Source organism: Amblyomma maculatum, chromosome 11 (genome assembly GCF_055883805.1).
Source record: "Amblyomma maculatum isolate TAMU_Amacu chromosome 11, ASM5588380v1, whole genome shotgun sequence".
In the NCBI taxonomy this organism is placed as follows: Eukaryota; Metazoa; Arthropoda; class Arachnida; order Ixodida; family Ixodidae; genus Amblyomma; species Amblyomma maculatum.
Window position 1 is genome coordinate 156116450 of NC_139354.1, and position 288358 is coordinate 156404807.

At 46.0% G+C, this 288358-nt stretch overlaps 2 protein-coding genes and 2 pseudogenes across 2 annotated transcripts; 2 read left to right on the forward strand and 2 right to left on the reverse strand.

Moving 5' to 3' along the window:
• Window positions 1-576: 576 nt before the first annotated feature.
• LOC146175231 (uncharacterized) lies at window positions 577-154989 on the reverse strand (annotated as a pseudogene).
• Window positions 154990-158700: 3711 nt separating this feature from the next.
• Window positions 158701-160553, reverse strand: LOC146175232 (uncharacterized). Its single transcript, XM_084583743.1, has one exon. It carries the CDS (start codon window positions 160043-160045, stop codon window positions 159374-159376), a length of 672 nt encoding a protein of 223 aa, XP_084439869.1. The 5' UTR covers window positions 160046-160553; the 3' UTR covers window positions 158701-159373.
• A 3233-nt stretch (window positions 160554-163786) lies between these two features.
• LOC146175233 (uncharacterized) lies at window positions 163787-196675 on the forward strand. The gene is made up of 4 exons (XM_084584678.1): window positions 163787-163838; window positions 170120-170525; window positions 190934-191043; window positions 193105-196675. The coding sequence occupies exons 2-3, from the start codon at window positions 170309-170311 to the stop codon at window positions 191026-191028; spliced, it is 312 nt and encodes a 103-aa protein (XP_084440804.1). The 5' UTR covers window positions 163787-163838; window positions 170120-170308; the 3' UTR covers window positions 191029-191043; window positions 193105-196675.
• Window positions 196676-248959: 52284 nt separating this feature from the next.
• Window positions 248960-249617, forward strand: LOC146175234 (uncharacterized; annotated as a pseudogene).
• Window positions 249618-288358: the final 38741 nt, after the last annotated feature.

Consider the following 288358-nt stretch of genomic DNA (forward strand, 5'->3'; position numbering starts at 1 on the left):
GGTACCTTTTCGTAGTCTCGTGGTCTCTTCATGGAGGCGGTTGTCATATTCATCGGGGACTCAGCAACGCTTCCTTCCGAAGTACCTTTCGCTGTTGGCTGATTTGACGACATAGCAGCCTCCTCCCCCTTTCCAGTCGTTTCTGCAGCGGGTTCTCTAACTTGCGTCCTCCCTCCGCCGATGGTGTGCTCCGGCTGTTGGACATCAGGTCCTTCTCCGGATGCTGTAGGGGGCAGGGCTCCAGCGTTCCCCAGTTCCTCCTAGTCCATGATCAACTCGTTCCCGTCGTCTTGAGGGGGCACAATACCCGTGGCCACAGGGGCATACGTGCGGACGCATCCCTCCTAGTCGTGCCCGAAGATATGACACGAACTACATCTCGGAGTGCGGCACTCACGTCGAATGTGGCCTGTCTTCTTACACCTTAAGCATTGGTGGCCGTCCAGGCACCACCACTAGCACATGCCCTCCATAAAACATGTACATGTGGGGCAAATCATCGATCGAAAGCCCCTCTTTGAGCACTATTTTTACTAGCCGAATTGTCGATTCGGCCTCTTCAAACCCCGGGCTGTTTCACTGCTCATAAGTGACTTCTTTCACATCTCCAAAGTCATCGAACGCCCTCTGCACCGCTTCACTCGAAACGTAGAAAGGCACCCAGTGCACCTTGAAAACCAACTCACGCTTGTTCGGGTCGATGACCGCACAGTAGCGTCTCTTCACTTCCAGCGCTCCTTCTTTCAGCAGGCGTTCCTTCGCTTCCTCAGTCTTCATCTTCAGCATCGAAGGGTCCAATGCCAGCCACGTAGGGTAGTGCACCGGCCTTTTCCAACGGCTCACGAAAATCCTGTATGCGGTAAGGCCGGCCGGCAATATCACAGTGAAGAAAAACCGTTGTCTTCATTGCTTCTCCCGAAGGAAACGTAGGTAGAACCATGCGATAGCCAAGTGGTGGGCGTCGTTTGCCGCATCCTCGGTCAGACATGACCGATACCGAGGCACGCTCAGAGCCTGCCATCACACGTCCGTCTCCCACGGAAGGCCACCGCAACCGTACTCAGGAGCGGCCAATTTTTGGCCGCTCCTGAGTGCGATGGAGCGTTCTTGCAATTCCAATATGACCGGAACTAAGGTAGTCGCGCATGCCCTGTAATATAGGATGGTATAGGCTCCTCGGAATAACCAGAAGGAAGCGGGGATCAGTTGAGGAATAGTTTTGCTTCCAGAGCAGACAATCACGCACGCAAAATCGGTGACCACCTGTACCGATCTTGAGCCGTTGCGAAGGGAGGTTCCAAGGTATAATTTCTTTGTTGTTATTCTATAAACGTGGTGATGTCAGTAAAAGCCGTTGATACCGTTGCGACGCAGTTCTCGAAATCATCGGCGTCAGACTCCGTCGTAGGAAGAGGCAGGCGTGAAAGACAGTCTGCGTCCGTATGCTTACGGCCAGTTTTGTATGTGACTGTAAAGTCGTACTCTTGTAACCGTAGGGCGCATCGTGCAGGGCGGCCTCATGGGTCCTTGAGATTAACTAACCAGCAGAGGGCATGGTGATTTGGGATGAAGGTAAACGGGCGCCCATAAAGATACGAGCGAAAGTATGACGAAAACGACAGTAAGGCATTCCTGTTTGTGACAGTGTAATTGCGCTCCGGCATACTAAGGGAGCGACTCGCGTACGCCGACGTGCTGCTTGATATCGCAGCGCTGGACAAGAACTGCGCAAATTCCAAAACCAATTGTGTCAGTATGCACTTCTGTGGGCGCAGAAGGATCGAAGCGGAGGAGAACAGGTTGCGACGTGAGAAAAAATTTCAAGTGGCTGAAGGCAGAATCGCACTCAGGTGTCAACTCTAAAGCTACATCTGAATGAAGGAGGCTTGTCAAGGGGTGTGCGATATCAGCAAAATGGTGAATAACACCGCAAAAATACGAACACAAACCCAGGAAACTCCATATTTATTCGGAGGACTTGGATGGCTTGAAAGCGGCAAACCGCTGCTGTGTTTGCGGAATCATGTCTGACGCCGTCTTTATCGACGAGTTGTCCGAGAACTAGCGCTTCGCGTGCTCTAAAACGACACTTCTTTTAATTCAGCACGCGACCAGCTTTGCGCATACAGTCCAGCACAAGAGCTAAACGTTCATTGTCCCCACTGAACTTCCCGAAAATCACGACATCGTCGAAGTAAAACATACACACCTTCCATTTTAAAACGCGGAGTATAGTGTGCAGAAATTGTTCGAAGGTGGCGGGTTTATTACACCCGAATGGCACCACATTGAATTTGTAAAAGCCGTCAGTTGTATTAATGCAATTTTCTCTCTATCCGCCGGGTGGACAGGTATTTGCCAATAGCTCGATCTGAGGTCAACGGTGCAAAAGTAGGAGGCAGAAAAAAATACAGTTAATGGCGTCAACTATACGAGGAAGAGGGCACACCTAGTGACTGCCCTTAGACGACGGTAGTCAACGCAAAAACGCCATGTATCATCCCTCTTCCTGAAAAAAATTACTGGGGCTCAAGGGCTCGACGACTTTTGGAGAACATCCTACGTTAACATCTCGTTCACTTGTTCATTTATCACCTTTGGTTCAGACAGTGACACTCGATAGGGCTTGTGTCCAATCGGATGCCGATCCTGTCTAGGATACGTGAAGCAGGAATTAAAGATGGGCCACCTGGTCGAGAAAAGTCAAACAAGGAGGAGTGTCGCTATAGAACGGCCAGCAGTGCACGGCGCTGCTTTGTTCATAAGAAGCAATCGCGATTCATCTTGGATATCAGTCACTTTTGTCTATGGCATCAGTAATCAAGTCAACAGATATTAGCGGGTCATTACTGCAGGATGCAAGTTTAAAACCTTCGGGAAGAACGACAGGTTCTTTAGAGCAAAAACCTGCCCAGAGTGCAGTGCGGCCTTTGGCAACAGACACCATGGCAAGAGGAATAAAGACATTTTTCTTCATGCCGGTGAGGTGCACCGCTTATAAACTCGCTTCAGACATGTCGAGGGTTATCGGGGTTAACCTTTCCTCCAAACTTGGTAAGCAATGAAACTTTGTCGGCGACCACCGATTGGTGTCCAAAGTAGGCTCTTCACTTGAAATCAGAATTCTCCAGAACCATCCTCGGAAAACGTCTCGTTAATTCCACTTCATCCACCACCAAGTAGACTGCTCCTGTGTAAACTTTTTATGCGTATCGACTGGCCATTGACGCCTTCATCATCAACAGCCTGACTGTACCCACTGCAGGGCGATGGCCTCTCCCATATTTCCCCAATTTACCCGGTTCTGTGATAACTGCATCCACTTGACCCCTGCGAACTTGTTAACCTCATCCGCCCACCTAACTTTCTGCCGCCCCTGCTACGCTTTCCTTCCCTTGGAATCCAGTTTGTTACCCTAAGCGACCATCGGTTACCCTCCCTTCGCACTACAAGTCCTGCCCATGCCCATTTCTTCTTCGTGCCATTGACGCCAACCATAGCGCAAATAAGCGGGGCTCTCGGCTCCTAGACGTTCACGATGTCTGGCTGTGGGCTGATGGCGGTGTTCGCTGGTGTGCTCCTCCGCAACCACAGATTACCGACGTGCGTCAGTCCGTTCTTTTCTTCGGGTGGCGCATCTAACCGGTCTACGGCCATCACACCTAGGCGAGGTCGATATCTGGCCGGTCCTGTTCCTTGCTGCCTGTTCTGTTCCGCACCTCGCAGACTTGACCCAGATGCCTGTCCGCCCGTCCATTTTCTTACTTCCTGACCTTTCTTTTGGAGAGCAAAACGCCGTACAAATTTGCTGAACCTGCACGAGCGCTCGTGCTGCCTTCCGCAGCAGCGCTGACAATCATTGTCCGCCTCGCCGCCTTTGGACCCGCGGTGGACGTTCATCTCATCCGCCGGCCCGGCCATCAGTTTGGTGCCCAAAACGGCAGCTTCCATGCTAGTGATAATTTTGACCGTGCGGTCCAGCGTCAGCTCTGACTCTTCAAGCACTGCTCGTCGCAATAAATCCTTCCAAATACCATGCACAATCCGGTCCGCCAAGTTGTTCTCCAGCTCCCCTTCAAAATCATATGGATCCGCCAGCTTACGCAGTTCAGCAGCGAACTCCTTGACTGGTTCTCCGTCCCGTTCAGTTCGGCAGTGAAAATGATAGCGTTGTACGATTAGTGGCGGTTTAGGTGTAGTGGTGCGTCAGCAGCTGGATGCTCTCGGTGAGGGAACGTCACATGGGCATCGGAGTGTCAGTAAGCGACAAATCAGTGAACACGTCGGCTTTCCGCACGAGCTAAGAAACACAGCATGCTTCTTATCCTCTGGGACGCTGTAGGCAATGAAGTGCTGTTCATGAATCTCCATGTACTCCCGCCATTCATGCCCTTCGCTGCAAAAGGCCCCAACTTCGACATCACGGTCGAAATTAATCCCATTAACCCTCGTCGCCAGTTGTTGCAAATGTTACAGCAGGTTTATTATACCCAAATACATACGGTCAGCATGGCGGTTGTCCTACTAGCTCTTAGCCCTAATGCCAAACACACGCAGCCAGCGTCCAGTCCAGGTTCTGCACGCCACATATATGTCCACCCAGTCACCTCAGTGCCGCTAGTTACCGACACAACACTTCGGCTGCGTTAGTTACCACCACAAAAGAGGGTCGATTTAAATGACGCTGTTGCTGCCTTCTCGCCGCCGTGTGTCAGATGCACACTCGTCGGCCCGTTTTTCATTCTATTATTAACTCCTCTTGCCGGACTACTTCAAATGATAACCTCATTCTCGCGACGCCATCTTATACAAGAAATCATCACAGCCTATAAACTTAAAGCCTTATTTTGCCCGCACAGATACTTTTAAATAAAGTTCCTTCCCGCGTGTAATCGAATGCTGGAATTCCTTTGCTGGTCATACTTGTTCTCTTCCTTTAAAGTCGTTTTAGAGGCTAGAGAATCGTTTTTCCAATTGTAACTGCGTTTTCTTCGTTTTGCTCATATTCTCTCTGCTACCTGGCTTTGTTTTAGTCATTGTTGCTGTTGTTTGTTTTACCCACCCCTGCAATAGCCCAATATTGCTGCAGTATGAACAAATAAAATGTCGAACCATGCCGGATGCAAGACACGGAAACCGTTTGTGAATGATTCGCTTCTTTTTCCACTCCAGATATTGTCTTTCGCTTGCAGAAGTTCAGCTGGAGAAAGAGAGAGCAGAGAACAATCAGTTCCAACACGTCGAGGTTGTCACAGAGGAAGCAGCAGTGATCACGTACAAAACAGTGGCTGTGGCAGATAATTACATCAAATCTAACCATAAATTTAACAGAGCTAAACTGGCAGTTATAGAGAGCTCCTTGTCCATAGATTCGTTTCATCGCCTAAGTTCAAAAGAGAATCACCAACTCTAACCCCTTAAATAAATACGGCCCTATAAAGAAGGCGTTTACTTCTCAATCACCGAACCGTTCTTAGTTTCAGTAAAAACGTGCGCAGACAGGAACGTAAGAGGTAGAAATACGCCCCTGTGTGCCTACGTTCTACCTGTCTGCTAAAAGTACTTCAAATTACAATGAAGAGCGGGTGAGAACTATCGCTTAGGGCAAACCATGCAATTAGTTCGCATGCACTCTGTGCTAGGTAATTTACATCTCCAAAACGCGTTGAGTATGTGGGCGCTAAAATACAGCATATAAAATACACGTTAAGGGTATCTAGTGCAAATAATTCGATGTTAAACGTTACACTGGACTGAACGCGTTCTTAGTGGTAATAAACTTACTTTTATTCCCAAGTTATAAAATCCAAAGGAAGCAGCATTTCATCGGCAACGACCGAAGAGAGCTGAGCAGAACAAAACCAGCGCCCTCCGAAGGCGGACTGTGATTTTCTCCACATGCGCACAACCGAACAAACACTGCATTGTAATGACCGTGCGCAGTCATTCGGCATACAATCGCCATAAAGAAAAGTGTTGCGATGGCGCGTGCGGAAAAAAAAAAAGGAGGGCTCATTGGAGGTGCACGTGAAGCCCTCGAGCAGTTTTCCAAACAACCTGTTACGAACGGTCTCCGCCACTGAGTCATCGCCAGACTTCCGGCTACAGTTCGGCGAAGAAGGGACATTCTTCGAGGGAGAAGGTTGCCGGGTGCGTCGTACGGTGGGAATGCCGCATTGTACGGTTTGTGCATGGCTTTTGCTGACCCGCCCGTATTGCGCCGCAATACTCTTTCACCGCGGCACCTCCCTATGACAGGACGGAACTCAGTACGCGTCGTTTAGTGCGTGTAAAAAATTCAGCAAACCCAGTGACGTTTTGGAGAATCCAGCTCATGGAGCTTTGTAGTCAGCTAAAGAGTCCAATTGCATACAAACTCTATTTATTAGCCGAACACAATGGCTACTGATAGGATACTTCACTACCTCCTAACAAGAAAAGGAAGACGGCGTCGTTACGGCAAAACGCTTCACATCCAGACCGCGTAATAAATTATTAAAAAAAGCTACACACAAAGCTACAATAAATTTATCGTAAAACCAAACACTGTTTCTCTTGAAGAAACCCGCTGCTACAATAGCCATATAAAATGTTTCTCGCGCGCGTTGCACTCATTACGGACAATCGTTTCATTCTGTGTTTACAAAAGGACATATAAACATACCAGAACAAGCACCGCACTTTGAGGACATTTGTCTACGCCGCATGTATAGCCAATTTGGTTTAATTTCAACTTTTCTCCACATTCGCAGCACGCGACGCATAGTTCGCAAGTGTGGTGGAGTACACGTTATGCATGCCATTTATCTGCGTGCCTTTACCTTGTTGAATGTTTTATCAGGAACACAATTGTGGAAAATTTACACTTACACTTATCATTTCCCGATCGCAAGATACTCCATATCCTTATTTTCTTGCACACATTCAACACCTGTTTTCCTGCGCCAGGTTGGCTCCCTTATGCTAACACTTAACGCACACCATGAAAATGCGCCAGATTAGTTTTTTTCATGGTAGGCGGCAGGCTCTCAAATGCGTCTTTTCTGAATGGAGATTAGGGCTTATGTCATTGAGCAACTTTGTTACAAAGAGAACCCAGCTTAAGTAGGGCCCCAAAGGCCCGAATGATCACGTAGCGGCATGGCGCATTACACAGCGAGCTGGGTGTCACGCTTAGTCTGCGCTAGTTACAAAGGAATAAATGACCGAATAGCCACCCTCCCTAGCGCCTTTAATGGAAATTTTAAAATTTGAAAATAGCAGAGCTTTGACCCGACATCTTTACTATACATGAACTGCCGGTGTAGCGTCATCGGCAAATGGCGCTGGAAATATTTATAAGGTTGTTCAGGCCAACGGATACGGCTTGTTGGTGTTTTAAACTTAAATAACAACGTGAATGATACTAAGGAAGAGCGAGAAAAACACAACAAACGCAAGAGATTTTCTGAATTTAATCACTCCATACAGATATATTTTGTAGACAAACAACACGTGCCGTGTTCTTTTTTTTAAGCCAAATCACATCAGCGTACAGTTTCTTGTTAGAAGGTTCTGCTTAATAACACGCGATAGCTTTTTATTATGCCTGAGTATAGCTTCAAGGATCTCTCGGCAATGCGGGCACTTGTACAGTAAGTGTTTGTAAATGAACGGAAAAATGTCTTCGTCCTCGTGTGTACATCGGTTATAATATGTCGCCAAGTGTCCTGATCATATGATATTCATACGATGGTTTCGTGCTCGACAGAAGTGGCCAATATCATGAGGCTTCGACCTAACCTTACGAGGTTTCCCTCATTTCATGTCGTTCACTCCACCCAGTAGAAAAAACTTCAGAACCATGTCAGAAACCGGAATAAATATTCTTTACTTCTGTCGTAAATGTCGAATTTTTCTGCTGTTCTATAGTACTTTTCTCTAGTTCTGTTATTATTTTATGTTGTCCGTAGTTCTATTACAGGTTTTCGTTGTAGCTACAAACAATTGTGATGTTACTACAGGAAATTTTGTAGTCACAACAGGTTTCCTGTCAAAACCCGCACAGACATTTTGTCATAACAACATAAATATGTCTGCAATTCTTCCCGACGGGGCAGCAAAACAACAACCGAGTTCACGTTCGTCAACTTGGTGCACAAAGCGCAGCCTTCATCATCATCATCATTATTATCATCCCCATACAATACCCACTGCAGGGAGAAGGCCTCTCCCATATTTCTCCAATTGCCCCGGTCCTGAGCTAGCTGATAACAGTTGACCCCTGCGAACATCTTGACCTCATCAGCGAACCTGACTTTATGCCGCCCCCTGCTACGCTTTCCTTCCCTCGGAATTCAGTTTTTTAACCTAGCCTTCAATCGCTTATAAAAAGATATTCTTAAAGCTGCTTTAAAGATGCACAATATTAGGTGACGTTATAGAGCAATGAGCAGAAGTGAGCGATACGATGAGGTTACCCACCTCTGGTGCGCGATTAGCCGAAACTTTATACAGGCGACATTTACTTTTTATTTTTGCATAATCCACAGAACCTTTAGTCATTACACTAGAGAGAGGGGGGGGGGGGGGTGGATATATCGGATATATCCAAGCAAAATAAAATCATTCATGCAGGAAATTTCACATTTCCTCCGGATAATAGATGACAATAGTGCAACATTTTTCACCTCAATATTGCGGTACACAGGAGAGCTAAGCTTTACGACACTGTATTAAAATATATAACAAAATAGGGGACTACAAAGCAAAAAAAAAAAACCTTAAATCGTCATTACATAAAATAGAAGCCACTGAAACTGGCAAATTTCTCCCACCGTTCTGGGAAAGAAAGAATGTTTAAAATAATTACTTTTGCACTGAAATTGTCGGATCTTTTTCGGGTGATCACTTATTGGGGGCTGAATGTAATTTAATTTTCTGATACCAGTATAATCGTGATATATACTATGGAATAACATTAGGCGGAAACATTTTCTTCTGTGCCTCAACTCTTGCCACCCCAAGATTTGCTTAGCACTTGTAATGCTTAGATTCCTACTATTATTACCTAAAACAAAGCGGGCAGCTCGGTTCAGGACAAGTTGAAGTTTCGTTTTTTAACGTTGCGATGTCAGGATTCCACACCGTGCACGTGTACTCGAAAATGGAGCGAGAATTCGAGAAATGAAGTCCTTCATTCAGAGAACGGGGAACGGTTTTGAAGTGGCGATACAGAAACACAAGCATTTTTGCACTTTTTCGATACTGTGTAGTCAACGTGTTTGTTCCAAGATAAATCCGATGTAAAGTTTGCACCCAGATATTTAAATTCATACATAGTTTTCATTAACGCGCCATCAATGGAGTAAAGAAGGTCAGGCATTTGAACGCGTCTTGAAATAGGCGTGTCTACGGTTTTCTTCAAGTTAATATCCATTTTTCACATCCTTCGCTAACCGACAATTGAATCAGCATCGTTTTGTAGAATCCTGGAGCCATCACAGTTTCGCACTGTTCTCGACAAGACACAATCATCCGCAAAAAGACGCACAGTGCCGACCATTTTGTCAATTATATTATTCACGTAAAGTAAATACAACAACGGACCAAGCAGGGAGCCTTTAGGGACTCCGGAGGGGACATCAGCACATGCGGATTGGTAGCCGTTGAGGAAACGTACTGTTTTTTTCGAAAGGACAGGTATTCCCATATCCAGCATATAACCTTGTTATCCAGTTTGTAACCATGCAGTTTTTCTATTAACAAATCGTGCGAGACATCGTTAAACGCCTTACTAAAAACAAGAAAACAATGAATGCTGTTTCGGTCATCACGAGCTGCCGCGATCTCATTAACAAACCCGGTTGATTGAGTGACACATTAAAGACCATGACGGAATCCATGTTGAGAGTTATCCAAATAGATTAGCTATGATGTTAGTACATAATATGTTTTCAAATGTTTTACATGCAACACTTGTCAATAAGATTGGCCTATAGTAGAAACAACATTCCTGTGACCGCTTTTATGCATTGGAACGACCAGGCCAGTTTTCGAGTCCACAGGCAAAGAAGAGGTACTTAATGAATTTTCAAACAGTGCATAAGAATACAGGCAAATTATACTGGCACATGACTTCAGTATAAAGGCAGATATATCATTGGGACCACCTGACGTATTAACATTAAGTTCACATAATAATTTTAAGGTACCTTGAACTTCAAAACTTATGTGAGGCACTACCTCGTTAACAGATGTGTCGAAAGAGATATGACAGTGGGATGATGGATGGAAAAGAGTTCAGTAATTCGGCTTATTCTGAATCGTCGTGTACGACTGTATTACAATATATTAAAGGGATTACTGTTAGCATATACTTCGCACGTACTTCCAAAATTAGTTTGGATTACGCTTTACCCTTTTCATAAGATCTTCAATAAATTAATCTTTAGCCTGTATAATTTTAGCTTTTACACACGCTACTAAGTCCCGAAGTTTGGCATTATGTGCTGTAGAGCGATATTTTTGGTAAGCTTGTCGCTTCTTTTGGATAAGAGCGCGCAACATGCGGTTTATCCATTGCTTATCCCGAACTAGGTTAGGGGAAAGAACACGCAAGAGAACAAATCTATTGATCGATTCGGCGATTTCCTGCTTCAAAATGCGCCAAAGGTCTTCAACGCTTGAATCGTCAGCTACGGTTTTAAAGGTTGGAAAATATAATTCAAAGGGGTGGTCATAATGGAGTAATCTGCTTTGCTGTAGAAGAAACCTCCCGTGGTTTATGCCGACTTGAATTTTCAGTTGATAAGTTGACATCGGCAACGACTACGCCATGACCGCTGATACAGGGGATGCCATGCGTATCCGCAGTCATATCGGGTGAATTCGACAGAAGTAAAGAGTGTGTGTTTACAACGCGTAACTTTAATACATGCTGGTCAAATGCGGTCAAGTCGGTAAGGTTATAAAATTCGGTATATACCTGACCACCCATTCCAGACCTGAAATTCTTGCCGCTTGATCTGTTGTAGCATTTCACATGACCATGTAGTACGGTACGCCACATTGACCTTGCAGGCCCTAAATGGCTTGCCATGTTTTGCTGCCAGTTTTCTGTTGGCTCAATAGTGAGGCCTATTAAAGACCTTTCTCAATTTTTAGAGGCAGTACGGATAATAGTGATGTTGGCTTTTTCGGCCGCCTTTTTAGGCGTTACACGCACCTGGCCCGCTGTTGAGCCATCCTCATTAGGAAAAAAGTAAGAACAGCCCTAGGTTTACCGGCGTGCACATCAAGCGAGGATAAGAAGTTCGCAGGGGTCACGTGGATGGAGCTAGCACAGACTGGAGTTAATTGGAGAGATATGTCAGAGGCCTTCGCCCTGCAGTGGGTATAGTAAGGCTGGTGATGATGGTGATGACATCAACCGAGACGGTCCTCGACGTAGGAGTGTCAAACATCCTGGAGGAAATGCGCGAGGCTAACTAGCAGCAAAACGAGCAGATCTATCCTTGAAAAGCTGGGCTACCAAAACCCAAAATCGCGGCAGCTGACAACCGCTACCCCCAAAGAAATTGTCATCAAGCTAAGAATCCCAAAAAACATGTACCCCATACACAATGAGGTACGCAGGAGAAGCCAAGTTCAGACTCCACAGCTCCCTCCCCTAGAAACAAGGGGTAGTGTACACTGATGCGGCAGAGTACACAGAAGGACACTACGCTGCAGTAGTAGTCAACGACAAAGGCGAGCTATTCTCGAGCTACTCTTCACCAGAGGAAGAAACGAAGCCAACAGCCGGTGAGGCCAAGGAAAGGATTGGGGATTGTAATTTATGTTTTTTTTTTTTATTTTACTTCGATAATCCCATAAATTAGTAATGTAATCTGTTCAAGGGAAAGCTAATTAAACTCAAAGTAGAAGGTATTATTGTTGTGTGTGTATACGAACCTTGAGAGTGTTCACCAGCGCCACCCTCAACGATAGCGGCGGACGTGGAACGTCTTGTGTTACCGCCAGTGTCACGTAGAACGTGATCAAGAGCGAGAGCGAAAGCTTTGCTAGAACCCTCTTACGCTACCTATGGCCACAGGACTGCCATAACCGATACCCCCGTAAGCTACAAGCAGATAAATGAAGGGGAAATGAGGGTGCTCGTTATAATACATGAAGGAAAAAAGCCAACAGTCGGCGAGGCCATGTAAAGCATTGGGGATTGTAATTTGTTGGTTTATTTTTTCATTTTACTTGGATAATACCATAAATTAGTATTGTAATCTGTTCAGGGGAAAGATAAATAAACGCATCGTTGAAGAAAAAACAAGATGGTGCGATCGGAACCCACGACCTCCGAATATCGCGTCCGGTGCTCTTCCAACTGAGCTACATCGACCGCTGTCCCACCTGCTACTTTCTTGGGTATTAATGTTGTGTGTATACAAACCTTGAGAGTGTTCACCAGTGCCACCTTGAACCATAGCAGCGGGCGTGGAACGTCCTGTGTTACCGCCAGCGTCACGTAAAACGTGATCAAGAGCGAGGGCGAAAGCTGTGCTAAAATCCTAATACTCTACCTATGGCTTCAAGACTGCCCGAACCGAGCACCGGACGCGATATTCAGAAGTCGTGGGTTCTGTTCCCACCATCATCATGTTGTTTTTTCTTCTACTTTGCTTTTAATTGTCTTCCCCTGAACAGATTACATTACTAATTTATCGAATAATCGAAGTAAAATAAAAAACAGATTATAATTCCTAACGCTTTCCTTGGCCTCGCCGACTATTGGCTTCTTTCCTTTATGTATTATAAAGAGTACCCTCATTTCCCCTTCATTTATCTACTTGTAGCTTACGGGGGTCTCGGTTCTGGCAGTCTTGAGGCCACAGGTAGCGTAAGAGGGTTCTTGCACAGCTTTCGCCCTCACTCTTGATCACGTTCTACGTGACGCTGGCGGTAACATAGGACGTTCCACGTCCGCCGCTATGGTTGAGGATGGCGCTGGTGAACACTCTCAAGGTTCGTATACACACAACATTAATACCCCAGCAAGTGGCAGGGGGGGACAGCGAACGATGTAGCTCAGTTAGAAAAGCACCGGACGCGATGTGCGGAGGTCGTGGGTTCGGTTCCCACCATCTGCACATTTTTTCTCTACTTTGCGTTTTATTATCTTTTCCCTGAACAGATTACATTACTTCTTTATTGGATTATAGAAGCAAAATTAAAAAAAAAAAACACAACAAATTACAGTCCCCAATGCTTTCCTTGGCTTCGCCGACTGTCGGCTTCTTTCCTTCATGAATTATAACGGGCTCACTCATTTCCGCTTCGTTTGTCTCTTTACCAGATGAGACAGTGATTGCCGTGGTAATCACAAATACATCAAGCAGAATAATCATCACAGATTCTTAAACAGCAAGCGAAGCCTATGACAGCGGTAAGGTGTCCAAAGAGGCCTGCAAAATTCTGCAAATATGCAAGGAGAACGTAGCCAACGACCTAATTATAATAATATGGGCACCCGCCCATAGTGGACTGACAGGGAACGAGATCGCCAACGAGGTCGACCGAGGACTCAGCCACCGGGCAGACTGCTTTCTGTTCAAAAAAGATACTTAACCCTCCTCCCCCCCCCCCCCCCCCCAAAGATCTGTCACAAAGAAGGAAGAAGTAATCTGGCAAAAACTGCAGACTGGCACCTTCCCATGCCCGTATATCCTACACAAATTGCATCCTGAGGTGTACTCTTCCAAATGCAAAAACTGTGAAGGCACAGCTACCCAAAATCACATGCTCTCGGCTTGCCCAGCGCTAAGCGGGATGCATGGACATCAAGAATCATGGAAATCCTCTCTTCACAGCCAGAAAGAACAATTCCATAAACAATTCATCCGTCAAGCCCTGACCGCCGCAGGAAGCCAACTAATTCCGGCCGATGTCTAGGGGGCAGATATACGGTGAAAGTAGGAGCTACGTCTCACCTGATCCTCCATACTGTCTGGCGGGTGCAAAAAAAAAGTGCTTTCTTTCTCTCTCTTGTCGTCAGCTGCCATGTTCCATTCTCCAGTTTGGCTCGTTCTCGTCAAACTCTCGGACTCTTAGCCATGGATGCCACCGATTCTTCCGTGATGCCTACCGTGGTGATTCGCCAAATCTACATGTGCACACTTTCATAGACCTTATACGAACGGTTGTTTGTTTATTGTTTATAAAGGCGAAATACTATTGGCTCATCGTGGTTTTCAGCAAAAGTGGCGCGCTTTTGCGGCGGCTTTGATACTTAAAAAAAAAATAATAAACCTTGACCCCCAGCGGGGAATGGAACCTCCATCCCTTGGATGCCCAGACCAGCACTTCACCACTGTGCCGAGCCGAGCTTCGCGTGAGCAGGTGCCCAGATTTGCCAGTTTGGCCCATGTCTGAAACCGAGTGATGTATGCCGCGACCGAGTGACGTTACAGCCAATTTGAAGTTTAAGGCTAGCACTTAAGACAAAGACACAGAAAAAAGGGACACACAGGTAGAACGCTCGTCCTGTGTCCCTTTTTGTGTGTCTTTGTCTTAAGCGCTAGTCTTAAACTTCAAATGGATTCCAACCAACTAGCCCAGCTTTCTACTTTGACGTCACAGTAAAAGCCAGCTGCGCAGCCCCCTCATCACTCTGCAGGCGTTGCCTAGCAACGCTTAAGAGGCGTGCGACTCGTCCTCATTAAAAAGAAAAAAAATAGTCTCTATCCGGTAACCGGGCCTCCACCCCTTGAATCCCCAGCCGAGCGCTTTACTGCTGCGCCACGCTCCGGGTGGTGAAACGCTCCTCATAATTACGCTTGTCTACCGTGAAGATGATAGCGGGATTCCGCGAGTGATAGACACTGAGATTGGCGCGAAACTGAAAAGTACCAAAGACTATAATAGTTAAGTCACTCAGTGGGCTGTATACAAATAGATTCTCTTTCTTATATATTGCTTACTGAAACAAACCAATGCGAACTTATCGCTCTTATTCAAAAAGCACTAAAGGTTGCTGGCTGCGAACCACTTCTAATCTGCGGAGACTTTAATTCTAAACACGAAGAATGGAGATATGAACACAATGCCGGAAGGGGAAGGGCCTGCTTCAATCCATATTATCCAATGGGCTGTCTCTAATATGGAAACGGCGACACCCATGCGCATGGGAACAGTGTTTGCAAAGGCACTACGCTGAATCTTACACTAACTCACATGTGCGCCCAGTTGAATGGTACAACACAGGAAAAAAATACGGCAGCGACCACATGGTCATAGAAATTCGGCTCAGATTTAATCTTCGGGATACTGTGTTACGAGTAAAAATGATACATTTCGATACATTTAGGTCCATTAGAGGGGCTGTAGGTAATAAGTCCTGGTCTTCTCTGACTGAGGGGCAACAAGAATTTAATCGGCATATAAAGGAGTCCACGGAAGAACAGGCTACGAATCAAGTTCCAAAATTAGACAAACACCTCCTACATCTCCTTAAATCCAAGAGAGAATTGGAAGGCAGGTGGAAACTAAAAAATGGAGCAGAAATCTCAGATGAGGGGTTGATAACATCAATAAGGAAACTGAGCGGTACATGGCCAATAGGTCCGAAAAGAGCTGGGCCGAGGTGTGTAATCAGATGAGCTTCAACATGAGCATTTACAAGACCTGGGATATCCTCCGCTACCTCATTGATCCCAATACCACTAAGAGAGGGACCAGACTAGACCAGATTAAGATCGAGCATAAGTTCCAAGGGGGAAACGAGGAGCTGCTAGATGCAATCAGGACAACATATACATGTCAGAATCCCGGCCACCAACTGCATTGCTATACCGGGCCCGAGAATAAGACCGTATATGCTGCTATTGAATTGGCAGACATTAGGGCGGTCCTCAAGGATCTCAAAAAGAGATCTGCTCCAGGGTGAAACAATATGCTTAAAAATCTGGATGAAGACTCTGTATACACTTCATTTGCGAAGTAACGAATAAAATTTGGGAAGGGTCCAACATCCCAGAGGAGTGAAAAATATGCAGATTGGTCCTTATTCCTAAACGGGGCAAGAAACTTGGACCATCCAACATGAGGCCTATATCTCTCACATCTTGTCTGCGAAAGCTCATGGAAAAGAATATCTAGGAACATGGAATGTTAGTGTACAGGCCGGGATTTAGCGCACAGGAAGTTTGCTCAGATTAAAGCACAACATCAAGGACGCTACCGAGGCCGATACATCATATAGACCCATTCTGGGACTTGATCTCGCTAAGGCGTTTGATAATGTTCAACACAGAGCGGTTCTCGAAGGCCTCAACTCAGCTGAAGTGGGAAGCAAGTGCTTCAACATGTCAAAGGTTCCCTCACCTGCAGGAAAACTGAAGTTAGCTTCGTGGGACTTAGGTCCAAGTCGATCAGTACCGGGTGCTGAGGAAAGCGCCGGTACACTTCAATTTTGAAATGGAAGATGTCTCGTCCCATCTTAATGAGATACAAGACATCAGACATAGCATCCACGCAGACGATATCACGATCTGGACCGATGGAGGCTCCAGCGCCGATATATCACATAAGGGGCAGGAAGCGGCGTATATAGTTGAGAACTACGCCCTAGATAGAGGACTATCTTGCTCTTCTCACAAATCTGAACTGTTCTCAATCTGCAGCAAAGCACAACTAACCCGAGAACTCCACCTACCGCACCTTCACAAACCAGTGGAGGTATACGTGGGAGGGAGCAAGGTACCGAGAGCCAGCACCATTAGGATCCTGGGGCATTTCCTACAGCAGAATAGGAAAAACACCACCGTGTTAAAAAGCGTCTGGCGTATATGTCGACCACATAACGTATATAATCCAGCGAATCTCTCTCAGGAGCAAAAGCCTCAGAGAGCACTGCCTATTAAGAGTGCTTCGTGCCTTCATAATCGGCAGGATAGCTTTGCCACCCCCTTTCTCAATCTCAATCCTGGTGAAACAGAGAAGTTAGAGAAAATGATCAGAATGTCATTCAAACGGGCTTTAGGCATCCTCCCAACTCGTCGACAGAGAAGCTTCTAGCTACGGGAATGTGTAATACATGAGAAGAGATTGCTAAAGCGGTCAATAAAGCCCAGATCTGGCGGCTCAACACCACTGTAGTGGGCCGAAAAGTAATGAACTACATCTTCAGTCAGGTGAGCCCCCCTATGTCGCTGGAATCCCGGAGCTTGAGACGCGGAAAGCATTCAAAATTGCACCGATCCCTAAAAATATGCAACCGATTCATGACAAGTAACGAAGACAGCATAGAGAAAAATTTATTGAAAGCCTACTAATAAACCACGTTTCCGAGGAGTCAACCTATTGCGATACTGCCTGCGGGCTGGAAGGGGTCGCGGTCATAGCAGTACTCCTAGAAAGTATGTGTACGCGTAATGCTTTAATAGCTGAAGAGGCCGTGATAGCGCTAGCGTGTACAGGCACTAAAGCCAAAACTATCCTTTCAGATAATAAGGCGGCTGTTAGGAACTTCGGCAAAGGCCTAAGTTCGAAGCAAGCGGCCAGTCTACTGGGAACGCACCCGCTAATCCGGGAGGTTTCAGTCATCTGGGTTCTAGCTCACGAGGGTCTACCAGGCAATGAGGCTGCCCATCACCTCGCTCGAGATGTATACACCCGAGCGGCCATAGAGACCCCGCTACCCGGAGACAGACCCCCTCATCACCTACTAGGATCTCTCTGAGACTCCCAGACTAAGCAGAAGGATCTATCCACCACCAGATAGGTCCCTATCAACATCAGAATGCAGGGCCTGGTGAAAAATTCAGGCTGATCGTTTCTTTTCTCATATTACTCTGCACAATTAGTTGACAGGAGACCCAGAGCCTTGCAATCTCTGCAGCGTACCTCTGAGTCACAATCATCTAATCTGGCAATGCCCCGGTTATCCGGGAGCTAAAAACACTGATCGCCTTGATCAAATCATCTGGGAGTCCTATATCCGCAGCCAAAATTCGGATGAACAAAAGATCGTCCTACGCCTGGCCGAGGAGGCTTGCTCCAGGACCCTTTTCTGCGGCCACGACGCAAGAGAGCTGTCAAGGAGACCCTCCCCCTTGCTGAGCCCCCGCCCTGAGGTTCATGTCGGTGTAAATAAAGTCTTCTCTCTCTCTCTATGTCAGTCAATTAGGGTGACGTCAAGGATGTGACGTAACCCATCTGCCGTCAGCTATGAGGACCAAGCCGGAACGAGTGCACTCCAACGCCACTGGGTGGCGCTTCTTGCCTTCCGAGAGTCAACTGATCAGGGTCCTAAAATACAAGGCCATGAATTACCTAGAGTAGCAGAATATGAATATCTGGGGGTATGAGTAAACGAAGGATTGGCATACATTGGAAAGCGTGAGCAAGCACTTAAGGCCAAAGGGCGAAGAAATACCGGGATAATGAAGCATAAGGCATTGTGGGGATACAATAGGTATGAGGTTTTGAGGGGTATTTGGAGAGGAATTATGGTGCCCGGACTTACTTTCGGAAATGCGGTTTTGTGCCTAAAAACAGAGGTACAGTGAACATTAGAAATGAATCAGAGAGCCATTGGACGATTAGCACTAGGTGCCCACGGCAAAACTATAAATGAGGCGGTACAGGTAGATATGGGCTGGGCATCTTTCGAAGTGCGGGAAGCTCAGAGTAAAATATAGTATGAGAAACGCCTGAGGAAATTGGACAGTAACAGATGAGCAGCTAAAGTATTTAAATACCTGTACTTAAAAAGCGGTGACTCACAATGGAGGAAAAGAACTAGGAAACTAACTAGTAAGTATGCTAGTCACAAGGACGGAGAAATAAAGAGCATTAAGCAACAGGTGAAAAACACAGAAGGTAAAAATTGGATAAATTCGATGGAAAAGAAACAGAGTGTGGAATTATTCCGAAAGGGGAAAATGCAGATCAGGAAGGAAGATTTCTTTGATAACTCAAGAGGCAGTATCTTGGTAAGTCAAGAGGCAGTGCCCTACTTTTTGCAGCTAGATCAGGGTGCCTTAGAACACGCAGCTACAAAAAGAAATTTAACAATGGAGATGACGCATGTGCTGTATGTGGAAACCGAGTGAAACAATTGACCATATTGTACTCGAATGTAATGGTATCCATCCGGAAGTTGGTGCAGGCGCAATCACTGTTCCTGAAACTCTGGGGTTTAGAGATACCAGTGGCCCGGTGAATAAACCGGCGGTGGAAACTAGCAAAAAACGATTGAAAGATTGGTGGCTTAAAAGCAGAGAGAGTGAAGGCAGAGAGGTTAACCAGGAAAGCTTCCTGTTTGCTACCCTGCACTGGGGAAGGGGAATGAGGAGTCTAAAAAGGAGAGAAGTGACAGAAGTGGCAGTCGGCGGTGGCACGTTGTGCAGACAACTAACTGCTTCCCATGCTATTTATTTGTGCTTCATAGGGCTTCTACAACCGTACCAGGAAATTGCGCAAGAAGACACGTGCGGAAGAGCAACGTATCTACAACGCCTACGAGAGCCGCCAGCCACGAGGGCCGTAGTGACGTCACGTGCTGCCCAGGCTACATAAGCATCCCCTCTTCGGATCTGCCGTCCAGTCGGCGGTGGCACGTTGTGCAGACAACTAACTGCTTCCCATGCTATTTATTTGTGCTTCATAGGTGAGTGCACCAGCATTGTATTTACCTATACTCGACCAAATTTTCCACTGCCTGCCACTGCCCACTGGTTGCCGTGTGATTTTTGTTGACGATGTCGACTGCCACTGCTGAAGTCATGAAAGCCATTGAAGATTTTAAACGCGAAATACGTGTCGAAATACGCCCAATGAATCAGAGCATAACATTTTGTTCTGACGCTGCTGATGATTTCAAAAATGCTCTATCTGAACTGAAAACTCTGACTGCAGAGGTCAAGAGGACAAAGAAGGAATGTGCTGCCTTAAGGCAGGAAAATAAGGACCTAACTGAGAGGCTAACTAAAGCTGAAGGGATAATTGTTGAGCTGGAGCAATACAGCCGGTTGAATAATGTGGAGATAAAGGGCTTGCCACTCACCGCTAAAGACAGAGCGGCTGAAATAGCCTTGCAAATCGCACAAACCACCAGCATTCCTCTCGACCTTGCAGACATTGACATCGCGCACAGCGTTAAAACCAGAAACAACAAAGGCATAAATCTCGTTGTAAGATTCACGACCCGTACGAAAAGGAACCAGTTTCTTGAGGCAGCAAAGAAAGCAACCCTGTCAACCACTGATATTGGTTTCACTGGACCTGCTCAACGAATTTACGTCAATGAACATTTGACACCAGACCACAAACGCCTTCTTGGTGCCACTATTGCAAGGAAAGGGGAAGTGTCTTGGAAGTTCGTGTGGACAAAAAACGGTAGCATACTCGCGCGAAAAACAGAGACTTCTGGTATCGTTCGGATTAACAGTCATGACGATTTGCTAAAAATGACGTAAGGCGACGTCATTACTCATCACACTGATGTTCTTGCTTTCTTGCCTCTGGAAAATGTATCGAGCACTGCACCTCTTTTCACACCTTCACAATTTCATAAACATGTTAGCCTAGATGAAAATAACCAACTCATGTTAATACATTTCAATATGCAATCTGCCATGAACAAAGGTGACCAATTGACACAATTTTTGGCAGGCTTAAGGATATCGTTTGATATTGCCGCATAGAAGACGACGCAAAAGATGACGACAAGCGCGAGCCTGGAAGTGAAAGAAGCTTGAACACAAGACTTGTTCTGGTCGACCATTCAAACCATCTATCGCTAGGTTCTCCTTGGTCTTCTACCGAGACGTGACACTGGTGGAGCGCGCTGGGGTATGCATAGGACTCCTTCCGGCAGTCCACAGCGGATCCCAAACATCGACACGCCTGTCCATCGTGCTAGCCGCCGCCTTCTAGGCCTAGCGCCGGAGTACAGTCATCTGCCGAACGACTCCTCAAACGCCCAAGTTCCTAAGACCTCTCAAGCCATGGCACATACCAATCCTACACCGGTGACTCTACAGAACACCAAGGTGCCAGAGTGCTTTCGCGGGGAAGCGTTTGAAGATGTGGAAGACTGGCTCGACCAGTTTGAGCGAGTGTCAAAGATCAACCAGTGGAGCGCAGACCAGAAGCTTTGTAATGTTTATTTTGCCCTTCAGGATAATGCTAGAACGTGGTTTGAAAACCATGAGGCCAGCTTATCCACATGGGATGACTTCCGCTGCCAGCTGGTCGACACTTTCGCGAGAACTGACCGACGGGACAATGCGCTGCGCCTGCTTGAAGTGCGCATCCAGAAGCCAAATGAGAGCGTGGCTATGTTTGCGGAAGACATGGCTCGCCTTTTTCGCCGTGCCGACCCTGATATGAGTGAACCAAAGAAGCTACGGCATCTCATGCATGGCGTCAAAGAACAGGTGTTTGCCGGCTTGGTCCGCAACCCCCCTAAAACCGTGAGTGAGTTCGTTAAGGACGCTACGGCTATCGAACGAGCCCTCCAAGACCGGTGCCGCCAGTACAACCGACCGGTCAACTGTGCCCCGACGACTGCGGCGGCGCTGACTGCAACAGATACGACCACTCTTCGAGACATCATTAGAGGCATTGTCCTTGAGGAGCTGCAGCGAATTACGACTACGAAGGCTCAGTCGTCAGAGGCCCTCATGGAAACAGTGAGGAATGAAATTCGATACGCCCTATCAGCGTCTACACCATGCAACGAGTCTCATCCAGTCGACAACGCGGCACCCCTTTCCGAACCATACCACGCTCCAAAACCGATCAGCTGCACGGCCAACATTCCTGCAGCTTACCTCGAGCCGCAGCCCGAGAGCTATGCTGCGGTCCTTCGTCGCCCACCTCCAGATCACGCCCCACCGAGCTCACCGAACCGTCAGGAGATTCGGTTCCTCCAGGGGCCTCAGTGGGCGCCTCCCAGGCGCTCTCAACTGCGCCGAACTGACAGGTGGCGCAGTTATGACAGCCGACCACTTTGTTTCTACTGCGGACAACCTGGCCATGTGTATCGGTACTGCCGCCACCGCGAAGAGGGGCAGTCCTTTCCGCTTGCTTCTGCTCGCCGCCGCTTCGACACTGATTCTGCCCAAATCGACGACGACCCTCCGGTCAGCAGGGAAACCGAATCCCCGGGCTTCCGCCGCCGCTCCTCCCCATCGCCACAGCGTTATTCGCCGACGCGTCGCAACACTACTGGCGTTAGCGGACGGCGGTCTCCTAGCCCTCACCGGGGAAACTAAGAGCTGCAACCTCGCGAGGGGAGGTTGCAACCAGTCTAAAAGTGTCGAAACCCTCACCACCGCCGCAATTGCCGACAACCCGGGCTTCTGACGCCGCCGCTAACATTGACATTTCCGCACTACCGCCGAAAATGCCGTACCAGATGATCAGCCATGACGACGAAGCTGACAGCGCCGACCTTGCCGCGCTTCCGCCGCAAATGCCGAAAGGGACGATCAACCCAGATAATTTTGTTAGCGCTGACCTCGCCGTTTCCATTGATGGGCTGGCGGTACATGCTCTGGTGGATACCGGGGCAGATTTTTCAATTATTAGCCAGAAACTGGCCGACACCCTGCGCAAAGTAAAAACTGAATGGACTGGGCCAGTAATAAGAAGTGCTGGGGGTCAGCTACTGGCACCGACAGGGAAATGCACTGCCCGGATAGGAATAGGAAACGCGGTGTTTGTTGGCAGCTTCGTTATTCTCCCTGACTGCTGCAAAGACCTCATCTTGGGCATGGACTTTCTGCGTCTTCATGGGGCTGTAATCAGCATCCGTGACAGCATCGTTGCCTTCACCAATAACCATGAAGACCTTGGTTATGCGCAAGTACCACTATTGCCCTTACGCGTCGCCAATGAGACGGTGACATTACCTCCGAGATCATGTTCTCTTGTTGAAGTGAAATGCGACGTGGCGCATACAGGCGATGGCGTCGCCGAACGGGCAGTTACCCTGGTACTCAGCCGAGGTGTTTCTATAGCTCGAGGGCTGGTCAACTTGACCAATGGGCATACCGAACTGCTGCTGACAAACTTCAGCGACGAGCGTCAGCAAATTCCGAAAGGCACAACTGTGGCCTTTTTCGACAGCCTCCCAAATGCGCAGCACTGTTGCTTACTGCAACAGAGAGGATCAGTGTGCAAGACACCCGTAACCATCGTTGATGTGAGCCCAAATCTGTCTTCTTCAGAGCGGGACCGCCTTTTGGATCTCATAGATCAATTTCGAGACTGTTTTGTTTCAGAATCGCGGATCGGCCAAACGCCTTTGACAAAACATCGAATTATCACGGATGACTCGATTCGCCCGATTCGACAAAATCCTTACCGTGTGGCTCCGAAAGAACGTGAAGCCATTCAGCGCCAGGTGGCCGAAATGCTTAGAGACGACGTTATCCAGCCGTCACAGAGTCCCTGGGCTTCCCCCGTGGTACTTGTTAAAAAGAAAGACGGCAGCTTACGATTTTGCATAGACTATCGCAAGCTCAACCAAGTGACCAAAAAAGACGTGTACCCTCTCCCTCGCATCGACGACTCCTTGGATCGCCTACGAAATGCACGTTACTTCTCGTCGATGGACTTGAAAAGTGGATATTGGCAAATCGAAGTGGATGAGAGGGATCGGGAGAAGACAGCATTCATCACTCCCGACGGATTGTATGAGTTTAAAGTCCTTCCGTTCGGTTTATGCTCGGCGCCAGCAACATTTCAGAGACTGATGGACACTGTGCTTTCGGGACTTAAGTGGCAAACATGCTTGGTGTATCTTGACGACGTGATAGTGTTTTCGGCTACATTTGAAGAGCATCTACTCCGTTTGCTAGCTGTGTTTCAGGCCATACAATCTGCGGGCCTCACATTAAAACCCGAGAAGTGCCACTTCGGTTACGAGGAGCTGCAGTTCTTAGGCCACGTCGTCAGCCAAGAAGGTGTTCGGCCGGATCCTGAAAAGCTCTCCGCAGTCGCCAAGTTCCCAACACCTACGGACAAAAAGACATTGCGGCGCTTCTTGGGTCTTTGCGCCTATTACCGTCGGTTTATTGCTGGCTTCTCACGAATAGCCTGGCCATTAACTTCACTGACTCGTGACAACGCTGTCTTTCGCTGGGGTGAAGAACAGCAACAAGCTTTCAATGAGCTGAGGAGGCGTCTACAGACACCACCTGTCCTGGCGCACTTTGATGACGACGCCCCTACACTGCTTCATACGGATGCCAGCAACGTGGGCTTAGGTGCTGTGTTAGTGCAGCGCCAGGATGGTGTGGAAAAGGTAATTGCTTACGCCAGCAGGACCCTATCTAAAGCGGAAGCGAACTACTCGGCAACCGAAAAAGAGTGTCTTGCAGTAGTATGGGCGGTTATGAAATTCCGCCCTTATTTGTACGCTCGCCCCTTTCAAGTCGTCAGCGACCATCACTCTCTCTGTTGGCTGACGAACTTAAAGGACCCTTCAGGGAGACTCGCGCGTTGGAGCCTTCGATTGCAAGAATTTGACATGGCAGTTATTTACAAATCTGGAAAGAAGCACACAGATGCAGATTGCCTTTCGCGAGCGCCGGTTGAACCTTCCACTATGACCGATGAAGACACTGCGTTTTTAGGTGTCATAGATGACGCAACGCTTTCCCAACAGCAGCGAGAGGATCAGGAATTGCTCCCTCTTATTGATTTCTTGGAGAAGCGAACTACGGTTGTGCCGAAGATTTTCGCCCGAGTAATCCCTTCATTTTTTATTCGCAACAACGTCCTTTACAAGAAGAACTTCCGTCCTGGGGGAAACAGTCTTCTGCTCGTCGTCCCATCGGTTCTCCGCACTGAAGTTTTGCAAGCGTGCCACGACGAGCCAACCGCCGGTCACCTAGGCTACACCCGCACGTTGGCTAGAGTACAGCACGGATACTACTGGCCAAAACTGCCGGCGACAGTGAAACGCTATGTACGTACGTGCATTGACTGCCAGCGCCGTAAATCACCCCCTGTAAAACCAGCTGGCCTACTCCACCCTCTTCAAGTGCCAGCGACACCTTTTAAGCAAATTGGCATGGACCTCCTGGGACCATTTCCGACGTCTACAGCCGGGAATAAATGGATAATTGTCGCCACTGATTATCTGACCCGCTACGCGGAGACCAAGGCTCTGCCGAGGGGTACCGCCGCCGAAGCAGCTAGGTTCTTCGTTGAGAACATTGTCCTGAGGCATGGCGCTCCGGCACTTATTATAACTGACCGAGGAACTACATTTACGGCCGAACTTTTGGAAACCGTTCTTCGCCTCAGTGGTACCAGTCACCGTAAAACTACTGCCTATCACCCTCAAACCAATGGGTTGACGGAACGCCTCAATAAGACCCTCGCAGACATGCTTTGCATGTACGTCGACGTAAACCACAAGAATTGGGACGAAATACTTCCCTACGTTACGTTCGCCTACAATACGGCCCGCCAAGACACCACTCGCATGACACCATTCAGCCTCCTTCACGGGCGACCAGTAACAACTATGCTGGATGCAATGTTGCTCCCGAATGCCGACACCGATGATCTCGACCAGGACGCCGAGGAATTCGCTCAGCGTGCAGAGGAAGCTCGCCAACTAGCTCGTGTGCGGATTCAAAATCAGCAGGAGCACGATGCACAACGCTACAATCAGAGACACCGGCATGTAATGTACGAACCTGGCGACAAAGTGTGGGTCTGGACACCTATTCGCCGCCGTGGACTCTCCGAAAAACTATTGCGACGATACTTTGGACCCTATGTTGTTCAGCGACGTTTAACCGACGTCACTTATGAGGTGATGCCAGACGGGGTGTCGACATCAAAGCGACGCCAGCACCAAGCTGACGTCGTCCACGTCGTGCGTATGAAGCCATACCACTCAGTTTGACCTTAACCTCCTACTTCCTTTCGTTCTCATCGGGACGATGCTTCCTAAGGAGGGGGGCAAATGCCGCATAGAAGACGACGCAAAAGATGACGACAAGCGCGAGCCTGGAAGTGAAAGAAGCTTGAACACAAGACTTGTTCTGGTCGACCATTCAAACCATCTATCGCTAGGTTCTCCTTGGTCTTCTACCGAGACGTGACAATATCATCTGTTTAACCGAAACATGGTATCGTCATGACACCGATGTTCTGCGAATACCGGGGTATAACTCTTTTTATGTTAACCGTGCTACAAAACGTGGGGGAGGCGTTGCGCTGCTAGCGAAAAACACGTACGCCTGTGAACTGCTATCTGATCACTGCTTCTGTAATGGTGATATCGAAATGCTCACTGTGAAGTCCGCCCGCCAAACGTTTTCTGTTCTTTACCGGCCCCCCCAGGGAAACTTAGCCACGTTTTTTGACCGCTTTGAGCGCGAATTATTCTTTTTTAACACAGAAACCTTAATTTCCTGTATAGCGGGAGACTTCAACATAGATATAAACAGAGTAAGTCCTGCACAGCAAAAGCTTTCTGCGCTTCTCGGAGCGACTGGATTCCACAACGCTATCAGTAGTCCCACACGCATCACTGCTACCTGTTCTTCGGCGCTAGACCTTATAGTAACAAACAGTCCCAGTACACTCTTTTCGGGCCGGATCGCACTAGATATCAGTGATCATTTACCTGTTTTCTTGCGCCTAGACAAACAAATCCGTACGAAGGCAAACGCACAGGCTCGACGGCAACTTATTTCTCAAGAAAGGCTTGAGTAATTTAGGAGACGCATTGCTTTAGTGAACTGGGATCCCGTATACCGAGAAAATACAGCCGAGGGCGCTTACCGCAAATTTCTGCAAATTTTTCTCTTATTGTACAATGACTGCTTCCCTGTGGTTGACATAACGCCATGCAAAAATGCTCGTAAGCCGTGGATGAACCGTCGCCTCACACGACTCGTGAAAAAGAAACACAAGATGTTTGCACAGTTCATTAAAACGAGAGATGCGGACGTACTAGCGAGATTTAAATCATTGCGCAATCAGCTGAATAAAGAAATTAGGATAGCTAGAGCCGCTTACTATAACAACTTATTTGATATCCAGCTTTCTAGAAATCCCAAAGAAAAATGGAGGCGCTAAAACTTAGTTTTAAATAGAAGCACACACAGCAGGAACATAACGAGCTTAATAATCGATGGTAAAGAGACCTCAGGTTCATGCCTTGCAAATGCATTTAATAAATTCTTTTCCGAAGTAGGTTATAGCCAATTCAATGCCGGAATCGCGAATTCCTTGAGTGACAAGATAGAGGCATCTCTCTTCTTAAGACCAACGGACGAAAGTGAAGTTTTTGCAATATGCCGAAAATTAAAAGACACCTGCAGTCTTGATGCACATAATATACAGAGCCGACCAGTTAAGTACATTATTGACATAATTACACCATGCCTAACCTATATATACAACACCGCACTTATTACAGCTCATTTCCCTACTGACATGCAGCTAGCCAGGGTAGACGTGATATATAAAAAAGGCGATGCGAACAAGTTGGGAAACTATAGGCCAGTGTCTGTACTTCCGTACTTTTCTAAGGGTTTAGAAAAACTGATTCGCATCCGTTTGCAACATTTTCTGCAGAAACATTCCGTAATAACCGACTGTCAGTATGGCTTTACACAAAATAGGTTCACGGAGCATGCGCTACTCGTCCAAAAAGAATACATTTTAAATAATTTTGAGTCACAGCTTCTAACTCTCAGTGTTTTCGTTGATTTCAATAAAGCCTTCCATTGCCTAAATCACGATATTCTTTGGCATACGGGGACATGCTCTCAGCCTAATCAAATCTTATCTGAATTCACGGTCTCAGTATGTGGTGATTAATCATTCCTCTTCACAGATTCTAGGAAATTCGAATGGCGTCCCTCAAGGCAGCATTTTAGGGCCACTCCTGTTTAATATATATATATAAATGACATCCCTAATATCAGTAACCACGCAAAATACATTATATATGCAGATGACGTCAGCCTATTTTTTTCTTCCAAAGACGTACAAAGCTTAGCAGACACCGCGAATCGCGCGCTCTTATCGCTTGCCGCATGGTCATCAGCCAACTCATTAAAGATAAACAAAGAAAAAACTAAAGCAGTACTCTTCCTTCCTAAAGGAAAACAAGTACTTTACCGCCCCTCGTTATACCTCAATGGCAGTGAAATCGAGTACGTGGACACATTCAAATCATTAGGTGTAACGTTTAGCGGTACGATGACATGGGATGCCCATGTTAATAATATTGTGTTAACGCTCTCTAGAATTATCGGAATTACTTCACGTAACAGGCATATTCTACCTATCAAAACTAAAATTACTTTATATTATGCATTTTTTTATTCGCACCTTAGCTATTGCCTTCTTGTCTGGGGCCATACAACGGTATCCAATGTCATTAAACTGCAAACATTACAAAAGAAAATGCTTCGCGCAATTGTCAACGGGACGTATGATTCGCCTACTAAACACATTTACCTACATTATAATATTGTACCTTTCAACAAATTATTTGACTACAGATTTACATGTCTCTATAAATCACCGATAAAAAAGGGTGATTCATTTTTTTCTGAATTGTTCCTATTACATGTCGCCACTCATCATACGACATCAGACTGCAGAGTAGGTTTGCATTACCAAAGTGCAGAACTAACTATGGGTTTTGTATGTTGAGATTTATTGTGCCAAAGTTCCTAAATACCCCTTTGAATGACCAAGTGAATATTATGTCTTTTTCTTCCATTCGTAAAAGCTTTATTCAGCAATCTATGCTACAGTAATGTCAATTGTGTTTGAACGTACTGTGCCACTCTGTGTTATAGCCTCACGGTCTTCTGCGTCTATTATTGCTGCCAGTTATGAGATATGTTCTGTCAACCTTGTTCTGTAGATGCACTTGTATTCATTTTTTTTTTTTTACCAGTGGTTGTCCTTGCCTTGTGCCTACTGCTGACATGTAGGGGTGGTGAGGCCCGTCAAGCGGTGCATAATTCACTGCTTTTTTCTCACCATCCCCAGTTTGTATGTACAAACTGAAATAAAGATTGATTGATTGATTGATTGATTGATTGATTGATTGATTGATTGATTGATTGATTGATTGATTGATTGATTGATAATGTTAGTAATGTAGAAACAAAAATTTCATAAATAGAATGATGGTTTAGTTAACCAATCTAAATCAATACTTAAGATATAGAGAGAAAAATGAGCATGATAGCTACTGCTACCACCCCGTTTCAAAGGGGACGCTCCTATATTCCATCCATCCATCAATCCATCGAGTGACAGATGCTGCGCCTTTCCTTTCTTGCAAACGAATTATAAAACGATGAAAGATGCGCTCGACGGAAGCCAAGGAGAGTTTAGCTGCTGGCGAACGATGCAGCAGACTGAAAAAATTAACTACTTCTGATTCCGAGGTAGACCTGCTTTTCGCTATGTATATCCTGGCATAGCAGAACTGAGCCATCTTTAATTTTTTTTTTATTTCCTGGCTTTGCCAAATCACATAACACAAAAAGAGACTCCGATTAAAAATAAAAAAGACACACAAATCAATGTATATACATGAATGAATGTTATTATCAGCCAGTATTAGTCTGGCCTCGTCGCTTTAAAACTCCCGCTTCGACAACATTCGGGAGGTACTGCAGCGACGCCCCGTATCGTGAAACGCTTTTCATAATTACTCTTGTCTACAGTGAAAATGATAGCGAGATTCCGCAAGTGACAGATACTGCACCTTTCCTTTCCTGCGAATTAATTATAGTACGCCACTGAACTTTATTGCGCTCAATGCGTTGTGTTCGACCAGGGGTGCATAATGTATCGTCACCGCGGGTCATGACGTCACAAGGCGATTGCCGTTGTTGTTGTGGCTGTAGGAAGAAGGAAAAGGAAATGCGCGGCCCAGCTACTGGCTCTGTAGCTGAGCCAGCTTCGCTGCCTCGTGCGGGCAGAGGAAAGAAAGTAAAGAAGAAAATTACCGACGATTACGTCACTTCCTAATGCGAAATTTGAGCGCAGCAAATAAGCTGTTTCACCTTTCCGATAGATTGAGGCAAAGAAATCGAGCAACACATGTATGCGCTATCACAGAATCTTTTTTTTTTATTTTTCACACATATTCCTTTAACAAAGACTCCACTAACAGTTCTTGACAGTCATGAAGGAAGCTTTGTGGTCGGAGAAATAGACTGATATATGTTCGACTTGGTACACCAATGCTTGATTCTCAAAGTCGAGATCTATACAAGTGCCTCGCGAGGTTGTCACAGCCGTGGGACGCGTTACGAGCGAGAGGAACGGGATGTTCTCCTGCATAAGTGTGAAGAGATTCCTGTTTATCTTTATGTCAACATTCGTCTCGCTCATGGCTCAGAAAGAACTGGCAGATAATTTCGCAGTGGCGAACGGCAGCGGCAATTTCGGCTCGGGGGGTGCACATATACAGATCCGCCGCCACCGATCTGGCTCTCTCATTGCCACCGCACAGGGGTTGCATTGGAAGAGGAGCGAAGAAAGGAATTAAGTCCGAGCCGGCGCTTTGACAACCGGAGACTCGCAGGAAGAGGGGGGAGGGGGGCGGCGTATACACCCAGCGGCAAACGATGGGGGCAGAAGCGCGCGCAGCAAGCGGACAACGTGATAAAGGGAGGAGGGAAGAGATAGCAGCGACTGACTGATGCTGACGCCGATAGTGAGTCAACCCCAGCTGCGGAGTTGGTTTCAGGGACAACGCCGCCGATGCCGACGCAAACAATATGATACCCTCGCTTCCGCAGCGCCAAGAACCAGGTCTAGCCGTGGGAAGGTGGTCACGTATTCGTCGACGTGCCGGGGCCTACGGGAAATAACTGGCGCGTCGGCAACTGACGAGCACCCTATCCGCCACACAGGAACGGGGGGGGGGGGGGGGAGAGACCCTCCCCTCCTCTTTCTGCATGGCGGCGACGGTGTTCTATGCAGTCACGTTATCTTGACTCTCTAGCGGCGTCAGCGGCATCCAGCGGTATCAGTCGGTCGCTGCTAGCGCTGGGGGGATGAAAGGGGGGCGGAGCTGGTTACGAGGCCGACGCCGACGCGAAACCCAGGAACGGACGCCAAAGAGCTGCGCTCTAAAAAAGAAGAGGAAGAGAAAGACGCGCGCCGCTACAGCCGTCGTCCACCACCTAAGCGGTGGCAGGTGCAATGACTACCTAAAAAAGATAAAAATTCGATGGCAGGCTAGCCCCCGCCGCAACGGCATTGCTCTAAAAGTCCCAGCCCCAGGAACAGCCACCCTTCACCACCTCGCCCCATGCACAAGGCGATTCATGCATATACAAAGCTGACGAAAACTTCAATCTAACAGTTCTTCTACAATCCTTTAGCCCTTGTCACTTAAGTTCATGTTTACTTTCTTCTTAATTTCCACAATTTCCAGAACAAATCTCACTACCCTGTTCTGGTTCGGTTTGGTTTTGGTTTTTTGGGGTTTAACGTCCCAAAGCGACTAAGACTATGAGAGACGCAGTAGCGGAGGACTCCGGAAATTTCGACCACCTGGGGTTCTTTAAAGTACACTGACATCGCACCGCACACGGACGCCACTCTGTTTCGCCTGCATCGAAACGCAACTACCGAGGTCGGGTTCGAACCCAGGTACTCCGGCACAGTACTCGGGCGTCTTACCACTGCACCACCCCTGTTCCGGATTTGTTTCTAATTTGCCTACAATGTCAGCAGTGTGAGGGTTCCAACAAACACGCATACTCAAGTATTGGTCGAACATAACTGAAGTAGCACTGGGTTTTTAAATCACTGAAAAGATGATTGAAATTCCTCCTCCAGAAACCCAAAACTGATGCTGCCCTGTTTCATATATGGTTAACGTGCCTGTTAACGTGCCAGTAAATCAGATATAAAAAAGACTGCCAGTTATTTAAATTCCTTAATGTCACTAAATTCTATGCCTATACGTATGGCACGCGTGTTTTCTTGTGAGTTACGTGATAGGTTTTATATATATATAGTGAGCCTTCCATGGATATTTCATTTGTACATGCCATTGTTATCATCCCGCGGCGCCGGCTCCGGCACGCGCCTGGGTTCGTGATCTGGTTAAAACGTTAGACAAGCCATCGCTGGCCTTGCCGTCACGACCTTGCCGTCTCGATCTAGCTTTCTTTCACAAGTGGCGGAGGTGAAATTCGATCCCTTTGCTACCTCGGGCCCTGCCTCTTGCTGGAGCTACGTTCCGGTCGCCGTTTGGCAACTGCCAGCATCGTTATGTCTACCGAGAGCACCCACGAACCGACCGGACCCTCTACCTCTGCTGCACCACCCCCTTTGACTATGCCCACACGACAATGCGGCCCACCGCTGCTCGCTGGTCGTCGCGATGAAGACGTCGATGGCTGGCTCGACAGCTATGAACGCTGTTACAACCGGTGGCACGGTGCTCTAAAGTTTCTCAATGTTTCTTTCTACCTCATTGACTTCGCCAGAAACTGGTTTATTAATCGTGAACCACACACCACTAACTGGACGCCATTGAAACAGCAGTTCCGCCAATACTTCGCCTACCCGGCAGTTCGGACTGCGATCGCGAAGAACAAGCTCGCTTCCCGCCTGCAAGGTCCCGATGAGTCATATGCGTCTTACATAGAGGCCATACTTGCACTTTGCCGGCTTATTGGTCCCACCATGCCGGGATCTGAACGATTACACCACGTCTTGAAAGGAATCAATTCTATGGCTTATAACACCCTAGTTGCTCAGAATCCTTCAACTATTGAAGTTGAAGTTGAATTTGAAAGTTTATTTTTGCTTCAAAAAACAGGGTACAATAATATACAGCGAGAGGTCCCATGGTACAAGACCGCAGGTGGGACCTCCCATGGGAATAGATTTTGATAGGCAACCTAAAGAATAAAAATATTGTAAGAAATTTTATGAAGCTACACTGAAAATAAATAACGAAATACATAGTAAAGAGTGCATTGGCAACAGATTTAAATACAAGAACAGAATATACAAAAAAGTACAAAAACACTTATGAGTTCCGCGACACAAAAGGTAAATAAAGAAATCACAAATTAGGAAGAAATTTTTTTAATTTCAACTTGAACAAAGAAAGTGTATTAGTTTGCTTAATGTCGAAATTCAAATTCCAGAATGATATGAACGAAAATTGAAGGCCTTGTTTCCCGTAGTTAGTACTGACCTCAGGTAGTAGAAAATTATGGAGAGCGAACCGTGCAACGCTGTTGCTTTTGATCATGCCGGGAGAAAAAATGCTAAATGGGAACTGATGGTGAAGAATCTTAAAGAATAGAATACCGATATTATAAAGATAAAGAGCCGAAAAGGCTAGAACATTTAAATTCACAAATAAAATGTGCGACGGTGACATTCGAGTGGAGGAGGTTATGATGCGTATGGCTTGATTTTGCAGTTTTATTAATGGCCAAAGATGAACATGATAGGCGTTACCCCAGGATAAAATGCCGTAGTCTATGGATGAAAGAGTAGTAAAGTGATACTAACGTGTGGATTGGGAAGAAGGATAGGGCTTTGATTAGTGCGCGTAACCCAAATGAAATTTTCTTGCACGTTTCCGCGATATGATAATGGAATTTTAGGTGAGGGTCAATAACACCACCTAGAAACAAAATTCGGTCTTGCGGCGTGATGGCAGTGGAATTGAAGTATAGCAGTGGTGAGACGGGCAATGGCTTCTGAGGGGGATGGAAAAGTCTGAAAGCAAGTCTTAGTAACATTCACAGTAAGGCGGTTAATATGGCACCAATGCACAAGAGAATTAATGCCATTTTGAAGGTTAGATATGAGCTGGTAAATGTCATGGTGCGATGTTAACATAGTAGAGTCATCTGCGTATAATATACTATTACAATGCGTAAAACAGGATGGTAAATCGTTAATGTAGAATAAAAACAATACAGGGCCAAGAATAGAACCCTGTGGAACCCCAATGTTAGTGAGAGCTTGAATAGATGCATGGTTGTTAATACAGACTATGTGCTCTCGGTCACAAAGGAAGCTCTTCAAAAGCATTAGTGCAGGTCCTGATATGTCGTACAACTCAAGTTTCTGAAACAAGACGGAGTGATCGATGGAATCGAATGCTTTGCTAAAATCAGTGAAAACTGCGCATGAAAGCTTTCCTTTATCGATAGCAAGCCTGATAAAATCTATGAGAGAAGCTATAACAGTATCTGTAGATAGTCCGCGTCGAAAACCGTGTTGAGTATCAGTCAATATTGTTGTATTTTTCAATATATCCTGACAGCCTTATTTCAAATCATTATTCTAACATTTTGTAAAAAAAATTAAGAATGGCAATTTGTGGATAATAATTTGGCTAAGCGGGATTGCCTTTTTTGAACACTGGTATTATTTTCGCTATCTTGAGCTGCCGCGGATAACAGGCACCTAAAAAAACAGATTGAAGATGTGAGTCAGAACAGGTGCGAGCATAGATCGGATAATTTTCACGTGTTTTTCATGGATGTTGTCAATGCCGGGACCGGTCATCTCTAAGTTATTAATTATGAATATAATTTCTTCGGGGCAAGTGAAGGTAAAAAAGAAGGAATGGGGGCAGCGCTCAAGAGAAGGTGTGCATGACGAAGAGGAAGGATAATAAGGTGAGTTAAAAAAATAATTACAAAATGTTTTCTATATTACTTCAGGATTAGTTAAAGGAACCCCATCGTGGAAAATAGATTTAACTACATTGGGTGACTTTCCAATGTTCAAAAATTCATCAAGAAGCTGCCATTTTCGTTTAGCATTATTAGATTGCTTGGATAATTGGTTTTCATAATAGCTTCGTTTAGCTTTTTTTTTTTTTAGAAGAGATAATAGTATACTAGAATACCTGATGTATCGCGATTTAAGACGAAGATAAATGGCTGGCGTTTAGTTTTCTTATATATGTTTTCTTTTTTTCGCAGTGAGTTTAAGGGAGCAGTAGTTATCCATGAGAAAAGAGGGGTGTCATACCTTCGCGAGGATAAACGAAAAGACGTGCATTTATTAATTGTTGATACGATTATAGTCAACAGCTCGTGAAGAGCCACTTCTGGATTCGAGATACTCAAAATGAATGAAAGATCGGTGTTAGATTTAGTTTCAATGTATTTATCACTACTGAAAACTAATTTCTGTGTAGACTTGTGGTTAATACCATGAGATGATAGTGCACAAAGAAATACCGGAAAATGATCAGTGATATCACACTCTATCGTGCCAGCCTGAGGAGCGGTGGGAAAATTGGAGAGAATGTGATCAAGTAAGGAATGCGAGCCGTGGTCAGTACAACGTGTAGGGGTGTTAATACAATTTGTGTAACCATAACTGTAGAAACAGGTCGTGTAGTCGATACTGATAGGATTGATCATGTCAAGCAAATTAATGTTAAAGTCACCCATGATGAATAAATTATTATTTTCCAAGAATAGTTTATGAAGTACTTGGTCAAAAGCTCGGCAGAATTCAGACGCGATATTAGAAGGGGATCTGTAAACAGCGCCGCATATAATATTCTTTGTGTGACCAGTAGATCTACAATCAAGTTCGATCCAAACAGATTTGCATTTGGGAACATTCAAGCACAAATCAAGGCGTCTTTTGTAGGCAATGTGCTTTGAAACGCAGATAGCGGAACCGCCATATTCACTATCAACACGGTTTGCATATTCGCATGAATAACCAGGAAAAGCATACAAGTCTTTATCATTGGAAGATAGCCATGATTCAGAAAATGATATGATGAAAAATGGATGTTGAATGGAAGTAAGCAAAGCAGTTATGCTATCGTAATTCTTCCGTAAACTACGGGCATTGAAGTAGATGGCAGATAGACCGCTTGATTCGGACAAAATTGAGGAAATGTCCTTCGGTGAAAATGAAGCCATGAGGGTTTGAAAAAGTGTAGAAAGTCAGCAGCGGTAGGAGTGTTCATTCATGATTCTATTATTCACTGATTCCATTATTACAGCTTGCCAACGCCTCGATCAGCTGCAGTCCTCCCAATCGCATTCCGGCATCACTACTGGCCCGACCTCTGCTGACCTCCATCTGCGGGAACTGATTCGAGCTATCATCCGCGAGGAGCTCGAAGCCCTCAAGCCTATCTACCGACACGGGTGCGATCATTCTTCCGCACCTTCTAATGATGCCGTTCTCGGCAACATCATTGAAGAAGAATTACTCCACATCAGTACCTACACAGTTATCTCGTATGGCCAGATGCTGTCATCTTGCCCGCCTCAATACAGCAGCGTGCAAGGAAGCCCGTAAGAGTCGCTACGATTTAACACATCGCGTGGTCTCTTTTCGTCCTGGTGACGAAGTACTGCTTTATACAACACTGCGCACCCCTGGCCTTAGTGACAAATTCCACCACCGCTACCTTGGTCCCTACGAGATCATCAGCAAAACTTCAACAGTGAACTACAAAGTAGCGCCTGTTGATCTCCCAGCCGGTCGACTCCGCCGTGCAACTAAAATTGTTCATGTTTCTCTCTTGAAACCGTTTAGGTTAGTTAGGAGAGCTTCCGACCCCCCGGACTGATTATGTGAGCCTTCGTCATCGTCATACCATCGTCATCGTCCCGCGGCGCCGGCTCTGGCACACGCCTGGGTTCGTGATCGGATTAAAACGCTAGACAAGGCATCGCTGGCATTGCCGTCTCGACCTAGCTTTTTTTCACAAGATTTGATGACATGTCCCAATGCGCACACCAACCTGCTATTGTTTCTAAATCATCTTGTAAGACGTTTTAATCAGAATTGGCACTAATTGCCATGTAAACAACACAATCATCAGCAAACATTCTGAATCAAGGCCGTATACCAATTGAAATATCAATAACATAGTTACATATATGCCTTTGCAGAAGGCGGAAGACGACGATCGACAATAGAGACTGAAGATGAAGTGGTAGCAGTGGTTGGTGCTGAGAGGTGCAGGTACATTCAAGCAAGTCATCAGCTGTTGTGTCTCTTGGGCTAACCTTGCTAGGTATCATCTTGGTGGAAGAGACGAAATCTCCCTGTGCACACAGATAAGCGCATTTACTCAGCTAAAGCTGGATTTGCGTATTGGTCGCCACCTACCTGGAATGAAAAAAAAAATGCCCACGATTATGTTACTTCCTAATGCGAAATTTGAGCGCAGCTCATCAGCTGTTTCATCTTTTCGATAAATTGAGGCAAAACGAAGAGGCGTCCGTGTGCTGTGCGATGTCAGGGCACGTTAAAGATCCCCAGGGGTTCGAAATTACTCCGTAGCCCTCCACTACGGCTCCCCTTTCGGTCTTTCCACTTTCACTCCCACCTCCCTCCCTTCCCTTACGGCGCGGTTCAGGTGTCCACAAAGCAAATGTGACAAACACTGCGCCTTTCCTTTCCCGTGAACCAATAGAGAAAAAAGGAGGCAAGGATTTCGAGCAAGGCACATAAGCACAATTACATACTTCTTTTTTTTTAATTTTTCACACGTATTCCTTCAAGAAACACTCCACTAACAGTTCTTGGCTGTCATGAAAGAAGCTTTGTGGTACGAGAAATGAAGAGAGCAATTGAGTTATCGGGAGGTTGCGGGAGGCAGCGCGTGGGTCCATTAGGAACGTTGCGCAACGAAGACATAGCAGCGACTCGCTGACGCCGCTAGCGAGTGAAGCGAGCCTGGAAGCGAGTGAGAACGGAATGCACGCACCGTGATCCGCCGCTGTACGGTTGCTTTCTGCGGATGAAGGATGGGAGCGCTATTGTATCCCCCTCCGGACCGGTCGTCTCGGTGCGCCCGCATACTTGCGGAGCGGGTCGGCGTTTCCGCACCGGAGAGCACCCTCGCCTCCACTCAGGAAGAGGGGGGGGGGGGTCTCCTCTTTCTGCATGGCGGCGACGGTGTTCTACGCAGCACGTTGTGTTGACTAGCTAGCGACGTCACTCAGTCGCTGCTAGCGCTGCCTCCGGCGACCCCCTTTTTTTTTAGAGCGCAGCTCTTTGGCGCCCGTTCCTGGGTTTTCGTCGGCGTCGGCCTCGTAACCAGCTCCGCCCCCCTTTCAGCCCCCCTCTTCCTGCGTGGCGCCAGCCGCGCGCGTTACCTGATTGCTGCGCGCGTTCCCCCGTTCGCCGCTTCTTATACCCCCTTCTCCCCCCCCCCCCCTCTCTTCTCACGTGGCGGAGGGGGTGCTCTCCGATTGCCGGAACGACGGCTCCCTATCAGCGGATCACGGTGCGTGCATCCCAAGCCGAAACGCAGTCACATTCTCTTCACTCGCTAGCAGCGTCAGCGGCATCAGTCAGACGCTGCTATCTGATCGTCGCGCAACATTCCTATGGGCTCACGCGCTGCCTCCCGCGACCTCCCGATAACTTAATTGCTCTCTTCATTTCTCCGACCACAAAGCTTATTTTATGACAGCCAAGAACTGTTAGTGGAGTGTTTCTTGAACGAATACCTGTGAAAAATAATAAAAAATAAAGTTGTCTGTAATTGTACATACGTGTCCTGCTCGAAATATTCGCCTCAATCTATCGAAAAGGTGAAACAGCTGATGAGCTGCGCTCAAATTTCGCATTAGGCAGTAACGTAATCGTCGGCAATTTTTTCTCGTGTGCTCCGGTAGCTGCGCGCGCTCCTGCCCCCATCATTCGCAGCTGAGTGTACCCCCCCCCCCTACTCCTGCGAGGCTCCGGTGGCCAAAGCGCCGGCTCGAACGGGGGGGCTGAAAGGGGGGCGGAACTGGTTACGAGGACGACGCCGACGCCGCCGCGAAACCAAGGAACGGCCGCCAAAGAGCTGCGCTCTAAAAACGGCCACTATGACCTCTGAGGCAGCCCCTACCACCGCGGCAACATCACTCAGCCAGTCGTACTCACGAAAATCCACCACCCTCCCGTCTTTAATGGCGAAGACCAGCCAGATGTTGATTATTGGCTGTATGAGTATGAGCGCTGCAGCAGGAACGATCACGGCTGGCTAATCTCATGTTCTATTTGGCAGAAACAGCTCGCACGTGGTTCCAAAATCACGAACAAAAGCTGGTAACCTGGGAAATTTGCAAGCAAAAGCTTCGGGACTTGTTCGGAACGCCCACTGGACAGGCTGTCGCCGCCAAAACCGAACTTTCGTCGCGCGCAGAATTCCCCACGGAATCGTACCTTGCCTACATTCAAAATGTGCTCGCATTGTGTCTCAAGGCGAACAGCTCGATGCTGCACAGTGAAACGTTAGGGTACATCCTCAAGGGTATCACGTATAACGCGTTCAACATTCTCTTCTGCATGAATTGCTGTACCGTCGACTTGGTGCTTCAAATCTGCCAAAAAATCGAGAACCTGAACAACGACGTTTTGTAAATCGCTTTGAGCGCCTTTCGAACACGGCGGCTACATCATCCTGCGATGACCTGGCACCTTTGTAACAGCCTTCTCATCCGACAAATGTGACAAGTATCGTCAGGCGAGAACTCGAGGCCTTAGCTCCCTCACCACTCACGTCTCCACTGCCCAACACCGTGGCCATGATACATGCTGTTGTCTGCCAGGATCTTGCTAACGTCGGCCTCTCCTCCAGCCCCGTACCGCCTCCGTCGCCATCGCATCCTGTTCCTCTAGTGGCAGCTGTAACCATCCCCCTTAGAGCGTATTCTTCTTCTTTATCATTCTCATATGACTGGGTGCCAGTCAGGGCTTTCTAATCTTTTTCGAGAGCTTGATCTGCTTGAACGGAAAGTGTAAAGCGTATATTGCTATAATTTCTAAAATAAATTTCGAGTATGCAATATCTGCATCTTTTATGCTGTCTCAGTTCAGTTCAGTCGTTCAGTCGTGTCCGACTCTTCGTGACCCTATGGACCATGTCACGCCACGCTATCCGGTCTCTCACTATCTTCCTAACATCACATAACTTCATCTGCGGTGCCTCGAGGATGCCATCTAACCATCGCCTTCGCTGACTACCCCTTCTCCGGCGACCCTCAACCTTTCCCATCATCAAATCTTTCTCTAGCGACTCCTCTATTCTCATCAGATGACCAAAGTAGCTGAGCTTTAACTTTAGAATTTGACCCTCCGATGAGCAGTCAGGGTTTATGGTCGACAATATCGACTGATTTGATCTTCTGCCATTCCAAGCAACTCTCAAGAGTCTTCGCCAGCACCACAATACAAACGCGTCAATTCTTCGGCGGTCAGCCTTTTTCACAGTCCAACTCTCGCATCCATACATCACAACTGGAAAGACCATAGCACGAGTTATACAGATCTAGGTCTGCTCTTTACTAGGTGGTCAAGGCTAACCATTGCTCTCTTTCCCAGAAGCAGGCGTCTTCTAATTTCATGGCTGCAGTCGCCTTCCGAGGTAATCTTGGAGCCCAAGAAGAGAAAATTTGTCACAGCTTCCACTTCTTGTCCATTGATGCTCCAGGACTTGATAGGGCAAGACGCCATGATCTTTGTCTTTTTAATGTTCAATTTAAGCCCAAACTTCTCACTCTCTTCTTGTACGCGCATCAGAAGTCTCTTGAGTTCCACTTCACTTTCTGCCATTAAAGTAGTATAATCCGCATATCTTAGGTTGGTAATACGTTTTCCAGCAATCTTCACTCCAGCTGATGACTCATCCAGACCGGCCTTCCTCATGATTGACTCTGCATATAGGTTAAATAGGCAGGGCGACAGTATGCAGCCTTGCCTCACTCCTTTCTCAATCGGAAACCAATCAGTAAGACCATGCCCAGTTCTGACTGTGGCCTCTTGTCCTTCATATAGGTTCCTGAGGAGACAGATGAGGTGAATTGTAACTCCCATCTCTTGGAGAGCTTGCCACAATCTGCTGTGATCTATGCAGTCAAACGCTTTTGCATAATCAATAAAGCAGAGGTAGATGGGTTTCTGGAACTCTTGTTTTTTCCATGATCCAGCGAAGGTTGGCAATTTAGTCTCTAGCTCATCTTCCCTTGCGAAACCCAGCTTGCACGTCCGGAAGCTCCCGATCCACATACGGCTGCAGCCTACCTTGGAGGATTTTCAACATCACCTTGCTAGCATGAGAAATAAGCGCGATCATGCGGTAGTTGGAACAATCTTTGGCACTGCCTTTCTTTGGAATGGGGATGTAAACTGACCTCCTCCAATCCTGTGGTCACTGCAGGGTTGTCCAAATCTTCTGACATAATGTATGCGGAATGGTAACAGCGTCATGGTTGAGGTTTTGAAGCAACTCAGCTGGAATGCCATCAATTCAGCTAGCTTTGTTCTTAGCAAGGCTGGCTAAGGCCCATTCAACTTCACTCTTCAGGATGCCCGGCTCGAGATCAGTAATCACAACCGTCTTATGTTGGGTTTGCATTTACGCTGTATAAGTATGACCAATTGTGAATGCTGATCTCATACTTCAATGATTCAAAAGCATTGTCGGACATATATTGGGCTCAAATTGGCTTCTCCCGACAGCTGCGGTTCTTCCGGTTAGTGTAGAATATAAACACAGGACAGTAAACACTGACATCTGAGGTAATGGTACCAGTATGTTTTACTTTTGTAATGAGTAGATCAATACAGGATGCAGTAGGTTCCATAACACGTGTTGAAGTGCTGATCACGTTCATAAAACCTGTGGACTGAAGGGCAGTCAGAAACTTTTGACTTAGGGTATAGTCTTCTAAAATATCTATAATTAAAGTCACCTCCTCAGCGAATGAGGTCAACATTGTTTGCGCTAACATAGTCTAATAATTATTCAAAGACGTCCACGCGTTATAAACACTACCACTAGGAGGCCGATATACTACTGATATCACTTTCAAGGTAAACATGTCAGGTAAACATTTCAAGGTAAACATGTCATAGTCGATGGTTGAAAGGCGGAACTCCGGAAGATAATCGCAATGATGTTTCGTTTCAATGTTTGCGGCAACACTGCCACCTCGTCTGTTTGGCCGGTTAATAAAATAATTGTAGTACCCACTGATCTGTAGTGCGCTGCTGTCGCTGTTAGACCATTTTTCGGTGAGCATGATAATGCTAAAATGAAAACTGAACTGGCGAGCAGGTCACTTATTTGATCTTTTTTAATATTAGTGGAACGAGCATTAAGGTGTAAAATCGAACTGCAATGCTGATGCGAGGGTTGGACGCGAGAATGTAGGATGAAATCGTGATTTCCCATCTTGACCGTTTATGAAGCCGTGTTTATATTGGAGCTTTGTTCGGGGCCTGCTTTGGCCATATCCGCTTTGGGAGACAAAGCAGCGCATGCAGCTTCGGACACTACAGGGCCTACCTTAGCAAGCTCAGCTTTGCAAGATATACTTACGATTTCCGAGTTATCAGTCTGCCATGTCGTTGGTCGTTGGTCCAGACTGACTTAAAATTTAAAGTCGTGCTTCCTTTCCACCGCCATTCCTAGCAACGTTTTCTGTGCAGGATAAAGTGCTTGTTCACGTAGACCGTTATTTAATCTTCAAGCCCGATGTTTTTGTGAACCGTGCTTTTTTTCGCTTTCCTGAGATCACCATCACGCTTTGTTCTTGTCTTAAATTGCACCACTATGTTTGTAAAGTCTGGTTTGCGGGTGGGAACGCGATGATATGTTTAAATGTCAGATTCATTTATTGTTCTTTGATGACTTTACCGATCTCGAACAGAATGGCCACGACATTTTCGTTTTTCTTCACGGTGACACCATAAATTTCAAGGTTTGCTTTTCACGAGTATTGCTCTAAATGCACCACTCTTTCTTTAGTCCTTAGGCATTATTTTCAATAATGCTATATTTAGCCTTAAGCATGTCGTTTTCATTAGCTTGCTTCATACTTTTTGGATTTTCGGCCTGCAGTTCTGTTTTTATGTCAAGGATTTGGACATGAGCATACTCAAGACCTTGAGTAATGTTAGGTTGTTCAAGGCTCAAGTCCTTAATCTCATTTCGAAGTTAACCTTTAATCTATTCTTTAATTATATCAAGCTCTTGTTTGAGTTCGTCTTTTAGCCTAGAAAAATCATCTCATCTTTGCCAAATCCTTCGACATGCTTCGCGAATTCCCAATCAAAGCAAAAGCACAACTTGGCTACTTGGCAGTAGCTGGGACAAACGGAGAAAAATACAAAATAAGGTATGTACCCGAAGAACCTGCAGCGAAAAAGGCAACAGGCGCTAAGAAGGTGCTCAGTTGTCACCCCCACTGCCAAGTGAGCCAGCCAGCGAATGATGTCTTCTTTTATGCTGCTCACCGAGGTGATGCAGATTGCTTCAGACATCTCATAGTTGCCCGAAAGAAGACGCACACAAGACCGGATACAAGTAGATGCCGCAGATTTTAAGTAGAGCTGACGCATACGCCTCCTGGTGATAACGGTTCTCGGCTACGGTGTGGGGGACAACCAGTACAAGGGCGTCAGGTGCAGCTGGACTGAAAGGCGATCGTACTAACGTGAAGCCAAAAAGGCCGCAGGCGCTTAGAAGAGCTCAAGTATCGCCACCACTGCCAAGTGAGTCAGCCAGCGAATGATATCTTTATTTATGCTTGTAAGGCCGCAGTGGTCCTTTCTTTAATGTTTCGGCGCGCGCGCCGCAGAAAACAGCGATGGAATGTTCTACAAGCTACGAGAACGCGACGCGACCGATTGCGTAATCTCGGCCACCGCGCTGCGCCTCCTCGCCCTCGTCGTCATGGGCGGAGTCACGCGTGCATTACCCCGCACGGTCCCGGCCCTCCTCCTCGCTTCGCGCGGGAGGGCCGCGTGTGCTGACCATGTTCGAGTAAATTCCAGACCTCTCCAGAGGGCCGAGGGGGGGGGGAGGCATAGCTTTGACAGCGCTAAGCTGTTTTCCGTTCCTCCTGCGCGCCTAGAAGCTTGTGCGCTGGCTATTTAAGAGCGCGCCGCGCAGCCAACGACGGTTCTGGTTCTTGTGCTGAGGCTAGTCCTCGACGAAGACAGCGAAGGCCGGCCCCGACTGAGAAGTCGTAAAAAGAGCGATGCTCTCAGTTAGTTTTTCGTTCAGTCTCTTTTGTGAAGTGTATCGCCTCTCTGTCTCGTGTGAATAAGTTTTCTGTACCCTGTGCTTCGTGTTCTTGTTATATAAAGTAAATTTTCGTTTTGTTACTGCAACTGCAGTAACTGCACGTCGCCTGCCGAAGCGAGGAGCACCTTGGAGAGGTGTGGAAGATTCGAAGAACAAGAAGAACCTGACGTTTACTATGCTGTTCACCGAGATGCTGCAGATTGCAAGTGGATGCAGCAGATTGCAAGTAGAGGTTACGGATACACCTCCTGGTGATGATGGGTCTCGGCTACGGTGCTGGGGGCAGCCGCTACAAGGGCGTCAGGTGCAGCTGCACTATACGGCGATCGTACTAACCTGCAGCGAAAAAGGCAGCAGGCGCCTATATGGTGCTCAGTTGTCGCCACCATTGCCAAGTGAGCCAGCCATAGAATGCTGTCTTCTTTTGCGCTGTCCACCGCGATGCTGCATATTGCTAGTAGATGCCACAGATTTTAAGTAGAGCTGACGGATGCGCCTCCTGGTGATGACGGTTCTCGGCTACAGTGCGGGGGGCAACTGATACAAGGGTGTCAGGTGCACCTGCACTGAACGGAGATCATACTAATCTGCACCGAAAAAAGCAGCATTCGCTTAAAAGGTGCTCAGTTGTCGCCACCACTGCAGTGTATTCACTTACTCGGACTCATTCACTTATTCACTCAGCTTATTCATCCGCGATGGGTGCAGGACAAGGACTTGATCGCCTTTTTGATTCGACTGTAACTCTGCATTTCGGTCGTAGTAACTTTCCGCCCTAGCCTGTGCTTCCTGCATGTAGGCTATGTCCCACACATCTTAGAGACTTTCACCTTCTGCCTCCTGATGAGTGAGCGTTTATCTGGTCACCTTTCGGAGAATTCGATCAAGCGGCACTGACGACGGAAGCAAAATAAACCCTCACAATCGCTTTCGTTACTTTTAGATTGGAACTAGCTCCCGTTTCCCTTTCATGAGAGTACAATGGGGCCTGCTGGTTTTAAATTTCCTTGAACTGCCTGTCTCACACCCCTTCACTGCTCTCTTGTTCACCACTTCGCTGCGAGGTTGGAGACTGTGCATGCGCGTCGTGTTTCTCCTCCTGCCCATAGTTAGCCTCTATATCTTGGCAGCAAATAAACACGCCTGAGCTGTTATGAAAACGTTAACGACTTCCCCTGCCAAGTCTCCCTTGAGCTTGTTTTAATCTGCAGCCGCGGTACGAAATTCCCCGAAAGAGTGATCACAATTTCTGATACTGGAAAGCAAACACCAGATTCCTCCAGAATCGGCTTTATCAGTCAATAAATGGATTTTATTTGCCAGAAATATCTGGATGGTCACCCTGGGATAAACATTGTGCACGCAGCTTGACAAAGGCCCAGGGGACCAATACATGGCAGTAGCGAATATAAGAAAAACAAGTCATTTTAGCACAACATGATAGGTACAAAAAGTAGCATAACATGCACATTACAATCGCTTGCAATGAAGAAATAGAAAGAAACTACAAACTGGCAGCACATTTACAGTGTCAATGTCACACTGTATTACATACTAAAAATTGAATCAGCACTTAAATATCATTTTAAACATTATGATACGGAATATAACCACACATAATAAGGTGAGAAAAGAAAAAAACGCAAATTACACTGGTACAAGCAGATTAAGCGGTTACAATTGACATTTCGACAAAATGGGCTCTCAGCTCCTTGGAACTAAAATCAGTAATGTGCTTATATTTGTTTAGTATATATGGTAGATTATGAGCCAGCGACTGCCGTTTATAATTTGCTCTGAAATATGGTATTTCCCATACATCAGTGCTACGGGTGTTAACATTTGTGTTTCTGTAGCCCAAGGATCTGAGATTTTCTAGGATGTTTTTAGCACTACATTTATAGAAATGCATAGAAAGAAATGCGTAAGCGAAATTCATACATATGATCGGCACTTACCATGTTACAAGCACGAATAGCATGCCTGTGTGCGTTGCATGTATATTCGCAAAGTGGCGGATAGCTTTCTTTTGTAAAAGTAAAAGTTCATTTATGTTTGTCTTAGTTGTCGTAGCCCAAACTAACGTGCAATAATTTAGGTGTGAAAGAAACAATGCATGACATATTTGGAATTTGGCCGATTTAGGAAGCCTCATTCGGCAACGCGACATTATTCCAGTAATAGCTGAAAGCTTTTTGCGGATGTAGTCTATATGGTTGTCCCACTGTAGATGGTAGGAAAAGTATACGCCAAGGGTTTTATGTGTGTTCACTATTTCTACATCTTGATTTTCTTATCTCAAAAAGACGCCTGGCGGAACGATTTTATTTTTTGCGCGAAAAATAATAGCTTTAGTTTTTTTGGGTTAATCCTTATCCTGTTTGCTTTAGACCAAGATGGAAGTTTTGAGAGGACGCCTTCGCTCCTTAGTATGAACTGATCCATACTACTACCAGAAAGCAGCAGGGTGCTGTCATCAGCATATATCACAAATTGAACAGATGGCACTACATTTACAATATCATTTATGTACGTATTGAATAAGACGGGACCTAAAATACTTCCCTGTGGTACACCACATTCTATCGGTAAAAGCGCCGAGCTTTGGTCTCTAATAGAAACACACTGATTTCTGTTCTTGAGATAAGTTTGAATTAAAGATAAAGGTGTCCCGCGAATACCAAAGCAGTTGTTTATTTACAAGGATGTCATGAGCTATGCAATCGAACGCTTTGCTGAAGTAGATAAAGATGCCCTTTGTTAACAGGTTGTGTTCAATGTTTTGTAAAATAGTTTCCTTAAGCACAAGCAGAGCTACATCGATCAGTCGATCGACCTTTCCTAAACCCAAACTGAGAGTCGGGTAAAATAGCTTTCTTGTCAAAGAACTTTGTGATACGAACAAAGATCAGCTTTTCCAAGCTCTTCAAAAACACAGGAAGCACAGATATCGGCCGATAATTCGATGGCAGGTTATGATCGCCGCTTTTATAAATCACTGACACCCGCGCGTTTTTCATGCCATCCGGGAAGTCACCAGATACAAGTGATAAATTAGATATGTGAACCAGAGGCGAAGCTATGAATGGTAAGACGTACTTTACTGGCTTCATTTGTATGCTATCAATATCAAGTGATCTATTACATAGGCCCATAAACGTGCTGACTACTTCATATTCGTCAGTTGGCGTGAAAAACACCGTGTAAACGCAGGTAGAGTTGAGAATGGCTGGGTGCAGAGCAGAGCACTCTGGGGGATTACCGTTAACAAAGCGATTATTAAAGTGATCAGCCAATGCACAGTCCCTCAGTTCACAACCATTGACCGAAATTGTGTTCAGAATACAAGAATTACGTTCGCGACAGAGCACAGCATTTAAAACTTTCCATGCTGTTCCACGTCTGTCTTTGTTAATACGGGCAAAACGGTTTTGATAGTAGCTAAATTTCGCCCCCCTAAGCTCAGCGTTTAATTGATTTCTCAGCGTTTTAAAGGCTTTGAAGGTGTCTTTCGAGCGCGTCTGGAGGAAAGAATGATACAAGTGGTTTTTGTTTCTTATTTTCTTGAGGTGTTCCTTGTTCATCCACGGCTTCCTTATTTTCTTTGACGGTCTGGGAATCTTGAATGGAAAATGTTTTGAGTATATACACACAAATATTTGAATAAATTCATTGTACGCATCACTCACATTTGTATTATTGAAAACCGTGGCCCAATTACACGAGATGGTATCCTTTTAAACGATTTCAGTCTAGCATCTGTCACACATTGTACAATAACCGCCTCCTGTCGCTCGCAATGATGGGTACAGTACATTATCAATACAGGACAGGGGTCACTTATATCATGTGAGAGCGTGCCGATTCTAATGACTGAAGTCTCATCATTTGTCAGAATAAGGTCAAGAGCACTCGAAGTATTAGCTATAATTCAGGTAGGTGTAGTAATTAAGTTCACAAAACTATTAGATTAAATCAGGTTGCCAAATTCGCGAACTGCGTGCGTTGCATCTAGAATATCCAAGTTGATATCGCCCCCACAGATGAGTTGAAATTGTTTAGCACAAGCGTAATCTAGCAATGATTCAAAAAAAAATTTCGACTACCTGGGGTTCGACCACCTGGGGGGGGGGGGGGGGGGGAATCCTCCACTACGGCGTCTCTCATAGCCTGAGTTGCTTTGGGACGTTAAACCCCACAAACCAAACCAAACCAATAAAAAAACTGCATAAAGCTAGCAATGTTTCCGGAAGGCGGACGATATATCACGGCAATAGTTTCATTCTGGCTTTGTAATGGTAATACTTCAAAGTCACTAGTTATTCTGCTGAATTCCTTCACAATCTCACATGACTTACGCGTGGCAACGTGAATTGCCCGTGTGGTTTAAGAAAAAGTGTTCATATCCTTTCAGTTTTAGCATATTACAACCATCGACATACCATGTTTCAGAAAGCATTAGTATAGTAAACTCGAAGCCCAATTCGTTCAAAAAGGAAGTAATGGTATCTTCCTTACAACTTACGGAACGCGCGTTAACATGATCAGACTCGCACGAATGCTGAGCAGTACAGAGATCCTGAGGCAAGATAAGTTCATCATAATGTATGTTGCGGCATGCCATCACTATGAAAATTTGTTTTCAGAGAAGTGAATTATGTTTCCTTGGCTTTCTACGAGCAGATCTTATCAAGGCAGCGTTCCTTTGTTATTGCCACGATAGGGCAGCCGTCGGCCTTCCTGGCAAATATTTTTCCGTTGAACGACCAGACCGATTTCCACTGGTGTTCGTACTTCCGCTTAACAGCCATCGCCAGCAGTTTTTTTCACGCGTTGGACAGAGGTGTTCATTAGGGAGTTTTAGAATAGGGTAACCCAAGGATTGGGGCCCCCAAGAAAATGTCGTGCCATGGCGTAACGTTCGAGCCGACCGGAGAGTTTTAGAATAGGGGTTTTCCCGACGCAGCGGAGCGGGGCTTGCGTTCGTCGATTGCAGCGCCCTGACGGTAAACCGTGAAAGCATTTAAATATATAAAAGCCAAAACAACGCTATCTTATTAAACAGAAACTGCTGTCATTGTAAAAAAATATCCTAAAAATACCAGTTATATAATCTGTTTTCTTCAGACAATACGAAATCGACCAATCTTAATCAATCCAGGCTGAGCCGGGAAACCTCATTTGAACCTTCCGCACTTTCCGACGCCTGGTCCCCATGGCAACCACACGATGCGAACTCGCTAAGTCTAGCAGCTCGGTAAATCCGGAAGCAATCAGACGATATGGGGCGTTTTATAGCTTAAATTTGGTGGTTCGGGCATCATGAGACATAGCACAAGCTTCGTTGGCCTTTCGTTTGCCGTGAACGCGTGACACCATGCAGCGGTAACGACGAATGTGTGCCGAGGCGAGCGGCCGCTGCTTGGCCGGACGCCGTCATGTTCCCAGGGTCCACGCTATTTCGCCGAGATAGGGTCGCCGTCGTCCGCTGACCCAAAAACCCAAGGCCCGCTTGGGTTCTGCGCATGCACACTCGCGCCCTAGCTATTACCCTATCCCCCTAACCGATAAGGTCCCCCTGTTGTAAAACTCCCTATTGACGTAGCATGGGGTTGTATTGTTCGGACTGGTTCCATCGTTCAGGCCGGTTTCATCGTTCGGGTCGAGATCTTTTTTGTCATGTGCGTCTTTTCTGCCTTTCTTAGAACACTGTCCCGTTTTGCGCGTGTCTTGAACTGTACAACGATGTTTGCCTTGTCGTCTTTCCATGTGGGAGCACAATGACATGATTCAATGTCAGACTATTGAATGAGTTCATCTATGAGACTGGCAATCCTAGATAGTATTTTGGACACATTTTCATTTGCTTGGATTTCAAGGTTTGTTTTTCTAGAATACTGCTCGGAAATAACCATGCGGTTTTGAGGGTCTTCTGTCTTACATTCGAAGCTCAAACATTTAGCACGAAGGAGTTCGTTTTCTTTTCTAGTTCACTGTTTCTTGCAATTTGTGCCTCTAATTAGTTTTCAGCTCTGTATTGGTTCCATCAGAACAGTCAAGGCTTTGGGCCTGATTCCTCTGTTCGGTCCGTAGGTCGCGAATTTCGTTTCGCAGATCCCTTCTACCGATTCGCGAAACACATTTAGTTCTTGTGTCATTTCTTCTTTGAACTTAAGAAAGTCAGAATCCTTTGCCATAGCGCACGAAAACTTAGATACAAATCTAAAAACAAAATCGCAGGCCCCCACGAATTAAAACATGGCAGCAGCGACGTAAACGAAAGGTACCAGACAAAGCGGTAAGAAAGAAAATATTCTTGGCACTAACCTGCGATGAAAAGCAAGCGTGCGTGAGGCGTAGTACACTGTCGCCCGTCGCTACTGCAAAGTGTGCCAGACGATGATGCAAGGGTGCTTTTGTAAGGTTGTGACGTCCGTCCAAAGCAGATCCAATGAGTGGGGGCGTCGGCGATAATTTCACAACCTGGTGTTGGACAGGTTTCGTACCTGTTAACGGTGCTTGTTCGGTGTTCAGACGGATACGGCTGCGCAGGAAAAGACCTGCGATGAAAAGCAAGTGTGCGTGAGGCGTTGTACACTGTGCCCGTCGCTACTGCCAAGTGTCAAGCGAATTTCCCACTGTACTGCGTTTCTTCAACCTAATCGGGATGTACAGTCGCAATCAATATGAAGGTGATCGCGGGAGCTTCGACCGGTCGGCCTTTCAAGCTGCATAGCGGCCGGTTTTGGTCCTGTGAAGATAATGATTGCGCTGCCTTCTTGCCCTCCTACGCCCTTCCTGGCTACAACACCACCTCCCTGACAAACTAGCCAGATTTGTTTTCTACTCACAACTGCTAAGGAAGCGATCTTGCTGACGCGGTCTGCGTGGACGTGGTCTGCGGACAGTGATCTGTGAACATAGCGAGGTAATGCTTTAGTGTGACACCGCGCCCTACTTGATGACGCGTGACAAAAAACAAATGTTGCTAGCTAGCGGGGAGTGTCAGCTGGTACAGGAACAACGAAACGAAATAGAAGGGCTACCCAGATTTTTCCCTCACCAAGGAAGGTGACGACGTAACGTGGCGCTGCTCACTGTCTCGGATTTGACAGTTGACAGCCGTGTGGTGCGGACGCGTGTTCCATCGCTCCTCCGATTGCACGTGGCTACCGGAAACGGACGGACTGGCGACAATGGGAGCTTCCGAAGCGTCAAATAGATGAGTTCTTTCTTTTATTAACACAAGGTTTCGTTTTCAGCTAGTTAGGTTAGGTGCAGCCCAAAGAATCGATTTTAGCTCTTGGTCCTAGCAGCCTGGTTTTTCGTGCCGGCGTCACGAAATCGGCGCCCATTTTCATCAAGCCGGTACAGCGCTAGGCGCGCGCGGCGTCGCATGGAGAGCATGGAGAGAAAAGCCCCTTCCCCGCGCGGGAGAGCGCGTAGCTTTGTACGCGTTGCCGTGACCCTCTTTCCCATTGCCCGGGGAGGACGGTGGTTCATCGGTCTGGAATGTGCCAGGCCTTACGAGAAAGTTCTATGGGACCTGGCCAATGACGACGCGCGGCTCGACTGGAGGAGAAGAGGGAGCTATAACCAGCGAAGTTATGTGTGTGTGCGCGCTAGCTTTGACGCGTGCTAACAAACAGACGCGGCGCGCCCTATTAAAAGAGACCGCGCCGCTTGATGAGTCAGTCAGCCAGTCAGTCAGTTCGTCCGTGTTTTGCGACATATTCGCCTGTGCTTCGGCTGGACTCCCGGGGATCACCCGCTGCTGGCAAGCCCACGGACTTTCAAGGCAGCGGCGCTCGTCTCGTATGGCGGCCACATCGTGACTCTTGAGGCGTCGGACTGCAACAGTGCCCGGTGAACAATTTGGTGTTTGTTTATGTACTCTCTCGTGTTTCATCTGTTGTAAAGCCTCTACGTTATTGGATACCTGTGTAATTGCATGCTTAGCGTTTGTATTCTGTGAACCTCTCGTCTATGTATTTCAAGTGATCTTGTGTATTCCTTTGTATCGTCTCTTGCTGTGCATAAATTGTGTTTTGTTTGTTACTTCTGACTCCGATCCTTTCTCTGGTTTGAACCGGCGACCGCTGGGCACCAAACGACCACCCCCTTCTGTCACCACAAGGTAGTTGAATTCCGGCTGAGCTTGCCACGCAGGTCGAGGGCATCTCCTTTGCGACCGGAACAGCTACCCCCCCCCCCCCCCCCTCACTCAAAGGGTGTCTGGGAGTGTGCGCACCGTTAAAGGCGCATCGTTAATAATACCTCCTTAATTATTAACGGGTGACAGCCGGCAGCAAGGTATTTTGCGTACATTCTTTAATTATCTTGTTTAGACAAATACTTTTTTTCTAGGCTATTCGCATTCGCAGAATTGGTTTGTAACGCGTGTTTGCTAGTCGTTTCTTGCGTCTTCTTTTGGCAATTTTTATATTCTGAGAATTCGTAATAGATATAGTTCAGTCGATGAGCGCTTAAGATGTGCAATAAAAAGAAAGTAAAGTGTACTCAGTGTGAGGCGCAGGTTAATCTTAAGGAAACGCGTTTTGACTCTGTAGGTGAAGCGGAAGGCAGCGACTTTTTTTGTCGGTGGTGCGTACTGAGTGCGCGTCTAGATAGATTTGATCAAGAAAGGGGCAGCTTAGTGTCTCGTGTGGATTATTTAGAAAATTAAGTACGTTTGTTAAGGGCGGAAAATAAGAAACTGCTTGGACAGCTTACTCAAATCGAAGAAAAAAAAGGGCAGACTTTATACTTGGAACCAACGAGGACGAACATTCCAATGCGGGCCACGTGGCTGGGGCCAGCACTGGCATGGAAGGCATAAGCAAAGTAGGTCAGGCGGATCCGAACCGTCAGTTATTTAGAAGCAGCTAAGACACCGGAACGAAACGAACGATGGAACGAAAAATGATAGGGGTAACATTAAGAGATAGAAAGCGTGCAGAGTGGGTCAGATAAATAACTCAAGTTACCGACATTCTAGCAGAAATTAAGAAGTGGACATGGGCAGGACATGTAGTGCGAAGAGAGGATAACCGATGGTCGCTGAGGGTAACAAACTGGATTCCAAGGGAAGGAAAGCGTAGCAGGGGGCGGCAGAAAGTTAGGTGGGCGGATGAGATTAAGAAGCTCGCAGGGGTCAAGTGGATGCAGCTAGCACAGAACCGGGTTAAGTGGAGAAATATGGGAGAGGCCTTCGCCCTGCAGTGGGTATAATCAGGCTGATGATGATGAAGACGCCGGAAAAAATGGAATAAGTAAGGAAGAATGAAAATCCCAGAGATAAGGACACAGATAACCGAAAACAGGAGCCAACAGTTGGGAGAGGGAGAGAGGAGGCCCAGGTGCTTATCGCCGGAGATTCTAACATGAACAGGGGCTAGCGAGATATCTTGGGACGTGTAAAGGGTGATAAGAGAGTATTGGTTGGAGCCTTAACAGGGGGAACAATGAGGGCTGTGCTAAAAGAGAGTAAAAATAGGCTGCTGAAGAATTCCGCAGAACGCTGTATGGTAATAGTAGCCGCGGGGCTAAACGATCTCCTAAATGGTGACGCTACAGGAGTGGTGGAAAGTTTAGCTAACGGAGTTGACGAGGTCAGGGAGATAGCACAGCAAACGCAGATAGTTGTATGCACAGTACCAGAGGTGCTAGGATTGAACGGAAAGCTGGAAAAGGACGTGGAGACAGTTAATCAGGACATAAGAAAGTTAAGCCTGTAGAAGCGTTTGGAAGTGGTTGAGGTAAACAGGGAGGTACATAAAGCAGGTTTTGGTAGGGCTTTTAAGCGAGATGGCATGCAGAGATCGGCTGGCGCCTGGCAGGCAGGGCTGTAGCTTTTTTAGGGCGTCCGCGAGGACTCCGTGCAAAGAGGTAGTTAGAAGTGAAGCAGAAGAAAGTGTAAAAATGGAGGCTGAGCCCCCAAAAATGGCAAAGTATAGGTCGAGAAAGAAAAGTACAAAAAAGAAATTTAACACTAGGATCAGCTACATAAACATGCAAGGATGTTGAAAACGAGCGAAATTGCTAGAGATAGAACAGACGTTGAAGGATGACAAAATATGTGTGTACGCTCTTTGCGAGACTCATCTCAGGGATCTAGAAGATCCGCCGTTTATAGAAGGCTACGTCTGGGAAGGGTGCAACAGAACGAGAACGGAAAAAAAGGGTTGAGGGGTAGGTATGTTGATACACAGGGAACAAATTGGCAAATAATTAAATCATCTTGTAAAGAATATATCTGGGTTTCAGGAACAATTGCCGGCATAAGGACATGGCTAGGGGTAGTTTATTTAGGAACAGGACATCAATGCAGGCAGAAAAACAAGGATCTTGTTGAATGTCTCAGTGACGATATAAGCCAGTTTGGAAACGGGGCCAATATTATTCTACTAGGGGACATGAACGGCCACATCGACGATCTGGATGGATACACGGATTGTAACGGGAAGCTAATGCTAGATTTCTGTGAGCGACACGATCTAGTTATAGTAAACAGAGAAACAAAATTTGAAGGCCAAATCACGCGGGAATTCCGCAACAGGCAGACGGCCATTGACTATTGTCTAATTTCACAGGAAATTTATAGCAAGGTCACAAAAATGAAAATAGACGAAGAAGGGGAGTGTAGTCTGGGAAGTCATCATAAACGTATTAGTCTGCAGATGGGGCCCTTGATGCAAAGAGAAATGGAACTTAGACAAAACGTAAACGCAAAATTAAACGACGATCAAATAGCGCAGATAGCAGCAGACATAGAGGAAACAATGGAGAAAAGCCTCATGGAAGACTGGGATTATGAACAGCCAGAACTACTCATAAGGAGTAAAATTCAGGAGGTTAAAGTAGCAAACCGCTGGAATGGAAAGAGGAAGCCACGGAGCTGGTGGAATACGGAAATCAGGGAAGCCATTGAACAACGACGGGCTGCTTCAAGGGAACACCGAATGGCAAAGAAAGCACAGGTATATCATGAGGAAATCGACCAAAAATGGGAATCATATCGACGAAAGAAACTTGAGGTGCAGGCCCTCGTCCGAAGTAAAATAAAGCAGTCCACCGATCGCTGTATGGCTGACATACACGATGCCTCTAGAGGCGGAGCAAGAAAATTCTGGAACCGTATAAGCTGGCAAGGGAAGAAGAATCAAAGAAAGCAGTATCGGATTCAAGATAACGAGGGAAATTGTTTAAAGGGAGACAACGCAGTGAACTACATTACATCAGTTATAGCCAAGTCATTTAAGAGCGACGATAGGGTAATCTCCGCAAATCAGGAAGCAACACATGGTAGCAGAATACAAAGCAGCTTAGCACTGACCAATCTAAACTGGAAAAAGGCAGAAAAAAAATATTCCTAAAAACACATCTACCGGAATAGATGGAACTCCGATCAAGCTGATTAATGAACTTGGTCCAAAAATAAGGAAACGTTGTTAAAAGCTCTGGAAACAGTCATGACGAATAAGCAAATTCCGGACAGCTGGAGGCAGAGTAAAATGAATTTGATTTATAAAGGGAAAGGAGACAGGATGCACATAAAATCCTACAGGCCGAATACCATAAAATCTGTGATGTACAGGTTAGCCATGCAGGTGGTGAAATTAAAGGTGCAAGCATGGGCAGAAAGTAACAAGATACTCGGAGAACTTCAGAACGGCTTTAGAAATGGTAGGAGCTTAGATGATAGCCTGTTCGTGCTTCCACAATGCATTGAAATATCTAGATTGGAAAGTAGACCTTTGTATTTGGCCTTCCTGGACATAAACGGGGCGTACGACAACGTAAGCAGGGATCTCCTGTGGAACATATTAAAAGAAGAAGGTTTCGGTTATGAGATAATAGAGTTCCTACAAGAAATATACCGAGATAACAAAGTAGAATTTACGTGGGAAGGGATAAGAAGTACCAAGGACGTCAGAGTATGCAAAGGATTAAGACAAGGCTGTCCTCTATCACCGGTGCTTTTCATACTTTATATGATGAACATGGAACGGAGGATACCAGACAGTAACCTAGGTTTTAGCCTGTCATATAGATTAGGTGGAAAGGCGGTAGAGCAGCGCCTCCCCGGTTTGATGTATGCAGACGATATTGTGCTACTAGCTGAGAGTCTGGAAGAATTGCAAACTCTAGTCAAGTACTGCGGAGACGAAGCTTCGTCTCCGCTTCTCCGCTCTAGGCTTCAGTTTCAGCGCAGTTAGGTCGGGTCTGATAATTTTCAACGCCTCAACCGATCAGGGTCTTAAAATACAAGGCCATGAAATACCTAGAGTAGCAGAATATAAATATCTGGGGGTATGGGTAAACGAAGGATTGTCATACATTGGAAAGCATGAGCAATCACTTAAGGCCAAAGGGCGAAGGAATGCCGGGATAATGAACCATAAGGCATTGTGGGGATACAATAGGTATGAGGCTTTGATGGCTATTTGGAAAGGAATTATGATGCCCGGACATACTTTCGGAAATGCGGTTTTGTGCCTAAAATCAGAGGTACAGTGGACATTAGAAATAAATCAGATCCGTTGGACGATTAGCACTACGTGCCCACGGCAAAACTGCAAATGAGGCGGTACTGGGAGGTATGGCCTGGGCATCTTTCGAAGTACGGGGAGCTCAGAGTAAAATATCTGAGAAACGCCTGAGGAATTTGGACAGTAACAGATGGGCAGCTAAAGTATTTAAATACCTGTACTCAAAAAGCGTAGACTCACAATGGAGGAAAAGAACTAGGAAAGTAACTAGTAAGTATGCTAGTCACAACGACGGAGAAATAAAGAGCATTAAGCAACAGGTGAAAAACACAGAAGCTAAAAATTGGATAAATTCGATATAAAAGAAACAGAGTGTGAAATTATATCGTAAGTGGAGAATGCAGATCAGAAAGGAAGATTTATTTGATAACTCAAGAGGCAGTCTATACTTTTTGGAGCTAGATCAGGGTGCCTTAGAACACGCAGCTACAAAAAGAAATTTAACAATGGAGATGACGCATGTGCTGTATGTGGAAACTCCAGTGAAACAATTGACCATATTATACTCGAATGTAATGGTATCCATCCGGAAGTTGATGCAGGCGCAATCACTGTTCCTGAAGCTCTGGGGTTTAGAGATACCAGTGGCCGAGTGAACAAACCGGCGGTGGAAACTAGCAAAAAACGACAGGAAGATTGGTGGCTTAAAAGCAGAGAAGTGACATAATGTTAGTAATGTAGGAACAAAAATTTAATAAATAGAATGATGGTTTAGCTAACCATTCTAAATCAATAATTAAAATATTTGGAGAAAAATTAGCATGATAGCTACTGCTACCACCCCGTTTCAAAGGGGACGCTGCTATATTCCATTCATCCATCCATCCGTTGCGGCTCGAGCGATCACCTTCATATTGATCGCGACTGTACAAGGTCGATTGTTGCGCCACTGTACCTGAGTACTCGACATGTTTTCCCGTTGACCGTCAAATCAAACAAATAAGGACTGAGTAGTTCCTCATTCGTTACCGAATCGCAAGCATATGCGAACGTAACCGATCGCTTTTCGACATCCCACGGCAATTTGCCCAGAATCTCGGCTGTTATAGCAGATTGGCGGTTTGCGCACTTCATAAATGTTGTGTGACCGGGCATGCGCCGTCGTTTCTTTAAAGGTCCACTGAAAAGGGTCACCAAGAATGGTAAACAACGCCATAACACTAATAGTTATTGATCCACCCATCATTCTCCCGCAGAATTTTCGATCTAGTTTCTGCAACACCAGAGATATCGGCGATTAAAAATGACCCTTCCAATTTTTCCTGTCAACTCGTACGCCAAAGGGTAAACAGCGCCATAACACTAATAGTTATTGAACCACCCATCATTCTCCCGCAGAATTTTCGATCTAGTTTCTGCAACACCAGAGATATCGGCGATTAAAAATGACCCTTCCAATTTTCCCTCTCAACTCGTACGCCAAAGGGAGCCATAAAAAATAAAGAATACAAGCAAGTTCAAAGCTCCGCCCAGACATACGTCACTTCGACGAACTTCCGGTTGCCGCACGCTCACTCGCTGGCGTACTCCGCCAACCCGTCCTCGCTCGCACACGCCTGAGGAGTTCGCCAGTTCGCGCAGCGACGGTTAGTGTAACCGCGAACCCGTGTTTACCCTATGTTACACGGCGGACCAAACCATGGTTACACCACTAACCGCGGTTATCGCAAGCCGAGCTTGACGACCTCGGTTTGCGGCGTTAACCGAGGTTATGACGGGGTCTGTTTACGGAGCTACTCGTCGGTGCCCGAGTGCGCGAAACGTACGAGCGGGTCTGCTTCACAAAGTTATTCATTTGCCCACTGTATCACGTTTAAAGATCGATGTATAGAGTATGGTGCCGCCCGACGTCTTCGATTACGGCAGACAGCGCAGCGACTGCGTACTGAAGCCTTGTCTTGCCTGCAGTATCGTTTGAACGGCTTGTTGCTGAGCAGAACGTCAAAATATGCGCGGCCTTAGCTATGAAAGTACACGAGTTTGCAACGCTTGCAGCACGGGATGCCGCGAGCAGGCTGAGGTACATTACACAATTACCGCGGGGGTGGGGCGCGCGAGCGCGGCGAACGACGGCGCCGTGTGTGACCGTCCCTAGTCGTCGCTGGGCCTAAATTGTTTCGCTTCGAAGACGCGGCGGTCGACGCTTTGGAACATGATCAACGCTGTCGTAAATCATCTACCTATGAAACTGCCTTATAGTGAATCCTATCCTGCCATAGTAAAATAATTATAGGATTAACTCTGCCGACGCATTAATCACAGAGCTAGTACGAGCAGATCGGATCAGCCGAAATTCACCAGCGGCAGCTGGCTTGAGCAGAAACTAGCTTGTATCGCGGCTATCGCTCTTACCAGCAATTTGCTGCGGGTCAGCGATCCTCACGAGTGCTTCATACTTGATATTCGGCTCAGTATTCCAGACGCCAACAAATTTTAGAACGCTTTATTTCGAACATCGTTGCTAACGATCCGCCGTGTCGTTCGCGAACGGTATGCGGGAGGAGGGGCCACAGCGGCGGTGTTTACGGCGGTCGAGGATGTGCTGCCATCGTGCGGTGCTTGACCGTGCTGTTGACGCCTCGTCGGACGACACTCCGGTACTCCTGAAACCGCGTTATATAAATAAGATATTTGTAAATGCAGCTTAGTTCTGCCGATCCCTGCGTCGCTTCGGTTGTTGTACCTAATGGGCAATGGCCACCTAACCGATAAGAGCGGCGAGCTGTGTAACAGCCCGCACAGAGTTCGAGGTTCGAGCAGCGCACGAGCAGACGACTTTCGCAGCTACCGGAAGTGTGTCCGTGACGTCATGGCTGCAGTAGCCGCAGTAGCCGCAGCGAATGGCAGCTGCTAGCAAGCCTTGCCAGTCAACTCACTCGTGACGTCACGGGTTAAAGAAATAGTTCCATGCGAAACCGCCAAGCGACATTCTCTGTGCCCGCAAATTTCAAAAAACGCTGTTTTTAAAAATTAATAATAAATCGCTGGCTTTGTTCCAAAGAGTTATACTTTGCGGTAATGCTCAAAAGGATGTGTTCTACACACTGAACACGTTTATCAGTGGCTTCTTGGGGGCTGTTTCCATGGACCTTTAAGGCTCACCTGGTGACTTCTCAACACTACTAAGCGTTTTCGTAGTGTCTGTTGTCACATTTCTCAGATACTTTGATTCCGAACTCCATTGGCGCTTTCCCAGTCTTGACCTTGGCGGGAGAACGCGCCTCTCGCAACTCTCGGCGGGAGACGTATTCGTCTGGAATTTCTGGCGCTGCCTCACCAAGCTTAAAATCGCCTTGTCCTGAATCCAAATTTTCATCGCCTCTGGAACTTTAGAAAGAAATTGCTCGATAGCAATGATTTCTAAGGTTTTGATGTACTCATTATTAGCTTTGACGCCTACCATCCATTCTGTCAGGTTGGCCTCAACACATAGAAACTCTGTATGGCAAGCACCTTGCCTTATTGTAATGCTCAGAAATCTTTGTCTCAAAGCCTCTGATGGCAGACGAAAACTCTTGAGAAAGCTCTCGTTAATTTTATCGTAGTCGCCAGAATCCTCCACAGAGAGTCGAGCACTTACATCCGCTGCTTCGCAAGGCAGCAAGTTAAATAAACGTCGCGGCCAAGCGCTGCCACCAAACTGTGCCTTTTCGCACGTTCTCTCATCCCCATCATCTGCCTGACTATAACCACTGCAGGGCGAAGGCTTCTCCCATATTTCTCCAATTAACCCGGTTCTGTGCTAGCTGCATGCACTTGACCCCTGCGAACCTCTTAATCTCATCCGCCCACCTAACTTTCTGCCGCCCCCTGCTACGCTGTCCTTCCCTTGGAATCCAGTTTGTTACCCTCAGCGACCATCGGTTATCCTCTCTTCGCACTACATGTCCTGCCCATGTCCATTTCTTCTTCTTAATTTCTGCTAGAATGTCGGTAACTTGAGTTATTTCTCTGACCCACTCTACACGCTTTCTCTCTCTTAATGTTACCCCTACCATTTTTCCTTCCATAGCCCTCTGGGTTGTCCTCAACTTAAGTAGAACTCTCTTGGTTAGCCTCAACGTTTCAGCGCCATAGGTGAGTACAGGGAAGATGCAACTGTTCTATACTTTCCTCTTTAGCGATACCGGTAAGCTGTTAGACATAATCTGCAAGTGCTTGCCAAATGCGCTCCAGCCCAATCTCATTCTTCTTGTTATTTCCTTTTCATGGTCCAGATCTGCTGTTACTACCTGTCCTAAGTAGACATATTCGCCCACTACTTCCCGTACTTCGCTACCTAATGTAAACTGCTGTTCCTTCCCGAGGCTGTTGAACATTGCCTTAGTCTTCTGCATATTAATTTTTAAGCCTACCTTTCTACTTTTCCTGTCTAGGCTATCAATCCTTATTTGCAGTTCATCCGCCGAGTTACTTAGCAATGCAATGTCATCAGTCAATCGCAGATTATTGAGGTATTCTCCATCTACCCTTATCCCTAACTGCTTCCATTCCAAGTCTCTGAATACTTCCTCTAAACAAGCTGTGAATAGTGCTGGGGAGATTGTGTCTCCTTGCCTAACACCTTTCTTTGTGAAAATTTTCTTACTTTCTTTATGCAGAACTATGGTTGCTGTGCAGCCACTATATATATCTTCCAGCACTTTCACGTACAGCTTGTCTACCCCCTGATTTCGCATTGCCTGTATCACCGCCGCTGTTTCTACTGAGTCAAATGCTTTTTCGTAATCAATGAATGCTATGTATAAGGGCTGGTTATATTCCGGGCATTTTTCTATCATCTGGTTGATGGTATGGATATGATCGATAGTAGAGTACCGTTTCCGAAAAGTTGCTTGATCCTTTGCTCCATGGCAGTCTTAGGTTTTCCCAATTTTATTAGCGATTGCCTTAGTAAATACCTTATACATAACAGATAGTAAGCTAATTGGTTTGTAATTTTTAGGGTCCTTAGCCTGCATTTTGTTATGAATAAGGATAATATTTGCGTTCTTCCATTGTTCCGGTACCGTCGATGAGACCAGGCATGGTATATAGAGGATGAACAGATTTCTAGCACGATATCTCTGCGTCTTTCAAGAAATCTATAGCTATCTGATCCTATTAAGCTGCCTTCTCCCTTTTCATAGTTTCTATTGCTTTCTTAACACCGTCCTTCATCACTGACGGAACGTCTGACTATTTTCCCCACCACCAATCTCATTAAGGTCCTTACTACTTTGGCTACCGTAGAGTGTCTGTATGATACTCCTCGGCTACTTTGACTATAAGGAAAATAAAACCGTAGCAGGCACAGGATGGAGGGTGGAGACAACACCCTCCGTCCTGTGCCTGCTGCAGTTTTATTTTCCTTATGTCTCACAAACTGGCCTACACTTCTACCTTGATAAGATATTTTAACTATCTTGTGTATTGTCGTGACGCTGGGGCTAAGTCGACCCGGCCTTCACTTGGTAGCGTGCAGACACTCCGGGTTCATGAAGGATTGAATCTTCGAAGTTGGTAAAATATATACAAGCAGGTTTAATGGCACTTTGAGAAAGAAACCTAAGACTGCCGTGGAGCAAAGGATCAAGCAACTTTTCGGAAACGGTACTCTACTATCGATCATATCCATACCATCAACCAGATGATAGAAAAATGGCACTTTGAGAAAACTTATTTACATGATTATTTACATGAAAAATAAGGGTACATCAGCAAAATGGCAAACGTTAAGAGTTCATAGCAAGAAGCGACTGGATGAGCCGTTTACCCAGGGCTCAGAGCGTCATTTCGTGCTCTGCAATGTCCTTAGAACCCCCTATGTCCAGCCCCTCTCTGAAGATGCTGACCAACCAGTTCCAGGGCACGCCCCTCAGATATTGGCATCCAATCGAACACATCAATGCACTGATGGTCTGATGCACTGACTGGTCCGGCATTGGTTCGTTGGGCATGGTCACTTGTTGGCGGGAAGAGCTTGGGAACGGCGAGGAGGTACATTTCTATTCTTCAGCAAAGATCCGGTAGGCTGGTTCCGGTAAGTGGATTTCCTTCTCAGAAACCCAAGTGCACGTGCGCGCCACATACTGCTCCCAGCATTGTCCCTTTCTAGCAATTGCAAATCTTTCCTGCATTCCCGGGAAATCCTCTAATGGCCGTAATCACCTTGCTCCTTTCTTGTCCTGTACGTTAGCGGACGTGTCACTCTTTCGTCTCCTTTGGACAGTAGGCATTCCTCACTGGACAATAGCGCTTCTCGACGAGAAGGGTGAACAATTGAACGAAAGCACTTCCAGCTATTTCCCGCAGGGGGACATTTCTTGGTATTTTTCTAGACGTTCCCTTGACAGGGCCAATTTGGCATTTGCAGGGTCTCAACATAGCAAAACAGGCTTACAAAAAAGGATTCATGGAAACCGGCTCACTTAGAGCCATTGTACCAACAGCACATATCCACAGCACTTATCCATGCCCACAGGCGAACAATAGAGCGCGCAAGTGCGGATGATGCACGGTCATAACAGCCTCCTCCCCCGCCAGAAGAGTCACGGAGGGCAGCAGTCGCAGCTGCTGCATGAAGAGACGACTTAATGGCCTGCACATGAACGCTTGAAGCTCGATGCCGCTTGTCGCGTTGTCTTGATTGTCGTAGGCCAAATTGCTTGAGCTGTCTGAAACTCAACCACATGTCCAAGCAAGCACTCGGCTCCCGTCTGAAGAGACCAGGTTAAAAGAAAACTGCCATCGTTGTTCGAGAAAAGCCCACACTCAAGACGTTCAGGACCCACGTATGCCTAGAAAACCAAACGTGCTGCTTTACATAGTCACACATATACAAGCGCACGAAAAAAAAAAAAACCTGATTATCAATTTGGTTACATGATGAGGAACACCTCGGACCGCTTAGAAACAGCGGCTAAGCGCGTCCGCATTCCCATTTAACTTCCCCTTTTTGTATCTTATTTCAAAATTGTACTGCTGTAAAATCAAGCTCCACCTAAGAAGGCGACTGTTCTTCGATGTCGCAGTTTGCAGCCAAGCCAGGGGACAATGGTCCGTCTCTACGGTGAATTTGGCCCCTCCAAGATAGCACTGCAATTTCTGAATGGCCCATACAATGCAAGCGCACTCTTTCTCTGACGCGCAATAAGCCCTCTCTCTAGAACTCAGTTTTCTGCTCAGGTAGAGCACGGGGTGCTCATTACCGTCGTCATCTCTCTGGCAGAGAACAGCACCTAGCCCTCGATCACTGGCATCACACTGGACAGTGAATTCTCGGTCATAGTCTGGAGCTCGCAATATCGGACGGCTAATCAGCACAGCCTTCAGGTTTACGAAGGAGGCTTCCTTTTGTTCGTCCCAGACTACATTTGTCGGTTCTGTCTTGCGGAGAGCGTCGGTCAGAGGGCTGGCCAAAGCTGAATAGTTAGGGATGTAGTGATTGTAGTATCCAGTCAGACCCAGGAATGCTCGAATTTCCGTCTTCGTGCTCGGCCGCGGGTAGTCTGCTAGCGCAGAAATCTTAATCTCGCTGGGTTTCCTGAAACCTTGACCTACATTGTGACCCAAGTAGTCCACGGTCGCCCTTGCCAGGCAACATTTCTCGGCCTTTACGGTTAGTCCAGCTTGACGCAAAAGGCTCAGTACAGCTCTTAGATGTACCATATGGTCCGCCCATGAGTCGGAAAAAACCGCAATGTCATCTAAATAAGGCACCGCGAATGTTTCACACCCCTTTAAAACCCTATCCATGAGTCGGGAAAAACAAAATGGAGCATTTTTGAGCCCGAAACTCATCATTGTTGGCTGGTAGCTGCCCGTCGGAGTGACGAAAGCAGAGTATCTGCTGGCGCGTTCAGTGAGCGGTATTTGCCAGTATCCTCGAGTAAGGTCCAGCGTAGTCACATATGCCGCTCTACTGACCTGTTCTATACTCTCTCCTCAATATTCGGAATGGGATACACTTGATCCCTGGTGAGAGAATTTAGCTTTCGGTAGTCTACCACAGGCCTAGGGTCTTTACCTGGAGCTTCTACTAAGATCATAGGCGAAGCATAATCGCTTTTCGAGGGTTTTATTACTCCCAATTCCAGCCTGCGAGTTACTTCCCTATCCAGAATTTCTCTTTGCCTTGGAGAAAATCGGTAGCACCTTGATCGTACTGGCACGTCTGAAGTCAGCTCAATATCGTGCTCAGTCAAATCAGTTCTGCCTGGCCTGTCCACGAAGCAGGCCTCAAACTCTGTTATTACCTCGCCCAGATCGGACAGCTGGGATTTCTTTAGTTCTCCTATCTGCTCCGTCTTTTTGAGAAGCTCCTGTATCTTGGGATGATTGGCTTGCTCCATAGCTAACTCCTCTCGGGTTCCACTTAAAAGTCTCGTGAGATTACTAGACACTGGCGGCAAGAGGTTACTCTCAAGAACGTCCTCATTCCGTGTCTTATCGAGCTCACTTTTATGTTGACTTATCTGAGATGCCTCGTTCTCAAAGTTTTCTGACCCGCTATCTTCCACATCGACCACTGTTTTAACTGCCGTTTCCTCCGCTGTGGAATTTTCTGGTATGAGCAGTGTAGCTAGTTCTCGCGCCTTTGAACGTGTTAAGGCTTGCACAACTCTGTCTCCGAACAGGATGCCCCTCTTTCGCAGTAGCATGTCCGATTTGTTGGAAAACAAATACGGATAGCTTTTAGGAAGCTTTCCTGAAACGGCAGCCTCGGTTGTTAACTCGCCGAAAGGGCCCTCGATGACCACGTTCGCGATTGGCAAGCACACACTCTGTTCCTATACTACCTGGCGGATCCATGCACACTGTCCTGTATAGTCGGAAGGCGACACATACGCCGGATGGACAACATCCATCGTTGCGGCCGAATCGCGCAGTACCTTGCAAGGCTTCCCGTTGACTACTAGGTCATGCAGGTAGGGTTCTAAAAGCTGCATATTTTCATCGCAGTCACTGACATACGAGAAAGCAATCTTTTCTTTCCGGCAGTTGACGGCAATGTTACCCTGCTCATCACACCTGAAGCATGTGAGCGGCTTCCTAGCCCCAAGCTTGTTCTTTGTGTTCTGCGCGTTGGTCACTTCCCCACTTTTCTCACTGCCGTCCTTTCTAGGGCGTTTGCCTGAAGAAGCCTCCCTTTCTTCGTTTGCAAATCTAGCAAAGTGCCTTTTCTGACGGTTATTCACACTCAACTTGGGATTGCGGGGCCTATCCACTGCTGGGTTGCTGAATTGTCGGCGCGAAGTGTACTCCTCAATGAGTTCGGCAGCTTCAGTTGCCGACTTAATGTCGCCTCGGTCAAGTAACCAATTTCTTTCTTTTTCTGGGAGGCAGTTATAAAACTGCTCCAAAAGAATTCGCTCGACTACAGCGTCCCTATCACTGTAGGAATCAGTGCTCTTTAGCCACTCGCCCAAATTGACTCTTAAATTGTACAAGAATTCAGGGTAACTCTCGTCCCTGGTCTTACTGGCTTTCCGAAAACGTTGTCTGAACGCCTCGGCGCTAAGCCTATACTTTTTCAGAAGGCAAGCCTTGACCTTCTCGTAGTTGTCCGCGTCCTCCTTGCTAAGCCGCGCGACAACCTCCGCTGCCTCGCAGGGCAGAACCGTCAATAATCTCTGAGACCACGTGTCTCGCTGGAAGGACAGTTTTTCGCAGGTTCGCTCAAAGTTAGCCAGATACAGACCGATATCCCCTGATATCACATATGGCTGCATGTACTTTGACATCTTGAAATCTGCCTCCTTGTTGAGAAGAGGTACCGCTAGCTGGGGACAATTGCCCGACCTCTTGCTCAACTCTAGTTCTAATTTCCGGAGCTCAATTTCTTGCTCCAGCCTTTTTGCTTCTCTCTCAATTTCACGTTCACGCCTCTTTTCCTCTTTTTCCCGCTCTTTCTGCTGTCTGAGTTGCTCCTCCTTTTTTTGTCCGATGAGGTTCCATGCTTCACTGAGCTCCTCATCATCGGTTCCCAAATCAGTGATTGCCTTTAAAATCAAGGGTTTTCGTGCGAAACCACTTGTATCAATTCGCAATTCCTCACACAATAGCAACAGTTCCGGTTTCTGCAGCTTTTGTAGGTCCATGATCGCTCCGAGTGTCGGCTACTTCCAAAACAACTGTGCAAACTACCAAACCTAAAGGCGTTTATACGCTCTTTACCAGTTCTAAAAACTAACCCTGTTCTAGAACCTGGTCCACATCAGAAGAAAAGCCAAGCACTCACCCACACATGCGATCGATGTTCCAAGCTGCTCTCTTGTTGGCCGATTGTTGCTCCTGCTTGTTGCTTGAGATGCCACGTCCGATCACCAGATGTTGTGGCTTGTAGCTTCGGATCCACCTCCAATCACCAGATGTTGTGGCTTGTAGATTCAGATCCCAACGCTGGTCACCAGTTGTCGTGACGCTGGGGCTAAGTCGACCCGGCCTTCACTTGGTAGCGTGCAGAGACTCCGGGTTCATGAAGGATTGAATCTTCGAAGTTGGTAAAATATATACAAGCAGGTTTAATGGCACTTTGAGAAAACTTATTTACATGATTATTTACATAAAAAATAAGGGTACATCAGCAAAATGGCAAGCGTTAAGAGTTCATAGCGAGAAGTGACTGGATGAGCCGTTTACCCAGGGCTCAGAGCGTCATTTCGTGCTCTGCAATGTCCTTAGAACCCCCTACGTCCAGCCCCTCTCTGAAAATGCTGACCAACCAGTTCCAGGGCACACCCCTCAGATATTGGCATTCAATCGAACACATCACTGCACTGATGGTCTGATGCACTGACTGGTCCGGCATTGTTTCGTTTGGCGTGGTCACTTGTTGGCGGGAAGAGCTTGGGAACGGCGAGGAGGTACATTTCTATTCTTCAGCAAAGATCCGGTAGGCTGGTTCCGGTAAGTGGATTTCCTTCTCAGAAACCCAAGTGCACGTGCGCGCCACATACTGCTCCCAGCATTGTCCCTTTCTAGCAATTGCAAATCTTTCCTGCATTCCCGGGAAATCCTCTAATGGCCGTAATCACCTTGCTCCTTTCTTGTCCTGTACGTCAGCGGTCGTGTCACTCTGTCGTCTCCTTTGGACAGTAGGCATTCCTCACTGGACAATAGCGCTTCTCGACGAGAAGGGTGAACAATTGAACGAAAGTACTTCCGGCTATTTCCCGCAGGGGGACATTTCTTTGTATTTTTCTAGACGTTCCCTTGACAGGGCCAATTTGGCATTTGCAGGGTCTCAACATAGCAAAACAGGCTTACAAAAAAGGATTCATGGAAACAGGCTCACTTAGAGCCATTGTACCAACAGCACATATCCACAGCACTTATCCATGCCCACGGGCGAACAATAGAGCGCGCAAGTGCGGATGATGCACGGTCATAACAGCGTATACGTGATGACATTGCCGCCTTGTCCCTTATCGCATACATCTGGTTTTTGCCTATGCCCAACTTCTTCTTTACCGCTTTAAGGCTTCCCCCGTTCTTTACAGCATGCTCAATTTTTCTCCATGTTATCCTTGCTTATATCGGCCATTTGCGCTTATTGATTAGCTTTGATATCTCTGCCAATTCTATCCGGTCTGTTGGACTGACCGTTTTCATACTCTGGCGTTTCTTAATAAAATCTTTCGTCTCCTTAGACAGCTTACCAGTACCCTGTTTAACTATCCTTCCGCCTACTGCCACAGCGCACTCTGTACTATCTCTGAAATTATTTTTTATTGCTCCAAAGGTAAGGTCGCCATCCTCGGTTAGAGATAAATATCTATTCTCTAGCGAGTTCATGAACTCGTTTGCCTTCCCTCTTGATGGACTGCTTTCTTGCTAATATTTTGCCTTCCTTCTTCAGATTTAGGCTAACTCGGGACCTCACCATCTTGTGGTCACAGCATCGCACCTTCGCGATTACCTTTCATCATGCACACTTTTCTACGGAACTGATCAGAGCAAACAGAAAACAATCCACAGAGAAGAAGAGAGAAAATAGCGCCTGTCCTTGCGTTCTCTAGGCCCAACCAGATTTTTATTGCAGATCCTGCACAATGGCGAGTGTTGAACACAGTATGAAATCCATTTGATTTTTAGTCTCTCCGTTAGGACTTTTCTATGTCCATTTCCGGTTCTTCCCCTGATTCCTCCCCTGGTTCTTCCCCGGTATTCATGATTCTTAACTTACTGCGCTCTGCAAACTCAACTAGTAACTCCCCCCTGCTATTCCTAGAAGCCATGCCATAGTCACCTACTGCCTAGTCTCCTGCCTGCGTTTTCCCTACCTTGGTATTGAAGCGGCCGATTAGTAATTATACTACGTCTTTACTTTTCGCATTGCCGATTCTGAGCCTTCGTAGAAGCTTTCAACTGCCTGGTCATTATAACTACATGTAGATGCATAGGCCTGTACAACTTTCAGTTTATAATGCCTGTTAAGCCTAATTACGATGCTTGCAACCCTCTCATTATTATTATGTAATTCATCTATATTACCAGCTATACACTTATTGACACTGAAACCTACTCCTAGTTCTTGCCTCCCCGATAAACCTCGGTAACACAGTACGTGCCAACCCTTCAGTGCAGTGTATTCCTCATTCGGCATCCTAACCTCACTAAGCCCTATGACATCCCATTTCATACCATCTAGTCTCTCTAACACCACTGCTAAACTAGATTCACTAGCTAGGGTCCTGGCGTTAAACGTTACTAGGGTAAGTGTCCAATGGCGGCCTGTCCAGCGGAGCCAGGAATTCATGGTACCCCCTGCTGCGTCACAGGTCTGACCGCCGCCGTGGTCAGTTGTTCCGCAGCCTCTGGTGACTGAGAGCCGTGGTTTTATAGGACTAATCATGAGAGGGTGTGGCCAATTACTGCACCAGGGTGGCCAAATCCTGTTCTGGCGAGGGAGTGCGTTGCCGGAGGTGTTCACCGGCATGAGGTCGTACCCCAAATCTGTTTATGAAATTCCATCGACACGCGCTTTTTTTTTCTTAAAGGGTGGAAACGCGCGGTACCGGGATTCGAGCCCCGGTACTCTTGCATGCGAGGCAGATGTTCTACCTCTGCGCCACCGCTGCAAGCTTGCAATAGTTTTGGTCGCTCACAAACATTTTGTCGGACAGCTATCTCTATTCCTTGAACAAAGCTCGTCGTTCTGAGCTCAACTTGTAGGCGGAGTTTCTCTACTGTAAGCTGTAATTGCTCTTTTTCTTTCGCTTGGGTTCTCTGAATCTCCATCTATGCCTCTTATACTTGTCCACTCTTGGCATCGAAACTTTCTGTTGTTACAGTGACCTGCCTTGTCATTTCGGTGCTAACGCCGATGCCTAGCTCCTCCCCAAGACCACGAATTGAGAAAAGCATTTTTTTTTTCAAATACTTGACAGCAGTGATACAATGCCCTGGCTTCCGCCCAGAAGTACTTTAATTTGCGGTTCTGCGGCTGGCTTCCCCAGAAATAAGATTCCACCCCTATTTTATCAGCCTGGGAACTGAATAACAATGCCAGCACTCACCAGTCCGCTACTGCCCGTCTCCGTGATCTCGGTGTGCTGTTCTCCATCAGTCAGCTAGTTCGATCCTATCAGGCTGCCATTCAATTGTCGTGACAGCGGACGCACCGAACGGAGCCGAGAGTATCGTTGAACGGCGAGTAGTCGACGAACCGCGACCATTGATCTCTCAATAAAGCAGAGTACAAGTAGTTAATTTACATCTTTACATTTTAGAGCATTCCAAAGAAAGCCCTCTCCCGATTGACAGTTCGCTCACTGCATCACCGAGCCCCATCCCGCACATTCAGAATCACGAACATAGAGGAATCGACAAAAACCCTCAAGCGACATATTGATGAAGCAACGAAAACGCTCGAACTGGAAGACGCTTCAAAAACAGCCTACAGCAAACTACTGCACATTTGGGAGACCAAACATAGCATGAAACGCAGGTTAAAAAAGCAAAGGCGGAATCACAACCTCAAAAGGAGGTTTTCCAGACACAATAGTGAGATAGAGGAAAATGCGATCAAACTTAGTGAGTAAATTTGGTGCAGCCGATGCGACGATATGGAAAAAGGCATGAGCCTCTCTAAGACGTGGAGTCTATTGAGGCACCTGCTAGACTTAACAAAATCAAAAACCCAATCAGGAATCAAACCAGCGAAAACCAGACATGCTTTCGAAAGGACCGACGAGGAGTGCCTGGACAAAGCAGCAAGCACATACATAGGAAAAATCAGTAGGGTCGCCCTCCCAGAGTAGAGCGGACGCGCTATCGAGGAACGTGGCGCGCCTATCACAGAGTGGAAATTTTAGCACTGAAAGTAAAATCAGCCCCGGGAACCGACGGGGGGGGGGGGGGGGGGGCAACAAAAAACTTTGGGAATATAGATAATGACTTCATAACCGCCATAACGGAGTACATGCATGAAAAATGTAGCGAAGGAGAGCGACCTCAAAGACGGAAAGTAGCAAACTTCCTAATATCAACACCGGGCAAGTCCCCAGGACTGCAAACTCCAAGACCCATTTCCTTACCCTCGTGCATAGAGAAATAATTAAACACGTTGTACAAACCATACTAACGCGCTTCATGGTGCAAAGCAACCTATGGCCTCACGAGATGGCTGGCTTCCGACCAGGCTTGAGCACACAAGGCGTGATGCTCCAACTAAGACACGACATAATAGACTCGCAATCCAGAGACGCCAAAGTAATCTTTTGACTATACTTAACAACAGCTTTCTACAGCGTCATGCATGAGGTTATTCTCAGCAGTCCCTAGGATATCGAAGTGGGGTTCAGAACATATAACTACATAAGGAACTTCGTAGCAGGCATCAGTTCAGTTCAGTCGTTAGTCGTGTCCGACTCTTCGTGACCCTATGGACCATATCACACCACGCTTTCCGGTCTCTCACTATCTTCCTAACATCACATAACTTCATCTGCAGTGCCTCGAGGATGCCATCTAACCATCGCGTTCGCTGCCTACCCCTTCTCCGGCGACCCTCAACCTTTCCCAACATCAAATCTTTCTCCAGCGACTCCTCTCTTCTCATCAGATGACCAAAGTAGCTGAGCTTTAACTTTAGAATTTGACCCTCAGTCAGGGTTTACGGTCGACAATATTGACTGAATTTAATGCAGGCATAACCGCCTGCATTAAATTCCAAGACAAGAGTTGTACACATTAGAACTAGGGAGCAGAGGCACACCACAGGGCTCGGTTCCCCCTCCCCCTCCACTTCAACGTGGAGATGAGGAGTCTATCAAAATCACTAAGCAACATCGATGGTCTCAAGTTCAGCATGTAGGCAGAGTACATCAATCCCTGGATAAACCAGGGGAGTGATGCGAGCATAGAGAGAATTCTGCAGGAGACACGGTATTGTCACGTGGTGGTGACAAAGTCAATGACACAAATGAAGAGTCGGTGATTGCATTGAAGAAGCTCTTTATTGGGCTGACTTGCGCCCGCAAAAGACCTAAACAACTCGGCGGCGGTGATAGCAACGAACGTCCTCGTCGATCGTCGAACAAAGAATGCCCGCAAGGTAGATATACCTTGATGCCCGTCGCACTCGTCACCGCTCAATTTAAAGGCTGCTCAGAACAATCTAGATAACGTCGCAACTGCTAAAAGCACAAGCTGGAACATTGTAGAAAGACACACGAGTGGCCGGAATCTTCGAGACAGATCTCGGTGCATCTTGCGCTACAACGAAACTGATAAAGGCGCATCCCGCGACATCGAGCATTAATAAAGAATACAGAACTGATACGCAATCCAGAATCAGAGTGATGAGGCCTCATGCCGGCGGCTGTTAAAAAACAACAAATCGTTTTGAAGGTTTCGTGGCACTACTCCCTCCATAAAAAATATCGACTCGATGTTCCTAAGCAAAGCAATTTAAATATAAACATTACAAAGTTTAAACACCACAGATTCCTTAACGCGCGTAATATGGCTTCAGTCCTACAACATGTACAATTTCAGGGCGTGCGCGCCGCCGTTGTGATGCTGACGTTCCGTCGGGAATGACTTTATAGTGCAGTGGTCCGCCGCGGCGAATGATTTTGTACGGCCCAAAGACGCAACCATTTTTCACTTAGTCCGCGACAGCGAATTGGTGTCCAAACCCACACTCGATCTCCTGGGTTGTACTCTGCGCGGCGTCGTCATAAGTTGTATCGTCGGCTGTCAGTGCGCTGTTGGTCTTTAATACGGAGCCGTGCAAGTCGTCGAGCTTCCTCTGCACGCTGCAGGTAGGCGGCGACGTGAAGGTTGTCCTCGTTGGTTATATGCGGCAGCATTGCGTCGAGCGTCGTCGTGGGCTCCCTGCCATACAAAAGCTTGTGTTCAGCATCGACGTACATGGCGATCATGTCCGCGATCGTTTTGTTCAGGCGCTCCGTAAGGCCATTGATCTGGGGATGGTACGCAGTTGTTCGTCGATGGCTTGTATGACTGCATTGCAGGATGGCTTGCGTCAACTCTGTCGTAAACGCCGTTCCCCTGTCCGTGATTAGCACTTCCGGGGCGACGTGTCGCAAGAGAATTTGTTCGACAAAAAATTTGGGGCTTCTGCCGCGGTACCATTGGGAGGTGGTTTTGCTTCAGCGTAACGGATCAGTGGCCACGATGATCCACTTGTTACCCATACAGAAATCTGGAAAGGGGCCGAGGAGATCCATCCCAATTTGTTGAAAGGGCTGGTTTGGGGGCAGAATCGGGTTTAGTAGTCCTGCTGGTCTGATAGGCGGTGTCTTGCGTCGTTGTCATTCACGACATGTCTTCACGTAGTGGGCAACTTCGGCAGGCAGTCGCGGCAAGTAATACTTCTCCTGGATTCGCAACGTGCGCGCATATCCGAGATGGCCTGCTATCAGCTCGTTGTGCAACGCCTGCAGAATTTCCTGCCGGAGGTTTTTAGGCACTACAAGAAGTTTCGCGGTACTGTTGGGTGCGAAGCTCTTCCTCACGAAGAGGCCATTGCTAGACGCGAACGATAATAAATGTCGCCTGAACACACCAGGAGGGGAAGCCGTCTTTCTTTCTAAGTAATCGGCTAGTGCTTTCAGCTCGGGGTCTGATCGCTGTTCTTCGAAACTGTTGGCGCTTACCGGCCCCAAAAAGGCGACGTCGTCATCGTCCTTCGGGGAAGCGTCAACGAGAGCGCGGGATAAGCAGTGTGCGTCGGAATGCTTCCAGCCCGACTTATTGACTACAGTCAAGTCAAATTCTTGAAGTCGTAGGCTCCTTCTGGCAAGGCGGCCGGAGCGATCCTTCAAATTAACCAGCCAGCAAAGCGCGTTTTCGATTGAGGAAAACACAGAAAACTAGAAGGCCTTTCAGGTATGATCTGGATCAAATTCCATTAGAATATGCTGTGGAAATGAGGAATCGGTTTCAAGAATTATATCTAGAAGACAGAGAGCCCGAAGAGATGTGGACTGATGTTCGTGATATTATACAAGAAGTTGCTACTAAGGTAGTTCCAAAGCAAAAGAAATGCAAGAAAGCAAACTGGTTATCTGAAGAGGCTTTGCAAAAAGCTGAGGAAAGGAGGATGGCAAACGTTATGGGGGAAAGAGAAAGATACAAGGTTCTCAATGCGGATTTTCAGAAAATAGAAAGGAGAGATAAGAATGCCTTCCTGAACATACAGTGTCAAGCAGTTGAGGACAACAGCCAATTAAGGAACACAAGAGCTCTGTATAAGACAAAGATATCAAAGGAAGCTTCTGTGCTAATCTGGGCGTGATAAAGGACAAACGAGGCAAGGACCTCACTGAAGCCTCAGAGATAAAGAAGAGGTGGCAGGAATACACAGAACTGTACAAGAAGGACCCGAATGTGCAAACCCAACATAAGACGGTTGTGATTACTGATCTCGAGTCGGGCATCCTGAAGAGTGAAGTTGAATGGGCCTTAGCCAGCCTTGCTAAGAACAAAGCTAGCTGAATTGATGGCATTCCAGCTGAGTTGCTTCAAAAACTCAACCATGACACTGTTAACATTCTGCATACATTATGTCAGAAGATTTGGACAACCCTGCAGTGGCCACAGGATTGGAGGAGGTCAGTTTACATCCCCATTCTAAAGAAAGGCAGTGCCAAAGATTGTTCCAAATACCGCACGATCGCGCTTATTTCGCATGCTAGCAAGGTTATGTTGAAAATCCTCCAAGGTAGGCTGCAGCAGTATGTAGATCGGAAGCTTCCGGACGTGCAAGCTGGGTTTCGCACGGGCAGAGGAACTAGAGACCAAATTGCCAACCTTCGCTGGATCATGGAAAAAGCAAGAGTTCCAGCAAGCCATCTACTTCTGCTTTATTGATTATGCGAAAGCGTTTGACTGCGTAGATCACAGCAGATTGTGGCAAGCTCTCCAAGAGATGGGAGTTCCAATTCACCTCATCTGTCTCTTCAGGAACCAGTATAAAGGGCAAGAGGCCACAGTCAGAACTTGGCATGGTCTTACTGATTGGTTTCCGATTGAGAAAGGAGTGAGGCAAGGCTACATACTGTCGCCCTGCCTATTTAACCTATATGAAGAGTGCATCATGAGGAAGGCCGGTCTGGACAAGTCTTCAGCTGGAGTGAAGATTGCTGGAAAACGTATCAACAACATTAGATATGCGGATGATACCACTTTAATGGCAGAAAGTGAAGTGGAACTCAAGAGACTTCTGATGCGCGTACAAGAAGAGAGTGAGAGGTTTGGGCTTAAACTGAACATTAAAAAGACAAAGATCATGGCGTCTTGCCCTATCAAGTCCTGGAGCATCAATGGACAAGAAGTGGAAGCTGTGACAGATTTTCTCTTCATGGGCTCCAAGATTACCTCGGAAGGAGACTGCAGCCATGCTTCTGGTAAAGAGAGCAATGGTTAGCCTTGACCGCCTAGTAAAGAGCAGAGACATTAGTCTGGCAACCAAGATCCGTATAACTCGTGCTATGGTCTTTCCAGTTGTGATGTATGGATGCGAGAGTTGGACTGTGAAAACGCTGACCGCCGAAGAATTGACGCGTTTCAATTGTGGTGCTGGCGAAGACTATTGAGAGTTCCTTGGACTGCCAGACGATCAAATCAGTAGATATTGTCGACCATAAACCCTGACTGCTCATTGGAGGGTCAAATTCTAAAGTTAAAGCTCAGCTACTTTGCTCATCTGATGAGAAGAGAGGTATCGCTGGAGAAAGATTAGATGTTGGGAAATATTGTGGGTCGCGGAGAAGGGGTAGGCAGCGAACGCGATGGTTAGATGGCCCTCGAGGCATTGCAGATGAAGTTATGTGATGTTAGGAAGATAGTGAGAGAACGGAAAGCGTGGCGTGACATGGTCCATAGGGTCACGAAGAGTCGGACACGACTGAACGGCTGAACTGAGAGCGCGTGATGGTCGCTTACCACCTTGGATGGTCGGCCGTATAAGTATGGACGAATCTTAGAAGTGGCCCAGATGATCGCGAGGCGCTCCTCGGTCGTTGAGTAATTAACCTCGGCGTTTGTGAGGGACCTGCTAGCGTAGTCATTTACTTTCTCCTGTCCGGTTCTCTTCTGGACAAGAACGGCTCCTAGGCCCACACTGCTCGCGTCAGTACGAATTTCGGTCACGGCGTTTTCATAAAAGAGGCCAAGTACCGGAGGACACTGCAGACGGCGCTTAAGTTTGTCGAAGGCATCTGCTTGAGCCGCATCCCATTTAAAAGGTACCTCAGACATTGTAAGCGGCGACAATGCTTCGGCGATACGCGACAAGTATCTGACAAATCGTCGATAATTAGCGCACAACCCAAGGAATCGGCGCACAACTTTCTTGTCGACAGGCGGTGGGAATTGTGTCATTGCAGCTGTTTTCTCCGGGTCTGGGCGAACACTATTCTTACTAACCATGAGCCCGAGGAACCGCAGTTCTTCGTAGGCGAAGTGGCACTTTTCTTCTTTAAGCGTTCATCTCGATGACTTGATGGCTTCCAGCACTGTCTACATTCGTTTTAGGTGGTCTTCAAAGGTTGATGGAATGACAACAACGTCGTCCAAATATACCACACAAAGTTACCACTTCAAGCCTGCCAGGACTGTGTCCATTGTTCGTTTATACGTGGCTGGTGCGGCGGTGAAGCCAAATGGCATCACCTTGAACTCAAAAAGGCCGTCCAGTGTGATGAATGCGGTCTTCTCGAGACATCTTTCGTTGCCCTCAATTTGCCAATACCCGCTCTTCATTTCCATCGATGTGAGGTACCTGCCATTGCAGAGCCGGTCGAGAATGTCGTCGATGCGGGGAAGCGGGTAGACATCTTTCTTAGCTTTGCTATTCAAGCGGCGGTAATCAACACAGAAGCGAAGTGTGCAGTCTTTCTTCGCCAAAAGGACTGGTGTCGCCCAGGGGCTGTTCGATGGCTGGACTGCGTCGTCATACAGCATTTCCTGAACTTGATCGCGAATGGCCTGGCGTTCTCGCGGCGATACACGATAAAAGCTTTGGCGCATACGTCGGGGGTGTTCGTCCGTTATAATGCGGTGCTTGGACAGTGGTGTTTGTCGTACCTTCGATGATGACGAGAAGCACTCCCTGTAGCTTCGAAGAAGACTGCGAATCTCGTCTTTCCTGTCATGGGTCAATGCCGGGTTGATGTCAAATGTGGCTGACGGAATTTGTCTGGTGCGTTTTCCAGTGGTTGGTCGCTGAGGGCGAATACGTCTTTGAGGTCCTCTAATTCGTCGAGAAAAATAATCGTCCTGCCTTTGTTGAGATGCCGGTATTCTTCGGTGAAGTTTGTCACCAGCACCTGAGCTTGTCCTCTCCGGAAGTTCGCGATGCCTCTTGCGATGCCGACACCTCGTTCCAAGAGAAATTGATATTTCCTTCGACGATGCCTTCAGCGGTTTCGATGTCTGCGCTGGCTGCGATGCTTGATCGGGGCGGCACGGTCAATTCTTCGTCGAGGACGTGTAGAGCGAGGTGTTGCGTCGAAGACGTCGTAGCAGGTATGGCTTTGTCCGCAGAGAGCTTGATGAGCTTGGATCGGAGGTCGATGATAGCCCTATGTTCATTTAGGAAGTCCATGCCTAAAATCACGTCTCGGGAGCACTGCTGCAAGACCACTAAGCTGGTGGGGTAAGTACGCCATTTACGGTTATTCTTCCAGTGCATCGTCCCGACGGAGTAATCAGGTTGCCACCTGCGGTGCGAATCAGCGGGCCTACCCAAGCGGGGGTAAATTTCCTGAGCTGAGAGGCTAACGGTCCCCTGATGACTGAATAGTCAGCTCCGGTGTCTACTAGGGCAGTGACTCTGCGACCGTCGACATCAACTTCAAGGTCGCTTATTCGCGTCCTCGCATTGCACGTGGGCCTTAGTGTCCGATCTCCGCACCGTCGTTTCTTCAGGTCATGGCCGGGGCATGTCGTTGTTACTTCGCTGGGCGGCGGTGTCGGCTTGTATTCTGGTCGGGTAGTCGTCGATGTCGTCGTGTGGAGCGGCGGTGAAATAGCTGCGTCGTCATCAGTGGTCGTCGGCGGCGGAGGATCTTCGTCTTTTCGCCGTTGAGCAAGCTCACCTCCAAACGTTGCTGCCTTTATTTTCCCCTACGGGGGCTAGAAGACCGTCCATGCACGTAACCGTGGCCCGGCGACGCAAATCGGGCATTTTACGTGACAGAGGCCTTGGCGATGAGTGCTCTCCGATACGCAAGAAGTAGTCGATTTCGTGCGGTCGCCCGCCTATGACAGGGTTGTAGGGCGTCGACAGCGAAACCTCGGAGGCCAATCTGCCTGTACAGACTGGGACGGAGGATGTGTCCTCCCTCCCTACAATGTAAGCAGAGCGGTCGGTTGTTAGATGTCCTACAGGCGTCGCATTTCCTGGGGCTTGGAGATTGTTGGTATACTTGGCGGGCGGGGGCCAAGGGGCGGCTTTAGGGAGCAGGATGGTAGCGACGAGGGCTTGGGAGGTCGCGTAGGGGTGCAGGATTACGTAATGCAGCAGCGTAGTTCATCGCTACTGATTCATGCACTGGAGCCGTCGGAGTCGTCGCTTGAGCAACGCCCAGTGCCTTCTGGACTTCTTGACGTACGACATCCACGAGTGTCGCCACTTGGGATTGTTGTGATGATGGCAGCAATCGGCGGAGCTCTTCTCGCACGATCTCCCGGATGATGTCCCGAAGGTTGTCCCCGCTTGCAGATGCGCTGGGGTAGTGGCTTGAGTAGTCCGGCTGAAATGGTCGCTCGTAGTGGCGCATCCGGGGGTCCAACGTCTTTTCGATGGTCGATGCTTCCCTTTCAAATCCGTCGAGAGTTTTCGGCGGGTTCCGGACAAGTCCTGCAAAAAGCGACTCTTTAACGCCTCACATTAACAATTTCACTCTCTCACCTTCGGTCATGTTAGGGTCGGCGCGGAGCAACAGGCGCTTCATCTCCTTTACATATACCAGAACGGGCCTGTTTGGGAGTTGAAGTCTTGATTGGAGGAGGGCCCAAGCTCTTTCCTTTCGGAAAGAACTTGCAAACTCCATCAAAAACTCTGCTTTAAATATCTTACAATCCTTTAAAGAAGTCTCGTGATTTTTGAACCAAACTCGGGCATCTCCTTGAAGAACAAAGTAGACTTGCTTGAGTTTGGCAGCGTCATTCCAGCCGTTGAATTCTGCCACATGGTCGAAAAGGTCCATCCAGTCTTCCGCATCTTCGTCTGGCTGTCCATGGAAGCAGGTGGGCTCACCTGGGTTGGACGAAAACAACCGGGGCTGTAGCGTCGCGCTTTCCGAGATCGAATGGGGTCCGGCAGCAGACCGTGTTTAGGTTGGAGCCCTTGAAGACGGAGACTGGTTCGGTGGCCTGTTGGCTAGTCCTCCAGGTTAACAAGAACACTGCTGGGGCCTTTGCTTGAAGGATCAAAGGCAGCACCTCCACCAGATGTCACGTGCTGGTGACAAGGTCGATGACACAAATGAAGAGCTTGTGATTGCACTGAAGAATCTCTTTATTGGGCTGACTTGCGCCCGCAATAGAACTAAGCAACTCGGCGGCGGCGATAGCAACAAACGTGCTCGTCGATCGGTGAACAAAGAATGCCTGTCGCACTCGTCAATGCTCAATTTAGAGGCTGCTAAGAACAATTTAGATATCGTCGTAACTGCTACAAGCACAAGCTGGAACATTGTAGAGAGACACACTAGTGACCGGAATCTTCGAGACAGATCTCAGTGCATCTTGCGCTACAACGAAACTGATAAAGGTGCGTCCCGCGACATCGAGCATTAACAAAGAATACAGAACTGATACGCGATCCAGAATCAAAGTGATAAGGCCGCATGCCGGCGACTGGTAAAAAACAAAAAAATAGTTTTGAAGGTTTCGCGGCAGTATACAGTGGACTACGCAGCCGAAAGGGAGCTCTCGTGCTCACCGAAGGATTCAGAACTACTAGTCTACAACCCAAACTTGTGGAGGTGCAAGCAAACCGGAGAATTCGATATCAAACTGGGAGGAAAGTCCCCACCAAAGGTTGACCAACCATGAATCCTAGGACTATACATTCAAGTGAACGGATACAACGATGGGATACTGAAGAGACTGGAAAGATACGCCACATAGGTCCTAGGCATATTAAGGAGAATAGCATTGAATGGCTGAGGCTTAAAGGAAAGTAGCTTGGATCAACTTATGCATGCATATGTGATAAGCCGCATATGCTACGGTATACGCCATAGGTAAATCTCAGAGCAGAGGAAAAACTAAAATTAAAAACTCTACGGAATATGCATAGAGAGGGCCCTGGGGATACCAATGAGTACATCCACAGAGCAGGTCTTCGCTATGGGAGTGCACAACGTGGGAAGAAACAGCAGAGGCTGTCAGTGTCTCAACATACATACTACATTATATTTATTCTGCATTCTACATATGTCATTCTACATTTGGTATGCCAGCGCACAGACAGAGGGATACAACAAACATCAAGCATCCAACAGATATACCGAGATAACCTAATTATCTCCCTCCTTCCTCGATATATAATGCAGAAAGGAGGTAAAAGAGAGCAGAAGCACTGAAAAAGCGCTTCAAGCCATTGGACGGAAAGACAGTTGCATACGCAGATACGAAGAGTAGGAAGTCGGGTGCGGCGGTAGCCACGGTAGTCAACGGCCGAGGCGCCCCAGTATCGGCAGCCACTATCAAAAGCCGTAACTACGAAACAGCTGAAGAAGTTGCAATAACGCTCGTTTGCGTAGGAACGGAAGCCAAATTCATAATTATAGATAATAAAGCTGCCATCTGCAATTACGGAAAGGGCAGGATTAACCTCCAGAAGCGGTGAGAATCCTGGTCGCAAAAAAAGATGAGTCGAAAAGTCAGCCTAATGTCGACTCCAGCCCACGCGTCTATGCCAGGTAAGCGGCACACGAGTTATTAGCCCGAGCTCCCTAACCGTGGAGCCACCCGATTGCCAGAACATGAACCAACGTCTATTACATTATACAGAAGTTGTCTGAAATTATAGACAAAGCAGAAAACTGGTGCCGCCACCGGATAAAAATCTGAATAAAGAGGCAACCGCATGGCGACGTCTACAGCGAGGAAATTTCATACACCCGGTCTGTGTCTATCACGTGCAGAAAGGTGAGAGACAGGACGATAAATGGAAACAATGTAGGGGGAGAGGGATGCTCAACCACGTAATTTGGGAATGCGCTCGTTCCCTAGAGACTAAGACAAAAAGAGATAGTAGAGAATCCAAGGAAACCCTTCTGCGGTGCGAAGTTCCAACTCTGCAGAAGCTAGCCATCCGCCTGGTGGAAGAGGCCGCGAGGAGCAAGGATCTCTTTACCTGCCTCTAATCGTAGAGGACCGTGGCCCCTATCCGCTCTGCCTCCGTACCGGGGACAGAGAACAAGGCGCCCCCATTCCGGTGGAAATAAAAGTGGTTGATACACACCGCGCGCCCGCAGTGTTACTCTTCCTCCCACATTCTCCCTTTGACCATGACATTTAACTTGACTGTGGTTCAGGACCTGAGATACACGCGAAACACATGACGAAACCCGGCTTTACATAGCGTAGGAAAGCCATCGCTTCAAATTGTTCTACTCTCTCTCTCTTTCTCATCCTGAAAGAGACTGATTGCGTAAATCCCCACTTTCATTCAATAAAGGGCATTTTTATGAAAGCCTCATCACACCAAAATCTTACTGTTGGCGCTCGCAATACTCGATGATACCCATAAGGTTCCCCTTGCAACAGCCGTTTTCTGGCCACCTGCATGTTGAGTGCAACAACGACCCACATAACAGATACCACAGTAGTAGGGAGCCAAAGCCCCTGCTCTTTTGGCGCACTGTAACTATATGCTCATGATCATCAATAACGGACCTCGTTATCCTTTTTCGTATCAAAACTGTTACGGAGCTCTCCTTCGGACAACGCCTTCTTGCTTGCTTACCATTCTGCTTGCAATTCAGCATTCATCTATTTTTGAACTAAAATTCAGTTTGAGATAGGCAATCGAACCGGTGACATATTTATTTACAAATATTTGCCTTCCAACCCTGGCTTTCGCTGGTAAACCGAAAATTCCTTTTTGTAGCGATACAAGGATAGTCAGTGGCGCATCTCGGGCAAGCGTCGCTAGTCACTACTGCGCATGCGCTGTAACCATGGCAACTGTTTGCTTGTTGCGATAGACGAGGAAGAAACCGATCAAATGAAGCAAGAATTGCATTGGAAAACAATGAACCTATATGGCAAACACTTGAAAACATTGAACCTCTGTCAGCACTACACTTTGACGGCCTCGAGTCCATGGCTGTGGGTGACCCTATAGGCCCACACAGTAGCCCGAACTTTCGTCAACGGGTCTGAGCTTGACATTATAGCATCTTACAGCTCCGTAGAAAGGACTGGTAGTAGTTCCGCCGATGGCGGCACTTTTTTGCAGCCTCACAATATGTTATCGTATCCGGCTATCTTGCCGCGTTGTGTTGGGTGCCTGTGTGCTAATTTCGGCTGGTTAAAAACTCGCGTCTGGAGCCAGCACCAGGTTTCTTCCTGCCTTTTCTCAAGCTTCTTGCCTGGTGGACGGTATAGCCGTCTTTCTTTTAGTGTAGTTATAAATTGATATGATTGCATCTCTCGAGAAATTGGGGGAATCAACTTGGATGCAGTGCTGACAAAACCTCGACAATAATGTGACACACCTCGTTACCCTGTCTCTCAGTGTGCCGGTATCCATATTATTTCCATCTCTTTCTCGTTCCGGTCTTTACATCATAGAATTCGCTCTGTCTGCTGGGAGATCATGCCCCTCACAAAATTGCTTATTACGGCTTTGGAGTCGCTAATGTTGGAGAAAGCTTTGGTGCAGACCATCGCCATGGCGATAGCCGCCTCCTCCGGCGTTCCTGATTTGTTTGTTTTATCGAACCTGTAATTATTATTTTACCCGAGTCATTCACGCGCACGACCGCAAATGAGTTGACCTCTTTGTATTCCGCCGCATCTGCATAAACAGTTAGTTTTAAATCACTACCTCGGCCTTTGCTTTTGCTCTTCTGCCTTCATAAAAAACAGGGTCCATATTTTTTATAGCTGCCTAATAGTCGGGGCGTTCCTAACTTCGGTGGGCAGTTTTGAAAGGCACCAAAAGAATATGGCAGAAGAAGGGAAGCAGGTGGGAAGAGAGAGAAGAGCGAGAGGAGACAAGAGCAAGCCTGTCAAAGGGAGCAAGAAGATTGAGAAGGCGCCAAGAAGACGCGCTGAATCGCCGATCACACCATATAGTTAGCAGCCGGTACATCGGCGGGAACATTCGAGCCGGACTTTGTGATCCTTCCGTTTGGTAGAGTTCGCAACTCATATTCAAGCCTAACCGAGATGACCCATCAAATATTTTTACGTGAACACATTTTGGTCAATGGCATGTAACCAATAACTAGTGAAGCAGCACAACGGCACAAGGCCAGAGGAAGAAATGGACAAACACAGCGCTGAACTGACAACAAATGTTTATTCCGGATGCTAATAGGTAAAAAGACTGGAGTTGACGTTTTTTCGGCACCCGTGGGACTGAATGGCTTGTGCGCGAGGGTAAATGGCCCAGATAAAAGATCAGAATCTGGTCATGAATGCAAGAAAAACCACAAAAGGAAGTATGTGTCATGTCAAGAAAATGTGAAGTATTCAGTCCCGTTGACGTGTGGTGGTTCATACATTGGCCAAGCTAGCCGTTGTATAAATTATAGACTTAGGGAGCATGGAAACAACGCTAAAAACGCGGCCCGCCACATAGGTATTCACTGCCGTGATTGTACATGTTTCCCAGTATTCAAAAACAGCCAAGTAGTTACCAAGTACAAGGATAAACTATCGAAGCATCTGAAATCATGAAGCTGGGTGATAATTGTATCAGCACTCATTCCATAGCCATCTCGTTGAAACAGCATAACTATTTGATACCGTATAATCGTTGCACACGCGAAGCGGTTGCATGCGCACAGTGACTGGGTTTATTCTCTCCGCTCCTCTCTGTTTCTTTGTTTTTTCGATTGTGCTAAAGTATATATATTTATGCTTAGCATCCGGAATCAACATTTGTTGTCAGTTCAGCGCTGTGTTTGTCCCTTTCTTCCTCTGGCCTTGTGCCGTTGCGCTGCTTCACTAGTTATGTCAGACCGACTCGCCCACCAGTTGTTAATGTAATCGATGTACGGGAACATGAATTTTCATCAAAATACCTGTAATTTCACACACATTTCTTAGTGTATGTATGTATGTATGTATGTATGTATGTATGTATGTATGTATGTATGTATGTATGTATGTATGTATGTATGTATGTATGTATGTATGTATGTATGTATGTATGTATGTATGTATGTATGTATGTATGTATGTATGTATGTATGTATGTATGTATGTATGTATGTATGTATGTATGTATGTATGTATGTATGTATGTATGTGTATGTATGTATGTATGTATGTATGTATGTATGTATGTATGTATGTATGTATGTATGCATGTATGTATGTATGTATGTATGTATGTATGTATGTATGTATGTATGTATGTATGTATGTATGTATGTATGCATTGTAATGAAGCGGTTCAGATGGTTCGCGCAAATATATTTATCTTTTTGTAGAAGGCCACCGTTCATAGTCTTTGGTGCGCGACGTCTCTGTTTTACTCTTCTTTCTCCTTTCCACAGGTCAATCATCTTACAATACTCCCTTTGTGAAAAGACGCCATCCTGGTGGATTAAGCGGAGGCGATGGCAGGGTCATAGTGCGGTTTGAGGTGGCCAAGGGGGACAATTTTACGTCCACGTCGGCGTTGATCTGTTGACGGCGTGAGGGGCTCGATAAGGTAATTAACCGGAGAACTTTGCTTAAGCGCACGATAGGGTCCCTGGTATCGACCCAGAAAGTTGGACTACTGGCCTGAAGTAAACGAGGGTCCCATAGCCACACCTGGACGATAAGCAGGCGGCAGACATGAGCATCCGGCGCGGTTGTTTTTCTGGTGGTACTGGGTTCGCTGGGATTTGACGTGCAATCTACCGGCACTATTTGGCATATGCAGCAGCTTGAAAAATGGTTGTCAATTCGGAAGCGTCAGGAGGGTAGGGTAGGATCGTGTCCATTGTGCAAGGAGGTTCGCGGCCGTACAGGAGGAAATAAGGCGAGAAATGGGTAGTCGCTTGCGTAGCGGAATAGTAGGCGTAGGTTATGAATTACAACACATAGTCCCAATTTGAGTGGGTGGATGAAACATGCATAGCCATCATGTCTCCAAGGGTCCGATTGAATCGCTCGACCATTCCATTTGTCCGAGGATGATAAGACGTCGTCGTACGATGAACAACACCGCACGCCTGAAGAAGGGTTTCTACAATATCAGACAAAAATACACGACCACGGTCATTAAGAAATTCTTGTGGCACACCGTGAAACAGGATAAGGTTCTTAAGGATAAAACCAGCGACGTCACGAGCAGTTGCGGGCGGTAAAGCGGCAGTTTTAGCATATCTGGTGAGGTGTTCGACAGCAACAATGAACCACCTGTTGCCGGGGGAAGAGCAGGAAAGAGGCCTGTAAATGTCGATTCCAACACCTGCAAATGGCCGAAGTGGACATGGTAGAGCCTTCAGGGGAGCTGGAAAGTGTGGTGGGTTCTTGCGATGCTGACAGTTGATACAAGAGCGGACGCACTGGCGAATAAAACGATACATGCCCTGCCAGAAGTAGCGATGATGTAGCGAGTATATGTTTTCAGGTTTCCAGCATGGGGCGCACTGTGGATCATCGTGATAGCTCACGCAAATGACTGATCGGAGATGTCGAGAAATAACGAGCAGCCATTTTCGGCCCTCAGGGAGGTAGTTTCTGCGGTAAAGAAGGTTGTCTTGGATAGTAAACTGATGGGAAGTCAAGGGATCGACGAAGGTTCGTCTGGTCAGGCATGGTAGTGGAGAGCTCTCTGCAACTCTTTTTACTCAGTAAACTGATGGGAAGTCAAGGGATCGACGAAGGTTCGTCTGGTCAGGCATGGTAGTGGAGAGCTCTCTGCAACTCTTTTTACTCAGTAAACTGATGGGCTTGACGTTGGAGAGCTCTAGCAAAGTGACACTGTGATTTGTTGGCCAGATCACCGATGTGTGAAACAATCCGGGGATCTTTGCGCTGCTCAGATGTCATATCCATGGTTTCAAGGGAGAAAGCAACAAGGCCGGCGACAGCGTGTGGTTCAGGGTCAGAGGTCAAGGGGAGCGTAAAAGGTCGCCTCCGTCGGAGTGCTTGCAACCAGAGCGATAAAGGACACTGATGTTATAGTCTTGTAAATGGACAGCCCAGCGGGCGAGCGGCTAGAAGGATCTTTGAGGAATGACAGCCAGTACAGAGCATGGTGATCGGTGATGACATTGAATGGCCGACCAATAAATAAGGAAGAAACTTAGTGATGGTCCAAACAATCACCAGACATACTTTTTTTGTTACTGCAGAGTTGGTCTCTGCTTTGGTGAGGGCACGACTGGCGTAAGCCACGACGTGCTCAGGGAAACCAGGTTTGCGCTGAGCGAGAATGGCACCAATACCATTGCCGCTAGCGTCCTTGTGGAGCTCGGTAGGAGCGCACGGTTTGAAGGGGAGCAGTATCGGTGGGGATGTGAGACGTCGGCGGAGCGTAGTAAAAGCTTCATCACATTCGTGTGGGCAGGCCGACAAGTTGGGGCTTCCAGCAAGAAGGTGGGTAAAGATAGCAATATGCGCAGTTTTTTCAGTGAGGTGGGCCTGCGAAATTCCGCCATTGCACGAAGTTTGGCGGGGCCTGGCAGGACTCCGTCCTTGGACAAGACCAGCTGTCGAGCACCATATCGACCCTTCAAGTTTAGCTGCAAGCCTGCGTCGCCCAGATATCGAAGAACACTCTCGAGGCGAAGAAGATGAGATGGAAAGTCCTTCGAGAAGATGACGTCATCTAGGTAGAAGAGACATATTTGCCACTTCAGCCCGCGGATGATGTTGTCAATCATGCGCTCAAATGTGGGTGCAGCGTTGCAAAAACCAAAACGCATGGCAATAAATTCATATAGACCGTCTGGCGTTATGAATGTGCTTTTCTGGCGGTCGGCTTCAGCCATTGGCACCTGCCAATAGCCAGAGCGAAAGTCTAGTGAAGAGAAGTATTCGGTTACTGGGAGGCTTAGCGCGGAACAGAAAAGGAGAAGAGAGGCACACAGGACGAGCGCGAAGCCTCCCAGTAATCATGTCCCAGAACCAACTAGTCCAGAACTCTACTTTGCTCAAGAAGTATTCGGCTCCCTGTAAACAGTCAAGGGTATCGTGATGCGTGGGAGGGGATAAACGTCATTCCGAGTGATCTTGTTGAGCCGACAGTAGTCGACGCAGAACCGAATGGAGCCATCCTTTTTATTTACTAGCAAGACGGATGAGAGAAGGCTGAATCATTCCGCGCTCAAGCATGTCACTCACTTGGTCATCGATGAAGCGGCGTTCAGCGGCTGAGACTCGGTAGGGGCGCTGGCGCAGTGGTGCGTGGAGGCCGGTGTCGACATGATGGCGAACCGCAGTTGTACGTTCTAACGAAGTTTGGTGAGAGTCGAAGGAGGCGCTGAATCGAAGGCAACGAACTCGTCGCACTGGGCAGGCGGCAACGATTCGTCGACAGAACGGTCGAAAATATCAGATGTGGTCGAGTCAGTGACTCCAGTGGGAGGGGTGAGGGCGGTAATGCGATGCACTATAAGGTCTGCAATAACACTAGAGGCGTCGGCGGGATCAATGATATCGACAGTTCCAAATGATTATCCTCGAAGTAAAGTCGTTGGAAAAGGCAACTGGTTCGCGACGTACAGAGCGCTAATGCCACCATAAAATTTTAGCGCGGCATGCGGGAGCAGCACATATTTGCGATGAGCACAACGGGCGGATGGTGTGTACCTTACTGTAGCGTCTTTGATGGCGTCACATTTCACAGGCACAAGAACAGAAGAGAAAGCAGGGACAGCGATGTCGTCGGCAACGAAAATGGGCGCAGCTGGAGCAGGGATTGTGTCTACGATAGTGTCACACATCGGCTACAAATCAATGTGAGCACGTGCGCAGTAGATGATGGCATGATGCTTGGACAAAAAGTCCAATGAGGATGAATTCATAAGAAGAGTGGGCGAGAACAAGGCCTTCAGTAACGTAGGAGAGGCCTTGTATGATGAACCGTGCGGTGCACGCGCGTATTGCCATTCCCCGAAAGCTCCAGCAACGGAAGTGCCGGGTGGCGTCACTAAAAAATAAATCACAACAAAAAGAAAGTCAATGAAGCTATATTGTTTTTTAGTATACATTGCAGTGCATAAACTGAAATGAATGCGCAGTAAAATTGTTTGCTGGATTAAAATTGTTTGCAGTAATCCTCTGATCATACCAGTTGCGTCCGTGGCGCAATCTTTAGTTCGTTGAATCCAAACGAATAAGAACGCATTTAAAAACCGCGCAACCCGTCGCTGTATGTGATTATTTTGTTGAACAAGTGTATAAACTAAAAGAAATTTTGAAGCAGCAAGACGCTGCGGAGGAGGTCTTGAGTCTGATGGGTGAACTTGTGGTAATGAAAGTCCATTAGACACGGTTGTCAGCCAAGGGGCATGGCAAACCACGATCTTTTACTGATGTATTTGTACCAATTCATGCAATAAAGAAAAGAAAAGCTTCTGCGGCGCAATAGATTCACAGCACGTACCTGATTGTAAAACATGTGTTCGACCCCTGTAGGTACATTTTTTTTTTTTTAAATTCACCACGTCCGATTAAATGACGACCATATTTCCCTTTAGGTTGCATAATGCGATGTTTTTTTTTTATTCTTCATAGCAGAAAAACTTGCTGCGAACGCAGCCAGGGTGTGACGGTATGACAACGGTTACCCATTTCATTTACCTTCACTGTAATCAAAGCTTGCCTCTGTGGGTATGTTACCTCTAAGGTGCCTTCAGAAACCGCTCTCTGCAACAATCCCCTTTTAAGACGCTTTAAACTCTTTTTACGGATTTACGCCGAGCCAATTTTTCAAATTATTCAACTTAGCAAAGATGGCGCGATGGACGCGACCGATATAGTATGCTCTTTACAGTAAGTAATTTTAATCCAGAAAACTATTTTATTAGTAGTGCATTCCAGTTTCGGTACTGCGCTTCATGCACGAACAAAACATAAGGTTGTGTTTAATATTTGAGTGACGCAACCGGCACTTCCGTTGCTGGAGTTTTCGGGGAACGGCAATACGCGGTGCACGCAGCAACTGGTCGAATCTTTTCGGCGCTCGTGGTTCGCAATGATATATTGGGGATTGGCGTCATAACTTTTTAGGTTTGAGGCACAGGTTGCAACTAATTACGAACACCTGAGCACCAGTGTCAACAAGCGCATCAATAGCAGCGCCTTCGAAGAAAACCTCAATAATATTTACAGGGCTTGACACAGTTACTGAGGGCGAAGTTCTTGCCTACGGAGCTGCGGTGCCTATAGTTTCCGGCTGAAGGGGTGTTGATCAGCGGGTCATAGGAGAGCGGGACCGAAGGCGGGAAAGTGGCTACCGGTAAAGCCCCTCAATAAACTAAAAGTAGCGCCATCTCCTCTCTCCTCCTCCGGCGGCGCCGCTCCTCCTCTCGCATTTCGACCGTGGCTCCACCTACGGGGTGCGCGACTAGCGCGCGCTCTGCGGAGCAGGCGCCCTTCACAGCCGTCTCGATCAGCGCCGCGCGCGCGCCGATCAAGGCGGCCGTGCGCCAGGTCTCACCAGAGCCTTGCATTTCGTCGCAATGTGTTCAGGTTAAAATATTGCTCACTGCTGAAACACAATTACCGAATGTTGACAGGGATTTCCCGCCAGAATAGTTTCAGCTGTGAGTGTCATACACCACATATACGCGATTTCGGCGCTGGTTCAACTCGCCGTCATCTCCGTGTGTCCGTAGTTCGTCACATTTGGCCACTCAGCGGCATTCTTTATAAAATTTGTAACTAGGCGGCGGACAGGAACAATTTAGGAACAGTCTGTGTATGGTTTCTTCGCAGCGTTGACTGGATTGCGAGCTGCCGGTAAACTTGAGAAGTGTGGCAGCAGCTGTCTTCCATGTATTTTCAACTTCAGCTGCAGATCAAATTAACTATAGGCGGCGGAAGCTGCAGTCTGTGTGGAGTCTTTGCAGCCTTGATTCACTTGTGAGCTACCGGTAAACTTGGGGAGGGAGGTAGCAGTTATTTTTTTTTTATATTTGGATTTGAGACGGTGCCGTGTTCAGCTGCCATGGTGTGTCACCATACGTACACGATTTTGGCGTCGATTTAACTCGCCTTCACCTCCTTGAGTCCGTCAGCCGTTGACAAAAGTGCGCAACATGCTTGAAAAAAAAATTAACTAGGCTGCGGAAGCTGCAGTCTGTGTGGTTTCTTTGCAGGTTGGACTGAATTGTAAGCTACCATGAAACATGAGAAGCGTGGTAGCAGTTTTTTTATATTTTGCGCTGAAACGGTTTCGTTTTCAACTGTCAGTGCGTGACACCATTTGTACGCGATGTCTGCGTTGGTTGAACTCGCCTTCACCACCGTGCTTCTATCAGCCGCCGGCCAAAGAGCGCAACATGCTTGAAAAAAAAAATTAAATAGCCAGCGGGAACGATTTAGTAGCAGTCCGCGTGGCAGCAAAACACACGGCGATATGTGCCGCGCGCGCGCCGCCCGCCCCGCTGGAAAGGAGGAAGCTGCACGCCCAGCAAAAAAAAAAAGCGCGCGCGCGCACGTGACGGCGCTCGGCCAATGAGAGGGTCGAACGACGAAGGAGAGCGCAGGAGAGGAGGCGGGCGGCAAACTTCACATGTTGGCGCTACTTTTAGTTTATTGAGGGGCTTTAGCTACCGGTGGGCATATCAATTGGAACGTGTTGAAGAGTGATATGAATGCAGACGACCGGACTCAGCTTCCGAAAAAGGTACGCCGTATGCTGAAGCGCGCCCGTAATCATAAAAACTAGCTCCACGTGCACGGCACCACCCTGCCACAAGACCAGCTACACCACAGACGTAGTATATCTGGCGATTATCTTGTGTGCGCCAATGATTCGGATTGCGAAGGCCAGTTCGAGGCCGAGCAGGTTGCGTAGGTGGCACTGGACGCACGGGCAGCGGGCGATTGAAGTCGTGGTTTGGGGGCGCGTAGGCTGGCGTTGTTTTGGCCGAAGGTGGTGGTGGGCGGCTTGCGATTTCGGCGTACGTCAGCGGAGTGGATCCTGTAGACGGTGGGTTGGTACTGGATGACACGCTGTAGAGGAGACGACAGAGATGAAGAATCGGGCCGGCAGGTGAGCAAGAACAACTGTCGAGCCACCTCTTCTCGCACAAATTGTTTTATTTGCTGGAGAAGCGCTGGGTGTTCCTGGGTGAAAACGCGGACCCGTCTCACGCCGTCGCCTTGCGCGGCGCATAGCCACGGCCCCGGCCTGACTCCCGCTCCTCTCACCAGGGGCGCTGCGCGCTATGTAACGTCGTACCATCTGTATAGTGCCTAGAATATACTGGCTAGTGTGCCGAGGGCGCGCGCTGGTAGCGCTGGCGTGTCCGCCGCGGTGATGCCTTCCCGCCGCCACCGCGGGGCGGCGCTACCAATAGCTAAGGTGCTATCGCTCCGCGTTCGCGGCCTCGGCAGCATAGGCAAGGCATATAGGTCCGGATAGCGTGCTGCGCTTTTCACTGCGAAACGTGTCTCTTGACGGTTTAAGCGCACTTTGTGTCTAAAAACAGTCTTGGTGGAAGACATTCATACCGTCCTAGTACTGTGCGGAGAAAATCATACGCTCAAATAGCGCTCGAGGAAGCGTTTAACAAATACTGTCTGGTCCAGGTCTGCTATATATCTGTTTTATTTATTCAGCTGAACCGGATAAGGTCTTAAGCAGAACACATATTGACTTCCTGATATCCAGCGAGAGAAGAATTTTGAGAAAACCACCTAAAGTTGACACGTTGGTTGCAATAGTTTGTTTTGATTAAACGATGGAGTCCGGGCCGGGCTCAATATATTGCTATGAAGTATTCCGATGACGATTTTATTTGATATGGAGCCACTCGATTGCGATCCACGCATCGCGATCGCGGATGTAGGGTATCGTATGCATCTTCCTTCTGACTGAGCGCTCAGTCAGCTCATATATATCCTAGGTGGTTGTCCCGAATTATGGCAACTATAATTCTCAATCGCGATCTAACCCGGAACGGATCGACGACGACTGTTATTGTCCGTGTGACACAGGTATCAAAAAATACCCTTAATATTTTACACTGTTCATTAATCCAACTTTGAATTTTATTTACTCTTCGGTCTTTTCTTATGGTCCATGGTATATCGCGATGCCGCAGTCAAGTACTACGAACGTCATACGTATACGGGCCTCATGCTTTCGGATAGGTTACGTCGACGTTTCTGCAATTCAGTCATGCTTATTGCTAAGGTGATATATATCAGCTGTTAGTGACGTTTTATAGCGTCACATATATGCTACAGAAAAGAAGGGCGATCTTGCTTTTTCGTAACATATATTGCACGCGCGCAACGCCGGCTGAAGAACCAAAAGTGGAACAAGAATCTTAGAAGACGAATCGCGAGGCATAACAAGGAAATTGAAAGCTACGCGATCAAATTGTGCGAACAAAACTGGCTCAGCAGATGCGACGAAATGGAGGGAGGCATGAATCTCTCCAAAACGTGGGGCATGCTCCGGCATCTGCTGGACCCAACAAATTCAAAAACTCAATCGGGAATAAGATTGGCAAAAGTCAGGCACGCCTTTGAAGGTGACGATGCGGCGTTTATGAATAAGTTAGTAAAAACGTACGTTGCAGACAACCAGCGTTCCCCACTCCCGAGCTACGGTGGCACGCCCAATGAGGCGCTTGACGCCCCCATCACGGAGGCAGAGGTAAGGGCGGAAATTGTAAGACTAAAAACTAAATCAGCCCCGGGCCCCGATGGGATCACCAATAAAATGCTAAGGAATCTAGACGATGACTCTATTAGTCTACTAACGGAATTCATTGGAAAAGTTTGGGAAACGAGCCAGTTGCCAGATCAGTGGAAAACGGCAAACATAATACTAATACCCAAACCGGGAAAACCCCCGCAATTGGAAAATTTGAGACCGATTTCCCTAACCTCATGCGTAGGGAAGTTGCTGGAGCACGTAATACAGACGAGATTAACGTGCTTCATGGAGCAGAACAACCTGTGGCCGCATGAAATGGTCGGTTTCCGACCACACTTGTGCACGCAGGACGTAATGCTCCGACTAAAGCATGATATCATAGACTCGCGATCGAGAGACGCCAAAGTGATCCTGGGCCTAGACCTCACCAAGGCCTTCGACAATGTCAGGCACGAGGCTATTCTCGAAGGGCTCGAAGTGGTCGGAGTAGGGGAGAGAACGTACAACTACATAAAAGACTTCTTATCGGGCAGAAAAGCCTGCATGATATTTCAAAATTTAGAATCTCCTACGATAGAGTTAGGAAGCAAAGGCACACCGCAGGGCTCAGTGCTATCGCCTTTTCTATTCAACGTGGCAATGAGAGGCCTCCCGGGTAAACTTAACCAAATCAAGGGGCTAAATTTTAGCATGTATGCGGACGATATTAACCTCCGGATTAACCATGGGAGCGATGCGAGTACGGAGGAACGCCTGCAAGCAGCGACCGACATCATTGTCGATTACGCGGCTAAAAGGGGACTTTCGTGCTCCCCGCATAAATCTGAGTTGTTCGTTTATAACCCAAAGTACCTCCGCTGCAAGAATAGCGGGGAGTTTCATATTCAGGTGGAGGGCAAACCGGTGCCAAAAGTAGATCAGATCAGGATTTTGGGGATGGTCATTCAATCCCACGGTCACAACGGAGAGGTCCTGAAAAAATTAGAAAGTTACGCGATGCAAACCCAACGGGCTCTTGAGGAGGGTCGCCACTAAAGGAAGAGGCCTCAAGGAGAGAAATTTGCTAAAACTAATCCAGGCATATGTAATAAGCAGAATCAGTTACGCCACGCCCTACCTGGACATCAAGGCCGGCGAAAAAGAGAAGTTAGACTGCCTGATTCGAAGATGCGTTAAGAAGGCGCTAGGACTGCCCATGGGTACCTCGAGCGAACGACTGCTTGAACTCGGGGTGCATAACACGTGGGCAGAATTGGCGGAGGCAGTGCGAGTCTCCCAATTAGAGAGACTAAGCATGACGAGACGGGCAGGGTAATCCTTGCAAAAGTAGGCCTCAACCCAGACAGGGGAGTTCGAAAAAAGTCACAATTAATAGAGAAATCAGGAATGCCTTGGTAGTCCCCCCCTTCCCTAGGAATATGCATCCAGAATTTAATGTCGAAAGAAGGGCCAAACGAGCTGAAGCTCTAGAGCGACGGTTCAAGAACATGGGAACAAAGGAAGTAGTCTATGTTGATGCGGCAAGTGGCAGAACAGGTGCGGCGGTAGCTTCGGTAGTCGATGGCCGAGGGGCACCGGTATCCGCGGCAGCCATCAGAGGCCGCAACATAGAGACTGCGGAGGAAGTTGCGATAGCGCTAGCTTGCGTAGGAACAGAAGCCAAGTTCATAATTAGCGACAGCAAAACTGCCATTCAAAATTTTGGGAAGGGGAGGATATCGCCGGAGGCGGCCAAAATCCTCACCCAAAGAACAATAAATAGGAAAATTCAGTTAATTTGGACACCCGCTCACGCTGCCGTCCCTGGTAACGAGGCGGCTCACGAGCTAGCCCGAGCTCTCTACTTCCGGGTAGCCGTCGAGCCCCCCGAACACTGGGCATACGACGAGCGTCTGCAAAATTATGGGGAAATCATCGACCATTATAAATTGGGACGTAGACTGGTACCCCCGCCAGATGTTAGACTAAATAATAGAGAAGCTGTCGCGTGGAGGCGGCTACAAACTAATACGTTCATGAACCCGGTCTGGGCGTTTCACGCGCTACCAGACTTTAGGGACAATGATCTCTGCAAACACTGTGGGGCGAGAGGGACCCTCGACCACATAATTTGGGAGTGCCCACAATCTCCAGGGATAGGGCAAAATATTACAAGTAGAGAAGCCTGGGATACCCTGCTGCGAAGCGCGGACCCTGCGATCCAGCACCGCACCGTCCATCTGGCGGAAGAGGCCGCAAGAAGCCAAGGGCTACCTGCCAGCCTCTAATCCGCGGGCGCACGACTCCCCGTTTCCGATGGAAATAAAAGTTGTACAACCAACCAACCAACGCGCGCATGTTTTCAAAGATCGCATGCGACAATAAACACAAGCAGTCTGAATCTGACTTCAGTTTTTGTTCTTACACTTTATTCATTTGTTTTATTAGGAAGTCACTTAATTCTTGCATCATACATAAATGATTATTATGCGGTGTGCTTTCTTTTGTAACAGAAGGAAAGGCAAGAAACAAAATTGTGGTGATTGTATCACTGATTCTTTTTTTTTACAAAGTCTACAATATAGTAAAATTTGAGCAAAAAGGCGCAGCAACAATAAACAAGTAAAAATATAGAAATGCACCGCTAAATGTTTTGGAGAAAGGCAGCACATATGACACCGCAATAATTTTAAAGTAGTCTGATACCAATTTGTGGTTGTATTTTTTTTTTCACTTGCTAATGATGCGCTATATATTCCTGTATAATTCTCCACGTGGTTTCTCGCTTACCACCGCTAAGTAATTTATAATTAATTTTACTTTCTTCACCAGTTTCGGCTTCGCGGTTTCAGCAGCCGAGCGGTTGTTGTACGGTCACAATTGTATAGGTCACGCGCGGGATTAAAAAAAAAAAAAAGCTTCAACCGCAGACTCACTTATTAGCTCCTCATTTTGCGCTTTCAATAGAGCCACTTGTTCTGCGCTCCATGCCAGTTTTCTCTTAGCTCTTCTCAGAGCGCGAGAAATGTTGCAGCATTTATTTGGCTAGTTGCATGCTTTTTCCTTCTTTCTGCGCATCTTGTGTAAGCCTCCGCTGGTATTTGCATTAAGCGCAGCTAACCCCTTCAGAGTTGACGGTCAAGCGACACTTTTTCTGCAAAATATATTCCCATGAATGATATGTGCTTCCTGAATCAGCTGGTTGCAGGCCACATTCAGAACAAAGACCCTCCAGTGCACTCTACCTATATAGCTCTATCTTCAGCTTTAGATATTGTTGTATTGTACGCGCTTGCTTTTTTCTTTTCCGAGAATATACACTATTGTGTCCACAGAACTGCATTCAGGCTTCCAAAAGTTATCACTTTTTCTATGTACAAAGTGACAAAGTTCTTTTTCTTTTTTTTTTAGGCTCGATAACGCGCGTAGGCTACAGATCCAGCTGGTGCTTCGGTTAATTTGGTCCAAGTTGCAGGTATGTAAATTGAGTCAAACGGATCCCGAGGCTCAAAGCTGCACGTCTGCTGCTGCGGGCATGAGTTCTCGCTCGGCTCTTCTGCTGCCAGCTCCTTGGAAGCATAGTCAAACATCCTTGACGGTGCGTGCATGGCTGTCGTCTGCACCACTGGCATTACGGCACTGCGTTTTTGTCGTTTAGCGGCCGGTTGGTCACAGAGGTTCCTCAACTTTCTTTTCGATGTCTTCTTAGGCAGAAGATGGTTCGGATAATGGTCGAATAGCGTTGGCACGGTTTCGGGCTTAATTCGTGGTCTGTCTCTAGCGAGCTCGTTGACGATGCCGTTTACTGTCACTTGAACGTTCTCTCGATGTAGCTCTCCTCAAAATATTTTTCGCAGACAACACACGTTGAAGTCAACTTGCGGTCCTGTCTTTTAATCAGCCGCTTCCACTACGCAAGCTGCGCAGGGTCCGATGGCACACCGAACATAGAAACCTAGTCCTGAGCGGTAGCCACTCCGGCAGAGCGACACGAAACATGTCTTTTCCCTGCCCTGATGCTTTATTTTTAGCATCATTACTCGTTGCAAATTTAATTATCTCATATGAATGCAAGAAACAGAACGACTAAAACAAAATAACAGCGTAGACGCGTCCAAAACGCGCGCGCCCAATGATGGCTCGGCCAGCGCAGCTGCGGCAAATCAAGGGCGCGCCGGCGGCCGACGGCGTCGACGGCACCTTTACGATGAGCAGCGCCCCTGGCGGCCAAAGTTGGAAGGCATCGCCGGCGCGGACACCTCCTCCCATTGACAGAGCCCTCCGCACGGCACACTAGCCAGTATATTCTAGGCACTATACCATCTGTGTAAAAACGTTGCCCCATCACACGCCGTCGCCTTGCGCGGCGCAAGCCACGCCCACGACCTGACTTCCGCTCCTCTCACCAGGGGCGCTGCGCGCTATGTGAGTGAGGAGAAATAAAGAGCATTAAGCAACAGGTGAAAACCACAGAAGGTAAAAATTGGATAAATTCGATGGAAAAGAAACAGAGTGTGGAATTATACCGAAAGTGTAAAATGCAGATCAGGAAGAAAGATTTCGTTGATAAATCAAGAGGCAGTGCCCTACTTTTTGAAGCTAGATCAGGGTGCCTTAGAACACGCAGCCACAAAACGAAATTTAACAATGGAGATGACGCATGTGCTGTATGTGGAAACTCCAGTTAAACAATTGACCATATTATACTCGAATGTAATGGTATTCATCCGGAAGTTGATGCAGGCGCAATCACTGTTCCTGAAGCTCTGGGGTTTAGAGATAAGCAGTGGCCGGGTGAATAAACCGGCGGTGGAAACTAGCAAAAAACTACTGGAAGATTGGTGGCTTAAAAGCAGAGAAGTGACATAATGTTAGTAATGTAGGAACAAAAGTTAATAAATAAAATGATGGTTTAGTTAACCATTCTAAATCAATAATTAAGATATAGGGAGAAAAATGAGCATGATAGCTACTGCTACCACCCCGTTTCAAAGGGGACGCTTCTATATTCCATCCATCCATCCATCCGTTGACAGTTGACAGCCGTGTGGTGCGGACACGTGTTCCATCGCTCCTTCGATTGCACCTGGCTACCGGAACGGACGGACTGGCGACAGTGGGAGCTTCCGAAGCGTCAAATAGATGAGTTCTTTCTTTTATTAACTTTATTTCGTTTTCAGCTAGTTAGGTTAGGTGCAGCCTAAAGAATAGATTTTAGCCCTTCGTCCTAGCGGCCTGGTTTTTTCGTGCCAGCCGCTAAGTTTTCTTGGCGTTCATTATTTAGCTATCTTGTTTAGATAAATATTTTTTTTTCTAGGCTATTGACATTCGCAGAATTGGTTTTTAACGCGTGTTTGCTTGTCGTTTCTTGTGTCTTCTTTTGGCAATTTGTATATTCTGAGAATTCGTAATAGATATAGTTCAGTCGATGAGCGCTTAAGATGTGCAATCAAAAGAAGGTAAAGTGTACTCAGTGTGAGGCGCAGATTAATCTAAAGGAAACGCGTTTTGACAGTGTAGGTGAAGCGGAAGGAAGCGACTTTTTGTGTCGGTGGTGCGTACTGAGTGCGCGTCTAGATAGATTTGATCAAGAAAGGGGCAGTTTAGTGTATCGTGTGGATTATTTAGAAAATGAAGTACGTTTGTTAAGGGCGGAAAATAAGAAACTGCTTGGACAGCTTACTCAAATTGAAGAAAAAAAAGGCAGACTTTATCCTTGGAACCAACGAGGACGAACATTCCAATGCGGGCCACGTGGCTGGGGCCAGCACTGGCATGGAAGGCATAAGCAAAGTAGGTCAGGCGGATCCGAACCGTCAGTTATTTAGAAGCAGCTAAGACACCGGAAAAAAAGGAAGAAGTGAGGAAGAATAAAAATCCCAGAGATAAGGACACAGATAACCAAAAGCAGGAGCCAACAGTTGGGAGAGGGAGAGAAAAGGCCCCAGGTGCTTATCGCCGGAGATTCTAACATGAACAGGTGCAAGAGAGATATCTTGGAACGTGTTAAGGGGGGATAAGAGAGTGTTGGTTGGAGCCTTCCCAGGGAGAACAATGAGGGCAGTGCTAAAAGAGAGTAAAAATAGGCTGTTGAAGAATTCCGCAGAGCGCAGTATGGTAATAGTAGCCGCGGGGCTAAACGATGCCCTAAATGGTGACGCTGCAGGAGTGGTGGAACGTTTAGCTAAGGGAGTTGACGAGATCAGGGAGATAGCACAGCAGACGCAGATAGTTGTACCAGAGGTGCTAGGATTGAACGGAAAGATGGAAAAAGACGTTGTGACAAAGCGTTTCGAAGTGGTTGAGGTAAACAGGGAGGTACATAAAGCAAGTTTTGGTAGGGCTTTTCAGCGAGATGACATTCATTCTAACAGAAGGGTGGGAGCAGAGATCGGCTGGCGCCTGGAAGGCAGGGCTGTAGCTTTTTTAGGGGGTCCGCGAGGACTCCGTGCACAGAGGTAGTTAGAAGTGAAGCAGAAGAAAGTGTAATAATGGAGGCTGAGCCTCTAAAAATGGCAAAGAGTAGGTCGAGAAAGAAAAGTACGAAAAAGAAATTTAACACCAGGATCAGCTACATAAACATGCAAGGAGGTAGAAAATGAGCGAAATGGCTAGAGATAGAACACCATTTGAAGGATGACAAAATTGGTGTGTACGCTCTTTGCGAGACTCACCTCAGGGATCTAGAAGATCCGCCGTTTATAGAAGGCTACGTCTGGGAAGGGTGCAACAGAATGAGAACGCAAAAAAAAAAGGTGGACGGGTAGGTATGTTGATACACCAGGGAACAAATTGGCAAAGAATTAAATCATCTTGTAAAGAACATATCTGGGTTTCAGGAACAATTGCCGGCATAAGGACATGGCTAGGGGCAGTTTATTTAGGAACAGGACATCAATGCAGGCAAGAAAACAGGGATCTTGTTGAATGTCTCAGTGACGATATAAGCCAGTTTGGAAACGGGGCCAATATTATTCTACTTGGGGACATGAACGGCCACATCGACGATCTGGATGGATACACGGATTGTAACGGGAAGCTAATGCTAGATTTCTGTGAGCGACACGATCTAGTTATAGTAAATAGAGAAACAAAATGTGAAGTCCGCAACACGCAGACGACCATTGACTATTGTCCAATGTCGCAGGAAATTTATAGCAAGGTCAGAAAAATGGAAATAGAAGAAGAAGGGAAGTGTAGTCTGGGAAGTCATCATAAACGTATTAGTCTGGAGATGGGGCCCTTGATGAAAAGAGAAATGGAACTTAGACAAAACGTAAACGCGAAATAAAACGACGATCAAATAGTGCAGATAGCAGCAGACATAGAGGAAGCAATGGAGAAAAGCCCCATGGAAGACTGGGATTATGAACAGGTAGAACTACTCATAAGGAGGAAAATTCAGGAGGTTAAAGAAGCAAACCGCTGGAATGGAAAGAGGAAGCCACGGAGCTGGTGGAATAAGGAAATCAGGGAAGCCATTGAACAACGACGGGCTGCTTCAAGGGAACACCGAGAGGCAGAGAAAGCACTGGCTTCTCAGGAGGAAATCGACCAAAAATGGGAATCATATCGACAAAAGAAACTTGAGGTACAGGCCCTCGTCCAAAGTAAAATAAGACAGTTCACCGATCGCTGGATGGCTGATATACACGATGCCTCTAGAGGCGGAGCAAGAAAATTCTGGAACCATATAAGCTGGTTAGGGAAGAAGAATCAAAGAAAGCAGTATCGGATTCAAGGTAACGAAGGAAATTTTTAAAGGGAGATAACGCAGTGAACTACATTACATCAGTTATAGCCGAGTCATTTAAGAGCGACGATAGGGTAATCTCCGCAAATCAGGAAGCAACACAAGTTAGCAGAATACAAAGCAGCTTAGAACTGAACAATGTAAACTGGAAAAAGGCAGAACACATATTCCTAAAAACACATCTACAGGAATAGATGGAATTCCGATCAAGCTGATTAATGAACTCGGTCCAAAAAGTAAGGAAACGTTGTTAAAAGCTCTGGAAACAGTCATAACGAATAAGCAAATTCAGGACAGCTGGCGGCAGAGTAAAATGAATTTGGTTTATAAAGGGAAAGGCGACAGGATGCACATAAAATCCTACAGGCCGTTTACCATAGCATCTGTTATGTGCAGGTTAGTCATGCAGGCGGTGAAATTAAAGGTGCAAGCTTGGGTTGAAAGTAACAAGATACTCGGAGAACTTCAGAACGGCTTTAGAAATGGTAGGCGCTTAGATGATAGCCTTTTCGTGCTTACCCAATGCATCGAAATACCTAGAGTGGAAAATAGACCTTTGTATTTGGCCTTCCTGGACATAAACGGGGCGTACGACAACGTAAGCAGGGAACTCCTGTGGAACATATTAAAAGAAGAAGGTATCGGTTATGAGATAATAGTTCCTACAGGAAATATACCGGGATAACAAAGTAGAAATTACGTGGGAAGGGATAAGAAGTACGGAGGATGTCGAAGTATACAAAGGATTAAGGCAAGGCTGTCCTCTATCACCGGTGCTGTTCATGTTTTATATGATAAACCTGGAACGGAGGATACAAGACAGTAACCTAGCGTTTAACCTGTCATATAGATTAGGTGGAAGGGCGGTAGAGCAGCGCCTCCCCGGTTTGATGTATGCAGACGATATTGTGCTGTTAGCTGAGAGTCTGGAAGAATTGCAAACTCTTATTAAGTATTGCGGAGACAAAGGGGACGCTCTAGGCTTCAGTTTCAGTGCAGTTAAGTCGGGTCTGATGATTTTCAATGGCTCAACTGATCATGGTCTTAAAATACAAGGCCTTAAAATACCTAGAGCAGCAGAATATAAAGGTTTGGCATACATTGGAAAGCATGAGCAATCACTTAAGGCCAAAGGGCGAAGGAATGCCGGGATAATGAAGCATAAGGCATTGTGGGGATACTATAGGTATGAGGTTTTGAGGGCTATCTAGAAAGGAATTTTGGTGCCTGCTATCGCCATCTATGAACCGGCAACGGCCCCAATCGTTTCATTCTTTCTTTCCTTCTTTCCCCTCACCCCTCTGACTATATAATACCCCTTGATCTGGAAATAAACCGGCGTTCTTTTGCCCTGGCTGCGCTGTCAGATGCATCACTCGGCAGCGGCGTTCCCATTGACGACGCCTTTCCAACAGTGGCGACGAGGCTGAAGCAAGGATATCGGGCCCAGGACAGCGCCAGACATGGGTCACAAGCTACCGGACATCGATGAGGAAAAAGATAAGTGGCAAGCTTACCTGGTGAAAGTAGAAGCGTACTTTGAGGCCATTGAAATCTCAGCTGATGCAAAGTAGAGGGCTTTACTAGTAGCCGCTCTTGGGACGAAGACCGTTTTATGCAGTAAAGTAGCGCCAGCAAAAACAAGTTCGTTGAGCTACGACAAGGTAGTCGAGACCTTGAACATCTACTATGATCCTACACCAAACGAAATAGCAGAAAGTTTTGAAGTTCTTCAACCGCTATCAGAAAGAAGAATCCGTGCAGGAATTTATTGTCGCTATACGACAAATAGCACAGAACTGCAATTTTTCGTCTATGCTAGACAGAGTGATCAGAGACCGCATCGTGTGTGGCGCCAGATCAAAGAGTTTACAAAAGCAGCTTCTGGCAATAAAAGACCTGTCGCTAAAGGAAGCAGAGGCTCTAGCACTAGCTGCAGAAAGCGCCGAACTTGATTCGCGAGGCATAACCGGGAAGGCTCGGGATCCAAACGTGTTCAAGATAACTCATCGGCGCCAATCAGAGATACGAACGCAACCACGAACGCAATGCCAGTGCTGCGGTAACTACGGCCACAAGACTGCAGTATGTCGCTTTAACAGACGGCAATGTTTCAAATGCAGACGATACGGGAATCTAGCGAAGATGTGCTCAGCGGCTGACAGCGTTAACAGAACTGGTACCATGGAAGCACAGAAGCGGCAGGAATCGGAAGACAGTGATAGCAGTACATCGCAGATATGGTCCCTCCGTACGGCGGCGCAGACGCTGCTACCGCCATTCAGGAAACATTCACATGGAACGGCGTTGACCTAAAAATGGACATTGATACAGGATCCCCAGTCTGCGTCATTTCAAAAGCTATTTATGAAAACATCGCAATGAATGGCCTCCGCTCACGAAATCGCCGATAAAGTTATCGTGCGATCTCGGAAAGCTACCAGTGCTGGGCGTCATGAACATGGACGTGTGTTATCAAGCAACTACAGTGGAATGCAATCTGGTGGTGTTAAACTGCAAAGGCCCCAGTGTTTGTGGCCGGGATTTATTGCAGAAACTGGAGGACACCGGAATGACTCTCCTACACGTAAAGGCGCAGACTAGCGTGGCCAGCACGGTTCCGCCAGCTGCCCATCAACCTGCCGGGGAAATTCTGAACAGCTATGCTGATCTTTTCGGCGAGAGCACCGGACTCTTGAAAGGCCCGCCAGCACGGATTCATCTCAAGAGCGGAGCAACCCCGAAGTTTTTCAAGGCAAGGAAGGTTCCTTTTGCGTACAAACAAAAAGTTTCACAGGAGTTGGATAGGCTTACGGAAGCAGGGATAATATCTCCTGTACCATATTCGGAATGGGCCACACCCATTGTTCCCGTCTTGAAGAAGGACGGCTCAGTGCGCCTTTGCGGAGATTTTAAAGCCACACTAAATCCTGTGTGTGAGATTGAGCAATACCCTCTACCAGTTATGGACGACATGTTTGCCAATTTAGCGGGAGGAGAACGGTTCAGTGTGCTAGACCTACGAGATGCCTATAGCCAGGTCGCGTTAGACGAGGAGTGGCGGAAACTGGCCGTCATCAACACTCAAAAAGGGCTATACTGCTACAATCGGCTACCATTTGGAATCTCTTCTGCGCCAGCAATCTTTCAGCGGAAAATTGAATCCGTGCTCCAAGGGTCAACCGGCGTGCAGGTCTATCTTGACGATGTGCTGATAGCAGACAAGAGCAAAGATGACTCAAACCTGAAAGCAGTACTGCAACGCTTCAGGGAAAATGGCATTAAGCTGCGCGCTGACAAATGTCGCTTCGCCGAGCAAACAGTAACATATCTCGGTCACCGCATTGATAAAAACGGGTTGCACCCGGTTGAAAAGAACATCGACGCTATCAGACTAGCCCCTTCTCCGCGTAATGTTAGAGTTGCGTGCCTTTCTTGGGTTTATCACCTTCTACAATAAGTTTCTCCCTAACCTGTCCACCTTACTTGCGCCTTTGTATAAGCTACTGACGAAAGGAGCCAGGTAGATGTGGAGCGATAAAGAACAAGTAGCATTCGAACTGTCGAAAAAGGCTCTTTGCGCAGCCCCTGTGTTGACCTATTTCAATCCGAAGCTCGAACTACTTTTGGAATGCGATGCCTCGCCTCACGGTGTGGGAGCTGCACTTTTCCATCGCTTAATGGGGAAATGAGGCCCATCGGATTTCGGTCCCGGACCTTAACTTCGGCCGAAAAAAAGTATCCTCAGATCGAACGTGAAGCGTTGGCTCTCGTTTTTGGTGTTTCACGTTTCCGGGACTACCTCCTTGGCCGGGAGTTCACCCTGATGACGGATCATCGGCCACTGCTCGGCCTTCTACGAATGGATCGTCAGACCCCCATCATGGCCGCCGCGAGAATACAAAGATGGGCTCTTCTGCTGGGAGCGTACAAATACAAGCTGCTTTGCAAATCCGGAAAAATGATGGTTAACGCGGACACCCTAAGCCGTTTACCTCAAACTTTGCAGGAAACGGAGACCGCACCGGAATGAGACGCAGAGTTTGTCCTCGCCATCGACCAGTGGGACCAGTCGGCCATCACTATAGAAGAATTGCGGTCACTCACAGAAACGGACGTGGTACTAGCACTTGTCCGCAGGTACGTCCACGAGGGTTGGCCCAAGGCATGTTGCTCCGCGGTTACACTGAGATGTTGCATTACTACAAAAAGCGACATGAATTATCTGTTCAGGATGGCCTCCTACTGTGGGGACATCGTGTAGTAGTCCCCAAACAGGCGCGCTGTAGACTGCTGATGATATTGCACGAAGCCCATCAGGGCGTCTGCACCATGAAGAAGGTAGCACGGTCCAAATTTTGGTGGCCGGAGATCGACCGGGACATTAGCCGAATAGCCGATGAATGCAGAAACTGTCCAGGCTTTACCAATGCCTCCAGCACGTGAACCAGTAAACTGGCCAGCTACAGAAGAAAAATGGTCCCGATTGCACCTCGATTTCGCTGGACCTATCAGGGACAAAATGTTGCTGATCGTGGTTGATTCCCACAGCAAATGGATCGAGGCTATTCCACTCTCGCGTGCAACGTCAAGCAGCACGGTAAACGCGCTGCGTACGCTCTTCAGCCAGTTCGGACTACCGCGCACTGTAGTAACTGATAACGGCACGCTTTTTACCGGGTCGGATTTCGCCGAATTCATGAACAGGAATGGCATTGCCCACATTCGAACACCGCCCTACAACCCACAAAGCAATGGGCTGGCAGAACGCGCGGTCAGAACGGTTAAGGATGGGTTAAAGAAGATGCCTGGCGTGGAACTCTCAACCGCACTCGCACGAGTTTTGGGTCGATACCGGAATGCCCCAAGGCAGTCGAGCCTATCACCTTCAGAGTTACTGTTAGGTTATCGACTACGCATCAGACTTGACGTGTTTTCCTCTCAGGAACAAACCTGTCCAGAGCAGAGCAGCTACACCAGAGTCGGACGACGCCAGCGGGAGTTTAGCTCCGGGGGACCCTGTACTAGTCCGTAACTACGGTGTTGGTGACAAGTGGACACCCGGAAAGGTGAAGTCAACAACAGGAGCTCGACTAGTCACCGTCAAGACGGAGGATAATGTGGTGGTCCGTCGTCATGCTGATCAAATCCGCAAGCGCAACGTCGATGGATCCACACTCACGGGTAGAGACAGTCCAGCAGCAGAACCAGTGTACCATCCGCTGGCTATTCAGAACAACGCATCCGCGTCAGAGCCCGCAGACCCTGCTCCCCAAGAGACACAGCTGCGCAGGTCAACCCGGGTCAAGAAACCTGTGGATCGCTATGGTTATTAGTAGGAAGGTATGCTATCGCCATCTATGATCCGGCAACGGCACCAATCTTTTATTCTTTCTTTCCTTCTTTCCCCTCACCCCTCTGACTATATATTACTCCTTGATCTGGAAATAAACCGGCGTTCTTTTGGCCTGGCTACGCTGTCAGATGCATCACTCGGGAGCGGGGTTCCCATTGACTACGCCTTTACAACAGTGGCGTTTTCATTGACTGCGCCTTTCCGACAGTGCCCGGACTTACTTTCGGAATTGCGGTTTTGTGCTAAAATCAGAGGTACAGTCGACATTAGAAACAAATCAGAGATCCGTTGGACGATTAGCACTAGGTTCCCACGGCAAAACTACAAATGAGGCGGTACAGGGAGATATGGGCTGGGTATCTTTCGAAGTGCGGGAAGCTCAGAGTAAAATATATGAGGAACGCCTGAGGAAATTGGACAGTAACAGATAGGCAGCTAAAGTATTTAAATATCTGTACCTAAAAAGCGTTGACTCACAATGGAGGAAAAGAACTAGGAAACTAACTAGTAATTATGCTAGTAACAAGGAGGGAGAAATAAAGAGCATTAAGCAACAGGTAAAAAACACAGAAGGTAAAAATTGGATAAATTCTATGGAAAAGAAACAGAGTGTGGAATTATACCGAAAGTGGAAAATGCAGATCAGGAAGGAAGATTTCTTTGATAACTCAAGAGGCAGTGCCCTACTTTTTGAAGCTAGATCAGGGTGCCTTAGAACACTCAGTTACAAAAAGAAATTCAACAATGGAGATGACGCATGTGCTATATGTGGAAACTTCAGTGAAACAATTGACCATATTATACTCGAATGTAATGGTATCCATCCGGAAGTTGGTGCAGGTGCAATCACTGTTCCTGAAGCTCTGGGATTTAGAGATAACAGTGGCCGAGTGAATAAACTGGCGGTGAAAACTAGGAAAAAACGACCGGAAGATTGGTGGCTTAAATGGCCACTGTCCAGGGAAGGCCCTTTTAGGCGAAGGAGCCCAGTGTTTCGATCAGGTACCGGAGACAGTCTGTGCAAAATGCTACAGTGACACGCGCGCCGCAAAACATCGAAAATACAAATCAAAGCTCTCTCATGCTCTCCTTTAGAAAGCCAGGTTCCCCGTTTCCTGCGCTGGCCCGACGGGCCACAGTAATGACGTACGTACCGCGAACGACGTCCATTGGTCCGTCTCGCTGACTGACGGGAGAAGGATGGGTGTCTACCGCTCGCTGCGCGCTTTTCCCTCGCCACGGCCAGACTGAATCCAGCGGCGCGCGCTCCCTCGGCCGTTCTTTTTTTTTTTTTCGCGCTCGCGGAGTACCGTGCCCCACCTTCCGCCAAACGCGGAGGAGGAAGGGGAATTTGTCTTGCGGAGGCTAGAGACCTCGGGCAGGAGAGTGAAAAACCTATGCCAGGGAACGGAAGGATAGAAGCATGAGAAAATCGGGTGATTGCGGTGGCTGTAACTGCGTTATTAGTTACTCTTTTCAAAAACATTTTGCGGCCTTGCGTTCTAGGGGCGAAGCCTCACAGTCACCGGGGAAGAAAATATTTTCGACCGGAGGGTGGACAGTGGGCCTTTAAAAGCAGAGAAGTGACATAATGTTAGTAATGTAGGAACAAAATTTCATAAATAGAATGATGGTTTAGTTAACTATTCTAAATCAATAATTAAGACATAGGGAGGAAAATGAGCATGATAGCTACTGCTACCACCCCGTTTCAAAGGGGACGCTCCTATATTCCATCCATCCATCCATCCATCCATCCATCCACCCCATCCACCCCATCCATCCATCCATCCATCCATCCATCCATCCATCCATCCATCCATCCATCCATCCATCCATCCATCCATCCATCCATCCATCCATCCATCCATCCATCCATCCATCCATCCATCCATCCATCCATCCATCCATCCATCCATCCATCCATCCATCCATCCATCCATCCATCCATCCATCCATCCATCCATCCATCCATCCATCCATCCATCCATCCATCCATCCATCCATCCATCCATCCATCCATCCATCCATCCATCCATCCATCCATCCATCCATCCATCCATCCATCCATCCATCCATCCATCCATCCATCCATCCATCCATCCATCCATCCATCATACTATCTGTTAAAAAACGGGGCCCCATCTCACGCCGTCGCCTTGCGCGGCGCATTTATTTATTGCTGCTGACTGCTTTCATGTTTGTAAGTTATTGCTTTGTGGCGATATAGAGGAAAACCCTGGTCCTTCTGTTGCGGAAATGTTAGAGCTACTAGTGGAAGGTCAGAAAATAATTCGCAGCGATCTAGTAGATATTAAGCAAAGACTGGAGAATACTGAGAAAGCTGTGTTTGAATTTGGTGTGCGCATGGAGAAGGTAGAAGAGAATATTAAGGAAGTACACAAAAATTCGCAGCAGATACAAAGGCTGCAAGAAATTGTTGCAAAATACCGAGAAGAACTTAAATCGCAGAGGTCACGTCTAGCGGATTTGGAAGATCGTAGTCGAAGAAATAACTTAGTTGTGTTTGGCATTAACGAACAGGATGATGAAACGGAAGACGACCTGCGACGGAAGGCAATTGATGAGGTCTTTAATCAAAAATTGGGTGTTGATTGCTTGTCTGTAGCACGCATTCACAGAATGGGGCGAGGAGCCTCTATTTGCCCAGTTATTCTCTACTTCCAGAACTACCTTGAGAAGCAAATGGTTTGGCGTAACGTACGGAAGCTAAAAGATTCTGGTATTTCTATTCAAAATGACTTCTCGCCAGAAACTTTAAGAAAGCGCAAATTACTTTGGCAAAGCGGAAAAGCAGAGAAGGACGCTGGCAAAAAAGTAAATCTAGTTGGAGATAAACTACGTGTTGATAAAGCCTTTTACGTTTGGGGTGATTCGTGCAACATGCGAATGCCGGCTCGACGGACCGTTCAATCAGATAGATAGCGGTCACAGACTCTGCAGCGTCAACTACGCATGCTCTCGCTCAACGTCAGAAGTATCGTGAATAAAACTAATAGCCTGGAATGCCTGCTTCTTTCATATGACCCTCATATAGTCGTCCTTACAGAAACTTGGTTACATGATGGCATCTCTAGCGATACAATTGTTCCAACTGGTTACAAAGTATACAGGCGTGACCGGTGTTCTCGTGGTGGAGGGGTTGCCGTTATAGTGAAGTCTTCTGTTGCCGTTACTGTATTAGACCAAATACCTGACCACGAAAGCTTATTTTTGAATGTATCTCTTTGGGGCACTTCCTTTCTGCTATGTTCAGTTTATCGTCCACCCAACTCTGCAAATTCGTACCTTCAAAAACTGTATGATCACCTGCTGGCAAAGCGTTATTGTAATACCATATTAACTGGCGATTTCAACCTGCCAAGCGTGAATTGGCCATGTCTGGCATATGGACAATGTGATGACAATAATACTATCTTGGATATCATGTTAGCTCTGAATTTAGATCAAATGGTTAGAGAACCCACACGTGAGAGAGCCCTTCTTGATTTGTTTTTTGTCAGTGAAATTTTTCCAATGGCTTTTTGAGTGTTGAGCGTGGCATTTCAGGTGATGACTTGTTGTCGTTTTGTTGGTCTTATAACTATGAACGGACGTCCGAGAATTTACCACCTGTACGTATTCAAGACTTTAATCGATCAGACGGCACTGCTATAACAGACTACCTACAAACTTCTTTAGTTATTAACGAGAGCGATGATATTCATGTTTTGTGGAATAGGTTTAAAAAATCAATACTTTCTGCTATTGAAACTTTTGTTCCTCTGAAAAAAATAAAACCTAATCGAAGGAATGCTTGGGTCACCCGGGAAATTATACACCTGAAACGCAAAATAAAACGACATCGTAGGCAACTTAAGGCTCCTACTGCAACCTTTCAAGAATTAAAGCACGCGTTAGCATAAAAGTTAATGATGGCAAAGAACCATTACTCCCAAGTTATTCTCCCTTCATATTTAAATACTTATCCTAGCAGATTTTGGAGAGATCTAAGTAAGAGAAAGGAAGTTATAAATAGAGTGAAAACGGATGAAACTGTGTTACTTGATAGCCAGAAAATTGCGGATTCTTTTAATCGTTACTTTCAAAGCGTTTTCACATTGAAACCTGTCCTTACTAAACCGAAAGAATGTATAGATCCTAGTAGTATTCCTTCCATCTCAACAGAAGGCGTATTATCAATGCTACGCCAACTTGACACAAAGAAAGGCTGTGGAGTGGACGGCATTCCAAACACTTTTTTAAAACGCTATGCTTCACAGATTGCTGAGTATTTAGCCAACATGTTTTCAGTTTCCTTCCGTACAAGCGATTTACCATTCGACTGGAAAGTAGCACGTGTAGTGCCTATTCACAAATCAGGTGATCGATCAATACTATCCAATTACCGTCCTGTATCAATAACTAGCAGCTGTTGCAAAATTATAGAACACATTCTGGCGGGTATCGTTAGGGATTTTCTCAGTGACAAAAACATTTTATCACCTTTCTAACATGGATTCCGAAAAAGAATGTCAACAGTTACCCAACTTGTGTCAACTGTTCATGAATTATCCTCTGCCCTTGACAATTCCGGCCAAATGGACATATTGTTCTTGGATTTTGCCAAGGCCTTCGATACGGTCCCACACAATAAACTTATTCATAAATTAGAGCTAATAAGTCTTCCACAATATATAGTTCAATGGATTGAGGCATACTTGGAAAAGAGGAGTCAGTTTGTTGAGGTGAATGGTGCCATTTCCGAATCACTGTGTGTCACTTCGGGTGTACCGCAGGGAAGCGTGTTGGGTCCATTACTGTTTCTTATATATATAAATGAGTTGCCTGATGTTATTGCAAATTCTGTATCCATACGATTATTTGCAGATGATTGCATAGTGTTTAAGCAGATAAGGAAAACTTCTGATCATGGTATTCTTCAAGCCTCTTTGACAGCTATTGACAAATGGTGTATGGAATGCAGCATGAAACTTAATGTCAAGAAAACTGTACTCCTACGTGTAACAAGGAAAAACATTTTAGCCCATTTACTTATTCCCTACAAGGCTCAGATATTAAAGAAGTAGCAAGCCATAAATATTTAGGGCTGACACCAATCAACTGGACTGGTCATCGCATATCTCACAATTTTGTTCTTCGGCATTCTCGACACCCTGCTTCCTAAAACGCAAACTTAATCGCGCCCCAAAATATCAAACTTTTGGCATACAACATATTCATCCGAACTAAGCTCGAGTACGCCTCTATCATTTGGGATCCTCACACAAAAAAGAACATAACTGCTCTTGAAATGATACAAAGGAAAGCAGTCAGGTTTATTTTCCACAAGTACAGCAGATCTGATTCTCCCAAACAGCTGATGGTAGAAAATGACATCCCGCTCCTTTCAGTCCGCCGCAAAATGAACAGAATTTTGTTTCTTCGTAAGATTTTGTCACAGGAAGTTAATATTCCATTACCTAACTTTGTCCAACCTTCCACTGCCAGACGAACACGACACACTAGGGAACATATGCTGCAACCTGTCTTTGCCCGAACAAATTCATTTAAGTACAGTTTTTTCCCACGGACCATCTCTGATTGGAATTTGATCCAGAATTTCTTTTCCAAAGCAGTAATTTTAACAAGGCACCGGAAGGTCATTTGTTTGGTTAGGCTGCTCAACTTTCAGTACTTTATATCTGTTTCCTTTGTTCATGCCGAATTGTGCTGTGTGTTATTGCCTATTTTTATTTGTTAGACTGTCAAATTGTTTAATAATTACTATTACTATTATGATTCCTTTTTTCTCGCCGAATTGTAGTGTGTATTGTATATTTTGCTTTTTCTGTGTGTGATTGTTACCTGGTATGCCCCTCCTGCTTGGGCAATAAGGCCTGCAGTATTATGAAATAAATAAATAAATAAATAACCACGGCCGCGGCCTGACTTCCGCTCTTCTCGTCAAGCCCATGAGATCCCGCCTCCAGCCTATACGCTTCGTCAGGTTGCAAAGAAAAAGAATGTTTACCCAAGCCAAACATAGCAGAAACATAGCACAGTCAAGACCCATAGCCATACTAGCATAAGCATAGCCAGAGCATCACCACAAGCGGTACAATAGCAGAACCCACGTGTTGCTTCGCTATTACCAGGCTTAACCAAGCTAAGCTAGAGCCAATTTTTTTACTTCGGTAATCACATAAATTAGTATTGTATTCTGCCTAGAAGAAGGATAAACACAAAGTAGAAGGAAACCAACGTGCCGATGGCGGGAACCGAACCCACGGCCTCCGAATATCGCTTCCGGTGCTCTTCCAACTGAGCTACATCGGCCGCTGTCCCCCTTGCCACTTTCTTGGGTATTAGTGTTGTCTGTATACGAACATTGAGAGTGTTCACCAGCGCCATCCTCAACCATAGCGGTGGACCTGGAACGTCCTGTGTTACCGCCAGCGTCACGTAGAACGTGATTTAGAGCGAGAGCGAAAGCTGTGCTAGAACCCTCTCATGCTACCTATGGCTTCAAGACTGCCCGAACCGATACCCCCGTAAGCTACAGCAGATAAATGAAGGGTATTGCGAGGTACGGGCTGCGGACTCCGTGAAGGTTTTAAACGGATCTTTATTTAGATAGAAGCGACCCAAAGAAAAACCCTCGGCCCTCAGTCACCAGCGGCTGCGGAACAACTGACCACGGCGACGGTCAGACCTGTGACGCAGCAGGGGGTGCTAAGAAACTATGGCTCCGCTGGACAGGCCACCATTGGAAACTGACCCCGGCAACGTTTAAGGCTAGAACCCTACCTAGTGAAGCCAGCTTAGCAGTGCTGTTAGAGGAACTAGAGGGTATGAAATGGGATGTCATAGGGCTTAGTGAGGTTAGGAGGCCAAAAGAGGCATATACAGTACTGAAGGATCGGCATGTACTGTGTTATCGAGGTTTACCAGAGAGGCGATAACTAGGAGTAGGTTTCCTTGTATATAAGTATATAGCGGGTAATATAGATGAATTCTATAGTATTAATGAGATGGTGGCAGGCTTCGTAATTAGGCTTAATAAGCGGTATAAACTGAAGGTTGTACCGGCCTATGCAGCTACATGTAGTTATGATGACCAGGCAGTTGAAAGCTCCTACGAAGACGTAGAATCGGCAATGCGAAAAGTAAAGATGCAGTATACTTTACTAATGGGCGACTTCAAAGCCAAGGTAGGGATAAAGCAAACAGGAGAAAAGGCAGTAGGTGACTATGGCATTGGTTCTAGGAATAGTAGGCGGGCGTTACTAGATGAGTTTGCAGAGCGCAGTACCTTCCGAATTATGAATACCTTCTTCAGCAAACGGAAGAACCTGAAATGGGCGCGGAAAAGTCCTAACGGGGAGACTAAAAATGAAATGGACTTCATAATATGTTCAACCCCCCCATTATGGAAGATGTAGAGGTAATCGGGAAAGTGCGATTCAGTGACCACAGGATGGTGAGGCCGCGAATTAGCTTAAATCTGAAGAAGGAATGCCACAGATTAGTAAGAAAGAAACCCATCAAAGAATTAGCGGTGAGGGCGAGGGCAGATGAGTTCAGGATTTCGTTACAGAATAGATATTCACCTCTAACCCAGGATGGCGACAGATTAGTAAGAAAGAAACCATCAATGAATTAGCGGTGAAGGGGGCGGGGGTGGGGGCAGAAGAGTTCAGGATCTCGCTACACAAGAGATATTCAGCTCTAACTGAGGATGGCGACATTACCCTAGAGGCAAGGAACAATAATTTCAGAGATATCATTACTGAGTGCGCGGTAGAAGTAGGCGGTAGGATAGTTAGAGAGGATACCGGTAAGCTGTCTAAGGAGACGCAAGATTTGATTAAGAAACGCCAGAGTATGGAAGCTTCCAATCCAAAAGACCAGATCGAATTGGCCGAGATATCAAAGCTAATCAATAAGCGCAAGGTGGCCGATATAAGGAAGTATAACATGGAGAAAATTGAGCATGCTGTAAAGAACGGGGGAAGCCTTAAAGCGGTAAAGAAGAAATTGGGCATAAGCAAAAACCAGATGTATGCGATAAGGGACAAGGCGGGCAACGTCAAAACGAATATGGACAAGATAGTCAAAGTAGCCGAGGAATTCTATACAGATCTCTACAGTAGCCAAAGTAGTCAGGACCGTAATGAGATTGGCGGTAGGGAAAAACAGTCAGACGTTGCACCAGTGACGAAGGACGAGGTCAAGAAGGCACTAAAAACTATGAAAAGGGGGAAATCAGCGGGAGAGGATCAGATAACTACAGATTTGCTGAAGGACGGGGTGATATCGTGCTAGAAAAACTGGCCACCCTGTATACGCAGTGCCTGGTGTCATCGACGGTACCGGAACCATGGAAGAATGCAAACATTATCCTCATTCATAAGAAAGGGGACTCTAAGGACCTTAAAAATTACAGACCAATCAGCTTACTGTCTGTTCCGTATAAGGTATTTACTAAGGTAATCGCTAATAGAACCAGGCCAACCTTAGACTGCAATCAAGCAGGGTTTCGGAAACGGTACCCTACTATTGATCATACCCATACCGTCAATCAGGTGATAGAAAAATGCTCGGAATATAAACAGCCCTTACACATAGCATTCATTGATTGCGAAAAAGCATTTGCCTCAGTTGAAACTTCGGCAGGGATGCAGGCATTGCGAAATCAGGGGGTAGAGGAGCCGTACGTGAAAGTTCTCGAAGATATATATAGTGGCTGCGCAGCAACCGTTGTTTTGGATAAGGAAACAAAATTCCGATAAAGAAAGGTGTTAGGCAACGAGACACACTCTCCCCAGTACTATTCACAGCTTGCTTAAGGGAAGTATTCAGACTTGGAATGGGAGCAGTTATAGGATAAGGGTAGATGGAGAATACCTCAGTAATCTGCGATTTGCTGATGACATTGCCGTGCTAAAAAACTCGGGGGATGAACTGCAAATAATGATTGATGACCTAGACAGGAAAAGTAGAAAGGTAAGCTTGAAAATCAATATGCTGAAGGCTAAGGTAATGTTTAACAGCCTCGGGAAAGAACAGCAGTTTACATTAGGTAGCGAAGTACTGCAAGTAGTAGGCGAACATGTCTACTTAGGGCAGGTAGTATCCGCAGATCCGGACCATGAAAAGGAAATAACAAGAAGAATAAGATTGGGATGAAGCGCATTTGGCAAGCACTCGCCGATTATGACTAGCAGCTTACCGGTATCGCTCAAGGAGAAAGTATAGAACAGTTGCATCTTCCCTGTACTCACCTATGGGGCTGAAACGTGGAGCCTAACCAAGAGAGTTCTACTTAAGTTGAGGACAACGCAGAGGGCTATGGAACGAAAACTGGTAGGGGTAACATTAAGAGATAGGAAGCGTTCACAGTGGGTCCGAGAAATAACTCACGTTACCGACATTCTAGTGGAAATTAAGAAGAAGAAATAGACATGAGGAGGACATGTAGTGCGAAGAGAGGATACCGATGTTCGCTGAGGGTAACAAACTGGATTCCAAGGGAAGGAAAGCGTAGCAGGTGGCGGCAGAAAGTTAGGTGGGCGGGGGAGATTAAGAAGTTCGCAGGGGTGAAGTGGATGCAACTAGCACAGAACCGGGTTAAGTGCAGAAATATGGGAGAATACTTCGCCCTGCCGTGGGTATTGTCAGGCAGATGATGATGATGATGACCCTAATAAAGAATAGGGCCCCAGGCCCTTAAAAGGTAGCGAGCTCCCCGAGCAGCCGTTCCCGTCTGCTGCAGGAGGAAGACACCTCTTCACCGCTACTCGTGGTCACGTGACCCAGCCGCGGTTCCCGGAAGCGATGGTTCGTGGATGGCCGATCCGGGGCCACCCCAGAGTTTCAATGCGGAGAGAGGGGAAGGTGACGGTCACTCTTCGCGACCCTCATAAACATGTCAAGTCCGAGCAGGACGCTTTCCTTCCTAAAGAGAGCACCGCGCCCTCGCTGGCACCCCGTGGCGCGGTGGGTCTGCTGGCGCACTCGCAGCACAATGTTCAAGTATTAGAGTGTTCACAGCCACCAGCTACTCGGAACATAACAGACTTCTCCCCCGGATGAAGTCCTTCGCCGAAGCTGCGCCCCCAGATGCAGGGTAGGGAGAAGGCGAACACAAAGCATAATACTCTCGCTCGCTTTGCACGCACACATTCACGCAATCACTGGTCGGTGGTGCCCAAGCGACGAACGATTTCCAGACGTCGTTACTGAAATTTTGCCCCATGCTGGTCCTCACCAACCAAGCATTCGGCCCTCGGCAACATATGGAAATAATACAACACAAATCTGAACGAGAGTTCTGAGAGGCTTTTTTTTCAACGCCTTGTAGCCTAGAAACCTCTGCTCAAACCGTCTGCATTCCCGTTCTCGCTTCCCTTTTTGTAATTTACGCCGAAGTTAAACTCCTGCAGTATGAGGCTCCATCTCAGGAGTCGGCCAATCTTGCCCGACATTTGCTTCAGCCAAGACAAAGGACAATGATTGGTCTCAACTGTGAATTCTGTACCTTGGATGTAGCAAGAGAGCTTCTGAATGGCCCCTACTATAGGCATTCTTTTTCAGACGTGATGTACCCTTCCTCTCGCGGTGTCAGTTTCCGACTGAGGTACAGCACGGGATGCTCCTCGTTGTTTTTGTCATTCTGGGAAAGTGCGACACCTAGGCCGCGATTGCCAATGGAGAATAAAGGGTGCAGAAAAATCTGGCGAGACCAACACTGGCCGCGAAGTCGGAGCTTCCTTCAACTTTTGAAACGATTCCTCTCTGGCTCGTGTCCCGTTGACTACGCCAGCCTCCTGCTTCCGCAGACTATCTGTAAGTGGACTGGCCAGTTCTAAATAATTAGGGATGTAACGCTGGTAGTAACCAGTCATACTGAGGAAAGATCGCACGTCCCTTTTGGTTATCGGCCTGAGAAAGTCACTGATAGCCGCCACTTTAGTTTTCAGGGGCTCACGCTTTCCTCGTCCTATTTCGTGTCCCAAGTAAGTGACACCCGGTCGGCCTAACTGGCACTTGTCTGCTTTAGGCGTCAATCCTGCGGCCCTACATCTCTCAAACGCTTGTCTTACGTGCTCCAAGTACGAGTCCCAGTCCCTCGAAAATACCGCCACGTCATCTAGATAAGGCAATGCGAAGTCACTGAGAACTTCAAGCACCCGATGCATCAGTCTAGAAAAAGATGGAGCATTTACAAACCGAAACACATTGTAACGATCTGAAATATCCCCAGAGGTGTGATGAATCCTGCGTAGCGGCTGGCTCTATCAGTTAAAAGGACCTGCCAGTAGCATCTCACCAATTCAAACAAGGAGATGTACATAGCCCCGCTTAGAAGCTCCACACCTTCCTCGATTTTGAGCAACGGGTAGAGTTTTTCCCCTTTGATAATCCACGCAAGGTCATGGCTGCTTCCCGGGAACTGCAACGAGCAGACATGGAGAGCAGTAATCGCTGCTTCCCTCCTTAATCACCCCCAATTCCAGCATTATGTCGACCTCTTTCCTCACAACTTCTTGTGTCCTAGGAGACGACAGGTATGGCTTAAACGTGAAAGGAATCTCAGATATCAATTCGATATCGTGGAATACCAAGCCGGTTTTTCCTGCTTTTGCTCTCGGAAACGGTCCAACCACGGCCACAACTCTCTGGAAAGGCTCGGAACTAATCGATACGCTCACTCTTGAAGCCCTCCACTTAACTGCCGATTTTTCCACTTTCTGAGAAGTCTCGCACGTTCGGAACAAATCCTTAACTTCTCTGAAACATCCCGGCCAGTAGAGCTCCTGAAGCAACCTTGCTTTCGTTTTCTTTATGCCAAGGTGTCCAGCCCAAAAATTGTAGTGGCAAAGATGCAGCAATTCCCTGCAATATCTAGTAGGTACTAAAAGCTGATCAAATTTCCTTCCTCGTTTGTCTTCATAATACCTGTACAAAAGACCGTTCTTCTCCCGGAAGGAAATGTTCAGCGACGAGACGCCTTCCGTCAAATCGCCACTAAATACCTTTAGAGTCGGGTTGCTCTGACCTCAGCTTCTGTCTTTTTGCCTCAAGTAGCTGATCAAGGCTACGTGAAGTAGGAGCGACAAAAGAAGTGCGTAACTCACTTTCCATCTCATTAGAACGCTGACTGCTCTGTGACGTGAGCGCTTGGTCAGCCTCACTCTAGACCGGCCTTTCAGGTCCCTTTTTATCCTGTTCCACTACTACCTCAGGATTAGCTGATTTGCTGGCATCAATTGAACTGTCCCGATCGATGTAGATCAACTTCTGAGAAAGTTGTGGCACTTTAGCCTGAATTAAAGCCATTACTTGGGCTTCGTCGTCATCGAAGCCACAACCCGCTTCATATGATTCCGAGCTGTTTGAAAAAAGGTTAAGGTAGCCTTCGGGCAGACCCTTCGACACAGCCGCTACTGTGTTTAGTATGCCAAATGGCCCCTCAATTTTAACATTAGCCATTGGCAGACAAACGGAATCTTCACTTACTGCCTGACGTATTCACGCACACTCCTACACATAGTCTTCTTTTGCAACAATTTAGGGTGGACTACGTCCATGGTTGCGGCCGAATCCCTGAGAACTCTGCCCAGCTGACCATTTACTGTGCACTCCTTAGTGTACGGTTTCAGGAGTTTGTTGTTACTCGGGTGGTGTCTCACTGAGGCGAACAGCCGCCTCTCTTTCATGCAGTTTCGCACAAAATGCTCCGGCTCTTTACAGTTGTAACATGCAAAGGGTCTCCTTTCTTCAAATTCTGCCGTATGATCACTACTCTTCTTACTACCTGATTCGTCGGCTCTGCGTGAAGAATCGGGGTGCAGTGAACCACGTTCTCTGATGCGGGATTCTACACGAGGATTCTGCTGCTCTTGATGGTAGAGTTTCAGTCCCTGAGTCTCATTTCTCATCTCTTGCCCAACCTTAGCCGGCCTAAAGCTGCCGCTTCACACGTATTCATCTGCAAGCTGCGCCGCTTTCTCCACGGACAGTCCCTCTTGCCTGTCTCTGACCCAAAAACGAACATTTTCAGGTAAAGTCTCAAAAATTTGTTCAAGGCAGATCCAATATTTCAGCTTTTTGAATGCCTCTACATTTGAACCTTTTACCCACTGCGTTAAATTGTCATTTAATGTACAGGCAAATTCCAAGAAGCTTTCATGTTGTTTTTTTTTTTTCAAGACGTGCGAAATCTCCTCCAGAACTCTTGCGTTGAAATCCTGTACTTCACGAGCAGGCTTGATCTCACTAAATCATATTCAGCCGCTTCGCTAGCACTCAAGCTGCTACGACCTGCGAAGTTTCTCCGGGAAGCAATGCCATTACCTTTTCCGGCCACATGTCACGGCTAATGTTGTGTCTCTCGCACATCCTCTCAAAATTCATGAGGTAGAGAGCGATGTCACCGACAACTCTGAATGGCTGAAGAAAGTTCGTCATCTTTACGTTACCTCCCTCAGGTGTGACGGCACTTTCCCCGCGTTCTATCCTTGCCCGCTCGAGCCTTGTCTTTTTAATCGCGAGTTCTATCATTTTGCAATCTCTCTTTTCCTTCTCCCTCTGCTTCTCTCGCTCATAAGCTTTCTCTTTTTCAATTCGGCATAGCTTTTCCCAATCGTCAGTCAGGTCTTCTTCAAAGCCCACCTCCACAATAGCAAGGCGAATTTCTGGCTTTGTCTTACTTAAGCTTATCTCTAAACCAAGTTCAGCTGCCAACAGCGGCAGTTCATCCTTGCTTAACTTCTTACTGTCCATGGTTGACGAGTGCTGACTACGAAGCCTTCCACTAATCGCACACCCAGTGGTGATTAATAAAATTTTGCCCGAACAGAATGCAGTTGTAGCTCGTCTGGCAATACGTAGTCACTCCAGCACTCACCCAATCAAGAGTCTGCGATGGCCGCTGTGCCTCCCGGAGTCACGAGCTACCAAGTCCGGCGATCCCAGATCGTCGAGGCTGCTCCTTCAGCGGTTGCTTCCACGCCTGGCCTTCACGTTGCGCTGCGACGAAGGCGACTCCCTGGGCCAAGTAGCGGAGCCCCGTTGATCCCGGATCGTCGAAGACGCTCTCCCGTCAGCAGTTGTCCCACAGCCTTGGTCTTGATACCGCCGCTGCCAACCAGATTATTGCGAGGTACGGGCTGCTCAAACCCAGCAAGCTCTCCAAGAGATGGGAGTTCCAATTCACCTCATCTGTCTCCTCAGGAAGCTGTATGAAGGACAAGAGGCCACAGTCAGAACTGGGAATGGTCTTACTGATTGGTTTCTGATTGAGAAAAGAGTGAGGCAAGGCTGCATACTGTCGCCCTGCCTATTTAACCTATATGCAGAGTGCATCATGAGGAAGGCCGGTCTGGACGAGTCTTCAGCTGGAGTGAAAATTGCTGGAAAACGTATCAACAACCGTAGATATGCGGATGATACCACATTAATGGCAGAAAGCGAAGTGGAACTCAAGAGACTTGTGATGCGCGTACAAGAGGAGAGTGAGAAGTTTGGGCTTAAAGTGAACATTAAAAAGACAAAGATCTTGGCATCTTGCCCCATCAAGTCCTGGAGCATCAATGGACAAGAAGTGGAAGCTGTGACAGATTTTCTCTTCTTGGGCTTCAAGATTACCTCGGAAGGAGACTGCAGCCATGAAATTAGCCGACGCCTGCTTCTGGGAAAGAGAGCAATGGTTAGCCTTGCCCGCCTAGTAAAGAGCAGAGACATTAGTCTGCCAACCAAGATCCGTATAACTCGTGCTATGGTCTTTCCAGTTGTGATGTTGGAGAGTTGGACTGTGAAAAAGGCTGGCCGCCGAAGAATTGACGCGTTTGAATTGTGGTGCTGGCAAAGACTCTGAGAGATCCTTGGACTGCCAGACGATCAAATCAGGCGATATTGTCGACCATAAACCCTGACTGCTCATTGGAGGGTCAAATTCTAAAGTTAAAGCTCAGCTACTTTGGTCATCATCTGTATTTTAATCCTACACGTCACGTTTGCTGGGCTTACGAGCCTCGGCCTAAGAAAGCGCTACTGCCTTTCCACTCCTCGCAATGGAAGCTTATTAAGCGAGGCATAGCAGCCACATGCCTTAGGTCTTCTCTCCTTAACTCGTGTCCGCACAAAGTGGGTATTAGTTTCGAGACGCCGGTGCAAAAACTTAAGGAAGCAGGCTTCCCTGACGATTTTCTTGTAGCAGTTGCAGAGACTCTTAAGGGAGGTAGCCCGTTTAGCCTGTTTCCCTCAGGAAAAGGCTACACAAAGTAAAAGAACGCCTCCAGTCGCCACAGGGAAATGTACCAGGCGAACATAAAAGGAATTTTGAGGCTATGCCCTATGTACATAAGCTTTCACATAAATTAAAGAGAGTAGCACAAAAATTTGGAGTGGATATTGTCTTCTCAGGTCCACTCAAGCTTGCAAAGCAAATATGCTTTAGTAAAGGGATGAAGAATCAGTATGTTGAGGTTAATGACAAGAACCCGCACGTCTCATACGTCACTGGGGGTGTTTATCGGATCCCTCTCTGCTGTGGAAGTGTGTACATAGGGCAGACGGGCAGATGCCTAAATGCGAGACTGGGTGAACAAGCCTCTTCACTTCGGCAACAAACTGAGAAGTATTTGAGTAAGCACTGCAAGAGCTGCAAAAACTGATTTCCCCTCCCGAACCGTAATAGAATCTTGGGAAGCGGTAAAGGCAAGTTGGAGAGAGAAATCTTCGAAGCGCATGAGATTGCTAAATGCAGCAGTGAGTGTGGCACGTGCATTATTACACCATCTGTTTATCTTATGAAAAAAGAAAGAAAGCTTTCAATACGTACGTGAGGTTGCACCTCACTTTATGAACGATAACTGTGTGTTTTTTTTTTCGGGGTTTAGATTGCCAATGAAGAGTGTTATCAATTTTTCTAGGTATGCGCAGGTGTATTGTTGCTTAATGATGGGATGTTTTTTTCGTCGTACGATTCCAATCAGTTTTAAGTTGTAGCTCTATCCTGTCCTCGTCTCTCTAGTGTTGTCTTAACGCTATGTTTTTCGCTGAACTCTGTCTGACCCACTGGCCCCACAGTATAGTCTGTTGATTCTGATTGAATTGCTGGGCTGTCTCACTTATTTGGGCGCTTATTTGACGTCACCCGCACTAGCTGATGTAGCAATAGTTGCTTCTTGCGGCTTCGATACATAACCACCGATGGCTGGTAGGGGTTGCTTTGTATTAATGAGGACTGCGCACCACATCACATCCTCTTAGCAGCCGGAATTGCGGCCCTCGTAGTACTTCTCCTCTTCGACTTCCAGCGCAGCAAGAGCGATACTGGCATATTGAAACCCAAGCCTACATCAACAGCCTCTGGTTCCAGTATTCAGAAGCTCGGCTCTCTGGTTCCTGTGTATGCACATAAAAGCATTCCTATTCATTCAACACTAATATTTCGCGTTTGTCGATAAGTACAGTGCTCCTCCCTTCTGCAAAAGGTACCGGTAACTATACAGCCATTTTCAAGGCTTCCCCGCCCCCCCCCCCCCGAAAATATACCGCTAGAAAATATTATTACGTGCTTTGTACACACGGGGGGTTTATTTACAGGGATCGGTCCAAACAGGACTGCGGCGAAGCGTACAAACGTTCCTCTGCCCTTGCTCTTCTTTCTTCTTCACTGATCTACCAGACCGTTCTTCTTCATCTTCCGTCGACGTTCTACGAAGGCGCGTGACATTTCCCTCCTCGCAGACGAAGCCCATCGGGCGAGTTACAAAGATCCTCTGGACTGAAATAGCTTGAGGCGGGCTACATGCCCTCCTGAGACTGTCGTGACCGTCGATCATTCGCCGTTATGCGTGCTATGACGTAATTCAGGTCACTGATGCGTTCTAACACAACAAACGGTCCGGTGTAGTGTGACAGCAGTTGTTGACAAAGACCACGCTTACGGAGAGGTGTCTACAACCACACATAGTCACCAGGAGCATAAGAAACGTGTTGGTGTCGGGCGTCGTAGCGGGTCTTAGAACGTTCTTTTGAAGATAAATTTCGAACTCTGGCCAGCTGTCGGGCTTCTTCAGCTCTGCAGAGTGTGGTAGCAAGAGAAGGTTCGTCATGAAGGAAAAATGGCAGTATGGTGTCGAGGGCACAGCGAGGCGTGCGTGCATAGAGAAGGTAGAAGGGACTGTAGCCTGTTGTCTCATGTTGCGCTGTGTTATATGCATGCGTAATGAACGGTAGAACGCCATCCCAGTCCTTATGGTCTGCAGCGACGTACATAGCCAACATGGTGGTAAGCGTCCTATTAGTTCGTTCTACCACACCGTTCGTTTGGGGATGATATGGCGTGGAGTGGCGAAAACTGCAGGCGGTGAGGCGAAGGAGTTCTTCGACAATGTCCGCTGTGAATTGGCGTCCACGGTCACTAATGATGACTGCAGGAGGGCCGTGCCGAAGAATGACGAGTCGAAGTAAGAAATTTGATACGTCAGACGCAGTCGCGGATGGTATCGCTGCTTTCGCACAGTAGCGGGTTAAATAATCAACGCACACACGAATCCATTGGTTTCCTTTAGAGGACCGTGGAAAAGGTCCAAGAAGGCCAATGCCAACTTGCTCAAACGGGGCTGTTGGAGGTGTGACTGGCTGCAGTTTTCCATGTGTGCTTGAAGTCGACAGCTTAAAGCGCTGGCATTGCACACAGCTGGCTACATATCGCTTGATCGTTGAACGCATCTTCGGCCAGTAAAATCGCTGCTGTGTGCGGTGGAGTGTTCGGGCCACTCCCAGGTGACCAGACGTGGCGTCATCATGCATCATTTCTAGAAATGTGATACGTAGGCTTTCCGGAACGACAAGAAGCATACGTGCTCCCCCAGAGGCGAAATGTTTATTGTAAAGCACTCCTTCGCGAATGCTAAATGTGTTCTTCATAGGATCGTTGGCGCGATCAAACAGTGAAGTTAATGTTTTGTCTTTGCGTTGCTCGGTTCGGAAAACTCGGAGTTCGGGGAAGGTTTGTGAAATTGGAGCCAAATATTCATCGAAATTGTCTGAGTCGTTATCAGTCGTTTGAAACGGCAAACGTGAAAGACAGTCAGCGTCTGAGTGTTTATGGCCGCTTTTATGCACCACAGTAAAATTAAACTCTTGTAGGCGTAAAGCCCATCGAGCGAGCCGCCCACAGGGGTCACGAAGACTCACGAGCCAGCAAAGGGAATGGTGGTCGGTCACAATCGTGAAAGCATTCCCGTACGGATAGGAACGAAAGCGCTGTACAGCGAAAACAACGGCTAGACATTCTTGCTCCGTAACCGTGTAATTTCTTTCACATTTACTCAACGAGCGGCTGGCATACGCTATCACGTGCTGATCGCGTCCATGGCGTTGTATAAGTACAGCGCCGATACCGATACCACTTGCGTCAGTGTGTACTTCAATTGGAGCTGACGGGCAGAAGTGGCGGAGGATTGGGCCCGAGGTCAAAAGAAACTTCAGATGACGGAAAGCTGAGTCACATTCGCTGGTCCAATTTAATGGTGCATTTTTATGCAGTAGACACGTAAGTGGGTAAGCGATGTCTGCAAACCTTGGTATAAAGCGTCGAAAGTACGAGCCTAGCCCCAAAAAGCTCTGCAGCTCTTTTACTGATTTGGGCACGGTAAAACTTTTGACGGCTTCAATTTTCTTGGGATCTGGTCGAACACATTCTTTGTCAACTAAGTGACCGAGGACAATTGTTTCACGATAGCGAAAATGACATTTCTTTGCATTCAGTACAAGACCAGCTCGTTCCATGCAGTTAAGTACGATATCCAGACGGCTGTCGTGCTCACTAAATGTTTGCCAAAAATTACAACGTCGTCCAAATAACATAAACAAATTTGCCACTTTAGTCCACGTAGAATTATATCCATGAACCGCTCGAATATGGAAGGTGCATTACATAATCCAAAAGGCATAACGTTAAATTCATAAAGTTCATCTGGTGTTACGAATGTCGTTTTTTCTTTATCTGCAATGTGCATGGGGATTTGCCAGTAACCGGATATCAAATCAATAGAAGAAAAGTATGAAGCTGAGTGCAGACAGTCAATTGCGTCATCTATACGTGGAAGCGGGTAGACATCTTTCTTCGTGACTGAATTTAAACGGCGGTAGTCAACACAAAACCTCCATGTGCCATCTTTCTTTTTAACAAGGATAACTGGAGCTGCCCAAGGACTACAGGACTCTCGAATAATGCCGCGCTTTAGCATGTCTTGAACTTTCTCATCTATTACCTTACGTTCAGTTGCTGAGACTCGAGAGGGCTTCTGACGTATTGGAGGTGCGGACCCAGTGTTGATCGTGTGATGAATGTGACTGGTAGGCAGTGGCATTGAGTCATCCTTTGCAAAGTCGAACACTGTCACGTGTTTCCGCAGTAGTTCCACTAGAATACGACGCTCAGTTGTAGAAAGAGACTTACTAGTCATAGCCGTAACTTGGGTCTCCATGCTTGGTCGAACCTGCACCTGCTGCTCAGTGACAGAGCTGTTTAACGCCGCGACGGAACCGGATATGCCTTCCTCGAAACGGGCGAGTTTTAGGCCCCGAGGCAACAAAGTTGGCTCTTCGGAGTGGTTCACTGTCCACAGCTCAGTGCGGCCTCTAGTCACGGGAATGACGCAACGAGGCACAAGGATACTCTTCTTAGAGCAGGTGGATCTCGTAGGTTCTACTATAGCCTCAAAGGATTCGCACTGGTCCCGAATAGAGAAAACCCGCACGAATGCTGCAGATAACGCCGGCGCAATTGTGTCTTCTTCCACAGCAAATGCTCCAAATTCAGGTGTCGAGTCATCCACAAGAACCGAAAGAAGTGAAGGATTCAAAGCAATCTCTCCCGTACCACAGTCTAAAGTTCCACCGCACTCTTGCAAAAAATCAATCCCAAGAATCACATCATGCGTTGACCGAGGCAGTATTGCAAATTATACTCTAAACTTGAGGCCGCCAATAACAACATCCGAAGCACACAAACCAAGAGGAACTAAAGGTTCACCACCGACACCACGGAATAACACTGCACGGTCACTACTGAACATTACTTTTCTACCTAAACGGTTTTTAAAACTCAAACTCTTAACAGATACTGTAGCACTAGTGTCCACAAGAGCCATTGTTTTCACACCATCAACAAACATTTCCAATTTGTTCTTTAACATAAACACGGGCAGAGGTATGGACGTCATCGACTCGCCGGCGGCCTCACCTCCATCGGCCGCGCCTCCTAGTTTCCCTGAGACGTAGGGGAAGAACGACGTCGAAGGGAAGGTGACCTGCGCGTGCGCTGGGGTGGCGGCGTCACACTACGATCAGATGCAGGAGATGAATTCCGCAAATATGTCGAATGGTATAAGTCCCCAGTAGGCATAGTCGGGGATCGCTGTTGTTCGGTGTGCAGCCGTCCGTGAATGTTCGCGTGGGATCGGTAATCTCGGACAGTTGGAAAACGGCGGCGGCAGTATCTAGCGATATGCCCCGCAATGCCACACCTGTAGCACACAGGTTGAGGGCGCCAGCGATCAGCATAAGAGTCCTCACTAACAAAGTCGCGACGTTGGTTGTAGCGAGGCTCTCGCTGCTGACGAACAACATTTTCAGAGTAGGCGGACCTCTTTTCCATCGACTGGTGGTCATAACGTTGAGTACAGCTGCGCTGATCGTCCATATGCGAAGCGCCGCTAGGTTAAACCCACGGAGTGGACAGGGCGGCAACATTTGCCTGCGGTGCACAACTCTGCCGCACATATTCTTCACTACAGATGGCGTCCCTAGATCTTGACAATTACTCGAGTACAATCTCTCGTATCATATCAGCCATGGAAACTGAAGGACAGGCTTCAACACTGGCTACAGAGGTGACATTGGCTAGTCTTCCGAATTTAGGTGTAATTCGTCGCAGCTTCAGAGCCTCAAATGTTCTACAATGCTTTATAACATCAGCGGTGGTGCTCAGGTTCTCTTTACTAATAAGAAAATTGTAAACGTCTTCCGCTATTCCTTTCAGGAGGTGACCGACTTTGTCTTCAAGCCTAGTGGGGTTGGCGAGTTTGCATAGTTTAAGATGGCTTCGATATATGCAGTACAAGATTCTCCGGGTACTTGCGCCCGGTGAAACAAAGTTTGTTCACCGCGCTTCTTCTTTGCAGGTTCATCCCCAAAATTTTTCTTTATTTCGCTTGTAAAGATAGCCCATGTACTTAATGAATCCTCGTGATTATCGAACCAGACAAACGCAGTGGCGGCAAGGAATAACACCACATTAGCCAGCTTAGTAGCGGCGTTCCGGTGATTGTATTTACTCACTCTTACGTAGTGTTTCAGCCACTCATCAACGTCGTCTTCAGATTTTCCGGAAAACGTACACGGCTCTCGATAATGGGGCCAGTTGTTCGCCATGGATGATCCTGGCTGCTCGGTACTGCCGTCTTCAGTCATGTCTGATGGCATTGGTGGTAGGCCAGCAAGTCTACGGCTTCTTCGGTAGATGAAACGCTCCGTGGTCGCCACCCAGCACCTCCACCAAGATGTTACGTGCTTTGTACACACGGGGGGTTTATTTACAGGGATCGGTCCAAACAGGACTGCGGCCAAGCGTACAAACGTCCCTCTGCCCTTGCTCTTCTTTCTTCACCGATCTACCCGACCGTTCGTCTTCAGCTTCCATCGACGTTCTACGAAGGCGCGTGACAATATTATTCTAAACAGCAAAGGTAATTTTCAAACCTGTAAAATGTAATGCAGACATCTCTTGAACTCTGTTCGTGCATAGGCGAAACCACAGCGTTGGTTTTTCTAGTTGCATAGATGCAAAAAAAAACGTGTTTTCATCAGCTTCCTGCTGTACTACCACGTCCCCAATTTATCGCAAGCTCAAGGCAATAATGCATGAGGTTTTACCAGATCACCGGAAACCAAGGCTTAGTGACTGTGGCCGACGCGCAAAGTGCTCACATTTATTGTCAATAGAAAATGTCGACACGATATCTTAGCACAAGTTGCACAAATATTTCAGGTAATGGTTTTGATGGAGTGTCTCCGCTTTTGAGGCGCTAACTTGATTGGTTGACTGATTGATTGATTGATTATTTTCAATGCTGCCAGTCTCAACTGAGACCAAAGCAGGCGGGCAAACAAAATTTAAATAACATGGTATTTTCTACAGTGCACTCATGAATTGCGTATAATAGGCCAAGCAAAGGTGAATGCAAAAGGGAAAATTAGGTTAGGAACAATAAAAATAACAAGCAAGCAAAAACACTGGAAAAATTATTACATACCTACTAGTCAGGTGTATCATCACATTGGCAACGTGATAATAGTAACAATGTTAGGGAAACAATAAAAATAAATTCCCTTCAGGATAGAAATCCAATAAATGTTTGCAAGGCGTTTGAATGGTTAACCGAGAGGATTACTGTTTGCATGACATGAATTTCAGCCTTCAAGTGAATTGTGATAACGATTCTGCAGAAATGATGGAATGATCTAGGCGATTCCACTCTCTGATCACGAAGGGGAAGTCGGAATACATGAACGTGTCGTTGTGGCATGAGTATTCTGTTATAGTACGTGCGCGTTTACGTCTTGATGGCCGTGACTGCGAGAACGAATATGTTTTTCAAGGTATATCTTATAGTAGTCAGGGATCAGTTGAAATAAATATTTGAGTCGTGCTAGTTGCGCTCTGAATGACAGCGTCGATAAGCCCGAAATAGCTGCAAGATTAGTCGCTGAATCAGTACGCTTATATTTGTTGTGAATAAACCGCAATGCTTCGCGCTCTACTTTTTCTGGCTTCTTTAATTTAGTCACTGAATGAGGAAACCAAACTGTATTAGCGTACCCTAAAACTGGTCTAACGAAAGTAGTATATGTAAGAAGCTTAGTTGACGTAGGTGCAGGTGCGAGGCGCAGACACTTTCGGAGAAAAACAGTTTGCGTAATGCTGTCGAGGTGATATCAGTGATGTGTGCGTACCATCTTAGGTCAGAAGTTAGTGTGATGCCTAAGTACTTAAGCTGATGAACTTTGGTCAGTATTGCACCGTTAATATAATATAAAAAGTCGTAAGGCGCTGCTTTTTTGTTTTTGTCATGCAAGCTGATGTGGTTCATTTATCGTCATTTGCCATTTTTAGCACCATTCGGTTAGCTGGTCCATTGAGTCACTTTGTGAAATGCAATCTTCGTTCCCGTTAATAGTTTTGTAGACAGTGCAGTAATCGCGAAGAGTTTGACGTTGCAATCGATATTCCTGGTAATATCGTTAATGAAAAATAAAAATAATAGTGGCCACAGCACGGATCATTGTGGGACGCCTGATGTGAGGGCACAGTGGTTGATTCCGTCTGCTGAAAGAGCACAAACTGTTTCCGGTTTGTTAAGAAGTCTGTAACCCAGTTTGAAATTTCCCCATCCCTGATGAAACGCCGTAGTTTTGCGATTAGTTTTTTGTTGCTTAGGCGATCAAATGCTTCCGAAAAGTCTAATAGAATTATATCAGTTTGACTGCAGTTATTGATACCAAGTGCCAGATCATGTACGGCCTCTGTGAGCTGTGTGGTGGTTGATAGTCCCCGGCGGAGTCCGTGCTGGTTCGGTGACACAGGTTGTGAGTATCAAAAAAGTTTATGTGCTCAAGAATGATATGCTCGAAAATTTGCAACTTGTATTGGTTAGAGACATCGGTCTGTAATTTGAGCGTAATGCGGTGTCTCCCGTCTTATGTAGTGGTACAATTTGTGTCTTCTTCCAGTCGTCTGGTAAAGATGATAACAACAAAGAATCACGAAATATTTGTCCTAAGTATTTGCTTCACCACTCAGAGTATCGCTTCAGAAAATCGTTGGGAATACCATCTGGTCCGCAAGTCTTTTTAGTGTCGAACGTATAGGTTAAGAATTCCTGCATCAGATACCATTAAAGGCTCGCTGCGTGATACTTGATTGCAAAAGAATTCTGGGAGATTACCGTCATCTTTTGTCAAGTTCGAGAAAAAAAAAATGTTATTGTACTCGTTGGCATTATTAGCTCTGTCATCGGGAGAAACGTCGGATGACGTGACGTTAGTGGGGCGAAAATAGTTCCAGAATCTATGTGGGCTGTTTTTCCCGAAGTTAGGCAGTATTACATGAAAATAGCGTTCCTCGGCCTGTTTGGCTGTGTCCTTGAATTTGGATGTGTCCTTGAATGCGCACGCTAGTTTGGTAGCTTTATATGGACATGTGCTATGATTTTTGATGGACTTGCGTATTCTTTTCACATGACGTTTTGCATGGATTACACCTCTGTTTACCCAAGAATTATTTCTTTGTAAACGCTTCTTTTTAACGGAACATAATTTGCTACACAGTGGGAAACTATAAGTTTAAAATGAAGCAAACTGTGTAATATCAATCGGAAAATCGGCTGCTAATTCAGTGAAACCTTCAGAGTCGTGCGCGAGATGGGTTAATATGCTGGCATCGTCTGCCTTTTCAAAGTTCAATACAGCAGATACGTCAGGTCGCCTTTTCATTGAACAATCGAGGGGTAACAAGCATATCGGTATATTGTGATCAGAGACGCCTTCGATAATTTCTGTCTGTGCTTGATGAACTGGGCAATGGTTACTAATAAGTATAAGGTCAAGGAGATTATTGGATGCGCCTTGCTTACACGTCGGTTCTAGAACAGTTTGATGTAGATTAAAGGTGAACATTAGGTCTAAAAGAGCTTCTGAAGATGATGTGTGACGCATAGTTATCCAGTCCACGTCAGGAAGGTTAAAGTCACCCATAAGGATGATTCTAGAGTTACAAGCGTATTGGTGAAGGAAGTCGTGAATAGCAAGAAGGCTTTCATGTCCTGTAGACGGACTTCTCTAATAACATCCGACATAGATTGTAGTGTCGTTGCAGAGTAATATTCAAAAAACACTTCTAGTGCCTGACACATCGGAGAGCGTAACAAACGGCAAGCTTTTCTTTGTTATTAGAGCCACGCCACCGCCGCGGGAACCTCGATCTTTCCGAACTTTCGGGGGTGCGATTTCGTGGTTTGAAATATCGGATGAAAGCCAAGTTTCCGTGACAGCGACTAGGTCAGGTTCTCGATCAATCAACAAGTTTTCCAATGACGACTCTATGTTGTTCATTCAACTCCTTGCATTTATGTTTGTAATTGTTAGCTCCTTATTCGCGCTTTTCCTCTTGTCATTGGCGGGCAGCTTTCGTTTTTTTCCGATGGCAAGTCCTCTAATGCGGGCACTTCAGCAGGAACTTCTCGCTTTGAACGCGAAGCTTTTTCTAGGGCCACTTTGTCGTTGGCTGCGTCATCCCAAACATAAGCACGACTATTGATGATTAATTTGTCGAAAGCAAGAGATACTTTTTCGTGCTTATCGCGGTTTCGCTAGCAGCTGTTCGAGAGTTTCTTTCTGATTTTTCTAATTTTCAGAGAAAAATCTTCCCCAGCGACAAAATCTGTTTGTTTGAGTTTGTAGCCATTTCTAAGTATCATTGATTTGTGCCGTGAACCCAGTAGTTCGAAAAAACAGGTCTAGTTTCTTTCTTTTTTTTTTTTTGCGCTCTGCCTAACCGAGGGATGCGTTCAATGGGAACTTGGTCCAGCTCTAGAATATCCTCAATTATATTTTTGTTAACTGCCTTCTCGAGCATGTCGCCTATTTTCGCTATATCCTCTGGTAGGCCATAAACTATTACGTTCCTGCTTCGGTTCTCGAGATCAACAATTTTTTTTCCATTACTTCAATTACGTTACTCGTGGGAGCAATCTCAATTTGCCAAGACTGCACTTTAGTTTTCAAAATTGTTATTGCATCTAACTTGTTTTTTGTATGTCTGTCAGGCGTTTTTCCTTTATTTTTCTTATGTCACTAGCAATGTCGCGCCGTTGTTTAGTGTAACGAACGGACGCCGAGTCGAGCTGCGCGCGATCAACAAGCATTTAAAAGAAGAATGCCGCTGCTTATGGATGGATTGATGGAAGGAGCGTCACCTTTGAAAAGGGGTGGTAGCAGTTGGTATCATGCTCATGTCCCCCTATATCTGAATTATGTTTTAGTTTGATTACCTATACAATCATTTTGTTTATTAAATCTTTGTTTCTACATTCCCAACATTATGTCACTTTTCTGCTTTTAAGCCACCAATCTTCCAGTCGTTTTTTGCTAGCTTCCACCGTAGGTTTTTTCGCCTGGCCACAGGTATCTCTAAACACTAGAGCTTCAGGAAGAGTGACTGCGCCTGCATCAACTTCCAGATGGGTACCATTAGATTCGAGTATAATATGGTCAGTTGTTTCGCTGGAGTTACCACATACACCGCATCCGTCATTCATTCATTCATTCATTTATTTAATTATTTATTACAGGTTCCTGCAGCGCCCGTAGGCATTATTGCAGGGGGGGGGGGGGGGAGACGACAAATAATCTTGCTGGGAACGCCAGTGGTACAATAAAATACATAAAAATGAAGAAAATAACACGACACAAGTGATAATGCAGAATGAGAAACATGCATCTAAAGGCGACAACTGCGCGACGTACAAAGTGATGAAAACACTAAAAAACAAATTAATGAAGGAAACACACGCAAGAGAACTGGGTGCCACGTCACACATCCGATAAAAAAGCCCGAAATAAATTTTCAGTGCAACACTCAGTGATGCCAGCTGGCAGTCGGTTCCACTCATTGATCCTCAGTGGAAAAAACGAAGTTTTATACACATCTGTCCGGCATTTTATTTCTTGGATTTTCTACTGGTGATCACGTCGTCTAGATAAAGAGTGAGGTTGATGTAGGTACCGGTCTTTATGAATGCTCAGCTTTTCAAAATAAATGCGATACATGATCTGCAGTCTGAAATGTTTTCTGCAGTGAGCTAATGATTCCCAACCAAGATGATGTTTAATAGATGTGACACTAGATGAAAAGTTGCAATTGCTAGACACAAATTTGGCAGCATTATTTTGGACGCGTTCGAGCATGTCAGATAAGTAAATAAACTGGGGATCCCATACTGGGCATGCATATTCAAGAATTTGCCTTATGTAAGTGAAATACAGGAGCTGCTTGACATTTGACTGCGTTTTGTTGAAATTACGCTTTAAAAAGTTAAACATTCTGCAGGCTTTCGATGTAATATGCTCAACTTGTCTCGTCCACGTAAGGTTAGATGTGAAATATACTCCGAGATACTTATATTCAGAAACGTTTTGCAGGGGAACATTATTTATTGAGTAACAGGTCTGTAGAGGGGAACGCTTACGAGTGAACGAGACAAGTTTGCATTTTGAAATGGTCAAAGGCATTTGCCATTTTGAGCACCAGTACTGGATACAATTTAAGTCTCGCAGAAGTTTTATTGCGTCAGAAGAACTTTCCACAACGTTGTAAAGCACACAGTCGTCAGCATATAGCCGAACTTGGCAGGTGAGGTCAAGAACAATATCATTAATAAAAATGAGAAAAGGAAGGGGTCCAAGGACAGACCCCTGGGGCACACTTGAGGAGACGTTTACGGAATCGGAGTGACAACCATTAATTAGAACACGCTGCATGCGGTCCTGGAGATATTAATGAAGCCAGTGGATGATATTGGGATGCAGACCAAGACAACCTGACTTATGTAATAATAGCACATGAGGTACAGAATCAATGGCTTTTTTAAAATTCAGAAATACACAATCAATTTGATATCCGTGGTCAAAAGCGGAAAACAGATCATTACTGAACTCAAGTAACTGGGTGCTACAGGAAAAACCCATTCTTAAGCCATGCTGAACTGGCGCAAAGAAGTCATGAGAGTCAAGGTGTTTCATGACTGCGCTGTAAATTATATGTTCCAATGTTTTACAACACACGCTAGTCAGAGAAATGGGTCGGTCATTAACAACAGACATTTTTGAACCGCTTTTATGCACTGGGACAACATTAGAATTTTTCCAGTCATTTGGCAAACATGCCGAGTTGAGCGATGTTTGGAACAAGGTGACTAAATAATGAGCAATTTCATTCGCACATGATTTAAAACAAAGGTAGGTACACCATCAGGGCCGCTGGCGAAGGCGGCCCTGATGTTACTAAGCAGTTTTAAAACACGCTGGTAAGTAAAAACAATTTCAGGCATGGTTTCGGTAATAGATTCACGAGTGTTCGGAAGTTCTCCGATGTACGCTGGCGCAAAGGCAGACTAAAGATATGCATTAAAGCGGCAAGTTTTACCACCATTAGTAGTAACAATGTCGCCATCGACGTCTAAGTTTGGGATTCCGACTGGTTCGCGTCCGTTGTGTTTCAGAAACGTCCACAATTACTTGGGGTTATTACGCAGTTTAGAACCCAGATTATTAAAGAAGTTATCCTTATTTTTAGTGTACTGCCAAGGGCCCGAAATGACTGCAATACAGCAGGGCAACGATTCTTTTTATACGATTGAAGAAGGTGATGTTTTTTCCTGACAAGCCGTCTGATTTGTCGCGTGATCCATGGTTTGTCGCGGCGACGCTTACCAGAAAGAAGTTTTGTTGGGATGTATTTATCAATTAGGCTGCCCAATTTATTTTTGAATGTAATTTTGAATGTATTTTTACCCCTTATGTAACACCCCTTTTTAGGGGCCTTTAAGGTAATAAAATGAAATGAAATGAATACCTCCCAGAGTGAACTGCAGTCTAAACTCTGGCTTAGAGTAATAAAATTGGGAAGGAAGGAAGCAAGTTCGTTATTCATTGATGTATAATCGCCCCTGGTAAAAACAAAGACTTTCCTAGGGACACCTTTTGGAATTAAATAAGGAAAATGCTTAACATCAGCAACACAACTGTGATCACTTATTCCTGGTATGATACCAGTGCCGCGCACTACCGATGGCCGGTTACAGAAGAGTAAATCTAACACTGAAGATGAGTGCGGAGTTTGCCTAGTAGGCTCAGTGACCTACTGATATAGATCATTAGTAGTAATTAATTCACAAAAAGCCAAAGACAATGAAGATTGATTCGTACGAAGAGGTTTGTAGTGCAACCCATTTGAAATCACGCATATTGAAATCCCCGCCAATCAGAAAGTCATTTTTTAAGCCAAGCAAGAAATCAGACATGTCAGGGTTGGTAGCGGAAGGGGGACGGTAGACGGAACCAATAGTCAGGTCCCTTCCATTGCTTAGGCGTAGGTTACACCACACTAATTCGCAGCCAACTAGGGGCGCTGTTATTGCTGAAGAGCGAAAGCATTTATCAACAAGTAGAAATACCCCTCCACCATGCAAGTGTCGGTCGCGACGATACACGTTATAACCAGTTGGGAAAACTTCCGGGCTCAGAACGGAATCATCCAACCACGATTCAGTGCCAATTATAACATGAGGCTTAACGGAGGAAACATGGGCAGCAAATTCATCAGCTTTATTTTTTATACTCCTGCAGTCCACGATGGGAATTCTCAATTCAAAATTTGAAGATGCCGAAGGTGTAGAATGAAGATCAGGCCCATGCTGCTGAGCGAGCAGTTGCCTCCCTTTTTGCTATTCCCTAAGCTCAACAACTCGGTCATGTTCACAATCATAGACAAAGCCCTTTTTATTTACGAAAAGCTTATCGACTCGCAACTTCGAAAAAAAAAGCCTGGTCACGAGCGTATTGTGACAGCTTGAAACGCGCCTTTCTAACCGCAGGCGCGAAGTCTTCGCGCAAGGCAAACTTAGTATCCTTGAGCCTAAAATCACATGATATGATATTGTCCTTTACCTTATAACTGCAAAATTTAACGACAATAGGTCAGGTTTTGCCTGCAACAAAGCGACCTGTTCGGTGAGCCATTTCGATACTTTCAGATGGATCATCTTGGAGAAGAAAGGAGGAAAAGAAAGCCCGCACATTTTTTTTTTCAGATTCAGACCAACTCTCTGTTGCGGAATCTTTTAGAGCTAGAATAAGCAAGTTATTTCTGTGGGACCTATTGGATTCATCTTCAAAACAGGCCTTAAGATGGGCAATATCACTGCATAAGGTGTCAACACAGGGTAATGCATTCGGAGTACGAGCATTTGCAGTCTGCCGTAAGGAATGCAAGTCGGTCTCTAGGGCAGAGGTACTGCCCAAGAAGCCTTGCAAAGACGTACAAGTAGCGCTCTGCTGTTGTTTGAGCATGTGGAGTTCCTGAAGAAACTGCGTCTCACGTAGTTCTAGACGTTTCAATACTCCGTAAATCCCAGCAATAGCTTCGCTATCCGAACTAAACTGAGTGGCATCGTAATCGGGACCAGCGTTGCTCTCAACATCACCAGATAATAACAGTAAAATTTGACATAGGAGACCTTCATAGCAGCACACTTTTTCATACCACAAAGCAGGCCGTCGGGGCACGACACCGTAATAATACATCGATTAGAACTGCAATAGCATACAGCGGGAAACCTGAAACCAACCTGTGCAAGAAACAGCGGTGAGCGCATGGCGGCTGCGACGTCGTGCCCAAGCTGGCTGGCTTGAAACTGGCGAATAAATATCCGCCCCTCGAAGATGGTGCTGCTCGTGCATCCGTGTTGCCAGATCACCAGCACAGTCGGAGCCAAACTGGGAGGCAGATGCAGAGCCGAGACGCAGCAACTTGCTATCGCAGCATCATCGGGCAATTGAGCTGAGGTTGAAATGGATAGGCGCATGCTTGAATGCCTCATCCATTGATGATGGATCCACGGGAGACCAAGAGAAGAGGACGCAGGACAGCACCTGAGCAAGAAAAAGCGGTGAGCGCATGGCGGCTGCGACGTCGTGCGCGTCTTCATTGTTAAAGTTTTTGTAGCTGCGTATTCTACGGCACCCTGATCTAGCTTCAAAAAGTAGGGCATTGCCTCTTAAATTATCAAAGAAAGCTTCCTTACTGATCTGTCTTTTCCACTTTCGGTATAATTCCACACTCTGTTTCATTTTCATCGAATTTATCCAATTTTTTCCTTCTGTGTTTTTCACCTGTTGCTTAACGCTCTTTATTTCTTCGTCCTTGTGACCAGCATACTTACTAGTTAGTTTCCTGGTTCTTTTCCTCCATTGTGAGTTACTGCTTTTTAGGTATAGGTATTTAAATACTTTAGCTGCCCATCTGTTACTGTCCAATTTCCTCAGACGTTCCTTATATAATATTTTACTCTGAGTTTCCCGTACTTCGAAAGATGCCCAGCCTATATCTCCCTATACCGCCTCATTTGTGGTTTTGCCGTGGGCGCCTTGTGCCAATCGTCCGACGGCTCTCTGATATATTTCTACTGTCGACTGTACCTCTGATTTTAGGCAAAAAAACGCATTTCTGAAAGTAAGTCCGGGTACCATATTTCTTTTCAAATACCCCTCAAAACATCACACTTGTCGTATCCCCACAATGTCCTATGCTTCATTATCACGGCATTTCTTCGCCTTTTGGCCTTAAGTGATTGCTTATGCTTTGCAATGTACGCGAATCCTTCATTTACACATACAACGAGATATTTATATTCTGCTACTCTGGGTATTTCACGGCGTTATATTTTAAGACCCTGATCAGTTGAGCCGTTGAAAATCATCCGACCAGACTTAACTGGGCTAAAACTGAAGCCTAGAGCGTTCCCTTCGTCTCCGCAATACTCAACTACTGTTTCAAATTCTTCCAGACTCTCAGCTAACAGCACAATATCGTCAGGATACATCAAACCGGGGAGGCGCTGCTCTATACGCCTTTCCACCTAATCTATATGACAGGTTAAAACATATTTTACTGTCTTGTATCCTCCGTTCCAGTTTTATCATATAAAGCATGAACAGCACCGGTGTCTTAATCCTTTGCATACTTTGACATCTTCCGTACTTCTTATTCCTTCCCACGTAATTTCTACTTTGTTATCCCGTTATATATCATGTAGGAACTCTGCTATCTCATAAACAATACCTTGTACTTTTATATGTTCCACAGCAGGTCCCTGTTTTTTTATTTTGTTTATTCAATACTGCAGGCCTTTACTGCCCAAGCAGGAGGGGCATACAATTAACAACATCATCATCATCAACCTGACTACACCCACTGCAGTACGAAGGCCTCTGCCATATTTCTCCACTTAACCCGGTTCTGTGCTAGCTGCATCCACTTTACCCCTGCGAACTTCTTAACCTCATCCGCCCACTTAACTTTCTGCCGCCCATTGCTGCGCTTCCCTTCCCTTGGAATCCAGTTTGTTACCCTACGCGATCATCGGTTATCCTCTGTTCGCACAGCATGTCCTTCCCATGTCCATTTCCTCATCCAAATTTCCGCTAGGATGTCGGTAACTTGAGTTATTTCTCTGACCCACTCTGCACGCTTCCTGTCTTTTTTTTTTTATTTATTTATTTCCAATACCTCAAAGACCCCAGGAGTACGGGGTTTTACATGAGGGGTAGGCTTGACAGTATTTAACAAAAAAAGTTTTCAATGGCGGTTCTGAAATGGCTTGGGTTAGAGTGAGCGACGATGTCAGCGGGAAGATCGTTCCAGTCGATGGCTGTCCTTACAAAAAATGAGTTGAGGTGCGTTGTCGTTCGGGCATGTGGCGGATAAACAGCAAAGGTGTGGCTGATGCGACTGGATGTTCGATGAATCGGCATGATGACTGCTGTGCTAGATGATAAGGCATGATAAAATTTATGAAATAAACAGAGTCTGGATATTTTACGGCGTGCTTGCAAGCTTGGGAGACCGGCATTAGCTTTTAGATTAGTGGCGCTAGTATTACGAGAATAGTCAGAGAAGATAAATCTAGCTGCACGGTTTTGTGTTAATTCAATGGTAGATATCAAGTTTTGAAGATGCGGGTCCCACAATGCGCATGCGTACTCCAATTTGGGCCTTACAAGGGTTACATAAGCTAGATGTTTAACAGAAGAGGGTGCCTGAGCTAGGTTACGCCGAAGAAAGCCAAGTGTGCTGTTAGCATCGTTAGTGACGGATGTAACGTGAGAATGCCATGTAAGATCACTGGAAATTGTGACACCTAAATATTTCAAAAAGGATACCGAGGAGATAGTGGTTCCGTTTAGTAAGTAGTTGTGCGAAGAATAGTGTTGGCGTCTGTGGAAGGTAATTAGGGCCGTTTTGTTAACATTTAGGGTCATTAACCAATTTCGACACCATTCCTCGACTTTTGCCAGATCGGCCTGAAGAGCCAAATTATCATTAGGGTTATGTATGGGACGGTAAATGACACAGTCATCGGCAAAAAGGCGGATATTAGAAGAGATGGAGTTGGGTAGGTCATTAATATAAATAAGGAAAAGAAGAGGACCAAGTACGGTACCTTGGGGTACACCGGAGAGAACAGGGTTGAGGCTGGAAGAGTAATCGTTAGCGAGAACAAACTGGGAGCGGTTAGTAAGGAAATCTTCGATCCAATTAAATACAGATGCATTTAAGTTAATTCTTGACAGTTTTAGTAATAGTCGCTTGTGGGGAACCTTGTCAAATGCTTTTTCGAAATCTAAGAGGAGTGCATCAGTAGGAATATTAAGGTCTAAGTTGGAACTAATGTCGTTTAAAAACAATGCAAGTTGCGTGTCACAAGAAAGGCCTTTCTGAAAACCGTGCTGATTGGGATGGAAAAATTTGATGGATGTTAGGAAGTTGACGACATGTGAGTAAATAACGTGTTCCATGATTTTAGAACATACGCTTGTGAGAGAAATGGGGCGAAAAGTGTTACCTGAGCCCTTCTTAGGAACTGGAACGATCTTGCCCACTTTCCAGTCTTGAGGGACTGTGCCAGATGATAAAGACTGCTGAAAAATATGTGTTAGGATTATGCTAGTTATATGCTTGGTGTTCTTCAAAACCTTTGTGTTGATTCCGTCAACTCCTGACGATGATGTGAGCTTCAAAGAGTCGATAATTTTTGCTATGCCATGAGGTGTAAATGTGATGTCCGTCATGTTCGGATGAGTTAAAATGGAAAAGGGAGGGAGGTTTGCATTAGTCTCTCGAGTGAAAACCGCACTGAAAGTACGATTGAGGGCCTCAGCAATGTCGCCATCAGATAAAGGAAAGCCTGACTCGTTAGTTAAGAAGACGCGTGTATTTGAACGTTTTGGGTTAATAATCCTCCAGAACTGTTTAGGGTTGTTGCGGATTAATAAAGGTAGTGTCGATGAAAAGAATAATCGTTTAGACTCTACTTGGAGCGAGCGAAAAAGTTTTAATGTAGAATGATACTTCTGCCATGCACATGGGGTGTTAGTAGATTTTGCCGCTCTGAAGTGTCGTTTTGTTTTGTTTTTTAATCGTTTAAGAGATGATGTAAACCATGGTGATAAAGGACGGTCGCGAATAATCTTCACAGGTATGTACTTTTTGATTAGGTACTGCATTTTAGTTTTAAACATTGACCAGTTTACATCAACTGAACGTTCTTTAAACTCAGAAAGGAATATGTCGCAGAATTCTTCGAGCTCAGTGTTGATAGATATGTAATCACCTTTGTCGTATAATGATATTTTTTTAGTTATAGCGTTCGGACGTTTGCGCATGCAGCTAAATGTTCCGTGGATTACCATGTGGTCGCTAACGGCGTCAAGATAACTGAGGGAAGAGAGATTATCGGGATGCGATGTTAATATGAGATCAAGTATGTTAGAAACGCTCGCGGTGCTTCTAGTTGGTGAATTGACCATTTGTGATAATCCAAATGTTAAACACGTGTGAACGAAATGACTTTCAATGGTTTGCTTCGAGGTTGTAGCTGCGAGATCGGACCAGATAATTGACGGAAAATTGAAGTCACCAAACATGAGGATGGGCGCGTTTGGGAATTGGGACGTTACAGCATGCAGGGCGTCGTGAAACTCGGGAACAAAAGTATTGGTTGTGTCTGGGGGGCGGTAGCAAACACCGATGATTAAATGTGGATGCGCGGCATTGCATTTAATGAAAAGAATTTCCAGCGGAGAATTTATTTGGACACGAGTGCGCAGCAGCGTAGGATGAGCACCTATAAGGACGCCGCCGCCTCTCCGGTTGAAGCGGTCGCATCTAAAAATGTCGAAATCTGGAAAGCAGGATTCAACTTCGGAGTCCTTATTGGATGAGTTCAACCAGGTTTCTGTTAGCACTATTAAGTTTGCGTGGGATGTGCTGATAAGGCTGTTTAGTGCATCACTTTTCGGCAAGAGGCTTCGGACGTTAGTAAAAAGAAAAGAGATGTAGCCACAGTACTGAGGTTGAGCTAATACGGTTTGCTATGGTAAACGTTCTAATACTTTTTGGCTTTTATGATCAAACTTATAAGCTTTGTCTCCAATTTTTAAGACATCGTGCCGGGGTTTGTAGGTAGCATTTTGGGATTTTGCAAATTGTAGAAGGTGTTTTCGGGCGGAGCGAGTTCGAGGGCTGAAATCTTCTGAGATGCTAACGCCAGATCCCTTGCAGTCTTTGGCTATCCCAAGAACTGACTCCTTATCTTTGAAGTGGGAAAACCTGACGATTACAAGTCTGTTGCTGTCGTCTTGATACTGACCCAGCCTGTGCGCACGTTCGATATCGCGTGGCTGGATAGTGATTTTCAACTGCGTGGAGCAAAATTCGGTGACCTTTTTTTCGGACTGCGCCCATGTTTCGCCTACGGCGTCCGTCAGCCCGAAAAACACCAGATTTTGTCGGCGCGCCCTATCCTCGGCGTCGTCAAGGCGGCTTGTCAAAGCGGCAATCTGCTCTGAGTTGCTCGCAGAGAGCTCTTGGACAACGTTGACACTTTCTTTGATTTGATGGAATGCGTTACATTCCTTTTCAATTTTTGTTAACCTTTCTTGTATATCTGTGAACTTTTTATCGTTCTCTGCAAGTTGTACTTTTATGGATCTTATTTCATTTAACAAAGTTGACCTGTTATCCCTACCAGTTTTCGTTCCATAGCCCTCTGCGTTGTCCTCAACTTAAGTAGAACTCTCTTGGTTAGCCTCCAGGTGAGTACAGGTAAGATGCAACTGTTGTATACTTTCCTCTTGAGCGATACCGGTATGTTGCTAGTCATAATCTGCGAGTGCTTGCCAAATGCGCTCCATCCCAATCTTATTCTTCTTGTTATTTCCTTTTCATGGTCCGGATCTGCGGTTACTACCTGTTCTAAGTAGACATAATCTCTACTACTTCCAGTACTTCGCTACCTAATGTAAACTGCTGTTCCTTCCCGACGCTGTTGAACATTACCTGAGTCTTCTGCATATTGATTTTCAAATCTACCTTTCTACTTTTCCTGTCTAGATCATCAATCATTATTTGCAGTTCATCCCCCGAGTCTTAGCAAGGCAATCCCATCAGCCAATCGCAGATTACTGAGGTGTTCTAAATCTACCATTATTCCTAACTGCTCCAATTCCAAGTCTCTGAAATCTTCCTCTACGCAAGCTGTGAATAGTACTGGGGAGATTGTGTCTCCTTGCCTAACACCTTTCTTTATGGAAATTTTGTTACTTTCTTTATGCAGACCTATGGTTGCTGTGCAGTCACTATACATATTTTCCAGCACTTTCACGTATGGCTCGTCTGCCCCCTGATTTCGCAATGCCTGCATCACCGCCGAGGTTTCAACTGAGTCAAATGGTTTTTCGTAATCAATGAATGCTATGTATAAGGGATGGTTATATTCCGTTCTATCACCTGATTGATGGTATGGAAATGATCGATAGTAGAGTACCGTTTCTGAAAACCTGCTTGATATTTTGCTTGATTGCAGTCTAAGGTTGTCCTGTTGTCCTGATTCTATTAGCGATTACCTTAGTAAATACCTTACACGTAACAGACAGTAAGCTGATTGGTCTGTAATTGGTAAGGTCTTTAGAGTCCCCTTTCTTATGAATGAGGATAACGTTTCCATTCTTCAATGGTTCCGATACCGTTGATGACACCAGGCACTGCGTATACAGGGTGGCCAGTTTTCCTAACACGATATCCCCGCCGTCCTTCATTGAATCTGTAGTTATCTGATCCTCTCCAGCTTATTTCCCCCTTTTCATAGTTTCTAGTGCTTAACATAGTATACATAATGAAGATAGCAAATTATTTCAAAACTTTTGTTCTTTCAGAAATAGCATATGAGCAAAACAAGGACTTAGCGAAATGCAAACCGAGCTCTTCTTTAGGGAGAGTCATGAACATAAACAAACAGATGTATGCCAATTAATGAAATATCCAAAAATGAAATGTCAAACATGAAGCAAGGAAAAAAAATATACGATCAGTTTGGGCAGCCAAAAAGCAGACAAGAAAAACATTTGACATCAGCAATACAAGGTTGCATTTGAATCAATGTTAGTTAGACAAGGCAGAGGTAAGGTGTTTCAATCTGTTAGTGTGCGAGGAGAAAATGGGTATTTAAAAACATTAGTTCTGGTGCTGTATGGCGTTAGAGATTCGCCGTGTCGATGTCGTTCGGCGAGCCGTAAGTGGCGTTATGTAGGGGTCAGGAGTTAGAGCAAGAAGGTTATATTTAAGAAGGAACATGAATTTTAAGCGCTGAACTTTTCGTCTCAGTTGCAGTGTTGGTATTCCGTGTTGTTTCATTAGTACTGTCGGGGAATCAGTTGTCCTGGATATAAATGCAGCGTACGTTGTCGTACGCCGCGTTTATGTCCAGAAAGGCCAAATACAAAGGTCTATTTCCACTCTAGATACTTCGATGCATCGGGTAAACATGAACAGGCTATCATCTAAGCGCCTACCATTTTTAAAGCCGTTCTGAAGTTCTCCGAGTATCTTGTTACTTTCTATCCATGCTTTCACCTTTAATTTCACCGCCTGCACGGCCAACCTGCACATAACAGATGTTATGAAAATCAGCGTGCAGGATTTATGTGCATCCTTTATCCTTTCCCTTTATGAATCAAATACATTTTGCTCTGCCGCCAGCTGTCTGGAATTTGTTTATTCGTTATGACTGTTTCTAAAGCTTTTAACAACGTTTCCTTACTTTTTGGACCAAGTTCATTAATCAGCTGGATCGGAATTCCATCTATTCCTCTAGATGTGTTTTTAGGAATATTTTTTCTGCCTTTTTCTAGTTTAGATTGGTCAGTTCTAAGCTGCTTCGTACTCTGCTACCTTGTGTTGCTTCCTGATTTGCGGAGAGTACCCTATCGTCGCTCTTAAATGACTCGGCTATAACTGATGTAAGGTAGTTCACTGCGTTGTCTCCCTTTAAACAATTTCCCTCGTTATCTTGAATCCGATCCGATCCTGCTTACTTTGATTCTTCTTCCCTAGCCAGCTTATATGGTTCCAGAATTTTCTTGGTCCGCCTCTAGAGGTGGACTATCCAGCGATCGGTGAACTGCTTTATTTCACTTTGGACGAGAGCCTGTACATCAAGTTTTTTTTGTCGATATGCTTCCCATTTTTGGTCGATTTCCTCGTGAGATACCTGTGCTTTCTTTGCCTCTCGGTGTTCCCTTGAAGCAGCCCGCCGTTGTTCAATGGCTTCCCTGATTTCCTTACTCCTCTTTCAAATCTAGCGGTTTGCTACTCTAACTTCCTTAATTTCCTCCTTATGTGCAGCTCCACCTGTTCCTAAGCCCGTTATACCTAGTGTCACGGGCAGAGGCATATTATTTTATATTTTGTTTTTGTAGCCTCACCATAATATATGTTCATAATCCCAGTCTTCAATGGGGCTTTTCTCTATTGCTTCCTCTATTATCTGCTGTTATCTGCGCTATTTGATAGTCACCTAATTTTGCGTTTACTTTTTGTCTAAATTCCGTTTCTTCGTTCATCAAGGGCCCCATCTGCAGATTAAAACATTTATGATCATATCCCAGACTACACTCCCCTTCTTCGTCTATTTCCATTTTTGTGACCTTGATATAAATTCCCTGCAACATTAGACAGTAGTCATTGGTCGTTTGCCTGATGCAGAATTCCCACGTGATTTGTCCTTCGTATTTTGTTTCTCTATTTACTATAACTAGGTCGTGTCGCTCACAGAAATATATCATTAGCTTCCCGTTACAATTCTTGTACCCATCCAGATCGTCGATGTGGCCGTTCATGTCCCCCAGCAGAATGTCGGCCCCGTCTCCAAACTGGCTTATATCGTCACTGACACATTCAACAAGATCCCTGTTTTCTTGCCTGCATTGATGTCCTGTTCCTAAATAAACTACCCTTAGCCATGTCCTTATGCCGGCAATTGTTCTTGATACCCAGATATGTTTTTACAAGATGATTTAATTCTTTGCCGATTTGTTCCCTGGTGTATCAACATACCTACCCCTCCACCCTTTTTTTTCCGTTCTCGTTCTGTTGCACCCTTCCCAGACGTAGCCTTCTATAAACGGCGGATCTTCTAGATCCCTGAGATGAGTCTCGCAAAGAGCGTACACACCTATTCTGTCATCCTTCACTTGCTGTTCTATCTCTAGCCATTTCGCTCTTTCTCCACCTCCTTGCATGTTTATGTAGCTGATCCTAGTGTAAAATCTATTTTTTGTACTTTTCTTTCTCGACCTCCTCCTTGCCATTTTTTGAGGCTCAGTCTCCGTTATTACGCTTTCTTCTGCTTCACTTCTAACTACCTCTGTGCGTGGAGCCCTCGCGGACCCCCTAAAAAAGCTGCAGCCCTGCCTGCCATGCGCCAGCCGATCTCTGCTCGCACCCTTCTGTTAGAATGAATGCCATCTCGCTGAAAAGCCCTGCCAAAACCTGCTTTGTGCACCACCTTCTTTACCTCAACCACTTCGAAACGCTTCTCCAGGTTTAACTTTTTTATACCCTGATTGTCACCACGTACTTTTCCAGCTTTCCGTTCGATCCTAGCACCACCGGAACTGTGCATACAACTATTTGCGCTCGCATGTTATCTCCCTGATATCGTCAACTCCCTTAGCTAAACTTTCAACCACTCCTGCAGCGTCACCATTTAGGACATCGTTTACCCCCGCGGCTACTATCACTATATTGTGCTCTGCGGAATTTTTCAACAGCCTATTTTTACTCTCTTTCAGCACTGCCCTCATTGTCATCCCTGGGAAAGTTCCAACTAACACTCGCTTATCACCCTTTACACGTACCAAGATATCTCCCTTGCACCTGCTCATGTTAGAATTTGCTGCCTTGAGGCACTTTGTTCGGGTTTAACTTTTTTGATGATTTCGAAAGATTGTATCTTAGTTGCTTCATTTATTTTCATCATGCCAACGAACACTGAACTTGCTAAAGAAGATATATAGTACTTTAAAAATTGAGGTGATAGAACTGCGGAACAGCCTCTCCATGTATAATGACCTTTTTGAGCAAATGAAAACGCAGCAAGCTTCTCTTGTAAAGGAAAACAGACCTGAATCGTTCAAATCTGCAACTGGCCAAGATGGTATCTGAACTGGAGCAGTACTCACGCATGAATAACATCGATATCAAAGGAGTCCCCGTTACACAGGGAGAGAACTGTTCCGCTATTCTCCAGTGTATTGGCGAAAAGACTGGCTGCCCTGTTACTGTCACTGACATAGATACTGTGCACAGAGTACCTGCTAAAGATGGACAGAACATAATTGCTCGTTTTTTCAACCGCACAAAGAAGGCTGAGTTCAGAGGCAAGGCAAGGAAAGCACGACTCACATGTACCGAAGTCGAAATCAAAGTTGGCGGCGATGGCGGCATTACCGATCCCCCTATCTACATAAATGATAATCTGACACCTGAAAACAAACGTTTTTTTTTTTTGGACGGGTGCAAACATTGAAAAAGGATAGAATTTGCTCTAGGTCGACCACTGCCGCGCCAAAGCTAGGGCGGCTACGGATAGCACAGTATATCGCATTGCCAGTGAGGCTCATCTTGCCATCTTCCCCTAGAAAAAGAAAACCAGGCACTGTTATCATCCGATGGCCATGGCGCTACACACGCTAGGCAAATTTCAGCATCTCCTCTACGCATGCACTCCATCACATAATTCAATTATCCAATTCAACATACGTAGTCTGTCTAACCCCTTCATGGATCACTGCCTTGTCGAGGCGGAGGGGCTTGCGAAACTCGATGTAGTCGTGAGCTTTGCTGTGTAGGGCCACCCAGGATAGACAGATCACGGCAGAGAGTTTTGACAAAATGTGATTTACTAGAGAAGGTAATGGCAACCCACTCCAGTATTTCCTGCCAAGAAAACAGTATGGCCAGTGACAATAGCATTAATGATATGGCGCCGGAAGATAAGCCCCTCAGGTTGGAAGGTGTCCCACATGTTACTAGGATAAACAAAGGGCGATTCCTAGTAGCTCCAGGGCTAATAAAGCGGCTGGGCTAAAGCGAAAAGAACGCTCAGTTGTGGATGTGTCGGGAAGCGACCGTAAAGTCCGATGTTGCAAGGAGATATTTCACATAGCAACATGGAAGGTAAGATCTATGACGCAAGGTAAACTGGATGTCGTCAAGCGAGAAATGGACATATTGAACATTTATATCTTGGGTATCAGCGAGCTGAAGTGGACCGGAATAGGAAAAATGAATTGCGGCGACCATAATGTCTTTTATTGTGGGCACGAAGCCAGGAGAAGGAATGGAGTCGCTCTAATAGTAAACAGAAGAATGGGCAAAGCAATTCTAGGGTACAATCTAAAAAACGACCGAATGATTTCACTTCGGATCCAAGGTCACCCTTTCAACATAACAGTTATCCATGTCTATGCACCAACCACTACTGCTGAAGAAGCGGACGTTGAGAGATTTTATGCTGACCTGCAATGCCTTTTAGGCCACACTCTATCATCAGACGTCCTTTTTCTCATAGGAGAATGGAATGCTAAGGTGGGGAGTGAAGAAATACCCGGAATTACAGGCAAGTTCGGTCTTGGTGACCCAAAAGAAGCTGGGCAGAGGCTAGTAGAGTTTTGTCAAGAAAACAACCTGACCATAGCGAATACTCATTTTCAACAGCACCTGAGGCGCCTGCACTTATGGACTTCACTGGACTGTCTGTACAGGAATCAGATTGATTATATTCTTTGCTGGCAGAGATGGAGAAGCGCTATCATCATCATCATCATTATCAGCCTGACTATAAGCACTGCAGGGCGAAGGCCTCTCCCATATTTCTCCACTTAACCCGGTTCTGTGCTAGCTGCATGCACTTGACCCCCGCGAACTTCTTAACGTCCTCCGCCCCCCTAACTTTCTGCCGCCCCCCGCTACGCTTTCCTTCTCTTGGATTCCAGTTTGTTACCCTAAGCGACCATCGGTTATCCTCTCTTCGGACTACATGTCCTGCCCATGCCCATTTCTTTTTCTTAATTTCTACTAGAATGTCGGTAACTTGAGTTATTTCTCTGACCCACTCTGTCCGCTTCCTATCTCTTAATGTTACCCCTATCATTTTTCGTTCCATAGCCTTTTGGGTTGTCCTCAACTTAAGTAGAACTCTCTTGGTCAGCTTCCACGTTTCAGCCCCATAGGTGAGTACAGGTAAGATGCAACTGTTGTATACTTTCCTCTTGAGCGATACCGGTAAGCTGCTAGTCATAATCTGCGAGTGCTTTCCAAATGCGCTCCATCCCAATCTTATTCTTCTTGTTATTTCCTTTTCATGGTCCGGATCTGCGGTTACTACCTGTCCTAAGTAGACATAATCGCCTACTACTTCCAGTACTTCGCTACCTAATGTAAACTGCTGTTCCTTCCCGAGGCTGTTGAACATTACCTGAGTCTTCTGCATATTGATTTTCAAGCCTACCTTTCTACTTTTCCTGTCTAGGTCATCAAGCATTATTTGCAGTTCATCCCCCGAGTTGCTTAGCAAGGCAATCCCATCAGCCAATCGCAGATTACTGAGGTGTTCTAAATCTACCCTTATCCCTAACTGCTCCCATTCCAAGTCTCTGTATACTTCCTCTAAGCAAGCTCTGAATAGTACTGGGGAAATTGTCTCTCCTTGCCTAACACCTTTCTTTATGAGAATTTTGTTACTTTCTTTATGCAGAACTATAGTTGCTGTTCAGCCACTCTATATATCTTCCAGCACTTTCACTACGGCTCGTCTACCCCCTGATTTCGCAATGCCTGCATCACCGCCGATGTTTCAACTGAGTGAAATACTTTTTCGTAATCAATGAATGCTATGTATAAGGGCTTATTATATTCCGAGCATGTTTCTATCCCCTGATTGATGGTATGGATATGAGCGATAGTATAGTACCGTTTCCGAAACCCTGCTTGATCCTTTGCTTGATTGCAGTCTAAGGTTGTCCGGATTCTATTAGCGATTACCTTAGTAAATACCTTATCCGTAACAGAGAGTAAGCTGATTGGTCCGTAATGTTTAAGGTCCTTAGAGTCCCCTTTCTCTGTGAATGAGGATAATGTTTGCATTCTTCCATGGTTCCGGTACCATCGATGACACAAGGCACTGCGTATACAGGGTGGCCAGTTTTTCTAGCACGATATCCTCCCCGTCTTTCAGCAAATCTGTAGTTATCTGATCCTCTCCAGCTGATTTCCCCCTTTTCATAGTTTCTAATGCTTTCTTGACCTCGTCCTTCGTCACTGGTGGAACGTCTGACTGTTTTTCCCCGCCGCCAATCTCGTTATGGGCCTGACTACTTTGGCTGCTGTAGAGATCTGTATAGAACTCCTCGGATACTGTGACTATCTTGTCCATATTCGTGATGACGTTGGCCGTCTTGTTGCCCGTGATGACGTTGCCCGACCTCAATATTTCCATGGTTGCATTCTTCTGGGTCCCAGACTATCCTATCTGGTGATGCTCCCAGCGACGGGCAAGCTGGACTTACAGCAAGTCCACAGTGGAATGTCTGCTCGTCGTGCTGAAGGGCCTGCATTGCTGTCGCATATCGGCGTATGGCCGGCAGCTCATTTGAAATGCTATACCTTAAATAAGGACAATAAAGCTATTTCTACACTGCACTAGAAGCAACACCTCCAGTTAATAAAAAAAAGACTGCCAGTGAAAGCAGAAATATGAACATAATTACCAATGCCGAATGAGGTTAGCTAACTTGTGATGTGTTAAAGGTGATTTTTTTACAAGATAGGATGAATGAATATGATGACCTGCTCATGGATAGGAGAAAGTAGTTTTTCATGTTGTCACAGACCAATGCCAGCGAAACTATGTTTGGGGATAAGCTGGTGGTGTACGTGTTGACACGGAATTTTTCCTTTTCTGTTGCCCTCACATAATTATGCCTCTAATGTACTGTATGCCCTTATTGTGAATTCATATTGTTACGGGCGAAGAAGTCAAAATTGATCAGATTTGTGACATGACGGTGATCTTGTGCAGACCGGTGAAAAAAGAAGAGAAAGAAGGTAACAGCTTGCCGCTATGATCACCAATGAAGCCTGGCCCAGGAAGCTTTCGTTGAACCGGTCGCCAGGATTTGATGGCTGGATCCTAGGTACGCATCAAACGGCACAGGCTTGCCACCCCGTAACATTTAGTTGGAGGTGCGGGGTACATCATCATCACTCGTAATCCTGGCCCGGAGCTTCGACGCCCTGTGTCATCTTGCGCCGTCGGCAACGGGTTCCTGGGACGACGCATCACCTGGCTGTGCCCCAGCCTGCTGGACCCGAAGCCACATCGCCGTTCTCCACCCCCGCCCAGTCCGCCGCCCTGACTAAAAGACACGAAGAAACACAGCAGCCCAACTTTAAGATCCCACCGACCTGATACGCCACGAACACGCGCAAGGACACATCACAAGACACAGCGCATGAAAGACCTGACCGAAGGATCCGACCAGATGAACCCACCGACCCGATACAACACTACACGTGAAGACATCGCCCCCGCCTGTGCCGTTTGATGTGTACCTAGGACCCAGCCATCAAATCCTGGCGACCGGTTCAACGAAAGCTTCCTGGGCCAGGCTTCATTGGTCATCATGGTGGCAAGCCGTTACCTTCTTTCTTTTCTTTCTTCACCGGTCCGCACAAGATCACCGTCATGCCACAAATTCGATCAACTTTGACTTCTTCTCCGTCCACCGATCCGGACGATCGCTCGGTGGCCATGGGTAGTGTTACGGGCGAAGAAGTGGACAATGGGGTTGGCAGGCGCGCTCGCGCTAGACCCGCAATCATTCATTAAACGTCATCTACCATCGACATCGGTCATGTTCTGTCTCCTATCATCATCGGCTTGCCGCCCCGTAACAATATAATTGGTCTAGTTTACCTTTTTTATTGTACTGTACCGCTTCGTGCGTCATTCCGTTCGCGCATGCCAGGAATGCCAACGCCGCAAAAACCCTCCACACCACTCCACCGTTCCGATGCAGCCCTTGCCCTGCCCCAGCCGACCATTCGATCTTGTTGGTATTGATCTTTACGGGCCACTACCAGTCACTCCAGCTGGTAACCGTTTGGTCATCGTGGCTGTTGACCACCTTACCCGCTACGCAGAAACGTCTTCCTTACCTTCTGCGTCGGCGCCAGACGTTGCGTCTTTCGTCCTGCACCATCTCGTTCTGCGCCACGGTTCACCTAAAGAATTGCTCAGTGACCGTGTTTTTCTTTCCGAGACCATTGAAGCCCTTGCTCAGCAGTGCCGCATTGTCCACCGTTCTACCTCGGCCTACCATCCGCAGACAAATGGCATGACGGAACGTTTTAACCGCACCTTAAGTGACATGCTCGCCATGTATGTCGCGTCCGACCATTCAAACTGGGACCGGCTTCTCCCATTCGTCACGTACGCTTATAATACTGCCATACAAAGCACGACCGGCTTCTCCCCCTTTTTTCTTCTATACGGCCGTGAACCCACCTCAACTATGGACACGATACTTCCTTATCGCCCTGACACCTCCGAAGCGACCACCGTCTCTCAAGCAGCAGCATATGCAGAAGAATGTCGCCAGTTGGCCCGCTCATTTACAACCCAGAACCAAGGTCACCAGCAGTTCCTTCGCGCACCGTCTTGTTCAGCTCCTTCATACAGCACAGACTCCCTGGTGTGGTTTTGGGTTCCTGCCACCCCTTCCGGCCTCTCTACCAAACTTGCTCCCAAATACCATGGCCCTTATCGGATTATTTGCCAGACCTCTCCGGTGAACTACGTTATAGAACCGCTTGTACCGACACCGGGTATGCGTCGCCGCGGGCGTGAAACAGTGCACGTTGACCGCCTCAAGCCCTGTTACGTCCACACCATGCGTCGGCAGGATGCCTCTTTTTTATCCCGGGGATAATTGTAGTGTCACACCAACGCTCGGTGATTGCCGACGATGACAAAGACGACGAGCGTATGTCGAAAGGCGCGTGCTAAAAAAAGAATACGGCAGACAAAAGACGAAGACGCAAGAGACTGACGCGCTAGTTAAACGGTCGACCTGAGCTTCAACGCACCCTTACAGTACCTTCTCCTTGTCACAATTTAGGTTTTGTATTATTGTTATATACAAGATTATGTCACTCCCTGTGTTCACTTTTACCTTGTGTTTCTCCTTGCCAGTACTTAAAAGCTTGTTAATTATTTAACTTCTCTGAGTTTTATTTAGATGTCTGACGCCCCGACACACATGAACACCACCCGGGCTGACCGACTTTAAAAAATAAGTGTTGTCCAAACCTCGCGTTTAGATTGGGAGATGCGTGAAGTCCCTGTGTCTCCACGGCTGGCAGCCAGTCGTCGAGAAGTTTGTGACACATGTCTATGTTTGAATGCGAATGTACAAAAGTGGCGACCACTGAACAATTAATAAAAGGCTTTATTTCATGCAGTGGTGTTTTGCTATTTTTGCACAAGCTTGGATTCTACCAGTGTTTACAGTGCTGCTGAAGACTTCATGGCCTATCAACTAGCACCTACTGCTGCCTTTCTGTCATTTCGTAATGCCTTACTACAGAGTAAATACCTAGTGTCCATACTAGTAAACGTTGCCAAAAATTGTAACACGCTACACCAGATCACCCTAAAGATTGATGCGCTATAGAAGCAGTGTATGCAAGCATTACAGTGAGCCCCTGTTTGTGTTTGCATTTACAAGCAAAAAAGTAATTATGGATACTTACTGGATTGCTGTTACTCGTGACAGATCCCTGTCGCAGTCAAGTTTTTGAGACCCTTCACTGTTCACTTCTCACGTTTCATAACTGCACCAAAGTTGGATGCAGTCAGTCGCTGACGGCGGGCTGCCTGCCATGCAGCACTCTTGCCCACGGCTACTTTTCTCCAAGTGATGAGCCTCGGTGATAGTAAGGGTTAGTGACTGTAAAAAAAGGAAAATATGCTTGCACAGGTATAAATAACATTTACCAGATAGATTGTGGCAGCAGCTGTACTTCTAGCACATTCATATTTGAGAGAGACATTAATTTGCTGTGCACTATAGTTGACATGCATATCTTGATATGTTTGCGCTGGGTAAGCAGTGACGTTCAGCACTTACCATATTTAGACGACGCCCTGTGTTTGCACTCTGTTTGTTATGCGTATTTAAGAAAGATAACGTTAGGAACTGCAGCTGCAGACTTTTTTTCTAACATACTAGCCACATTTGTATTACTACAGATAGTCTTACTACCACTTCTGTATTTACCTCAAGCATGACTTTCTGTGATGCTGGCAGGTTTTGAGATGAAGCGACATGCAGTGATGTTGAAGGTATAATAGTTGGTTCTGGTGGAATGGAGTTGGCACCTCTTGATGCCGAACCCAAGTTTCCCCGTAGGCCGAACTTGAAGGTTTCACTGGCATTGCCTGCAAATGCTTTGAAAATGGGGTTGGTGCCAGTTCTGCGAGATCTTGGCCAAATTTCAGAGCAGCCTTTTTAACATCCTCCGCAAGCCTGGGTTTTTTGCGAGCTTTATAAAGCCGAGGGGCCGTGGCCCACTCCCGACCACCAGGCCGTACGGACCTCCAATCTACATCATCTACCGCGCTGGATGATACTTTATCCCCACGCGGTCGTCTCCACTTCTGCGGCAGCTCCGTGCAGGACAGCTCAGGCGGCGGTTCTTCATATCCTTGCTCCTTGAGCAACACAAGTAACTTGAGCAGTGCCAGAGCATGGTGACACACACCACTCTCCCGCGCAGCGCACTCGCATGTGAAGCCGTCGATGAAGCCATCGTGCGTTATCACAACACTGACTTGGTATGGCGACGCAGTCTTTTTCTGGCTTCTAAAGCACCGCGCGCGTACACGCACGAACCTGGAGTCACTGCACAAGAAGAAAAAAAAAAAAGACGACGAGAATTTGATTGATGTTGCTTAGTGCACAACCGAAGTGAAAAAAAAAAAAAAAAAAAAAACAAATAGCAGGCACTCGGTTTAACCGGCCACGCCTGCTCTCGAGTGCATCCGCATAAAGCTTCTGCGCTCTATTTTCTCGCTCAGATTGATAATGGGCATAGGCGGTTCAGCGAACAGAACGCATCTAGCATTCGAAGACGAAAAAAAAAACATAGTCACCCAATGTGGTAGCTTACCGTATAGCGAATGGTGACGTTTCAATGGAAGCGCACTGAACGTAGCTCTCGGCGACAAACTTGTGGCTGTGCTCATCGTTCCGATTGCCGAGGCTTCTGGAAGCGCTGTACGCTTGTATTCTGTCGATGGTGAGGCTCTTCGGGACAGGAGAAAGGCTTCTGGACCACGACATTGCTAGCGAAGGGGAGTTATACAGTACAAATAGGCTCAATTAAGCAAAGGAGAACGCGGACGCTGTGTGAGCAGCGGCGTTCGTCGCCAAGCTAATGGCGGATGGCGTCGGCGACCAGTGTTGCTGGACCGAATTAGGAAACTCTCCTATTAACCACACCATACTTCTTTCCAAACTGGAGTCTCTGGGAAACTGCGGCCCAGCATTAACATTCATACGAGGTTATCTTACTGACAGAATTCAAATAGTAAAGTTTGCCGACCTTTTATCTCAGCCAGTATCTATTAACCAGGGTGTGCCACAGGGTTCAATTTTAGGACCACTGCTTTTCTTAATATACATTAATGATTTCCCTAGTTATTTCCCCAAATCTAACTGCCTTCTATACGCCGATGACACTACATTATACACTAGCGACAGAAACATAAATGACCTGATCACAACATTGAATACTGAACTCGCAATTCCAGTTCATTGGTGTCAAGATAATCAGCTTGAAATTAATCCCAAAAAAACACATTTCATTGTCTTTCATTCGCATAATAAACAACCGATTAAAATTGCTCCGCTTTATTTGAATAACTACATATTTCCACTTTCTAAATGTACTACATTTCTTGGAATCCTTCTACACGAACATTTAAAATTCAACATGCACACTGAATCATTATGCTAAAAAGTTGCCTTTGGCATTAGGGTGCTTCTTCGAACACGTCATTACTTTCAGCCCCATATTCTTCGGACGCTTTATTTCGCATTTGTTCACAGTCATTTAACCTACTGCATATCATCCTGGGGAACTACATTTTATTTATTTATTTATTAATACTGCAATCCCAGGAAGGGATTTTCGCAGGGTGAGCATACAGAAAATACGTAAGTACAAAATTAAGAAAAAAAAAGTACGAAGGCCACAAATTAATAATAAGCAACAAAACACAACAGCAAAAATGAAAGGCTCAATGACGTAACACAACAAAAAAGTACACTAAGATTTGGAGCACATAAATACACTACTATCAAGTCATCAGTGAACATGGTCAACAGGGAATTAATTAAATGAAGAAAGAGCACCAGAACGATCACAATATTAAATTCAGTTCAAAAATGGGAACAGGGAATGCATGACAGAGGACATTATTGTGCACTGAGGTTGCCGATGAATGATGTTACAGATAGCTGTAAGACTTCGTTGATTCCACTCCGTTACTGTTCGCGGAAAAAAAGGATATTTAAAGCAGTTATTACGCTGGGTGAAAGGGGTGATTGTAAGATTGTGACATTGTCTTGTAGAATAACCTGAAGAGAAAGATATTAGTCCATCAATGTTAATTTTAAAATGACCTTTGACCAATTGGTATAAGAACTTTAGTCGACAAACGCGATTACTTTCGGTTATAGATAATAAAGCAGCCCTGTTTAAGAGGTCACTTACTGATGTGCGTCCATAGCTATTGTAAACAAAACGTACTGCTTTCTTTTGTATTTTTTCAATTTTATTTACGTTTGTTTTGAATGGATCCCAAATTATTGCCGCATAATCTAATATTGGAAGGACAATCGATTTATACGCTGGAAGCCGAACTCGGGCTGTGGAAAGTCTCAATGCACGCCTAAGAAAAAAAAAGTTTACGGTTTGCATTATTTACAGTTTGATCAATATGTTTAGTCCAGTCAAGGTTGTTAGTAATCCATAGCCCTAGATATTTGTAGTGTGAGACTTCGGAAAGAATGTTGTTATCAAGTGAATATTGGAACATCAGTGGACTTTTCTTGTGAGTGATTCTCATATACACGGTTTTTTGAAAGTTGATAGGCATCTGCCATGCATCACACCAGGCACTAATTTTCTGAAAAGCCTCATTAAGTTTTACCTGATCTGACATATGTTTAATTTCGGAGTATAGCACACAATCATCCGCTTATAGTTTAATATTAACTGGAATGTCTTTCACGATGTCGTTAATGTAAATGATAAACAAGAGTGGCCCAAGCACTGCGCCCTGAGGGACGCCAGAGCCAACAAAAACAGTTTGAGAGCAATGTTCCCCAAAAGAGACATATTGCTGACGGTTATTCAAATATGCTGAAATCCAATTAATGATTTTGTTATTTCTGAGTGTGCTATTATTTTGGAAAGCAGCTTTTTGTGAGCGACCTTATCAAATGCTTTGGCGAAATCCATAAACCATTTTTAATAGCTTTGTTAATAGCTTTCGCAAAATCGTGTATAGTCTGAACTAATTGGGTACAAGTAGAATAAAATAACCTTTCCAGAATCCGTGTTGGAAATTTGTAATAAAACTGTGTTGTTCAAGAAAATGGGAAATGTGGGTGTGTATTATTTGTTCCATAATTTTGCAAGCTGTCGATGTTAATGAAATCGGTCGGGAATTATTAATGTACTATTTGTTTCCATTTTTATGAAGTGGTTGGACTCTGGCCGTCCTCCAGTCATTCGGAACCTGTCCTTCGTTTAGAGACCTAGAAAAAATTATAAACAAATACTTGGACATCCATTCTGCATACCTCGTTAGGAATGCATTGGGTATTTTATCAGGCCCAAGGGATTTTTTTACGTTAAGATTCAAAGGCATTTTAGTTATACCCTGTTCACTGATTACAAGATCAGGCATCGGAGGTAAGCATGTTTCGAACAAAGGTTGTATGCCATTATCATTAGTAAAAACGGATTTTAAGTATTCGTTAAAGGCGGTTGATATTACTTTTCCGTCATGTGTTAATGTGCCATTGATTCCAAATGCATGGGAATCCCTAGATACTGGTGAGATTGTACGCCAAAATTTTTCAGGTGAGCTAGTTATAAAATTAGGCAACAAATCGCCAAAATAATTTTCTTTATCAAGTGCTACTTGTCGTCGTAGTTGACTTGACAGAGCGGAAATTTTATCCAGCAGGCCTTCAGGATGGACAACTGCTTGCCTTTTCTTTTTCAACTTTTTTACTTTTCTGCGCATTTGTATTGAAGTGCGGGAAATCCAGGGATTGCCACGTTTTGTCTTTTTAACAATGATTGGCACGAAACGGCTAATGCACATCATAACCAGATCCTTGAAAGAAACCCACAGATCGTCTACACTTGCGGTAGACCTCGAAAAGCTGTCAAAATGAAAGGATAAGGTATCGATTATTGATGTGTCATCAGCGCGTGAGAAGTTGGGAAAACATGACTGCTTTGGATGCCTGTCAATAGCGGCATCAGATAAGGTAAGGAACACGGCCTGGTGATCCGAGATTCCTGGGATTATTTCGCATTTTGTTTTAGTACTAATAGATCCGCTTACGAAGAAAAGGTCCAGTATAGATTTAGCGTGTACCCTGGTGTACTCGTCAACAAGTTGGGATAAATGAAATGCTATGTCCAACATGGCATCACCTGTTTTGTCGTTATGGTTTTTGAGGGACATCGTGCGCCAGTCAATATTAGGCAGATTAAAGTCGCCAGCTAGAACTATCTGATCTCCAGGTTTTAAATATGTGTTCATGTAAGTTTTCAAATCATTTAAAACCGATATGGAAGAAGAAGGGGGCCTGTACAACACAAATATAATGTACCTGATTGTACCACAATATGTTTTACTGAAAATGCACTCTACATTAGGAACGTCAGGCATCTTTAAAACTCGTAATGATTTCTTGTGTATCATACAGACGCCGCCACCTCTTCCAGTACGGTCTTTCCGGAGTACATTGTAACCAGTAGGCACGAATTCACTGTCGAAAATTGCATCATGTAACCATGTTTCGGTTAGCACAGCAATGTCTGAATTGTTAGTAAAAAGGAGCCCTTCAAGCTCGGTTACTTTATTGATTACACTTCTGCAGTTAATGTTTAAGATTTTCAAGGATGTAGGATAGTGCTTTTTCTGTCAGTTATTTTTCTTATTGACCAATCTGACACGCTCTCCTTTCTGGGCATCCCATACAAACATAACACTATCAATGCTAACTTTATCAAACACCAGCTTTACCTTAGCGCCATTTGCTTTTTCTTCCGCTGCGCTGTCCCACAGAAGTTTACGCAAGTCACGCACGCGCTTTGAGAAGTCTTCCGAGATAGAGTACGACGATCCTTTTAGTTTGTAGGCTGCTTGTAAAATGAATGCCTTTTCCCGATAGTCAAGAAATTTTATGATAACCGGTCTAGATTTGTCACTTGATTTACGCCCAAGCCTATGAAGTCTTTCTCTACCTGGAGGTGTTATACCTATCTCCTTTATTATTATGTAGTCTTTCACTGTGTTTTCAAGTTCTTCAAGCGTCTCGTTTCCTGACTCTTCTAAACCGTAAATTATAAGATTATTGCGACGGCTTCTGTTTTCTAAGTCGTCCACCTTATTCATCAGAAAGGACAACTGGCTGTCAAAATCTGCTATTGTTTTTTCTATTTCGCTTACTTGTTTTTTCAGCGTGCCTAGCTTGGACAACTGCTGTTTAATGCCATCTATTCTGTTGTTTAGTGTGACCATTTGCTCTTTTATTTCATTCTGACCGTCGATTATTCCTTCAATAGTTCCTTGCACTTTCTTTGGCCGTCTAGCAGTTCCGACAGCAATTGCTTCTCAGTTGGTCCTGGGTTTGTCTCAATATCGCCCGAAAGAAGTAGGTTAGTAGGCAGTAAAGCAATGTGCGCCAGAATACATTTGAAACACTGTGGGCAGGGCAGCAGCAACAGAAACCGGTTGTCACTACGATAACAGTACATGGAAACGTTTTTACTAACCTGTAGAGCAAGACAAAAATGGTTGCTGAGCATGTTGCCGATACTGCTGCTGGCCTGCCCACTGCAGAAAGTCGATGTTGCTCGCTCTTTTAAAGGGACTTGCTGAGCCATGTGATGTGACGTCACAGTTGTCGAGATGAAGCGATGCGCTGTCAGTTGCGGAACGGAAAGCAATGTAATCGCCGGGCACCTGGCACGAGCCAGATTTTCCGATGCCGGTTCACTGAACACATCCACGTCGATTGCCCTTGATGCGCAGGCGCTGGGCCACAGTTCTTTCCCGCGATGCGAGGGCTCGTTGACCAGGTCAAACGACGTGGCCACTGGGTCGCAGCCACACGGTGGAACTGATCCGCACAGAAGGGCCGCCAAAACCTGTAGAGCAAGACAAAAATGGTTGCTGAGCATGTTGCCGATACTGCTGCTGGCCTGCCCACTCTGACTCATATGTCAAGCATCCGTCATTTACAAAACTCTGCAATTTGGATACTTGCCTTTTCCCCATCCACTGCCTCAGCTGCCCCTATATATCGAAATTTTAATATCCTCCCTTTACTGAGTCTGCTCCACCTAAGATTAGCCACACTTATATACAGCGCTCGCAATGGTGACATTGTCAATACTGCGCTTCCGTCATCTTCCCTCATAAACAGTAATCTAACTAGATTTTCCCAAAACGACAATTTGCTACTTCCCAGAGTTAACAATAATTATGCTAAATAAACCCTCTTGTTTTCAGCTATAACTCTATGTAATTCACTACCCTCATATGTTAAAACGGTTCGGTCGTATAGGCTCTTCACTAATAACATCAAAACATTTTTATTAACGAAGTAATTATAACCACACAGTTACGCTTTTCTTTTTTTTATGTATCATGTTCTTGTTCATTGATTTTAACATATTTTGATGTTCAATTTCTGCCATATTTGTGAATTTGTTTTAAGCATTTTGTTATAGGAGGTCCCCCTGACAGCTTCGCTTTGGGACCTCCTTCTGTACCAAATAAATCATACTAACTAGTGTAATACATTCCTGAAAATAAAAACAAAACATGAAAAACCTGAAGCACCTGGGCATTCTGGCATTCTCTCTCCCTCTCCCAGTTGTTGGCCCCTGCTTTCGGTTATCTGTGTCCTCTGAGGGATTTTCATTCTTCCTTACTTATTCCTTTTTTTTCCGACTTCTTAGTAGCTGCTTCTAAATTACTCTGTCGCTTCGGATCCGCCTGACCTAATTTGCTTATGCCTTCCATGCCAGTGCTGGTCCCAGCCACGTGGCCCGTAATGGAATGTCCGTCCTTGTTGGTTCCAAGAAGAAAGTCGGCAGTATTTTTTCCATTTGAGGAAGCTGTCCTAGCAATTTCTGATTTTCTGCCCTTAGCAAACCTAGTTCATTTTCCAAATCATCCACACGAGACACTAAACTGCCCTTTTCTAATTCAAATCTATCTAGGCGCGCACTCAGCACGCAACACCGGCACAAAACGTCACTGCCTTCAGCTTCCTCGATCGAGTCAAAACGCGTTTCCTTGAGATTAACCTGCGCCTCACACATAGTACACCTTACCTTGTTTTGATTGCACATCGTAAGCATGTAGCAACTGAACTATTTCTGCTACGAATTCTCAGAATATACAAACTGCAAAGGAAAGACATAAAAACGACTAGCAAACACGCGTTAAAATAAACTCTGCGAATGCCAATAGCCTAGAAAACAGAATATTTATCTAAACAAAATAGTTAACGAATGAACGCCGAGAAAACCTAGCTGCCGGCACGAAAAACCAGGCCTCTAGGACAAAGAGATAAAGTCTATTCTTTAGGCTGCACCTAACCTAATTAGCTGAAAACGAAATAAAGGTTATAAAAGAACGAACTCATCTATTTGACGCTTTCTGAAGCTCCGGCTGTCGCCAGTACGTCCGTTTCCGGTAGCCACGCGCAATCGCAGGAGCGGAGGGATGGGATGGATGGAATATAGGAGCGTCCCCTTTGAAACGGGGTGGTAGCATGTAGCGATCATGCTCATTTTTTTCCTTATATCTTAATTATTGTTTTAGATTTGTTAACTATATACCATCATTTTATTTATTGAATTTTTGTTTCTATATTACTAGCATTGTGTCACTTCTCTGCTTTTAAGCCACCAATCTACCAGTCGTTTTTTGCTAGCTTCCACCGCTGGTTTATTCACCCGGCCACTGGTATCTCTGAACCCCAGATCTTCAGGAACAGTGACTGCACCTGCATCAACTCCGGATGATACCACTACATTTGAATATAATATGGTCAATTGTTTCACTCGAGTTAACACATACAGCACATGCGTCATCTTCATTGTTAAGTTTCTTTTTGTAGTTGCGTGTTCTAAGGCACCCTGATCTAGCTTCAAAAAGAAGGGCACTGCCTCTTGAGTTATCAAAGAAAGCTTCCTTCCTGGTGTGTCGTTTCCAATTTCGGTATAATTCCACACTCTGTTTCTTTTCCATCGAATTTATCGAATTTTTACCTTCTGTGCTTTTCACCCGTTGTTTAACGCTCTTTATTTCTCCTTCCTTGTGACTAGCATACTTACTAGTATAGTTTCCTAGTTCTTTTCCTCCATTTTGAGTCAACGCTTTTTAAGTATAGATATTTAAACACTTTAGCTGCCCATCTCTTACTGTCCAATTTCCTCAGGCGTTCCTCATATAATATTTTACTCTCAGCTTCTCATACTTCGAAAGATGCCCAGCCCATATCTACCTGTACCGTCTCATTGGTGATTTTGCCGTGGACACGTAGTGCTAATCGTCCAACGGATCTCTGATTTATTTCTAATGCCGACTGTACCTCTGATTTCAGGCACAAAACCGCATTTCTGAAAGTAAGTCCGGGCACCATAATTCCTTTCCAAATACCCCTCAAAACCTCATACCTGTTGTATCCCCACAGTGCCCTATGCTTCATTATCCCGGTATTTCTTCGCCATTTGGCCTTATGTGATTGCTCATGCTTTGCCATGTATGCCAATCTTTCGTTTACCCATGCACCCAGATATTTATATTCTGCTACTCTGGGTATTTGATGGCCTTCTATTTTATCACCTTGATCAGTTGATTCATTGAAAATCATCAGAGCCGACTTAACTGCACTAAAACTGAAGCCTAGAGCGTCCCCTTCGTCTCCGCAATACTTAACTAGAGTTTGCAGTTCTTCCAGACTCCCAGCTAGCAGCACAATATCGTCTGCATTCATCAAACCGGGGAGGCGCTGCTCTACCGCCTTTCCACCTAATCTATATGACAGGTTAAAACCTAGGTTACTTTCTTGTATCCTCCGTTCCAGGTTTATCATATAAAGCATGAACAGCACCGGAGATTGAGGACAACCTTGTCTTAATCCTTTGCATACTTTGACATCCTCCGTACTTCGTATCCCTTCCCACGTAATTTCTACTTTATTTTCCCGGAATATTTCCTGTAGGAACTCTATTATCTCATAACCGATACCTTCTTCTTTTAATATGTTCCACAGGAGTTCCCTGTTCACGTTGTCGTACGTCCCGTTTATGTCCAGGAAGGCCAAATACAAAGGTCTATTTTCCACACTAGATATTTCGATGCATTGGGTAAGCACGAACAGGCTATCATCTAAGCGCCTACCATTTCTAAAGCCGTTCTGAAGTTCTCCGAGTATTTTGTTACTTTCAACTCATGCTTGCACCTTTAATTTCACCGCCTGCATGGCTAACCTGTACATAACAGATGTTATGGTAATCGGCCTGTACGATTTTATGTGCATCCTTTCTCCTTTCTCTTTATAAATCAAATTCATTTTACGGTGAAGAGGGCACGGCGGCACTCTTCCGAGCTTCATGTTTCACCATGTTTCGCCTGCTAAAATCCCGCATGGGATTGCAGTATTCATAAATAAATAAATAAATAAATGTCTGGATCGCTGTGCAGGTTCTTTTCTTCGTGCCGCCGCCGTCAAGCTTCAGTCGACCTGATTCGCCTGGTTTGTCAGGACATGCGCTATGGGTTCCTGGATCTTCATGCAGCACGTGGAATCAACCGCTCTGGTCACAAGACTGCCCTACCTTTATCATCGCAGAAAACCGAATACCGCATGGGCTTCACTGCTCAGTGACGTCAACGGAATACGCCATAAAAGGCCCGGATTCTTCGCATCGCCTCAGAGGACACGGCGGCACTCTTCCGAGCATCATGTTTCACCATGTCTGGATCGCTGTGCAGGTTAGATTTTACAATCCGTTTTCTTCTATTCGGGCAAATTCTCGTGCGCTCGTCATGCTGCCGTGCCCTCGGCGATGTGCTCAGATTGCTATTGAGTGTTGGTGTGTTTTGTTACTCCTGTTTTGTGGCGATGTGGAAAGCAATCCCGGCCCCAACGTCACAGAAAAACTAAATGCCATCCTTGACGAACTTCAAGAGATAAAAGATGCTGGTAGAGTACGTGATGCTACCCTTTCCGAACTAGATAAAAAGCTTACCAAATTAGACGAGGTCTTAGAGTTAATCAAAGCGAATGAATCTAAAATAAAAAAACTCGAAGGAACGATACACCATCTTGAGGAAGCATTGTTGGCTCAGAATAAAAAAACTTGTTGATTTTGAGGACCGTGCTCGGCGGAATAACCTTTTGGTTTTTGGTATTAAGGAAAGCTCGAACGAAAATAGGCCGGATCTAGAAATCAAATTTGTCCGCCAGGTTTTCGGAGAAAAGCTTAGGGTCAGTGTAAGTTCAGTGGAACGCACTCATAGAATTGGCAAGCCACGAAAGGATCATACACGACCTGTGATTGTTCGCCTATACAACCACAATGAAAAGATAACCCTGTTTAAGAACTGTTCAAAACTAAAGGGTTCCGGCATATCAATTTCTGATTATTTTTCTCAAGAAACCTTACAGATAAGAAAGAAACTGTGGCAGTCCGGATTAGCTGATAGCAGTCCGAATGACAAAATGAAACTTGTTCACGACAAGTTGTTTCTAAACGATGATGTATATGTATGGGACAGTGATAAGAACAGCAAAGTTTTGTTTCGCAAAAGTACGAAATCAGATGATTGACGTTCTCAGGGTAAAGAGAAGCCTGCGCAGAAGCTTTTTCGAATTGTTTGTTCGAATGCGCAAAGTGTGCGCAATAAGTCAGAAAAGCTTGAATGTATTTTGCTCTCATATGATCCCCACGTGGCCATCATCACAGAAACTTGGCTTCACGATGATATCCCGGATAACTGCGTATTTCCACCTTCATATATCTGCTATCGAAAAGATCGCGAAACAAAAGGTGGCGGTACTGCAGTCCTTGTGAAACATGGGCTTTCATCATTTGCGTTACCAGAAGTTGACAATGCTCACGAAAGCGTATTTTGCAAAGTTGAATTTAGCGGCAGTCATTATTGCGGGTGTTTACAGGCCACCGGGATCCCCACCAGAATTCTTACTAAAGCTCTACGACCATTTAGAAAAATACCGTGATAAAAATATTATAGTGGCTGGAGACTTTAACCTTCCGGCTATTAATTGGGTGGAAATGAAATGTGGATCAGTTGACGCCCACAGTTCTGAAGTGTTGCTTGACATGCTACTTGCATATAACCTCACCCAAACAGTTCTTGTTCCAACACGAGTGACATATGCTGCTTCCTCAATTTTAGATCTTTTACTTTGTTCTAACAGCATTCAGGATCGTACAACACAGGTTCACGATGGTATTTCTGACCATAGCCTCATTTACTCTACCTGCGGTTTTCCACGGGGTTCGGGATCTTGCAAGCCGAAACCTGTTTTTGTCAAGAATTACTCAGCTGCTGATGATTTCCAAATTACGCATTATTTATAGAATTCTCTTTTTTCGTTTCATGACGATGACATTGAAGCATTATGGACTAAGTTTAAATCGTGCTGTCACTATTGTATAGACAAATTTGTTCCTGAGAGATTGAAAAAGGTTGGTCGAAGGAGCCCTTGGGTAACCAGAGAGCTGCTTCAGTTAAAGCGCAGACTAAAACGCCGTAGAAAATTGAAGCGAATTAATGATGATGTAGTTCAGAGCTAAAAACAACCCTAGAATATAACATGCGAGAATCTCGAGAACGCTATTTCACTGAAACTCTTGGCAGGTTCGCTTCAGAAAGCCCCCGAAAATTCTGGCAGTTCCTTGGGAACAAGGCTCATCGGCGGATTGAGCATGTAGCAGTAGGTGGTAATATGGTTACAGACAGCAGGGAGATAGCACAAATATTCAACTATCATTTTCAAAGTGTATTTTCAAAGTCAGGCAAGTGTTGCGAAGGTGTTCCCGCACCTAGTGAATCACGCACTTTGTTCATATCTTTGGAGGGTGTAATTGAACTGCTACTACGACTAGACGCGAAAAAATCAACAAGTCCGGACAAAATTCCCGCCATATTTCTTAAAAGATGCGCGGAGATTATGGGCAGATTTCTCGTCATAATTTTCAACAAATCCTTCAGTTCAGTTCAGTTCAGGCGTTCAGTCGTGTCCGACTTTTCGTGACCCTATGGACCATGTCACGCCACGCTTTCCGGTCTCTCACTATCTTCTTAACATCACATAGCTTCATCTGCAATGCCTCGAGAATGCCATCTAACCATCGCGTTCGCTGCCTACCCCTTCTCCGGCGACCCTCAACCTTTCCCAACATCAAATCTTTCTCCAGCGACTCCTCTCTTCTCATCAGATGACCAAAGTAGCTGAGCTTTAACTTTAGAATTTGACCCTCCAATGAGCAGTCAGGGTTTATGGTCGACAATATCGACTGATTTGATCTTCTGGCAGTCCAAGGAACTCTTAAGAGTCTTCGCCAGCACCACAATTCAAACGCGTCAATTCTTCGGCGGTCAGCCTTTTTCACAGTCCAACTCTCGCATCCATACATCACAACTGGAAAGACCATAGCACGGGTTATACGGATCTTGGTTGGCAGACTAATGTCTCTGCTCTTTACTAGGCGGTCAAGGCTAACCATTGCTCTCTTTCCCAGAAGCAGGCGTCTCCTAATTTCATGGCCTTAGAATCTGGTAAAATACCGACCGATTGGCTTCTGGCTCGTGTAATCCCAGTTTTTAAGAAAGGTAGCCTTCTAGAAATCGGTAATTATCGACCTATTTCACTTACGTCTATTTCTTGCAAGGTGCTAGAGCCTATTCTGGTGAAACATCTAAATACTTTCTTGGATAAGCACAGTATTATAAATAAAGCGCAACATGGCTTCCGAAGGGGCTTTTCTACTAACACGCAGTTAATTGTAACCATTAATGAATTTTCTAAAGTTATAGATAAAAATGGTCAGGTAGATATAATATTTCTGGACTTTTTAAAGGCTTTTGACAGGGTGTTACATAATAAATTAATCATAAAGATGAAAGCACTGTGTATACCTCCTGAAATAATCAACTGGGTAATATCTTACTTGACAAACCGAACGCAGTATGTAGAGGTAGACGGAGCGTGCTCTGAACATTTAGACGTTTACTCAGGTGTGCCACAGGGATCTGTACTAGGACAGGACTTATTTAATATTTACATAAATGACCTCGTTGATTCACTGAATCCAACGGCATCAATTAAGCTGTTCGCTGATGATTGTGTCATTTTTAAAACCATAAATTCTCTTTCTGATCAACTTGAGCTAAATGATAATCTAAAATTGCTAGCAGAATGGTGTGACAAATGGGACATGATAATTAATTTTAACAAAACTGTTCACATGTGCCTTACCAATAAAAGAAACAAGCTGGAATTTCTTTACAGCATGGATGACAAGATAATTAAACAAGTTGAGGAATATAAGTATTTAGGGGTTACCATTACATCCAGGCTTAAATGGAAAGCGCACATTGATAACGTGTGCTCTTCACCTCGTAAAAAACTAGATTTATTAAAACATAAATTAGGCAGATCAACAGCTGCACTGAGAAACAAGGCGTACAAAGCCATGGTGAGACCCTATTTGGAGTACGCGAGCATTGTATGGGACCCTCACACAAAGGTAGAGATAGAAAAACTAGAAAAACTTCAAAGGTTGGCCGTTCGTTTTATTTATAACCGCTATAAACGCCGAGACTCTCTATCTGCTATGTTAAATGACGCAAACCTGGAGTGCTTGAATGAACGCAGAAAAAATTTGCGAATTAAATTTCTTAATCGCTTATATTTTTCGAAACTAGGTATTGATCCACAAGAATAGATAACTAAACATTCGTCAAGGAAGTCTCGTCATAAGCACAAGCACTACATAGAACCTATTTTTGCTCGCACAGATGTGTATAAATTCTCCTTTTTTCCTCACACGATCTCGGATTGGAATGCACTGCCGCATGATTCACCACTACTTGTTTCCGACGAGTGACTGCATCATTAATTGACACTGTCTATAATTCGCTGTGTTGTTGACTTTGTGCAGCGTTTCTTTCAACTAGGGTAGTCTTTTGATGCATGATTTCACCCCATTTAGTTTTGTATAAGTATTCATTGTTCGTTTTTTTTTTTTTGTGCGTGTTCTGTCAATACCAATGCTGTCCAGGGTCAGTTTTTTGTACTTTCTTTTATACCCTGCCTGTCCTGCTTGGACCATGTTTGGTCCGCAGTATGTGATAAATTATGTGATAATAAACCGGGTTAAGTGGATAAATATGGGAGAGGCCTTCGCCCTGCAGTGGGTATAATCAGGCTGATGATGATGATGATGACGATGATGATGTGATAAATAAAAAAAAATAAAAAAAAAATTACTCTGCCGCGAGCTGTTGCTTATTCGTTATGACTTATATCAGAGCTTTTAAAACGTTCCCTTACTTTTTGGACCAAGTTCATTAATCAGCTTGATCGTAATTCCATCTATTCCTGCAGATGTGTTTTTAGGAATATTTTGGCTAACGGCAGACGCCATCGGGTGACAGCAGGCACAGGCACAAAGACCTGGCGCATGCTCTCTCGAAACACACCGATGACCACAGCGCGCGCGCACGCACGCCCGCACGCACGCCCGTGCACACACACACACACATACATACATACATACATACATACATACATACATACATACATACATACACACACACACACACACACACACACACACACACACACACACACACACACACACACACACACACACACACAGTCTATCACATTTAGCAATTTTATTCTGCTCAGGACACGGATTTAAAATTTAAAAGCAAGAAAGAGCATAATGCTTCTTCCATCACGAAGACAGCATCGACCCAAAGTTTGTTATTTTTATCTTTTTGTTGGGTTAAGCGGTGCCTTTTATTTGGGATTCTAACGAGATATCTCACATATAGGTTTTTATCATCTCCAGCCTTGTTTTACCAATACGCAGGTCAGGAGCAGTATTAATAAGTCACCTTAACCAACGATACAATGTGTCCTTTGCAGAGAATTATGCGAAGAGAAGGGGCGAAATTGCATTATTGATAACTAAAGAAAACATTCTACAGTGTCGGAATATTTAACTTGTGCATTTGTGTAGAACTTGGGATGATGAAAAAGCGTCAACTCAGACTACAGAAGATAGAATACACAAGTCCTATATTCGGAATGAGGTGGAACCTTACGTCATTTTAGATTAGCTCAGTTTACGTATACGGTTGTGCCTTACGTAAAGTAAAACATTATCGCGAAGCATGGAGGCTTCGAATGAGCAGAAATCCGTCAAACACCACAGTATTGTTTTCCTTAAGAGCATTTTGAATCTTATTCTGTCTTTTTGTATTATGCATACTCATATTATTCGTATTCTTCATATGCGAAATATTGCATTCATGCAAAATAAGACAACAAAAGTAAAAAAGTAAAAATAGTTTGGACACATTGATTTGCGTTTAACGCATTAAACAGTACATGTTTTTGTAAAATGTTTGCCTAGCTTTCTTTCCCAAAAGCTTCTGCGTATATATATATATATATATATATATATATATATACGCAGAAGCTTTTAGGAAATTTGGGTTAGCAATATATATATATATATATATATATATATATATATTATTGCTGATGCATATTGGAGGTCTAAGATTCGGCACGAATCAGGTGGTATAAGACACTCTTACCTCAAAACGTTGGGGACGTGAGCGGTGACTTCGGCTGGAAAAGCAAATTTTTGTTTAATGGAAATAAAGCCTGCCCGAAACATGACCTCATTGCACAAGAAATGACACTCTCAGTGACTGAAGGTCTCCGCTGAATAGCCAGAAATCCCTTTCGTCCTTGACCAGCAACGCACCGAGGCATCGCGGAGATCCCAGGCAAGCATAATTTGGCTGGCGCGTTGAGCGCAAGGATGACTTTTGGCGCGCAAATGAACCTGTCGGCTCAGTGCCAGCGGCGTGTTTTCCACCGGGCGCGCGCAACGCGGCCCGTCCGCGTGTTTTTCAAACTGGCGCGCCACTTTCCTCTCGGATCAGCGACCTAGGACCGGTTGTGCCGCTTCCTCGATCGGCTCTTCTCTCTCTTCGTGCAGCCTGGGAGAGAAAGAGAGCGACCAATGGGCGCTCACGACGCAAACCTTCGAAACCAGAGGCGCCAAACGAATCTGGCAGCTGCCTCGCACTTCTTATCCGTGGCCGCACGCGCCAAGTTTGTTCCCGCCAGCGCTGGTTTTCGGGTCGTCGACGAAGCCGTCCGCTGCAACCGGAGTAGAAGATAACTAATGATGGGATCACCGCACGACAGGGCGTGCCGGCGACTTTTCGACGACAGCGAAGACCGGGGCACCAAACGTCAGTTGGACAAGCTTCAGGAGGAGAGCTCGCGCGCCTGGAACTACGACTTCGCGCGCGACCGGCCGCTGCAGGGCCGATTCCAGTGGCAGAGAGGCGACGAGGACAAGCGGCAGCATCGCTGGGGCGACGCGTCGCCCGGCTCAGGTGAGGAGGCCGCGGAGCGCGCGCCGGGCACGTGCGCGAGACGCGGCAGGTCGCGGGGATCCTTTGACGATTGGTGGCTCCCGCCGAACGGGTTGCGGAGATCAGCGCGCGCATTTTTGGCATGAAGGGCGCGTGTGGCGGGACAGCGCTTATTTGCTTTGGTGACTTGCGTGCCAGCTGATGCGTGGTAACCGCGGTGTTATTAGGCCGGATTGTGCATTAGTCCTGTTAGTTTTGATGACATTTTAATCGGTCCTAAGCGGCACGTCTGCCTAACTTATTTATTTACACGTTTGTTGCGATCACGCCACTCGCCATGAAGCGCTACTGGCTGAAACAATTATAAATTGTTGACAATGAAGAAGTAACGACATGCCTATAATGCTTCCCTTTAAAACGAATGACAGTCTACGGACCTGAGCCTCGTAAATTAGTTCTTCTGCTTGAAACGTGGAAGTTTCGTGAAAATCAGCACATGCTGGAGTCGGTCATTTCGGTAGTGCATGTTCGCCAAAAGGTGTGCTTGCAATATACGCACTATGCTCTCTATCGTATTATGTCATAACTGATGTGTATGTAGACAGCAACATTCAACCTCTCTCTCATCCAAAGCCTGGGCAGAGGCATATTATTTTATATTACTTTTGGGTAGCCTCACCATAATATGTCTCTCATTCGGTGTTTCGGATGCGGATTTTTTAATGTATCCAACGCACCAATTAAGTCAAAACACAGTGCAGTGGGTGCATTTCGCTTCCAGCGCACAGATACTCTAAGCAGACCTTCTTACCGATCAAATAGCATTCACTTTTAGTATTTTTTTTTTCTGTCCACATTCCTTAGTTGCCCACTGTTCTAACTTCGATTCAGAGGCTCGTATCATCTAGAATGTCAAAGAGTACCTTTGGGATAACCAGTATATTATTATAATTTTCAGCTTTAGTCAAGTGAATGTAACTTCGCATAACTGGAATGTTCTGTTTCAAGTGGATTCCTTTCGTTCAGTTGTTTCATGCTTGCAGTTTTTTCTCTCGAATAGTTTTCCTTAAAGAGTGAATCTTGACAGCATCCAGCGCAGCGGGCGATGCAGCGTCAGTCTCCCATCTTGAGACAAATCACAGAACTGTGTAAAATAATCTCCTTCACGATCTAGCACATGAATCGGATGTCGTGCTGCGTGCCGCACTTTCATTCACGGTGCCTCGACGCGGTTCTTCACATTTCCTGTGTGTTGCTCACGGGCGAAGAAGGCGGTGGTCGCGGCGATGCGCAAACAACAATGAAAAAGAAAAGGCGGGAAGAGCGGCGCGCTCCTGCGGAGGCGCCAACCCGTTACGGCCCCGAGAGGATTGGGGCAAATTTTGGCGGGAAGCCGCAGCCGGCTCAGAAGAGGCCGCGAAAGAGGGAGGGAAGTTGTGCAGCCCCCTCCTCGCACTGGCGATGCCGGCAGAGGTTCGCTGCGTCGGCTGATGGACGCCGCAGGGTCGCGTACAGTCGCCCGACCAGAATTCAAATGTTGCCCCGATCATAACTCCTCTCGTTTTGCTCTCTGCAGTGGAGGAGCCGCTTTTGAACATGAAAAAGCATAAAAGCTCTTCGCGGGAAGAATTGATTGGAAGTCTTGAATCGCATCTTCTGACGAGCTTATCTTGGTTAATAAGTTTATTTTACGAAGACAGCTGCAATTTTTTAGCATTTATCTTGGCGCACCCCTTGTTGGCACGCGCTGCAAGGTAATTTTTAAATGGTAGGGTGAGGGAGGAGAAGGGTTGTTTTCAAGTAAAAGGGCGAATAATACGCGGCGTTTCCCAAACATGCGCTATAAAACTGCTGCGAGGAATGAAGCCGAGCGGATCTCATTGGTGCTGCTCTGAGCCACTACCCTTCCGCTTAATTTCACCTAAAACAAACTGGATCACATGGCCTCTCACAAAGCCTATATGTGAATTCTTCAGCGTTTTAGGAAAAAACGCCGAAATAGTTGAAGAAAGTCATCCACCATTCCGGTACCACCTCAGTTCCTTTAGATCTCGTGTTGTTATAACCTCAGAAGGGAAAATGTTTGCGCGTGTTGGTTCATCGTCAACCCAGCGAAGCGCTCAAAATCACAAAGGCGCTATTGTCCTGTCCCCTCCTCGTCCTTTGTGATTTTGAGCGCTTCGCTGGGTTGTTATAACCGCCATGTTAAAGTGTCAGGTGACCAACTACACGAAATAAAGAGATCACGGGAGGGTAAATTGTGGAGAACGCCACAAATCTTGGAGCGGGCTGAGCGACAAGAGGCCGCGTATAAGAAAGTGTCCTACAAGGTAATCTGCCACAAGAACAACTGATATCGTATGAAACACGTAACTGTATATATTTTAAACAAAAGAGATGGCTTTGAAATCTCTACATCAGCAACGCTGCATATTTGTGCGAGCGAGAGCGAAAAATCTGAATAGAGAGGCAACGTGTGGAAGTTTTTTTTCTTTTGACATTCAGTACTTTTCTGGTTGGTGAGAATATCTTCATTATCAGGCTGGGATCACAATTCGTCCTTATTTTGACAACCGTCTCACGAAATTCCGTCAGCGCTAACGTGCAAGCTTTGAATTGGCATGAGGGTGTAGTGGCAGGCAGCGAGCAGTTCCGTTTCAAAGATATTCGCCTTGGGTGCTGATAAAGTATCTGCAGCGGAATTGTCACTGGAGGCGTCGACAATGTCTACAGAATATCGATTTTCGTAGTGTCTGAGGGGCCCAGAGCTGCTTTTCAGTCCTCTGTCGTTTGCCTTACCTCTTCATTTAGAGGAGGCATATGTTCCTTGAACGTCAAGTGCAGGTTTGAAGAACAACGTTATCTTTAACGGCTTATTTCTGTAGAACAAACTGTCAACTCCCCCATTTTGTTACACGCTTTGGTAAGCTGCGCTCTAGAGGAGCATCAGGCACTCATATAAAAATGTCACTCGGTCTGTGATAACACCTTCAGGCATCCCCCCACCACCGATTGAGAGCTTCGCCACCAGGCCAATATCATTTCTGCTCAAGTAACAGCACTTAACTTTGAGACTTGGGAAAGATGATTCTTGCAAAATGACATCTGTGTCTTGCTGACTGTCGTACTGTGGCTGTTGCTGCGATAAAAGTCGGGTTTCCTTGTAAGACGGCTGTTCTGTATGGTGGGTTATTGAGAAAGTCAAAGTGTATATACAACTGTTTAACTCTGAGCGTAACAGAACAAATATCGGTGGAATTATTGGACGATTCGAAGGGAGGCACTTTGAATAAATGCTTGTGCTGTTTAAATACATGCGCTTTATGGAGCTTAACCGCATCAGGAATTTTTTTTTTGTTGGGTGCATTCAGTCGACCACATTCAGCGGCAGATGTGATGTCAGGGCTGATGTCAACCGCATCCTTAGTTTGCTCTTACCGCTTGCAGATGAAATCCATTGGTGCTTGCGGCGCTTGACACATTTTTGCTTCCGTCAAGCGTTCACAGCGCCCGGGTGAATATGAACCCCTTCTCGCTATACGTGCCTGCTCCAGAGCCAGCAGGAAAAGGTAAAGATGGCGGCACGGACATTTTGAGATTTCATTTTGCACTGGCGTAAAAAAACAAGCAGATTGAGGAGCCGCATGATCGCGGAAAGCTCGCTGACTGCCTCCGATAAACGCGGCCATTCTCACGTTTTCTCAGCCGAGGAGCCCCCGCTGGCTTCAATTAGAGGCCCGCTACTCTTTAGAACGCGCGATGCTCTCTGCGGAAAGAGGGGTCTCGTCGGCTGCGCCCGTCGCTGCCGGCTCGGCTTTTTACTTTATGGCGCCCGTCTGTAAGTGTAGCTTTCTCTTTTAGCTTTGCCTCCAACTGCTTTGGGTGAGTCATTGAATAATATCTTAAAATACTTACCTTAAATACCTTTTAAAATAAACCTTTCCATAAAAACATTCATGTCCACAACGTCGTTTTGTGAGCCCTCTGTTCACTTGCACAGCACGACGCAGAAACAACTGTTCGAGCGTGCACGTGTACGAGCGAGATCGAGAGAGATGGCCATGCATTTTATCCAGTGAATAAGTTTTCTTTCCGTTGAATTAACTAAGTTTCTAAAGCTCTTTCTTCAACTGCGCAATCTCGTGATAAATGACCTGAAGGATGTCTCCAAAAATCTAAAGACAATAGGAATCAACAAGCATCGCGTGGTCATAGTCGAAGCTCTCCAGGAGCTCGCGTCAAAATAATCAAGCTCGAACGTTGCAACTATGCAGCGAGCTCACATCCTCTGGTGCGCAACAATAAGGCCATCTTTGGTAGCCAAGTACAACGCACTGCTGGAGCGCATGTGAGTTGCAAAATATTTTTTGCGACCAGTTCCCTATCATCCTGAACTCAGCAAGTGAGGCAGACAATTCTTGGATGTGTTTATTTCTCTGCCAAGACAAGTCTCTCGCCAGGCCCCCAGAGACAACTCCGGGGCTTAGACTCTTGAACAATACTATCGCGTGGCAGTAAATGTGCCATACTCGGAATCTCAGTGCTTCTTTGGCTCGCCGTTAGTATAAATAAATAAAATAAACAAGCAGTGCGAAGAGCTTCAAACTTCTCCCAGTGAATCCAGCAGATATGAAGCATTTCAGCTGTTTTGCGTTTGTTGCCCTCGTTGAAGAACTTCAAGGTTTTTACTGCATCGGAAACTTCATAGGAGAGGGCATATTAAGGTGCGATATGTGGCGCAGGAAAACTGAAGTATCGTCAGATGTACCTTTCTCTGAACTACTGCTTCTGGTCAAGCTGCATTCTCCCCCGTGTGGCGAAATGCATTGAGGTAGCTCTGGCATTGGCAGTTACGACCTGCACTGCTCTTTCAGCACAATGAGAAGACTAAAAACCTGGCTACGCTCAACGATGACAAACGGCAGGCTGGACGGCAGGCTGGACGGCCTTTCTATGATGAGTGTACTCGGAGAACACGTGGTCAAGAAGAAGACAGACTTTATCACTGGGTCATCACGCAATGTGCTCAGAAAAACTCCAGATGCCTGCAGCCGCTGTTCAAGGATGATGGACTGCATTCGCATGTTGGTGAGCTTACTGTGTTGTGTGCTGGTCGTCAGCTCACGTGTGTCGAGAACTGACTACTCTTCTTGAAGTGATAGCATATTTTCGCTTTTTAATTTATTTTCATTTATTTACTCTCATGGCCATTCAGTGCTACAAAAAGGAGTGGCTGGTACAAAAAAAAAAAAAAAAGAAACTCAAGTGTACTGCGCAAGTTAATGAAGATGATCAAGTACACCAGACATGAAGCATTTTGGTGCGGTGATGGTCAGGACGGAGGCGGGAAGGTGGTTCCAATCTGCTTTAGGAATTGGAACAAAGGATTCAAAATAAAGAAAAGTTCTGCAGTTCGCGCACACCCACTTTAATTGAATATGTGGTCCAGGCGGGATGAAAGATAAGTAGGGGTAATAAAGTTGATCGTTTCAGCTTTTCATTAGTAAAATAAATGTTTTGAAAAAGACATAAAGGAGAAATTCGACGGCGTAAAGAAAGATCAAAAATATGTATTCATGAGCGTTACTCTGGCAAAGCGAGAATAATCAAAATGAAACTAGCAGAGCGAGTTTGCACGGTTTCGATGGCTTGTATGAGTGATTTAGTGTCTCAAACAGAAGAGGAGTTTCGGAAGAACAAGAGCAGCACTTTCAGGCTGGCTGCAGGGCAAGGGAGAAATGGCGGCGAAGGAAGCCAAGCTTTCGTTTAGCGCTGTTAAGACGAAATGTATCACAGGCATACGACCTCCACACGATGTCGTTTCTAAGCTCCCTGCATCGCTGATGAGAGTAATTGAAATAGCTTCAATCCAGAGCACTCAACCAGCTTACGTGCATACAGGTCTTCTGTCCGCTGCGTCGAATGGAAAAGAAAACTTCACACGTACGGAAAAGTGAAGGATTGGGGCTGGCTTGCATATGTGTCGTTTCTTCCACAAGCAAAAAAAAAAGGGGGGGGGGGGGTATAATAATTCGTTTCCTTAGCGAAGAGTAACGCAATGTTGACCTTGTTCTTGTTTTTTTTTTTCTTGCTCAGACCAGCCGGAATATGCGTGTAGGCAGAACCTGAATAAATTATACAAAACTGCGAAAGCACACGTGGGCAAGCGTAGCTTCGTTCGTCTGCTTTTAATTTTTTTTAAGTCAGATCACTAGCGCGAAACCAACACTGGTAAGGTTGCGTTGTTTTTCAGCCACCAAACAGCGTCCAGGGCTTAATCAAAAGATCTGCTTGTACCTACACGCCACGGCTGGCTGAACCTCAATGCACGGCTGTCCTGCTTGGCTGCACCGACGACGCGCGCCGGCGAAGCTCGCTGACCGGCGAGTGACCCTTCCGTGGCGAAACTGGGCACGCATGCCCCCATCCGCGGGCTCGATGGCCCCTCGGCGGGCGTTGACTCTGCAGCCGCTTACCGTATACTCACCTCGCCCAGCGGGTTGCTTCCCTCGCGCGGAAATGTCGCGAGCATTGCCCCGCGTTGCCCGCGCTTTGGAAGCCTCCATCATCCCCCCTACCAGAACACGCCCCGGTGTGGCCCCCCTCCGCTCGTCACCCGGTTCTTGCTTTTGAAGGGTGCATCCAGCAAAGAATGGTCGTTTTCAGCCCCCTCCTCTGCGCCTTCCGTGCACGCCTTCTCGCCGAAGGGGCCAAGGAACCGACGACCCGCCGCCTCGTGTTTACAAACACAGCTTCTCCCCGCTGTGGTTCAGGAATGGTTAACACGCCCGCGGGATGGTTTCAGTAGGAGGTCACGAGGTCGGTCATCTGCAGCGCAGGTGTGAGAGAATGAAGCGTTTTAAATGGGGTCGGGAAGCGCTCATTGCTTAGAGCGAAGAATGGTCAGCCTCCGCTTTGCGTATAAGGTTGCGCGTTTGGGGGGGACTTTCTCTGATCACGAGGAGAGCAAGTGGGACCACTTAGATAGTAGCTGTTCTGGACTGCCTGAAGAGCTTGTCCACTGATTGGTGTGGAAACCGAAAACGTAAAACGTCCTTCTGCTGAGCCAGGTAGGCTTTGAGGAGTAAAGAACATGGACCTCGAATATGGCTAAACCGTGCTGATCCAATCAATTATCACAGCAGCTTTTGCAAGGATAAGATCCGATGCTGCAGCCTGTATCTCTCTAAGCCGTGCGAGAGCCTTGTCCTGAAACTGCTTTTTTCCTCGCGTTCTTTTCAGGTCTTGGAGGAGGTTTTGCTTGCACTCTATGAAACTGCGTCGGCTTCTTGAAGATATCGTTAACGCGAGAGATCGCAGAGCCGATTACTTGTCCTCTGCAGGTGATGAACCATGTATTGCATACATTCATTCTCATTAAGCTTACAGAACTTTTCTTATTATCACCCATCTCTATAACAAGGACATGCTGTACTATAATCTTTAAACCACTGACAGAATTTTTTGAATTGATCTGGTTTTTACAATGGCACAACATTGTTTCCGCAACGCATTCACGTGAAGCCGTTGTCGCATCTTTAACCCATAAACTGCCCTCTGGACCAACCCTCCTCTGCTAACTGCATATTATTAGATTTTTGTAAAGTTTTTTACAAGATTTGTCATATGCTATATACTTCACAAGCTTAGTCATCATACCAATGAAGGTAATGTTTTGAAACGAATTGATTGTTTTCTTACAGGCCATTCGAAACTCGTCTCAATCAATGGTCATTACTCTTCGCTTTCTGATGTGCACTCCGGTGTACCTTAGGGATCTCTACTGGTGTTTTTACTATTTTTAATCCACAATAATGAACTGTCCTTCCATATATGTTTCACAACATCCACCTCTTTGCCGATTATTGTGTTATTTTCCGTGAAGATAAAAACTCCGATTATATCAACTGTCTGCAGAAGGAATTCTCACTGCGATTGCTACCCGGTGTGAAAAATGGCTAATGCAACTGAACATTGTAGCTTACCAAGATACTTTGTTGGGCGAGTTGGTACTTATTCATTATTGATATAAACAGCGCGAACATGAAAACAAGGGACAAGAAACAAGAAAGCCACAGTACTTGCGCTGACTCCCCCATAATCCGGAGTCATATGCTGCTAGGACACTGGGACCGCATCATCGTTCACTCCTCGACTTCATTGCATCAGCCAACCGTTTTTCATTTATTTGACCTCATCCCTCATCCATCATGACACTCCTCTTATGCCCTGAGGCAATAAACTTCGCAAAAAAAAAAAAAAAAAATGCGCTGACTCACAACTAAGCCTAAGCCGTTTACTCCAAGGCCAAGAAAAACAAACATGAAGAAAACGAAACAGTCACGTGAAACAACCCCTGGGTTCACCTGCTGCATAAAAAATTACTTTAAAAAGTCACTTAGAAAAGACACCTCTTTGCTTGAAAGAGCAAGAGACGTCTTGCTGACACACTTATTGTCCGTTGAAATAAAATACGCTTCCACTATCTCTCTCGTTATCTTCTACGTTTCTAGTATCCCATTGCCAGTCAAGTGAAATAATGAAGACGGAGAAGAAGTGCACTCCCAAGTTTGACAGTGTTAAGATTTTATATCGCCACAAAGAGAAGATAACGAGAGAGATAGTGGAAGCGTATTTTATTTCAACGGACAATAAGTGTGTCAGCAAGACGTCTCTTGCTCTTTCAAGCAAAGAGGTGTCTTTTTTAAGTGATTTTTTAAAGTAATTTTTTATGCAGCAGGTGAACCCAGGGGTTGTTTCACGTGACTGTTTCGTTTTCTTCGTGTTTGTTTTTCTGGGCCTTGGAGTAAACGGCTTAGGCTTAGTTGTGAGTCAACGCATGTACTGTGGCTTTCTTGTTTCTTGTCCCTTGTTTTCGTGTTCGCGCTGTTTATATCAATAATGAACATTGTAGGCGTTAATCCATGCGAGTAACCAGAATTACTAATGCCCGCTTCTTTACTACTTAAACAAAGCTCTTTTAGAATCAGTAAATTTATACAACTACCTTAGAATATTTATTTCATCGAACCTCACATGGACACCCAGGTCGGGTGCGTAATTAATAACGCTAACCGCGTGCTTGGTTACCTGCGCTGTAACGTTTCAAGAGCTCCGTCCTCGTTAGAGTTATTTGCTCTATAATACACAGGCACGGGTAAAAAATAGAGCATGCATCATCTATATAGAATCCAGGTTACGAAAATGTTATGAGAGCCATAGAACTCGTCCAAAACAACTCCTTTCGTATCATTTTTTGAAATACAGCCGAGCAGAAAATTTTCCAGCCATGAAGTACGTCCTTCAACTTCCACCATAAATAACATTACGTCGCAAAATAGCTCGGTTAGTCCTTTTCTACAACCTCTATCGTAATCCTGCCATAAGTAGCCATTTTTTTCTCCAACCTCACTGCATATTACATCGCATCAATCACTATTATAAAATCGTTTTAGATAGGTGCAATACACTCAATTTCTTGCAGTTATTCATGCCTCGAACATAGACTGAATGGTACCCCGTTCCCGCAAATAGTTGCCATCAATGGTAACCGAAATATTTGTTCCGCTTTAACTAATATTGTATATTGAGAAACTTTTGCTGCTGCTTAGTGCATATATTTTGCATTTATCATCGCATTCATGTCATTGTTATTGAGATTCGTACCCTTGTAAGTAGTTCAGTTGTGTATTTTTTTGTTTTGTTAACCCTCTCCCTTCTTAAATGCCCTTGCGAGCTCTGAGGATCTCTAAATATGCGAGGCGCATCGCCGAGATGGCGTAGTGTGAATTAAAAAAAAAACAAACAAAAAACAAAGGTGACGCAGTGGTTGGGCGCTCGATTACTGTGCCCAAGGATGCGGCATCGAATCCTGCCTGGCTTAAAATGGCAGGTGGGCGTTAGAGGTGCACGTTCAAGGGAAAATAATGAATCAAGGACGAGGAATGGAGAGAGGCATACATCTGACGGAAATTAATATTTCTGAGAAGAATACATCGTTGGACACTGCTATAGTAACTAAAATATAAATTACGAACATTTTCTCTTGTGTGTGTGCGTTTCAGTTTCATTTTTTGTCGCGTACAATAGTAGATGCAGATGTATTGCTCCATGCGAAGTGGGAAACTGTCAGGGCGAATGTATTCTGCGAGTTAGCCACGATAATATTATAGTCTTCCCAGGAACAACGTACTTACCGCCGATGATTTTGTTTGCTATAGCGCAGCCTTCAAGCAACCGGTTTAACGCGGAAGTCGGTTATCGCTTCGGAACGCTTCGCAATGATAGGACGCATGGTCGACCTAGGCCAGAGGCCTGAGGGAGTATTCAAATATATTGCCCTTCTTTCATTTTCGAGCCATATGTACTCTGAAAAAAGAAAGAGAGCAGCTGTGCCACCCGCTTGACTGCCATTCAAGAAGGTCGCTCGTTTCGAATACAGCAAATTATTTTTCTCTTCGATTTCTTCCGGACGTTCGCTTTTCCGTGCACAATTGCTGCTATTGCATCGCTTCCGCGTACAGCCGCTTTCCAGTGGTGGCATGCGCGGAATTGTCAATAATCCTACCAACAAAATGTGTAGGATGAGAATTGTACAGAAAAGTTACGATCCGGCAAGCTCTCCTGTATAGAAATGGTCCCCTAACCTTATCACACGTTCTTTTTGACTCGGTATGCAATATATGTGCGTCATGCTCAGACAGCTGTAATTCTTTCGTCCCTGCAAGCAGTTCCAATTCAAGCATCTCCGAATAATTGTCCTAAATTGAGTTCAGTTACGAGCGTCACTTATGAAAATTGGCACGACAGCAAGCTGTGAAATCTTGCACCGTTTAACGACGGACTTCAATGGTTAATTTGTTATAAGAATAATTAGCTGAGGGCTATTTAATACAGGCGGCGAAAATGAGTTTTCTGTCTTCACTGGCGCGACCTCACGCCCTTCGTCTTTTAGTGTTGTCTATGGGCTGCGACCAACAATTAGATCCTGGAATCTTTAAGCGCATATCCCAATGTGTTACACAAGAAGCTCTGCGTTTATATGCAGATTTTTATTTATTTAAAATAGCCCTGAAGTCCGGTTATCGAGGGTATTGCATAGGGTGTGGGGCTACAGTGTGGAGCGCATATTAGAAATTTTACTAACAGGAAATTAATAAACCTGTGTAGTGTAGACAAACGCCTTCCAAACCGGATTGCATATTCTAGTATTGCAAAGTGTGTAAAGCGCACTTGAGCTGAACTTGAAACTAAGTGTTTTCATTCGTGTGATTTTTAATGAAAAAAAAAACAGTGTAGTATATCATTCGCAGCATCTGCAATTTCTGGCAAATTGAGCCTACGCCTGAAACCGAATCCAAGGACGAAGGAACAGCTAAGATAAGTCATGACAGGTGCCACTTCCTTATTCCCCCTCTTTATAGAAGCCAAAGTGCATGGTCACTGTCATGGAACCATTGAACTTTGTTACGTATGATACCCTTCACGACGGCTTGCGCAACCTAACAGCGGAGCCGCAGAGACATGTCCTATTTATAGGGGACATAAAAATTCGCTTTGGTTAAGCCGGTGTGTGCAGTACGACACGTCGGGCTTGCTTCCTTAATGACACCAAGCTTGTTCATTCGACATACAACAAATCGTGTTGCGCTCAGAAAGATAAAATACATTAACCCCCTCAATCATTTATACTTAGTGTAGGGCTTCCTTAATTGCAACATGTGTTCTTCTCCCAGTTTCTTATAATCAATGGCATCAATAGCCCTGGGGAGCTCTGCTATTTTACGCGCGAAGCAAAAAGACACTTCCCCGATTCGATGCGACATTCTAAGCACTGTTAAAAACAATGTTGTGGTTTAGCTTGGCTAAGCATAGATATACATTTAGGAGCATTATTTAGAAACTGTAGCGCTTTGCTTTCTCACTTCTGTCCATGCTTTACAGTGGTGATTAACTTGTGCTTTAGGCCTTTATTGAAATGAGGGTGGCTATTAAGATGGGTTTATAGTGCAATTTCGCTTCAAGAAAAGAGAACATCCGTACCGGAGCGTGAAATAAGTCAAACATGCTGCCCATATGACGTTCACAAGTGCAAAATGCCGGGCTACTGCATAACGAATATAACTGCATATTGCATAACGAATATAGCGTTGTTATATTCGTTATGCCCATATGGCGCCCAGGTTTAACGCAGTGCAAAGTAAAGCCGATATCTTCGGTCTTGGTTCGAAACCTATGCTCAGCGAAATCTCTCCTAGCGGCTGCTTGACGGAGGCTTCGGAATCGCGCTGCAGCTGAATCCAAGAATGTGGTTAGCGACGTCACCTAAATCACTGGCTGCATTTTGCTCTTGTGCTCGCAATCTGAAGCGGCAGGCGGCCTCTGAGCCTCAGGTTCCAGACTTCCGGCTCACACGCTGCTTCGGCCTCTCCTGCTGCGACGCAGGTTAAACACCCACCGACCTCTCATGAAGCACCGTTAACTGTTCCGCTTCCGCGAATCCCTGTGCCAGCTCGCAATTTCCCCAGGCCCTGGTGCCAGGTTGCGTCACTGATGCCATTCGTGATCGTGACTTCCCGGTCGTCTTCCGGCGAGGAGAAGGCGTGCCCGCCACCTCCGCCCTTGTGTGTTATATTCTCCCCGTGGATTGCGCCCACGCCCTCACAGCGTCAGGCTCATCACGTTCCCCGAATCTTCCTCGTCTTGCGGGGCCTTTCGCGGAAGACGCCTGCGTCGCCTGACACGTTGGTGAGAGGCCCTCAAGATGGGACCGCTGAGACATCTGCCTCCTCAAGCGCCAGGCTGGGTTCTTCCTGGTCCCGCTAGACTGCTCATACCACGTTGTACCGCTCCGAAATATACTGTTGCAGCAGATGTATGTGCTTACTGACAAAAGGAGAGCCAACCATTTCTTTCTCGGATTGCTGTTGTTTAAGGTAAATTGTCTTTGAACGCAGGAGCAGGAGACTGCCAAGATACAACTCGTAGGAAGAAACAGCTGGTAATGCTGCCAGCGGGTTTCGAAAATTATTCTTCAGCTTGTCCTTGTTTTGCTATTCTTCGAAACACAAACTAAAAGAAACGAAACATAAGATTTACTTTTAGTGATTCGGATATAGCGGCGCGTTTCTGCCATTATGTTGCAAGCAGCAGGGGTGCATATCGAAAGAATTCCAGGCTAACCTCGCCCCCCACCCCGTATCCTGAACCTATAGATTACAAGCTGCTCCCCCCTGTACTGCTAGCTCTGTAAGCGGCCCAGGTTGCTGTTTGGCTGTGCCGCGAGGACGGCGTGCACGCGCTTTTCTATGTCTACATGGTTCAAAAGAAGCCGTATTTTATATCCGTATATAAGAAGACGCTTGATCTGTTTATGGTTATGTTAGCGCTGACCTGAAAGTTATTTGCATAGAAATGGCGAATTTCGCTCTACTCGGTTCACTTTTTTTAGAATGCTATTTATTACATTCCGCATGAACGTCATTAGCAAGCACTTTATTTGCGATACGAAGGTCGCATATTTACCTAAGACGAAGAAATCGCCGCTAGGTGCAGCATACGTGGAAAAAGCTTTGGATATCCTTTGCGCACATTCCCGTACACAGTGTGTCAATTTATTAACACCCACCGTTACTCACATCTAGATCGCAAACAACTAAAGCGCCTCGCACACCGCAGTGCGAGCTATGCTGAGTAGATTGTGAAAAACATTTGTCGAGGGAAGCTAATGCCTTCATGGTATATCGAATGTTTGGGCGCAGCTCCTTGTGATATATGCAATCGCGCACAATTGCTTCCGGCGGCATATCCAGGGTATATCCTTTGCATGTATCTTTGCAACCTTCGTCCCCTCCCGCACCCAACGCAGTCGCCAGATGTGTTTCTTCCCTTCGAAAGAGAAAGGCCCTGATCTCCTTCTGATGGGCATTGAAGAAGGCGGTTCTCCTCTCCGCGCTGGGAGGGCGAGCTGCCTGAAGTACAGCTACCGTGCAGACCAGCCTAGGCGATCTTATCCGAGTGGGCGCGTTCTCGTCGCGTGCTGCGATGTGGGAGAGGAGGACGAAGCAGGAATAGTGGCTTGCAAAGGAGGAGGACACCCCGCGTGGCAGTGACGTGATCATGACGCGTCCCCGGGGACTCCCGGGGAAAGCCGGGTGCACCGACCGGTTCGTTGATGGCTGCTTGCCCCCCGCGAAATCAGCACGCTGTGTACAAAACACAGCCTTGCATGGAGTGCGCTGTCGCCACCAGACTACCAGACAGGTGCTGCTTTCATAGCCTCGCTTCGGCAACCAGTTGCTTTCCAAGCAATATAGAAGCATTTTGTACTTCCTCAACCGCGTCACCTAGGGTGAAGGGTATTTTCTCATATTCATGCACCTAAGACTAAGAGATAACTTAATCTTATCTCTCCCGTCGTTTTGGCAGTGCAGTGGCTTTTCTTTAGGTCGAAGAGGCGGATAGTGGAAAATTTCGAACCCAGTCGGAGTAATAGACCGTTTACACGGTGTAAAGCGTATAGGTATAATCTATTCACAACTACAGGTACCCGCCCGTAAACCAAGTTCTCTATAATGAGCTGTGCAAAAAGCCAAAAAAAAAAAGCTTGCGAAACAGACACTTTATACATAGGTCGGCAAAGCAATACGATACAGGTTGGAAAGTACCAAAACAGGGACTCAATGCGTTCAGTCTTCCCAAAATAGCAAGAAGGAAAGAATTGGTTAGGGAGCAAGTACGAGGTCATCTGCATATGCTTCCATGTCTGACACTGTACCCTACGAGGGTACATCTGCTCTCTATCCCCCGGCGCTCGTGTAACAAGCAAGAATAATTCGGCATCGACGGTACCTCAAAAATATTGCGAAAGAAGTATTCTCGTATAGTGGCGTAGGGAAATTCACTCACTGTTATCGCATTTTGGAATTCTTGAGAAATTGGTTCTTCTTCTTAAACGCCTACTTCTGACGCGGTTCCGTCTTGCAGAGGCTGAGTGATAATGGAAAGCCGAAGTAATTCAATTTGTTCAGAAAGCTTATTGCAGCAGTAACACCTTTATTTGGTCTTCGTTTTCCTGCACCGATTCCACGCACGGTGATTTCATAAAAGCGGCACCACAATAGGAAACATTAGGATAGTTAACCAACACATACAGGCCATATTCTCATGCTTATGTATTGCATTGAAGGGACTTGTCGGTATGGAATGTGCAGCATTACATTTCTTCTAAACTGTTGGACATCGGAGCTATTCGCTTTGACCAGTGCAGAACTGGGAAGATAAACACTTTCCTTTCTGGTTCAAATTTAAGAGGGGTTGCGGGGCTGAAGGATCAACTTTTGAACTGTTGCCAATTTCGGTAAATGTTTCAGAAATGGCACATCTTCCCTTGTTGGAATATATCTTAAGTTTCAACATCTTAGCACGAACAGAAAAATAGCTATATAATGATTAATTAAGTAAGGGCTCGTATACTAACCGTTTGTACTTAGATAACGTCTAGGTAGCTCAATGTGCAGGACAAGGCCAGTTACGTTTTATATATGACGTATAATGACAGCACTTTAAGAAGGAACTTCATTTTGTCTGTGGTCACATATTTGATATAATTTTCTCAGATAATAATTACGGAATCCAAAAATTACCTTAACTTGTTCCCAACAAAACTTTAGTCGAGTAATCACCTTGAAAAAGCCCTTGACGAAACAGTTTTGACATGGTAGATTTCCACACAGTTGTGCTCGTGCAAAAAGTGCAAACTGAAAAATATGAGTTCAGAGGTTACAGAAGATATTGCTCATATTTAGGGAAAGTAACAAATAAATATGGCCTGGTGCACACGTTGGGTCATGCTTCGTGTTGCCCCTTTTTCTTTCAGATCTATATATTGTCTAGTGTCCTTGACAGCGCTCGTGAAATGCTTTCCTTGGTTGCTTGCTGGGCGCCCCACTTCGTCTAGGCACCATGTTCTATCTCCATCTTGTCAAGCACTTTGGTCAGCCTGGCTACCAGTGATGCGAAAAAAGCGTTCGAATATTACATGCTGCGTTTTAGTCAAGCCAAGCTACAATTTCAATATGCAGTCAACCTGCTGTTGCCACTACCCAAACTTTGCCTTTTCTTTCTGTTTTTCCTTTTAGCTATCTGCTGTGCTCTCGACAGTAGGTTTGTTTTGGACTGAAAGCGCGCAAAACAAGCGCTTTAAGTTGAAGATACGCTCCGCGTTCAAACTGTTGCCGCTATACAACTACGTCTTGAAATGAACGTTCATAAGCGCTTTCGGTGGTGAGTACACCCTATATCTAAAAAAAAAAAAATTGTTTATTTCTTGTACTGCGCAGGTGACTGCCATGCATGGGGAGAAGTTTCTTTATTAAAAGCACAATCCAGAACAACAAGACTTTAAAAACGCGTTTTCTTTTGGGTAATGTGTTTATTTTAGCACCACATCTTCCCTTAAGCTAAACCGCAATTCCTTACTAGCTGAAATGCCCTATTAAAGTTTACAGCGCGGGAATATATTTTTTTCTCGCAACGTCAGAGCTGACAGGGAACACAAGTAGCAGCGAGAAACAAATGCCTATAAGCATGCCCACTTCGTGAACACGAGATACTGCAGAGAAATGCGTGTTTCATAGCCTAAAGAAAAAATTATTTCTGGATTGTTGGTAGCGGTATGCTGACAATGTGTTTCGTGTACAACGCATGAATATATATCACACTAATGCGAAAGGCGTATTTTAAGTAGTTCCTCATAATTACAGGCGTCATTAGTAACGAGCAACGGATTACTGCGGAAAGCGTGTGGTAAGAATTTTCTCGATTCTTCAACTGGCAACCATATCAGTAATATCAAATGTGGACTCCTTTGCAGCTCCTATTCTGCGCCTACAGTTGTGATGAAAACTCTTGTATCTGAGCAGTAACGTACTCAAGCCTATTGGTGTCGTGTGTATCACGCAATACTTTGTAAAACTGAGACACGGAAACATGTATTTGCTGTCCGCAAAATGCATTTATTTTCATATAAAAAATGTGGCAGAGTTTCCGCGCCATGTTCTCTGCCGTCATGGTATTGCACAAGAAGGAAGTATACAACAGTTGCATCTTACCTTTACTCACCTATGGGTCTGAAACGTGAAGGCTAACGAAGGGCGTCTTACTTAAGTTGAGGACAACGCGGAGGGCTATGGAACGAAAAATGGTAGGGGTAACATTAAGAGATAGGAAGCGTGCAGAGTGGATCAGAGAAATAACTCAAGTTACCGACATTCTAGTGGAAATCAAGAAGAAATGGACATGGGCAGGACATGGAGTGCGAAGAAAGGATAACCGATGGTCGTTTAGGGTAGCAAACTGGATTCCAAGGGAGAGAAAGCGCAGCAGGGGGCGGCAGAAAGGCGGGTGTATGAGGTTAGAAGTTCGCAGGGGTCAAGAGGATGCAGCTAGCACAGGACCGAATTAATTACTTAAAGCGCTTGTTTTGCGCGCTTTCTGTCCAAAACAAACCTACTGTCGAGAGCACAGCAGATAGCTAAAAGGAAAAACAGAAAGAAAAGGCAAAGTTTGGGTAGTGGCCCTGAAGTGGGTATAGTTAGGCTGATGATGATGATGTTCTGCGCCAAGTGATAATGTCATTATTACAGCACTTCACCACTGCACCAATAACTGCTTAAAACATCTCTCATGCTAAGTATTTCAAGGAAAACTTGGGTAATCAATTGTAGGTGGTGAACAGATCAGAAAAACTAGCACAAAAAGCGCACCTTAGTTATTCCATGTTAAAGTTTATGCCGGTTAGTTTTTTCATGTTTCTTAGAATGGGTTAGCACAGAGGCCGTAATTTTGGAGGCCTGGAGGCGTGTGGTAGACATAGACCTCAAAGCTCGTGCTTTGCAATGCGGCTTAAGGGGTGTGCTATTACCACTACATTTAATTCGTACCTCTTAAACTCTTGCACAGTTAAGAAGCAAATAACACCACTTTTCTGCTTCACGCATAAAAGCATTTTAGCCGCTTCTCAATGACCAGCGCATCGCGCGAACCAAGCAGGCATGAGTAACAGTTGTGTATATTCTGTTTTTTTTTTTCTACCTTGAAGAGGGATATGTTGCGCAGAAGCGTGTGGCGAGCTGTTTTTTCACCTCTGTATACTCAGAGGGTGCTTATCTCATGCTGCTTTGCTCATGAAGAAAACACAAGGAGTGCACTTTCCCAGACCACCGCGGGGCACACACTACCCCCGGGAGCAAGCGCCAGGAACGGGAGCAGCAGCCCACGTGATGGGCACATGGCTTGGGCGAGTAACACACGCTGGGCGGAGGAAAACTTGGCGGGATGGAGAGAGTCAGTGTTAAGTTAGTGCAGCGTCGCTACTGCACAGAGTGCGGCGACCACGCAAAAAAATAAAGCAGTAAGTAGTCGCTGGGGGATTCGTGTGCAAGGGGCGCGCACAGGTGCGACGTCGCATGCTCACGCCGTCGCCCGGCTGATGAGCGGCAAAGAGGGAGTCGCGTCGTCTTACAGGAATCGTTGCCAAGAGGCGAGGGTACGGAGAACTAGATGTGGTGGCAGAGAGCAGAGGGAGGTAGACAGGTTTGTTGGAACCACCATGGTTGGAACGACCGTTGGCTGCTGTGTAGCTGCTGCGTCCCCTGCGGGAAGGCCCCCTCTCGGCGGCCTCTCTCTTCTAATGACGGGTCCACCGCCCGCGCCAACCGGTCCTGCTGTTGGAGAGCGCCGCAGAGTGAACGGGCTCTCTGCGAGTAGAGGCTGGGCGGCCTGCATCAGCTGGGGCTTCCCGCGCACCGTGGTTGGCTTCCCCCTCTGGCTGAAGCCGATGATGTAGCAGCGATCAGCTGCGACCGGCAGTGTCCTCTCCCCCATTTGTTCTTGGCCCTTTCCCCTGACGCCCTTGTCATAGCAGCAGGTGCGGTTTTTTCTCCGAGAAACAGGAGGTTTTCTGGCAGTCAGCGTGGGTACCGGGGCTGAAGGCAATGTATAGGGACCGCCTTTGACAATAGTAATATTTCTCAGGGCTGCCGCTAACTCTTGTTTGTATGCAGCAAGCACCCCGTATTGAATTTCACTCAGACAGTAAGCAAAGGATTAAGTGATACGTTTTCATATCCATAACATTAAAATTGGAAAGCAATAAAGTGCTGAAAGTGTGAAATTGGCAATATTCTGAGTATTTCTAGTTCGTCAATGTAAACACGACAGAAAACCCTTGCTCGGTGCGCTTTTTTCCGTGCGTTGATGAGGCTTAAAGAAACTATGGGCTTTTAAGGAATAATTACGTCCTGGTTAATTCATGACCGGTAACCAAGTATTAAAAACACCTTCAGCACTGTATGAACACTTCTGGCAATGTCGCTGAGTCGATATTTTTATTAATGTGCTGAGAAGAGACATTGCCGCGAGACGTTATTACATCGCATGAAATGGACCGTAAGGGCTATTTTGAATTTTGTTACGAACGATGGCTAACATGTCAGCCAGATTTCTTTAAGGCCAAAACGAGGCCGCAGTCTCCTCGTGGATGGAAACAGTTGTGCATATTCTGTTTTTTTTTTTTCTACCTTGAAGAGGGATATGTTGCGCAGAAGCGTGTGGCGAGCTGTTTTTTCACCTCTGTATACTCAGAGGGTGCTTATCTCATGCTGCTTTGCTCATGAAGAAAACACAAGGAGTGCACTTTCCCAGACCACCGCGGGGCACACACTACCCCCGGGAGCAAGCGCCAGGAACGGGAGCAGCAGCCCACGTGATGGGCACATGGCTTGGGCGAGTAACACACGCTGGGCGGAGGAAAACTTGGCGCCGTACATTTCTCCGACGCTTCAACAGTTAGACATCCTTCACAGCCCTCTCTAAAAGGACAAATATTTCAAGCACGTTCATCCTGCTCTGTCTGCGCACTGTAGAATGAAACTAGAAATAAAGGTGACCTGACAGTGAAACTTGAGCAGATCTGCGTTCTGCAAGCTTCAACATATTCAATGCAGGCATATGTTCTTCACACACCTGCCGTTCTTTGCAATGTGTTTCTGCCCGCGGGATGAAAATGTCTTATCAGGGCCCGCGGTTCATATCATACCCTTAAGAATAGTGCCGTGTAGTCCAATTACGTCTCGTGACAGGCACAGGAACACTGATCACGTGGTGCAGAACAGAGCTGCTAACTCCCGTGCTTCTGGGGAAGTTTATAAAACTGAAAGAACGGCAATAAATGTCCACGAGGATGCCGCCGTGACCGGGGATCCGCTCCCGCATCCTTGGGCACATCAGTCGAACGCCCTAACCACTGCGCCACTACGACGGGGTCCAACCATTTATTTCTGTACTGTTTATTTGCCGTATCTAAGAACAGCTTACTGCTTTTTGAAAGTTGTATTGTTGAAAGAATTGAGTAATTTGTTCTTTTGCAGATTCCCACAGGCAAAAAGACAAGAGCTGTTCTTTCAAAGGAAGATGCGACGACGTGCTTGGCCGCTCGGAGATGACGGGAAGGACGCCGTACTGATCGCCAATGGACTTCGTGAGTGGAGATTTGCTTTTTTTTCAGCAGCAGTACGATCTCGGTATGTACGATACCACGGGCCTGCTGCTTCTGTAAATGCAGGACTTAGGCAGAATCTTCTAACTCTTGATTCTCTTGCTTTGCCTTTTACTACAGAGGGAACCTTTGCGTCTGAGTTTGTTCAATAAACGATTTTAGTCAGGATGCGTATGATCGTTACCTGAGCAAGATTTCTGATCTTTCAAGAACAAAAAACTGCATCCTACGCTCTTTCTGCGAAGTTATGCAGGTGTAGCTGTAGTCGGCCAATATTGTACGCAATGAGATCGTTTAGTTGTCATTTTTTGAACAGCGTCAAAAAGAAAATGCCGTGCTTTACATATTATGAAAAGTACCAATGCTGCAGCGCAGTCTTATAAACTTGCCCACCGTTTGTCTGAGTGACGTTCCTAAATTTGTGCCCACAGAACCCCCGACGGCACCCACTTTAAATGAGAATAGTTCATCGAGCACAAAGTAAATGCTGCGGTTGTGATTAGAAATATTTATTGTGTGCTAGAGGCAGTAAACGTTTCACCTACATGCCTGTGTGACGTATAATTAACATATGCTCATTTATTGCGCGGAAAACCATCAGTGAAGTGAAAATGCACATATTTCAGTGTCGCCTCCGATAATTTGAGCACTCCGTGCACAGTGAACACACTTTGTATCTTCATGGTCACACAATCAGAACGGAACCTTACTCGGTACTATGAATGAGAACTGTGCAACTACGGGAATAATGAATGCACAGTGGGAAAATATGCGCGTGGCATACAGAGTGCATTCCATGAATATGCATAAACAAGCCAGTTTCATTTTAATATCCGTACGTTTTGCCCATGGTCAAGGTTTTTGGCGCAGTTAGAAACCAGGAACATTGATACTATTGTAAATAATGTAAGTCGAGTGGAAGGGTACTTATGCTGATCAGAGTCGCGAAAAGTTGAAGTAAATGAAATCGAAATAACCACGAAGGAAGAATTGCTTCCCAGTAAAGATACGACGTGCAAGTCTTTCTTGGTTGGGGATATGAAAGAAAGAGGGTACAAATCAAGAAATTTGCATAGAAAGAACGTTTAAGGACGACGTGAAGAAAGCGCTGGGGGCGCTGCAAGATGATCCTGGCTCCAGCAAAAAAAAAAAAAAAAAAAGAAGGTAGGCTAGTTGTGAATTAGATCAGTAAAAGCGAACCACCTGGAGTTGAAGAACGCAGACAGTCGGCCGCTAAAATTCAACCGCAGTTTCCAGGTACAGGAGAAAAAGATAACGTGCGCGTTGGAGATCCTGCCGCATAAAAATTCATCCTTGGGATAGGTTCACCCGTGAACGATAATTGGCACTTTTGCAAAGATATTTCATGGCTACAAGCACTGGTCGTGCCTTATTGTCAACAAGAAATTCGTAGAATATTTTTAATAACACGGTGGATTGTATAGGCCAAAACACCATCTCAAAGACAGCTGCCTAAATCATGCAACTAGGAGATAATGTCGCGGGAAGGTGAATGGTATACTGCTGCCGCAGTAACAGAACTAAATAGAGCTAAAAATTCTATATATATATATATATATATATATATATATATATATATATATATATTTAGGTGCATTGCCGGTCCATGTTTTTATTTTCCGCGGGATCATTTAGAGGCATGTAAAATCGCTTTCATGCTGTGATAAATTAGCCGGCTGTATGCAAGGTTCTGGCCAGGTGTTTTGCTTCTTCTGCCCGCAGACTTTTTGAAATTAAAATACGGGAGTAAATGTCGCCACACCTCTTTAAGTCGGCAGAGTAGATATCAAAGCAAAATATGGGCAATGCACCAAGTGGAATGTTTAAGTGCAAGGCACCCTAGCTGCCATAATGACGGTCAGTTTTCTTTTATACGAAGCTCTTTTCTCGGTTAACAAATAGAAAAGAAATGCGCACTGTGCAACTTTTTGCGCATAAAGGAATGTAACCCTTTTCAGAAATAAAATGCCAATCAAGGAATCTTAGCTCCTCATGCTTAACGATGTTTACCTTTTCTTGCAGGTAGGGTTCCCGTTTTCCCAAAACAGCCAAGCATCCCGGCCTGTTTCCCATTGCTCCAAGGCACCACAGGTGTTCATCGTCCCGAGGCATCAAATAGGCACAGAATATCCACCACGTTCCTCACTGGTTGGGGCAAACTGGCTGCCGTGATGGTTGGAACATGTATTGTAGCCCCTTGCATACTGTCTGCTGCCGCCGAATATTTTCCTCGGCTCTGTGTTCATGTCAGACGCTTTGGAGCCTGTTATTGCCTTGGTTGCCGCCGTCAAGTGGCTCAAGTAAAGAGTGTGTTTGCTTTCGTTAACAGAGGTCGCGATGGGCGCAGCAATAAACGTGGCAAAGGCGTATGCGCTGCTTTCTAGCCGATTGGTCGTTTTTGTCACAAATTGTCATATTGAGTACGCATAGAAGGTCAGATGGTGCTTTAAAATTTGTTTCCGCAGGGATATTTATTGACTGACTACGGCATAGATTCGTCGAATGGAACAAAAAAGTACGCACCTTTGTCCGAAGACGTCTCGAAATTACGCAGCAAAGGTAATAATTCCTATTATTAAATACAATGAAAGCAATCAGGCTACATAATCTGTTATTGGAGAAGTTCATCTGCTATATTACCCTTGCGTTAACTTTTCAAAAGAATGTTTTGGTTCTTTGCGGACCAACATACAAGCGTACGCTGTGCTGCAATACTTAAGCATGTTGAGATAAGAAAATAATTATTTAAAAATTAAGTAAACGGTAGCAATGAAAAGCAGCCCTGCAAGAGTCGCTATTATGCCCAGATTTGCTGATAAGTGCCAACGGATGTGAAGTCTGTCCTTTTCTCTGCATGGTGTCACTGAATCTAAGAAGAATTTAAAGCGAACACATGCTTCTTTACACCGCTAAAGGAATATGCTGAACGCAGAGGCACATCAATGTCATGTATATATGAATCGCTTATTTACACATTTGCTCTATTTTTGCGCTGATCAGTATTTTAATGTTCGTTATTTATGCAATCGGTTGAGCAATGTTTTTTATTGAAAGTGTGTACAAATCAACAAGGATCTCTGAGGCATTCGCAAACGAAAGTTCGTTCACTCGCGTAGGTTACAGAGTAGATTTGTGCAGCCTCGGTTTGTGCATGCCGTAATTGATTCAAACCAGCCGTCTTGAAGAAGACACCTGATATGTGCGGAGAATCTGCGGTGGGATTTTAAGCGCAGCCCTCCTTGTGGGCTGGACACATCTCTTGAGACTGCATTTTCTAACTCAGAGCCTAATGTCTTCTGTTGAACATTTCCGCGCGGTGCCTCCAAACTGTGAAAACTCAATTTGTATAGCTATATTCTGAAATTTTATAATCTATATGAGAATACTCGTAAGAACTATTTTAGTAAACATAGCTCACTATAAGCGTTATTACCTGCCAAAGTACTTTTTGTTTGTGCTTACATACTGGTGGAAGGCAGAAATATGTGGTGTTTGCTGCATACAGGCGTTCACTTTGTATGTTCATCATGTGTTGAGAACCTGCCACCTGTACTGTCTCTTGTTTCATCCATACTTTGAGCATTGCATGGCGCATCTAAACCTGTGTGGTGGCATGCTTGCGGTGAATGAATCGATGTTGAAATTCTGTAATTGTGCGTGAGTTTGTTGCAATAGGGGTAGAAAATATCAAATCCCCAATCTTTTTCACAGTAGTGCTGCACATTGTTTTTCCTGAAAATAGCTTTTATGCATAATTTTTTTTTTTTACTTTTCATGCTCATAATGTTTCTTATAGCGATAAATCATTAATTGCTATGCCGATGAGACTAGCGCGTTTTTTGCCGTTAATCGGCTTGGGTCATTGTTTGTGTGTTAGTCGTTAAAATACTCTAAACATCATTTCACGAGAACTACTCTGGAAGTTGTTTCCTCAATGAGCCATCCTTTCTATCGTACCACGGCCAACATACTTAACGGTGGTGTTTCTGAACTGCGAATTAAGCTGGTTTTCTATTTTCTCGAACTCCATAGCTTACCAGAAGAATAGTCAAAGGATTTACAGTAGTCACGCTCATAAAAGCGGTTAGAATTACGAGGAACCCTGTAGAGGGTTAGTTGTATGTTCATTTTTACAGTAGTCAAGACTTCAGGATATAGATTCCCAACTTCTTGACAAACTACGTCGACTTCTGTAAAACGGCGAGTTGGTACATAAGTAAGCAAAAAACAGCGCAACAACGGAGACAAGAGGGTAGAAAGAAGACGGAACGTCGGCTTGAAGCGTCACGTACTTTGTCCCAAATTAACAGCATAAAATTGCTGCCTCTTCGAATGGCAGGATCATTGTGCTTTAGATGTTATGAAACATTCCTTACATATGCAGGAGAGAAAAATGTTGTATGGCTTTGAATCACATGATAGCGGAGTACGATGGAATCGACGGCATTGGCGTTTTCTTTCTAGAGAAATGGTGCGAACCACAGAATCCGATGCCAAAACTGCGGAGATTGTCAGTTTTGGTTGCTAGAAGTTTTATGCCTTATTGCCTTCTCTTCTATTTTTCGCCGAGGTATTAGTGCTCATTCATGGCAGGCATACTTAAATTAAAACGCAGCTTGACTACGCGTTTCCTCTTGGCAGGGAATTTTCAGTACTGCTGACATACATAGCCTGTAACATAAATCTATGTTCCTGAAATTTCTGCAGTGTTTGATTTCATATAGGCTAGGTTATGGTGAGAAATGTTATGTCGCCAAGTACTTATGAATGTAATTCTTATGTGGCTGTTTGGGAGAGGACCTCAACTCATGGGCTTCACCATTCTTGTTGTGTACACTGTAGAATACATAGCCAACCGCATACTTTTCGTGGCCGTACGCTTCAGAGGGCACCAATTTTAATTTCACTAAAGATGAATCAATCATCCTTCATATCGCTACAGCAGTTTCTTTGTAGTAAAAATGAAGCCAAGGCGACAATTTGTTACGAGCAAACCTTGCTCTGATGTTTTCGGACACAGCCCTAGTATGTCTATTCTTTCACCTATTATGATTTCATTTCAACCTGAGGCTCTTGAGACACATGAATGAGCAAAATGTTACGATCACACATGCTTTATGACCCATCCCGCAGTTTCATGTAAAACAGTTCAGACCGAATTTCTTATATTTTGTGCAAATTCTACACGCCTGTGGAAAACTATCAATTCGCTGTATGAGTTCCAGAAAGCTCGTTGTTGGTTTCCGTAACGAAAAAAAAATCGGTTTTGCTAATTATATGAGCCGACGCCTGAGTGAGCTGTTATGGAATACATCATAAACTGCGCAATTGGGTCAGTAATGTAACTGTGATACGGCAAATATTATTCTTATGTTGGATGTCATATGTCAAGAACTGCAGACATTTTGTCACCTTTGTGCCTATAACATCTGAGGTTCTTAAGTATTTTTTGTTATGCCCAATATAGTTACCTAGGGATTTTCCGGTGACCATTTCCATTATATCATTCTAGTTATGGCCGTCTATGTGCATATACACGTTTATAACGGTGTTCAATTCATCCTACTGTCATAAAAATAAAGGCTTCATTAACACACACTTGATCAGTATATCGTCGCTTCCTTCTACTCTGCATGCAGATGAGAGACAACAAACAAACGGAAGACACTTTGTAGGTAAGAAGCTCCTGTTTACCGGCCCCCGTGATGGACCCTCTCTCGCTTTCATACTCGCTCTCCAGTCTAAGCAGAAACTCGCATAACGAAGCCGTCCGATCATGCCTGCGTTACTACTTCGTAACTGAACTGTCCTGGAAAGCTGGATTCCAACCTGACTCTGCAATGTTAGTGCTGAAACCTGTGTTGGCAGCTCAATGTCAGTTGGTGCCATGACGTCACACAACGCGACGAAAAGAGTGATGTCCCCTGCCAGAGACATGCCTGTCACTATGCTCATAGCATCGGCACTAGGTGTTCTGGAGAACGAGGTCTAAAATGACAAAGCTATTCATGTAAATGTCCGTAGCGCATCTTTACTTCCCAGAAAAAGAACTCTGTTGACATAAAAGTTACACAAAAGCCTTTACAAGGCCCGAGACAGAAGTTACATGCCAACTGCGTAAAAAAAAGCCGTGGAAGTGCTACAAGTACGTAATAAATAATAAACTTTATCACAGAGTTTTACCAGCATCACATCATTGGCCTGCCAAAGCCGCAGTGGGTTTGAAGGGCGGGCCGACAGGCAGCGGTAACAAACTATAATATTTGGAAACCACAGTATACATTGAAATAACTGAAGCAGGAACTTATAAGAAAAGATCTGACAGCAATGAAGAGAAAAAAAAAATGACAAGCCACATAACCTGGGCTAAAATGAAATGTGAAGCACTTCTAGAACACAGCAACAAAGGCAAGAAAAACCGATTTTCGGCAGCAGTAACAATTCAAAATGAACCAAATAAATGGAACATGATATATTCACATATCCGCAGAGTACAGGACAACAACGTTCTTCGTGCTTAGCTTACTTAGCCTAGTTGTGTATTTATGTAGTTATGTAGGTCAAAAATGAACTTTAAAAAAGGTCGGAGACAAAAGTAATAAAAGTTAACAAGACGATCAGGATTTGTTTTAATTGAAACTTTGCTTATACGAGGCACCCGGTATTTAGGCCGGAGACAACATATTGCTACGACGGTGGTTTGACGTCGGAGCGCTGCACACGTCAAGGAGGCAGAGAACGGCTGCGAGTCCGGCACGGGCACGAGAGTCTCCTCGTCTTTCTCAACGTCCTTTTCTCTTTCTTCTTCTATGAGTTTTCGTCTTCTCCAGGATTGCTACATTTCCTCCCGGGACAGCCGAAGCCCCCCTGGGCGAGGGAGTTAGTCGTTCCCACGGGATTGGCACGGCTTCATCCGAACGACATGAGCGAGTACCGTTGTAGCTGAGCGACGACGTCATGCGTGCGATTTCGCCATTCAGGTCACTGACGCGGTCGAGGACAACGTAAGGGCCAGCGTAATGCGCCAACATTTTCTGGGCTAAACCACGTTTCCGGAGAGGTCGCCAAAGCCACACACACTAAGTCTTCAGTTACGTATGACACATGGCGATGCTGTCTGTCGTACCGAGCCTTGCAACGCTCTTGCGAAAATAGAATCCGCAAACGGGAGAGACACCGAGCTTTTTCGGCCCGACAAAGCGTTTCGGCGATGCAAGGTTCTTCATAGACGCAATAGGGAAAAATGATGTCGAGGGAATACCGAGGATCATGGGCATAGACAAGAAAAAACGGGCTGTAGCCGGTCGTCGCATGTGTTGCAGTGTTGAAGGCAAACGTTATAAACGACAGTATTGTATCCCAGGTCTTGTGGTCTGATGCAATGTACATTGAAAGCATGTTGACGAGTGTACGGTTGGTGCGCTCCGTCAAACTGTTGGTTTGAGGGTGGTATGGTGCGGAGTGTCGAAAATGTGACGAGCAGAAACGGAGAAGCTCTTCCACAACATCTGCCGCAAACTGCCGACCTCGATTACTGATGATCACTTGAGGAGGTCCATGGCGCAGGATGACGGAACAGAGCAAGAGCATGGACACGTGGTGAGCGGTGGCCGAAGGAAGAGCGGCCGTTTCGCAGTAGCGGGTGAGATAGTCGGCACAAACCATGATCCAGCGATTTCCATCGAAAACGTTTGGCAAGGGGCCCATAAGGTCAATTCCAACTTTCTCAAATGCACCATGTGGTTTAGCCACAGGATGCAGCAGGTCCTGTGGCGTTGACGTAGGAAGTTCGTGCTGTTTGCACTCAGCGCAGCTCGCCACATATCGCTCAGTCGTCTGGCGCATCTTCGGCCAATAAAACCGGTCGCGGGCACGGTGGAGGGTTCGTGCAGAGCCCAGGTGACGGGAAGTGGGGTCTTCGTGCATGGAACGCAGGATACACGAGCGGTAACTCTCGGAAACCACAAATAGAAAATTCGTGCTGGCGCTGGAATAAACCTTTTTGTACAGAAGGCCATCATGGAGACCGAATGGGCTGGGAGCTGTGGAATCCCGCTCCGCCGCAAGCAGTGGCTCGAGGCAGTCCGCAGAGTTGAGGCGTCAGGAAACTCGGGAACAACGGAGGAGATGTAGGGATCGAAGTCAGCCGAGTCACATTCGGTCGTAGGAAGGGGGAGACGTGATAGGCAGTCTGCTTCGGCACGTTTGCGGCCACTCTTGCACGAAACAGTGAAGTCGTATTCCTGCAGACGAAGGACCCAGCTTGCCAGACGACCAGATGGATCACAAAGGTTGACGAGCCAGCACAGGGCTTGATGGTCCGCCACAACCGTGAAATGGCGTCCATATATGTAGCACCGAAAACGCTGAATAGCGAAAACTACAGCGAGGCACTCTTGCTCCGTAAGAGTAGTTATGCTCAGGTTTGCTGAGGGAACGGCTTGCACACGCAATTACATGCTGGCTGGTTGCCGAACGTTGCACAAGCAGAGCACCAACACCAATCCCACTTGCATCAGTGTGAACTTCCGTCGGAGTGGAGGGGTTGAAGTGCCGTAGTATGGGATGTGACGTAAGCAGAAACTTTAGCTGGTGGAAAGACGCGTCACATTCTGAGGCCCAGTCTGAGTCAATCTGAGACAATCTGAGTCAGAGGGTAAGCGACGTTGGCAAACCTTGGGATGAATCTTGGAAAGTAGGAGCACAACCCCAAAAAACTGCGGAGCTCCTTTTGATTCTGGGGTCTTTCAAATGCTGCAACTGCTGCAGCCTTCTGTGGATCTGGCCGAACTCTATTGCTGTCGACGATATGTCCGAGTACCAGCGCTTGACGCTCGCCAAAACGGCACTTTTTAGAATTCAGGACAAGGCCAGCCTTCTGCAGGCAACCTAATACAATAGCGAGTCACGTGTTATGTTCAGTAAAAGTCCGGCTAAAAATAACGTCTTCTAAATAGCACATGCAGACTTCCCACTTGAGGCCACGCAGTACTGTGTCCATAAATCTCTCAAAAGTGGCCGGCGCATTACATAGGCCGAATGGCATCACATTGAATTGGAATGGGCCACCCGGCGTAACAAATGCAGTTTTTTCTTTATCAGCGGGGTCCATCGGAATCTGCCAATACCCCGATCGCAAATCAACCGAAGAGAAATAAGATGCAGAGAAAAGGTAATCTAAGGCATCGTCGATGTGCGGGAGAGGATACATATCCTTTTGAGTGATAGAATTGAGGCGACGGTAGTCGATGCAGAACCTCTCTGTTCCGTCCTTTTTTACCAATATCACGGGAGCAGCCAAAGGACTGGAGGACTCTTGAATTACGCCCCTGTTCAACATGTCTTAAACTTGCTCGGTGATCACCTTGTGCTCTGACGGTGATACGCGGTACGGCCTTTGTCGGATCGGATGGACAGATCCCGTGTTAATCGTGTGGCGTGCGCACGACAGCGGGAAACGTTGAGAGCCGTCGGATTACGCGAAATCAAAGACGGACATGTGCTGGGACTAGAGGTTCTTCAACATCTGTCGTTGTGTGGTGTTCAACGATGCGCTGATCATCGGAAGAAGCTTCTCGACAGCAGGTGAGTTAGTAGCGGGGTTATCAAGGGAAGAAATAAGGAGAGTCACATAATTCGGGAGAGCTGCGCTACATGAAGCTAGTTTAGAGCCCGCTGGAAAAACAACAGGGTCCGGTGAGTAATTTATAGTCCACAGTCCAGTACGGCCATCTTTCACGCAAACCAAACAACGCGGCACTAATACATTTTTCCTTAAGCACTGTAAATTAAGAGGCGCCACAGTAACCTAAAAAAATAATGAATAGGACGGGAGCAGGACACCTGAACGCACACTGCAGAATGTGGCGGTACGACGACTTCATCACACACACAAAACGTCTTCATAATTTGACGTCTCTTCCAAAAGTTCACGAGGAAGAGAACCACTAACACTTAGTTTTCCTGTTGGACAATCAACTTTAGCGCCGCGCATACGCAGAAAGTCAATCCCAAGATTACATCGTGTGTTGATCGGGGAAATACTGCAATCTCCGCCGCAAATACTGTGCCCCCCAAAGAAACTTTAACGCTGCATACCCCAACTGGATACAATAGCTCTCCACATACTCCATAAACGTTAGCAGTTTTGTCCCAAACAAACATAACTTTGTTCTTCAAAAGGTTCTTAAAATCTAAAGTCATTACTGAGACAGTATCACCAGAGTCTAGTAACGCCATCGTATCAACAAACACATTAACCTTGTTCTTTAACATGCACATACGGAGGAATAATAGGTAGCAGCGCATATTGTCCAGCGACCTCACCTCCATTGGCCGCGCTGGCTAGTTTTCCTGCGCTGGTGCTGGAGATCGGCGCCGTGGTGACAGGGAACGGCGCACACCAAACGACGGAGGTGGTGGCACACTATGGTCAGACGCTGGAATGGCTGCGGAGCCTTTCATTTTATAAACGGCCCCTCCGGGAGAGATGTTCTGGCCGATAGCTGTCGATGTAGGGCTGGACAGCTCGTTGGATCGATGCCATCGGAGGATTCCTGAACTCTGCGCGCCGATTGAAGTAGCGGAAAATGTGACCCGCGACACCACACTGGTAGCACACGGGAATAGGCCGATCAAACAGCTGCGCTTCAGTGGACGCTTGCGACGTAGGACGCAACGAATATTGAAATGTAGCTTCCGGGTCGACGTAACTTTCCCGAAGTAGGCGCGGTGTACGGTTGGAGTAGGACCAAGAATTTCTGCGCTGATAAGAGAATTGCCGGTAAATCTGGTTGGGTCTTGGTCACGGGGTGTCCAGGTCTTCACGGAAGGCGAAGTCGGTGTCATTGGCTGGTGTATAGCTGGACGTTGGTGGGCACGTACGTGCATGGGCTGGAAAAGCGTATGCTTTATCCGCGAAGCCAGAGGGCGGCCGGGCAAGCAACTCACGTCGTGAAATTTTATCCCTAACGATTTCATGAATGGCGCACATGAGACTTCGGGATGAAGATTCTTCGACGCTGGCCACGGTAGTGACATTTGCCAGTCGCCGTAAGTTCGGTGTAATGCGGCGTTGCTTGAGGGCCTCGAATGTCCGGCAGTGTCGAATAACGTCGGGGACCGAACTCAAATTGTCTTTGGCAATGAGGAAGTGGTAGACGTCTTTCGCAATGCCCTTGAGCAGATGGCCTACCTTGTGTTCCTCGGTCATCCGACTGTCGACGGTATTGCATAATGTTAGTACTGCCTCGATGTATGTGGTGCAAGTCCCACCTGCTGTCTGAGCTCTCTGAGCAAGTGTCTGCTCAGCCTGCCTCCTCTTTGCAGTCAAATCGCCAGAACATTCTTTGATAGCTTCCACAAAGCCCTCCCAAGTGGTCAGAGAGTCGTTGTGGTTCTCGTACCATATCAAGGCGGTCTGCGTCAAGAAGAATATCACAAGGAAAATAAAACCGCAACATACATAGGACGGAGGCTGGAGACAACACAGGGCGGTCCTATGTATGTTGCGGTTTTATTTTCCTTATGTCTCACCAACTGGCCTACACTTCTACCCTGCTAAGAATATCACATTCGCTAGTTTCGCCACCGAATCCCAGTGGTTGAAGCGGCTCACACGTTCAAAATCAACACCCCGAACCTCCACCAGTTATGAGTGTGACGAGCATTCTTTGTTCGGCGATCGACGAGCACGTTTGTTACTATTGCCGCCACCGAGTTGCTTAGTTCTTTTACGGGCGCAAGTCAGCCCAATAAAGAGTTAATTTCAGTACCATCAAGCCTGTGCCTTCTTTTGGTGTCTACGGCCTTGTCACCACTACATGACATCTGTTGGAGGTGCTGCCCTTGATCCTTCAAGCGAAGACCTCAGCCTTGTTCCTGTCGCCCTGGAAGACCAGCCTACCGGTCACCGAGCCAGCCGCCGACTCCAAGGCCTACAACCCGAACCCGGTCTGCTGCCTTACCCCTTCGACTCCGGAAGGCATCAACTTTGGAAATGGCCCAGTCAACAGCACTAGTCATCTTCGTGCAGCCCAGGGAACCCCCATCTTCCAAGGATTGCCCAGTTAAGATGCGGAAGACTGGATGGACCTTTTCGACCATGTGGCAGAATTCAACGACTGGAACGACGCCGCGAAACTCACGCAAGTCTACTTTGTTCTTCAAGGACATGCCCGAGTTTGGTTCGAAAATCACGAGGCAGCTATGACGGATTGGGAGTTTTCAAGGAACCGTTTTTGACTGCATTTTCAAGCGACGTCCGAAAGGAAAGAGCCCAGGCCCTCCTTCAGTCAAGACTTCAACTCCCTAAAGAGCCTGTTCTGGCGTACGTTGAGGAGATGAAGCGCCTCTTTCGTCGCGCCGACCCTAACATGGCCGAAGGTGAGAGAGTCAAATTTTTAATGCGAGGCGTTAAATAATCGCTTTTTGCAGGTCTTGTCTGAAATCCGCCAAAAACCGTGTGGGATTTTGAAACGCAAGCGTCTAACATCGAGAAGACGTTGGACACCCGGATGCGCAAATACGAGCGACCACTTCAACCGGAGTACTCAAGCCACTACACCAGCGCAGATAAACGGAGATAATTTTTGAGACCTCATTCGGGAGATCGTGCGAGAGGAGCTCCGCTGATTGCTGCCATCATCACAACCCCAGGTGGCGACCCTCGCGGACGTCGTATGTCAAGACGTCCAGCAGGCACTGGGCGTTTCTCAAGCGGCGACTCCGACGGCTCCAGTGCATGAATCAGCAGCGATGAACTATGCTGCTGGATTACGTCGTCCTGCCCTGCAAAGCGACCTCCCAAGCCCTCGTCGCTATCATCCTGCCCCCGAAAGCCGCCCCTTAGCCCCCGCCAGCCAAGTCTACCAACGATTTCCAAGCCCTAGGAAAGGCGACGCCTGGAGGGCATATAGCAACCGACCGCTCTGCTTCCGTTGTGGTGAGGCAGGACACATCCTTCGTCACTTCCCGTACAGGCGGATCGGCCTCCGTGGTTTCGCTGTCGACGCCCATGACCCCGTCATGGCGAACGACCACAGGAAATCAGCGACTTCCTGCGCAACGGAGAGCACTCGTCGCCAAAACGTCAGTCACGCTCCCCATCGCCGTACAGTGCCTGATTTGCGTCGCCGGGCCGCGGCTACTTGCAAGGACGGTCTCCTAGCCCCCGTAGGGGAAACTAAAGGCAGCAACCTTTGGAGGTGAGGGTGCTCAATGGCGAAAAGACGAAGATCCTCCACCGCCGACGACCACTAACGACGACGCAGCCATTTCATTGCCGCTCCACACGATGGCATCGACGGCAACACGACCAGAGTGCAAGCCGACACCGCCGCCCAGTGAAATAACAATGGTATGCCCCAGCCATGACCTGAAAAAACGATGGAGCGGAGATCAAACACGAAGGCCCACGTGCAATGCGAGGACGCGAATAAGCGACCTTGAAGTTGATGTCGACGGTCGCAGAGTCACTGCCTTAGAGCTGACTATTCAGTCATCAGTGGACCGTTACCCTCTCAGCTGAGGAAAGTTACCACTGCTTGGGATGGCCCGCTGATTCGCACCACAGGTGGCAACCTGATTACTCCATCGGGACGATGCACCACACCAGCTTTGTGGTCTTGCAGCAGTGCTCCTGAGACGTGATTTTAGGCATGAACTTCCTAAATGAACACAGGGCTCATCATCATCATCATCAGCCAGACCATACCCACTACAGGGCGAAGGCCTCTCCCATATTTCTCCACTTAACCCGGTTATGTGCTAGCTGCATCCACTTGACCCCTGCTAACTTCTTAACCTCATCCGCCCACCTAAATTTCTGCCGCCCCCTGCTACGGTTTCCTTCCCTTGGAATCCAGTTTGTTACCCTAAGCGACCATCGGTTATCCTCTCTTCGCACTACATGTTCTGCCCATGCCCATTTCTTCTTCTTAATTTCCGCTAGAATATCGGTCACCTGAGTTATTTCTCTGACCCACTCTGCACGCTTCCTATCTCTTAATGTTACCCCTACCATTTTTCGTTCCATAGCCCTCTGAGTTGTCCTCAACTTAAGTAGAACTCGCTTGGTTAGCCTCAACGTTTCAGCCCCATAGGTGAGTACAGGTAAGATGCAACTGTTATATACTTTCCTCTTTAGCGATACCGGTAAGCTGCTAATCATAATCTGTGAGTGCTTACCAAATGCGCTCCATCCCAATCTTATTCTTCTTGCTATTTCCTTTTCATGGTCCGGATCTGCGGTTACTACCTGTCCTAAGTAGACATATTCGCCTACTACTTCCAGTACTTCGCTACCTAATGTAAACTGCTGTTCCTTTCCGAGGCTGTTGAACATTTCCTTGGTCTTCTGCATATTGATTTTCAAGCCTACATTTCTACTTTTCCTGTCTAGGTCACCAATCATTATTTGCAGTTCATTCCCTGAGTTGCTTAGCAAGGCAATGTCATCAGCAAATCGCAGATTACTGAGGTATTCTCCATCTTCCTTTATACCTAACTGCTCCCATTCCAAGTCTCTGAATACTTCTTCTAAACAAGCTGTGAATAGTACTGGGCAGATTGTGTCTCCTTGCCTAACACCTTTCTTTATGGGAATGAACACAGGGCTATCATCGACCAACGATCCAAGCTCATCAAGTTCTCTGCAGACAAAGCCATACCTGCTACGACGACTTCGACGCAACACGTCACTCTAAACGTCCTCGACGAAGAAATGGCCGTGCCGCCCGATCAAACATCGCAGTCAGCGTAGCTAGCGGAGACATCGAAACTGCGGAAGGCATCGTCGAAGGAAATATCCACTTGTTCTTGGAACGAGGTGTCTGCTTCGCAAGAGGCATTGCGAAATTCCCGGAGAGTTCAAGCTCAGGTGCTGAAAACAAAATTCACCGAAGAATACCGGTATCTAAACAAGGGCACGACGATCGCTTTTCTCGACAAATTAGCGGACCTCAAAGATGTATTCGCCATCCACGACCAACCCCTGGAAGACGCACCGAACCAATTCCGTCAGCCTACATTTGACGTCAACCCGTCATTGACACACAGCAGGAAAGACCAGATTCTCAGCCTTCTTCGAAGCTACGGGGTGTGCTTCTCGTCATCATCGAAGGTACGACAAACGCCACTGGCCAAGCACCGTATTATAGCGGACAAACACGCCCGACCTCTGCGCCAAAGCTCATATCGTGTATCGCCGCGAGAACGCCAGGCCGACCGCGATCAAGTTGAGGACATGCTGCGTGATGACGAAATCCAGCCGTCGAAGAGCCTCTGGGCAGCACCAGTCGTTTTGGTGAAGAAGACGGCACACTTCACTTCTGCGTTGATTACCGCCGCTTGAATAGCATAACTACGAAGGATGTCTACCCGCTTCCCCGCATCGACGACAATCTCGACCGGCTCACGAATGCAAGGTACTTCTCAGCGATGGAACTGAAGAGCAGATATTGGCAAATTGAGGTCGACGAAAGAGATCGCGAGAAGACCGCATTCATCACACCGGACGGCCTTGTTGAGTTCAAGGTGATGTCATTTGGCCTCTGCACCGCACCAGCCACGTTTAAACGAGTAATGGACACAGTCCTGGGAAGTGGCAGATTTGTTTGGTATATTTGGACGACGTTGTTGTCTTCTAGTCAAACTTTGAAGACCATTTAAAACGACTGCAGACAGTGCTGGAAGCCATTAGGTCATCGGGACTAAGGCTAAAAGCAGAGAAGTGCCACTTCGCCTACGAAGAACTGCGGTTCCTAGGTCACATCGTTAGTAAGGATGGTGTTCACCCAGACCTGGAGAAAACAGCTCGAATCACACAATTCCCACCGTTTGCCGGCAAGAAAGCTGTGCACCGATTCCTTGGGTTGTGCGCTGATTATCGACGACTTGTCAGAAACTTTGCGCGCATCGCCGAACCATTGACGCAGCTTACAAGGCTTACGTACATTTTAAATGAGAAGCGCCGCAAGGAGAAGCCTTTGACGAACTCAAGAGCCGCCTGCAGAGCCCTCCTGTACTAGGCCACTTCGATGAAAATGCCGAGAGCGAAATTTACACCGACGCGAGCAGTGTGGACATAGGAGCCGTTCTTGTCCAGATTAGTGCCGGACAGGAGAAAGTAATCGCCTACACTAGCAGGTCCGTCACAAAAGTCGAAGACAATTACTCGACAAACGAGAAGGAGTGCGTTGCGATGATCTGGGCCACTTTGAGTTTCGTCCATACCTATACGGCAGACATTTCAAGGTGGTAAGCGACCATAACGGGCTCTGCTGGCTTTTTATTTTGAAGATACCTGCGGCTGCCTTGCCAGATGGAGCCTACGACTTCAAGAATTTCGGAGGGAGAAAGAAGAAGTTGTTCTTTACCGCAACGCTGCTTTCCGATCTCCGTTGGTTTTTGGAATTTGTAACATAACCGGGAAGTGCCGCTCCCTCTTTCTCACGGCGATGCAAGTGGACACTCATGGGCCTCCTGTGGAACCCGCTGTGTCGGCAGCGGTCGCCCAGAGGAAGCGCCTCGACAATTCGAGTGACGCAAGCAGCCAGGCCACCGTGCTGTACTCGCCTGCTAATGATGACTCTTCGGCTGAAGACGATGGGTTCGTGCAGGTGCTTAGCAAGAAAGCAAAGCGAAGACTACACCGACGACAAGATTCGTCCTCATCAAGCACGTCTACGGTCATCACTACGCGAGGCCCTCCGACACACACTGTCTTGCTTGTGCCAGAGACACCAACAGACAATCTGAATCAACTCAACAGGCAAGTCACGTCTGTGTTCCTTGAAAGCCTCGTCCCTGGAAAGATGAAAGACGTTAGATTGAATCCTTACAAAAACATAATTGCCATTGATGTCATGGAGCGGAGCGCAGCGCATTGGAGAGATTGACCGCTATCAACAAACTGGGCGATATCAGTGTGCGCTCCCATATTCTTCAGGACAGTGGCACTATGGTCGGCATCATCTACAATGTTGACGCGGCCATCGCTGACACCGATCTGCCAGTCGTGATCAAATCAGCATCAAATAACATCTCCATACTGCAAGTTCAGCGCCATGGGAGATCGAAATGCATCAAGCTCACCTTCAAGGGAGACTGCATAACATCGCATGTGAAGGTTGAACATTTCCGCCTTCCCTGCCCAAGCCACTTCAATGCAGAAAGTGCATAAAGATCGGGCACGTACGTGCGATCTGCAAAATTCCATCGTGTGTCCTACATGCTCCGAGTCGCATAGCGGCGACATTCTCCGCGCGATTGTTCTGAAGCGCACCAACTGCCATGGCCCTCATGACTCCTCCTCAAAGGACTGCCCCCGCTTAAAGACAGAACGGGCAGTCTTGAAGCAAACGGTGTGTGATCAATCTACACACAGAGAGGCCGCTGCTAAGGTGCGACGGCCTCGTTCGCGTCGCCGAAGATCATCGAAGAAAGCAGGTAATTTTGATAGCAAGGCCTCGAGTACTCCTGTATCTTGTCCTACTCCTATGCCTGTCTTCCACCTGGCCTACCCAAACGCGAAGAAACGTTGCTGTGCCGCCTGTGGGTTGGTGTAGTATTCACAAACTCGTATTCTTTTATGATAGGCATGGCAAACAGCCCTACATGTACATTATTGATATAAACAGCGCGAACACGAAAACAAGGGACAAGAAACAAGAAAGCCACAGTACATGCGCTGACTCACAACTAAGCCTAAGCCGTTTACATGTACAAACTGGATGGGACGAGTCTATAGGCCACATTCTTTGTGAGTGCCCGATATACACTAAGGAAAGGCAGTGTGTGGGCCGTACGCTGAAGTGAAACTAAGATTTTAGGTCCCTGGCCACTGCGATCGTCTGCGGTAAAGGCCTCCCAGGCACTGCTCCACTTTATGAGAACCACAGGCCTAATCGAAAGACTATGAGTTTGCTATGACATGACTGTGACGTGATGTGTTGTGGCGTGTCTGTTATGTGACTGTACTAACTTCAACTATCCCTCTCTCACAACTTTTATATCCACACATCCCCTTCCCCCAGTGCAGGGTAGCAAACCGGTTGCTATTACTGGTTAACCTCCCTGCCTTTCCTTCTCAGCTTCCTCCTCCTCCTTGACTGCAGTCTGTAAGTCGGGCCGGAAGCATTCCGACGCTGACTGCTTATTTCGCGCTCCCGTCGACGCTCCCCCGAAGGACGATGACGACGACGCCTTTTTGGGACCGGTAAGCGCCAGCAGTTTCGCAGAACAACAGCGATCAGACCCTGAGTTGAAAGCGCTAGCCGATTACTTAGAAGAAAAGACCGCTTCCCCTCCTGTTGTGTTCAGGCGACATTTATCTTCGTTCGCGTTAAGCAATGGCCTCCTCGTGAAGAAGAACTTTGCACCCAACAGAACCGCGCAGCTTCTTGTAGTGCCTAAAAACCTCCCGCAGGAAACTCTGCAGGCGTTGCACGATGAGCCCAAAGCAGGCCATCTCGGATTTGCGCAAACGTTGCGTCGAATCCAGAAGTACTACTGGCCGCGACTGCCTGCCAAAGTTTCTCACTAGGTGAAGACGTGTCGTTAGTGCCAACGACGCAAGACGCCGCCGCTCAGATCAGCAGGACTACTAAACCCGATTCCGTCCCCAAACCTGCCCTTTCAACAAATTGGGATGATCTCCTCGGCCCCTTTCCAGCTTTGTGTATGGGTAACAAGTGGATCATCGTGGCCACTGACTACCTTATCCGTTACGCTGAAGCAAAACCACTACCCAATGGTACCGCGGGAGAAGTCACCAAATTTTTTGTCGAACAAATTCTCTTGCCTTACGTCGCCCCGGAAGTGCTCATCACGGACAGGAGAACGGCGTTTACGACAGAGTTGACGCAAGCTATCCTGGAATAGTCATACAAGCCATCGACGAACGACTGCGTACCATCCCCAGACTAATTTCCTTACGGAGCGCCTGAACAAAACGACCCCGGACATGTACGCCGACGCTGAACACAAGACCTGGGAAGCCATTTGCCGTACGTGATTTTCGCGTATAACACGGCAGTCCAGGAGACGACCAGAGCGACACCGTTCAAGCTTGTGTACGGCAGGGAGCCCATGACGACGCTCGACGCAATGCTGCCGCCCGTAACCAACAAGGACAACTTTGACGTCGCCGTCTACCTGCGGCGTGCAGAGGAAGCTCGACGACTTGCACGGCTGCGTATTAAAGACCAACAGCGCATCGACACCCGACGATACAACATACGACGACGCCACGCACAGTAGAACTGAGGAAACCAAGTGGACTCCAATTCACCGCCGTGGACTAAGTGAATAGCTGCTGCGTCGATACCTTGGGCCATACAAAATGCTTCGCCGCGTCGGACAACTGGACTATGAAGTGATTCCCGACTGTACGACAGCATCACAACGGCGACGCGCGCGCCCAGAAATTGTACATGTTGTTCGTCTGAAGCCTTATTACCGCATTAAAGAATTCGTTGTGTTTAAACTTTGTAATGTTTCTATTTAAGTTTATTTGTTTATTCTACAACATCGATGCGATGAATTTAAGGGGGGAGTAATGCCGCGAAACCTTCAAAACTGTATTTGTTATGTTTTAACAGCCGCCGGCATGCGGGCTTATCACAGTGATCCTTGCACGCGCATCAATTTTGTATCCCGTGTTTGCTCATGCTCGTTGTAGCGATACGATGCGTTATCATTTTGTTTGTCGCGAAAGATGCGCCAAGATCTGTCTCGAAGATTCCGATCACTTGCGTATGTTTCTACAATGTTCTAGGTTGTGCGACGTTATCTAGATTGTTCTGAGCAGCCTTTACACTGAGGGTTGACGAGTGTGACGAGCGTTCTTTGTTCGACGACCGACGAGCACGTTTGTTCTTTCTGCTGTCGCTATCGAGCTACCGCCTGCCGGTCAGCCAGCTTGCCCTGGGCCCGTGCAATTCGTCGCCGTCGTGTACCGGGAGCGGCCAGCGATGGGCACTCGAGCCCCCCAAACTGCCGACTAACGCCTCCCAAGGCGCACTGTTTCTTCATAGTGGCTCCGGAAGGAGCTTCGAGTCACGACGTCATCATTGACGCCGTCGAGGAAGTAACTGGTGCTGACGGCGTGCTGTATCTGCAGCACCTCGGCGGCTTCAAGTACCTCGTGTGCGTGCGGTCTCAGCACACGTCACGAAGTTGTCTGCATCTGGAGCTGTACAACTCGGGAATCAACGTGTGCCGGTGGAACCTGTGGGCCCACCGGTTGTCTTCGTCACAGTCTATCGATTGCACCCTTACGTGTCCGACGATGTCCTGATTGCATCTCTGCCGCCGTACGGAAAACCCCGTGGTGTTCAACATGTGCATTTTAAGGACAACCCAAGCAAGTTCACGGGCACAAGGGTGGTTCGGTTAGAAATGCTCACCCCGGTACCGAACTTCATGACTATCCAAGGCCACAAAGTTATGCTCGAGTACCGTAGTATGAAGCGGGTTTGTGCGAAGTACAATTTGGCGGGCTTCATGGCGGCGGCTTGCAAGACAACCGAGATGTGAGCGCTGCGCCGTCTTCGGACACATGACTGAGGGCTGCACAGCGCCATGCGAACGATGCGGTGGGCGACATGCTACCGTCGACTGCACCCAGCGCAGGACATATTTAGCGGTTCGGGACGAATGCACCATTATAAATGAGCCCAGCAGCATTTACCTAGCTGACGCCACCCGGGCACTACAGAGAGCCGAAACACCCAGTATTACTTGCTACAACCCACCAGTGGTTCCTGCAATCTACCAACCGGCGAAAGATTCACCCCCCGGAAAAGCTGGCGGCGGCGTCAGCCCCCGAGCGCGCATCACAAGCCGAAGCAAAAGAGCAGCGACAAGAAAAGTCATTGCAAGTTTTGCTGCGTGAATGGGCGAGGCACGCAGCGATGAAAGCATCGCAACTAGCACCGGCAACGATACGATACAGGGTGAAATAACTGATAACGTTTCACGCTCTTCAGACTTCATGGTTGCTTCGCCGGCTGAGTCTGCAGCTGCGGAAAACGGGTCAACGAGTCCTGCAAGCATACCGACCCTGGAAAAGTGGGCGGATCAGGTGGATAGCGAAGACTCTTGTCCAAACTCGCCAAGCAGCGCGTCCTACGACACAGGGTCTCCCGAAACGGACAGGCCATCCTCCTCAGTGCTCACTGACAGCCAGCCTACTTGCAGCCAACGCCAGCGGCCGCACCCCTCATCAGCAAGTGATAATGATGCGTCTAGGACATTTCGGACTCCAAAAAAAGCTCGTGTAAACTCGCCCGAGCGGGTCACTGCTGAGGGTGAGTTCTCCGACGAGATGTACTTTTGAATTTCTGGTGGGCAAGGTGGCTACGCTCATCCTTCTTAAATTCATGTTCCTTAACATACTCACGCTGAACGTTCAAGGTTTTCGAAACCCGGAAAAATAGCGTGAGGCTGTTGACTTTGCACGATCCCAGAAGATTGACTTTTCCTACAGGAGTGTAATTTGCGTAACCAACGTAAAGTGCATGCGTTTAACGACCAACTTTCTCTGAAGAGTTTCTTTTCATTCAGTTACTCCCAATGTCATGGTGTGGGGGTGGTCATTTTCAGGCACAGTCTGCTGCATGGTAATCATTGTGTCTTCGACACTGAGGGCAGAGTCATCGCGTTAGATTTTTTCTACGGCCAGCGGAAGATTCGTGTCATTAACCTGTACGCGCCTGTGGACCATTCACAATCGAACGACTTCCACGCTTCTCTTTCACCTTTTCTTTTGGAGAGTCACCCATTCTTGCTTATCGGAGGTTTTAATTGTGTTCAGGACCTGGACAGAGACGTACGCTCACTAAGAGAAGTCCGACGGACAGTGACGCACACTGTAGAGTTGCAGCGCATTCTATCACAGTTTGACTTGCATGACGCGTGGTGTCATTTACATGGAGATTCTTTTGGCTTTACCCGGAAAGGCAGGCTAAGTTGCAGCAGACTTGATCGGGTCTTTGTTCCTGGTGAGCTTTTGACTACAGTGGTCCGATGTTGCGTACTAAACATTCCAGCAGATGCCGGTTACGTTTCAGACCACCGCCCAGTTTCTGTGGCGCTTTACCTACCCGGTCGACCGGGAGAACGTAGCGATATCTGGTGTCTTGATGTTTCAGTTCTGCGTGATCTGGAGGCTTCACATGATGTTAGAGACGCGATGACGGCGTCGCTGGCAAAACCTGGACTATAGGATCGTGTGACTGGGACACGCTCAAAGAGGAATGGCGTGACGCGTGCGTTCGGGCGGAGTGATGTTTAGCTGTCTTTGGCAGGTAGAGGAGCAGAAGACGATGATCTGATGATGGTCAGGAGGATATATATATTTACAGAAGCAAAATAGTATACATAGGCAAAGTTACAGCAACAAGTCACACAGCCAACTGTAACTAGACAACTGTAACTTAAAAGAAAATGAAGACTCTCACACAGAGAACACACTTTACATGCCCTTACTTTCCTACCGAGCGTTTCCGTTAAAGCCTAGGGGGTGTAAATACGTGCTAAGCACGGAGCCTCAATCTTGACTGTCCAACATTGTCCGAGGACCGCTTTTTGATACCAGACATCAACAAAGACCCAAGGGCGGTCGCCTTAGGTGATCCCCCCCTAAAATGAAGCAGCCAATCAAATTATTTAAAAACATGCTATAACCCCAGTGGGTTGGAAATAATCTTGGACCCAGGTCCTTAATTACGCCAAATAAAAATACAACATTCAAAACAAACACTCTTTCCACTCGCTGGTCCCCAAACCCTGTCACACGGCGCCTGTCTTTGCCTCCCCTCCTCAGCGTGTTTGCGACGCGACCTTGCAGCTGGCGCCTTTGTGAAAGAAACGCCGCGGGGGATCTGGAGACTAGGCCATCCAGCTGTTCCGTTCGAGGAAAAAGGGGGGGGGCAGCACTGTCGAAGAGCAGTGTACAGTCGCCGTTGCTCGGACCCAATGTCTCGCAACACAGCGGGAGGCCGCTGGACTGATTGCCTACTTGGGAGGGCCGAGGGGCGCGCCTATTGTCGCCTTCTGCAGGACATTTAGTCAGCGCTTGTGGCAGTGAAAAAAGCTTCATTAACGGCGTCTCCCTGCACCCATGCTTGGCGCCATGGCGGGACATCGCTGGACGAGCTGGCCGTAAAGTGGTTCGCAGAAGCGTGCTGCTGTTGTTCCCGGCTGATAAGGATGCGTCTGCCGTTCGCTTCTTGGCGACGCCTCAGGGCGAAGGGGCGAAACAAACCAAGCCTCCCGCTCGCCTGCGCGCCCGCGCCCAAGAAAAGGGGAGAAAAGGAGAAAAAACCAACAGCACTCGCTCCTTGGCCTCGGCGCGTGGGGGGTTCGACCGCCAGCTCGACTCCACGTGCGAGTCGCTTTTCACTGCGGCCTTACACGTCCCTCCTAAGAGGGTAAATGAGCTTGGAATCCGGTCATTTCAGCCTAATACAACAAAGGCCGCAACAACCCGCGAAGAAAACAAAACATGTAAGACACTTCGCACGTGAATGGAACACCAAATGAATCTCGCCACACAAGATGGGTATAACACAAAACAAATCACACATTCGCATCGGCGGACCGGACAGTGTTCGTGAAAGTTCCGCGCGCGAGCAACTGGATGTCCTCACGCTAAGTTCACGCGCGCTCCACCGTTCACATCACAGATTGGACCGGGTACGCGGGAAGATTCACGCGTCGGCGAAAGGCCACGGCTCAAGCGTGTGCTTGCTCTACGCCCCAAGTCACAATGGGGACACGGGTTAAGGCGTCGGCGTTACCATTTTTTGACCCTTTCCTGTGGGTCACCGTCACATTGTAGCGCTGTAGGGCCAGCGCCCATCGCGCGAGTTTTGCCCCATGAGGCGTACTAGTAGTGAGATAGGAGAGGGGGTTGTGGTCAGACACCACGTTAATTTCTGCCCCGTACACACAATGATCAAATCTCTTTAGTGCCCAGATAATGGCGAATGCTTCCCGCTCGATCGTAGACTAGCGGGTCTGCGTTGGCGTGAATCGGTGGCTGGCAAACGCTATCGGCCTTTCCCGTCCCTCGTCTCCCATCTGCGCCAATCAAGCCCCCGCTGAAACGTCGGACGCGTCGGTGAACAGCCAATATGGCCTTTTAATGTCGGGGGTGTTCAGCGATGCAGCTTCGCACAGAGCTTGGAGCCTGTCGAGCGCGTTTTGCGCTTCCTGGCTCCACGGAATCGTGTTAGGTACACCTCGCCTCGTCAAAGACGTGAGTGGTGCGGCCACCTCGGCGTATCCTTCAACGTAATCAAGGTAGTAACCACATAACATCGAACATTGAAATCTTTTATTTGCCACCAAATACAGATGGGGGGATTGTAGAAAAAAAGCTGTCCATGGACAGCTTGACGGGTCCACAATCCCTTCTTTTCTTTCGGCAGCATGGCAGCATCACATATGCACACATACTCTTCATTAAAACAAGTATACAGGTACATATTTAATATTATGTAAACATAGTAATCATTAGTTAATATTTAAATGAAAACAACATAGAAACGCATTGTTACAAAAGCAAACAAAAACATCAGCAGGGTTAGACAATATTACATAGAAATCGAAAACATCTCCCGGAGGTCTTTGCAGGATGCCGTGAAAAGATCAAAACAAATTGAATTATAGTAATTTAAAAGTGATGGTATTATGTACTTAAGACTCTGTTTCCCGTAATTCGAACGTGACGTGGGTACTGACCAGTTTTCAAAATGTCTCGTGACGTAGCTTTGAGTGTTGTCCTGTAATTGAGATAGGTTACGTAGATTGTTGACATTCCTATGGGTTTCCTTTTTATACATATGACTTAAGCAATATTTATATAAATTGTAAGCTGGAATTACACCGGAGTTCTTAAAAAAAGTGGATGTTGAAGCAGTATAAGAAGCATTATATGTGTGGCGGAGATACTTTTTCTGTAAGAGGTGGATGTGTTCTATATTAGTGGATGTTGTGTTTCCCCATACTAACTGACAATAGTTCGAGTGTGATTGAAAGAGTGAATTATAAAACAAACGTTTGATGCGTGTGGGAAGGATATATTTTAAATGACCTAATACACCAGATATTTGACTTATTTTGCTGAGAACATGCTTGACATGATTATCCCAGGACAGATTAGCGGAAAAGGTGACACCAAGGCATTTGAAATTCTCGACTAAATCGATGCATCGTGAGTTTATTATAATATCTTGATGCGGAGGTATGAGCTTGTTTTTTGGCCTGAATATAATCGCTTTCGTTTTGCTTTCATTTATCTTCATTGCATTTACTCTCGACCAATCCTCTAAGGATTTCAACGCACTGTTACATTGTTCAACAAGGAGATTATTATCATTGCCGGCGAAAAAAGTACTAGTGTCATCTGCATAGATGATAAATTTTGCTTTGGAGTTAATATTGACGATATCATTCAGATATAGATTAAAAAGTAGAGGCCCTAAAATGTTTCCCTGCGGCACTCCACAATGGACAGTTTTAGCATTCGATGTATAGGTACCTATTTTCACAACTTGAGTTCTATTGGATAGGTAAGCTTTTATAAGAGCTAGTGCCTGTCCTCGTATACTGGAATACCTTAATTTTTCCAGCAAAATGTTATGATCCACTAAATGGAAGGCTTTAGAAAAGTCCACAAAAATGCCAACAGCTAATGTCTTGTTTTCAAATGCCGTTAATATATACTCTTTCTGCTCTAGCAACGCTAACTCTGCTGATTTGTTTTTACGGAAGCCGAACTGGTGTGGTGTTAACAGATTGTTTTTCAATGAAATTTGCCATCCTCGAATGCAAGACCTTTTCAAACAGCTTTGAAAAGATCGGCAAAATAGCTACCGGCCTGTAATTTCCCAGCTCATTACAACCTCCTTTTTTGTATAGAACAATAACTTTTGCACATTGCATTTTAGCTGGAAAAATTCCCGATTTCAAACACATGTTAAAAATAGAGGTGATTATTGGGGCAATAATGTTGACTACATGTTTGATTGGGCGTGCTTGCAAACCATCAATGTCACAACTGCTACTGTTGTTTAAGGCTCGTATAAATGACACGACTTCATCCAGTGTTACGGGCTGGAGGTATATTGTGTTGTTAAGATGAGTGGAAACATATTTGCTAGCATTAGATGACGTAGAACGAGCAGTAGCGATACTTGTGAAAAAATTGTTAAAAGCATCAGCTAGTTCAGCACTGGATAATTCTTTGCCTTCAATTTGTAGTTTCAATAAAGGCTTATGCGAGTGACCACGATTAAGGAGAGTGTTCAACCTCGACCATAGCAGACTGCCTTGACGGCACCCCATATCAAGAAAAGATGAGTAATACGCTGTGCGTGCATTTCGCAATTTTTTTGTAAGCTGATTACGATGCTTTTTAAATTTGACAAGAGCATTTGCTGATGGTGTATGAAGAAAATGCTAATATAACTTGTCTCTCGTTTTCATTTCATCTCGCAATTCAGTTGTAATCCATGGTTTGCGTGTTTTTTTTTTACTTTTTTGCGTGTTCTTAACGGGAAACTTTTGTGGTATAACTGTGTCAGTATATCCACAAATTTATTGTATGCTTCACTGGCATCTGTAAGATCAGCTATCATGTTCCATTCTGCTGACAACAGAGCGTCACGAAAGGAATTCAGTGTTGTGTCTGTTATTAGTTGGTACATTAATGGTGGAAATTTTTCTTTCCTTATTGACCTACTTGTTTCCAAACACAAGAACACCGGCAAATGATCGCTAATAGAACAAGATAAAACTCCAGATTTAGCGTTCGACTGAAATGAATTAGTAATAAACAAATTTAGGGTAGACTGGCCTTCGGGGGTAATTCTGGTTGGTGTATTAATTAAATTGGCAAAACCATTCGATAATATGACCATATTGAAAGCATTTGATGACAGACTGTTCACACTCATGTCGACGTTGAAATCTCCACCCGCTATCAGAGGTTTAGAGTTGTGGTTTTGAACGACATAAGCCAGAAACTGATCATAAAACTGCAGAAACGCAGACAAATCACCATTAGGTGGTCGATAGCACACAGAAAATACATGTCTTGCAGTACACAGGGTTAACATTTCATAGTCTGGTGAGGAGGAGGAAAAAACTTTATTAAAAAAAATGTAAACACTCCCAGGAGGACCTCTTAGTCCAGGAGCCCTCTGGCTGTTCCTTCTAGCTTAGCCCGCTCGACCAGCCGTAACTGATCTGCAGGTTGCGTGGCTAGAAGGGCAGCCTCCCAGGAGGAGGGGGTGGGGTGTTCGACGGGAGGAACGCGGATTGGATGTGGGCATTCCCATAAGTAATGGTAGAGGGTGGGTGGGGTGGCGTTGCATGTGGTGCAGTACGGTGGGAAGTCCGTGGGGTGAAATATGTGGGCAAATTGAGGAGATGGAAACGAATGTGTTTGGAGTTGTCGCCAGTACGTGCTGTCGATGTGAGAAAGAGTGGGATGTGGTGGCGGGAACGTGGCATGGCAGCGACGATAGTACTGAACAATTGTAGTGTAGTCAAGAGGTTCGATGGTGGTGTATAATGAAGGCTTGGGGAGGACATCCACCGGCGCCCGGAAGCTTAGTTCTCGGGCAAACGCATGAGCGCGCTCATTTCCGAGGATGTCCTCATGCCCAGGAACCCATGTGATGGTGATGGTATCGGGAGGGGTAGGTAGAGTAGATATTTTAGCAGATGAGTGTGGGAGGGTTCCTCGCAGTAGATATCTGTATGCTGTTTGGGAGTCTGTGCATATTGTGGTGTGCTGAGTCTGCAACTGACTGATGTGTGCAATTGCAAGTGTAATGGCCAAGCATTCGGCCTCGGCGATGCTAGTGCAGTGGATGGAGGCGGCATTGAATGTTGAGCGGCGAATGTCCGTGAATACAGCAGTGCAGATGTGAGGAATGTCCGGATTGTGTGAAGCATCCGTGTAGATGATGTCTTGGCGTGTGGAGTACTGTTTAGAAAAATATGAGGCACGGGCTGCGCGACGACCTTTGTGGTGTTCGGGATCCATATTTTGTGGGAGGGGTTTGAGCTCGAGGAGGCTCCGCAGATGCGGAGGGATGGGTATATGAGTATGAGGAGAGGGATCAGGGGTATAGTAGCCCATTGAGCGCAAGAGATGAGTGCCTGTAGATGTTGTGCGGAGTCGACGTTGCTGGCTGGAGAGGTGCGCCTCTATGATCTCCTCAACATTGTTATGAATGCCTAATTGAAGGAGCCGAATTGTACTGGTATGACGAGGTGAAAGAAAAAGGTGAGTCTGGTGAAAGAAATGTATAAGAATCAATGATTTGACATTCTACATCATTTGTAATCAGCAGTGATACTCCACCCCCTCGAGAGTGCGATCCCCAGGCAGCACAAAGCATTGGGCCAATGTTGGAAGTACGACGGCAAACAGTGGCCCTACATCGGGCCAGCCTAACCAGCATGCTCCCAACATAGGACATGCCAGTCAACACAATGTCCAACAATGGCCCAGTCTAGCCAGTGCTCTCCCAGTGTTGGCGCTGCCAGTAGCCAACGCTGGCTAGCTTGGGCCGAGATGTACAGTGAGTTCCCGATATTGGCCTTGCCGTACATACAGAATGTCTATGTTGGACCGAGATTGCCGTTGTTCCTCCAATAATGGTCGCACCGGGTTTTAAAACTGGCTATAATGGGCCAAGCTGTCCTGCCTTCCTCCGTCTTTGGGTTTTCCGTTTTTTAAAACTGGCTACAATGGACCAAGTTGTCCTGTGTTCTTCCGGCATTGGATGTTCCGGTTTTTAAACATGGCTACAATGGACAATGTTATCCTCTGTTCTTCCAGTATTGGATGTTCAGTTTTTTAAAGATGGCTACAATGGACCAAGTTGTCCTGCGTTCCGCCATCGTTGGCCGTTCCTTTTTTAAAACTGGCTACAATGGACCATGTTGTCCAGTGTTCTTCCGGCGTTGCCCGTTCAGTTTATAAAACTGGCTACAATGGACCAAGGTGTCCTGTGTTCTTCCGACGTTGACCGTTCCGTTGTTTTAAACTGGCTGTAATGGACCATTGCAATTTGTCTTGTGTTTTTCCAGTATTAGCTATGCCTCTATGAAAACTGCCCACGATGGACCACTTTGTCCCCTGATCTTGCAATTGTCATTGCCGACCAAAAAGCGCAGCTTTAATGGGCTGCCGAAGTGAATATTTTTCGTTGACCATTCAATCAAAACAAATTCTCCATTTTTATGGTTGAATACACGTGCGCTGGACGCCAAACCGCGGCATTTAATTCCGACAACATTTCAGCCGATCGTTCGGACCTCACAAAGTACCACATACGGGACGACAATTACTATAACGCATTCAAGCACGTACCGCTGCAACTGTCAGGATTCGTCTTTTCGGTGCGCTCATATGCGGCGCACCTTTGGGGGTCAGCTATATGTGTTTATGGTTTTAGCCTATTGGCATGCATGCAGATTTCGTCGCAGGCGCGTACGTTTGTCGCACAATTATATCTAATGATAGCACGACCGTGCGACCACATATGGATACCCCAGACCGGCTAGCACTCACGACCCAATATGCCTGTATTGGACGCCGATTACATCCCTGCATCTATACTTCACCTACAGTACAAATCCAGTTGTCAGTGAGAACGCGCATAAAAACGAAATCGTGTCGCCATAGCATGTTCATGTGACATTAAATTAGTGATAAGAAGGTAGCTTTTTCATTGCCGAGAAGGAAATAGTTGCCCCAAGTTGAAGGAACAAATGACCATTTTCTCAGCGATGTTTTTGTTCTAGTGCTTTTGTATTATCCATAAGGAACTACGCGCAGCATCATCTGTTTACCTGGAGAAAGGACCGAAAACGATGTGTGTACTTTCTAGACGCATTCACTGGAAAATGAAAAGCCGGAAGACTCGCGAGGTTACCATTTTAGCTTTGGGCATTCACACGGTGGTAAAAAAAATGAGTTTTTCGTGCAGACTGCGAGCATGAAGGCCCCGGTACATTTATATGGCGCACAACATATATATCGCCAATAAACAAAAGAATAGTTTTTTCCGCCTATTAGTTCAGAGTTTGACCATTCCAACAGCGCTAGGCGGTGGCAAGGGAATAAAAAAAAACTGTACAGGAATGAAAATAATGTGCGCTGTCGAGTCATCCGAAAAAACGAATGCAGCCTAGAAACACTGTTTTAATGAGGCAGTTTTCCATGCCCTTTCCAATTCTTTCATGCTACTAAAATGATTTGGAATACGTCGCTTGCTCATTGAACGTTATCGTCTTTGTGCAATCCGCGTTAAGGTGAAGGTGAGATTGCGAAAAACGTCTGTGTATTGCCTGATGCCACAGCGCACCAGGACCTCGACGCGCACAAAATTGATTCTGAATCATTCATTGCTGTGTCTGTCACCGTCGATTTGCGAAGTCGAGACAAAACATGAGCGAAGAAATATTGTTACAGCTGGAGAATGATGAGGACGAAGTGGCACACTCGTTTGTGGAAGATTAAGAAAAAGAAGTGCGTCGAATGGGCGGCCCTCGTAGCCTGGCTCCTTGGCTGTTCCTCAATGTATATATCTTTAATCCTCTTTTGTAAATATATTTCTCCCTGTTACAAAATTATATGCCAAAATTTAAAAACCTTGGACAATTCACAAATTCCGTAGAATGTTCAGAACAGTGCGGTGCGCTATAATTGGACAAAGGCTTTATCGATGTGGCCATAATTGCTTGCGCAACAAAATTATGCAAGGTGTTTTAATGGTTTTGAAAGCTGAGGTAGTGTAGAATAGGTGGAAAGAGTAAACAATGTGAAAACTGTTTTTGTTTTCCTAAAAATTTTCAATGTTCGCTGTTTTCTGTAAATTAGCGCGATCGTATCTCTGTATCCAAATGTCATAAAAATATGAGCTTTAGCTGTTTGCGGATAATTATGCTGATAACATATTGTGGAATTATTACTGCTCTACCATGAACCTTTTCTGAAATAAAGGCCTGCAAATTAGGAAAATTTTCCTTTCCTGGGCCGATGTTGAGAAATTTTATAAAAACATCTACTCATATCCGAAAAGCGAACATTAACTGAATACAAATAAAAACATGTATATATTTATTCGGATAATTTTCAGCTAGCTAACTTGAGCATAATTTGTATAATCTATAACCAAAGTTGGCCAGAATAGAAGAGAAGCTCGGAACTCCGCCTCTTTGACATTATTAATCAGTCATCACGCAACAATATATAATATTTTGAAGTAAATATAAAAGGTCGAACGACCATCCTTTGTTCGATCATAGGTGGCGAAAGGGAGGAGACGCGCGCATTTGTCGATGCACCAACTGTATGGATTTACGCAAGAATGTGGATGGTAGATGGGGAGGCTTTCTATTTTTTTAGAAAATGTTTGTCCGTGGTTGGCGTGAAGAAACAATGCGTTTGCGAACACACAAAACAAAACTATTTATTAGAACTCGACTCGAGCGGTGTGCGCTGGCGGCCGCTCATTGGCACGGTCCGAAGTCACGGCTGGCCGGTGCAAGCAAAAGAGGGCTGAGTAAAGGAGGAATGGAATGTTGAGAGGGTCGTTGGTCCTTCGTTCCCACGCGCAGCCCTTGCGAACACAACACCGCGGCGGGAATCGCGCGCTGGTTGAGCGGGTCGTTGTTCCCCCTCGCCTACGCGTCTACGTGCAAGACACAACAGACAGCATCCCCAGCTGCGCTGCTGTGCGGCCTCCTCCCGAAGCGTTCATTTCAGAGCTTGTTGGAGACGCTACAGGACTTGTGACAGCTTCTTAAACCTTTCTTTAATTTCTTCACTCATTAATTTTCTTTTTAATTGTGCTGTGCATAATTTTCTCTTGCGCCTATACATGTCCATGTGCTCCGGTTGGTGCTTGCTACATATCAGTGAATAGCTGAGCTGTGAAATGTCGCCGGAGTACGGATTACAGCAACGGCGGGAAACCATCGGCATTCTCGGACTCAGTGAACGCCGTCATCTTAGACCGTGAGTATATATCTTTGCAGCATGCCATTGCTTCATAATTGGTTCTATATCATCTCCTACCAGTCCCAAATGTTCTCTTTCCGTATTCTCCTCGAAACAACTGCGCGAAGCATGACTTCAAGAACTAAGCGAATTTTCGTCCGGGTTACATGCAAGCAAGTGCGTGGACTTATTTGCTGGCTGCGATATGAATAGCATTTGCGCCAAAAATAGAGGAGCCATGCGTAACAGGTGTGTATGCCACCAACACGTGACAGAACACTGCAGGCAGTCATTTGCGCAGTTTTTTGACTGTGCAGCGCGCCGCAATCAATTAGTAACCAGATACTATGCGCCCGGCTTTGTACATATATTTTGGACAGCCTCTCTTCTGCGCGCAGGAAGCCATGTTCACACAGTTTTTGGATTTTGTTAAGAGTTAAGGGCAGTTTTTTGTTTTCAGATGTACAGACGAAGTTTTGAAAACTGTTCGTGCCGTCTGTGCAAGCGAATTTTACAGTGGGGCAGACATGTGCGTGATGCCGCTTGATGATTAGGCTATAATTAAGTCATAATGAACCTCCACTTTTATAATGGTTAATATCATATTGAGGAATTGAAAGCCGTGAACAGCGCAAGTGAGCCCCTTTTCAAAATTTTCTTAATCGACGCCCCCCTTCTGAGCTCGCGCCTTCAGGTGAGGGCGTTATCAGAAAGCGGCGACAATAGGAGAGCGATTTCGCAGACGCGCTTCGAAGGCGGGGGAAAATAACAATACAAGCAAAAAGGCACATCAGCCGTGTGTGCACTGCGTCCCTGTCACTGCAAAGTAAACAACGTGCACGCGGGACACATTGTACAAAACATTGACGGCCGGTATGAGGCAACCATATCGTCCGAAATATTGCTCGCGAAGCGCTCGATCACGGCGCGCACTTTCAGGCGAAATGGGACAGGCCGTCAGGTCCGCCTGTTTGGCAGTTACAGCTCTTTGTACCTCACGTACCGTACCGTATGCATGAAGTGCACGCCATAGCCATCGTGCAAGAATGTTGAAACCGAAGCAGCGATCCACGTATTCTAATTCTATAGGAAATCATTTGGGAGTAGAAAAGAGCAACTTAATATGATGTGCATGGTTCTTTAATGAACGATATGTATAAATGGACGGTTGAATAGTTACAGTAATGGAGTGTTCCGCTAGAATTGTTTACGGCCGTGACCGCAATAAACATTACTCATATTGCTCTTAGCTTTAAGCTCTGGCATTGATAAGCCTATCTAAAGAACCGACTGGCAGTGACAGGTTGTTTACAGCTGTTGATCAAAAGGTAGGCCATCATGCTATTATTGCAGGCATATTTGCTTCTTTTCGTACCTCTGTTTACTAAAACTTAATTTTTTTCCCCATTCTTAGGGACGCTGCACCTCTTACAACACTCACTGTTCAGTCGCTTTTATTCAAGGTACAAAAAGGAGGAAATGCGCATGCACTCATAGGATAGCCTATCTTTCCATTAACAGCTGCAAATAACACGCCACTGCGGTACCTTGGATGAAGTTTTCAATGGGGTTACCTGAGATGCCTAGCAATTGCTGTAATATTTATACCAATCACTGCAGCGAAAAAGAAAGGTAACACTGCATCACTTTAACTGCTGCATGCACCTATAAACGTGCCTTAATTTATTGCCTATTCTTATATACGCAGGACCTCTTGCTATAGGCTTTGTTCAGTAAGCAACCGTCTTTCATTGCTTCAATTTCTATCTCTCCACCACTTTCTTGTTGCTCTGGGTGTGATCATTTGATTTCATTGTTCAAATCATATTGTTTTATCATGTGTGAATGATTTAGCCTGCACATACATGCTTTCATTTTTTTAGATGCGCATCGGGAGCGTTTTCTACGTAGAAATGGATCGATTGAGTTGTATCACTGGTGCGAAAACCGACAACCCCAGAAGATGTGTGTCCTGTGGTTGGAAGGGCAATAAAGAAGAAGAAAATCAGCGGAAAAGCCTGCCTAAAAAAAGTAGCACTGCATCACTGTAACTGCTGCATGCACCTTTAAATATGCCTTATTTTTATTGCCTATTCTTATAGACGGTGGACCTCTTGCTATTGGCTTTTTGCAGAAAGCAACCGCCTTTCACTGCTTCAATTCCTATCTCTCCACCACTTTTTTGTTACTTCGAGTGTGATCCTTTGATTTTATTGTTCAAATCATATTATTAAATCGCCGGTGAATGATTTCGCCTACACATACATGCTTTCATTTTTTTTAGGTGCGCATCGAGAGTGTTTTCTACGTATAAATGAATCGATTAAGTTGTATCACTGGTGCGAAAACCAACAGTTCGGTACCCCCAGAAGATTTGTGTCCTGTGGGTGGCAGGGGTATAAAGAAGAGAATAATCAGTGGAAAAGCCTGCCTAAAAACTTACGAAGATGGCGCAAAAGCGAAATGCTGATCAGGCTTAGAGTCTGATTACTTCTGTTATCCCATTTCACTTGCTAGGTGATGTGACATATATGAAGCACCTTAGTATAATTTGTGGTATACTCACTGAAAATTGTGTAGACATTAACTTTTTTCTCGTTCAATTATTTTGAGTGACGCACGAATTGGAATAAAACGAAGTCATCCACACATCTAATGCCCATAGACATTAGATGCGTGGATGAGCTCATTAATTGTGTTCCTATGTGAGCATGCAATAGTTTGTCGAATATATTAATATGTTAAAAGTTGCTTTTTTTACTGTTAACCGGAGTAATACATATGCTCCATATCATAGCATTATTCGCCTGTAGTTTGTAGAATACAATTTAGGAAAGAGCAGATACAAAGTATACGTGTGTCATCTCGTACGTCTATTTAACTAGCGAACAATTTGCAATCGAATCCCTTTTGTGATGTTGTTTCAGCTACAAATAATGTATGACAGTTGTGACAATATAGGTAGCTTTAGGTATAACATATAGCGCGAAAATCTTTAATACATGCGATATTTTTATTCACCGCATTGGCTAAACCAGCCTGTTTGAAGAGACGAAATGAAAACAAATATGGATGTCTTCGGACAGGAACAGTAATCGTGGTGCCATGACCATTTTTTTAAATTAAATTTTCAAATGTCGTGGGCTAATGTCTCGACACAAAGGAATGACCCTTAGGTTTGCCAGATGCGGCGTAGTATTCTCGAAAAAAAAAAAACGCCTATCACTAAAGCTGGAAAACGCCGTTTTTGTCGTTTCAAAAAGTTGCACGTTTGGAGGCCGGCTGGTTGCGTAAAATTTTGTCATCCACTGTTTTTTACTCACCGCATTTGGGTAACGTTTACTTGTATAAGAAGTATTAAAAGTGTGTTTCATTGATGCAGTTGATTTAGTAAAAAATCGCAAACTTTGCTTCAAGAACAACGCGCTACAAAAATGTTAATGTTCAACCTTACATACTGGCGTGACGCGTTGCGTTGTTTGCACTAAAACATTCTGTGTTTATTACGCAGGTCATATTGTTAATCTAAGGCAGAATTTGGAGCTCTAAGCTGCTATGTGTGCTCTCTGTAACGCCACCAAAAGTATTATGCTGGAAAGCGATTTGCTTATGATTGTAATTATAAAAATTACACATTGAAAAATCATCTTCAAAAATATAGTATTGTTAGTGGTGGTCAAAGCTGAGAAATGGAATAATATATTAATAACCTAGATTGAATACTATTGCACCTAGCAATAAAAAAGAATGCAGGAATGAGAAAAAGTTCAGCCTTCACTTGCGTTCTGCCATGAAATTGACAGAAATAGTGAATTAATACCATTTTAAGCTATATTAAGTATTTGTCCCAGAAGCAGAAAAACGGTGTATAAGCGCTGACAAGTTTTTAAATTTTACTTAAGGTAAAATGTAACTAAATTCAGCAAATACTAAATTGAAGTTTTGATGCCTATTCCATATGGGGGAGCCATATAAGCACATCTATAGAACAAAAACAAGCTTTTTTATATTTCTAATATTACATTTTGCAGAATTCAATATATTTACTGACTCAAATTAACAAAGTACTTTGCATTGTTTCCACAGATTTTGATAAAAATTGATGTTACGGCCGTTTCTTCAATTCTAATCAGTTTTCCTTATTTTACCATTTTCTTACTTTTGTCCAATTTCAAAATAATATGCGGATACACACACAAATCTAGAGCTTCAAATTTTTTCAGAAATAATGAATAGAACCTAGATAATGTAGAGAAATAGTTTCTGTGCCAAGATATTATTGGATCTTGCAAGAATGCAGCACAAGCACTCGGTTTAATATTTAATGTTATATTTTTAAACAGTATAACGCAACACTTTTTAGTCCGTGATATTTTTGAGGTACTGAAGGTTTTTGAGAGGGATTTGAACGAAAATCGAAGATGATCTTTTTTTAATTGCAGCAAATTTGCCCTTTACTGCTGTTTTCGAATTCTGAGCTATTTTGATGCGTTGTGGAGAACACACCTAGTGGTCTGGAGCTCCAGATACTGCCTGGAATTAAGAACATGCGTCAGGAAGTGAAAACATATTTAGTGCAACCAACCTAATGCATCATATGCCAGTACATAAGGTTAAAAATGAATATTTTTGCAGCGTATCGCTCCTGAAGAAAAGTTTGCGATTTTTAATAACACAACTGCAAAAGCAAAATAGGTTTCTAATAGTGTTTGTAAATATAAAACCTGCATATATTTAGTGAGTAAAAAAGAGCAGATGACAAAATCATGGTATCCAAACTTGCAACATTTTGAAATGGCAAAAACAGCGTTTTCTACCTCTAGAGATATACCATACAATTGTTTTTTTCGAGAAAACTGCGCGTATCTTGAAAAACTAAGGTTAATTCTTTTGTGTCTAGATATTTGCCCACTACATATAAGAATTTCATTGGAAACGAAAGATGGCCATGGGACCTCGATTATGTTTCTTATCTATATAAGGCACCCATAAGACGCTGTGAGAAAGCCAATATCAAGGGCTTTTTTTAATATTCCATATTTCGAACGGTTGTGCCATCTAAGAAAATTTGAAAGCTAGGCACACCTTAGGTGTCGCCAGCCCTCACTTTCTGTTACAGCTGCATTTGCTAAGCTGAATTAATGCGTTGAGTACTTTATTTTAGCCACGAATATAGCGCTATTATGTGTCAATTTTAGAGAAAGGCCGCAGTGACGCGATTCCTGTAGAATTTGTAAGTGAAATCTGTAAACCTTACAAATCTACCCATATATATGATCTCTTGCAGGTTTTATTCAAGCTACATTACACCTGCTGCGCCCCATAGCTTGAGCCAAGGGTTATAAATAAACCATTAGAAACAGACGATGGAAACCGGTGGTGCATTGCTGGCAGCCACTTAGGACAGCGCAGAAAATTTTTATTTTGTACGTGGGGAAGTGAGGTTATTCGCTTCAAGTACTAAATATTCACTTTAGACAATAAATAGGACTTACAGAGTCGGTGAGCACGTTCGGAAACCCCTGTTTCAATATTTGCGGTTAGAAACCTCATGTGTACCTTTTTTTCCAGCTGCAGATAAATTCCGGGTTATGTAGATACCGAAACCGTTACCAGCCCATTCGCGCACCTCAATTGGGCTGCTCACAACATGATTTTCAGCGGACAAAACAACCTGCCGCTATGATTGCTAGCCCCATGCATGAGTAAGGGTGATATGCTGGCGACGGTTGCTTTGCGTCGGCCCTTTGGCGCACTTGAAGGCTCGAGTTACAATGAGCGCGCCGAACTTTGCAATGCGGATAATGACTAGAAAGCGGTAAGGATATAAATGAGTTTAACAGTATTTTTCAGCTGTAAAATACAAATACAGTCTTGTTGGATGATGTGCTGGCGCGGACGAAGAAACCATAGGCAACTTGTAGGTCTAACGCTACACAGGGCTATCGAGCCAAGCGAAGTCCTCAATTGTATTGTCCGGGAATCAGATTTCTGTATTTTCGTGGTTTCCTATTGTATCTGGCGTTCAAAATGCAGACGTGAGGGTTCTTTATTACAAATAATCAAACGTGGTTTGTGCCGGTACTCTTCAAAGTAGCAACACCATTTATTGTGTAAGTCATTAATCAGTAATTTAGGTAAATAATGTCAATTAAGGATTCCAAACAAAACCTTTTCTGTGGCGCTCAAAGTAGCTTCCAGCAATATATATCTGGTTTCCTTTGCCAGCCTCCGAAATGTTTTTTTTTTTATCCCTTGGATCAAATTTGCTTCGACAAGCAGTATATGGGTAAAAATGATGCACCTGTGAGCTACCCGTTTAAGTGAGCTCCCGTTTAAGTGAACTACCCACAAAACCAGTCAAAAGCGTATATCAGCTAACCAGCGACCAGTGCAGCAGTCGTGGGCTTAGATCGCTTGGTGTATATTATATTTAGCCATTTAAAAAAAATGCAAATGGTAGCCGAACATTCTCTTGGTAACGATATTTAGTATAAACTGTTTGCACATCGCAGAAAGCGTAGGAGCGGCAAAAAACTAGCGCGCCAGTCATATGCGGAGACAGCCGACAATCAAGCACTAATTCCTAGTGTGGGATGAAACACTGGCTGTCTCAGCTGTATTGCTGTGGAGGCGATCAAAATGCAACAGGGCACATGCTATGCAATGTATGTGCGTCTTTCATCCTAATAAACCCAAGGCAGCTGAAACTAATCTGGAACTCATCAGTATAGTGTTTCTCATTGACCATAAATTTCGGTACATGAATCCTGGAATTTTCTACATCTTCCTAAAATAATGCGCGCGATTTTATATGCCTCGTAATAGTGTTGTAAATTTTGTTTCCTCATTGTTTTTGTACAGGTGCCATTTGCGAAAAAGTTGGGGTGGACGATTTGGAGGCACACGCATTTATTCGCAGGTGGCTGCCTGGTTCCTGTGACAGGGGGGGGGGGGGGGGTGGAAGAAAAAGGCGTTATGCTGAAAACTCCCCTGGCGAACCAGGCATGCCACCTGTGAATGCAATTGCAGGGTCAGCCCCCTCACTACGCCTATGAGTGTGCCCTCCAACTCCCTGGCCCCTTCCACTTCCCTAGAGCCCGCCCTGCCCTGAGCAAGCCTGCCACTGCCCCGCTAACTGCTGCTGTGTGTGCCCTCAGCGCTGGCTAGTAACAACTGCCATCTATAGTAACAATCGCAATAAATATTATCTTTTTGTGAACCATGCCCTTGTTTTGTGAATATCTACTGGTTGCTCATGAGCGACAATTTGAATTTATATGGCCACTCCTATTTGAAAGGCCATTATTGTCCCAGCAAGTTCGATGTGCTGTCACGAATATGGCTAGAATGAAAAAGGCTGCATTTTATGGCCTGCACAGGCAGTGCCACAAAATGTGTAATCTTGACATCATCAATGGTACATGAATGGAGTAGCCGGTGTACCCATAAACCATTGGATTAATATTGGTGTCGACAATATGCGGCATGAATGAAGTAGCCAGTGCACCTGCAATGGCTAACCATTGGTATGATATTGGCATTGACAATGGGCCATCAATGGAATAGCTGGTGTTAAACAAATATTGGTAATACAATGATGGTATAATGCTGGACAGTATTGGCAAGAATCATGGTGCATGAATGGAAAGTCTAATATTGTGCCTACATTGGTGGCTCCAGCTTGGTTGAACACTGGACCAATCTTGGAACGAAAGATGGGCCAAGAATGGAGAATGTAGTAAAATGCCCAAATGCCAATATCAGTCCAATATTGATGCCATTCTTTTCCAGTGATGAACCATTGTTGGACCAATGCTGGTGTGCTGCTTGGGTCTGTTTAAATAGTAGGTATCGTAATCAGGCAACCTAAAAACATCACATTCGTTAGTGCTCCATGTCTCGGTTAGCATGATAACCGAAAATTGAAAAGAGAACCCAGTAAATAACTCTTCCAGGGATGACACCTTATTTCTGACCGAACGCGTATTCAGGTGGATATATTTTATAGGAGCTGCAGGAAATGCTGTAACAATTTTATCTACATCATTAGGTAAGTAAAATTCCATTTCATTATGCATTCTCTTTTGTTGAAAAAAGAAACTACCCTTTAAAGGTCGTCAAGCTTCCCCTTCTCCCTGATGTGAATTGCAGTAGCTCCATCGGTCTTCCTTACCGTTCACGTACCAAGCAAACTTATAACCTTTTTGTTTTGGAGCTTCCTTTGCCGACCGTAGAAGCTCCCTGTTATGCCGAGTCAAGTTTTCTTGAAAGAAAATGTGAGGGGGTCTCATCCCTCAGGGCGTTTTTTTCTTTCTTAAGCCACGTGTCTCTGGTTCCCTTCTTTGTGAAACGGACAAGAATTCCTGGCACATTGTCTTGCCTAGCGGGCAGCCGATGCACGGCTGCAACGTCAGCCTCTTCGAGCTGAGGTATCCGAAGCTTATCAGCGATTTCATTTAGGGAGCATATCAGTTTTTCGCCCACCACAACAGGGATTCCATGGACTTCAAGGTTCAGTCTCCTACTTCGGAACTCAAGGTCATTCACCTGGCGTTGGAGTTGGGATTCTACAGCTGCATGCACTGTTTCTCTTTCCTCCAGTTCCGCAACTCTTTTTCTTAGCCCTTTAATTTCAGTGCCTTGATCAGCAATGTTTGCTTGAAATTCGTCAAATTTCTGCGACAGAAACTGCACTGCCTGTTCCATGCTGTCTACTTTCTCTACTAGAGCCGGTAGGCCCTCAAGTTTCTCGTTGATTGACTCAAGAACCGTGCTTACATCAATGTCGTCCTCACTACGACTGGCCCGTGAGCCTGCGCTCTTACATGTTACACATTTCCATGCCTTCTTAGCCGCCTCATTTTTGGATTTGTAGGACTTTTCTTGCAAACCAGCACATTTCCCGAAGTGGTACATATATGAACACTTTGTACATTTCACAGCCCCTTCATCCTGTACAGGCAGCTGGCACGATAAACAAATATCAGACATAGCGCGAAAGAATCAAGAAACAGACAGAAATAACAACTAGCCAGAAAGTTCCCCAAGGCAACTGTTACCTAGTTATTTTGCATAATTCTTTGGCAGTGGCAGTGGTGGCAGCAGCGACAGCGTAAAGGAAGCATTGAAGTGCAAAAGAATGCTCTGGGTTACTAACCTGCAACAGTAGAGTACAAGAATTAGACGTGGCTCCAGATGCTGCCGCCGCTGCCAAATGACCGCCGACCGGGAAACGCCCCACAATATCAAGATGCCATGCGTCGAACGGCGCTTGCGCAGATGGTATCCTTGCAGTCTTGAATCCAGAAGCAGAGTACAGCCTAGCGTCCGAACTTTGTCACAGGAACACGGACGACAAGGATGGCCGCCGGAAAATGGTAGTTCAGACGATGGCCCGGTAGGATCGTAAGCAGCACGGCTTCAGTGCGGCAACTGCAACAGTAGAGTACAAGAATTAGACGTGGCTCCAGATGCTGCCGCCGCTGCCAAAATCGTCAGAACCTAGCAGACTCCGTAGCTGTCTCTTTGTTGCGGGGGGCACGAGCCCACGAATGGCCGATATTTTTTCTGGGTCGGGCCCATGGGTTCCGCCTCCCACTATGTGTCCTAGGTACTTAATGTGGGCCTGTGCGACCTGACACTTTTCCCGGCTCACTTTAAGCTTGGCGTCGCGCAACAAATCAAAAATTATTTCTAACTGCCGAGAGTGTTCAGTCCACGAGGAAGAGAAAATGGCGATGTCATCGAGGTATTCGGCCGCATAAGCCTGATGTTTCGAGAGGAGGGTGTTCATTATCAGCTGAAAAGTGGCCGCGGCGTTCTTTAGCCCGAACGGCATGACGCGCCAAGCATATTGTTCCTCGTGAGTTACGAAGGCGGTCAGATGTTGGCTCTCCTGAGCTACCAGCACCTGCCAGTATCCGCGTCGCAAGTCGATAAGAGTGATATACCTAGCGCGGCCCACCCTCATGATGAGCCCTTTAGGGGGTGACATTGGAAAGGCATCCGTGCGCGTCGCTGCGTTTAAAGCGCGATAGTCAACACACATGCGCATCGATCCATCCTTCTTACCCACGCATACAACGGGATGGGCGCACTCGCTTTCCACCGGATACACCAGCCCGAGGTCTAGTAACTCGTTTACCTGGCGGCTCACCTCACTCCTTAATAACTCCGGCACGCGATATGGGAAAGTGCGTTTGAGCTGGTGGACTTTGTGCAGCTCTATCTTATGTGCCCCAACTCGTGCGACTCCCGGCGTTTCGCTGAACAAATTAGCGTAAGCGGCAAACACCCCCGAGATCTCGAGGCGGTCCTGAGTAGGTAGGTGTGCGAGTTTCTCCACATCTATCAGACAACCACCATATCTCTCAGGCACAGACCGAGGGGTGTACTCGATTTCACCAAACTCCTCGTCTTCCTCGAAAACTACTCCGACATGGCTGACACGTGCGTAGTAGGGTCGCAGCCTGTTCGCATGCACTGTCGCTGTAGCCTTTTTTCCCTTGTCGATTCTGTACGAGTTCTGCCTCTCTTGCGCGGTTATGACGAAGAGACCGAGCCATTTGGGGGCCATTTTACTGCCAGGGTCTGTGTCAAAGAGCAATACCTGGTCTCCGACGACAAACGTCTTGCTCCGTGCGCGCCTGTTATACGCCTGCGCGTAACTTCCCTGTCGTGCGCTCGACGTCAAACCCGCTACTTCTGCTGCTACTTCTAGCTGCTCGCGTAGCTGTCGCAAATACTTCGCGGGTTCTTCCCTGAGTGTGTTCGGGAGGGGCTGCTGGCCTGTCCATGTTCGCTGCAGAATTGCTAGCGGTCCGATAGGGTTTCTACCGAATAAGAGCCGGAACGGCGCCACGCCTGTAGTGTCATGGGGACTTCCGTGTACGCCCGGAGAACGAACGGGACCAGTCTATCCCAGTTCTTGGGATCTTTCTCAATAACATGGAACAACATGCTCTTCAAAACGCGGTTCCAACTTTCCACTGTCCCGTTGCTCTCCGGATGCTCAGGAGTCGAAAAACGCGGTGCGCATCCCAGTCTTGCTAACATCTCACGCGTCAGCTGCGCCGTGAAGTTCGTTCCCTGATCTGAACAGACTACCTCAGGTATGCCTGTGCGGCTGAAAATCGTAAGCAAGGCGTCGCATGTTGCCCTAGCGGTTAGGGATCGCAAACAGACTACCTCCGGCCACCGCGTGCACAAGTCAACGAGGCAGAGAGCGCACCTATGACCCCTGCTCGACGGAACATCGAGCGGCCCGATTATATCGACATTTACGACCTGAAACGGATGGTCGGGTCTGGTGAGAGGTGTGATGGGAACCCTATATTTAATTCGCCTGTCTGAGCGGACTTGACAGCCGTGACACGTCCTGCAGTGTCGCGTTACGTCCCCTTCTAAGCCTGGCAAGAAAAAGCTGTACTTAATTCTGGTCTTTGTCTTCCGTGGCCCCAAATGGCCTCCCCAAAGGGACTCATGCGCAAGGCAGAGTACCTCTTCACGCCTGCCAAGAGGGAGCACAAGCTGCTTCACTTTGCTACCGGAGATCGAGTCCCAGTGATACAACAGGCCGTCTGAAACAAACATGCCTGCCTTCCCTGCCTTTGCGTCAGCCCACGCTTTCTTTAAGGTTTCTTCTGATACTTGGTCGGATCTGAATACCTGGTGCTGTTTTAGGGCTGCGTCCGCGTCATTCTGGATTGAGATTACATCTTCCTCCTCGCTTTCTTCCAGATCTACTTCACAGGGCTGTTCCGTCGCCACACCCTGCTGACCACTCATTAGTTTGTCTGCCTCAGGCCCCACCGCTTGCTCCTCATGTGATGTAGAGCTCAGCTTTGCGCTCTGCTCCGCCATGGTGACAGACGCGTTAACTGCTTCAGGCAGAGGGCAGGCCTTATTCATAACAAGTGCCTCGTAACGACTGTCTATCTCCGAAAGCAGTTCCCAATCCTCCCTGGAGAGCAAACAATTCACTCCCTCCGCCAGCTTATCAGAAAGCGCGCATACAATGTCTACTGCCTCGGGCCCTGCTATGTGTGCGGTGGGACGCCTGATGCTTACCGCAAGAGTGACCAGTTTTGCGTTAACCGTCTCCCTAAAAGCCGAAACTAGCTTTATCGAGCCGGATGGCTCCCGACATATACTAGGCACGAGGCCTTCCCTAACCACGGTTATCTCGCTACCGGTATCAATTATAGCTGTCGCCGGTGTCCCTGCGCACTGAATCTCCATCTGTTGTAGTTTCGATTTGCGTACCTCGTCGAATGACTGGAGCGTTTTCATCTCTGCTACTAGGGTTGTCTGGGAGGTTACTGACGCCGGTGTTTCGCATGCCTCCACGTTGACTACAGCTACTTTTTGAGCTCGAGCGCGTTTATCCTTCTTCTGCACGTTTTGTGAAGCGCGAGGGCATTCCTTGGCTCGGTGGCCAGATGCGCGGCACTCGAATTGGCCGTTTGCTATCATTGTTCGCCACTTGCGGCGGTCCCTTCGGTTTTTCCGCATAGACAACAATTTGTTTCGCTGCGCGCCCCTTGCCCTTAGCCTGTTCTAACGTTTGGAGAACGTCGGATATTTCATCCGGTTTTAGCCACCTCTCCTCCTCACGAAGACGCACATACTCTAAGCCCTCAGGACTCAAGCTACGCTTTATGCGATCTGCGATGATCAATTATACTAGGCCGTCCTTGGTTTCTACGTCCCGTGACCGAAGGTAGTACTGAAAGTACGTCTTAGTGCGCGAGGTGAACTGCGCCCAAGTTTCATCGCGGCGTTTCGTCGCGCGCTCAAAGCGTTCGAGGTATTCAGAGGGGTTAAGCTTCAGCTCCTTTAAAACGGCTATTTTTACAGACTCGTAGCTGCCACACTCATCGTTCCCGAGGTTACGGAGAAGGTACCTGACACGCTCAGCTAGTGCTGGCATGATTAAGTGAACGCGGCTTTCGTTTGGCACCTTGTACGTCGTGAAAATTCTCTCGACTTCCTCGAACCATAACGGCACGTCCGCGTCACACAGCAGCTTCAGTCCCTTAAGGACTTTAGCGCATTGGGAGACTGGATCGGGCCCCATTCGACGCTGATCGTCAATGTCTGACCTTACAGACGTCTGCCCGCTTCTCGCTATCGCCATTGCAACCGCTGGATCTAGCCCAAGTTTCTGTAACTATAGGAGTTCCTGTGAAAGAATTTTCAATTTTTTCAGCTCAAAATCTAGTTCCATGCGGCGAATTGCAACCGCATCGGATACCGACATCTCCGCTACTTCACGTAGCGCTCCTGCTACAGGCTGAGTTGTCGCTTGCTGCGACTGCTCGCTGTCATCTGTTATACCTCCCCCTGTCTCTCTCTCGCCTACGCTCGCCATCATACTCCGTGTTAAAACCATACGCCACTTTACACTTGAGCCATAGCCACTTCAACAAAGCGCAAGAAATCCCGTTTACCCGTGCTGGTGTCGCCAGTTGGGGCCTCCGTCCCTTGGTGCCGCAGCCTCGTCGGAGTCCTTCCCCAGAACGCTGCCTCTGGTTCGGGGCCTGGATCACTTTGCTGCTTCTGGCTGGACGTGCGGACGCTTGTTGCCTAGTGGGTTCCCAGGGCCTGGGTGGTCTGGGTGATGCTCGTGGTCGCTGCGCCAGTGATATTTAGCTGTCTTCGGCAGGTAGAGGAGCAGAAGACGATGATCTGATGATGGTCAGGAGGAGATATATATTTACAGAAGCAAAATAGTATACATAGGCAAAGTTACAGCAACAAGTAACACAGACAACTGTAACTTAAAAGAAAATGAAGACTCTCACACAGAGAAGTCACTTTACATGCCCTTACTTTCCTACCGAGCGTTTTGTTTAAAGCCTAGGGGGTGTAAATACGTGCTAAGCACGGAGCCTCAATCTTGACTGTCCAACATGGTTCAAGGACCGCTTTTTGATACCAGACATCAACAAAGACCCAAGGGCGGTCACCTTAGGTGATCCGCCCCGTAAATGAAGCAGCCAATCAAATTATTTAAAAACATGCCACAACCCCAGTGGGTTGGGAATAGTCTGGGACCCAGGTCCTTAATTACGCCAAATAAAAATACAACATTCAAAACACACACTCTTTCCACTCGCTGGTCCCCAAACCCTCTCACACGGCGCCTGTCTTTGCCTCCCCTCCTCAGCCTGTTTGCGACGCGACCTTGCAGCTGGCGCCTTTGTGAAAGAAACGCCGCGGGGGATCTGGAGACTAGGCCATCCAGCCGTCCCGTTCGAGGAAAAAGGGGGGGGGGCGGCACTGTCCCAGAGCAGTGTACAGTCGCCGTTGCTCGGACCCAATGTCTCGCCACACAGCGGGAGGCAGCTGGGCTGATTGCCTACTTGGGAGGGCCGAGGGGCGCGCCCATTGTCGCATTCTGCAGGACATTTAGTGAGCGCTTGTGGCAGTGCAAAAAGCTTCATTAACGGCGTCTCCCTGCACCCATGCTTGGCGCCATGGCGGGACATCGCTGGACGAGCTGGCCGTAAAGTGGTTCGCAGAAGCGTGCTGCTGTTGTTCCCGGCTGATAAGGATGCGTCTGCCGTTCGCTTCTTGGCGACGCCTCGGGGCGAAGGGGCGAAACAAACCAAGCCTCCCGCGCGCCCGCGCGCCCGCGCCCAAGAAAAGGGGAGAAAAGGAGAAAAAAACAACAACAGCGCTCGCTCCTTGGCCTCGGCGCGTTGGGGGTTCGACCGCCAGCTCGACTACACGTGCGAGTCGCTTTTCACTGCGGCCTTACAGGCGGGTCGCCGCAAACGCGAACGCGAAGCGGCTGTTCTCAAAGACTGTTTAAGGCGCATCCGCATGGTTAAGTTGGGCGGTTCTAGGACTCCAGAAGCCCAGGCCTACTTGCAGTTCCAGCGTGATCGGTACTCGCGTCTGCTGTGCCTACATACACGCACCGCAGAACGCATGGCAGCTAAAAAGCAACCCATCTCCAATCATGGAGTATTGCGCCTAGCACGGGACGTGAACGCGACCGGAAAATTGCGGAGATACGTTGCTAGCGTATACGTAGAGAATGGCCAAGAGAGCACTCAACGACGTGACATTGAGCGTATGTTTTGGAATTACTTTTCTGATCTGTTCACTTCCGAGCTACACACTACAAACCAGGAATACAACACGCGTGTCAACCAGTTTGGCTCCATCCTCCCGCGGCTTAATGATGAAGAATCGGCCTCTCTCATGCGTCCGACCACTACAGGCGAGGTGCTATCCGTTCTGCAGGGCATGAATACGGGAACATCTCCAGGCACTGATGGCATACCTATTGAATTTTACCGCACTTTCCGGCCAGAAATACACCTTATGCTAATCAAGACTCTAAACGACGCACTTTCTCGGTACTTCGTTCCACGTTCATTCCGAAAGGGTCTAATCGGGTTGCTCCCTATCCGGACAGGGACGGGCGACAGCCATCCAGCTGGCGCCCCATTACGTTGCTAAATACTGATTGCAAAATCCTGACAGCTATCCTTGTTAAGCGCATTAACCTTCTTCTTTCTCAGCTGATTAGCCCCCAGCAGTCTCGCTCGGTTCCCGGACGTAGTATTTTCACGTCATTAACACTAGTTCGGGACATCATTGAGTTTACTCATTCACGTGAAGCTAGCGGTATTGTAGTTAGCCTGGATCAAGAATAGGGGTTAGATCGTCTAGAACCCTCGTACCTAAATGGGATCCTACGCTGTTACAATTTCTCGGAAGCCTTCACTGAACTCCTTCAACTGCTGCACAGCAACATGAATTCTGATGTATTTTTGAATGGAGTTGCTACACCGCCCTTTGCTGCAACCCGCGGCGTTAGGCAGGGTTGCCCGCTATCGCCGGTGCTCTTCGTGCTCGCTATACACCCTCTGTTGCTACGTGTGGAGGGTTCATCTTCGGTGCGTGGCCTGGCCCTGCCTGGCGTCTCAAGAGTGAAGGTTACGGCATACGCGGATGACGTAACGTTGCTCTTGCATGACAGCCTGGGGAGCTTCTCTCTACTCTACGCTGAGTACGCCTCTCTCTCTGGCGGAAAGTTGAATGAAAGTAAAAGTCAGGTGCTATGTCTGGGGCGTTCTGCTGATACTCTTCCGGACATGCTAACGCGCTGCGAGCATTTCACAATCTTAGGAGCCACATTTTGTGCGAGCGGAATCTCTCCACGCACGTGGCAGAAGATTGTCACAGCAATACAAAAGCAAGTGGCTGCCGTCGCCGCTTCCCCCTTGCCCATGGGAGAGAGGGCATATTTTGTGAAAAACGTTGTGTGCAGTAAGCTATGGCTTGTTGCACGCATCGCATTGCCTCCTTCTTCCGTAGTGCGCGAGCTACACACTTTGTTGTTTGGCTGGTTCTGGGAGGGCAAAACTGAACTAGTCTTGCGAGCCCAGGTTCGCCTTGCGCGCGACTGCGGTGGGTGGAGCATGCCATGCTTGGTAACGTTCTACAGGGCAATATGCGCTAAATGGGTGAAGAGTCTTGTAGGCGAGGCAGATTACGTAGGAAGGCCTTTGCTCCTGTACTGGCTTGGGAGCCATCGCCGTTCCTTGGTGCCCCGCGCCCTAAGAAACAGTGCGCCATCAGCAGCCACACCTTTGCCACACTACGCAGCGGCAGCGCGCATGTGCACACACCTAGATGAAGCGTTTGCTAGTGAGGACTGGACTGAAATGGCCTCCTCACGATTGTGTGAGACATTGTGTCTTGCAGCGCTGCCACAGGGTACTGCATCAAGCACAATGCGCGACCCTAAATGGAAGGACGCTCACTGCCCCGACCTACCCGATACCGTGAAGGATTTCCGCTGGCGAGTCGAGTGGTAAGTCTTGCCGATGGAAGAACGACTTCTCCGGTTTGGGATTGTGCCAGACAATAGGTGTGTCAATTGCGGTCACTTAGGAACACAGCAGCATGCATTAAACGACTGCGTAGTGGCGCGCACATTTCGCCGGTTAGCGACTCGGGCATTTTCTATCCCAGTCTCGCGCACAAGACGACCACGCGGAGCTTTTGAGCGACTAGTTGTGAAATCAATTGACTTCATACCATGGCAAAACCGAAATGCAGCCGCCTACTATAAGCGACCGCATCGACAAATGTACCCCATCTTTAAACGACTGACAGTGTTGCTGTGGAACGTTTTAGATACTGAGCTTTTCATGCTGGGTGAGCAGGCTTTCCTGCGAAAATGGTCCTCTCGTCACATACAAGTATTCAACGGGAAGGTGGTATTTGGAGTTGTTTTCTCGTAACAACATGCACCCAGAAGCGCACTTGGACCTTTTCCTGAGCCCTTTCTCACCAACATCCCCCTCCCCTGTTTTTGTTTCCCTCTCCCCCTCTTTTTTTTTTCTTTCTGTTTCCTTCGCACAAGTGACCGTGGTTGTCAATGTTCATACGGTGTAAAGGAGGAAGCCGGTGCGGGGGTTGCTTGCGGGGGCGGCGAAATGTTTCAGACTAGCTGGAGATCCATGGGGCACTACATAGGCTAACCGAAACACCCTTTAAAACTTAGTATGTACATATAAGCGTAGCACTGAGCTTTAACAAAGCTCTGTGCCCCATAGTTTTACAAAGGGAAAAGTGCTCGGTGGTAAATCACTGTCGTTTCTCTGTGCAATCTTGAATTCACCAACATCGGGGAAGCTTGTAGAGGTAGCAGCTATATATTCATCCAAGATCTCACCCTCGCAATTAGTACTTTCAAGAGGCAACCGTGACAGGCAGTCAACGTCGCCGTGCTTACGACCACTCTTAAGACACAGTAAAATTGAATTCTTGGAGGCGCAAAGCCCACCGCGCAAGGCGTCCACAGGGGTCTAGGAGGTTTACAAGCCAACATAAGGAATGATAGTCCATCACAATTTTAAATGCACATCCATAAAGATATGACCGAAACCGTTGCACAGCGAAAACAACCGCCAAGCATTCCTGTTCAGTTACTGTGTAATGGCGCTCAGCCTTACTCAAAGAACGGCTTGCATATGCAACGGCATGTTCATTGCCATTGTGGCGCTGTATGAGGACCGCACCAACTCCGACTGCGCTAGCGTCAGTGTGAAGTTCTGTTGCAGCTGATGGGCAGAAGTGGCGTAGTACAGGTCCTGATGTCAAAATAAATTTTAACTGAAGAAAGGCGGAGTCACAATCAGTAGTCCACTTGAAAGGCACATCTTTTTGTTTGAACACAAGTAAGTGGATGTGCTAGATCAGCAAACTTCGGAACAAAACGCCGGAAGTAGGAGCAAAGCCCCAAAAAACTCCTGAGCTGCTTTAACGATTTCGGTGGTTTAAAACAAGTGACAGCTTCAATTTTTTTCGGATCAGGCCTGACCCCATCCTTGTCTACAAGCTGTCCAAGTACCACTGTCTAGCGCTCTCCAAAACGACATTTCTTGGAATTGAGTACCGGACCAGCTTTCTCAATACACTCCAAGACCACCTCTAATCGACTGTTGTGTTCACGAAAGGTAGTTCCGAATATTACTACATCGTCCAAATGGCACATACAAACGTTCCATTTCAGTCCGTGCAAAACTGTATCCATGAAAGGTGGCTGGAGCGTTGCATAATCCAAACTGCATCACATTAAATTCATATAGTCCGTCTGGGGTAATGAATGCCGTCTTTTCTTTGTCTTCCGGGTGCATGGGAATCTGCCAATAGCCTGATCGCAAATCAACTGAGGAAAAATAGGAGGCAGAATGCAAACAATCAATGGCGTCATCAATGCGTGGCAGAGGATACACGTCCTTCTTAGTAACAGCATTCAGCCTTCGATAATCGACACAAAATCGCCATGTGCCATCTTTCTTTTTGACTAATATCACAGGGGCGGCCCACGGACTAGATGATTCTTGAATGATGCCCTCATGCAGCATATCACGAACTTGTTTTTCGATCGTCTGACGCTCTGATGGGGATACATGATAGGGCTTCTGACGTATTGGATCAGCAGTCCCAGTATTTATTCTGTGCTGAGTACGGGAAATGGGAATCTGTGCTGGCGAGTCGCGAGAGAAATCGAAAGCCGAAGCATGTTTTGACAGAACTTCCACTAAACTATACACCATTTCCCAGTTTAGCCTCACACCCAGAGAGTTCGCAGCGCGCCAACTGCTTTCCTCCTCTCTGGCTTGTGGGTTCTGTGGTAGTCTGCGGTGTATACGTGCCATATTTTCAGTGTGCAAGCTTTGAATTTGACGCATTTTCTTCGCGTTTGTTCTTTTTCGTGGATTTGGCGATATGGCAACGAACTCTAGATCTACTGGGAACCATTGCGTCGTCTTCGGCTGCAACAATAACTACCGAAAGCGGAAAAGACTGGAAATGGAAACCTGTGAAGTTCATGACCAGCCGCGCCGGCACTGTGGTTGCAAGCTTTTTCAGCTGCATAGATTTTCTGCGGACGAAGAGCAGCGGCGGGTTTGGGTAGCTACCATTAATAGAAAAGACTTCTCGCCTTCGTTGTCATCGCGTGTTTGCTCAGACCACTTCGTCGGTGGGAAACGGACAGACGTAAATACAACGCCAATGCTTCGTCTTGGGTATGAACGAAAGGTGAAGAACTTTTCAATTATGCCTGTGCTATTCATGTGTTGTTAAGCTGCAAGTAATACCTCGACATCCACTTTTACTCAAGTGAAAGTTGGACGGCGGCGTATCCACAGGGAAGCTTATGTGCCAACGAAAAGAAGAAAGGTAAGTATTTCCAGTGCACCTCTTATTTTGAAAATTGGTAGCTCGTGGCCGCCAATTGTACCCACGATTTAGGGCGCGGATTTTGATACTCTACAGTCGTTTTATTTTCGCGCAAACTTTACTTAAACTGCTAATAGAGGCGTGTCAGTATTCGCGCTTCGACGCGACGGTGTATTATGCCGTTTTTCAGAGGGGTTCATGGCGCCAGCAGTAGCAGGCGCGGGTTTCTCTATGTTACTTTTGTCGGGAGCCTGTTTCATTTAGTGCAACGCACGCGAACAAGTTTGCGTCCATTGTTATTTATAATTTTCATCCAAAAATGTAACGCTGTTGGCTGTGCGGCACGCCCGGCTGGAGGGCACTGGACTATTAACGGCACATGCGGTTCTTAAAAAAATCCACACCGAAACGGGCCGAGTGCAGGCATTCTTGCATTTCAGCTCCATTGAAATGCTACCACCACTGTCGGGGTCAAATCGGCGACCTTGGGTTGGGCAGCCGAATGCCGTAGAAACTGAAAGCTTCTAGTACACATTGTGAGCACAGTAATACTGTGATGTATTTGCAAGTTATGTTAGTGTCTTGCTGCCATGTGCTTCTTTGTACTATTTCTAGGTATCCCTGGGAGAAGCATAACATGATGCTTCTGCAGCAAATGATGACACAAGCACGGACAATGTATGCAACTACAGTTTCCTTCGTCATTACACATTACACACAAAATGTTCATTGCAGTGTGTTCAATTTTCGTATGCAGTGCTACTGTGCTCCTCACTGAAAGTTTAAGTTTGTGGATGTAAGTGTTAGCAAATTATTCATAAGTATGCATTAAACGGTATGTTTTAAAGGAGCTTTCTTGCTGACTGCTTCCTACTATTCATAGGTTTCCCTAGGAGATGCACAACCTGGTCCTTCAACAGCAACTGATGACACAAGAACTGACAATGTATGCAACTTCAGTTTCTGTCTCCCTTACATATCACACACAAAATGTTCACTGCAATGTGCTCAATTTTCATATGCGGTGCCACTGTGGCCCTCGGCGACAGCTTAAGTTTGTGGACGTAAATGTCGGCAAAGTAATTACAAGTATGCGTTTAACTGGTATGTATTAAAGGTGCCTTCTTGCCACCTGCTTCCTGGCATTCACAAGTTTCCCTGGGAGATGTGCAACCTCATCCCTCTGCAGCAGATGATAACACAAGCACTGACAGTGTATGCAACTCCAATTTTCTTCGTCATGACACGTCACGCACAAAATGTTTGCTGCAGTGTGCTCATTTTTCATATGCAATGCTGCTGTGGTACCCAGTGAAAGCTTAAGTTTGTGGACTGAAATGATAGCAAAGTAATCATAAGTATGCGTTTAATATGTATGTTTTAAAAGTGCCTTCTTACCCCCTGCTTCCTTCTATTCGCAGGTTTCCCTTCAAGACGTACAATCTCTTCCTTCTGCAGCAAGCAAAGAGCAAAGCACTGACAGTGTACGCAATTGATCTTCATATCTAACACAAAGCAGTTTCATTCTAGCATAATCAGTTTGCACATTCACTGCAACTGTTGTCCTTGCAGACCTCCTGAAGTTTTTGAACTGAAATGCTAGCAAGGCAATTTTGTAAGGATGCATCCAATAGGTGCATTTTAAAGGTGATTTCTGGCTGCATGCTTCGTTCTATTTGCAGGTTTCCCCAAGAGGTGCACAATCTGATAACTCGGCAGCAAGTGATGAGCCAAGTACTGACAAGGTAATCAAATTATTTTCACTTCATACCTCGCATAAAACATTGCTTATAGTGCAGCATGCTCAGGTTGCACATGCAAAGCAGCAGCTGTGTTCTTCGCACATCTCAAGGTTGTGGATGTAAATGCTTGCAAATGAATTTTATCAGGCATTTAATAGGCATGTTTTAAAGGTACCATCTTGTCGCATGCATTATTCTTCTATTTACAAGGTTCATTGAGAAGTGCACAACCACAATCTGTTTATAGCAAGCCATGAGCCAAGCACTGACGGAGTACTCGACTCATTTTCACTTCATACCTCACACAAAACATGGTTTACTGTAGTATGCTCACTTTGCGCAGTGGACCTAAACATTTGCAAATGAGGCATTTAATAGGCATGTTGTAAAGGTGCCTTCTTGCCACTTGCTTCCTTCTACTATCTGTAGGCCTCCCTGGTTGATATGTGAACCGATTTTCTTCCGGGAGGCCATTCTCAGGCAACATCACATTCCAGGGTTTTAATTTATCACTAAATCATAGGGCTTTGTCGACAGGTGCCACAGCCTTTCAGCTATAATTTTTTAGTTCTCTGCATCAGAATCAATTGTTTGGTGCCATTACGTTCATTTCCTTATGACCTAAAACAGAAACCAGTGAGAAAGCATTGACTCACACAAATTTGTTAGACATATCAAAATCAAGAGAGGTAAGTTTTGTGGTTAAACTATGCAACTCTTTGGTAAAATCCATTCTGCTTTCCATTCATAGTCCACCACCAACAAAGGCATGGCGGCACCTTATGCCACAATCAGGAGCTCATGCATCTTACTGTGATGAATGTGGCAATGGTTATAACCCCAACAGATGGCGCAAAGCATGCACACTAGTGCTATATGCGAGGCCTTGTCACTTAGTAGTATAACAGTGTTTATGCTTGAACTGTTATTAGTGGTTATTGCACTTTAATTTGGCAGTTGAAAGAGCCTTATACTATTCTGGACTTTGTGGCTTGATGGACCTCTTAGACAATGTTTTTCTTTAAACTTTACCTGCAACGCAGCTCTCAAGTAGGCATGAACCATTGTTATGTACCAAGAACATCGAGGGTTGCTTATTCATCACGTCGGAATCCGAGAGCTCAGTGTGGCGAGAGCCGACCTGCTCCTATTTCCTGTACCTTTTCTTCACTTTTAGGGCGACAACAGAGTGTAGGTGACGCTTCCCCTTTCACAGACAAAGTCCAGGGGCGACATAGGCACATGCTCGAGCATGAAATTGCTCGAGCCGAGCGACATGAATCACCTGGGCCTTGCGTGAGCAGCGGCTGCTTTTAGCAAATCATGATATGGCTTAACCCAGATTGCTCAGCCGCCCTAGCATAACAAAAGGGTCACTGTTGTGTTACACTATCATGATGGGACTGGCCGTGTGAAAAAATAACACATGGCTACTTGGTCTACCTGTACTGTGTGAAGGTATTCAATATCCCTGCAAACACACAGCATGTCCTTCAAATTTGATAATTAATGCACCAGCATATTTTGATCAAGGAACCTATAGTTCTGTTTAGATGTGGTGAGACCTGTGAATGCTTTCGGCGAATGAAGTAATGGCATGTTTAAGTTATGTTAATATTGGTATTTAGAATACCAATTTTCGTGCATTAGTTTTTGTGCATCAGTGAATGGTGGCTGTCTTTTATGCTTGAAACAGTGAAAAGGTTCAATACAGGCACTATTTCGTATTTCATTTTGATTTGCAGCAAGGTGTCTCTAAAGGCTCTAGAGCAGTGCCACGATTCCGTGTGGTTCTTGTTAAGGCAACTACTACAGCAGAAACACAAACAGACACAAGTCCTGTAAGTAGATTTCATATATTTCCCAGTTAAGGAAGAATGTAATGTTGCATTTAGTGTGTATTTTGTCCATGGATAGTTGACCAAAAAGTGGAAAGAGCGCAAATAAAGGCAAGATTGCTTCACTGTCACATTTGTTTCCTTAAGAAGGACATATGGCATAATTTAGATCCACACAGAGAATACATGTGTAAGCCACACGGCACAGTAAACATGAGAGCAAGTCACTGCAGTTGGAAGGCCCATCACGAGTGCATTGCATACTGTTCAATTGCTCCTTCGATGGCTTCCTAGTAATGTTGCCAAGGTTCTTGCAATCGGGTCAGGTTCAGAAAACGGTCTGTACTTAGACCATTTTGCAGTTGCAACACGCATCACAAGGAGTGATGTGAACCAACTTTGTTATGAAAAAGTGCATTCGGCAAGGTATATAATCGAGAATTGTGTAAGCAACTATTTGTTGCTGAAGTAAAGAAATTGGCATGCACATGACTCAAGCTTTTCCACTGAGTAAAAGAACACTCAAGGTTTTCATTCTTCATAGCATCTGAGGCACCACACTTCACTGCAATATTTTTTTTTATTTATTATTACCCTCAGGGTAGATACATTAAAGAGGGGAGTGGGCCCTACAACAAAAAAAAAATATGTACACAGCAAGGAAAAAAGCACACAAGTAATATGTGAGTAATAGTTGAGGTCCATGTGGTACAGAACAACACATATTGTGTAGATATTAACTTGACAAGATAATAACGAAGTATTGTCGTACAATATGCAGTCACTGATTTTGCGGCAAGGTTCTTAATACATGATGGGGTGAAATGAATAATAGACACACAAAAGTTGAGGCAGTGTTTATACAATACCAATGAATATCTGTATGGCCTGCATTGCGCATGGCAGATTGGAATTATAAAAATTAGTTATAGCTGCAACAGAAGAGGGAAGGCGATTCCAGTCTTTCGATGTGCGGGGTATGAATGAATCAGAAACTTTTAGTATTGCAAGGAAGCATGCCAACTTTGTGAATGTTGTCTATGCGAGATGATACATAGGAAGGCGGAGTAAGCAATTTATCGTGTAGATAGTGTGATAGAATACTTTATAAAAGAGGCATATACGTGTAAGCTTTCGCCGAGATGCGAGAGTTAACAGGTTGAGATTAGATTTGATTGTGGATACGCTGGCAGGGCAGTGATAATTAGAAAGCTACATTGTTTTGAACCATTTCTAGCTGGTTAATGAGATCAATCGTGCCTGGGTCCCAAACTGACGATGCATATTTAAGTTGTGAACGAACTATTCTGTTGCAAAAAAAAAGTTTGGTGTTAGAAGGGGATGTTTTAAGTACCCTAGAAGACTGTTAGCTTTGTTGATAAAAGTGCTTTCGTTGTTCGATGCTTCCCCCTATGCAATGTCCACTTGGGCCTTTAGGGTAAATAAATGAAAAAAAAAAACACGAGTTTCTAGCCAAGGTTAGAAGTGATATGAATGCCTAGGTACTTGTATGACGCAACTGATTCGAGAGCAACATTGTTAAGATATGTAGGTAAGTTGCTAGACGGCCTTGAGACACACAAGAATTGACATTTGTTAATGTTTAGTGTCATTTGCCATACTTTACACCATAAAAAGATATTGTTAATATCAGTTTGAATTGTGCGCATATCAACATCTGTTATTTTGCGGAAAAGGACACTGTAGCCTGCAAATAGATGAATTGATGAGGTAACAGATTCAGGTAGGTCATTGATAAATATTCTTTTAAAGAGAGTAAGGGCCCAAGCACAGTACCTTGCGGAACACCAGAAAGAACGAGGTTTAAACAGGAGCTAGTACCTTAGCTGCAACAAACTGCTGACGTTTTGTTAGGAAGCACTCAAGCCATTTTAGTGTATCAAGCCGTATCATGCACAGTTTTAGTAGCAAAAGCTGATGACAAACCTTATCAAAAGCCTTGGCGAAATCTAAAATGATGCAATCTGCAGTGGAATGATCAAGAACTGTATGCAACCTGTGAGTAAAAACGACAACTTATGTTTTGCACAAATATTACTTGCAAAATCCATGTTGTGCATGATGAGAAAACGAGTTTGACTAAGAAATTTACTGTGTGTGAAAAAAAGGACATGTCCGAGAATCGTACAGGGGATACTAGTGATTGAAATAGGTCGATAGTTATGAGGCGAATGCTTGCACTGGAATCACCTTCCCTATCTTCCAGTGTGCCGGCATCATACTATTTTCTAAAGACTGTTGGAACACTTTAGGCAGAATAATCAAGGAATATAATTTTGTGCTTTTTAAAAAGTTTGTGTTTATGCAATCGATGCCAGCAGCTGAAGGTTTCAGACCATCAATGATTTTACGTCTAAAGCAGCCGATAAATATTATTTCATCTGCTGCTTGTGTTGTTGGTAGTTGTATCAGGCAATTTTTGTTTGCTGTGATCTCATTCTGTATTATTTGCACTTTCCAGGTCAGCAGTGAAGTAGCAACTCAGTGGGAAGACATGACAATAGTAGACCATGCCTACAGTGTGCCATTGAACTTGGCTGTATTTCGGCCATCTGTGAGGTCCAGGATGTCAGCGAAAGACTATAGGTTTTACACTGGACTATCAGAAGACATGTTTCAGAGGGTTTTGAAAAGCCTGCAACAGTTGTTGCTGCCACCCTCTCGAGTGCCTCTGGAAGATCAGCTGTTGCTTACACTGATGCGTCTCAGGCTTGGCCTTTTGCACAAAGATCTTGCTTGGAGGTTCTCCATCTCTGTCACTTGCGTGCAAGATTTTTAATAAAATGTTGAAAGCTCTCCAGAAAATAATGAAATATTTTGTTCTCTGGCTGCCACGGTCACGTATACAAAACAGCATGCCGAAGGCATTTATCGAAAGTGGATATGAAAATACCACATGCATTATGGACTGTACAGAAGTGTCCCTGCAAAGGCCGAAAAAACAGAAGTCTAGGGCTCAGACATACAGCCCCTATAAAGTCTGCAACACTGTGAAGCACCGAATGGCATCATTATGTTTGTGTCAAAGGCCTATGGCGGCCGTGACGCTGATAAGTACATTGTGAGAGACTGCGGTTTTATTGAATACTTTGTCCCAGGCGACGAGATCATGGCTGACAGGGGCTTCACATTGGACCCTTACCTCGAAGCCCAAGGAGTAAAGCTCAACATGCCAGCCTTCACGAGAGGTAGGTACTCCACATCCTAACCCAACTCCATATGAAAAGTGCCTTTCACATATTACATGGATAAGACTATTTTGAAGGCATTCGTTGCTGCGTAATTTACCTAAAGCACAGCATTGTGCCATAATTTTATCTTGCATGATTATGTTAGCTGATCACATAGTTTGTCTGGCTGCAGTGACTATTGCAGCACACTTGATCAAGGTAAAACTAGCAAACTCGTTGAGGTATGGTGTCCTATCTATAGTAAAGTAGGCTCCCTACATTCCTGCTCCATTTGGATTTTGCACATGTTAAGCATGTTTACTTAGTAACTGATCTGCTCAAGCACCCATTGCAATAGGCAGTGAGTGAGGAGCGTAAAGTGCCTGCTTGTGCAAATGTTGACGTCATATGCAGGGCGTCTTCCTTAACTGAATATTTACGCCAGTAAATACATATGATCAGTCTGTTCATAAGATCCTGGCATACCTGAAATAAGTGCGGAATGATCACGCGCTTGGATACACAAAGGATACTGGTCACTGGTCATAAAATATGTCTGGTGATAACAGTGCCGCGTTGTTGATTGTACCTGTACAGCAATGCGACAGTGTGCTCCTCCCGAATGGGGCTATGTGCCCATTTAAGTATTGCATGTGTGATTCATCATTGTCTAAGAGCAGTTTCATTCTTTCAATCACGAGCCATCACCAACTAGCCGAGCTTGCCGCTTCATTTTCCCACATTTTTGTTTCTTTACCTTCCTGGTTGTTTCCATGTATGCCTCAAAATGTTGTGGATATTGGTGCTCATGCAAACGAAACCATTGCTTAAGGTGTTTGGTGCTTGTCAACTGGTGTGCTCTTCATGTAGTGTGGACTAATAAAGTTCATATTGACATTTTAGCTGACAATTTTTCATGCAGGAAAAAAGCAACTCTCTGAAGCAGAGGTTACCCAAACAAGACGCATTGCATCAGTGCGAATCCACGTTGAGAGGGCCATTAACCGGATAAAAAACTTCCGCATATTCAAGTCCACCTTGACCATCAAGTCCAAGAAAACAATAGATGCCACTATATTTGTGTGTGCTGGCTTATGCAACTTCAAGCCAGCTCTTATTCGAAGCAAGAACACGCAAGATGAGGTCCACTCCACTTAAGTGGAATAAATTCACTCCCACAGCTGTACATTTTTGCGGACAATGGGTATTTGCTAACAGGCAGTGAGCACTTTGTGTACGGAGGAGCCACAGATGAAAGCACAGTGCATGATGAAAGGGGCCCTGAAGCAACTCTCATTACTGCAAAATCTGTCAGTATGAAGGGGCACCATGAGCGGAATCATTTGTGGCAACAATTTGGATTCTGATGGTGTTAATAGGTCACGAGAATTGCTCCTCAGTCGCCTTTCGACTTCCACCCATCTGAGATTCCTGCTGTACTGGAAGCTATCAGATGCTCTGCCGAGTTGTCTGAAATCTTTGTATTGAAACTAGGCTGTGTGCCAATTTTTTATCACTTCACGACAGCTGTCAGCAGACTTTTCTTGACCGTCACGACTCTCAAATGCCGCTTACCATCCCACAAGACTGCCTGACACAAGGGTATGGACACGTGGACCACACCACTGAGAGCTGTTGGCCTTCATTGGGGCAACAGGCCTGCATCAGTATATTTAGTCCCTTATGCCGAAGGGCATACTCGCGCAAAAAAAAAACTTAAGCAGCAGAGTAAGCAAATCAAGAAACGACTAGTTAGGTTTCTTGGCCAGCAATAATCAGTTAATGGGCTCAAGTGAAAAAAAAAAGCCCAAATGTTGTAACTCAACAGATCATGTGCCAGCTTCCAGTACAGCAGGAATCTCAAATGACAGAGGAGTTTTCAGGCTATCCCCTTCATAGATGGTTCAATGATTACAAATTCAAAAGTGCTTCAAGGCCCTTCCAAATAGGCCCTGAGCATCGGGTACAAAAGAAGTATAGTCAATAATAAAAAAAAATTCCATGCTCATGATTTGTATCGGAGAAATCTTGCCGATACCTGACAACATGCAGTTTTGCGCTGTAGTCACATCTGTGCTATTCGCTCGTATTCTGCAAGGTCTAGTTTGCCTTCAGTTTTCAATTTTTGCAGACATGGAAGCAACGCACAAAAATAGAAGCGCTCGAGACGTGGCATTATGCCTCCCACAAATACCTCTCTGAAAGGTATTTCTAACAATATGGCACATTTCACTGACCACACATAAAAAATGCACAGCTTCCTTCCTGTGCACAGCATGGAGAATTGAACCTGCGAGTAGTATTCATTTGGCCCATTCTCGGTCAACATGTATGTGCCTTGGTTAACGACGACATCATACTTTCCACTGTGAATTATGTCCCTACAATCTTCCACAAAAGGGCACTAAATTTCCACAACTGCTTGATGTGAGGCAACAACACCATCAGGCGTTGCAGACAGCCATGTTTTTCTTTGCAGACACATGTCCCACACTGCTCTACAATCAGCCCAAATTCCGTGGCAAGCTGCTGCCGTGCCACTGACTCATGCTTGAGGCCATGCTGCGTGGCAGCATTTCCAAAAACATTTGGTGCTGTTATGGCCTGGACTGCCTTTAGTGTAGGGGTTGTGGATCTTTTGGGAATCTTTCTAATATTTGAGGCTGTCACCCTCAGCCGTCTTGATATGTGCCACAAGTAACTGTTCTGTTCCCTTGTAGCCGCTTCCAGAGCTGTTATTGCCGCCCCAGAAAGGACAATGTATCTATTGTAGAACTCGGCACACAACATGCAGGCGTGAGGCAAGGTGGCGACATCATCATGGGACGCATGCTGCAGAGCAGGTGTACCTGGTTGCAGCTGCCGGAATGGAGCAGTCCTAGTTTCGTAAAACAAGGTGCCTGGAATTGACAGAAGGCATAACTAAATATCATACAGTGTGCATGTCTGACAGCTTGCATGGAGGAATGTTCACTGGTCTCGCTTAGGCCAATGATTCACCATTACGAAAATGAAGCGAGGTGCGAGGAAAGATAGTGGCATTAATAACGTCTCTTGTGGGGGACTTGTGTACGACCAGTACCAACTAGAGGACAAGTCTGTGCACCTATTGCGCAGTGAAAAATGCTTTTTATAGGGGCAGCTCTACTACTCAAGGTACAAACCCAGCAGACGCCTCGCTCTTTCAAGCTCAGCCAAAGTCAAACTGGGACTTGGCCTGCCTAGCGACAAGTCTCGGTTAGCATAGTGTGCTATGGTCAACCGATGCATGACCATATTACTGACTGCTTTGCCAATTGTGCATCGTAAATAATTACAGTTCACTGTGGTTAAAAATTGAACATCACGGTACATTAAGTCATTATATTGAACTGCTTATGTCGAGTAGAACTGCACTCAACTAATACTAGATATTGATTACTGTTTAATTATAATTGCAGTAAAAGATTTAACACTACGTCGAGTCATATAGCGGACAGCTTAGGACAAGTATGGCTGCACTACACTAACTGCGTGCCTTGATTTTTGCAGTTATCTTTAATTAAAAATTGAACTTAATTTTTAAAAATTGAACTTGATATCATTGCAAAGGCTTTCATGAGTAAAATCTGAATATAGCTATCACTCAATCTTGGGTGTAACCAGGGTTAAACCCCTATAATTATTTTACCTAGTCTACTTGCTTTGCTTACCAGATTATGAATGTATTGTACAATTTACATATTATGCAGTGAATTGCCTCTTACCAGGTGCTTTCACGAGCTCTTGGAACGGACAGTTCTTGTAGAACTCTTCGAACTCTTTGTCGTTTGCAAGCAGATGTGGTACAGACGGCACTTTTTTAGATGGTGGATTATCAACGGTCCGCATCCTGCACCTAAAATCAATATCTTGAAGTGCAGCTGACTCCAAGTTCCGTTTCGTACCCATAATCCATGCTGCTGTGTCATCAGTACATGCTACTCCAGTGAGGCCCTTTGCCACTGCCAAATCAATTTTCCAAAGCAGTGCTCCCACATGGCTGCATACTTTACCCTTTCCAGCCATGCAAGTGCAGCCACTATTCTCAACTTGCCCACTTTGCTTGCAGCCCACCCAAGCTTCATGCTGCGTCTTTAATGCCTGTGACGCTTGCACTGGGCACTTTAGAATAATGACGTCACTGTCCGCTTCATGTAAAAGTACTTGTCCGACCCAACCGCTTTGTAGATATGTGTACGACTCCATGCTCCTGAAGGAGTTGACTTCCCGTAAGTCGCACGCCTTGTTGGTAACGAGGTAATAGATAATGTGCGGCATTTGGACGTGAGGCCATTTTTTGATATCATCATGCCACTCGGTGATCACACTTTGGTGCTGATATGTCTTGTGTGCAAAAAAAGAAACGAAAGTAAACATATCACACAATGTTAGAGTGCAGCAAACATCAAAGCAATAACATACTGATATACAGAGTTTTGTTGTTTGTGCTTCGTACATGACTGAGGTGCGTGCATTGTGAAGTTAACTTACTTTTCAAAGTTAATTGGCGACATGCATTTCATTAGTGCCAAACTGGTGCAGCACTAGTCTTTTATGCTATGTGCAGGCTCCCACTTGATCCAGAGTCCCAAATGACACATATGTCAAAAGAAACTGTATCATGGTCCCTGCTTTCTTTTAAACTGAAGAATTATTGGCTCTTGCCTCCGAAAAGCATATACAGAACGTGTTTGTCTACAGAGAATTTGGTCCTCTGGATGCCTGAAATTTGCCCTCATCTGAATTTGACCAAAAGTGGTGTTCAACTTAATTCGACTATGGCCAAATGAGTGATGGCTTCCAAATTTAGGTGGGCCACCCCAAATGTTGGCATGCTTCCGCATTCTCCGCGCGTGGGAGGCTACGTGCAGCCTTGGAATTTTTTTTTCTTTTCAAACAGGCTTTATTCTCCCGAAAAGTAGCGACACATTTTCAGCGCGCGTATCCAATGAGTACACCTACTGTGCCTGCAGCCAGATGGCCAGCGGCGACCTGTCAAAAAAAATCTTACTGCATCTCCGCTGCACTACACACGGCGCTCTTCATGAAGTGATGCGGCGAGTGGAATGACCAGTTAAAGCAGGAAGAGGGATGTGGCCTATGCTACACTCTATTTCTGCTGCAGAAAAACCTGAGCGATGCGATACAGCACTGGAAAAAGCTAAATTTGTCAGGGCAGAAAGCACAGCAGTTGCCCGTCGCCCCACAGGCCTGTTGACGAACGCTTTCTTGACAAAACGTCCAGTGAAAGCAGCCAGGAGCTGCGGTCTGCGTTCCGCCCGATTTATGCTGCACCAAAATCTGAGCGATGCGACAAAGCAGCGACGGAAACGATAGTTTTAGCGATGGAAAGCGCCGCTGTTGCCCGTCGCTCCACGGGCCTATCGACGAACGCTAGCTCGCTGTACTGACAACATAGCCTAATCTAGGCACGAATTTTGCCAACGTGACACGGCGAAGTTGACGCGCAACTTAACTTAGTAATTCGAAAGTACTCAAACCCTATGATCGCGACCTTGCGGAACGACCGATAAAGCAGTCGAACGCGCATACGAAGTGTACCGCTAGCAACGGACCGGTCGCGATCGATCCATTAGTAGTTCCGATTAATACGAAATATAAAAGCGAATTCTGATGCGTAAGTATAATTTGCAGGCCATATGGACTGAGGGTAAGAGTGCGATTATTCCACACAAGCTCTCGCGCGCGCATACATTCGATCAGAAACTGGAAGACACAGTGTAGAAAGAACATCCATGTCTAAAGGCGCTGCACGCCCGTTCCGGTTTATCTTCGCGCTATGTACAATCGGAATATAACGATCTATGAAGCCAGTCAAAGCAAATACCTTTATAACAAGTCGTCACTTACCTCCTATGGTAATCACAGGCACAGCTGGGGCATTTGAAATTTGACGAGCGTCTGCTGTTTCGTTGCTATCCGAAGCTTCAGACATCGTCGTTTCGCGCACTTGACTGAACCTCAAGCAATAATTTTCCTGTAATGTGCACTGCAGCGCAGAAAATAAAGCACACTTAACAGAAACGCCTGCGGGTACCGCATATGTCAATGCGGAACTGCGCGATAGCACATTCCAACATGGCGAAGATATTGGCTAGCTCATAGACGGCGCTGCGCACGCAAGATGGCGACGCTCCGGTAAAATGGTGTATAGAGACCGGGCGCCCGTTGTATGGCGCCACCGTCGCCTCGGTGGAACAGCGCCGCCCGCGGTGGAGTGCCGAAACAGCGGAATGGCGAGGCAGCTGAGCGGCGCAGTCGTTTCCGTTGTGCGAGGCGTTTTTGAGCCTGCCCCTGCCCGTCGTTTTGCGGTGTGGCTTTGAGAGCTTTGAGCTGCTTTGAGTGATCGCAAGTATTTTTTGACCGGGAAATCTTGAAAAAGAAAAGGGGCGTTCTCGGCAGGGCGTGCGTGTTTTTTTTTTTTTTTTTGAAACTGCCCGGCGCGTGGTATTTCTGTTATATACTCGAAAATGCTGCGCGCGTGATTTCACCATGCGCTAGGAACACCTTAGTTAAGCACTTATTAAGGCGACTTCGAAGTCGGGAATTGCAGCTGCGCTGCGCGTCTGTCTTATATTAGGTCTAGTCGAAATCTGCCTGAAGATCAAATACCGCCGAGCCGTGGCGCCGTAGTAGTGGTAGTTGTAATGGTCAGCGTTCATGTAAAATGAAAAAGATGCTGCACCTGTCTTTTTCGGTAATAGCTAGGCTCAAACGATTCAGAGTAGAATAATAGCAAAGTACATTCCAGTTTCAACCTTGCAACGAGAGCTGTAAAAGGAGAAAAATAAACAAGCAAGACAAAAGTAGGATCCTATTTATGGTTGGAATAGCAAACACACGTATACTTCCAGGACTTCCTGCACAATTACGCTACAATAGCTCACTGAACCCGGCCTTGAGACTATCAAACTTAATCATAATGTAAGCCAAATCAGTAATACCACCTCAGCATCATTTTTACATATACGGCAATGCTCTTGCTCAACACGTCGGAGCTGCTACATATAATTGACTTAGAAAATTTTATACTATACATGCCTTTCTCCCGACATAATGCGGCGGTTGTGAAAAGAAAAGAAAATTAAATTTCCTGCTAGCGTTCTCTCAGCGCAGGAAGTTCAATGCGATTTACCGAACCTGCCTTGAACATCTGAAGGAAATAGTCCAATACTGTCAAACTGTTAAATACAATCGAAAAAAAAAACACCCAGTGTGATGTGTTGTAAGATAAGCCACTGACAACTAAGAGAGCGTTCTATTGTTAAATGAATCCCTCTGATGGCTCGTTCGCTAAGGTGGTCTACTTTCTCAGCGTACCACGAACTTGCGGGGTGGATACCTAGCTGACCTCGATACCTGATGAGTGTGACGGGACACGACCATATATGTAGTTTTCTATTCGCAAGTAAATAAATCCGGATAACTGAAAACCATTCCTTTTACAACTCTGTCACTGCAGCTTGCCGGACTGCTGCTAAATCTGTTCACATTGGCCATAGAAGTAATGTCTGAGAGAGGTGAAACGGTCTTGCAATACTACGCCACAATCAGGAAATCTCACGTTCACTAAAACGCCGATGAGAAACACATGTATTTAGGCGGGCCAGGAAATGGACACTGCTGAGAAAATACGTAAAGCCGTGTCAGGTGCAACGTGAATGCGAAAAAAAAAACCTGCTGCACGGCCTTCGAAATTAAAAAAAGAATGCTACGTTTATTCTCGTTTCCACAAATTAAATTGTATTTTTTTTCTTGTTCGACTTTTATATGAAGCCGATTGCAGATTCTGTGACCATGCGGTATTGATTGAGCTGTGAAATGAGTGATTTTATTAGGCGAAATGGACATGCCACAAACAAATGTTAACAAATTCTAAGAGTATCAGCGCAGAGCTCTCAGCCCATTTTCATTGGTTGACAAACGAAAAGAGGAAAAATGACAAGATCATGGTAATAAGAATTGTTCATGTCTCCTACCTGCTCTTTCTGTTAAGAAAAAAAAGTAAATTATCTTTGACTATGTCAGCGAAAGTATCTGCACAAACATTGTCTCTGCCCATCACTGAAGATCGTAACGCAGCCCGAACGACGATGGTGGAACTGCCTTTTCTTTTTCCGTGCTGGGGTTTTTTTGTACACAGGCGGGGAAATGCTAGCGTTGTAACTTACGCTGTTGGGTTACTTCGGTTTCCAATTGTAAATAAAGTGACTACAGATGAAAGAGTGCGGCTTCGACTCCGAGACTAGTGCCGTCGCTCCTGGGGAACAGAAGGCACAAAGCATCCGGTAGCAAGCGGAATTTTAAAAATTCGGCACTTTCCATGACCACACAGTAACCAAATACGTAGATTCGTGCCTTTGCCTTTCAAAGAACCATGCTTAGGTCACCCGCCACTCATGCTTCTGTGAAAACCCGTAGAAATGAATCGACTTAAAAACGTCCGACGAGTTTGCGTAGCTGCCAGTGGAGCCAACAACGCACCACGTTTCGCCAGCCTTGTTTGGCCAGACTTCATTTCACAGGACATATTCACACAACTAGCCCAACTTTCTGTTCTCTTGAGGATATATTCACGCACAAAGTCATCTAAACCTTAGGATTTCCAATTTCCACACAAACCAACGACAAACAGTACGCTCCAATGCTCTGGAAATGCGCCGGCCCCGGCCGGCGCATTCCGGCGATTGAGCGATGCGCCGAGAGGCGGCGCCACCCGTTCAGCTGTCCGGTCCCTATAACGGTCACTTGTTGGCAGAGATTTGTTAATCATGTCAAGAAATTTTGTTTCATCTACTTCTGAGCATGCGGTAGGCTGGGAATTGTCTGTGCGGAGCACTGCCACTGATTCAACAGCGTCTTCGTCAAAGTTGGCAAGCTTTAGGCCACGTGGTAATACAATAGGTTCATTAGAGCAGTTAGTCATCCACAAATAAGAATGGCAATTCCTGACTGATATGATGCAACGGAGAATCAGAACAGTTTTTTTCGCGCAGTTGAGTGGTTCAACTACAGCGTCGAAGGCATCACTGGTACAGCTTGAACAAACAACTTGTATAAACTCTGCTGACATTTCAGGAATGACTATGTCGTCCGAAACCGAAAGCGTGCGAGGATTGGTCGGCGAATTTTCACACAAAGCATATTCAAAGCGAGTATTCACAGAAATGTACCCATTGCGAAAGTCGAGGGTGGCCCCACATTGTTCCAGAAAATCGAGACCAAGTGGATTAAGTGGTTCGCCACCAACACCACACAGTGTCGTCGCTCTATCCCAACCAAACATAACTTTACGACCAAGGCAGTTTTTAAAAGCGAGGCTTATAATAGAAATGGTCGCTCCTGCGTCCACCAACGCCACAGCACGTACACTGTCCACAAAAACTTCAATTCTGTTCTTTAACATTGAAACAGGTAGAGGCATAGGTAAGCTAGAATAATTTGCGACCTCACCTACATCGGTCGCACTGACTAGTTTCCCGGAGGTGGCGATCATTATCGGGGAGAAGGTGAGCGTCGTAAGCACCGAGATGGTGGTGTCAGGCTGCTATCAGAGGCCGGTGATTCATTTCGTTTCAGCGCCGTTCTGTTCTCTTGTCGGCTAGGTGTTGCTCGGTACTCATTACGACCAGGTGTCCTTTATATGGGTCAGCATTGTCGGTGGGAAACCTTGTGCGGGAGTTCACCCACTGTCGGCGATACTGCCGGTATGAACGGCGATTGCGGCAAAAACGCGAAACGTGGCCCATCATTCCACAAGTATAGCACACCAGCGGCTCACATTCACGCGATGCGTAAGGCTCATCGTGGCTTGGGTCGAACGTTTCATGGTCTGTATGTCGACGAGGAGGACGAGCGTGCTGGCTGTTACAGGCGTTGATGGTGGCAGGTGGTTGGATTTTCGGGCCATGAGCAGCAGAGCATCGGATATCCCAAGGAGATATATCAGAGGGAGCATACCAGGCAGAAGGTGGACGATCGTCTGCCGAAGAGATTCCACTGTAGACGGGTCTGCCATGACCCCCAATATCGTGATGCCTCCGAAGCTCTTCGCGGACAATCTGTCGAATTGTCTCTGCCATACTCGTCGCTTCAGGAACATCCACACTGGTGACAGTTGTGACATTTGGCAGCCGACCAAACTTCGGGATGATGCGGCGTCGCTTCAAGCTTTCAAACGTGCGGCAGTGTCGGGTCACATCAGCGGTAGTATTCAAATCATCCTTGCTGATGAGAAACCTGTATACGCCTACCGCTATTCCTTTAAGGGGGTGGCCCACTTTATCTTCCTCAGTCATGCGAGCATCAACTATTCTACACAGCTTGAGGTCTTCTTCTATATAAGCTGTGCAGGTCTCCCCCGGTAATAGCACCAGAGCCAGAGTTTGTTCGGCGCTCTTTTTTCGAGCATCGGCATTGCCAAATCCCGCTGTCATTTCTTCCATGAAGCGATCCCAGGTGATAAGGGATATTTCATGATTATCAAACCATGTTAGCGCCGTTTCTTCAAGAAAGAATACTACGTTCGTTAACTTGGTCTTTGCATCCCAGCGGTTGTATTTGCTCACCCGATCGTAGTGGGTTAGCCAGTCATCCACGCCTTCCCCAGGCTTGCCATAGAAGTGCGGGGTTTCCGATAGGGCTGTGTGGTGGTCGGTTGAGCTGTTGGCATTGGCTGCGTCGGAACATCTGCTTGTGCCATCTCCGTCCGTAGAGGGGGTAGCCCAGCTATTCTTGACGGGGTAGGAGAGGTTCCGCGGTTAACGATACCCGGAAACTCCACCACAGTTTTTACGTGGTATATTTACAGAGGTGTTAGATGCGCTGGTCGTTAGCACACCCAGATCGAGCCAAACCAGCTTCCTCTTCCTCTTCAGCTTCTCCTGCAACCCCTCATCTTTCTCCAATACAGGACCACCGCAGGACATGCGTGACAATATAATTTCTAAACGCCTGACTGAGTTCTTAGAACGCTTTAATTTATTATCACATTATCAGCATGAGTTTCGACGCGTCCTATCTACTATTACTCAATTAACAGAAGTTGTTCACGACCTCGCGTTCAATATTAATAACTGCAGCCAAACTGACATTATATTACTCGATTCCGCTAAAGCATTTGACTGCGTGTGTCATTCGAAACTAATCGCAAAGTTCCGAGGCTTCATTGGAGATAGCGAAATATTGGCTTGGATAGAGGACTTTTTGCATCAACGGTCACAATTCTTATTCTACCACCACGTGCAATCCAGATCGGTAGCAGTCACATCCGGAGCTCCTCAAAGCTCTGGTCTAGGACCCCGGTTATTTCTTATCTTTATTAACGATATTACTACCAATATTAATTGTGAGATCAAACTCTTTGCTGACGATTGCATAATATACAGAGAAATAAGAAGCCACGAAGATCATGTCATTCTTAACAGGTCATTAGAAAAAATTGCTGAATGGTGCAATAACTGGCAGATGAAAATCAACACAAAGAAATCCGTATAGCAATGGCAGTCACCAGGAAAAAACAGGCTTCTAATTTCTTGTATAAAATGAATGACATTCCACTTACCTTTGTAAACAAGCACAAATATTTAGATGTCACACTGACTTCAGATTTTAGATGGAACGAAGACATTAGTAACATCACTGCTACAGCATTGCGCAAGTTATTTTTTCTTAGAAGATGTATTCGCCTAGCCCCTGCACAAACTAAACTTTTAGCTTATAAGACTTTTATTAGACCGGTACTAGAATATGCTAACACCGTTTGGTTTCCCCAGTCTCTTACTAACATTTCGAGGCTTGAAAGAATACAGCGTAAAGCACTAAGATTCATTCATAACAAATACAAGCGAACAGATTCACCAACCGAACTAGCTGTAATATCCGGGCTTGAAACGCTATCAGCAAGAGCAAAGTTGGTGCGATTAAAAATTTTATATCAACTACTACATAACGCCTTTAACATCGACTTATCACAGTATGTTTCATTATCACATAAGCGAGAGTTAAGAAACCATCACGCGTTCACGCTAACCGAATTTTCATGTCACAGTGATGCATTTAAACATTCTTTCTTCCCGTTGGCAACAAGCGAATGGAATTGCCTGCACTCATCTGTTACTAACGCTGATTCATTTTCAAGTTTTTGTTCTAAACTACAGGTCACGGTGTGAGCTGACATTACTCGGTTACAAATTTCACGTGTTTTTTCGTTCGCTTGTTTAAAGCAGTCGACAGCCTATTATCCAATTGTTTCTTTTTTGAACTTTTATGCGCTCTTTATATGTGAGCTGTTTGTGCGAATTTTATAAAAATGCTTTAGTTTTTTGTGCTTTAAGATCTGCCTAATACTGTATTTTTATAGAGCTGCTTTAATTCTTATCATCATCCTTTTATTGATATTACGAATGTAATGCCCACCTGCTATGGTCTCAAGTAGAGACTGGCAGTATTGCAAATAAATAAATAAATAAATAAATAAATAAATAATATATATATGTATATATATATATATATATATATATATATATATATAGTTTTGAAGCCATAGGTAGCGTAAAAGGGTTCTAGCACAGCTTTCGCCCTCGCTCTTGATCACGTTCTACGCGACGCTGGCGGTAACACAGGACGTTCCCCGCCCGCCGCTATGGTTGAGTGTGGCGATGGTGAACACTCTCAAGGTTCGTATACAGACAACATTAATACCCGAGAAAGTAGCAGGGGGGACAGCGGCCGATGTAGCTCCGTTGGAAGAGCACCGGACGCGATATTTTCGGAGGTCGTGGGTGCGGCCCCACCATCGGCACGTTTTTTCTTCTACTTTGTGTTCAATTATCTTTCCCTTAAGCAGATTACATTACTCATTTCTGTGATTATCCAAGTAAAAATTAAAAAAAAGACACAATACATATTCCCCAATGCTTTCCTTGGCCTCACCGACTGTTGGCTTCTTACCTTCCACACACACATATATATATATATATATATATATATATATATATATATATATATATATATATATATATATATATATATATATATATATATATATATATATGTGTGCAAATAATTGAAGGGGAAACGAGAGGCTCTTTATAGATGGATGGATGAATGGATAGATGGATGGATGGAATATAGGAGCGTCCCCTTTGAAACGGGGTGGTCGCAGTAGCTATCATGCTCATTTTTCTCCCTATATCTTAATTATTGATTTAGAATGGTTAACTAAACCATCATTCTATTTATTAAATTTTGTTCCTACATTACTAACAATATGTCACTTCTCTGCTTTTAAGCCACCAATCTTCCAATCGTTTTTTGCTAGTTTCCACCGCCGGTTTATTCATCCGGCCACTGTTATCTCTAAACCCCAGAGCTTCAGGAACAGTGATTGCGCCTGCACCAACTTCCGGGTGGATACCATTACATTCGAGTATAATATGGGCAATTGTTTCACTGGAGTTTCCACATACAGCACATGCGTCATCTCCATTATTAAATTTCTTTTTGTAGCTGCGCGTTCTAAGGCACCCTGATCTAGCTTCAAAAAGTAGGGCACTGCCTCTTGAGTTATCAAAGAAATCTTCCTTCCTGATCTGCATTTTCCACTTTCGGTAAAATTCCACACTCTGTTTCTTTTCCATCGAATTTATCCAATTTTTACCTTGTGTGTTTTTCACCTGTTGCTTAATGCTCTTTATTTCTCCGTCCTTGTTACTAGCATACTTCTTAGTTAGTTTCCTAGTTATTTTCCTCCATTGTGAGTCAACGCTTTTTAGGTACAGGTATTTAAATACTTTAGCTGCCCATCTGTTACTGTCCAATTTCCTCAGGCGTTCCTCACATAATATTTTACTCTGAGCTTCCCGCACTTCGAAAGATGCCCAGCCCATATCTCCCTGTACGGCCTCATTTGTAGTTTTGCCGTGGGCACCTAGTGCTAATCGTCCAATGGATCTCTGATTTGTTTCTAATGTCGATTGTACCTCTGATTTTAGGCACAAAACCGCATTTCCGAAAGTAAGTCCGGGCACCATAATTCCTTTCCAAATACCCCTCTAAACCTCATACCTATTGTATCCCCACAATGCCTTATGCTTCATTATCCCGGCATTCCTTCTCCCTTTGGTCTTAAGTGATTGCTCATGCTTTCCAATGTATGCCAATCCTTCGTTTACCCATTCCCCCAGATATTTATATTCTGCTACTCTAGGTATTTCAAGGCCTTGTATTTTAAGACCCTGATCAGTTGAGCCGTTGAAAATCATCTGACCCGACCTAACTGCGCTGAAACTGAAGCCTTGAGTGTCCCCTTCGTCTCCGCAATACTTAACTAGAGTTTGCAATTCCTCCAGACTCTCAGCTAGCAGCACAATATCGTCTGCATACATCAAGCCGGGGAGGCGCTGCTCTACCGCCTTTCCACCTAATCTATATGACAGGTTAAAACCTAGGTTACTGTGTTGTATCCTCCGTTCCAGGTTGATCATATAAAGCATGAACAGCACCTGTGCATGCTTTGCACAGGTGCATACTTGGACATCCTCCGTACTTCTTATCCCTTCCCACGTAATTTCTACTTTGTTATCCCGGTATATTTCCTGTAGGAACTCTATTATCTCATAACCGATACCTTCTTCTTTTAATATGTTCCACAGGAGTTCCCTGCTTACGTTGTCGTACGCCCCGTTTATGTCCAGGAAGGCCAAATACAAAGGTCTATTTTCCACTCTAGATATTTCGATGCATTGGGTAAGCACGAACAGGCTATCATCTAAGCGCCTACCATTTCTAAAGCCGTTCTGAAGTTCTCCGAGTATCTTGTTACTTTCAACCCATGCTTGCACCTTTAAATTCACCGCCTGCATGGCTAACCTGTACATAACAGATGTTATGGTAATCGGCCTGTAGGATTTTATGTGCATCCTGTCTCCTTTCCCTTTATAAATCAAATTCATTTTACTCTGCCGCCAGCTGTCCGGAATTTGCTTATTCGTTATGACTTTTTCGAGAGCTTTTAACAACGTTTCCTTACTTTTTGGACCGAGTTCATTAATCAGCTTGACCAGAATTCCATCTATTCCTGTAGATGTGTTTTTAGGAATATTTTTTTCTGCCTTTTTCCAGTTTAGATTGGTCAGTTCTAAGCTGCTTTGTATTCTGCTACCTTGTGTTGCTTCCTGATTTGCGGAGATTACCCTATCGTCGCTCTTAAATGACTCGGCTATAATTGATGTAATGTAGTTCACTGCGTTATCTCCCTTTAAACAATTTCCCTGGTTATCTTGAATCCGATCCTGATTTCTTTGATTTTTCTTCCCTAGCCAGCTTATATGGTTCCAGAATTTTCTTGCTCCGCCTCTAGAGGCATCGTGTATATCAGCCATAGCGTTGCAAAAGTTAGCGCCATCTAGTGAAAGAGACAGAAACTGTGCGCGGCGGCCATGTTTTGTTCAGTCCGCCCGCGCCTCCCATCGAGTACGCTGTCAACGTGCGCCTTCGTAGAACCCGTGCTTGCACCGCAAGAATGCATTGGAATGATCACAAGCGATTGTTTCATTTTTTAACATCACAGCAGTCGCTATAGTTCAAATACGTTCTTTGAAATCTTTTGTACGTAGGTTGCATTTACCATTGTGTATTTGATTTACGAAAAGGGCATGATTACCGAAACTACTTTTCACAGTCGTAGGAAATTGTAGTGCTTGGTGCAGAGAGCAATACGGCTGTCTAGTACGCCTGAGGTGCGTGTTTCACGCTGCAAAAGCGGCTGCCAAACCCGCGGAATCTAGTAAAGCAGGTAAAGATGACATCCCACTAGTGTGTTGTAATATGCTCATGTCCAGCCCGTTTCAAAAGATGTTATCACGTGATAATGCATGCGAAGTCCGGTCTGCGTCCAGAGCGCGCAGCTCAGGTTTGCATACCTGCTAGTGCGGCCGATAAAACAACAAAGTTTGCTTTTCACATTTGTGCGTTTTATCGAGTCGCCCAATGGTTCGCTAATTGACAGCCACCTTAAATTCAGTTGATTTTGTAAATACGCCGATTTCTTGTTTATTCCCTCTGTCAGATAGCAGACATTTGAAGCCTTAACCTCATGAAATTGCTGTCATGGGAAGCTTCGAGGAACTCGGCTGAAACGAAGAGCAATTTGAAAAGTGAACTCACATTACTGCGAAGCGTCAGTGCTTGGTGCAACTGGCTGTGTTCATAAAGTCAGATTTATATTATATAATACTGTTATACAACATTAGAGGGACACCTAAGCTCCGCCGTTAAGGGTATGACACGATAGCGTCTCTCTCTCTCTCACACACACACACACGTTTTCTTTCTTCCCCTTTTGAATTTTTCGCTTTTATTTATTTTATATTTCGATTATTTGTTTCTTTATTTTATTTAATGTTTTATATTTTTATACACCAATACTAAGGGTCAGCAACAATCACCTTTCTATTCTGAGAAATTTGACACCTTTGAACAATTCAATTATTTCAATGAATCAATTACACATTCTAAATTTTCTTCATTAGCATCACCAAGTACTGGTTTTTCCTTCTGAGCATTTTGCCAACTTTAAACCCTCAATTACCAATTTTTCCTTTTTTTGTTGCTTTATTGCATCAATTGGTCAATGTTTTACAAATATTTTATCTCATCATCGCCTATTGCACACCAATCAATCTTCCCTCACTGAAAGCAGAATTTACCATGACACATTTTTCTTTTTTTTTTTTACGCAGCCCCCGATTATTTTCGAGACCCGTGTCAATAACTGCGTCAACGGCATAGGCAAGAAAGCGCCATTCCGACTTACGTCAAATTACGCACGATTCTTTCATCTGAAAAAAAAAAAAATTGCATCCTCGCTCATTTCACCAACAAGTATCCCACTGGTAGCAGTGGGATGAGCGACGGTGATGCGCAAACCAAGCAAACTCGGATCGTCTCTCATAGTCGTTAAAGTAAATAGCAAAGGCACACAGACAAAAAAAAATCGGCACATTACAAAACTTTAGACACTGTACCTGGATACGGATGACGCTGCGTGGATCGACGGGGGCCCATGCAGTTTTTAACTGCTACGCCTCGGCTATCAAAATACGCTTCTTGGCTTCGCTAACAGACTGCCATGGACAGAAGAGAGGTCCAAGCACAGCACACTAGGTTACAACATGGAAAGCGCAGACAGAACGGCGGGCGCTGACGGACGGACACGAATGTATGCTGTACCGTCGGGGTGCTGTAATCGACGAACACAAAGAACTGGTGGTGCCAGGGCTTACCTTAGAAAATGCGGTTTTGTGCCGAAAAGCAGAGGTACAGTCGACATTAGATATAAATCAGAGAGCGGTTGGACGATTAGCACTTGGTTCCCACGGCAAAACCACAAATGAGGCGGTACAGGGCGATATGGGCTGGGCATCTTTTGATGTACTGGATGCTCAGAATAAAATATCACATGAGAAATTCCTGAGGAAATTGGACAGTAACAGTTGGACAGCTAAATTATTTATATATCTATACCTAAAAAGCGTTTACTCCCAATGGAGGAAATAATAAGGAAACTAACCAGTAAGAACGCTGGTCGCAAGGACGAAGAAATAAAGAGCGTTAAGCAGAGGTGAAAAACACAGCAGGCAAAAAGTGAATAAATTGCATGGAAAAGAAATAGAGTGTGGTACTATAACGAAAGTGGAAAAGGCAGATCAGTAGAGATCTTTAACCATGAAGATGACATATTTTTTTATATTTTGTGCATTATGTGATAAATCCACAGAAACAATTACCATCTTATAGTCGAATGTGATGCTATTTATCCGGAAGTCGATGCAGGCGCAGTCACGCTTCCCGAAGCCTTGAGGTTTAGAGGTACCAGTGGCCGGGTGAATGAACCTGCGGTGGAAGCTAGCAAAATTCGATTGGAAGATTCGTGGCTTAAAAGCAGAAAAGTACCATAGTGTCAGTAATAGAAACAAAATTTCAATAAATAGAATGATGGTGTAGTTAACTGATCTAAAAAAAAACAAGCATGATAGCAACTGCTACCAATCCGTTTCAAAGGAAACGCTCATATATTCCATCGATTCTTCCAGCAAGCCCGGCTCCGCTGCGTGAGGAAAACCCCTATTCGAAAACTCGAGGGTCGGCTCGTAGGTTGCGCCGGGCAGGCGGTTTTCTTGGGTGGCCCAAGCCTTGCGTCCCCTAATTCTAAAACTTCCTAGTGAGACAAAAGCAGGCGGGACAGTGCTAAAAAAGAATTCGTCCCAGAAAGACGTAACGTTGTCTTAATATAGCCAGTATTTTGTTAGCGTTACAGTTTTGTCCTCGTGTGATTTCGTCACTTTCATTCTAACTCCTTGAAGTTTAATGAAACCTAAGGCCTGACGAAATCTCGTCTGGTCGGGTAATTTCATGAAGGGTTAAAGGGCTCCGACCCCAAAGGTAATTGTGAAAAAACAAGACGTTTCGGCTTCCACGTGGAAGCCTTGTTTACTGGGTTGAAAGTTCAAAGCACGCAGATTGAGTGCGTTGGAGTAATTTTCCAAGGCATCTCGCAAAGGTGGGCGGAAGATTACCGACGTTGTGATTAAGTGTATGCTTCGTCGTTTGAATCATCAGGGATTCCAGATATTGGCGTGACGACCAGTTCTTTTCTTTGGTGATGATTGGCGCATCGTTCCAAGCGATCTTATGCTGCGTTGCTTCCACGTGTTCCGCAAGTGCATTAGAACTGACCTTTCTGTCTCTGACGTCATTCTTTGGTCCCTTAATCGTCGTAAAACGTTGCCGCTATCCCGTAATCGCAGTAGGCGCCCGGGATTTCATAGATGACGCCGGGAACCTTTTCTCTATCTATTCTGTCTTTGACGGCCACCAACTGGTGACGAAGTTTGAACTCAGGAACGCGAGCCACGTTCACATCCTATGTGCGAAGAACACGCGGCAGAGACTCACACTAGGCACACAAGGGATGGCAGCTCCGGCACGGCAAGAAATGCCAAGGGTTCAAATGGGGTCGATGACCGCTGGGTCAAAGCGTTTACGAAGTGCTTGGGGTGTAGCCGCACTCGTTGAGCTCGCGGTCAGTTGGCCTTATCTTCAGGTCTCGAGCAGATTCTTTCTACACGTCGGACAAGGGAAGCAAAGACAGAGCGCTTGTGGCAAGTCGGATGAACGGAAATAAAACGAAGGTACCGGCCTGTATGTGTGTCCGTTCTGTACACTTTGAATGAAAGCCGGTCACCACGTCGCTTAAGCAAAGCGTCCAGAAAGGAAAGACGGACAGAGACCTCTTACTCAATGGAATCTTCCATGCTGTTCAAATGGTCGGTGAAAGCAATCAAAGAGCTCTTCTTAATAATGCAAAAACAACAGCCAATGTACCGCAGAACGACGTTCGGGCGCGGCTCAAACGATGCCAATGCGCGATTTTCCAATGCCTCCTTTGTTAGAATAGCAATAGTGACCGAACTTGATGCACCCATGAACATGTTCGTAGAACGTCCCCCGGAAGATGAAATAGGTGTTCTCCAAGCAAAACTGATGCAGCTTCAAAAGATCTGCAGCGTCGACAGGCGTTCTTTCACACAACCCGTCGTCATCCTCCGGCACTGACCGGCACACCTCCACCGCCAAATCCACTGGGACACTGGTGAACAGCGACTTGACATCGAAGGACACCATTATTTCATAACTGTTCACCAGGAATTCACGCACATTTTCTGTAAAATCGAAAAAGTTACGTAGAAACGGCCGCCCCTTACCCACGATTTGCGCAGAAACTGCGTAGGTAGCCCGAAAGACGACATAAGGGTGAGAGCGCAAAATCCACTGTCAGTCTCATCGGCACTTTAGGCTTATCGATCTTCGGGAGGCCATATAAAGCAGGTGCTGATCCATTGTGGCAAACGAGCGCGAAGTACAATCCCTTGTGCTGAGAAGGAACCAATTGGAAAACGTCCGTAGGAAGCTTTTGCGTCTCCTTCTACCTTGAGTGTAGTGGCCCGCTTGAGTCGCACGTATGTGGTGCAGTTTTTGAGAAGTTCCGTTATTTTTTTCATCGTAGTCGCCGTTGTTTAAGAAGACAGTGACGTTGCTATTGTCTGCGGAAAGAATTACGATATCCTGGTCTCTTCGCAGGCTCTTGATTGCATCACGCTTCTCAGCAAGGAGGTGAGGGGAAGGCCGCCGTGGGAGCTTAGCAAGAATGCTGACTGCACGAGTTCGGGCTTCTTCTCCGCGATTGTTTACTAGTACAAAGGTGATGTGTGCTGTCAAAAAGGGTATAGGGCGCGTCGAGCAGGCGCAGCTTTCATATCATCCACAGCTGCTTAGACTACCGTGCAGCGATGAGCAAGCGACGATGCGCCGGCCGTACGTGACATGGAGCAGAAGTGGAAACATGAAATGGGGCATACGCGCCTCTGGCCAAATCTCCCGATTTTGGCAGATCAAATATCGTTGGTCCGCGGAGCGATCTCGGATCCACACCTGATGCCAATCTGCCATTGGAAAAGACAGCTCTCGCTTCCATTCTGCCACATGAATACAACTGCCCCGAACGGAGCAGAAAAGTTGATATGAATCTGCCATTGGAATTCGTCATAAGTTTCCTCGTAGCGTAATGATAGTCTCGCTGCTCGTTTCGGTGGCGTTGGTAATTTAGCAGACCTAGTGATAGCCTGTATGGACAGTTTAAACTGTATCTTAGGATCAAATACATATATGACCACATGACCTCCGCGAAACCACTTATTTTCTTGCACACACACGCACACACATATATAAGGCAACGCCCTGAGCCTAGAAGACTGCCAAAGTCCGAGAGCGGTTCGAGCGCAATCACAAGCAAACAGTTGGTCGTCTACGCCAAATATCTGCTGGCTGTCTCAGCTTTGTCCGCTACTATTATTTGTATCAATTTACATATATTGTGAAAGAAGCCCAGGGCGAGACGGCAGAGTCGTGGCGGCAGGGCAGGGTATGCCGTGTCAGCGTTTAATCCGATGGAGCATCCAGGCGCGTGCCGGAGAAGCGCCGCGGGACGATGACGATTGTATGTACAAAAGAAAGAAGATCATGGTATGTACAAATGAAAGAAGATCCGTGTAGGGCTCACACAATCAGCCCGGGGGGTCGGAAGCGGCCAGCCTGGCCGCTCTTAACCAACCGATGCACCGCGGCGCACAAACGGCTTCAAGCGAGAGACGTGAACAATTTCAGTTCCACGGTGGCGTCGATCGGCGGGGGGATCAACAGGTACCGCTAGGTAGTTAACTGGGGAGGTTTAGTTGATGACCTTGCAGGGCCAAGATAGCGGTGCTGAAATTTATCACTAAGGCAAGGGGTGCGCAGTGGTGTATAAAGCAGTACTTCGTCACCAGGACGAAAAAGAGAGCACACAATGTCTAGATTCGTAGCCACTCTTGGGGTCTTCCTGGCACGCTTCCGTGTTGAGGCGGGCAAGATGACGGCATCTGGCCGCACGAGATAAGAACTGGGTAGGTACTGATGTGGAGTAGGCGGGCGTAGAGAAGAAGGAAGCGTCGAGAATTGTAGTGGAAGGACGGCCATAAACCGATAGTCCGCTGTACTGCTTTACGATAGGCGAATGTGACCAATGGTAGAATAGTGTCCCAATTTCGGTGATCTGGTGTAATGTACATGGATATCAAATCAGATAGGCTGCGATGCAATCGCTCAGTCAGACCGTGAGTCTGGGGATGGTAGCTTGAGGTTGTCTTATGGAGGGTGGATGACGCATGAAGAACTTCGGCAACGACTGTCGACAAGAAGGCAGTCCCGCGGTCACTTAGGAGCACCCGAGGAGCGCCATGACGCCATGAATAGACCGTAAAAAGAAATTAGCTGCCTCTTGAGCGGAACCAGTCGGTACAGGGGCTGTCTCAGCGTAGCGTGTAAGGTGATTGACAGCTGGAGGTAGGGGACCATATAAGTCGATGCTGACTACGTCGAATGGCGTGGAGGGACAGGGAAGGGGCTGTAGGAGGCCAGCGGGTGAAGAAGTCGGCCGCTTGCGACGTAGGCACAGATGGCATGGAAGCGATGTATTTAGCTACAGTGGAAGATAGGCCAGGCCAAAAGAATCGTCTTTTCACGCGGTCATGTGTTTTGTCAAAACCAAGCTGACCTGCAGTAGCGTCATCGTGGAAAGCCGCCCCACGATGACGCTACTCTGCTATCGATCACATTCATACCATCAACCAGGTTATAGGGAAATGTTCGGAAAATAATCATCCCTTATTCATAGCATTCATTGATTTAGAAAAAGCATTTGATTCAGTAGAAACCTCGGTGGTGATGCAGGCATTGCGAAGTTAGGGGGTAGACGAGCTGTAAGTGAAAGTGTTGGAAGATGTATATAGTGGCTGCACACCAACCATAGGTCTGCATAAAGAAAGTAACAAAATTCCCATAAAGAAAGGTGCTAGGCAAGGAGACACGATCTTTCCAGTACTATTAACAGCCTGCTTAGATGAAGTATTCAGAGACTTGGAATGGGAGCATTTCGGGATAAGGGTAGATAGAGAATACCGCAGTAGTTTGCGATTTGCTGATGACATTGCCTAGCTAAGTAACTCGGGGGATGAACTGCAAATAATGATTGTTGACCTAGAGAGAAAAAGTAGAAAGGTAGGCTTGAAAATAAATATGGAGAAGACTAAGGTAATGTTCAACAGCCTCGGGAAGGAACAGCAGTTTACATTAGGTAGCGAAGTACTGAAAGTAGTAGGCGAATATGTGTACTTAGGGCAGGTAGTAACCGCAGATCCGAACCATGAAAAGAAAATAACAAGAAGAATAGGATTGGGATGGAGCGCATTTAGCAAGCACTCACAGATTATGACTGGCAGCTTACCGGTATCGCTAAAGAGGAAAGTATACAAGAGTTGCATCCCACTTGTACTCACCTATGCGTATGAAACGTGGAGGCTAACCAAGAGGGTTCGACTTAAGTTGAGGACAATGCACAGGGCTATGGAACGAAAAATAGTAGGGGTAACATTAATAGATAAGAAGCGTGCAGAGTGGGTCAGGGAAATAACTCAAGTTACTGTCATTCTAGTGCAAATAAAAAAGAAGAAATGAGCGTAAACAGGACATGAAGTGCGAAGAGAGAATAACCGATGGTCGATTAGGGTAACAAGCTGGATTCCAAGGGAAGGAAAGCGTAGCAGGAGGCGGCAGAAAGTTAGGTGGGCGGATGAGGTTAACAAGTTCGCAGGCGTCAAGTGGATGCATCTAGTACCGAGCGGGGTTAATTGGAGAAATATGGGAGAGGCCTTCGCCCTGCAGTGGGTATAGTCAGGTTGATGATGATGATGATGATTGATGCATGGCGCTAACAAGTAGTGAGATGGAGATGAAGAGCTGACATGGCGCTTCCAAGCAATGGGATGAATATGAAAGGAAATAGCGGAGGTGCGCAGGCCTGGAAGTTGTCCGTTCAATGAACGTTCGCGACGTCCAGATACCCTGTCAGTAAATAAGTTTTGCCCACCGCCACTTCGTAGATTTGGTGGCAGGTGCGGCGTATCGACCATGGACACATCAGTCATCGGAAACAGCCGATGCCTGGCCGGGCTGCCACCATTGTTGATGACTATGAATACCTCGGGAGAGAACAACTAGCTTGTGGGAACATTTAGGACGACTCCACAATATCCTCGGGACTGCCCTGAATACTGGTCACTGGCCCTAAAGGTACTGGTCACACCAATGCGAGCCGCCTATATTTTCGGGAAGTCTGATAGAGGCATGGAAGAGTGGCTCACATATTACCACGAGTAAGCCAGTATAACCACTGGGACATGATCGTGCAGCTGGAAAATGTGGTTTTCGTTCTTGCTAGCGATGCACTCTTTAGGTTCAAGAACCACAAATATTCTCTTACCACCTGGGATAGTTTCGGGGAGAAACTGAGAAACTGTATCGGGGATTTCTTGTTTTTAAGAAAAAGGACAAACAAACCCCAACAGTCCCAGCTGCCAGGTGAGACATATATGATGAATATAGAAGATAGTGCTCAAGCTTTTCAGGACTGTTAACCGTACTATGACGGAAGAAGATAAAGTTGGCCCTCTTTTGAAAGGCATTGCTGCAAAGGTCTAAAATTTACTTATTGCAAAAAAACCTCGCCGCACGTGTTGTTGAAATCTTGGCTCCGGCCGTGGCCCATGCAGATTTTCCGGCAGCTGAAAACTGAAATGGGCGTTCCATTCCCACGTGCTGCGGCGGTCAGTTATTCTGCCGGGTCAGAACGCGTCAAGCGACCCTCGTCATGCCTTTATTCTGCCTTAAAAAACGACTGCAGCGAGGGACTCATATCTGCTTTGCAAAGAGCGCCAAGCAACCTCCTTGACGGAGGAAGCCGAGAGCGGAACCAAGACGATTCCCGGAGCGGGAGATCTACGCTGCTTAACCGCCAGCTGCGGAATGACTGGTCAAGAGTTTTGACTTTCTCGAGAGCACGTGGCGTGACACCTCAGCTGACGGCCTGTTTTCTGCAGGTGCCGATATTGCACCAGTATCCAGGCACAACATCGACATCGCCACCAGCGGTGCTAACCCTCGCCACTCCTCGGAAACTCTGCGAGGAGGTCCCAGTGACGCCTCTGACAGTGGGCCGGGCCTCTGGTGACCGCGGGTGTTCACTGATTGGACTGGCCCAATTAAACTTCATTTCCCAAGCTAGGAAACTGGGGGTTGTGGACGCTTTAGTAATGCGTGGAAATGTATCCACGGTAGCTAAGGTGGACAGCTCAGCTCTGGAGCTCAGCTCCGCTCTTCTCGTTGAGTTCCTGTTCCTGACTCGACATGTAAAAAGTGTATATAACACTTCTTTGCCAATTCTCCCGGCTGCTCCCAGTTCGATGCCGTGCCCGCCGATCACGCTACCCAGAAGTTTTGGCCCACGAACCCGATAGCATCGGTGTGAAGTCGTCCATCATTTCACAATGTTTGAGGTGTCAAAGTCTCGGCATATCGCCCCTAAGTTCGGCTCTCTTTCCAATGTCCCAACCGTTGCTAGTGTCGAGAGTAATTACAACTGTAATGACATGAATGACATGGCATCTTTTATTCGTTGCATTGTCCAAGAAGAACTGCGCGAGAAATCCCAGCATTCCATTGCCCACACCATTTACCAGGAATGTGCGCTCCAGCCTACGCGTTTTGATTCACCGGCTTTCTGAGCCGCACCGTGTTATAATCGTCCGCGACGTAGCACCAACTGCGATCCTACAGCTGAACCCCTCCAGGGTGCGTCTTCAATCCACTGTGTAGAAGACCAAGCACCAGAGCCGCGATGCGCTACCACACTTCCAACGACTTTTCCGTTCCTGCACCTCGCTGCTATTACCACTCCAACCGTGACTTTCCCGGCCCAACAGCTCATCGTGCGGCTCCGGTGTGTTACCGTTGTGATCGCCATGGGCACATTTCCCTGTGCTGCCAGCGTCGGGAGCAAGATGACCAACATCCACGTTCGTACTCAAGTCCTTCTGGCCAACCTTCGATGGGATTCCATGACTCCCAGCCCTGGAACCCCTTTCGTTTCCGGCCGCTGCTACACGACACACTCTGAAACGACTCACCCGCTACCAATCACAGTTTCATGCCACCTATTCAGCTACACCGTTCACCATCGCCGCGCCGCCGCTCTGTATCGCCGCTTCCGGAAAGCTAACTGCAGTTGCCGATGAAGGGGAGGTCACGGAATGATCGTCTTCACTAATTCCTCTTCCTGTTGTTATGTTTAAAAGCAAAGTGTTTCCGTGTGTTGATGGATAAATACTCCGGCGTTGGTAGACACTGGTGCCGCAATTCTTGTGATGAGTCTTGCCTTTTAAACCGCCTGGGACGGGAAGTTATGTTTGCATGGAATGGGCCTGCTAGTTTTCGCGCTGTGGGAGGTGAAATATTGCACCTTGTTGGTATCAGCTTCGTGTGAGATTTTATTACCGGCGAAGTACTCCCAGCAAAGTTAATCGTAATACTGCACGCCACTCACGATGTCATATTAGGTATTGACTTTGTACATGAATATGGGGCTACATTCTACTGCGGTGCTGGTGATTTTCTTTTTTCGCTGCAATATGCTTGCTGCTATTATGGACAATTCCACCAACCACCATGACGGAATATTCAGTGCCACACAGGATGTGCTATTAACAGCCAGAGCCGCGATGTTTGTTCCAGTTCGCTCTTCTGACAATCGCGTGGGCACTTCCTATTTGCTGGTTGAACCAGATTTCCAGAATGCAACGAAGAATGTTCTGATGCCTAGGGCTCTTGTTGCTGCAGCTGAGGAACCAGCACGTGTGTGAACAGTGAATGTATCAAATGTACTTGTTTTACACTCATGTGGCATGAAACTTGCTCACTTTGATGTATATGAAACTCTGACCATCCGTTGTCCCAGACAGTCACTGACTTATCGGCCAGTATTGACGGAATTATCAACAAATCGCTTCCGGCGTTAGAATGTCTTGCATAGCAGCATGTTATCATCAAGCATGTGCGGTGCTTTACTGTGCTAAGCCAGCCACTCCCCCTTTGCTGCCAGTTTCTTGTCTAAAACATCAGATTAAAAAGGTACTACACCGTCCATCCTACAGAAACCTTATCGCGTATCTTCACCAGAGTGTAAAGTAATCACCGAACAAGTTCACGACCTGCTACATAGCGTAATTTGGGAGTCATCTAGTCCGTAAAAACTTCTTTTCGAGCGGTTAGTTCATTTTTGGAAAACTTTGAAAGAGCGCAAACACACACGACCACTAAGGACAAGAGACGGGACACAAGCGCTGTCTCGTCTCTTGTCCTTAGTGGTCGTGTGTGTTTGCGCTCTTTCAAAGTTTTCCAAAAATGAACCATCTCGCCCAAAAAGAAGTGTTAATGAAGTATCTTTCTAGTACAGTGGGCCCTTCATTTTGTGTTCCTTCACCTTCTTCTTTCACGGATCTTCTGCTCACCCACATCGTCAACGCAACGTGCCGGGCAAGGCGATACGCTTTCTGTCTCCGCCATGGACTCGTCCCGGAAGAAGTAAGTGCCCTTTTTGGACCTGTAAAACCGTCGTGGGGGCACGTGAAAAGACTGTGCAAACTATTACGCTCTGAAATTTGGCGGCAAGTTTGGCTTTTCCAAGATTGGCTTCATTTCACCTGCTACGCTGTGCACCCTGACTGGCTCGCCGCGAGGAAATTGGCGTTACTAAGAAAAACAGCTGCGCAACTGACAGAGTACCACTGGAGATGCCTCCTGAACCTTTTGCTGCCATGTTTACACAACAAGAAGAGGACACTGGAAAGAAGAAAAAATAGTGTTACCGTGTTGGGGAATGTATGCTTGCCTGAGAACATTATGCGCCTGCTGCAGAAGGGCCCAAAATTTGGCTTAGAGCCCAGTGTTTCTGTGCATGAACTGATTGCAGCGAACAGGAAAATGGCCCTGAAAGTTAGAAATGAGGAAGATCAGGAGGGGTGTCTTCTTGAAGGCGTTGACTGTCTGAGAAGGTCTTCGCCAGCTGATCATGGCGTGCACAATGATAGAGGGCTATTGAAAGGCGTAGTTTAACTATTTAAAAGAAATAACCTCTTGCTTGTACAGGCTGATAAAGAGACTGGTTTTGTTGTTTTGCATGTACAGGGTATGTACAGCCAGAAAGCGCAAGCTGCAATTAACAAGAATTTTATATCTGTCAAAAAAAGCGAGGTCAGGATTAAGACCAAGTTCGTGAACTTCTGTAAAGATTTGAATCTTGATTCCCTCGCCAAAAGCATCACTAAGAGCAGAGGTAGCAAACTAAATGTTTTTTTCACAGCAAAGACTCATAAGCCGGAAATACCTTTCCGAACCATTGTTAGTGAAGAAGGGTCGTGGCAGAGAAATGTTAGCCAACTTTTGCAAATGCACCTAAAGACGCTTGTTTTAGATGACCCCTTCCTCATTAAAAAATCTGCAGATGTCGCTCTTTTCCTTGAGAACACAGACGATATTGGATTTGGTTTCTCTGTAGATGTAGAAGATTTGTTCTATTCCGTGCCTCAAGGCGCACTAATGCTGGCTGTAAAAGATTGTATTGAAGCTAACGGCGACGTGTGTTTCCAGAATGCGACAGGTTTGAGTGTGGAGAGTTTTACTGATCTTTTACAGTTTTACTTGAAGTCAACTTTTATTGTTTTTGACAACCTGCCTTATTTGCAGCGCGATGGCATTTGCATTGGGTTCTGCGTGGCTCCCACCCTGTGTGGCATTTTTTTTTTATCTAAGGTCGACAAAGTTTTAGATAAGCATTTTAAGGGGGGAAGGATTTTAAAGATTTTTAGATATGTTGACGACTTTTTAGTGCTTTTAAGAAAACAGACTACCTTCACCTACCCCTCTACAGTAGGTGAAGTTTTAATAGCTTTCAAAAAGCATGGACTTGGGCTAAATTTTACCCACGAACTACCTGACTCATCTGTTTTACAGTTTTTAGATCTCGAACTAACATTCTGCGAGACACACGTTTGTTGGTCTTACTACCCTCGAGCGAAAAAAGATCTGCTGCCATATGACTCGGCGCATTCCAAGACTGTGAAGAGAGGGATAGCATTGCAATGCATGGAATCTGCTCTCAAGAAATCGTGCCCGCATCGAATGCAAAACAGCTTCCTTAATCAGATAAGCCGACTTTTAGCGGCGGGGTTCCCCTCTTCGATCTTGATTGCTGTATGTCAGACCCTCCTCCAGAAGGTTAAACATGGAACAGGAAAGAGCGGCCGTAATCGGGAAAAGGCCGAAAAACCTTTGGTTGTGCCGTACCTTCACAAGACCACTCACAACCTAAAAAAAGTGGCCAACAGGCACGGTGTGCCGGTTGTGTTTTCGGCACCCAGTAAGCTGGGAGGGCTATGTCCCCGCATCTGTGGCCAGAAAAAGAGTGGGTGCCAAATTAATCATAAACGTCGGTTTGTGACCTGTTCCACGGGAGTGGTCTACGCTATTTCCTTGACGTGCGGGAAGGTGTATGTCGGCAAAACCGGCCGTTGCATCAATGATCGATTAGGGGACCATTCAAGAAATGTTAAGAATTTTAAAGACAAGTACGCACATTTAGTTGCGCATATCAGTAATTGCAGTGGTTGCGTGGCCCGATTTAATGAGACGAAGATTATCGGCAAGAGCATTGATAAGACAGCACGCCACAGCTTGGAAGCCTTTCATATCACGAAATATGACAACAGATGCATTAGCAAGCCTTCGATATCTCTCTTAAACGCTGAGGTCTGTTTTTTAGATGCGACTAATATGTTCACCCCTTGAGCATCTTGCTTTTTTTTGGCTTTTCGTTTTTTTCCCAGTGTCTCTTGCTCGCACGTGCGTTACTAAAACTTTTTATGTAAGCTGCTGTGTATATAGGTGTTGCCTTGCTCCAATAAAAATCAGTTGACAGTCGAAAAAAAAAACGGCGCTTGTGTCTCGTCTCTTGTCCTTAGTGGTCGTGTGCGTTTGCGCTCTTTCAAAGTTTTCCAAAAAATCTAGTCCGTAGACTGCCCCTGTTATATTGGTTCGCAAGAAGCATAATTCATGGCGTTTTTGCTTCGCTTACCGTCGATTAAATGACATCACGAAGAAAGACGTCTACCGTCTTCCACGTATAGACCACGCCATGAATTGTCGTCAGTCTGCGTCATACTTCTCTTGAGTTGACCTACGGTCAGGGTATTGGTAAATACCCGTGCATCCGTCGGACCGGGAAAGGACAGCCTTTGTTACGCCCGGTGGGCTGTATGAATTTAACGTGATGTCTTTTGGACTATGCAACACCCTAGCTACATTTGAGAGGTTCATAGACACTATCTTATATCGCCTTAAGTGGGAGATATGCATGTATTACCTTGACGATGTCATCATTTACGGTAAGATCGTTTATGAGTATACCGAGCAATTGAGTGTTGTGCATGCCTACATTGAACAAACTGGTTTTGGTGTGAACTCCAAGGAATATATTGGCGAACGGCAAACTCTTGTTCTCGTAAGTCTTGTTAATCAAAAGATCATATAGCCCAAACCACAGAAGATAGCTGCCGTGCGTGAGTTACTATAACCCCGTACTCTGAAACACCTGTAAAGCTTTCTGGGCCTGTGTTCTTACTTCCGCAGGTTCATTCATAGACTCGCTCAGCTCGTCATCCTTTGACATCTCTGCTTCACAAGGACACTCCATTTATATCGTCTTCTGCACGTGAGTTTGCCTTCCAGCAGCTGAAGCATTTTTAACATCTGGGCCTCGCCAGCACTACTTAGACTCAGCAGCGCCTATTCAAGTCCACACGGATGCCAGCAGCTTCGTAGCTGGTGCGGTCCTTATCCAACTTCATAAGGCATGCAAACCGTTCATTAGAAAAAACGGAGTTTATTTATTTATATTTATTTATACAAATACCTCACAGGTTCCAAACATGGAACATTGTGTGAGGGGGAGGGGCTACAGTGTATCAAAAGAAACAATGGTACATAGTTTAAAATACAAAAGTTAACAGTAATACAGGACTGGAACTGCAAATAAGTATTAGAGCATGCATGGGAAGTAATAAACCGAGAATTATGACATTATACAATAGTTGGAGTGCCTGCCGGTCCTCCTTGAGGTCCAGAACTTTCGACTATATCTACATGGGCAACATTTCAATATCATCACTGATCGCCACTCGGTGTTGATTTGTTGGCCTGCGCGGTCCATCCTGTATACTGGCTTGTTGGGCCTTGCGCCTCCTGGAATACTTCATTGTCTCATTTAAAAGTGTACTCCGCCACTGACGCGGGCTGTTTGTCACGCTTCTCTCTACCGGATACAGCGAGGAGCGGCGACGACCTTGATGACTGTTTATCTCCAGTCACCTTTGAGTTTCTCAATGTTGAGACAATTGAACAAGAGCAGCGGGGAGATCCTGCCTTTCAACAATTATTCCACCAAGCCTGCATGTCTGCACCTGAGAATTCGTTCGTGATTCATAAAGACTGTATCATATCACGTGTAGCTACATGTGTGCAGATCAATAAGCGGAAGAGGCATTAGATAGTTTTAGTTTCACGTACGTGAGGCGTTCACGGACGTGAACGTGAGAAGTCCACGTAGCCGACGCACATGAAACCCTTATAGTTACCCGTTCGCGACCCACGCTGCACGTCGCTCCTAGCGCCATCTATTGACAAATACAGACACTGTTGCAGCCATTCTAATACAAGACGAGTCTAAGCCAAGCCTGTTTAACTGCGTCGGAGCGACGGTGCATCGAGTTGTCCTAGCCCTGTGTAAATCGCATCTGTTCTTGTATACCTTTGCCTTTAGCATCATGTCTCGGAGTATTCTGCGTAACCGCTACCTGCTCTCCACGCTGTCGTGGGAGAAGATCGATGATCTCATGATGTCGAGGGCGGAGCGGGATCTTCATAAAGGCTCTCTGGAGGATATTGAATTCAGAAGAAAGAGAGAATCGGAACTTTTGCGCTACCGCTCGCACCGTGGACTCCTCAATATTGACAGTATAGAGCCCTCCCTATTCAGGCAGCAGTTCCGTTTCGCGAAAGCGGACATTGATTACCTGTTTGGTGCGCTTCAGGTGCCGGAAACTTTGAAGAGGGCACAAAACGACACTGTGCCAGGTCGGGAGGCATTATGCATAACCCTTAGACGCCTAGCCTACCCAAACAGGTGGTGTGACCTCGAAGCCATATTTGGGAGGCACTCATCGGTAATGTCGAGTGTGGCGACGCAAGTAGTGCATCACATTGGCCACAGTTTAAAGAATCTGCTGAATGACAGCAACAACCACGACTGGCTGTCTCCTGCACACCTAGCGAAGTTTGCAAGTGTAAGTAAACTGGATTGTTTTACTTATTCCCTGCAGCAGTGTTGCATGGAGCTGGTGATAAGTGTCCTGTCATCCTGCATAATGTCAGTTTTTCGCCCAGTAAGGTATCTTGCGTTATAATACTTATGTTTGCTTAAATGTGGGACACGCAAACTGGCTGTATTAGATGACAATGCGGCATATCGAGATGTATTACTCACCTCCCTCAGCCAGCTATGTTCTGGGGCAAAGAATATGAAAGCGATAGTGACACAGGGCTAGCGAGGAGTACCAGGAAATCCGACTACTCATAAAAAAGGAATCTCTCTCCAGGAATTCCTCTTTGAGGAATGATGCATCCACATATGGTAGTCGCATGTTATACACTAAACTCCCCCCCCCCCCAAAAAAAAAAAAAAAAAGCTTCATTTTGATGGGGGAATCTTATTTGGCTGTCTCTCAGTCTGAACTCTACACCTCACCTTTGCAAATTTCATGTAAAAGTGCAACATTATTAAAAATTTCACTTTATGTTAGTGTTAAAATTATGTCAACAACAACTCAGCGTCCCATGTAAAAGAGCTTACTTGATGTTCCTGTTTTGCTGATATTCAAAACTCAAGTTTTGATTGCATTTCATGTTGTTATCTTGCAGGCCGTACAAAACCGTGGTGCCGCTCTACGCAACTGCTGGGGATTTATAGACGGTACAGCTCGCCCCATATGCCGACCAACAAGGAACCAGCGTGAATACTTCTCGGGCCACAAGCGCATGCACGTGGTAAAATACCAGTCGGTGATGTGCCCGAATGGGATTGTGTGCCAACTTGACGGGCCTTACCCTGGAAGGCGGCATGACGCAGGTATCTAGTTTATTGTTCAATACTGAAGAAAATTGTGCTATCATAGTAGACATCACAGCTGTATATGGTGTTTAGTTTCTCATCAAGCAGCAGTTATTACAGCCACCATATAAGTGTGCTATATTTAGAATAAATATAATTACAGGAAGGCACAGAGAAAAACAGCTGTACTGCTTACTTAAGCATTTTTCTCTTTTCTATTTCTGAAATGGTGTGCCATGTACCAATACAGCAAAAAGTAACTTATATATACAGTTTAGATGATTTCATAAAACCCTTAAAAGCTGCTTGCATGTTATGTAGCATGAATATTCAATTTATGTGCCAATTTCAGTGCGATTGATGTAGTTTTGCAGTTCTGTAGGAGTGAACCTCTGTTATCATTATTCTTGCAGGGATACTCAAGTCCAGCGGCCTGTATACCATACTGGAGAAACTGGTTGGGCATCATCAGTTCGTGCTATACGGCGATCCCGCCTATCCTTTGAAGCCACTCCTGATGAAGCCCTACGGTGGCTCTTCTTTGACGGCCACACAGCTGGCGTTCAACTACTCCATGAGTCGTGTTCGGCAATCGGTTGAGTGGGGATTCGGGAAAATGGTCGCCGAGTTCACCTTCCTTGATTTAAAAAAAAATCAAGAACTGCTACGTCAGCAAGTAGCACAAGTGTATAAAGCTGCAACGATCCTGACGAACTGCCACACATGCCTGTATGGTAGTCAGGTTTCACAATACTTTAGAATTGATCCACCTAGCTAGCAGAGTACCTGACACCACATTCTATGCCATGAACATGCTTGTTTGTTTGTTTGGGGGGGGGGTTTCTTTGTTTGTGGGGTTTATCGTCCCAAAGTAGCTCAGGCTATGGGAGACGCCTTAGTGGAGGACTGGGGAAATTTCAACCACCTGGGGTTCTTTAACGTGCAGTGACATCGCACAGCACACGGGCGTCTTGCTTTTCGCCTCCGTGAACATGCAGTTTGCATATTAAGTACTTGTGTGACCTTGTATGCAAACTTGAATAAGCATTAAGAGGGCACATGGCAGATTCCAATTGCAAGCTGCCTAAATTACTTTCACAAAATTTCTTGCACTTTATTTTTATTTTATTATTGTGGGGTTTAACGTCCCAAAGCGACTCAGGCTATGAGATACGCCGTAGTGGTGGGCTCTGGAAATTTAGATCACCTGGGTTTCTTTAACGTGCACTCACATCGCACAGCACACGGGCGCCTTGCTTTTTGTCTCCATCGAAATGCGGCTGCCAAGGCCGGGATTTGATCCCGCATCCTTGGGCACAGTAGCCGAGCACCTTACCGCTGTTTTTAGAATGTTCAGGAAAGCAAACTGATTCAGCCGAGCACAACCTGAATAGTTTTGCTGTTCAAATGCTACCTTGTAGCTGTGCACAGTTGCTAAGAGCAACTATCTAAATGCAACGCTGTCATTGTATGTTCTGAATTGCAGCCATAAAAATAACTTGCCTGTCTCTTTATGCTTTGTAGGTCATGGTTTTCAGTACTGGATACTTATGCACTACAATCAACACAGCGGGACAGATCACTCAAACCACATGACACAAGAGCACACATTGGTCTCCTGTTTTGCTTGTAGCACATAAATTTCGAGTACCTTGTGTAATTACCATGCCTGTTTTGTTTTATTTTAACCCTCTCATTTGTTATGTACAACTGTGCCCTGAGGGCGTAATAGAGAAAGTTTGAAAATTAAAGTGCCTACAATGCCCAGACCACTTTTTTTACATGGTTTCACATGTGCAGCAATTCCAGCGTCGGCATTCACAAAGCATGTTTATTTGCTCATTTCGTAGTGTTTTATTGGGGGGCAATCGTGGTCAGCAGATTTTCCAGGATGCTAAAAAACATGCGGCGTTCGTTTGCCCTTTCTTGCCTATCGTCCGCACGCTCTTCTGCACGTAAACGACATTCTTCTGCCCCTTCTTCAGACTTTTGTTTCAATTCTTCTTGCCTCAGATGCATTTCATGTTTGGCTTTCTCTTTCTCCCATTGAAGGCGGTCTTCTTCTAGTGCGATGCGTCTCGATTCGATCAAAAAGTCTTTTTAGCAAAACTTGAAGTTGGGCTAGATGGTGCATTGTAAATTGACTGAAGATAAAGCGCACGGGAAGACACACACAAGAGAAGAAGACACAGGACACGCGCTAACTCACATCTGGTTTATTTCAGCAATAACAGCAAATATATGCTGAAAAGGGGTCATATATATAAATTATATATAAATTATTTATTTATTTCAAAAAATTACATACAAATACGAGCCTGCCCAAGCCAACAATGGGCTTTTGGGGCAGCGCTCGGCAGAATGGAGCAAGCCCAGGGGCGGCACAGTAAGTCAATTACACAAGACAAACTAAAAACTAAAGAAAGGCAGTAAGAAATGACGGGGAAGAAAAAAAAATAAAAAACAAAGAAAGAAAGAAACAAAATTACACATACACATCAAAGATGTAAGATTTTACTTCTTTCCGCGTGCTGGAAGATAAAACATTATCTGGCAGGTCGTTTAACACATCAGGTACATAGAAGGCACAGACACGTTTCCCGTATCTTGTCCGTACTCTTGGTAAGGAAAAGCGGTCGCGTGGACGTAATGTTCTGGCGGGGACATACGGGAGGCAGAACTCATTGTTCCATATATAGGAAAGGATTACTGTTTCTTTGAATAACAGCCTGAACGAGGGCATGTGCGAGCATGAAAAAAGACCGGGATTGTTAGTAATGTGCACACCATACATCACCGCCCGAATTATGGATTTTAGTAAAGAATCAACTTTATTGGGCCAAAACACTGAACAGAAATAAAAAGAACAAATTCCATATCTCAGCACACTGTACGCCAATGCATGTACTATTTTCCTTGCGTAAATTGGGCATAGTGCTTTAATAGAATACAGCAGGCAGGCTATTTTGCGCAGCCTTTCACAAACGTTAGCCAAGTGAGTGTTCCAAGACATGTTAGAATCGAAATGAACACCGAGATAATTGACACTTGAGAAGTATGGAATAGGAGAGCAAGAACAATTGTTACACAGAGGAGAATGAAGAAACACTGGAGTGATGACAGGAATAGATTTCAGCGGATCGCGAAAACATACTACTTTAGTTTTATTTTGGTTAATAGAAATTAAGTTATTACGGTACCAACTGATAACATTTGTAGTGTCAGTTTGTAATTCAGCCACGGCTTGATGGTAATTAGTATGACGAGATACTAAAAGCGTGTCATCTGCGTATTGAAACACCCGACAGTGAAAAATTGCTTGACTGAGATCATTAACGTACAAGTTGAATAAAAGGGGAGCTAAAATCGACCCCAGCGCTCAACTGCCTAGGTTTGCTTTTAATATTTCCGAGAACTACTACTTGGATTCGACCGTGCAAATAATTCTCAAGGAAAGTTAGGAAAGGCCCTCGGAAGCCATAGCTATGAAGTTTACGAAGTAAAATTTTTTGGTTTACGTAGTCAAAAGCTTTTGATATATCTAGAAATAATGCACAAGCGAATGCACTAATTTCAAGAGTACTATTAAGGTAATCGGTTAATTCATCTAATGTTAATCTAGTGCCACGCCCACAAGTAAATCCGTACTGATTAGGCGACAGTATGTTGTGCGCATCAATAAAGCTCTGCATTACGTGAAAAATATGCTTTTCAAGTATAAGAGCAATGCACGAAAGTATCGAAATTGGCCTGTAGTTTGTGACAACATTGACCTGTCCGCTTTTGAAGAGAGGAACTACAAGCGCTTCCTTGAGGCCAGGTGGAATTTCTTTCGTGGTTATAATGTTATTTATAATTGCTAAAAGAACATTCTTCAGGGCCTCGAAATTTCTGCGAAGGACGTCCACAGACACACCACCTAATCCAACCGACTTGTGCTGTTTTAAGTTAAATAAAACATAGCGAATATCATCCTCGGTACACTCAGGCAGGAAGGCAGACTCAACTACCGATTGTGGTATACAATAACTAGCCGTATTACCGGACAAACTTGCTGCAGTAGACGAGAAAAAGGAATTAAATTGGTCTGCTAACGTTATAGATGGTGGACCGAAATTCTTGGCAATAGTTTGGTATGCGCCTTTCCGGGGACGACCCCTTAATTCGTTAACCACGGAGCAAGCCTTGGACGGGTTATTTCTAAATTCAGAAAATTTACCTTGGAAGTGCTGTCGCTTGGCACCCCTAAGCACAGCAGTGACTTTATTGCGAGCTATCTTATAAGCTTCACGAAGATACTGATTATTAGGTGAGCGACGACAACGCGCCCAGGCTAGTTCTTTTTCAGCTATCGCGGTTAGAGCATTTCCATTTATCCACGGGCATCCCGGCTTTCGTTGCTTTAAGACGACTAGGCTTTTGCAAGAGTGCACTGTATGCGTATAAATGGCAATAAAAGATTTATAGAGGTGACTGACAGGAACTTCTGCTAGGAAATATTTCCAGTCGTAGCGTTGCAACAACGAGTCCAGCTTTCTTTTATCAACAACCTCTATCTGTGATACTGGGTTGTTAGCCGCAGCATGCTGAGACGATAGAAAGCTACACCCAACATAGAAGTGATCGGATAGCTTTTGCTCAATAATAAACGGAAATACCTGGTCGTTCTCAGTGCGAACGTTGACGTGATCTATGCATGAAGACACAAGTGATGTACCCAAAATTTCGACACGTGTGGGAAGGTTGATAATAGATTCTATCCCAACGTCAGCAAGCGTGTTCAAGTAATCAGCTACAATGTGTCGTTCTTTCTTGAGCACGTCAATGTTAACATCACCTATCATGCACACGTGACCAGATGGAAAAGCAAGTAGACGCAATTCGTCCACAAACTTTCTGACACTTTAATTTGGCGGCCTATAAATAGCGAGCAATGTGATGGCAAAAGATTGTGTGTGAATACGAAGGGCTAGCGATTCAGCACTTGTGAAAATTATGTTTAGAGGACTTGAAATCCAACCATTTTTAATGAAAATGGCAATTCCACCGCCACGGCCGTCCTTGCGCGTCAAAAAATGATTGTGATAGCCTTGGGGTTGAAAGAGACCAGTATGTTCCTGCCCAATATTAATTTCAGTTAAGACGAAAACATCAGCTATATCACGTACTGCACCAGCGTGGACACAAAATTCATTCCAGTGCTTGCGAATACTACGCACGTTTACATGAAAAACAGTGAATGTGCCTTCACCTGGTCTTAAAAGAACAGAAAAAGAAGGAAAGTCTCGAAATTGTTCGCACGAAGCCATGAATCAAGGAGAAAGATTACAACAGACAAGGCAGGGATAGAAGAGGTCAGACTAGCCGAGACAAGTCACAAAGGCTCATTATGCGCACAACTGGGTCGCCCTCCTTCTTACGGGCATAAATTTTGCCATGTTTCACCCATACGAACTTGAATTCGGCCTTCTTGGCCTTAGTCTTTGTCTCCCAGTTCTCTGTTGTATTTCGTCAAGTTTTCGACAAAGAAAACGGAGCGCTCATTTTCCTTCGCCAGAGATTCCAGTTTCTTTCGCTTTGCCAGCCAGCTGTCACGTATGCCCGCCGAAAGGAAGCGCACTAAAGCTGGAGCTGTTTTGCTCTTCCTGGGCAACCGGTGCACAGTTACTACATGACCTGGCAGGAATGAGTCAATGCCCAGTTGAGCGGCCAGTTCAGCAACGGTAGCATTCAAGTTTTCACTAGGAAGTTGGGGTAGGTTATGAATTTCGAGGTTTGACGACCTACTTTACTGTTCAGATGCATTTATTTCGCCTCTAAGATCTTGAATGACAGCTGCCTGAGAAGCGACCTGATACTCAAGTACCACAACTCTAGAAGACAATTCAGTGACCTGTTTCTCTCGCTTTGCTGATTCTTTCAGCAAGGAATCATATTTATTTGAAAGAAAGTCAACCGAGTCGTGTATTTCCTGCGTTTTTGTTTTCACTACTTCGATCTCG

Coding starts and splice junctions, on each gene's coding strand:
- LOC146175233 (XM_084584678.1), top strand. CDS start 170,309: ATGATGGGATCACCGCACGACAGGGCGTGCCGGCGACTTTTCGACGAC. Junction 170,526..190,933: donor CGACGCGTCGCCCGGCTCAG/GTGAGGAGGCCG, acceptor GTTCTTTTGCAG/ATTCCCACAGGCAAAAAGAC.
- LOC146175232 (XM_084583743.1), bottom strand. CDS start 160,045: ATGAGTCAGAGTGGGCAGGCCAGCAGCAGTATCGGCAACATGCTCAGC.